General features: G+C 41.3%; 3 protein-coding genes and 3 long non-coding RNA genes across 38 annotated transcripts; 4 read left to right on the top strand and 2 right to left on the bottom strand.

Annotated features, from left to right (window-relative positions):
- Positions 1–36653: 36653 nt before the first annotated feature.
- On the bottom strand, positions 36654–47014 carry SPRYD7 (SPRY domain containing 7). Its single transcript, XM_051779347.1, has 5 exons — positions 46848–47014; positions 45532–45648; positions 42539–42705; positions 40873–40975; positions 36654–37672 (listed from the first exon to the last, which is right to left on the bottom strand). The coding sequence occupies exons 1-5, from the start codon at positions 46951–46953 to the stop codon at positions 37575–37577; spliced, it is 591 nt and encodes a 196-aa protein (XP_051635307.1). The 5' UTR covers positions 46954–47014; the 3' UTR covers positions 36654–37574.
- Positions 47015–49116: 2102 nt separating this feature from the next.
- On the top strand, positions 49117–60333 carry TRIM13 (tripartite motif containing 13). 2 transcript variants are annotated; one of them, XM_051779327.1, is made up of 2 exons: positions 49117–49245; positions 59164–60333. In XM_051779327.1, the coding sequence occupies exon 2, from the start codon at positions 59167–59169 to the stop codon at positions 60316–60318; it is 1152 nt and encodes a 383-aa protein (XP_051635287.1). In that variant the 5' UTR covers positions 49117–49245; positions 59164–59166; the 3' UTR covers positions 60319–60333. The 2 variants fall into 2 exon arrangements, with proteins under 2 accessions (XP_051635287.1, XP_051635289.1); XM_051779329.1 differs by lacking the exon at positions 49117–49245 and adding an exon at positions 54893–54969.
- A 1094-nt stretch (positions 60334–61427) lies between these two features.
- KCNRG (potassium channel regulator) lies at positions 61428–65420 on the top strand. The gene is made up of 2 exons (XM_051779344.1): positions 61428–62537; positions 64390–65420. Exons 1-2 carry the CDS (start codon positions 61960–61962, stop codon positions 64640–64642), a joined length of 831 nt encoding a protein of 276 aa, XP_051635304.1. The 5' UTR covers positions 61428–61959; the 3' UTR covers positions 64643–65420.
- Positions 65234–154994, bottom strand: LOC127467404 (uncharacterized). 10 transcript variants are annotated; one of them, XR_007903110.1, is made up of 10 exons: positions 154025–154994; positions 132341–132441; positions 127309–127358; positions 107522–109312; positions 88309–99411; positions 87488–87632; positions 85754–85940; positions 84266–84352; positions 82558–82652; positions 76940–81478 (listed from the first exon to the last, which is right to left on the bottom strand). It is a non-coding gene; the product is annotated as an uncharacterized LOC127467404 (long non-coding RNA). The 10 variants fall into 10 exon arrangements; XR_007903111.1 differs by lacking the exons at positions 107522–109312; positions 132341–132441 and having other exon boundaries at positions 88309–92126; positions 99321–99411; XR_007903114.1 differs by lacking the exons at positions 76940–81478; positions 107522–109312; positions 132341–132441 and adding an exon at positions 65234–65279.
- Positions 106528–198082, top strand: LOC127467403 (uncharacterized). 23 transcript variants are annotated; one of them, XR_007903094.1, is made up of 12 exons: positions 106544–106727; positions 108141–108261; positions 111427–111501; positions 114083–114153; positions 116885–117109; positions 117204–117282; positions 131052–131267; positions 136133–136889; positions 139473–139624; positions 148298–148385; positions 188669–188793; positions 192782–194340. It is a non-coding gene; the product is annotated as an uncharacterized LOC127467403 (long non-coding RNA). The 23 variants fall into 23 exon arrangements; XR_007903092.1 differs by lacking the exon at positions 192782–194340 and adding an exon at positions 183474–183539 and having other exon boundaries at positions 106545–106727; positions 188669–188889; XR_007903097.1 differs by lacking the exon at positions 192782–194340 and having other exon boundaries at positions 106546–106727; positions 136133–136630; positions 136749–136889; positions 188669–188883.
- A 606-nt stretch (positions 198083–198688) lies between these two features.
- Positions 198689–211216, top strand: LOC127467407 (uncharacterized). The gene is made up of 5 exons (XR_007903118.1): positions 198689–198775; positions 199921–199979; positions 200212–200419; positions 205157–205295; positions 206461–211216. It is a non-coding gene; the product is annotated as an uncharacterized LOC127467407 (long non-coding RNA).
- Positions 211217–263492: the final 52276 nt, after the last annotated feature.

Here is a 263492-nt window from a genome sequence, read left to right as displayed (position 1 = left end):
TTTCCCTCCTATAGGACAGGGGTTGGGACAACAAAATCTCTCTCCACCTAGTTGCCAAGAAACAAATGATTGCTATTATATAAGCACTAACATCTGGGTTTTTGAAAAGCTTCACTCTTCCCCCTCTCCTCGAGACAGGGGCAAAAAACTAAGAAAATTCACCTTCTTCAGCTTCGAAAGACTGACAGTCCTGCGAAGGGCTTTTGATTAACAGAGCTTCTATTAATAGATGTAAATATATTTAAGAATTTAACAACTTTAACAATTTCTTCAATTATATAGAGCTATCATAATTAGATTTAACTCAGCCTCTTAGATAGTTATGACTCTTAAGTAGCTACCCTTGCGTTTTGCTGACTCTAGGCACACCTTTTTGGGATAAACAACATCTGAATGCATTAATTAACAGGGTATGGAGATGCTCAAGAACTTTTTAAACATGTTAGTTGAACGAAATTGTCACAACAACTGCATCTATTCCGGTGTCTTTGAGGGCTTAACAACTTTAACAACTGTAACAGTCTTAGTAATTTAAGCAAAGTCCTGGGGAACTGATGAAAAATAGAAACAAAACCTTTAAGCTGCAGTGTTTCCACCAAAGTTTTCTCAAGACAACATGTTAACTTAGCTCTGTATGTTTTTGGAGGCTCAGCGCAAAGTGCGGTAGCATTGAGTTGTGCAGAGGCTCACCTGAGCTATTTGCAGCTCAGCTTCGCTCTGCCTCTGCACAAAGGGTGTGAGCTGTCCTCTCGGCCCCGGTTTTTGCCACTTGTTTTCGACCGTAGACGGCAGAATTGCCCCCCCCCAGGGGATCTCTTGTCGGCGCCGGGTGCGGGATGCTGTCTCCCCCTCTGCTCACAGCAGACCGTGCAGGGCTCTGCCGTTTGCCAGCAGCTCACATTGGCCTGACCCCGGCCCCGCTCCATGCATTTCACCGTGGAAGGGGAGGTAGTTTTTTTGCCCTGGTTTCGGCGGCCCCGCTCCCGTCCCGGCTCCGGCGGAACTGCTCCCTGCCGCGCCGCTATGGGGGGGTCTGTAGCGAGGCAAGGCGCTCGCCGCCCGTCCCACCCCGCGTCGGGGCTCCGCGCCGGCCGGGGCACCACTGCTCCCTGCAAAGCTGCAGCAGCACCGACTCCCACTTGTGGCTTGTTGCCGCTTTTTTCCTCTGTGCCGCCTTTGAGCCCGTATAAGCGGCTTGCTGGTGCCGAGCTTGCCGTGCCGGCAGCTCGCACTGCGTCCTGTCCTGGCACGGCGCGCCGCCTGTATTTCGGAGCGGCTCCAGCCCGCCCCGCTCCCGCGCAGCCGGAACCGCTTTTGCGCCGGGCTAGGACTGAGCGGGAGGTGTTCGCCCGTGGGTCCTGCGCCTCTGCGCCGCGGCACGGCAGGGACTCGACATGGCTGCGGGCACGGGCTCGGCACTCTTCGCGTCCGTTTCAGGCGCTGGGGAAACTGCTACTGCCGGCGGCCCGCCGTGCCAAGCCGGGTCGGGTCGGCGCCCCAGCTACACGGCACCCAGAGCCCCGCGCCGCCGTGCACCGCCTTGGCATCGCCGCCACTGCCAACTCGCGTCGGGAGTTTTTGCAAACCCTGTGGCCACGCCTGCCGCGCCGCCGCCAGCCCGTGAACAGCGCCTTTTCAAACCCCGCGCCGCCGCCAGCCCGTGAACAGTGCCTCTTCAAACCCCGCGCCGCCGCTCGCTTGCAGGCGTTGTGGCTGGTGTCTATTTAAGGGATCTTGGCACTGCTTCTGCGAAGCGTATCAAGTGCGAGAGGCTTTTTTAACAGCGCGGAGGCAGCGGGTGCAGCGGTAGGTCTCCGTCCCTGCACTGCATAAATGCCTGTCCTTTTTCGGAGGGGGCAAACCGGATTCCTTCCCAGTGTCCTCTGTTGTTTCACTGCTTACCGGATCACGTTTTAAGCATGCTTCCTCAAGCTGGGACACTCGGCAAGCTAGCTATGGGCAAGATGATGATTCTCAAGCCACGGCGTGGCCGCCACGTGACTGCAGCGTGGCAGTGCCTCGTGGACTCAAGGTCTGTCTTTCCCTAACAATCACGCAGTCCATGCCACGTGCTTGTTCCTGCCTGCGTAAAAACTCAGCCCAAGTCCTTCGTTTTCGGGTCCTTTAGGTTTGCACGTGGTCCTCTGTCTGCACGTGGTTCTACCCCACCCCCGCGTCCGCTCCTGTGTCTGGTGGAGTCCTTTGTTAGGGCTCTTGGAGGGAACAAAAGGTTTAAAGTTTTTCTCCGTGGACAAGTTTGAGTTTCTCTGTGAAATTTTTAAAGTGTCCACATCTTCTCTCTCTCTTTTTCTCTTGAGCAGTCTCTCCAAATTTTTTCAAAGCAGTTTCACTAAGGGTTCTACTTAACAGAAGTCCTGATATAATTATTTCTATCGTTTCCCTTGAATTTTAACTTCTTACCTCGAGTTCTCTGTAGCTTTGCCTTTTATTTCTTTCAAAGCAACTCTGCTCGGTCTCTCATGTGCACAATACTTCGATTCTCGGAGCTCCACATGGTCCTCTGCACGATGTCCCAGTCAGCTTTTCGCACTGGTTCCCGACATCCTTTCTTTAAAGACGTTTTTTGCCTGCTTTTAGCTCGGTATATGACGTCTGACTTTTTTTTTTTTGGGGAGCGTTCCAAGTTTTTAAAACAAACCCGTCTGAACGCTATCAAAATTTTCCTTGTTACAAGGCAGTCTCTAATCATCCCTGATACAGGGTTCTGCCCCACGTCGGGCGCCATTTGCGACGTATTAATATAATACGTGAATAAATTACACGGACCCAGCTACCCTGGTTGGGGGTACTGAGCCAAATCCTCTTTATTCACATCAAACAACACCTTATATACATGGATGCAAAGTAACACGTGACTCCCTTGACCGATCCCCATGGGGTATCTCACTGCCCATGTGTGTCGGAGTACATGGGAACTACATCTCCCAGGGTGCTGTTTGGTACCCTTCCTGAAACCTGACTCCTACAGGGAACAACTCTGCAGACACCAAGGTCGGTGAAAAAGGAGGGGTGAGGTGGTGCTCCCGGCATCAGAACAGATTCCCCTGAAGCCTGTGGTTCAGACCATGGTGGGGCAGGCTATGCCTCTACAGTCCATGGAGGACCCCGCGCAGAAGAAGGAAGAAGGCTGTGACCCCATGGGAAGCCCATGCTGGAGAGGACACCCCTGGCAGGACTTATGGACCTGTGCACTTGTGATCCCATGAGGTTTTAGGATTTGGTTTTATTTCTCATTACCTTACTCTGATTTTACTTGCAATAAATTAATTTGCCTGAGTTGAGTCTGTTTTGCACATGACAGTAATCTGTGACTGATCTCTCCCTATCCTTAACTCAACCCATGAGCCTTTGTCCTATTTTTCTCCCCCTATCTTGGTGAGAAGGGAGAGTGATAGAGTGACTTGGTGGGCACTTGATGTCCAGCCAGGGTCAACCCACCACACTATCACAGAGCATGATGACCCTTTTCAGATTTTGGTACATGTTAGCAATACACTTTTTCTCCTAAACACAGTTGCTGAGAGCTGAAGACTTACATCTGCACTGCAGGAAAAAGACATTTTCTTAACAGAAGTATCTCAAGCTGGAATTGCAGTGACACCAAAGCCTTCACTTGATCTAATTTCACTAACTCAGACTAAGATTTTTTTTTTTTTTTTAATAAGCAAAGACAATTTGATGCAAATAATTATGACAAACAGTGCAACAGTTTACTGACGAGGATCTGGGGGGCTTCTGGTTCCACCACCCCCACCCCCCACCTCTTGATCCCAGCAACACAATATGCATTTGCATGCTGTGTGCATGTTGTGCAAACAGTGCCTCCCTGCACCCACCCCAAGCAGGCTGTTTCTGTCCCCGGTTAATGCAGCTCTGATTACAGCATCCTTAGAAAGGCAGATTTTCTTTCGTGTTCTCATATCCAAGTATTAACCTGCTCTGACATCGCTTCATTTGCCAGAGCTGATAGCACAGCTTGAGATCGCTTCACTGCAGAGATTATGCAGAAGTAGAAGCAGATTCCAATAACTTCTGTTCTGCAAAACAAGTTCTAGTTTCTACTCTGGTATAAGTTTATATTTTATATATGTTTGTATTTATTCTCTCTCTCTGTATAATAGCTTGTCTTCCTGCAGAGATAAGAAAGTCATAGATGCAGTTCTATGTGAATCTGGAACAAGAGAGACTTCCTTTTGTGTGCCTCGATGGAAGAAAATTCAGCTGTAGTTTTGATTCTGGTGCCAACACAGACCCACTACAGCTGACTACTGCCAGCATCTCCTGCTCCTTTAAGGAGGTGTTTTGGGTATTTAAATCCTGAAAACACATTTGGTACCAGGCTGTTATGAACAACATCTAATATCCTTCTTGTTTTGGTAACTACAATTTTTAAAAAGTCACCAAAGTGGCAAGTCTCTGTGCTTACATATTGAAGCCGGTTTCACATGATTATTGGCAGAAATGGCAATTTTATTTTAAAACCTCCTGTGATCTGATCTCAGGATCTATTTGGATCCTCAGTCCCCATGGCAATAGCTTCTCAAATCCTGAAAATAACAATGTGTATAGCTATTTTGACTCAATAAACCAGATGCCACGTATGCATAAGGCTCAACATAAGGATGCATGCTTGCAGGGAGAGGGTTCGTTTCAGTCATGAAAGTAAATAGCTGTTTTCCAAGTGCATGTAGAGGTCTGCTCTACTTGGTCAGATGTGTCAAGTGAGGGAGGGACATTTTTGCTTTGTCACTTTTTAAAGCAGGCCTGCATCCCCCCTTTTGAATGGCTTTCTAATGATATCTGTTGTGGTGTACGTGCACCAGGAACCCACTAGGCATCACTCTTCCCAGCGAAAAAACACTGAAATGGTGCCACAGAAAAAGAGAGGGAGAAAAATGTATTCTAGCTTCATTTTGTATGTTCCCCAGGTGGACCAGAGCTGTTAATCAAAATAGGAGAAGCCTTGTGAGTTGTTTTGGTTAAGAATAGAAATTTGTTTTCATCTTTATTGCTGTATGATGAAGAAAGAATCAACTACACGGTCAGTTTCTTTACTCACAGCTCTCTGCCATTCTGATGGACCTTGATTCTATCCTTTGAGGGTGCTCCACCAGGATGGTGCATGGATGCACTTCTTCCTGCAGGTCACCAGGTACCACATGGACCTTCTCTCCTGATTGCCCAACTCTGCCTCGCTTCTAGAGCTTGCCTCCTGTGTCATCCCTATGCAGGAGTGCCAGGAGCTGGCAGGCACCAAGTCTGTCAGCAAGCTGGGCAGCACTTACCATTGGTGCTCACCTGCTGACTTGTATTCAGCTGCTCACAGCCTCACCCAGGTTGTTGTGTAGAGGATGTTGAGACAGCTGGACCTGCACAAAGATTTCTTCACAAGATCTGTAGCTGGTGACATGCATTGACTTCACAGGTAATAGCTACTTTTTGGGAAAGATAAAAAAATAAAAGGAGAGAAACAGATGGGAAGGGAAAGCTCATCCCCATGACCAGCTGGGAGGAGAAGGACACTCCAGAGGAGTGTCCTCCCCTAAGCATCCTCTCTGATATCATCTGTCACCTCTTTGCAGACAAATTTCCCATGGTAAGTATATGGGGGTTTTTGGTTTGTTTTTTTTTTTGGCCCACTCAAACTCACTGCTGGTTGGACTAGATGACTTTAGAGGTCTTTTCCAATTTAAATGATTCTGTGATTCTATAAATGTTTATATGATTCTATGATTTTGTCATGTTTTCTAATGCAAGCTAAGAGCAGTAGCACAGAAATAGGAAAAGAGATGGGAAAGGAAGGTGATTCTCACACTGGTGTCCATCACTTCTCATGGGAGGCTGTCACAACAGGGCTTGCAGGTGCAGGGCCACAACGGTAAGACAAAATCAACGCAGGTTGACAAGGGAAAACCACTGACCAGGAGCTTAAGAAAACCTAGCAGCATGGCAGAGAGATGTGGAGCAGTGAGGAGGCTGCAGAGCTCCAGACAGGAGCTCTTCATGTCACACCAGTTGAGGCACTTCAAGCTCTGCATGACACAGAGGAAAGCTGTGGCATGGCTGAGAAGCACACGCGGCTGGGAAACACTCCCAGTTGGAGCTGTACAACTCTAAATTGTCTCTTACCACAACCATCAGAGTGAGTGACAACGACTTGCTATGATGACATTTCTCCAGCTGCAAGTGAGCTTGCTCAAATGCAAGTGTCCTCAACCCCTTGCTTGACTCTCACAGGCCATCTGGCACAAGGGCATCTCAATGCATCCCATGGGATTTGGGTGAGGTGACTAAGGCCACACGGCTCACTGGCCAGGATGGGGCAATGCCAGGTTCTGCACCAGACTTGCCAGGCCCCTGCTGGAAGAAATTGGGATCCATTAACTCCAAGCTTGGCATGGGGCATCTGGCTGCAGCTGGGACACATCACTGCAGCTGACTGCCATTCCTGTCCCCAGCATCCACTAATGGATGCTGTCATCTTAGCCAAGGACACCCAACCCACAGTGTGAGTGAAACAGACTCACCAGCTGCTGTTTTCTAGCAGTGGCAATTGAGTTAAGCCAGTCCTGAGTTTGGTTTTGTCTCCAGAGTGAGCCCACAAAGGATTTTTCAGCTTTTCTTCACCGACAAAAGAAAAAGGAAAAAGTAAGGTGCAAGCAAGGGAAGAAAAAAGCAAGGCACAGCAAAGCAAAAGAAAGGAAAAGGCAAGGCAAAGCAAAGAGAAGGGAAAACAAAAGAAAAGATGTCAAAGTAAGGAAAGAGAAGGGAAGGCAGGGCAGGGGAAGGCAAGAAGAAGGCAAGTAGAAAGCAAGGCAAAAGAAAAACAGGCAGTGGCAAGAAGAGGCGGGAGAATAACGAGGGGAGGGGAAGGAATGGGAGGGGAGGAGAGGAAGGGGAGGGGAGGAGAGGGAGGAGAGGAGAGGGTCAGAGAGGAGAGGGTCGGAGAGGAGAGGAGAGGGTCGGAGAGGAGAGGGTCAGAGAGGAGAGGAGAGGGAGGAGAGGAGACGGTCGGAGAGGAGAGGGTCAGAGAGGAGAGGAGAGGGTCGGAGAGGGTCGGAGAGGGTCGGAGAGGGTCGGAGAGGAGAGGAGAGGAGAGGAGAGGAGAGGAGAGGAGAGGAGAGGAGAGGAGAGGAGAGGAGAGGAGAGGAGAGGAGAGGAGAGGAGAGGAGAGGAGAGGAGAGGAGAGGAGAGGAGAGGAGAGGAGAGGAGAGGAGAGGAGAGGAGAGGAGAGGAGAGGAGAGGAAAACTAATAAGGAATGCCGTAGTTTCTGTTTCAATGCTTGCCTCAAACTGCAGTGTATTTAAAGTGCAACCTCAAAAAGCAAGAGAGTTGGCAATGCTCTATCTAAGCTAAAGTATGACAATGACAACACAGTATGAATAAAAAATGTGAGTGTGTAGTAATCAGGAGGGCAGGGAGCTTTTTGTAAGCATTTGTTTGCAGATAGTTTTATGATGATTCAAACACTGTTGATGTAAAATCTGGCTGAGTTGAACTGGGTGTCAGCCAGCCTGGTGTAGCTACTAAAATTTAGCTGAAATTGATATTTTATACCAATTTATTTATTTGAGGAGAGGGATGCTGCCTTTCGGGCTGCCATCCCTCCTTACAGCCCCATCCGTGATGGCTAGTTCTGCTCCCCAAGGTCCCTCACTGTGGGGATTGGCAGCGGGGGCGATTGGCACTTTGGTCATGAACCAGGTCAGAGAACGGATCCATGTGAAAAACAGAAAAAGGGGGAGAGGTGCTTGTGGGTTTTTTTTCTTTTCCCAGGCTGTTTTTCCTGCCCTCAGCTAGCTACTAAGTGAGAAAGCACGAGGGCCTCCCAGAAACACTCCGGCAAACCTGCAGCAATGTGACTCAGTATTTTCCCAGCTGCCAAGGTAAAGACAAGCAGTGAGGAAAAACAACAGCAGTAAACTCCAGAACCCTGCAAGTCTTCTTCATCCACTTTGAAAAATCATACTGACAGGGGCCTCTGTTTGGAGGGACTCCTGTGTGGGTCCCCTTCAGAGAGCTCCTCTGTAGACCCACATTCTCCCTCCTGCCCATCAGCCAGAGCACTGCTCCCTTCATGAAATGCTGAGCTGCCATCCCCCTATGCTCCGCATATTGATGCGTCCCTTGTCAGCCCTCAGCAAGCTGATATTAAAACAAGAGGGAGGCCAAGTGGAAGAGAAACTGAAAGCCTCCCTCCTGGCTACGGGGAATTCCTTCCCAGGCAGAAAATCTGAGCCAGATCTGCCAAAGTCCCTGCCAGATTTCTCTTCTTCCAGGTAATAAGTGAGAGTTCAGGTCATTATGTCAGTGCCATAGATCTTAATTTTTTAAAACAATGTTGCATAGAACATACCTGGTGAGTCCCTGGCATTGCTCTCTCAGTGTAAAAGGAATAGGGTTTCTTTGTGTTTGAAGAAATAACTGTGCTCCAGGCTACAAAAGATAACTGTGCTTTTTAATGTAATCTTACAGCCGTGACAGCAGTGCAGGGTGCCTCTGCTCCAAATATGCTCAACCTGCATTGACTGATGGCTGTAATATCTGAAACCTGGTAGGTTGCTTTGGGGAAAGTGCCAGAATAAGCATATTTTGCTTACTACAGAGGCTCAAAAGACCGAGATGCAGTTAGATGTATATATCTGGTTTGGTAGCTCGTATGTTTGGGGTTCTGTTCAGACTCTTGCTAGTTGCTGGTGGTGGTTGCCTAACAACTATAGTTACATTTTTGAGTTGTATCAAACACTGGGAATATGTATTGGGGCCCTGAAGCTGGAGGGGAAATCCTTGCGGATAGATTATGAGGAGGAAAGAAGGCAATTCACTCTTCACCTTCCTTTTACATTTACCTTTAACAGTTAAGGCAGAAATTACAAGATTTCTGTGTAGATCATTATAAGCCCATATTGGTAGGGAGACGGTGAAACACGGTTACATTTTGTAAATCTAGTAGAAATGCAATGCAGGAAGACAAATGCAGCTATTAAAACTTCACCTCTTGGATATATTTGACCAATATACACACATTATTTGGAGCTATAGCTTTTGGAAGTTACTTACAGAGTTACGATTGCAATAAATCCCTCACAGTGAGAATTATTTAGCATCTACATTTCAGTTCATTCCCCAAAAGGATGCCAAGAAGTGAAACAACGAATCAGGGGGCAAATGCCTTTCATCAACTCTTCTTAATTGCTGCCCAGGTTGCATTTCTGGCAGATTGGCAGGAGAGGTCTACAAAGACCAGTCACAGTGATGAAAGATGCCGCAATGATGGGCATGTGAAACACCAGCAGCAACCTAGATAACTGTCACAAATGTAGGTCCAAACCTGTCAATTACAGCAGTGATTTCCCAAGATGCCAGCCCTGTCCATGGCTCAAGGAATGGCTTTTTAATACATCTGTGAGAAGCCAAAAAAAGGGGAAGAGACTCACAGCAGATGCCTGCTGCTAATGAAGCAAGGGCCACAAGTTGGACTGCTTCAGACTTAACCTGGCCATTACCTTTCCATTCCTACGTACCTTTCAAAATAATGGGTAATGCCATGCCAGTCCCTTTCTGAATGGTGCCCCCTGGGTTTTATCTACAATTTATCTCTGAAGGCACAGTGTCTGCTCTGCTCCATGATCTGCCATGAACTTAGTGACTCCAGGGACCTTTTTGTCACCTTGGCAGATCCCATGCACTCAACATTCTCATCTGCAGTATTTTGTTTGTAGGATTCAGCAAACTCATGCCCTGGTCGTACAGATCTCTTCTTGAGCAGCAGGGAGCCAACACAGGGGAGAGTAAAGAATCCGATTAGGGATCAAGCAATGAATTTTTTAAGCATCTTCTTTTGCCTTTAGATTTAGCAGGTACAAATCTTGTAAAGGGCATTGGTGGCCAGTTTTTTTGCACTTGGATGTCTTCATGGTGAGTTTGGCTGGTGTGAAGTTTTTTTTGGACCACTCTGACGGGTCCCCACAGTAATTTTCCCCAGGAAACATGGGAATGGCTTTACCACTATACTACTGTTACTTGTCATAGAATCATAGAATCAGCAGGGTTGGAAAGGACCTTCAAGATCATCAAGTCCAACCCTTGATCCACTACCGCTGTGGTTACTAGACCATGGCACTAAGTGCCACATCCAATCTCATCTTAAAAACCTCCAGGGACGGAGAATCCACCATTTCCCTGGACAGCCCATTCCAATGCCTGATTACCCTCTCTGTAAAGAATTTCTTCCTAATATCTAACCTAAACCTCCCCTGGCAGAGCTTAAGACTATGCCCTCTTGTCTTACTGATAGCAGCCTGGGAGAGGAGACCAACCCCCACCTGGCTACAACCTCCTTTCAGGTAGTTGTAGAGAGTGATGAGGTCTCCCCTGAGCCTCCTCTTCTCCAGGCTGAACAACTTCAGTTCCCTCAGCCTCTCCTCACAGGACTTGTGCTTGAGTCCCTTCACCAGCCTTGTTGCTCTTCTCTGGACCTACTCCAGCACCTCAATGTCCTTCCTGAACTGAGGGGCTCAGAACTGGTCACAGGACTCCAGGTGTGGCCTCACCAGCGCTGAGTACAGGGCAAGAATCACTTCCCTGGTCCTGCTGGCCACACCGTTCCTGATCCAGGCCAGGATGCCATTGGCCTTCTTGGCCACCTGGGCACAGTGCTGGCTCATGTTCAGCTTCCTGTCAATCCAGACTCCCAGGTCCCTTTCTGCCTGGCTGCTCTCCAGCCACTCTGTCCCCAGCCTGTAGTGCTCCATGGGGTTGTTGTGGCCAAAGTGGAGGACTCGGCACTTGGCCTTTTGAACCTCATCCCGTTGGAATCAGACCATCTCTCCAGCTTGTCCAGGTCCCTCTGCAGAGTCCTCCTGCCTTCCAGCTGATGAACACTCGCCCCCAGCTTGGGGTCATCTGCAAATTTGCTGATGGTGGACTCAATCCCCTCATCTAAATCATCAATAAAGATAATTAAACAGAACTGGGCCCAACACTGATCCCTGGGGGACACCACTACTGACCAGGCGCCAACTGGATGCAGCCCCGTTCACCACCACTCTCTGGGCCCGGCCCTCCAGACAGTTCCTAACCCAGCAGAGAGTGCCCCTGTCCAAGCCATGGGCTGCCAGCTTTTTCAGGAGAGTGCTGTGGGAGACAGTGTCAAAGGCTTTGCTGAAGTCCAGGTAGACCACATCCACAGCCTTCCCCTCACCCACCAGGTGGGTCATCTGATCATAAAAGGAGATCAGGTTGGTCAGACAGGACCTGCCCTTCCTAAACCTGTGCTGGCTGGGTCTGATCCCTTGTCCATCCTGTAGGTGCTGTTTGATTGTACTTTTCCCTTGCCTTTCTTTCCTTTCTCAAACTTCTCCTTGAAATGATAGGGTTTATATTTAAGAAATCGCACACTATGGGGTAAAAATGCCTGATCTTGACTCAGCTTATCCAGATCAGAAGCAGATTTAAGCCAAATCATAAGAGCATCCCCTCTGCTTTTGGTATATTGATTTAAACTGGGGAGAAAGTGGGAAGATTAAAGATTAAATTGTCTCTTTTAGCCACTGCAAGCCTGACTGAGCAAGGTGTGTGGGTGGTATGGGCTGTGCCCATCTCCTTCAGCCTCTTAAAACAGACGCACATGCTCTGGGTTCAAAGACTTTTTAAATATCCTTGACCTAGCAGAAAAGCACATATAAAATATGAAATTATTGGCCATTATTCACAAATTCATTGTTTTAAAGAGAAGACAATGTACTTGGAAACTGCTGATGGATGCAAGTCATCCTCTTAAAATCATTCGTGGCTCTTGGCGCAACACAGAAAGAAAAGGTTAAATGAGCAGCGACGCTTGTTGAATTATATGCCAAAGTGGTTTCGCAACAGCGTGACTGTTTCAGTGTACCAAGTGTCTCCTGGTGACAGACACAGCAAACTGCTGATGATGCCAGATTTTAGGTGTGTTTACAAGGAAACCATTGGAAGACAGGACTTGTTTCTGATGCACAGCAAACGTAAGTGTGTCTGGAAAAGAAAGTAGGGAAAAACTACTGCATTTTTGTGCCTCTTCTTTGGGTGACAAAAGATGAAGTTATACAAAAATCACATTGTTTTACCAAATTTTGATAACTATAAGCTATCTCTTATCTTCACTAAGCTGAGAACTTTTAGTTTACCCAAAAGGAAAGGACCTTCTCTGGGTTTCCATGCTGCCATGGATTAAATATCCTTCCTTAGATGGTGCCCTGTAAAGCATTACCTCCTCCTCTAAAGTTTTCTCCACATGAGCACTGGTGCTCTGCCCAGGCAGAGGCTCCAACCTCACAGGTCACCAGGCAGGACATGGACTGTGAAACACATCCCAGGTCTCCAGCAGTCACCCCACCGTCAGAAGAGGGGCCGTGGCCCGGGCTGTATTTCTGCTTGCAAATATCTGTCTGCTGCCTGGACAAACCTTTCAGCTCAGAGCTGTGTTATGTGTTTCCTTGATGGATCATTCTATAAAATCACCAAGAGATCCTGAGGCAACCTGACACCTGTAATCAGCTGGAGGAGCAGATATTGCTTTGGAAGGCAACTTGGCAGGGGAAGGAAGGGTATTTTTCTCCCACATTTTTCTTCTCTGTCTGGTCACAGCAGGTTATTTGATATTGTTTAAACTGGCTAGAGAGTAATTGTTTTTCTTTTGAGTAAACCAAAACTGAAATGAAAGAAAACTGTATGAACTTAAGGCTGTGGAGTAGAAGGGAGGAGAAGAGGGCAAGGCTGTGTAAAATTACACTGTCTGAGAAAGTCACAGGGATTTAACTGCTTACAATCCCATTAGGCTTGTGCTGAAGAAGGCAAATCTGGTTTAAGTTGAAGGAGGGTCTCCAAAGCCTCAGCAATCACAGGGAGCCTGGAGCAACTCCTGCCTAGCTGATGCTTACAGAGGTCACCTGGTACTTGCTGGGGTGGCAGGTACCACCCCATGCTGCCCTGCTTGTTCCCATGGCTGGTCCTTCCATCCTGTCCCAGTCATAGTTATTCAGATGCAATAGAGCATTGCCCCAGAGCTGGAAACCTCCACCCCAACAATTTACAGTGCTGTCTGTCCTCTCCAGTGTGCCAGGGATGAGGGCCAACCCTCAGGGGCAGATAGTTTTGGGCCAACATGGTGGCCTGGGATGTGTCATAGTGGCTGCAAGGTGCCACACAGCTGTCCCCAAAGGGCACTTTTGTGGCCTACTGCAAAGGGAGATGATGGGCAGAGCTCAAGTCTTACGGGAAAACATGGATAACCTGAAATGATATGCTGGGTCATGCCAGGTCATGAGACGCAAGGTTGGGTGAGCTCTGACAGGTTTGTGCAGGTATGAGGAGAATCACTGCAGTGTATAGGGCTGTGTATTTCACACCAAGAGCCAGCTGGCCCCAAGAAAGATGTTGGGCCGTGGAGTGGCAGGTTAATCCCTTGTGGGAGCTGAGATTGCGTAAGTAATTTGGGAAGCTGAAAGCTGAACTCAGGTGGCATCAGTTGTGGCAAAGGAACCATAGTCAGCCCCCATCTCAGCAACAACACATTGGAGTGCTCATTTCATCCCAGGAAGTAAAACCTTTTCAAGCCTGGATAAGTTAACATCAGTCAATAACTACTGGAGTGTTTGATTTCATGGCTGTTTGCTGTTTTACTTTAAATATTTTAAAATAACTAGCCAGGAAGTTATTTGTATTTTTTTAGCATCCTAATTCCAGGAGCACAATACTTTTGTACTGATGGAGTTATGACTTAGACTGTTAGTTAATTCTTTCTCAATATTAACATTCCAAGAAGCAAAACAAGAATCAAAGCAAAAATCAAAAGGGCTGAGTGAAGACTACTTACACTACTGTTTGCCATATGCTAGTCTTTGAATGGCCATCACCGTCCTTATTATTATGCATCTTATGATTAATGATTAGCTGTTCAGTGTTCATCTTCAGGAGTGCCCTGAACTTATTTTTCAGGCTTCCCTTCCACAATTGATATGTCCTGAGGAGTTAATTGCTATGAAATTCAGTTATAGGTGATGTATAGAAATTTCAGAAACTATGGAAATCAATTTTGAAATTCACAAGGGATACAGTTCAAAAATGTGGAGTGGGCAAATCAACACTCAGGGATGATAAGACACTTTTATTAGTATTTTATTGTGGCTTTCTATTCTGGAGAGAGTACAGACTTAAGACATCCTTGTTAGTATGCATGCTTCAGAAAAAAGAAATTGCAGAACAATTCTATTTTGATTCTTACATTTTCCTCTCTCACTCTCTCTTTAGGGGGCTTCATCTGCCTGTATTAACTCTAGCAGTGTTAGGACAGGAAGGCTAGGTTGGCACAGCTGTCTGCCCTCTCAAGGCTCAAACTGAAGGTAAAATTCTTCTTAGATACCTGGATTTATTTTTGGTTCTCATGGCTCAGCATTTTTTTCTGATTTAACTCAGACAAACACATAGGATCATAGAATTGTTTATGTTGGAAAAGACCTCTAAGATCATTAAGTCCAACTGTTAAACCAGCACTGCCAAGTCCCTAAACCACGTTCCTAAGTGCCACATCTACAAGTATTTTAAATACCTCCAGAGATGGGGACTCAACTATTTCCCTAGGCAGCCTGTTCCAATGCTTGACAACCTTTCAGTGAAGAAATTTTTCCTAATATCCAGTCTAAACCTTCACTGGTGCAACTTGAGGCTATTTTCTCTTGTTCTTCACAAGTTGCCTGGGAGAAGGGACTAATACCCCCTCCTCCTCCCCAGCTAAAACCTCCTTTCAGGTAGCTATAGAGAACAATAAGGTCTCCCATGAGCCTCCTTTTCTCCAGGCTAAACAACCCCAGCTCCCTCAGCTGCTCCTCACAAGATTTGTGCTCCAGACCCTTCACCAGCTTTGTTGCCCTTCTCTGGACCTCCTTGGCCACCTGGGCACACTGCTGGCTTGTGTTCAGATGGCTGCTGACCATCAACTTTTTCCTGGACTGTTTTCTTGCCACTCTGTCCCCAGCCTGTAGCACTGCATGGGGTTGTTGTGGCCAAAGTGCAGAATCCAGCACTTGGTCTTATTGAACCTCATACAATTGGCCTTGGTCCATCAATTCAGCCTGTCCAGGTCCCTCCGCAGAGCCTTCCTGCCATCCAGCAGATCGACTCTCCCACCCAACTTGATGTCGTCTGCAAACTGACTGAGGAGTGGGCTGAGGAAGCACCTTGTCCCCTCACATAAGGGGTGTAACTTAAAGCAAAACCCTGGACCTGCACTTGCTAAAGGTCTCCCCACTCTGTGTTGAAGCTTCTCTGAGATCCCCTCTCCTTCCCCATTGTCAGTACCTGAACCACAGGTATGTGCCTCTGGGCACAGGCTTGTCCTCTTGGACATATGTGAAAACCTTGGTCTGAAAAATGTCTTATTTGAGCTAAAACCAGTGGCTCAAGTACATTACGTAGCCACAATATATCTTTGTAAATATATGACCACAGTATAGAAGTATAGATTTGTGTTTGTTATTATGTAGTATTAATATATATTTCATATATAAATGCTCTACATGTGTAAATATATATTTATACTATCTATATAAATTTCATTTTTATAGACACATTATATATGAAATATTTGTTTATGGTACATTTTGTGCCTTGCAGAAGGGACGTGCGGTTGTGCAGAGTGTTTCTGGCAGAAGGAGAGAGGTGAGCGATGGTGAGTGTGCATATCCATGGGGTGGCCCAGAAGCTGGATGTGCTCCCATGCTGGGAGGCACAGACATTCAAGGAAGAGGAGGAAGGGTGAGGGAAGATGCCAAGGGAGATTGGAGCATGTGGAAGCAGATGAGCCAAGGGGAAAGTGCAAGGTCTGGGGCTGCTTGGAGAGGACTAGGCTGCTCTCTCTGATATCTGGAAAGCCAGATTCCTTCTCAGTCAGGTCAATGCTCCCAAAGCAACAGAAAGATGTTGGTTTTGTTCTGAATCAGAACAGAGGGAGAAAAAAAATTAAAATCATGGAAATGTTGGTGACAAGTCCCATTTTCTCACGAAGGAGAAGGGGAATCACCTCAAAACAATACTTTCCCAATGGGAAGCATGCAGTGGTGGTGTCTGCGCAAGGGGCAAGCTCTGCCCTTGGCAGCACATCCTTGCCCTGCTCAACCGCAGCCCCCATATGGGGTCTGCCCCCAGACAGAGCACAGTCAGATCTGATCCTGGAGAGCCCACCTGAGCTTTGGGGCTGTGAGCAGAGGGAAGCCATCTGGCTGGGACAGAGGAAGAGAGCCCATGGCTGGTGAGCCACGTGCGAGATTCCTGTCTGTCATGCAGAAGCTTGTCTGTGCAGAGCTGTTTAGGAGGGCTCTGCCGTGCTTGGAGGGAAAGAGCAATTATCTCCCCTGTCAGTGAGTTCTCAGGTTTATGTATATCCCCGTGCCTTCCCCTAAACAAGCTTTCAATACAGAAAGTGCAAGGCTGCAGAGATTCTCTGCAATTAGGGGAGAAGACATCCCTCTTTCAGCTAACACGAGAAAAAGAGCTGAATGAAACCCTGCATTGTTAAAGTGCTTTGGCTTAGTCAGTGGGGAGGGTAATAAACAAGGCAGACTTGGTTGGGATAAAAAAAGCGTCGAGTATGGCAAGATTATGAAACAATAGGTACTGATAGAGAGGCAGCATAGAGCCAGCCACAGAGCAGAAGCTTTACTGAATGCCTGGGTTTGAATGAATCCTAATGATAATCATGGGCTACATGGCAATTTGTTTAAATAACGTGCCTCCTGCTTCCTCCCAGCCCAGCAGAATGAGTCCGTACATGTTAATTGCTTCATTTTGAGGAGAAAGCTCCTCTCTGTGTGGCAATATTATATATTTAATTTTTGCTGTTTATTTACTCTACCCTTCTTCAAGCCTTTTTCTGTCTATGAAGGCATCTTCTGCTGTTGTTTTATATTTCAAACAAAGGTGTTTGCATCAAAGCTCTGAAGCAGTTACAGGGAACCTCTCAAGAAAAAATGGAAAGGACTGATTGCTACCCAAGATGGGTCACATTTCAGGAGGGAAAAAGAATTGTTGAGCCAACCTACAGGTCACAGGTAAGAACCCCAGGACCACAAGTCCTCTGAACTTTGTGAAGGGTTGGGGCAGGCTGCAGCTTGACCCACTCAAGTGTCCTGCTCCTTTCAAAGCAAAAAACTGGTGTGAAGACTTGAAGCACACCCAGGAATGTATCACTTAAGATTAACATCAACTGAGTTCACTGGGCATGCATGCTGGAGAGACTGGCATGCTTTTGGTTTATCAGAGAGCAACCACAATAATAATAATAATAATAATAATAATAATAATAATAATAATAATAATAATAATAATAATAATAATAATAATAATAATAGACTGGCATTTTAGCAAGATTCCTCACTGATTATGTGCCATTTCATTACTGAAGCAGAAGCAGACTCTGCCATGCAGCGGCACTCCCACAGTACTGGTAGGAGCAGAAGCAGAGGCAGTAGCACTGGGCATTTGTAGCCAGGCTTCTTGGTGCTGCTGCTAGACTTAAATCCTGGCTCTCCTCTTCTCTCCTTGCCCCTGTCCAGTTCCCCTCAAGAGCCTTTCTTGAAGAGTGATTAAGCCATTATAGGTGCAAATTTTTGTTCTTTCTTTATGGACCAAAAAGGAGCGGGGGAATTCAATCCTAGCTGCTTTTGAATACAGTAGTTTACAGGTGTGAATCAGCATCCTAAATTGTGTTTCCTCTCATATGGCCTTTGTTCCCATTAATTTGTCCATTGTCACCTGCAGACTGCTACATTAGGTCTTTTAATTTACAGAGGTTTTTAAGAAGGTTTTTATGAGGTTCATCTAAAAATGTGGTTGTGAAGGTCACCCTGTCCCAAAACAGCATATTCCCCAGAACACCTTCCACCAAAGCTTGCTGACTAAATTGCCACTACCACACTGTGGGATATTTATGAAGGGGTTACCATGATTAGAAAAATTCAATAGAATATACTGTAAGGATGGAGGAATGCCTCTTACAAATGCAAATAGTGCTGTTAGCAGCTATTTTTGCAGGTCTTGCAACCTATCTGAAAGCAGCAGGATTGCTATTTGTTTCCTACAATTAAAAAAAAGAAAATGAGGTTTTTTCTTCATTAACATCATCAAGGGCATTAGAAATCATATTTCAACAGTGACATATCCAAATGGCATAATGTATCTATAAGCAATAACATTTATGACTATTAAATATTATTTAGGGTAATGCCTTTATGCCAAGTAGGCATGTTGCTGAAGCCTCACAAGGAGATGCAATGGAGGGGAGTGTGCGTGGGAGGATTAGTGCCTGGGGAATGGATGAACCTGGGGGTCTTACATGGTTTGGCTGCTGCAGCCTCCTGTAGTAGTAAAGTGCTAGAGAAGAAGCAAGTCCCTGCTCTCTGCTGTCACTCATCATCCCCTTGTGAAACTGGCAGGAGGACTTGTTCTTCCAGCTAACTCCCAGGCTGGCCTCTGCACCACAGGAGAAAGGCTCGATGTCATTGTACAGGTGACTCTGTTGGGTCCAGAAACTCCTGACCAAGATCAGCTCCTTCCTAGGCAGTACTGAAGGTGCTTCACAGAGCTGGATCCTTGCTTATCTTGCACAGACCCATTGTTCAGATTGTACTGAAAAACATTATGATCAGTTTTGGTTCCAAGTTTTAACAAGCTTTTAGCTACTACTAGTCATAGAATCACAGAATATGCTGAGTTGGAAGGGATCCATCAGGATCATCGAGTCCAACACCAGGCACTGCATAGGACACTCCAAGAGTCACACCATGTGCCTGAGAGTGTTGTCCAAACACTTCTTGAACTCCGTTAGACTTGATGCTGTGACCACTGCCCTGTGGAGCCTGTTCCAGTGCCCAGCTACCCTCTCAGTGAAGAACCTTTTCCTGATATCCAACCTAAACCTCCCCTGACTCAGCTTCATGCTGTTTCCTTGAGTCCTGTCTTGGGTCACAAGAGTGAAGAGATCAGTGCCTGCCCCACCAATTTCCCTTGTGAGGAACTAGTAGACTGCAATGAGGTCTCCCCTCAGTCTCCTCCAGGCTGAACAAAACAAGTGACCTCAGCTGCTCCTCATAAGGCCTCCAGGCCCTTCATCATCCTTGTAGCCCAGCTTTGAATGCTCTCTAACAGCTTAATATTTTCTTATATTGTGGTGCCCAAAACTGCCACAATATTCAAGGTGAGGCCACCCCAGTGCAGAGCAGAGCGGAACAATCCCCTCCCTCGACCAGCTGGTGATGCTTTGCCTGATGCCCACCAGGACATGATTGGCCCTCCTGGCTGCCAGGGCACTGCTGACTCAGATTCAACTTGCCATTGACCAGGACCCCCAGGTCTTTTTCAGTGCCACTGCTTTCCAGCATCTCATTCCCCAGTCTGTACAAACATCCAGGGCTGCCCCATCCCAGATGCAGAATCCGGCACTTTCCCTTTTTGAATTTCATACGGTTGGTGATTGCCCAGTCCTCTGACTTGTTGAGGTCTCTCTGCAGGGCCTCCCTGCCTTTGAGGGAGTCAACAGCTCCTCCTAGTTTTGTATCATCTTCAAATTTGCTCAGTATCTTTATCTCTTCTTGTCCTGCCTCCAAGCCATTTATGAAGACGTTGAAGAGCACAGGGTCTAAGATGCAGCCCTGTGGAATCCCACTAGTGAGAGGTTGCCAGTCTAATGTTACCCCATTCACTGTTACTTTCTGTGCTCAATCTGTGAGCCAATTGTTCACCCACCACATGATGTGTTTATCCAGCTGTGTGCTGGACATTTTGTCCAGAAGGATCCTGTGAGAGACAGTAGCAACAGTTTTGCTGAAGTCTGAAAGTATTACATCAACTGGCTTTCCTAGATCATCTGGGTGGGTTACCTTGTCATAAAAGGAAATCAGGTTTGATAAGCAGAATTTCCCCCTCATGAAGCCATGCTGGCTGTGTCCAGTGACTGTATTGTCCTCCAGGTGTTTTCAATACCTCCCATAATAATATTTTCCATGATTTGACTGGGCACTGAAGTGAAACTGACAGGCCTGTAGTTTCTGGGGTCCTTCTTGCCCTCTTGAAAATCAGGACAACATTTGTCATCTTCCAGTCAGCTGGGACCTCTCCAGATTCCCAAGACCATTCAAAAATCAAGAGAGGCTTTGTGATGACAATAGCCAGCTCTTTGAGGATTCTGGGATGAACGTCCTCAAAAGGATGCAATTGTACCTGTGTCTAAATCTCTCTTTTTTGCATGGTTTTTGATTTGTTTCCACTTATGGCATAGAAAAAAAATAGGTACTTATCAGTGAAGGAGAGATGGTTTTATGCAGCTTACAAGACAGATGGGTGCATTATGTGTCCTACCACAATCACTCTGTGAGTCTGCAAGGCAGGCAGCTTGCTCGTGCTCTTTTATGAGATGAAAGATGTGGCCATACAGCTAGGCTTCGTGGAACTGGAATTAAAAACATTTTACTTTCTCAATGGATTGAAAAACAAAATTATTTCAATTGTAGGACCTTGCTTCCTCAAAATGCATTAGAGAAGGAATTACCAAAAATAACAAAAGCCATGTCTGCCACAGATTGAAAGCCTAGAATTAGTCTGAAACACATGGCTCTGCAAAACCTTTCCCAGACTGTACTTCTGCTCCTGACAGAAACTCAGGCCCCGTCCAAACAAAAAAGTTGTTTCACTTTTGTTCTTCCAGTACTGTGTAAACCCCATGCCTCTTTTTCTCCTTGCGAAGTGTGGAAGCAGATATTCCATCCAAAAATTATTAGTAATGTAACTTGTGTCCATGAAAATGGGGGAAATATATTATTATGCCGAAGTACCTGTACATGACACCCTCAATTACATCTCTGTGTGTGTTTCAGAGGAAATCTTGACCCACTTCCCAAACACTGTTTCCTTTCTCTCGAATTCTTGAATCTTCAATAGAAAAGCAATGTACAGACTGGACTTCAGGCTTCTGCCTAGAAAAAACCTTTTTTTTAATATCCTCATTCCCCTCAGAGCCAATGTAATTACTGATCATACTTTTTCCCCAGTGTGTTTCAGGCCAGCACAACTCCACATGAGGACAAGATCATGCAGCTGGAGAGAGCGACTGGGCAGCGACCACTGCAGCATAACATTCTAGTTGCAGAATGACTCCAGGCTCTAGGAGGAGTCCAAGCCACTGAGCAATTCACCAGTCAAGCTAACACCAGCAGCTGCAGATCCTTCTACGTCAATGCAACAGGGTTTGCACTGGTATAAATCATGTGCGTCGCTTTATTCAGAGACAGGAAAATAAGGAAGGAAGAGAAACAAAGGGCAGAAACAGAGATGTTTCTAAAAGGGAACTTATTTTCTTACAGACCAATCTTGAAAGCAACAATAAGGCACTAACAATAAGGCACAGCTAAGCAGTTCGCTGCTACACAAGGTCACAGTCTACCTTCCCCCACAACTGCCCGCAGCGGGAGGCTCATTGTGGAGCGACGGATGCAGAGCTGAATTGACAGCCAAACATGGGGGATCTGGCTGTTGCCCCGGGATGGATCTGACATCCCTGGCTCTTAGGGAGAAGACAAGGCATGAGGGAGCAGAAATATGATTGCCATTCTGAAGGGGAGAAGGAGTAGCAGCAGTGTTAGGGCTATCTGCACGACAGGGCAGCTTTATCAGCACCGGAATAGCAGTGTGCTCTCCTGCAAAGCATGTCTAGCAAGGACAGAGCTATTTCAGTAAAGCTGGAATTTTTTTTTTTAGCAGCGTAACACCCTCCTGAATGCAGTGAGCAGCGATGCAGCTACAAGCAACATTTTTGACAGTTTAACACTCACTAGCCCAGAAGCTCCTTCCCACTTGCACAGCTGTGTTAGCAGGGAATATCAGCCCTTCCCTCTCCTCACAGACAGACCTGGCCTGGTTCACCTGATTCAGCGTTTCTGTGTCACCCCTGACAAAATATTTAGGGTAGAGCTGTACAAGAGCCCTGATGGAATGGGAGAGGTGTACTTTTCCACCAGTTACAGCCACTGCCTCTTTCTTTCCCACCCCTCTGCAAATGCAGAGGATTTTGGTTTTGCCCTCACTGTTTGGTCCAGCTCTGGCTCCTCTCCCTGGGGCCCCAACTTTCAATGTGCTGATGCTGTTGAGAAGTGTCCAGCAAGCTCTGGTTTTTTCCTTATTCCAACCAGCAAGAAAAGCTAAAAAGGCCATCTGTCACTACTGCTCACTCTGTCTGAGGAAATAATTCAAGCAGCAGCAGCAGAGATCTTTTGCTGTGTGACATGCATCCCCCACAGGGGCTTTAGCTGACAGGATTATGTTGACCATCGCTTTTTAAGTAGAGACTAAGTTTCCCAGAATTTGGAATTGTCAGCCTGCAACAAAAAAATGGCTGGTGCATCACTTGTTTTAATACTAGTGGGAAAATTGGCATTTAGGGCAGATGAAAAAAAGATCATGAATTGGGTGAGAAGTGAATTGGGTGAGAAGTGAACAGGCTATAAGCAGTCCAATCCTCTTCTCAAGAAATCTCTGGGAAAATACAGACTCTTAAATAATTAGATGGCCCTCCCTTTACTGTAACTTCTGAAGGTGTGTTCACACTCCCTACTCAGGGAGCTTAATTTAGGAGTTATAACTACTACATTCAAATTAGTCATGAGTGATTCAGACTGCTCAGACTTGATTCCTCAGACAATGGAGAGATGGAGTTGTGACAGGCACTAGGGTACAAGCAGTCTGAGCATGGTCTTGGCTGCCTCACATTCCTTCCATGCGTTCTCCTGACATCGCTTCATAGTGGGAAACACTGTTTCCATCCTACACACAGGAAAAGATGACTTTGTCTGGAACAAGCTACCAAGCTACCAACTTGCATGAAAAATGCCTGTTTCACCAGCTTATCTCAATTTTGCCAGTGTTTGCTTTGGCCAGGAGTAGCACTTTTTCCATACAAAATCCTCACTGAATTACTGCAGTCATTATTCACTTATGAAAAGGTCATGAGTCCTCTTATACTGAGTACAGATATTTTAAGGCAAAAGGGAATTTAGATTTCTCAACAATGGGGATTTTAACATGTACTGCTTGCCAATATAATGAGCACATCCAAGAAAAATGACTCAAGTCTTCATGTTTCCTGAAGCTAGGAAGTGTCTTATCTGCTAAACATGCCAGAGTTTTCCATGGATGTGACTTGGCTTCTATTTTTGCTCTCCTTATATTATTTTGAATTAAATTGCAGGCACAATGCAACCTAAATACTTATACACAAAGATATAAACCTTTTTCTTGACATGTTCTGGAATTAAGGAATAGTGATCTTAGTTTTATTTATGCACTTCATACTGAATTTCTGGCATTTTAGCAATGACTCTCCACAAGAACGTTCTTTCAGTCTCATTTTAATCCCCAGCCCACCTCTCTGACTGCAGCAAAGGAAATTCCAGTGTCTAAGAAATTATTCCTCTTCCCAGGAAGTGTCAGTTGTTTGGACTACGTGGAGGGATAAAGAGCTCTTCTGCTGACTCATCTTGGCAGCCAGGTCAAGTGAGCTTTCTTAGGACCAACACAGGGCTAGAAAAAGAGCTTGGAAAAGCTAAAATGTCCAGGTGAGGAAACTAAAAAGAAGTAAATAAATAAAGGGCTCTAACACAAGCCAGGTGGGGTAGGAATTCATCCTTCCAACTCTTGATTCTCACAAATATTCAACACATAAAAATTCAACATTCAAGCCACCAAGATTTGCCTCAACAGAGAGCTTACATGAAAGACTCAAGGAAAGCAAAGGTCTGACACAGTACATCTGAGAGCTGTCCCTAATCTTTTGCATTTTGTCTAGAAATCTGTATCAGTGAGGAGCTGGGATGTGTCCAAAGAAGGGCAGGTGACAAAGCTAGTGAAAGGTCTAGAGCACAAGGCATCTAAGGCAGCTGGGGTTGTTTAGCCTGGAGAAAAATAGGCTCATGGGAGACCTTACCATTCTCTTGGAACTACCTGAAAGGAGGTTGTAGCCAGGAGGGGGTTGGCTTCTCCTAGATAACAAGTCATAGGACAAGAGGAAATGGCCCCCAATTGGGTCAGGGAAGGTACAGATTGGATATTAAGAAAAATTTCTTCACTGAAAGGACTGTCAAGCATTTGAAAAGGCTGCCCAGGGAAGTGACTGAATTCCCACGCCTAGAGGTATTTAAAAGACGTGTAGATGTGGCACTTAGGGGCATGATTTAGGGGTGGACTTGGCAATGATTAGACTTGAGGATCTCAGAGTTCTTTTCCAACCTAAGTAATTCTATAATTCTATGACATCCAAGATGTCTATAACCTGAGAAGTATTTTATTGAGGAACCATGCAAGGGAAGGAACAGTGGAAAGAAGTGAAGAGCCACTTAGATTTGTTCCAAATCTTCTGTCACAGGCTTCCTGCAAATACCTTAGTGGCATAGTTTTGGAAATGTTTATGCAAGCAGTTCCTCACTAAGCAAGAGGTAATAGTTAATCCCATTTTGATATGCAACAGTGGAACAGTGGCTCTGAATACCTTAAGTATCCTGGGGGGCTGGATCCTTGAGCCTTAAACCTGGATTCAGAGAGACAGGTAAGAAAAAATGTTTTGCTGATTCACTTGTGGATCTTTGTGACACCTTATCTCAGCCATGAGCTTGACTGGTTGTCAGTATGCAAAGCAGCATCGACACAAACTGATAACAAAGATGAGTGAGTGTGCAACAATAATCTAAGAACTCAGATAAAGTTAATAAATTCCCATCAATTACTAGAATCTGGTTCCTCCTTTTGTTTTTGCACACAGCTGAATGCATGGCAGTGCACTCACAAGAAAGCCCACAGAAAGGAAAAACAGTGTGAATACTCATGGAAGTCTGTATTCTCATGAACATTTGCACCTGAATAGCATGTCCTGCCATCTCTGAATGCTCTTTGCAGCCTGGGATTAGAACTGCTCTGAATAGCATTTAAGGGATCCAATGCACACCATGAAGTTTCTCTTTGCTGAGCATCTATGGTACTGTATTCTGATTCTTTTGTGGAAGAGCACCTTTTCAGGCAACTCTTGACAGGTGTTTCTAGCCTTTCAGTATCTAATTAGGATTTTAATCTTGCTGGAATAGTACCACCTGATTTCATCTATCCCTGATGCACCATAAACACTTCCAGTAATATAAAATAACAACTCTACTGATCTATATGCAACTGGTATTATGTGCCCTGCTACTTCTATCAATTTGTGGATGTGAAAATGAAGTCTGGTTTAGACTTCATATCTTGCTGCCACAGTATAATGTCAAAAGGACTCAGAAAACATACATATTTAGTCAATACAAAGTTTTGCAATCAAGGACACAGGGTCAAAACTGTAACATCCAAAGACTAAGAAAACATTTAGGTACAATTAGTGGAAATACCTCAACCATTTCACTGGGAAGTATGATTCATTCTCATTAAAATGAATTTGCTACTAGTAAATATATTGCCGAATTTTAACTGAAAATTACGTTCTAATGCAATTTTTCGAAATGAGTATTGCATCTCATTTCTTTGGGCAAAGTTGGGACTAGGAACACATCTGGGAAAACATCTAGATTTATTGCCAGATGCTGAAGTGAAGTGCCGAGACACAGGTTAACTCACATTCTATTTCTGTGGCCAAGGGATTTAACCGTACTCTTGCTTCTCTTATGAACTATCACCACAAAACTTACTTTCATTTCACTCCTTCCATTTTTTGTCCCGGTTCTGGCCAGGACAGAGTTCATTTTTTACAGTAGCTGTGAGAGGGCAGAGCCTGAAGCTGTGTGGGCATGGCAAATAGGTTATTCTATACCACCTCAGTTCATTGCCAGGGATGGGAGTAAGGGATTTTCTCAATTCTGCAAAGAAGGGTGTTCCTTCTGGTGGGGAGAAAATGTGGTGGGGAAGAGCCGATCCCAATTGGTATTTGTCCTAGTTAGGACAGCTGAGATCAGTTCATCATGGTGGGTGTAACCCAAAACTGTATTCTATAGCCTTCCATGTCATTTCCCAGAAACTAGACTATTGTTGTCAATAGACTATTCGCACCCTCTGCCCATAGAGCATGGTGGGTGTAACCCAAAACTGTATTCTATAGCCTTCCATGTCATTTCCCAGAAACTAGACTATTGTTGTCAATAGACTATTCGCACCTTCTGCCCATAGAGCCTGACTCCTCAGGCTATAAACTAGGTGTTAAGAGGCCTGTGAGATAGGAGGATGTTTCTGTCCTCACACCCTTTGTGAACTCCCCGCCCTGAGGAGAGTACCAAGCATTCCTGCCTGAACTGGAGGATATATAATCTTGGAGTTTTGGAACATTTTTCAACCCACTCGTGGGATCCAGAGGACGGCTGCATCTCATCGCTCTCAACCAGACTTAGACCACCACTGGACTGCGATCACCAGTTCTGGCCAGACTGCAGCAGCTCTCCCACCAGCAGGTTCTTCCCCTCTCCCTTTACTTTGGACTCAAACAGGGCCCAAGGAACACCACTTTGTTCAGGCCCCAGGGTACTGGGTTACACATTTGGGTTTTTGTGGGTTGAGACCAATTGTTTGTTTGTATTATTGTACTTACTGTATTATTTTAATAAATTGTTATTCTGACTTATAATCTCTCCTTTGAGTTGGGTTCATTCCCCCTGCTGGTTAACTTTTAAACCAGCACATTTTGGCGCCCAACGTGGGGCAGAGAGAGAGAAGTCAGAATCACAATTTCATTTGAAGCATTTGTCTATTTGAATATAGAAACTCCCTGATCACCATGTTGTTTGATGCACTCACATGGATGTTGTATTTGAGCCTGTTCATATTTCCACAGATGGCGTATTATTTGCCTGTTTTGATGCTCTCTTTAAGACCAGGGAGAGGGATCCAAATTGCTTTATTAGTATATTATGTTTATGTCATTCTAACATCAGAAGCAATGAGTTTCATTGTAAATGTGTATTCAGTCCTGTTTGCCTGTCCTGGTTTGGGTTGCTACCTCTGGGGCCTCATTAAAAATCGTACCCAGCTTTTTGGGGGAACAGGGGTGGATGGTTTCCAGCCTCCCACCTCCTTCTTCCCCTTCAGACCTGCTACAACAGTTTTTGAAAATATTGAGTTCCCTTTTGATGTTAAGGACAGCATAATGTTATTGTTAGTGTTGCTCTGTCTGCTCTGTACTGTGTACACCATGTTTAGGGTCAGAAAAGTGCCTTTTAGGGAGGTTGGTTGGACACCTGCCCTGGGAGCAGATAATGCTGAGTGGCACGGGAAGTGGGAGGACATCAGCCAGTATTTGGAAAAGTTTTCTCCTCCAATGATCTGGAAATTCACCCCTGAACAACTGCAGGATCCTGTTAGCATGATAAGACTGGTGAAGGAAAAATGCTCTGGCAGCTCCAGAGATGGCCAGCTCACAGCAACCTGCTGGGCCCTGGCCACTGCCTACCGGGCACTGCTTGACATGGTACAGCACTGTCAGGGCGAGGAGAGAAGGAGCAAATCCGCAGACACCACGTCCACCCAAACCACAGCTGAGTCAGAGGGAGAAAGAAATAAACCAACCGGCACCGTGTCCACACAAACCATCGAGGAGCCAGAAGAACAAACAAAACCAATAGCAGTCGCCCCTGTCCAGAAAAGGAAATCAAAGACTAAGTCAGTTCGCATAGCAAATGATGACGAAGAGGCGGGACCTTCACATCCACCGGAGGAGACAGAGCCAGAAATAATCACTCGGTCCCTGTCCCTGGGTGAGCTACGTGAGCTCCGGAGAGAGTTCACACGACAGGCAAATGAGTCCATTCTGACCTGGCTGCTCCGAATCTGGGATGCCGCAGCTAACGATACGATCCTAGATGGGAGTGAAGCCAGACAGCTGGGATCCCTGTCTCGAGATGTAGTCATTGATCAGGGGATTGGAAGGAGGCAGGAAACTCTCAGCCTCTGGCGGCGACTGTTGTCCAGTGTGAGGGAGAGATACCTTTGCAAGGAGGACCTCCACGTACAGCAAGGACAGTGGAACACGATGGAACAAGGTATCCGGTGCTTAAGGGAGTTAGCTGTACTGGAGATAATCTTTTCAGAGGATGAAAGATTCCCTAAGAGTCCAGATGGCGTACAGTGCACCTCCCAAATGTGGTTAAAGTTTGCACGACTCGGGCCAGAAATGTATTCCCGCTACTTAGCAACGCTGCAATGGAGGGAGGGAGAGGACAAGGTGGGAGCATTGGTTAGCAAACTCAGGATTTATGAAGACACTGTCACCGCCCCATTACGAGCCCACGTCTCATCTGTGGAAACCAAACTGGCTGAACACGTCCGAAGCCTGGAAGAGAAAATTGAAGAGGGACACCAGAAGCTAAGAGAAGAGATTAAGGAAGGGATTTTCCATATCTCGCCAGGACAAACAAGAGTCTCTGCTATCAGGAGCCAGCGTCCCCAAGCTAAGGAGAGAAGGTACACTCCACGTAGCGATCTATGGTTTTACCTCCGTGAGCATGGAGAAGATATGAGGAAGTGGGATGGGAAACCCACCTCTTCCTTAGCAGCCCGGGTACGTGAACTGAAAAGAGGAACAAATACCATAAAGAACTCTTCAAGGGTAAACGTTGCTCCAGTCTCTCGTGGGCAAGACTCCAGACGGTACAGGAATGATGATACGTCTGATCCTCTTGAAGGGACCTCCAGGTCATACCCACAAGAAGAGCACAATGAGTACCATGACCAGGACTAGGGGTGCCCTGCCTCTAGCCAGGTAGAGGAGAGGGACAATCGAGTCTATTGGACTGTGTGGATTCGGTGGCCTGGCACATCAGAGCCACAAAGATATAAGGCTTTAGTGGACACTGGCGCACAATGTACATTAATGCCATCAAGATACGTAGGGGCAGAATCCATCTCCATTTCTGGGGTGACAGGGGGATCCCAACAGCTGACTGTACTGGAAGCTGAAGTGAGCCTGACTGGGAAGGAATGGCACAGACACCCCATCGTGACTGGTCCAGAGGCCCCGTGTATCCTTGGCATAGATTACCTGAGGAGTGGGTATTTCAAAGACCCAAAAGGACTTCGTTGGGCTTTTGGCATAGCTGCTGTGGAGACGGAGGAAATCAGACAGTTGAACACCTTGCCTGGTCTCTCAGAGGACCCCTCTGCTGTGGGACTGCTGAAGGTTGAAGAACAATTGGTACCGATAGCCACAGCAACAGTGCACCGTCGGCAATACCGCACCGACCGAGACTCTGTGACCCCTATACAAAAGATGATCCGTGAACTGGAGACCCAGGGGGTGGTCAGCAAGACTCGCTCACCCTTTAATAGCCCTATATGGCCAGTGCGTAAGTCCAGCGGAGAGTGGAGGCTGACGGTGGATTACCGTGGACTCAATGAAGTCACACCACCCCTGAGTGCTGCTGTGCCGGACATGTTGGAGCTCCAGTACGAGCTGGAGTCCAAGGAAGCCAAGTGGTATGCCACCATTGACATAGCCAATGCCTTTTTCTCCATTCCTTTGGCAGCGGAGTGCAGGCCACAATTTGCTTTCACTTGGAGAGGTGTGCAGTACACCTGGAATCGACTGCCTCAGGGGTGGAAACACAGTCCCAGCATTTGCCACGGACTGATCCAGACTGCACTGGAAAAGGGTGAGGCTCCAGAGCACCTACAGTACATTGATGACATCATTGTATGGGGGAACACAGCGGGCGAAGTCTTCGAGAAAGGAGAGAAGATAATCCAGATTCTCCTAAGAGCCGGTTTTGCCATTAAACGGAGTAAGGTCAAGGGACCTGCTCAGGAAATTCAGTTCCTAGGAGTGAAGTGGCAAGATGGACGCCGTCTAATTCCAATGGAGGTGATTAACAAAATAGCAGCCATGTCCCCACCAACCAGCAAGAAGGAAACACAGGCTTTCCTAGGCGCTGTGGGCTTTTGGAGGATGCATATCCCCGAGTATAGTCAGATTGTAAGCCCTCTCTACCTTGTGACACGGAAGAAAAATGATTTCCAGTGGGGCCCCGAACAACAACAAGCCTTTGAACAAATTAAACAGGAGATTGCCCATGCAGTAGCCCTTGGGCCAGTAAGGACAGGACAGGACGTGAAGAACGTGCTCTACACCGCAGCCGGGGAGAATGGCCCTTCTTGGAGCCTCTGGCAGAAAGTGCCTGGGGAGACCTGAGGACGACCGCTGGGATTCTGGAGTCGGGGATACAAAGGATCTGAAGCCAGCTATACACCAACTGAGAAAGAGATCCTGGCTGCCTACGAAGGAGTTCGAGCTGCCTCAGAAGTAATCGGCACCGAAGCGCAGCTCCTCCTGGCACCCCGACTACCAGTGCTGGGCTGGATGTTCAAGGGAAGAGTTCCTTCCACACATCATGCCACCGATGCCACATGGAGTAAGTGGATGGCTCTGATCACGCAGCGAACCCGGATAGGGAATCCTAATCGCCCTGGGATTCTGGAAATTATCACCAATTGGCCCGAAGGTGAGAGTTTCGGACTATCCTCTGAAGAAGAGGAGGAGAAGGTGACACGTGCTGAGGAGGCCCCACCATATGACAAGCTACCAGCAGATGAAAGGCGATATGTGCTCTTCACGGATGGCTCCTGCCGCATTGTAGGGACAAACCGAAAATGGAAGGCAGCTGTATGGAGTCCCACACGGCGAGTTGCAGAAGCGACCGAAGGACAAGGTGGGTCAAGTCAGTTTGCAGAGCTTAAAGCCGTTCAGTTGGCTTTGGATATAGCTGAACGAGAGAAGTGGCCAAGACTCTATCTCTACACTGACTCATGGATGGTGGCCAATGCTCTGTGGGGATGGCTGGAGCGATGGAAAAAGGCCAACTGGCAGCGCCAAGGGAAACCCATCTGGGCGGCGGAGATGTGGCAGGACATCGCTGGCCGGGTAGAGAAGCTGAGTGTGAAGGTCCGTCACGTAGACGCTCATGTAGGCAAGAAACGGGCTAATGAGGAGCATCATAACAACGAGCAGGCGGACCGAGCTGCCAGGATTAAAGTCTCTCAGGTAGATCTGGATCGGCAGCACAAAGGAGAATTATTTCTGGCTCGATGGGCCCATGACGCCTCCGGTCACCAGGGGAGAGATGCAACATACAGATGGGCTCGTGACCGAGGGGTGGACTTAACCAAGGACATTGTCTCACAGGTCATCCATGACTGTGAGACATGTGCTGCCATCAAGCAGGCCAAGCGGGTGAAGCCTCTATGGTATGGTGGACGGTGGTCAAAGTACAGGTATGGGGAAGCCTGGCAAGTTGACTACATCACGCTCCCCAAAACCCGCCAGGGTAAGCACTACGTACTGACCATGGTAGAAGGAAGCACTGGATGGTTGGAGACATACCCCGTGCCTCATGCCACTGCCCGGAATACCATCCTGGGCCTTGAAAAACAAGTCCTGTGGCGACACGGCACCCCGGAGAGAATTGAGTCTGATAATGGGACCCATTTCAAGAATGGCCTCGTAGACACCTGGGCCAAAGAGCACGGCATTGAGTGGGTGTATCATATCCCCTACCATGCACCAGCTGCTGGAAAAGTTGAGCGGTGCAACGGACTGCTGAAAACCACTCTGAAGGCACTGTGTGGGGAGACTCTCAAACACTGGGAGCTGCATTTAGCAAAGGCCACCTGGTTGGTCAACACCAGAGGTTCCATCAATCGAGCTGGCCCTGCCCAATCAGAACTTTTGCATACTGTAGATGGAGATAAAGTCCCCGTGGTACATATGAGAGGAATGTTAGGGAAGACTGTTTGGATTAGTCCCACCTCAAGCAAAGGCAAACCCATCCGAGGGATTGTTTTTGCTCAGGGACCTGGTTCCACGTGGTGGGTAATGCAAAAAGATGGGGAGACACGTTGTGTACCACAAGGGGACCTAATTTTGAGTGAGAATGGTCTGTAATGTTTCATTGTATATATATAGATAGATAGATAGATAGATAGATGTATATAGTTTTAAAGGGATATAGTTTTTAAAGGGGGTTAATTTGGGCATGACATGGATGGCATAGAATAAGGGGTGGATAATGTCCTAGTTAGGACAGCTGAGATCAGTTCATCATGGTGGGTGTAACCCAAAACTGTATTCTATAGCCTTCCATGTCATTTCCCAGAAACTAGACTATTGTTGTCAATAGACTATTCGCACCTTCTGCCCATAGAGCCTGACTCCTCAGGCTATAAACTAGGTGTTAAGAGGCCTGTGAGATAGGAGGATGTTTCTGTCCTCACACCCTTTGTGAACTCCCCGCCCTGAGGAGAGTACCAAGCATTCCTGCCTGAACTGGAGGATATATAATCTTGGAGTTTTGGAACATTTTTCAACCCACTCGTGGGATCCAGAGGAAGGCTGCATCTCATCGCTCTCAACCAGACTTAGACCACCACTGGACTGCGATCACCAGTTCTGGCCAGACTGCAGCAGCTCTCCCACCAGCAGGTTCTTCCCCTCTCCCTTTACTTTGGACTCAAACAGGGCCCAAGGAACACCACTTTGTTCAGGCCCCAGGGTACTGGGTTACACATTTGGGTTTTTGTGGGTTGAGACCAATTGTTTGTTTGTATTATTGTACTTACTGTATTATTTTAATAAATTGTTATTCTGACTTATAATCTCTCCTTTGAGTTGGGTTCATTCCCCCTGCTGGTTAACTTTTAAACCAGCACAGTATTGTTGCAGACTTTCTGTGTAAATTAATTTTTTGTGTTATACCTTTTGTCTTACACATTTTGTTACTAATACTGTTGCTGTTATCATTCATTTTCTTATCTCATTGGTGTTTCCAGTAAATTGTTTTTATCTCAATCTGCAATCTTTGCCTTTTGTGCTTCCAATTGGAGGAGGAGAGGGAAGCGAGCAGTGCTGTGGTTTTAGTGGGACTACTAAACTCCTAAACCACGACATTTTAATAAATAGATTATAATAGTCTTTTATTTATCCCTCCCTTATTTTGTAGTTTCCCTGTGTCACTTACTATAAAACAAGAAGTTTTCTGATTTTTAAAGAAGAGATGTAGTTACATTGCACAGTATTACAAATGCATCTTACTCGGTTTAAGATGAGAAATGAGTAACTTTGAGTTATAAAAGCAGGTTCTTTCCATATTTTTGGTCAATGTAGCAGCTATTTTGAGTATTTTATATTTACCAAAATGTTTTCCATTTCAAACATCAGCTTTGATGAAGATAGCCTTCTCTGTATTTGAAATCAAGTCTACATTAAGCTCAAGGTGTCATCTTTTACTGTTAAATATTCTTAATCACAGCAGTCTTCAAAAAAAGTTGTTTGCTGGATGCAATTAGATAGAGTGATAAGAATTCTTTTAAATACTTCCTCCTTTCCCCATGAACGTGAGAAATATAATTCCATAAGAAGCACTTTCATCTCAGCAGTCTTTCATGGTAAAGAACCTCTGTTGAAGGCATTATTGAAAGATATCGAAAGGAAAAAGGACACATACCTTCCCTTTCCTTTTAGCCTTCCCTTTCATTTTATTTATATGTATATATATATATAATCAAGTTTCAAGAGCTGACAAACTTCATTACAGAAACATTATCATATGTGTCAACTAGCATAGCAATGTCACCTATGTCACCTCAGGGAAGAGTCACAGAATGGTTGAGTTGGGAAGGGACTTCCAGTTGTCATCTGCTCCAACCCTTCTGCTCAAGCAGGGCCACCTGGACCCAGTTTCCCAGGAACACAACCAGTTGGCTTTTGAGTATCTCCAAGGATGGAGACTCCACAACCGGTCTGGCCAAGCTGTGCCAGTGCTCAGTCACCCTGACTAAAAAAAATGTTCCCTGATATTCAGAGGGCACCTCCTGCATTTGTTTCTGCCCATTGCCTCTAGTCCTGGGAACCTCCTGCATTTCAGGTTTGTGCCCATTGCCTCTAGTGTTGTCACTGTGCAACACTGGAGAGAGCCTGGCTCCACATTCTTTTCACTCTCCCTTCAGGTATCTAAATGCATTGGTCAGACTCTCCTGAGCCTTCTCTTCTCCAGGCTAAAGTCCAACCTTTCCCAGCCTTTCCTCATAGCAGAGATACTTCAGTCCCTTGATCATTTGTGGCAATTCTTCAATCTCTCTCCAGTATGTCCATGTCTCTCTTGTACCGAAAAGCCCAGAACTGAACACAGCACTCCGAGTGTGGCCTCACCAAGGCTGAGGAGAGACTAAGGATCAACTCCTGCTGGCAATATTTTGTCTAATGCAGCCCAGGACACCATTTGCTTTCTTTGCTGCAAGGGCACATTGCTGTCTCATGTTCAAATCGTTGTCCACCAGAGCCCATAGGTCCTTTTCTGCCAAGCTGCTTCCCAGATGGATAGCCCTTAGTATGTACTGGTGCCTGGGGTTGTTTCTCCCCAAATGCAGGACTTTGCACTTCTTGTTGAACTTCACAAGGTTCCTGTCAGCCCATTTCTCCAGCCTGCTGTGGTCCCTCTGAATGGCAGGACAACCCTCTGGAATAACAGCCAATCCTCCCAGGTCTGTGTCCTCTGCAAACTTGCTGAGGGTACGCTCTGCCTCATCTTCCAGAACGTTAATGAGGTTGTTAAAGAGGACTGGACCCAGTACTGACCCTGGGGTACACCGCTAGTTACTGGACTCCAACTCAACTTTATGCCAGTGACCACCCTCTGGGCCTGGCCATTCAGACAGTTTTCAGTCCACCTCACTGTCTGCTTTTCCAGCAACTTGCCTATAAGGATCTTATGGCACGTTGTCCACACTAGTTCTGCAGTCACTTATTGACTTGTCCTATTTGTCCCCTCTCCTTCTTACTCCCTTCCCTCACTGGCAAGATTGAGTTCACCACCTGTGCCCCCATGCCTGTGACTACTGCCCTCACAGCTCTGTAGTCATTTCTGATACCGTACAGGTTCTTTGCTTGAGGGCTCATCCAGCTCCTTTTCAACTAAGAAGGCAGTGAACCTGTTTTGCAGCTGTAAGCCCTTAGGTGTGGCAGGAACTTTCTTCTTAGTGCCAGAAGTCACCAGCTTCTATCCATCCCCTTCTCCAGAGGTTTTGGTTACCTTGATAGTGTGAGATAGTAATTTCTGTCTTCCCTGTTGCAGATGGGGCCTGAGGCTCTTCAAGCTGTTAAGTCTCAGAGAAGATCCTATCTGTCTCCCTTTCATGTTCTCTGATGTGCAACCTGCTCACAGTCCTGAACTCCTCCAGTTGGCCGCACAAGTTCTCCAAGACAGCACATCTCTGAAAGGGCAGAGGGCAATTCTTCCCAGCCTCAGAGAGAGGTCCCAGGCAATCTCTGTAACCTAGGACTTAGAGGGCTGCATCAGACATCTGAAGCTCAGGCTGTGTGGAAGCTGTATTGGGTTTACAAGCTTTTGGTAGCAGGGAGCTACAGGGGTGGCTTCCATGGAAAGATGCCAGAAGTTTCCCCCGTGTGACACAGCCAATGCCAGCTGGCACCAAGACAAACACACCGCTGTCCAAGGCCGAGCCTAGCAGGGACAGTGGTAGTGCCTCTGGGATAACAGATTAAGAAGGTGGGAGGGAAAAAACTGCACCAGTTCTGCCAGAGAGAGGAGTGAGAATATGTGAGAGCAACAGCCCTGCAGACACCAAGGTCAGTGAAGAAGGAGGGGCAGGAGATGCTCCAAAAGCCAGAGCAGAGATTCCCCTGCAGCCCGTGGTGCAGACCATGGTGAGGCAGCTGTGCCCCTGCAGTCCATGGGGGTCCATGGTGGAGAAGAGATCCACCTGCAGCCTGTGGAGAAGCCCGCTGTGGAGCAGGTCAATGCCCAAAGGAGGCTATGACCCAGAACAAGCTCCTGGCAGGGCCTATGGACTCAGTGCTGGAGCAGTCTGCTCCTGAAGGACTGTACCCTGTGGAAGGTACTCACACTGCAGCAGTTCATGAAGAACTGCAGCCCATGGGAAGGACTCACGTTGGAGAAGTTTGTCGAGAACTGTCTCCCATGGGAGGGACCCACGCTGGTGCATGGGAAGAGTATGAGGAGTCCTCTCCGTGAAAAGGAAGGAGCAGCAGAGACGTGTCTGACCACAGCCTCCATTCCCCGTCCCTCTGTGCCGCTGGAGGTAGAGCAAATAGGGAGTAAATTTAAGCCTAGGAAGAAGGAAGGGGTAGGGGGAAGGTGTTTTAGGATTTAGGTTTTATTTCTCATTCTCTACTCTGATTTGAGTAGATTTCAAGGGGAGTGATAAAACTGCAGCCTAATCTCCCGAGCTTTTTATCATAATGCTGACAAGGGCATCATTCCTTTCAGGCTGAAAAGTTCTACTCAACACTGTCATGTGACAGCAAGGCTAAAAGAAAGGAAAACATGGGCCACAGAATTAAGAACAGATGCAGTAAATCCTAAGGTGAAAGGCTTTGAGAAAGCTGTTTGTATTTGAAAATTTCAGAATAAGGTAATTTCTAAAAATATTTAAATAAAATTATTTATGCAAATGCATTAACCCAGGAAGAGCCAAACCCAAAACACAAACATTCAGTATGAAGATTTTTTTTTACAATAAAAATTCTTTTAGGAAGTATATTAAACATGACAAGAGCGGAAGAAAAGCATCTCACAATGTATATTCAAGGGCATCACATTTTAGAACAATGTCTTAGCCATTTATAAATGATTCACAAAGAAATTAAATATGCTATTCCAGAAAAGAATAATCTAATTTACAGTTCAGATGTAAGGCTTCACCATAACATCTCATACCCTTCACCTGGCTCTTTGCATACCCAAGTTGAGTTGATCTGTACTTATACTCTCCTACCAGAGTAACCACAGCATGGTGGTCCTCAAAAACATAGGTAGTGTCTAGGTTTACTTTTTAAGGTTCAACAAAAAAGTATTACTAGAAAATATTCTGAATTTTTTTTGTCAGAATAAAAGCAAATTAAAAGCTAGGAGAAATAGGTAAATTGTATTTGCTGGTCTAAGATTGAGGGAGTGGATTAATCTATACCTTGCAAAACAAAAGTACCTAGCTGCTAGTTATGCCACTGTATTATTAGTCATTATGCACAACTGGGACACTCCAGATCACAGGCTAGAAACACAGTGTGTCCTTTAAACAGATTACATAATTTCTGTGAGAAAAAAGTTGACGGAAAAACGAATCATGAGAACTGTACATCTCCGTAGCTATCATATGCATAAGAACTATTTGTCTTACAGAGCTCCAGTTCATTCAAAATGCCGAATGTAATACTGACGACAGTAATATCCCTTAGTATCCTTATGCATCAAGTACAAATCGGAGAAAAACCCTGCCCCAAAACACTCACTTTCAATCACGAAACATTGCCAGCAAACTCACATTTGCAACACATTTACCTGGTGTTGCAGTTAACATATTTATTCTGCAGACAACAGTCACAAATATTTACTAAAAATACAGATATGTTTCCAGAAAGTAAAGTGGAGCTTTAAGATGACAAAGCTTTTGTAACAGTGCAGGGTGCAAATTTTCAGTATGAAGACATTCAGAAGATTTGCTGCTCAAAGAGGATCTTCTCAAACCCTGGTGGAGGTGTATGATAAAATTCACTGAACTGACAATCCAGAATGGCACTGTCATCAACTGCAGAAAAGAACCAAAAAGAAGGAATTAGGGAAGGAACACTTACAGTTTGATCCTCTATTACACCATCTTATTAGATTGTATCCTGAGAATTTCTTCAATACATTCATTCCATATGTACAACTGAAAGAAATCTCTTCAATGAATTTGCTAGAGCCCTACACATATCCCAGGAGAACAAACCATCTCTTTTTTCTGTTGTTTACTTTAGTCTGTAATGGTCCTTGGTGAAGTCAACAAGAATGCTATGTCTGATTTCACTGGGAGTGTTAGCAGGACTTCAGGCTACTCTTTCCAAATTTTCTACTCTATTTCTCCAGAAGTCTACAGAGTAAGGACACTACCAGATACATGCTGCAGGGATGTCATCTCATCAGGTGCATATTTTTCTCTCCACTTCCTGATTCCGCTGGAGTTTCAGCTGTCTACAGTGGGGTTTTTGGAGGTTTACAAGGTTTCAGATGTCTGCAGTGGTTGGTGTTAGACCACCTGTTTTAACATGTGATCCAAAGAGAGCTTCTTCAACTGCTTCTTAAAAGCTGGAAGTTAATGTTTTTTTTACAAAACTTCTCCTAGCTTTGGACTCCCTGCAAAATCTATCTATCTGCAACATTACTTTCAATGTAGAATATAAAAAAGAAGCAGATGAGAATTTTCAGAGCAAAGCTTTGCTGTATTTCAACAGCAAACTGAAATAGTCAGAAAAGCAAGATCCCTTTCAAAGACAACTTCTGAGATGAACCTGGCACACTAGCAACATTAGTTCAAAGCAGAAAAGCTTCATCTCTATATTTTGGAATTTAGCTATCTCAGAGCCAAAGTCAGAATTTTTCCCTCCTAGGCTCAGTTAAAATTCATATCAGTATACTTGTACAGTTCTGTAGTACTTACACAGTGTTGGCATCTTGCTTCCATGAAAGTGCCTGAGGTACAGCAGCATAACCTTTAAGTCCATTTTTCTGTTTTACATGCTCAAGCTCGACGCCGCCTTTGCCTGATCTACCATGTTTCTTTTAAAAACGTATTTATGGCTCTAGTCTGAATAGGGTAAATGCTTCTCTATGGCCAAATCCTTTCACGTGACTAGAAGTTGTTCATTCACATTAAATTAAGGACATTTATAGTTAAAGTAAGTACTGCACAAAGGCAATCTGCACAAAGGCAATCTGCAGGCTTCAGTTGTTACAGCTATACGTAGGACATATGATAATTATGATGAAATTATGTCCACTTGTGGAAGATGATAATAAGAGTCTGGCAATAAAAGGTCACTGTATTCCCCAGGCATGGAACTTCCTTAGTCTGAGGGAAAAAAGTTTACAGCAGGCTAAACCTACATACTACCAAATGTTTTCTGAAAGCAACCTTCATTCTTCATGCTGTGTAACATCCCTACCAAAATACAGGGAAGATGCAATAATCAGTTGCAACACAGCAACTCTCCTGCTGCTCATGAAGATTTTGCACAAGGAGATCCTGCAGAGCTGCCACAGCATTTTAGCAGCGCCATCACGTGGCTTAAGAAAACATCACAACATGACCACATAAAACAATTTCCACTCTAATGGCTTGGAAATATATAATTCGTCAGCTACATTTATAGACTTCAAAGGCTCTACAGTGCATCTGAAGTATTTTCTTCCTGTTCAAAAAATTCAGCATTACAAATGTATCAAGATGTAAATGGGAACATGCCAACAGTTCATTAGAAAGGCACCATGAAATTAAAAAATTATCCCCAGCACATAGCTAATGGTATCTCAATAACAAAATTATTTTGGAAGAGGTTACTACTTAGATGAAACTCACACAGGAATAAAGATAAACTGAAGATGCAGCTCCTGGAGTGGGTCCAGCAGAGGCCTATGAAGAGCATTAAGGGCCTGGAGTGTCTCTCTTACAGGGAAAGGCTGAGGGAGCTGGGCCTGTTCAGCCTCAAGAAGAGACAACTGAGAGGACCTCATCAATGTCTGTAAGTATTTGAAGGGAGGGTGCCAGGAGGATGGAGCCAGGCTTTCCTCAGTGGTGCCAAGCAATAGGAGAAGAGACAAGAAGAAACTGATGCAGAGGAAGTTCCACCTGGACATGAGGAAGAACTTTACTGTGTGGGTGACTGAGCACTGGAACAGGTTGCCCAGAGAGATTGTGGAGTCTCCCTCACTGAAGATATTCAAGAGCCGTCTGGACACAATCCTGAGTAATGTGCTCTAGGGGACCCTACTGAGCAGAGAGGCTGGATCAGACGACCTCCAGTGATCCCTTCCAACCTGACCCATTCTGTAACTCTGTCATGGCTGTAGGTGTAATAGAGGGAACATGGTGAGCAATTATCAGTTTCTGTAACTTACATGTCAACCCGGAGTGTAGCACTGATTATGCACTGAGCTAAGGGAAGTGCTGCCTTCCAGGTGAGATGTTAAATTCTGACTGCTTGGGAACTACAAAATCACCACCAGCTTCTGGAAGAGTAAAATTTTAATATGACTTCGCCAAATTCCAGCTTCCATCATTTATAATTTTTTTTAAAGTGCCTAGGCAGTGATTAATTGGGTATGGTATTTGTTTCCTGTTCTAAATTGCTGTGTTATATTCATGGTTGCTTGCAAAACAGCTACCATAAGTTGCTCACTAATTGCTGGATTTCAAAACTGGGCATCAATTTGGTGTAGCAGCAAAGAGCTGCACCACCACACAGCAAGCAGCTGTACCAGCACTACATTAAAGTTATTACTGTTGTAAGAAAATACAACCAGCAATTCTATTCCTATGTAACACTGCATGCATTTATAAAGTATGTGAAATTAAAAGGGACAAATGACAAGCTTCAGAGATAAATCAGATTAAACCACAAGTCTATATTAGTTCAAATTTGTTGTTTTTCTTTTTTTTTTAAATCCGCTTCACAGTTTTTTTACCTGGCAACTTTTAGACTGAGTGCAGCAACTCCCCAGCTTGCTGAATGTGGACACTCTAAGTGCTTTTTTCCCTATTAAGCAGTGCATTTTTTCCTATTAAGCATCAAGAATGAGGTGCAAATATACTTTTCTAATTTCCTAGGTTTGCATTTTCATGTAATTAATTGCTGTCGTTGCCAAGAATAAACAATTGATGTGTGTGTTCCACTGAAGTGAGAAGAAGACATGGCTCAGAAGACAGAATACTGTCCATACTGTGAAACAGATTGAAAATCTCTGACTTACCATAGACCACTGGATAGACAGTCCCCCTGATTCCTGAAGCTGGACAATGCATGTTCTTCCCATTTAAATACACATTTAATTCTACATGGTCATATGTAATGCCCTACAAAATAAAGAAAATGAACAAAAAAAAAAAAGCATCAACAAGTTTATATGCATAAGACTGCTACTTAATTTAGCTATCTTAGCCACAGGCAAATCTTAACACCGTTACGAAAGCCACAGCATCCTAGAAAATCTCATTTCATTCCTGCAAACAATTAGAAGTTAATAAATGACTTATAACATTTGTATTTTCAAATACTCGGGATTCCTTAACACCCATTCAATTTGGAGGCAGCACAGTACTGCACACTGCACATTGCATCTTACTAGGTTTACAAAACACATTTCTAAAGTGTTCTTCATCATGTTAGAGAAACACAAGATTTTCAATGATTTTGAATATTAGGCAGTTTGCAGTCTTCTTGTTTATATCTTCTCATGGAAATAACTTTAAGAAATAGTGATGCTATGAGTCAAGTTTATCTTTCCATGCTTCCATATAGAAACATCTCTCAGATCATTTACTCTGCCGGCAGCAACAGACCCTGTTTTCATACACAACACTATAAATATGCTGACTACAGAGCAGCATGCAAACACTAACAAGGTAATAACTTACTTATCTGTTAGCTAAAGGATTTTTCTCACTGCTTTGGTATGGCTGAGTGTGACAATTTGTGCTGTCATTCAGAACTTCAGAAATCTATTTTCGTGACAGAAAATAAATTATAAATAAAATAAATTGAAATTTATGGAAACTGGGGAGTTAGCAGTAACAGTTTCTGTGATTAGTTGAAGCTGCACAAGTTGATCAAACCCTGAAGCAGTATGCAACCCTCCAAAAAACAATTTCAGAAGGGGATTAAAAGAACAGTATAGTGTCTGAGGGTAAAGCATGGAGATGTCAACCTTAGCTGTTTGGGGTTACTAAAGATGACATTTCTAACCATTGCTACATAGAGGCAAGGCTACACAGCACAAAAAAGTAGTGGTGATAAATGGTCTAAATTTCACTGCCTTGCTCCCATGTACTTTTGAAAATAGTCACTAAGATTTTTTTTTAATAGTAAGGTACAAAAAAAAAAAAAGGATTCTCCATTTTCCCTCATTTTTAATAATTTTCCCAGTGAACATTACCATCCTCCCCACTTAATATCTCTTTTATCCCTACAAAAGTTTGACTAAAAAAACCAATCTCTGCTCTGTCCTTCTAATCATTAACCAGTTAGCTATGAGTTCAGCTGGGCATGGTGCATAGCCATGTAATGCATTCCAGCACAGTACTTGTTCAGGGAGGTCCTGTCTCAAACACTACAGGATCCTTGTGATGGGAGTCATCTGTCAGGTAGATACTGCAAATGAGCATTAAAGGCTACTTCTCAAACCCTGGTCAAGTCCATCCCTCATTCAGAATATATCAATACCAACACATCAATCAGTGAAGTCCACCAATATCCAGGCAGCTGCCCCACTCAAAGACAACGGGAGTTTATATCAGCACTTTCCAAACAGAGAGATGCAAGCTGAACAGTTTGACTGAAACAGTCAGTATGATCACAGAGCTGTAAATAAGAGGCATTTAGTAGCAGCTGAGGAAGTAACAAAGCCTTAAGAAACTCACCACCACATCGCCCTCCTGAGGAAGGTTGTTTGCTGGTAGCCTATTTTTCTCCTCATTGTTATAGTAGAGAGCTCCATCATTTCTCATCACCAGGCTGTGGACATCCCGACCAAGCGGAATTTGATTCAAGTTTGCTTTCTGGGTTGCAACTCCAATACCCCAAATCCCTAAAATGTGACATTAACACGATAAGGAAAAAACAAAATCCTTTTGAAGACTGTCTGATTGAAGCAGGACACCATAAAGAATTTAACCAGCATGATGGTACTACCAGTATCTCCTGGAAATACCAGAACTGTTGTGAGTTAGCCCTGGTAGGCAGCTAAGCACCACCCAGCCAGTCATTCCCTTCTCCCCACAGGCCCCGGTGGAACGAAGGAAGAGGAAAGGAAGAGTAAAAGTGACAAAATTTATGGCTAAAGATAAAAACTGTTTAATAAGCAGAAGAAAAAGAAATCAAAACAAAGCGATGCTATGGCAATCACTCACTACCTCCCACGGGTAGACCAATGCCTAGCCAATTTCCAAGCAAAAGATGGCTAGCCTCCCTAAATTCCCTTCTCTCCCATTTTTATCTGAGCATGACAGTACCTGGGATGGAATATCTCTTTGGCTAGTTTGGGCCATCAGCCTACTTATGTCCCCTCTCAACCTCTTGTGCAATCCTAATCCTATTCACTGGAGGGGCAGGGTGAGAAACAGAGAGAAACAGCCTTGATGCTGTGCAAACACTGCTCAGCAATAGCTGGTGTGTTATCAGCATTGTTTTGGTCACAGATCTAGAACACAGCACCACAGCAGCTGCTATGAAGAAAATTAACTCCATCCTGGCCAGACCAAGTACAGGGTGGCCACAAGGGTGGTATCTATCCTGAAAAAGAAGGATCCAGAGAACTGCAGCTAGCTAGCTAGACCAGTCTTACAGAAAAAGAAGAAAGTGTTAGAAAGTATGATAGATCTCAATTTGGTAATGTTTTTGAAACTCATACAACACTGAAATAGTCAAATGACGAAAATATGGTCTAGACAGTTACAGCAATATAAAGGCACGAGTGGTTAGAAAACTATTCCAGGATTACTCATCAGTAGCACCCTGTCAAATCAAAAATGATGACTCAAGTGGGGTTTGAGGTTTTGCATTGAATGCACAAGGTCAGATAGTGTTGTGTATTCACACCAATTACTTGGATAACATAACGATGTGCTTATTAAAGATGCTGCCAATCCCAATCTGACAGGACTTCAAGCTCTTCAGAGGACCCTCAAATTTAAAATGATCCTGACGAAGTGGTTAAGAGGCCTGAAATAAGGGAAGTGCATCAGCTTTTTATGAATTACGAAGAAGAGCAGGTAAGTAGGAACAGTAAGTGGCACAAATACAGCAGTGGCTTGGCAACCAGTTCACAGAATATGGTTTGGGGGTTATCATAGAGCATGTGCTGAGCATGAGTCTGGGCCCTACCGCCACGAAAAACTGGATGTGTGGCACATGCAAAGCAGACGTATTGTATGTATAGCAGATCAAGGACATCAACTGCTGCTGCAGCTGGAGCAGAGCATCCATTTTAAGCATCATATCTCAAGACAAATTAGGGCAATTAGAGATATTGCAGAAGAAACAACAAAACCACTCAAAAGTGTAAAAATTTCATCTAGAAGATGACAACGAAAAAACCCAACAAACTGGAACTGTTTAATCTACAGAAGACTAAAATGAAGCAAAAATGTAAGAAAATTAATTTAAAAAGACAAAAATTGCAGAACAATTTATTCTAACACTTATATGCCCAGAATGAAAAGGACAAGAGTGTGATTATCCTTCAGAAAATTTTCCAGTAGTCAGAGTGACCCCACAGACAATCCCTAGTAGATTCAGGGACATTTCTGGAAATCAAAGATTTTCATGAAGTCATCTACAGTTCTCCTGCCTTGGGGCACAGGAATAGATGAGACATGGCTCACAGCGACCAGGAGGGTTTATTGCCCGTGTTTCTCAAGTGTAAGAACATGGATACTGTATCTGTGTGAATAAAGACCATATATGAACAACAGCTGCAATGGATTCTTCCCCTGACATAAAGGATATAAAAATTGCCAAGTTAATACTGATACGGGTTTACATGTAGCTTAACACTAAACAACTCATTTGATTGCAAGTTGTTGTGGACAGACCTGCGTTCATGCTGCATGCACCCTAATCCCAACTGAATGTAAACAACGCTTACCCAAAACGTGTCGGCATCAAGCTCTAGCTGGTATCAAAAAGTCTGTCTCTGGACTAACATTTCTCTTTTTCTTCCCTCCCACTACATACTTAGGGAGAGAACAGCTTCGTTTTCATGCTGCCTGTTGTTTTTAAAAATACAGACTGATTTTTAATGCTAGAATACAGGCAAGCCTGCAATGTTCTCTATACTTGTGAGGCTGACTGCATTAGTAAAAGCAAAAAGAAACAGAGTGCTGAAAGGCTCCTCTGGATAAGGCAGTGTTGGAATAAGTGCTGCACATTTGATTTGAAGAGCAAAGGGTAGCGCAAAGAGTGTTACCCTTGCTCGGGCAAACGCAGAGCATGTTAAAAGCAAAGGAAGGTAGACAAATAGCTGCAAAATGCTGGGTAAAACGCACTATTTAAAAAAACCAACTTCACAGCTACAGTGTTTTATGGGGTCATAAGCATCTACCTAGCAAAAAACATTGCTAAAATACGCCAACTGAAAAACATGCATATAACAGCATACAAAACAATGTGGGGATTTAGTATTTGCACTTTAGTAATATACTTACCATTCTTTCTAGTATTTCAGAGTCATGGTTAAAAAAAAAATAAATTTCCTTTTATGCCACGACAATAAAAGGAAATAACACTCTCCAATGCTCACAAGTTCAAGGATAAAATTAAAAAGATGCATGTGTTGAGCATTTGAGATTTGGCCACCAGCAGGCTGTGTGACATACCTTCCAAGTTTAAGGTTGTATATTTTTTGCTGACTAACCTGTGGACTGGATTTTAAACTCGAAATAGCTCTTGTTCTGATGCAAAGGTGCATTGGCTAAGCAGCCTCCTGTGCCACATATTCTTCTGCCATTTTTAACAATGACAACATCTGTTCCTGCAAGAAAAACAAACACCACAAAACTTCAAAACATTTTTAGAAGTCTGGAAGCAGCCCTCAAAGCCCTAAACATTGAAAACAGTTTTTGTTCTTTCTGCCCCAAGTAAAAGCTTCATTAGTCTGTAAGAATTATGATGACGGGCCACACTTTGAAGTAAGAGAAGGAAGGCTGTTTACAGGCTAGTTCATCTTTCCACTAGGGTTTATTTATTTAAAATCTATACGCTGATCTAATTTTCACCTCCTGGGCTTTACAGCACCCTGCTGATTACAACTTTTGCTTAACCACATCAGAAGCATAACTTACAATTTAGTCAGAAAGGGTTCACTGTGAGACCAAAGCCCTGTACTCTGTCTCTAACATTGGAGAAAAAACATTCTGCAACAAGAAGGAAAAGCATACTGGATAGAAATGATTGATGGAATTGCAAGGTGTTTAGTCATTCTATGAAATAATCCTTTTATTCAAAACATGCCTGTCAATACAGAGAGAAAAAAATGAAGTTTTCCTTCTCCATTGGAAGACACTATCTTTGGGCACTGTGGTCAAGTACACGGCAGGCAGTTGCTAATAATGGTGCTCAAGCACTGGACTCATCTATTCCTCTTAGCTCTCTCCCCAGCTGTGGTGCTGCTGGCCCAGACCACTTCTCTCCTCAATAAAGGCTGGGCATGGTTTTGTGGCTAGCTCATCCTAAGGACTACGTTTAAACGAGCGGCATGGACAAGATTCTGCAAGGCCTGGCTCCTTCAGCATCTTCACTGCCATAACTGGAAGTGGAGTCACCGTCCCTGGAGATGTTTAAGGTAAGACTGGACGTGGCACTGTTCGGTCATAGGTTGGACTTGATCTCAGAGGTCTTTTCCAACCCGGTTGATTCTGTGATTCTGTGAACTCGTCCCCTCGGCTCTGACCCGGACCACCCTTGTCGGGCTGCCTGTCCCCCTCGGACACCCCCAGAGACCGAGGCGCACCCCGACATATTCATCGTGCTGATCACCTTCAGTTTAAGCCAAAGCGAGGCTTTCTTTTTCTTTTTTTTTTTTTTTCTCCCTAAAAACTGCCAAATCCTGCTAAACAAGCCGCCAAAAAGCGACTTTCCCAGCGGTTACCCCGTGCCGCGCCCCGAGGCTGCGGCCCTGCCCGCCGGGGAGCCGCCCGCCGCCGAGCACCGGGCCTGTCCCGCCGCGCTCACCCATGCGCTGCGTGTCCAGGTGCACCGCCGGCATCTCCTTGAGCGGGATGTGACCGGCGCCGCCATCCCGGCACCAGGAGAAGCAGCAGAACACGGAGGCAGCCATGACCGGCCGCACCCGCCACGCCGCGCAGGCGCAACGGCCACCGCCGCCCCGCCCTTCCCGCCCCGCCGCAACATGGTGGGAGGGGAGCGGGAGAGGAAGTGCGGGTTAAAAAGCAGCAAACCCAGCCTTAAAGCTCCGTCTTTCCTCTGGAAGAGAAAATTTAATGGAAAACGAGCGCAGGCGATAGCCTGCTGGTCGTCTTTCGCAGCTGTGGCGGTGGCGTGAGGAGACCGGCGCAGTCTCCTGAAGGGCAGTTTGTACGTGTATACGTGTACATGAGGGACAGTTCATGCAAACGGGGAACACTGATCATGGTGGGCAGGTGGTAGGTATCGTGTCAGTGAAGTTCACACACGGGAAGGGACTCCTTCGTGGAAATTTACGGGTTAGTTATTCCCGGCGCCAAGTCACAAGAATCCCAGTTCTCTTATTTCTGTTACACCCCCCCCCTCCCTTTTCAATTCTTTCTTAGCAAAGTCAAAAGAGACAGGGCTCCCTGAAGTGAAAGGTTCGCACAGCCGGGCCTGGCAGGTGCACCTCTGAGTTGCCCTTTTTCCTCACCTTCCAGATCTGTCCAGCTATAGTGAGTTTTAACCCTGAGTGTTCTGGGCACTATTTGCTTCTAGAGGACTTTCTCATCTGTTCAAAAGCTTTGATAGAGTGTATTTCATTTTTTACGTGGTTAAACTCTACTGTAAAGACTGCCACAGTGAAAAGCCAGCGTGCTAGCATTGCACTTAGCATCTTTTTGCAAAGCACAGTTTGGGACCAGATTTGTGTCCCTTTCACAGAGGCAGAATGCCATGTAATTTAAAAAGCTGTAGCTTGTGGCCTTTGGATTATTCAAGCATTTCTACATCCATTTCTGCATCCCTACATCACCCACAGCATTCAGAACGGGGGCTATAACAAACATAGTGAATATTGATAACATGGCTATAGAAGCCCACCTGTGCCTATTTCACATTTTTATTTCTCTACAGAAAAATATCCAATAAATGTTTTACCATGAGCTGCTGATCTAGAATGTTTTGCAGACAGCAGGTATTTTCAATACTTACATTTGAAAGCTTATTTATCTCCAGACCAGTTTGGAATGAAATTGTTTCTCATTATTTTCAGCTGGTGTGTTATTTTGTGGCATTTCACCTAGAAAGCTCCCTTAGCATTTTATTATAGTATAAAGCATGATGCAACTAATGTAAGCCATGTGGTACAATGTTATCTGCCTTGAGGAGGGCAGGCGGTTAACACAGATATTCAAAAACCCTTGTTAAAAGAAATCTTCATAGCGAGAAATAATCTTACTGGTCTGGATGGGCTGTATCAGTCTCACCTCCTTTACTTGAAACATGAGGTGAAGTGCTGTCTTTCTCAAAATTGTGCCTAAAATCAATCAGATTTTAAGAGCAGCTTTAATATATACTTCCTTTCTTTTATTGGACGTACTGTTACAGCCCATAAAAATTTGGGGTCAAGAACTCACTTCCTTAAAATATGCCAAATGGGATTAATCTTGAACTTCCAAGAAGTAAATATTAGGTGGAAACTGATGTTTATTTATTTCGTATGGAGGGCATCGGAATTCTCACTGGTAGCTTGTTGTTCACATAATTTAAATCACTGTGGGATTTTATTGCCTGTCACTCACTGTGGGTTTGTTTCAGTAAATGCAAAATGACAAATGTTAATATAGTTTTTAAACAAAAAGGAAAACCAATTTAGAAAGAGACTCAACCTCCAAATGATTCCCTGTCCCATTTTTTTCTGTGTGCCCCAGTAAGTCCTTTCTTCTCCAAAATGAGCACTGGGAGTACAAACACATCTTGCCACATGAAGTCAGTATTGCCAAATGTGTTTGACTCAAGGGCGTGAGGCTTTGGGAAGCAGTGGCTGGCTATGCCTTCCTGCCAGTTTCCTGCTCCGCTGCTTTCTTAACTTGAGAGGCTGGTTTTACAGGCCAGCAGGCTGCAGCACTTGTGGGGCAAAGTACATGCCACAGCTCAGAAAAGTTGCTGGTGCTGCTTTGGAGCACATTGACTCCAGTGCCTGTGCGCTCAGCAGGCAGGAAGTCCCAGGAGACCAACTCATCCCTGCATCTCCCTGTCTCCCTCCAGATGCAGAGCCCAGCTCCTGAGCACCCTGGCAGCAGATGGTGACGGCTTGGTGTCACAATGTGCAGGAACAGCAGCAGAGATGTACATGTGCCCTGAGTGAAGGCTCTGGTACTGGACACAAGCAGATAACAACCGTGGTGTGGTGGAACTAAGGCAAAAGTCAGCTGGTCAGCTGGTAAGAAACATGGCTTATTCATATGCCTTTCTTGAAGGATGAGGTGAGCGATACCAGCAGGACAGTACTGTATTTGTAAATGTGCTTGTCAGCTTGTTTAGAGTGTATTTGAACACCAACATTTTTACAGTGCATAAAGAACTTCCCCAAGGAAATGAAGATCTGGCCTTCAATATTTAGAAGTATAACTGTGTTTGGTAATCAAGGGTTAATTCAGCTTCTGCCTTCCTTGAATGTGCATTTTTTCACTGGGGAGGCCAAGTATTTAGGACCCTCCCATACTGGAAGCAAAATTGTGCTCAGCATGCCTAAACATGCTTGTTGCTTGCAGGATTTTGACTTTATTTCCTTGAACAGTAGCAGCAGAGACATTTTGTCTGGGAACCATGTTAGTAGAACAGGAATACAACCACTCCCATCCGTTTCACAAAGGCAGAAAGAAAATTATGGTCACTGACTTGTTTTATTCTCTAGCTCAGAGCTTCATTCACAAAATACAACTGTCTCTCATTAGCCCTGCAAAGTACATCTACTGGCTGCAGACAAGTATGTTTCAGAAAGGTTCTCTGATATGCCAAATTTGTGGGAGAGAGGGCAGCTCTCTCCTGTTGTGGCAGCACATAATACAACAATGTAATACCACATGACTAATCAGTTCTCAGAAAAATAATTCGTCTTCACCCTGTTAGTAAAACCACTGGGACTTGCTTCTCCATTGTCACAAGCTTTGTGGAGGCATTTGCACCTGTGAAAACCAATGAAAAAAAGTAGTTATTATGTGGGCTGGGGTAGATTTGGTAATGTCTCTGTGCAGCTTGCACAGAAGTAAATGATGGTGCAGGACTGGAAAATCAAGGTTTGTTTATTGAAAGCAGTCCTTCCACTCCCAGGGTCAGGCCTGTGGTTTGGAAGATGATACAGACGAAGTCTCAGATGAAAAACAGGTTGTGCTTGTACTTTTGAAATCTTCATTATAATGTGTGCTTGTGAGGATCGACATTCCGTAGGAAGTCCTCTGTTTTATACAGTTAATCTGACACTTGGCAAATCATAGAAGAAATTACATATGAAAATTAGTTTGGTTCCTTGTTGTTCTATTTACTTTGGAGGTCACTTCTCCTTTCCTCTTTATAAGCAAAACCCACCAGGGCAGAGCTTTGATCTATAGGCAGTCACAAACCTCATTAAAACTGACAGGCACTCTGGCCATGCTTTGTTCAGGAAGGAGCAATTAAGTTCTTTCAGGGCATAAGATAGCTAAAACCTAGAAACCGCTGCCCACGGTACAGGGCTACATAGGCAAGTGCTAAGATGAGCTGACTCGTATGAGCAAGCACCAATTTGGAGAAAGTCAGAGAGACTTTTCTAGGGACTGCTTGCGAACGCAGCAGCTAGAGCACAGATTGGTTGCAGCTGTGTTTGCCTGTGTGCATGTCTGAGACCGGAAACACCACGCAAGAGCCAGCAGACAGTGGGAGAAGCAGTGGTGTATGGCCCTGAGAAAAAGCCAAGGGACAGCTTCTGGGCAAGCATCCTGGCTAGAGCAGCAAACTTGGACTGCCGCTCAGTACTCCCTCCCATTTGCTTCCTCTGCGTGCAAGGAAATGGGACGTGGCTGTACATTCTTTGTAAATAAATAAGATTTTGCTAAGGAGCTAACTGAAATCGTCATCGATCCCCTCCACCCCCCTCTGCAGGAAAATTTGGTAAAGTGCTGAATATTAGTTAGCTGTGTGGTCAAAGTTCCATAAGTAAAACTAGAGAACTTCTTATTACTGCTAAAATAGTCACCAGAGACCCTGCAGATATCAAAGCAGTCTCTGAAATTCAGACCTCAAAACAGTAGTTGATAATTTCAATCGCTGATGATCCTTCATGGATTTTAATGCCTGGTATTTCTACAACACATATTAAAAGTAGCTTTTATGGAACAATAACAAGAAATTGCTTTCTCTGATCCCTCATTTGGAATGTTTAATGAAGTCCAGATGTATCTGTTGAAAAGAAAGGTAGTCAGATGTGATATAGCTATGAAATGTTTATATGTTAGTAAGGTATTTGATACACAGAGCTGTTTTGAATAGTTTCTTTATTTGTGTTATTTTACAGTGTCTTCTTATTGTGCTGCTATTGGCATCAAAGCTCTTGCAGATTTATGTTCATTTTTAGGTACCCACAGCAACTACATTGTCTACCTCAAATTGAGGGTATGCTCCCCCCAGCACAGCTGAATAAAGCAGCGTCCTTCCAGAAGTCTCTGTCCTGACACTGGAGTGTACTGTCTGTGTGCTCTGATACCTCTGTAACAGGACATGAAGCCTTAGCCTCCTTCAGTGGGAAGTAAAAGGCAGGTTCACAGCCAAGAATAAGACTGTAAAATTCCCTCAACTCACCTCCTTTCCTTGGAGTTTCACCCTAGGAGACACTTGAAATCTGACAGGTCTTCGGTAGCATGGCTTCAGAGGTGCCTTACTGATGGGGAATACAAACTTGGGAGAAAGAGAAGGCAGCTTTTAATTCCAGCTACATTTATCAATCAGTTCTTCTCCAGCACAGCAGAGCAGGTACCTGGGGCCTGGAATGAGCAGCTGGTGTGGGCAAAGGGCAAGGCTGTGTTGCTTTTGGCAGTAGCGCTGGCAATAGCTGGCTGGAAGCATTTGGGAAATTATGGCCTGTGGGGACACTTCTGGTTTATGTGTATGCAGGCTGCCACCAAAACAGGCCCTCTTTCTGGCTCATCCTGGTGTTTGTTTGGCCGTGGGATCAGCTGGCTGCCAAAATTGATCCTCCTGAAAACTTTTTTTTTTTTTGGTAAACTGGATTAGCTTTCAGCTCTGTTGGCAAGTGTATCTGGCCTAACATGTGGCTGCACAAATGTTGGAGCCAGCAGAGAGGAGGCATCAGGAAAGCATGACTAAGGGAAGGGGAAAGGATGGAATGATCACTTTTGCCAGTAGCACAGTCTCATCTTGGCTTAACCTGGCAAGAATCTGCCTGTCAGGGTAGAATTACCTGTTACAGCTTGAGTCACGTTAATGGCTTGCTTCCATGGAAAGGGAAAAATCTTGTTCCTCTTTTCCCTACTCCTCTGATGTTAGACCTGATGATTGTCTAATCTTGCACTGAACTGGTTTAACTCGTTGAATCAGCAGAAAACTCACCTTGGGAAAGAAAAGGGAATAGCGTTCTGCTTGGCTTAGTGGGTAGAATCAGCTCAGTGGAGCAGCTGTGGAGCCTGGCAAAGCTGGTCCAGGCAAGGAGAGCAGGAGCTGTCAGCTCTAAAGTTGCTGACTGAACCACAGCACAGAGCTTCAGTCTCAGAAATATCCTGTTACAACACTTACTAGAAGAGCTGTGATCTGGGTTCTCTGTAATTTAAAGATGACAATAGGCAATATCACTTTGTCTTACAACAAACATGGTGTTTGTCTTGAAAAGCTGGAAGTTGACACTATTTTATAATTCATTCCAAATTCCTGCCCCTGTATTTTCAACGCTCCCATGGCTAAGTGACATTTATCCTAACACTTCCCTTCAAGCTGGGCCTCTCCTTTGAGCTTAGCTTTCGCTTGGGTTTGTTTCTGTATTAGATAGGGAAATACTGCCACAGATATACTAATGCTCTTTTCCATCAGCCAGAACTTTTCTCTGAAGTTTCAACAAATGGCCTTTGATGCTGCTGTGGGAAGACACTGTGCTCTCAAATGCAGGAATGCAAGCTTATAAACAAGCTGCTATTGAAACTGCTGCTATTGAAGCAACAAAGAGTTCAGAGGAGGACACTTAAGTATGGTGCTGGCTAGACAGTGTTTCTGTGCACCAAGCACAGAAATCCTGTGCTGTGTTTGCCCAGAAGTTTAAGCTTTCATCTTTGACAGAAGAAATCCCAGACCATTTTATAGGTGCACCTAATGAAGAGGAGATATCCCAGGTGGGCAGGTGTCTGCTCTTACATTCATACAGCTCCTTCTTCATTTACCAGGAGACAGAGTAGGACCAGCCCAAAGAATTATGGAGAATAAAATGTACTTTAAAAAAAATCAGGAAAAAAGTTATATATGAAATATATGAACTTAATAATGAGTGAGAAATCTAAAATGCCATGTTGTTGTTAGTCTTTAACCTTATGATTAATCCTTAACCATAAAATTACAGAGAAGATTAGTAAAACTCAGGAATTCTTGATATAAAAGTGGCTGTTAGGAAGGTGTAGACAAGGGATTACTCGGCAAACATAAGTGTGCAAGCATTGGGATGCAAACTTGAATGCAATTTGGGTGGCTGAGGAATGGATTGAGCTATCACTTTTCAGAAACTATCTGGAATTACTTGTTTTTAATAAACGGCAAATAAGATGCTGGACAGTTAAGAAGGCATAAGGAGGACACTGAAATGTGCCTGAAGGTCTTGATTGCTTTTGTGTAGCAACTCTACGTCCTGGGGCCGGTCTCCAGTAGATAGTGGGTGAAATGCCCAAGTGTGTGAGCCCTCTGAAGGAGATTTTCAAAAATGCTTGTCCTTGGTCAAACTGTTCCCAGTGAGTCCAGCTGAGCAGGCAGGCCAGCTTGGGTGGAGGCAGCAAGGAGGGAAGTGAGGAGGAGATCTTCTTCTGGCTGCAGTAAACTGGGGAAGCATAGCCTCGGCATGTTATTGAATGGCTTTTAAGATATGGATTCCTAAATAATCAGAAGAAAGATGTCAGATGCACAAGGAAGCTTTATTTGATAGAAGTACAGTCTGGCCTGTGATGTCACTTGTGCGGGTAGTCATTGAGGGGAATGCTCTCCCCTGTGCTGATGAGTGATGTGACTGCAGTGGGTGCAGAGTAGGGGAGTGAAGGGATGCAGCAGGCAAAGTACATGCATTTTGGAACAGTTTTGATGTAGACTTTGTCACAAAGTCCAACTTGAAAGTAAGTTCAGTTTGGCTTTGATGTGAGACCTGTTATATTGACTGAGAACTAACGGAAGGACTGCAAAAAAGATACAAATCAAAAAGGTTCTCTGCAGTTTCAGTACTTTCAGACACAGTTTTGTAGTCCTGTAACTAGAAGGTCCTCCCCAGGTGGAGGTGGGATCCCTCCTGCTCCCTCTCCCTGGGGCTGGTCAGAAGACCTGCAGAGGTTTGACAGGCCACATTACTCTCCAACAGATTCACCGGCAGGAAATGGTACAACCAGTGCGTTAAAGCAAAAAGAAATGAGTCTCCGTCCTATTACGAAGCACATAAGGAAATCTGTCTGAAGTAATTGTTATTTTAATAAGTGCTTTCAGGAGGTGGAAGATGCTCAGCGGGATTGCCACCCAGCAGCGCCCTTCCTTAGGCTGTGCAACGTGTGCCTGTGAGAAGCATCCTGAAGTCTAATTAGAGAGTTAATAAACATCTGACACCCGTATATATCTCGGCGGAGGAACAGGCTGCAGCCTCGGCAAGCGGCATCTCCCCGCCAGCCCCCTCTCCTGGCAGCCCCGGGGGCTTTCCGCGCCGCTCGCGGGCAAGCCAAGGGGGAAGAGCCGCAGCAGCTCCTGCCCCGGGGCTGGATCGGCGGCCTTGGGCCAAGGTGGGTGGAACGGCGGGGCAGCAGCTCCCGACCGATCGCTCCCGGGGGCCGGAGAGGGCCGGGCGGGCGGAGCGGCGGGCCCGGAAGAGGGGGAGCGGCGCCGGGCGGGGCGGGGGCCCGAGGCGGCCGCTGCCCCACGCTGTCCGCGACCCCGGCCGGCCGTGGTGAGTAGTGGGGCCCGGGGAAGGCAGGACGGGCGGGCGCGGCCGGGGGCGCGCAGGCCGCGGCTTTGTGAGAGCGGCGGCAGCGCCCGGCCCGGGGCCGCGCCGCGATCGCGGCCGGTCCCGCTCGCAGCCGCCCCCCCCGAGCCCCGCTGTGTTTGTCGGACCCCCAGGGCCGCCCCCCTCGGCTGCGGCGCCGGCGGAGCACTGGGAGCCCCAGGGAGGGCAGGGCCGGCGGCCGGCTGGAGCACCATGGTTAAGGGGGATTCCCCGATGGGATCGGAGGGGGTGTAACCAGAAGCAGCGAGGGAACCTCTGCCTGGTCAGAGGCACGGGGAGGTAAGCGCGGGCAGCCCCGCGCTCGGCACGTTGTCAAGCCCTGTGGGTGAAGCGGTGTTCGTGGGACTGTAGCTGCACTCCTGTTTCTCCAGGCCTTTCTCGCTCTCTTGAAACTGCACTGAACCGAAATTGCTTATTTCTCCAGGCCTCTCTAGCTTTCTAGAGGCTGCACGCATTGGATCTGCCTGGTGCTCCTGGAAAAATTTTTGGCCGTGAAATAACACTTAACATGCCATTGCAGGAAACTTGTAATTCAGGACTTGTCTTTCTGTTTTGTTTGAAGCTTGGTGAAATTTTGGTTTTGCTTTCAGTATGCTGCTGGCTGATAAACCCGACTTCTGTGCTGAGAAGCATACTAAATTAATTTCTCTTTGGAGCGTGGGAAAAAGCTACTGTGGTTGGGTTTGCATTTATGGTTTGATGTGTTTTGCCATTCTTTTTCCTAATGATAAAACTGTGCAAATTGCTCTTTCTGATGGATGACATCTGTTGGGTTTGTACCCAGAGATGCTTTAGGTTTATGTGCTACAAGTGGGGAATTCCAGGGCCGTCCAAACCTGGATCAGAAGTTACACAGAGAAGTTCCCAATGGAGAAGTTGAAATGTTGCTGTAGTTCTTCACACAAATACCAGGTTGCTAAGGGATGTGTCAATCCACAGACAATTTATTCTCTGAAATGTATGTCCTAAAGAAGATGGAAGTTCATCTGACCCAACCAGTCGTGCAAGTCTTCACTACTTTGGGTTTGGTGTTGTTGGGGGTGGGGGGAAGCTCATAAACTTACCTTTTTTTTTTTTTTTAATCCAGCGTTTTTAATAATGTTGTATAAAGGTGTTGAAATTCGGTTATATTTATAAAGCATAATTATTTAATTGGATAAGTGGAGTTGGAGTGCAACAGGACAGTTTTATTTGGATCATGAAGCCTTTCTGTGTATGTTTTTTGTATTTTTTAGTAGTGCGAAAGTCTTCAGTGTTTGTCCTGCACTTTTGATGGGATCTGTTGTAGTAAGCATTTTCTGCAGTGGTTTGCAGTCCTTGCTGTCAGGCATTCAAAGCTGCTTTTCCAACTCCCTAACTGGGATGTAAAGTCCTCCCTGGTAAAGGAGATGAACCAGAGCAAATACTTTCTGCACTGTGAATTTCCATTTACTAAAAGATGGAGAAGTGTCATTTTGGTTTTGTAGTTATTATCCTCTTAACACATGAGCAAAACTGATCTTTGTGCTGCTAAAGCTGTGGCTAAAAGCTGTGACTACAAGTTGGAAAGAGAGGGGTATTCATGAAGAGGAAGACTCGAGTATATGGACAAAATCATCATCTTCCTGTGATCCCATTATTTTTAGCAGTCGGAAGAAGATGGAATAGAAACGTTGCTTGTTTGAGCATCAAGAGGTGCTTCAAAACCAGATTCTTCTCGCAGAAAATGAGGTTTCTGAGTGGGACCTGTGGGCTTACAGGAAACAACCTTAAGTGGTAAATGGAGTCATTAGACCTTTTATCTGGGGCTTTGTCCCTCCTCCTGGTGGTGGCTTCTTCTGCCTGATGACCTTAGTCCTGAGTAGGAAAGCTGGCAACTTTTTCAAAGTCTCCTTTTTCTAACAAGCACAGAGAATACCCCTGTGGAGGGCCAGGCACAAGCATGTAAGCTTGTTTGTCTCAAACATTCTACCTGTTGTGCTGTGACAGGAAAGTCACAGCAGTTTGAAGGGAGAGTCCCACGGAGGCAGGGCAGCGCTGCTCTGAGCCGACTTCCCTTTCGTTCCCAGACTTGCAAGTCAGCCTGGAGACTTGGGCTCAGTGTGCCTCCGGCAAAAGAAGGGTCAGTTCCCGGGCATCTCACTAAAGGGGGCTCCTGGACCACCACAGACCCCCAACCTCTCAGTTCCTCATTTCCTTACTCGTTTCCTGGAGGGCTTGAAAGGGCTCACTGCGCATGCGCAAACAGTAGCACGTGGCGCGAAAAGTAAGGGCACCTAAACTAGGGAAACTGTAAAAGGAAGTGGATCGGCCCTGAGCTTCTGCTGACCCCGGATCTGGACCATCTACGGTGGCAGGACCGACGTGGGATCTTTTCCCTTCACTTTCTCTCTTTTCCATACTCATTCTCTCCTCTCTTGTTTTGTCCTGGCAAGTGTGGCAATCGTATTCTACCTCTTACTCCCTATGGAAGTTCACTGCGAGAATTGGGAGCTTGTTAGCTAACACTCCTACGCCTAAATAGTGGGCTAGTTCTTGGAGTTAAGGTGGCTATATAACAAAGGATCAGAGTTCCCTGACTCTGGACTGGTGTCTTTGTTCAGCCCTATGAGAATTTATAATGAAGATCGTGCCCGCTTCTGGGTCATGACAACCCCTCCTCCTCACTTGAAAAGCGTGGGAGGTTTGCTTATGCCTCTCAAGAATGGCTTTTAATGTAAAGTCTCACTGGAACTATTGGGCCTTTTGTGAAAGAAAGTCAGGACTGACCTCGCCTTTCTTCTCTGTAGTGAACTGAACTTTCTTTGGATCAGTGGTATTGATTTTATTGCTCTTCTTGTCCTGTGCAGCATGGATCTTCCTTTGCAGCTCTCCTCTTGGCTCCCACATTTTCTATTTTATATTTCTTTGAGGGGACAGAAACTTTAGTATTTACATCAAAACTTATTAAGAGCTCATACACATGCCTTGTAGTCACAGCAATATTTGATGCACTTTTTTGTGATACATCTTTCAATTTATAAAAGGAATTTTATTATGTATGTATGAATACGTGCTGTATAATATGGAAGGAATTTATGCAGGGGAAGCATCTTTCTAATTATAGCTCAAAACTAAATGTTTGAGAGCTTTGGCTAATACAAACTGTCACCCATTTTGGCATTTATTAGCTTTTTGTTTTCTAAGAGCGTGCTGTAAGCTACAAGGTGTCTGCATCTGAGAACTTGTCTTTGGTTAGAGGCAAGGGAAGGGCATGCGCTGGGTCCCTTTACTGAGACTTTCCAGTTGGAAGGATTACATGATAAACCTTCCTGTATGTCTTCTCCACAGAAAGAAATTGCTGAGGCATGGATGCTGATGGTGGAGAGAATGGAATTGGAAATAGTGATTGCAGATGAGTAAAAATGGTTAACAGTTTTGTTTCATGATGGATTATCAAGGATTATTGGCAGCTGTTATTTGAAGTATTTTAACTTCATGCTGAATAGCTCAACAGTAACACAGTCCCTTGGTTATTTAAAAATACTGCAGGAGCAAGAGAAAACTTAATTTTTAAAGTGAGTGGTGACTCTCCTTTGGCCTTGCAAGTAGAGCAAAGAAACACATCAGACATTCTGTATCAGCAGAAATACTGAAACTGAGCTTTTTCAGTCACTTTTAGTATTGTCTACAGTAGCAGTGCGTGGGGTTTGAAACTGGAAACTTTGGATGAGTTAAGCAAGTATGGAGTAATCAAATCTTAGCAGGGCATGTTGGCTGGGTATCTTTTGTGCAAATCTGGTTTCTCTGTATTGTATCAGTGAGGAAAGATGCAAGTCTTGAACTGTTATTATGAGTATGTGAATTATTTTCTTTCAGAGTCCTTGGTGGGATTGGCAAGCCGTTTTTTTCCAGTTTTTCTAGTTGAAAGTGCAAAAAAAAATGTTCTGTTTGAACACTGCACCATTCTTGTGCCTGCCATCTGCTGGCCAGATACCACAGCTATGGGGGACTGGCTGCAAAAACCCAGCTGAGGCTCTGTCTTAAGGATACTGGAGAAAAAAAACAGATCCTTTTCTCACCAAGACGTTTCTCAGATGGAGATCGGTTTTTGCATAGCCTCCCTGAGGGAGACATAAGTTTTGTAAGTTCTGTTACCATCTTTCTTCTCTTTCCTAGGATATGATGGAACTCCTAGAGGAAGATCTCACCTGTCCCATTTGCTGTAGCCTGTTCGATGATCCTCGAGTCCTGCCCTGTTCCCACAATTTCTGCAGAAAGTGTCTGGAAGGAATTCTTGAGGGAAATGTGCGGAACGTGCTTTGGAGGCCGTCTCCTTTCAAGTGCCCCACATGCAGGAAGGAGACTCCTGTTGCTGGAGTCAACAGCTTGCAGGTCAACTATTCCCTGAAAGGTATCGTGGAGAAGTACAACAAAATCAAAGTAACTCCAAAAATGCCTGTGTGCAAAGTGCACAGCGGACAGCCCCTTAACATTTTTTGCCGGACAGACATGCAGCTGATCTGTGGTGTTTGTGCCACCCGTGGTGACCACACAAAGCACGTTTTCTGTTCCATTGAAGAAGCTTACTCCCAGGAGAAGCGGGCTTTTGAAACCCTGTTTCAGGGCTTTGAAACTTGGCGTTGTGGAGATGCCCTCTCACGGTTGGATACCTTGGAAACCAGTAAGAGGAAAGCTCTGCAGATGCTGACCAAAGATTCTGACAAAGTGAAAGAGTTCTTTGAGAAGCTGCAGCACACGCTGGAGCAGAAGAGAAATGAGATTCTTTCCGACTTTGAGACCATGAAGCTTGCAGTGATGCAGGCCTATGATCCAGAGATCAATAAACTGAACACAATTCTGCAAGAGCAGCGGATGGCTTTTAACATTGCAGAGGCCTTCAAAGATGTGTCTGAACCCATTATATTTCTGCAACAGATGCAGGAGTTCAGGGAAAAAATCAAGGTGCTCAAAGAAACCCCTTTACCTTGTTCCACTGTGGACATCAGCCCCACAATGAAGAGCTTCGACACCAGCCAGTGGAATGGAATAAAACTAGTTGATGTGGACAAACTTTCTTTGCCTCAGGAAAACAATGCTGGCAAATTCAAGATTTCCTCAGTCTTTTCGCGCAGATTTATACTGAACTGTCTTATTTTCTTTACAATTATCTTGTCCTATTTGGCAGATAACGTGGAGATAGCAGATCATGCAGTCTTTTACTGGGAACAGATGACAGATGGAGCTTCACTTTTAAGAGAAAAGTGTAAAAACTATACGTTGGTTGTACTGGATAATGTTGCAGAGTTTGTGTGCAAATATAAACTGTTGTGAAATCCCTGCTGAAATATAAGAACTAAGAGAGATCTGGGGAAGAAAATATAGAACTTCTTAAAATAATTGGTCCTTTAAGACTTCTCGTGAAAACATTCAAAGATTCAAAATGTTGCCAAAACATTCATACTGTTCACATAGTTTGAGCACTGATAAACCAGAAGATGAAACGGGGCTTTGAAAAACACTTAACTTCTGGATTCTTCTTTCAGTCGTGATTATGGGAATATTATTCACTGTAAATCATTTTTCTTACCAAAATACAGGGCTGAACTGTGTACTTAGTTCAATGTTAATGTAATTGTAGAATAAGATAAAAGATCTTAGTTTAAAATATATTTTTTTCTAACTTGGAGGTCATTTGGTAAGAGGAAGAGCAGTTGTGGTTGAGGTCGGTGCTGTATTGACAGGCTTGCTGAGGGCTGCCCTTCCTCTACAAAATGCAGCATGTGTCATTCACAGTCTAGAGCCACTTTGTGTCTGACAATGTATTTCACTTCTCACTGAAATAGCTGTTTGGTGGGGGTTTTTTTGTATAACCAAATGTTGTAATTATCTTGTGCATTCAAATTATGCGTTCTATACAAAAATGTGTCTTTCAGGGCAAGCGTAAGTTCTAGAGGTAACGAGAAATCACTTGAGGTTGATAAGAACAAGCTGCAAGATAGTATGTACTTCGCAGATAGTACGTACTTTGCAGTTTACTTTTCCAGCATGGAATTGTTGGGGTAACTGAGCTGTTTTCTGAGATCCATGTTTCTCTGAAGCCCCACTTTCTTAAAAAGTGGCCTTAATGTAAACAGTTTAGTGCAGTGAAAGGCACACAGGGGTCTGCCTCAGGAAGGCAGCTTGAGCTTTAGCCCTGCAGAGGTGGCAGGTAGAGCAGTTTCTCTCCTGTCTCTCTCTTTCTCCCCTGATCGTAATTCCAAAAGCCAGGAAAAATGATTGGATGATTCCTTGAACAAGTTGTGTCATGTAACAAGTGTATGGATATCGCTGATCTTTGAAGTGCTTTAGCACTGGAACTTAGATAGGTTCTTCTGCTGTTACTGTATTTTTGTGTATCTTGTTTCAGGAGTTAATTGAATTTTCTGGGTGTATTGACTTGGCCTTAGGATGACAGTGATTTAAAGTGAACCTTAAGCTTGAGTTCTCTGAAGTGCCCTTCTTTAGGAGCATACAATACTGAAATGTCTTGCTTGAAGCACATCTAACCTCTTTTTGCAGTGGTCTTATGAACAGCAGTGTATGGAATGAACTATTGAGTTGACATTTACAGAAAACAAACCCAACGTGTGCCATATTTTGGGAATAGTCATTTGCCTCTCTGAAGGTTTAATAAGTTGTGATGGTCTATTCACTGTATTCCAGTAGTCCTTTCAAGCTGTTCATTTCAAAAATAAAACATTAAATTCCAGGAATCAAAGTTTCCAAGCAACCAAACCCGGCAAACAAAACTATTGTACATGATATTTACGTCTTTGTTGCCTGGGAATCCTGTTGCTGCTCCACACCTCACTCTAAACACTTGCAAAACCCACTCACTGGTTCTTGCAGCTGCAGCTGCCTTGCAGTTTAGGAAAGATCAGGTCACAAACATGTAGATCAGAGAGTTGTGATTCCTGAGTGGCTGAGGCAGCGATGAGTAATCAAGAGGTGGTCGTTCTGAGCGTGGGAGGTGTGAGATATGTAACCCGCGCTTCTACCTTGCAGCAGTTCCCTGAGTCCAGGCTGGCACGGATGTTGAACCATGATGACGGGGAATTCAAACTGGTGAATGGGGAATTTTTTGTGGACAGAGATGGAGCTTTGTTTAGTCACATCATGGACTTCTTGAGGACTCTACAGGTCTCCTTACCAACTGATTTCTCAGACTATCAGAGGCTGCGGAGAGAAGCAGAATTCTATGGACTCCACCCCCTGGCTGACCTCTTGAGCCAGGAACACTTGCTAAAGCCGAGGCTGGAGATCTTGGAAGTGCGTTTTTCTCTCCAAGAAATGCAGGCCTTTTTCCGGATCTTTGGTTCCTGCAGTACCACCGTGGAGGCACTAGCTGAGCAGATCACTGTGTTTACAGGGCAGCAGTCAGGACAGAGCTGGAGCAGCCCTTTTCCTTCTCAGAAAACACTCGTTCCACTCCCTTTGGAAAGGCCTTCTCATCACGACGTGGTTTTTCAGTGTGGTACTGAGTACTCTGCTGGGGACCAGTTTGTGGCGAGGTACTCTCCTAGTGTGACTTCTCGTTATGGCGATGTCTTTGTGACTTCTGGTTCGGGTAGCACACCCTATGTGCTAGCAAAGCTCGTTTTAAAGAAACTGAGAGAAAAGAATTATGTTTCCTTGTTTCTGCTAGTTTGATGTTATCTTTTTCTAGTTTTGAAACACCTGGTTTAATTTCTGTTACACTGATTTGCCTGTTCTTCAGCTTTCTAAAATATTGCTGATGTTTGTTTATGAGTTCTCTTGGGTCTTTCTGTCTGCCCTTTCCTCCTCACTTGCTTTAAAATTTCACAGCATCAATTACCTTTTAGAGGACATGAAGAACAGAGTAAAATGAAGCAAAGGAGACAAAGTAAAGGAGCGCAGTACTGGGGGGAAGCCTAAAATCTCCACTAGCTCATGGTCCAAAAGGCTTTCATATGGAAAAGAGGAAAAAGAGAATGTCTAAACAGGGTTAAAAACATCAGTGAAACCAAGATAGCATTTCAGGGACTGGAGAGCTTTTGTAGAGCCTTTTACTGGGGGAAGGGAGAAGGGGTAGATTATTAACTATATGCTACATAGTGGGTTTTCTTTGAATTCAGAGCCAGGTTCTGTTTTTATTAAGATTACTGTATATCAGTAACTTTTGTGATAGCAGTATCATATTCTAATGACAACTTACATTTTTAAACAAGCTTTTGCTGGATGTCTCTACTGTATGGAGGCATGTTCTTGCTATATATGAAAATGTAACCTAATTTGTCCTCTGTGGCTGTTAGAACATCTGGAATTTTATGGAAATTTCATTGAAATAGTTCCAAAAGGGTTATTCTATCTGACTATATGAACCAACACAGCAGTTTTTTGATTATTTTTAAAAGAAAATAAACTTTTCCTTTCTTCCAGCTTTCTTTGGCTAAGCAAGTAGAATTAAAACTACTCTGCATTCATGAAGCAGCATGTATTTGTGTGCCAAACCTTAACTTTGTAATGTATTACTAATTTTAGTGGACTAACAATTGGTTGAGTAGGTTATGGCAACTTAAATAGTGAGGAAAATATTTCTGTTTGTTTCTTTTATTTCTTCAGACTTGGTAAAAATTTTCCTCTGCAGATCAATAGAAAAGCTTATCTTGAGTGATGAAACAAGTCAAGTTTGATTATGTTGATTGCTGAATTTCTGTCTTAATCTTTGTGGTGACATGGATTCTCTTGCCTTTTTTTGTGCTTTCCCCAAATATTTGGTGTACTTCCCTGTGACCTGTGAAACAGTTTCACCCCTGTCAGCTTATATATTTTGTAATAGTATCTTTACCTGGCTTCTCTTCCTCAAAATGTCTGGGTAGATTCTTACACTGTACTTTATATCAAGTAGAATTTTATGCAATGTGAAAATGATTTTCATACTTGTTGCCCCAAGACCTGCTGTACCAGGTAACTTTGCAATAAATGTCACTGTTTGTAGAGAGAGATCCCGTGTGCTGGAAAGTGATGCTCTTGGGGTGAACGGGGATTCACTGACCATCATTTACTCTTACCTGAAAAACAGTTGCGGCATTAAATAGAGCCTGCCACTCCCCTCTCCTCCATTAAGTGAAACCAGATGGAGGTTGTCACAGCTATTTTCTTAAGAAAGTAAGTTTTGGGAGAGGATAGGAAGGGTGTCTGAAAGAGAAGTGCTTCTTCCTTTACATGTAATTGGATGAACTGAGAATTACTGCTAATGAAGGAAGGAGTTCAGTTGTCCTTAAAGGAGTTAAAAAATATCCAGAACCTTGGTTGCTGTAAACACGTGCAGCTGTGCTGACCTGCACTGTCAAGAAGTGTTAATGTGTGTTGTAACTGCCTTTTTTTGTTTTCTGATTTTAGGTATGTTTCCATAAAGCCTGATAATAGGAAGCTGATTAATGGTACTAATGTGCTAGGCCTGCTGTTTCACACTTTACTCAAAGATGGATTTCGTCTCATAAGTGCCAGGACAGTGGCCAGTGAAGAAAAGGTTGAATGCTACAGTTTTGAAAGGATGAAGAGGCCATCAGGCCTTACTGTCACGGTGAACCAAACCCCAGGGAGCTCTGGGGTAGCACAGGCAAGGAGAGGCCAAATGCAGAAGGGGAAATAAAGGCTTTTCCTTTCATCTTTTGAGGTGGAAGAAGGGTGTGTCAGCGCTAGCGGCATTTTTTTGTTGGCTTGTTTGAAACTGCAACTATTGAGGGAAGTAACAAACAAGCAATTTTTTTTTTTCAAGTACTCGGAAAAAAATTGCTTTCCTGCCTTTCACTGCTCCACCCTCTTCAACTCTAAATAAAAGAACCACAGATTAAATACTGGGTTTGTGGACCAGATTCCAGCATTTTCAAGGGTTGTTTTTGTTTTTCTCTGTGGCTAAGATTTACATAGGGACTCGAAAAGCATCAGCTATTTCTTCTTGAAAATAATTTTTATATTCTGTGCTAATCTGTAAGATTTTAAAAACATTGTAATACATGAAGAAATAACACCTTGACATAACTGTCATCCCAACAGTTTGGAGAAGTGGGTGGAGGAGGAATTCAAACCTCAATGATTGATGATTGCTCCTCCTTCTCACCGAATCTCTTGCAATTAGCTGAGAGTAGAGTAAGGGGAAGATCCGAGTTGTACTGCTGTGTGGCTTTGTGAAGCCATCGCCGGGCTCTGTGAAATAACACATTACTGTCTCTTGTAGAATACTCCTCTGTCCTCCTCCGACTCCGAAGGCATTAAGCGGTTCTTCAGTGCTGAGAATTAAATGATAAAGGTCTTTGTGAGCAAAGGGTCAGCTAATTTCTAGAGCTTTAACCATAAAAAGGATGAGAATGCGATAACCAGTCCTTCAGATGGAAGAGTTAGTACAGTTTTAAATAAAATAGTACAAAGGATTTCTTAATGCTTGTTAAATGCAACACAGTTAGAAGGAAGGCTTGGCAGCAGTGGCTTTAAAATGTTGGGAATCTTAGCCCTGTACAAAGATTTGTAAAGATGCCAAAATTAGCTCAGGTACTGGGAGAGGTAAGTTAACAAGGCTTTATAAATTAAGAATCTTTTGCCTTCCCTTCAAGACAGGGAAAGAAGATAGTGGTAAATTCAGGGATCAATTATTTGCATCTCGCTTTTGTTGTTGGTAAAACACCATCTTTCCAAAGCTATACACAGCCCAGTAGAGCTTGTTTGGGCTATCTTGGCTGACCATAGAATCACAGAATATGCTGAGTTTGAAGGGACCCCTCAGGGTCATCAAGTCCAATTCCTGCCGCTGTGCAGGACACCCCAAGGATCCCACCATGTCCCTGACAGCATTGTCCAAATGCTTCTGCCTGCAGAACTCTGTCAGGCTTGGTGCTGTGACCACTGCCCTGGGGAGCCTGTTTCAGTGCCCATCCACTCTCTGGGTGAAGAACCTTTTCCTGATATTTAACCTAAACTTCCCCCGACTCAGCTTCATGCCGTTCCCTCAGGTCCTGTCACTGGTCACCACAGAGAAGAGATCAGGGCCTGCCCCTCCTCTTCCTCTCATGAAGTAGACTGCAATGAGGTGTCCCCTCAGGCTCCTCCAGGCTGAACAGACCAAGTTCCTCGCATGACTTCCCCTCAAGGCGCTTCACCATCTTCACTGCCCTCTTTTGGACACTCTCTAATATCTTAATATCTTTCTTATATTGTGGTGCCCAGAACTGCACACAATATTCAAGGTGAGACTGATTAGGTCTGGCTTTTCATTAGCTTTAAAATGTGAATGCATTTAAAATGTGAATTTGCAACACTTAATAATGAGGGTGGGTGGTAGGACTTGCCCATATATTTCTTGCCCTGAGGAGTTTCAATTAAATGGATCTTCCCAGACTGGTAGCACCACTGTCAGATGTCTCTTTTCTTGGGCTATCACTGTAGGGCATTTTAGCTTGACAAGTTCAGAAGTTCAGTGGAAACAGTGAGGTCCTCTTTGCTTGTTTTAGAGCTTTCTGTGTTGAGATTATGGGACTACATCTCCTAAGATGCTTATGGGTTATATAATGTAATAAATTTTGAGGAATGTAAGAGTGAATGCTTTCACTTCAAATGGGACTTTTTTTGTCAATAATGTCAATATGTTAATATTTGTCTTGAAGTAAGACATTTCTTACAGTGAGAACCATCATTCACTGGAACAACCTCCCCACAGATGCAGTGGAGTCTCCAAATGCTGGAAATTTTGAAGAGGATGCTAAATGATTCCATCGGGGCTCCCTTCCCCATGAAAGGCTGGACCAGATGATCTTTTGAATTCCCTTCCAGCCTGGCCTGTTCTATGATTCTGTGGAGACCTTCTCTGAAGGTCTGCGTCAGAAAGCCTGTCGTGGTGGGCTTTGAAGTCAGCCTGCTGATGGCAGCATTCAGGTGACACAGCTGTGTGGGTGACTGTCCCCACAGGTTGCTCTGCTACAGAGGTGACACTCCTTGTATGAAAACAATAATGTTGAGTATTGAGTGAGTCATTGACTGTGAATATTGTTGGTGGAGAAACTTGCCAATAATAATGAGAAACACAAGACAAAAAGTGATAACTTTTTCTGGAAAAAGTTAAAAAAATAGACTTGAGGCTGTATTTAGACACCGTGCCCTAAATGATCGATGATAGTAGCGATGTAAACTAAGTGAGACTAGTTTCTGAACCTCTCATAGTAACAGTTACACTATTTCATCTACCACAAGAATACTGACTTTATTTTCCTTGCTGTAGCAGCCACTAGGAAAATTGAGTTTTGGATTACTTTTTTTATAAATAAAGTGAAAGAAAATATGAAATATTTCCATTTTTAAAAAGCCCTGGAGTTTTAACCTATGGCATCACCCATGGTCCATGGCTTTGGCAAAATGAATATTTGGTACAACCATTTCAGTAACAACTTACGATGGGCTAATGCTGAACACTTTTTTGTTCCCCTCAGGGATTAATTTTTATTCAGCACAAACATCATTCTATGAATGCATTATTTCGGCTCTGGAAAACTATACCAGTGCAATTTCCTGTCATATAAAGGACTGTATGTGCTTTACCTCGACCTTGGGTAATGGCATACTGCGAGACTGCACGTCTTTTTGAAGTGAAACACATGACTGTCAGCTAGCTTGGATTCCCAGAGTTCTCCTAGCATTTACTCTTACTTAGCAATGAACTGTGAATTGTCACCTTCTGTCACTTGTGTGCCTGCAGAGAACATGACTAGGCTCTTATACAACACTTCCATTTTGTTGTTGTTGTTTTTTTTAACTGAGAGTCGCTTAAATAAGTTTGAGAGCATGTGTGTGAAGAACCTCATAGAAATGTGTTGTGACCTATACTAGTAGGATAACTATGACTTTAATTGAAGATGAATTGAATTAATTAATTTAACTGAAGCTGGTTCTTCAATGGAGTGCACCTTCCTGGATTTCTTTTTACAGAAAATGAAAGCAGTGATGGTAGAGCTACAGGTGTTGTGTAGCTTCAAGCTACAAATAAATAACAGTAATCATGGAGGAAGGGGTGAAATTATGTTCATTTGCAGACAAGTTAATATAGAAGTAGCATCGATTTACTAGGAGGATCAGCTGGCCTCCACCTTGCGTGATCATTTATGCTACTGCAAAGCATTGCTGAGCCAGGATGACAGTTTTTCTGTGCCCTCTTTGAAGTGGTATGCAGTGTAACCTGCTGGCACTAGGGCAGGAATTTAGTAGTGGCCAGTGTTGTTACTGCACTTTCTGTTCTGAGGTCCCAAAAAGCAGGGATGCAGCAGAGAGCAGACCATGTGGTATGCACTCAGCAGAGCGGTTCACACTGGTACATTTGCAGAGAAGGGAACAGCTGTACAAGTAGAAGTGAGTTTGGCTGATGGGAACTACAAGTCTGAGCGATTCTAAAAGCCTCTTGGTCAAAACCAGATTATATGCTGAATGTATTGTGAAATACGTTTTTGTTCTTTGAGTATTGATTTCAATATGACAGTTCATGGGGGTTTTTGTTTCTTTGGGAAGTGCAGTCAGTGCATTCTTACAGGTTCTGCAGCCAGTGTTCATGTGAATGTATAATTGATTAAGAATAGATGTTTAAATAAAGCTATTAAAATTGATACTATAGACTGAGATACTCTTTAGATTAAGACCGATCTCTTTGCTCTGGCCACAGCACTGGGAAATTTTCCCCTTAACTAAATAATTCCAAACCACTGACTTTCATGGAAATAGTAGAAGACTACTCCTTAAGATGCTGTATATGAGGAATAATAGCCACAGGGTGAAAGAATGATGCTGGAGTAATTGTATCACGCCCAGGGGTAGTTACTTCTGTTAACTTTGGAGAAACTTTTCTGCACACTGGGCTGTTCTTACTTTCTACCTGTTTTGGTTGTTTTCTAGCTTTCCAACACTCAACAGTAACTCCTTTAATCTGAGCAGAGCAAGGCTGATGTGCTTTTATCTGTCTCTGAAGTGGATAAGTCTAAGGTATATTCCAATTCAGTACCAGAAAGCCACCAAAGTGGATCAGAAGCCCTGTCTGAGTCCACAACGAAACATTCATAACTTTGAATATTTTTTTTTTTTTAAATTTGTTCTCAGATTGCTGGAAAGTGTTACTGAATATTCACTGAGAAACAAGCTGGGAGTTATCCAAGAGGAGAAGGGAGGCTCATTGCTTCTTACTCCTTCTCTCTGATTTGTGCTGAACCATTGCCAGGCTTTAACTTTACAAGGTTTATTTTTATCGATTTTCAACAATAAACAGAGGGAGTATCTTCAGTAAAAGATTTACAGTGCATCATGAGGAAATAAAACTCCCTACCAAATATTATATTGATCTATTCCCAGATGCTACTGAAACAGCAAATAAAAGCTCAAATGAAGTCCAGTGATGGAGAACTTCCTCTCTTTAGTGACAGATGCATATGACTGTTATGTCTTCAGAAAACAATAAAAAGGAAGGGAATGACTCTGCTTCTTTGACCATATCTTCAACAGCCCAGTTAAATCTGTCAACTCAATGTAATCCACATAAATAACAAATTTGGGAACCAAAGGAACTGCTAGTGTGTCTGAAGATTCCCATTCTTTGAAGCTGCCTCTCCTGCTGCAGTCAGGCCATAATTAGTCACAGAAGGCCTTGTTGTGACTAGCAAATGGATGGACCAACAATGATTTGAATAGTCTGGTTCTGGCTGGAGATATGCCTGGAGCCCTGAATATTCTCAAATGGGTGGGTGAAATGTAAATCACTAGTCATCATATAAAATACAAATAAATCTGACTTCTATTTAAAAAAAAAAAAAAAGGGAATGTCAGTTTTCTAGACCGTCATGTAGTTTCTGCTGAAATAACACCCTGAAGTGTGATCTGATGTGTAAATTTTTCCAAGAATCCTTCCTCCATTTCTACTCTGTTTTCATTCTAATGGAATGGTTCAATAATTGGTAGCTTCTTTCTGGTCAGAAGGATAATGAATGTAGCCCTAAAGGTTGGAAACAGTAATGTGTACAAGTCTGCTGAAGAAAATTAATTTAGGGCTTTGCTTTCTAAGCAAGTTACTGTTACAGCAGTCAGCTGAGTGCTTGCTGAAACTGTGAAGAATTAAACATTGCAACATTGTTCCATCCTGATTCTCCACTGGAAAAAAAAAAGGCAATAGATGGGAAACATCAAGTCTGGGGTTTTACTAGTACTTTGGAGTCAAGAACTGAGTTTTCTTTGAATTTCAAAGGCAGTTTGTAGCTTTCATTGAGGGCCTTCTGAAAAGACTGGTTTATGGTTTTTGGTTTTGTTCCCCAGTGATATCTAAACTGAGTAATAAAATAATTGCTGACATACCGGTTTATTTGCAATGTTGTATTCAACAATAAACAGAAGGCATGCTCATCCTTCTATCCTTTAATCTTCTTTTTTTTAATATGCCTTCAGCCCACTCCTCAGCCTGGTACTGGTGGAACAGAGGAAAAGGCTACGTGATGAGGGCAGGCAGAGATCCACAGAAGGTGGCCAACTCACTTCTTTCCTATTACAAAGAGGGTGTTAAGGAATAAAATTAGGCTGGAAAGAGTCACAGCTTTTTTGGGACCAAAGAGACACAACTTATTGTATTGAAGGCAGGACAGTTAACAGAACTGTCAGAAATTTCAATTCCACTGGATAAGGAAAAGCAGATCTCATAGAGGTGAATGAACGGGTGGGTGATAGCTGCTATTTGAATGTGGAAATGGCACAGAATAATCTAGACAGGAGACTTAAATGTGCATGAGACTATAGGGACTTTTTATTTTTTCCAATGTGTTAGGTTAATGCATCTGCAGAACATCTTACATCAATCGTTTGCATACCTGAAGAAGAGAATTTTTCTCTAGGAGGTAATTTCTGCATATGTGCTGTGAAGTGAAACATTGCAGGATCCAGACATCAGATGGATTAATCATGTTGATACCCCACATCTGCAAACAGAAGCTAAGCTTTCAGAGGTCAAATAGACAAACCCTGAAGATCAGAATAACAGCACTGTTTTGGCAGCACTGGGGTGATAAGCCTGCTGGATACTTACTGGATATTTCCTGTTGGTGGACTTTGTTTCAATTCCAGTTGCAGTATGGTGAGCACTAACCCTATTAGTAAGTTCCTAATTTTCCATAAATTGGAAATGTATCTCCTGGAACAGACTGGTTTACATTGTTTTCCCCATTTGCAACTTGATCCTTAAACCATATAATATTCCTTTGCTACCTATGATCATTCAAAACATTATCTTCTGAAGATGGCTCAGTAAACTGTGGATCTCTGGAACACATTAATAGCTTAAATGATTAACTATGGCCACGTCAGGAATGTAAATAAAAAATTGTATCTGCATGGCCCTTAATTTAACTGAGATACTACTCCCATCTTGATTAGGCCAATGGTGCTTTCTGCTTTATGGAGTTTTCTTTGACATTTGAAGTGTGATAGTGTAATCTAGAATTCCCTGGTGTCCATACGCAGTCCCCAAATCTCTGTGGATACATTTGGAAGAAGGATGGACAAAAGGCGATCCATTTGCAAGACTCACCTTTCAGAGATTCCCTGCAGAACTTGGCTGGAAAATGCACTCACAGGCACAGGAACATTTGTGTGACTCCTCTGTTGGTTACAGTTTGTATTCATAAGCTGTGCTGTAGCAGTGTCTTGTGGATGGTTACTGAAAGTCAGACCCACAGAATCATAGACTGGTTTGGGTCAGAAGAGATCCTGGAGATCATCTAATTCCAGCCTCCCTGCCATGGGCAAGACACCTTCCACCAGACCAGGTTGCTCAAGCCCCATCTAACCTGTCCTTGAACAGTTCCAGGGATGGGGCATCCACAGCTTCTCTGGACAACCTGTCCCAGTGCCTCACTGTCCTCTGACTCATGACCCATGCTCTCACTGAGCTCCTGAGGTAGGCTCTGAGACTGAATAGAAAAGCTGATCATGTGAAGTCACAGAAGGCTAGTGGAACATCAGGTGGCTGTGGTTTGGATCATCTCTATTCTTTGGAGATGATCTTCTTGGTCTACCCTCAACACCAAGATAAAGCCATGGAGGATCCGTGAAGGATCTAATGCCAGTTCTTAGATCACGTATGAAGTGTTCAGGACAGGCATATGTGAGTTTTTGCTCTTCTGAAACAAGTGGTGACAAGCATACAGGTCTACTGGAGGCAAAGCCTTGCGCTGCTTTCCCAGAGGGCATGAAGGTCTGCATGGTTGGAAAACCTGTTCTCTGTGATGCCTGTGCTTGGAAACTGGTGTTTACTTGTCTTGGAGATCTAACAACTGTGTGTACAACCTTGTCTATAAAAAGAGAATGCAAAGCCTGTGCTTCAGAAAACCCATAAAGAAATAGTTTATATTTATAAAGATGTCTGTCTCCAGAAATGTTGTTACTGCCATCAATGCTCTCTTCTGCACCATATCTAAATTCCTCTCTAGATGTCTGTGGCAATTCTTACAATTTTAAATTAGTATGTGCAATATGAATTAATCATATGCTATTTGAGACTCATTTTCAGAAGGTAGCTCCTTCTGCAGCAGAGATAAAACTTCAGTTTCCTTTTGCTCTAGTTATCAGTATTTGCTGTTATTGGAGGCAGCTTTCACGGAATGAATTTGGTTGGAAAGGACCTCTGAGATCATCAAGTCCAACCTATGACCAACCAAACACCACCATGTCAACTAGACCATGGCACTGAGTGCCTCATTCAGTCTTCTCTTAAACACCTCCACGGACAGCAACTCCACCACCTCCCTGGGCAGTCCATTCCCATATCTAATCACTCTTTTGAGAAGAAATTCCTCCTAATGTCCAACCTAAACCTCCCCTGGGTACAGTCTGAGGCCATTTCCTCTTGTTCTGTTGCTGGCTGCCTGGGACAACACAGAAGTTCTCTACAATTACCTGAAAGGAGGTTGTAGCAAAGTGGGGGTCAGTCTTTTCTTGTGCATAAAGATGCTGCATCACGTCGGCTTTGCAAGAAATGCATGCTAAACACTCAGGATTTTCTGCTTGCAAAGGCATAGGATTGTGAAAACCCTTCTTGTCTGGCCCCAAAGTTATCCTATGTATTGGGATAGCAGAATAAGCAAGCAGAACAAGCAAGCAGAAGTGTTGAAGGATTTACTCGCTGAGCCAAAAAAGCCTGTAAGTAGTTAACAAGTGCTTAGCCTTGCTGAACATTCATAACACTGCCATCCGAAAGTGATTCGACCTTGCCATAAATAATTTTGGTGTCATTGTTACTGATAATTTCTGCTCTAGAATCATGGCTGCCAAGGGATCCAAGAACTGTAGACGACGTACCAGGAAAATTCCAATTCTGCATCACTGGACTGCCTGGTGTTCCCAGGTTTGAGCTATGCTTAACTTCCTCAGAATTTATGTAGAAGAAAATCAGGATCCCTTTTGCAAATGTTCTGTTCCTTGTCACCCTCTAATCAAGGTCTAGCCATGTTAGGAGACTTGTTGACAGCCTACGACAAGAAGTGGGAAAGGCAAAAAGTTCTGGTCTTTCTCAAGTGTTTCTGCTCAGGCAAACTAGAACCAGAGGCCAGGTGTCTGCCTGTATCACTTGTGACATCTTGAGGCAAGATATTTTGCTTGCTCAGCCTTCTTAGAAGATTCATGTGATGCTCATCAAGTCAAGTAAAATGTATCTTATGCAGATAGTCTTTAATGACACCACTACATCACACAGTAAGTGTCTGAACACCAGGGAGGTTGTGCTCATTCATGGGGTATGCATTGACAAGGAATTCTTCATAGGCTAAAGCAGTTTCTCCAGCCAAAGAGAAAATAAAAACCCAACAAACCAGAAGTGCTAGTTTCTAAACTAAACCACATCTTAACATCTATTTAAATGTTAATATAAATTAGTGAATAAGAAAACACTAATAAAGATTAGTGAAAAAGAAAATTGCTACTATCATTGGCTAATGAAAAGCTCTCTTTGTAGCCACTGGTAGTCCAAAAAATGAGGGGTGGCAGGATTAACACTGCTCTTGCACAAGGAAACAGTTGTTGCTTTCACGAGTGCTGCTGAACAGCGCTGTCCCACTCAAAGAGTTCCAGATGCACAGGTACGAATGGCTGCAAGCAGCGCCTGTGTATCAATGCACAGCAGACACAGACAGACACGAGAATTCCAAGTACTTTTAAAGATAATAGAATTCAGAAGGGCTTTTTTTGGCTTTATCTGTGTAATACCAAGAGGCAGATGAAAGAAAATTACAAAAGTAAGGAAGCACAATATAAATTATTTAGTTTCAACATACAGGGTGACAAAGAAATTCCTATCTCAAGGATAAGCCTTATGGGGATTCAGAGTAGTTTCCTCAGGCCTAAGTGTCTCAAAAGAGCCTGTTGGCAGCCTGAGAAACTCAAACACTATATATTACCAGGACCAGGTGCTATTTTTAAAAGAACTCTGCAATAAATATGAAAAAAACCCCAACAAAACCAAAAACGGAGATACAGTTAGGATTTTGTTAATTACCATTAAAAATGTCCACTGCTCTGGAAAACTGCTCACAGCTAAACTGCAGCCTCTAAAAGCTGCAGTTTCAGATGAAACTGAGATACATTCATAGAGTAAGGCAGTGCCTTTCTCAGGCTGCTTTATGCCTGAGTAAGCATAAAATAGTGGGATCACAATGTAAGAGCTCTGCAAGTTACCTGTATGTTCTAAGCTACTAGAATTGCTCAAACAAAATAAAAATTAAAGATACTCCAAGGACCATGAGGAAGTCCTAAAGTTTAATCCCGATTTAGAAATGGAGTATGTAACCACTCCTCATAAGAGGAAGAATGTAGTAATTTTTCTGAGCATGAGAAGTTATTTGAATCTTCTTCAACCTAGAACAGGCTCTTACCTATGCTGCTAATTTGTGTGGTGTGGAGAATTGTAAACTCTCCTGTAAAACAAACAAACAAAACCCCCCTGAAACTCAAAAAGCTTCTTCAAATATAACAAAAAGAAAACATTTTGAGGTAGATTGCAGGAGAGAAGAGGTGAATCCCCTTGCTGGCTGTTGAACAGCCATGCAGTTGCTCCCTGCTTTCTGTCTTCAGCAGATTTAGAGAATGTAGGAGCATAAAGCAGTTTAAAGCCACCTTTACTGGTGCTCTCTTTAGCAATAAAAACCAGAACTTTGGCATAATAGAGATCTGTGATGCAATTCAGAAACACTTCGTTATCTCAGTGTTCATCTGCTGGAAACATAAGGTATTCCTTTAGTGTGCTTTAATGGGTACTTATATTTATTGTATGCTCATTTTACCGTTACTTCAGGAAACATCTTAGGAAAAAATATGGAACTTGCAAGGAACTGCACAGTTAGTCCAATAAAAGCAAATTCCACTACCCTTTGAAATTCTACCTGCAGCTTGCTTTCATCTGCTAAGAGTAATAGCTATCACTGCCAACAATCTTTGAACAAAACCATTTTGTGATTTCTTTTTTGTACATATCCTTGATTTAGCAAGAAAGATGGGCAACATCTGTGGCAACTTCCATGGAGTACTTTTTCAGAAGAGATGTGAACTTCGATCTCCTCGGGCTTCTGAAAACCAGGTTTTCTGTTTCATGGAAGAGTACCCTCACCTTGTTTCAGATTGTTTCAGCCAGTTTCTTAAACTCTTCTGATGGATTTTAGCAAGTCATGACAATTTTAAACCAGCTCTTTGGTCTGACCCTATCTTTCCCATTCCCCCTTTTCAATCACAGCATGTATCCTTACCCTCTGTTGTTTCTGTCAGCAGTTTAAAGACATCTGATTACAATAGATTTTTCAACATGTTTTGAGGAGCAGAAAGATTCCTTAAGGCTTTATTGGCATCATGCTATATCTTCTGTACTGTAGTAGAAGATTAACTCTCACATCAGTTTCCCTAACACTGTTGCAGCTGTGGATTTTCAGCCACAAATCTAGTTCCTCAGATGAAGATGAGCTGTTATAACCTTGGCCTTATCTGATGAAGAAAGAGATCACCTCTGTATTGTTTATGTCAGAGCAGAAGACCCTGTGCCCCTGAGACAGAGTTTTTTCTGGAAACTTTCCTGGCTACCTCATACAGTACCTACAGCATTCCATTACCACGTGGATATACAGTAACCAATGCAAGGGAGATTCTAGGTTCTCTTTACAAACACTTCGAAGAAAAAAAAAAACACCAAAATACCTAATTTGTGTCCTTTAATTTTCCAATATATTAGACATCTATTTCATTTGAAGAACAAGGTTTTTAGTTTCTCAGCACAGGGGAAAACACAAACTGGAAGTATACAGCTACTTGCATTGGTAGCAACTTAAAACACATACAAAGAACAGATTAAAGCAAAGGAAACTATTAAAAAAAACCAAACCCAAGCCTCTTGCTAAATAGCAGAAGCTCTCATAGATGTGCCTGCAAGAGAGTCTCAGTCATTAAATAAAGCTGGAGCATGTATCAGGCTAGTTCACTGCCAGCTTACAAACTTTTATGTTTTAAAATCTATTACTTGCATTCTTGACAGCAGTTTATCTAAGTACTTTGCATTAGTAAGACTATAAATGTGATATTAAAGTATGCTAGTCTTAAGTTTTATCACAAGGACAGAGGTAGTTTTCACAAGCACACACATTTTTTGCCCCTCCATTTTCTCTATTTGTGATATGGAAATGAAAAAACAGCTTGTTGAAAGCAATGAATAGCTGAATTCAAGCACGATTCCTTTCTGGAACCTCCATAACAATACAACCAACAGGGGGCTGTCTGGCTACACGATGTTATTGCATCTGCAGTGAAATCCTTTTTCTGATCGTACCACCTACTATCCACAGACGCTTCCTAAAATTGGTTGTCACACAGACCATTTAACAGATTTCATACCTGCAAAACATTAGAGCTCTTGTCCATCTTTGTCTCATATTACTGAAAATTTCTTATTTTTGAGTCAGAAGTTCCATTATACATAGATGGATAATATAGTTTTAACATATTTTTTGATGTGTCTAAAAAAACAGATACTGCTTGTTGGAAAAGATAGACACTTTCACATTGTCTTCATGACAGGAAAGGTGTGTCACAGCTGTTTAGCTATAAAGCTATATATATATATATATATGTATATATCTTCTTATAGCTAAGAAGCTATATATATCTATATAAGCATTTTTGTGTTGGTTTCACATGTAGATACCAATCTTCTGCAGAAGAGAGAGATGAAGGTGTCTTTAGACTCTTTAATACTGATTTAAAGAGCAGATAGGCAAAGCCTCTCTCTAGGAGTACGAAGAAAGGAAGAATAAGGCCCTGAGTATGCCTTATAGTGATTTAAGCAATTAACTTTAAATTAACTTTAAAGCTGGATTGCCATTCTTGAGAGTGGAGGGTGCTTTTCTTGGTGCCAGCACTGTTGCTCACACAGCAAACACATTCAGCTGGCTGAGCTTACCAAAAACTAACCTAAAGTTATTTAGTGAAACCACCATGGAAATATCAGAGGCAGGCTCATGTTGAAGGTAACAGGAAGGCTCTCAATCCCAAAACTTGTCTGGCTCGAGAATCACAGGACTGTAGAACCATAGTCATATATTATTGTTGACTATTCTAACTGGTCCAATAATGTGACCCCTGAAGCTTTTAATTTGCCTTTCTTTCAATAAAAGATTAAAATGTATACATCTGAGGTTTTGTATGCTATAATTTATGCCTTATATACTTTAAATTTTGTAATACTTAAAGTTTTTCTGTGTATTTGTTGAGAAATTCCAAAATATTTTACTTTTAAAACCACTTGAAAGTGTATAAGCTGTATAAAGTTCCTTTATAGGTAATAAAGCCACTGCTTGCCCTGCAGAAACATAGGGAAATGTGAACCTTTCTATCCATGTCTGTCTCCTATGGCTATAAACAACAGAAAAGAACAATATGGATATATTGTTCCCATCTCTCAACAGAAACTAAGTCAGCCTTTAGCTACTCAGCACTGTATACTTTAGATGGAAGATACAAACTGGATAAATGCTGCTATAATTAATTTTTTAATTTCAGAACTTTCAAACATAAGGTTCAAATTTTACATTAAGAGACAGAAGCAATATTAGATAAATTCAAATTTGATTTATTAACAAATACAGAGCTATTATAAGTGAATAAAATGTGGAAAAAAACTGCACCTGAAAGCCATTAAATAAATTCTAACAGAAATAAACTATGTAGTGAAAAATACACCAAACATTATTATCCCCCTCACAGAAAGATGAGCATTGTCACTCGTGCTACTGCATTTTTTCCATAATTCTTTCTTATTTCTCTTTATAGGTAAACATTTTATTCTGATACACGCAACTTCCACCTTAGAAAGGAGATTCACATATATCTCAGACATAGTGTTTTCCTTCAAATACATTTTAAACTTTTTGTTTACTTGTTTCTTACATGAAGAATTGCTGCTCAGCTTCAAGTTACACTGTGGTAAAATAGCAGCTCACCACTTTGGATATATTTCTATAATTTCTTGTGATTTCTGTGACAGGCTGTGATGAAGAAGATAAAGGAAGTCTAAACATTTCAAATTTCCATCATTACTGTTAGTATTGCTACCTGTCTAGGACAGACTTCCCTCAATACTTAACAAGATACCATGACTAAGGGAAAAGCTGAAACATTTTCAGATCTCTGTATCCAAACACTCAGTACAGGCCACTCTCACTCAGCAAAGTGTGCCATGTGCAGTACCAAGAAAACTGCTTTTGAAATTTGAAGAACAATGGCCTGTAGAAGTGCTAAATACACAGGTCTAAGTCACTTTACATTTTCAACAATGCACTGCTTACCACTGTACAACTAGTTCATTCTTTCTGCAAAATAGGTCTTCACAGGTAAATTTATTGTCAAACATGATGAAGCTGAAACATGAACATTACCTTCAGTGTATAGAATATTTTACAGAATATTGAAGATGTTACTTTTGAAATGACATTCAAAAATGGTACAAGTATTTAATAATAAGAGTTACATTTGCAAAATGAATCAGTGACAAGAGGACAAAAATCAGAGTATTTTGGAGTTCACAGGACTGCACAAATGGACCATGAATAAACAACATGGAAACTCTGCTTCTCAACTTGAGCTGGCAACAAGAAAAGTTGATTGCAGATCTTGTCTTTAAAAGATGCACAATACTCACCAATTCCTCCAAAATCAGAATTGAAGAATGCCATAGAAAATTCCATAAGGAAATGTACTCTAGTACAGCTCCTAAAGTGTTTTGTTTTTTTAAACAACCAAACCCCAACAGCCCTTCAGCTAAGTTTCTATTATCCCTATTTTAAATATGACATGGAGGTGTAGAAACTATCATAGTATGCCACAGTTTGAGGTATGCTTTAACAAGATAGGAGGCTGTTGGGAGACATAACATTACAGAATATTTTAATTCAAATGACAACTCCCAAGAAACTCACCTACAAATGTAAACTGCCAGTGTTTCCTTCAGACATAAGAGTCTTAAGTTAGACACCTCTAAATTAAAGAGGAATACAAATATTACAGAAGCCAAGGCCCAGTAACTTGTTTAGCACCATATAAGAATAAAGGCAGAAAAAACAAACACCTCATCCAATTCTTAGGAATTCTCACTTGACGTGACCACAAAGGCATGGTTTCCTCTACTTGTAGCAGTTATTCCAATGCCTACAGAATTTTCTACTAATCTGCAGCACCTATAGCAGCATTAAGCTTCTTGCTGGCACTGCCCAAAAACATCTTCCCTGGCCCAGCACCCACACCCGGCCAGTCCTATCATTAGGTTGAATATTCTGTGTGATCACAAAGATTGCTTCATAGTACACTGACACAAGGGGGCAAATGAAGATTGCAGAATCTTAAAGTAGGAGTTACCTAACCTCTTACCTTTTCATTTTGTGATCTTCATGTTCTTTTTACAGTTATCAGGTTGTGTTTTGTTTATTTTCCCCACAAAAACATTTCCCCCTTGGAATTTTAATTCCCCTTATTAGTTGAAGTATTTTATTTACTTCCACAAAGATGATGAGAGAACTGAACAATCTTTCACATGAAGAAAGGCCGAGAGAGCTGAGACTCCAGCCTGGAGAAGAAAAAGTTTGTGTTTGTGTGATCTTATCAAAGTTTCTAAACACCTGCTGATGGAGGAAAGGGACAGTAAAGAAGACATAGGCAGGTTCTTCTCTGTTGTGTCCAGTGATAGGACAGAAGGCAACAGGTACAAAATGAACTGCATGAAATTCTGTCTCAACAGGACAGGTTGCAGAGTCTCCATCCTTGAAGATATTCAAAAGTTGACTGGACACAGCCCTAAAGAAGCTGCTCTGCCCGACCCTGCTTGAACTAGATGATCTCCAGAGGTCCTTTCCTACCTTAACTACTCTGTTATTTTGAGATTCCTTTTCAGGACCAAAATCCACAAAGTAGTAGCTGAGGGTACTAATAATCTTGCTCTTTTCTATGTGGAATATGATGAGGGGAATGAAATTGACAGTCATTTTGCAGATGACAGCAAAAGCTACTACTTAACAGTCTACATTCCCTTCTGGATCTCAAGTGCAGAATACCCCAGTGAATGTTAGGAATGACCTGAAGTGTGCGAGCCCTTTCCCCCAAGCCTGACTTGTTCTCTTTGCTTCAAGCCAGATCCCTTCTGTCAGGCTGCTGCTTCTTCCAATTTCAAGAAACAAACCCCAAATCTTTGCCTAAACTACTTCAATCCTTCAGATTTTCCAGTTTATCAGATCTGTCTTTCCCCTATTAGTTCTCAGCTCAAATCTTTCAATATCAGATTTTCAGACATGCTCCTCTCACTAGACATCTTCACACCTATATAGCTACTAGTCTCAGTTTATTTTCAAGTAGGCCTTCATTTTCTTTCTCTTTTATGTGAATTAGGCATCTTTTTCCTGTGCAGTTCCTAAGCCTAGCAGAAAATAAGCACCTGAACCAAAAACAGTGAGCCTTCCTTTCTCACATCAGGCACAATCCTTAGGATCCCAGAGTTGCAAGGCAGAGGGGGTTTGATTTGGTCACAGCCTATGGCACCATCCATGCAGGCAAACCTCTGGAAAATATAACTGCTAATATTATTTAAGTCACCTGTGAACCATGCGAGAAATACAACATCTTTTCCAAAAGTTTAGGATCCAAATAATTTGAGTAGGCCTTCATAAGCACTTCAAGCCATTTTCTCAATCTTGACAGGAACTTTGGTTCCTCAGTTGTACCCTGGTTCTGCAAGTGCTCAAACTGTGTTTTCGTCCTGTCACTGAACTGTTCGAAGTTGCTAGGGCCAACAGACAAGGTGGTCCAACCTTCGTCCTTCTGTTTCTTCCCATTCCCTGCCATCTCCTGCTTTGTGCCAGTGATACAGGTTTGCATGGTGAACCAGAAGGAAGCAGTCTGTTCCTTTAAAGGCCTACGTGGGCACAATGAAGTAGTCAGGAACACACGGTTTGGCCACTGGACTTTGACAAAGCCATGCAAATAGACTTGTTGCATGCTTTCAAGTCTTTCTGATCAGCTCCTTAGATTCATATCTACTCATACAAGTCCCTGGGAAAAATCCTGGATATATTAAAATACCAGATCTACAAGTGCAACAGGATGGATGGCCCCCTGCAAGCAGAAGTCTGCAGTGGGCTGACAAAAATCAGTGATCTTTAAAGGACGTGGCATAGTAGAAGAATAACATCTTTTTCTTTTATAACTCACAGAATCTGGTCTAGCCAAGCAATTCTAAGATTTCAAATGGCTGAAATGTATGTGCAGGTCTTCAATGTTAAGCAGTTAAAGATAAGCAAATATAACATAGTGCTACTTCAAGAAATTCAGTGAGAAAGCTATTCACCTTTGAGTCAGATAGCATATTTTTTCTAAATAATCAACCTCAGTTTGGTCATGTATCTTAAGAGAGCTGTAATAGGTAAAGGTACACATGGAAGTGTTCTTTATGAAAAGACGTAGGCTATCTAATTATGCATAGGTTTGCTGCTGAGAACTGCTCAGGTCTGAACTAAGTTGGAAATTTTAGCCATCAGTAGTTTCAACAGTTCAAATCCGTAGCAGTAGCAAACAAGAAAAGCGTAATTTTTAGCAGCACATACACCAGGCTGAAATTCTATACAGTCAAATAATGCAAATTTATGAATTATAAAAACTTGGATTCATATTCATCTACATCATGTTTCTACCTGTGCAACTGCACCAGTAGCAGGCTTGTGAAGGCTGAAGTGAAAACAAATCCCCAGTGCAGATAAGCTTTTTTCCTCCTTTTAAAACATCTATATGATATATAAACTTGACTCTGTGAGCATTTAATTGAAGAAGGTATGTGTATTTTAAATGGTAAAATACAACAGGGCTAATAAAATTAGATTAGCAAGTGATACTGAGTCATGATAGTGAAGAAAATAAAATCTTAAAAGGAAACACACTTTCAGATCTGTATCTAAAATTAGTGACATTTACATAACCATTAGTCTACATTTGACTCACCACACAGTTCTTGCATGCAGCTTTTAAAAGGAAAGGAGCCCAAGTAATTTCCATTCTCACTGCAGCGATTTCAATCATCTCAATGAAAGATTCTCCTGCAAGAGAAAAATCTTAGTGGAAGATGAGAAAAAAAATTAGTAAATTCACAGTCAGATCCACAGTTTAAACTTCTAACCATAAAACAGTTATGGATCTATAGTCAAGTAGTTTAAGAAATGAAGTGTTTAATAGGTTTTGTTAAAAAATTTGTAAGACAATTTTGCTTTGTGAGTTCTCTTTGCTAAAAGCATGATCAAAAATTTCCCAGTTCCATTCATTTAGAAAATGCTGTAAAAATGAATAACCAGTTTTAAGAGTTTTAATAAAGAAATACTGACAATTAAAGTAACATAATTTTTATAGTTTTAAAAAATATAAACAAACACACTTACCAAAGCATTGTTAGACAGGTGTAGCTTGAGATGGCTTCTTTAAAAAGCTTAGTTTTCAGGTAAACCAACACAAAGTTATATATGTCTATCCTATATTTACCATCATACACTATGAAGTTCTAAATATTGTTTCTGAATAGATGAAAATACAAACAAAAGCCAAGAAAACGTTTATAAACAGACAATATACAAATTTGTGGCAACAAAAAGGCGAAGGAAATACACAAAATGTCCTTTTCCATGACTCCCGTGCAGAAGTGGAAAGCCTTACTTCAGCAGCACAGTTAATACTGGAGATATTTACAGTCTTAACACCAATATTTACGTGCTGCTAAAGTATGACAGACATCAGCATCACAAGATTGACTAATTCATAAGTGGTATGTCTCTTCAGGGTGATGAAATCCTTGTATTTTTGAGGCAGCACAATATGGCCTGCACCTTTTCAAAACCCACAAACCATTATGTGCTGCTACGTTATGCCAAGGTGTCTACCATGCTTCAAGGAAATAGAAACATACACTGAGAGCTTAATGCAGAATTTTCTTACTGAATGTTAGCTTTCATGTAGTAACATCAGTTGTATTAATAAACTACAAAATGTTTATAAAACATCTGTCCATTGCCAAGCTGACTGTTTATTTACAGTGCTCTAGACTTTATTGTCAACTGTGCATAAAACCTTAATGGGACATGAACCAGTAACTGGACAAATTGTGTCTGATTAGAGGAACTAAAGATTATACAGATGTTTACTTCAAAAGAAAACAAAAAAGTCTGGGTTATTTTCTAATCTAACTTTTGGTCATCTGGAGATTGATGTGAAAAAAAACCCCCAACAACTTTCATATATAACAGAATAAGAGCCAAACTCAAAATAAGCTTCTATCAACTACTACATCAGTCCTCAAGACCTTTGTTACCTCTGCAGCTTACTCTCACTGCAATTTTTGGACAGACAGATTTACAAGTGCTTCTTAATTAATTTCAAGGGAAAGATTTAAAAAAATCCACAACAGATTGTTAGCAAGAATAGTAACTTATCTCTTATTAGGAGTAGGGGTTCATTGGCCCCCAGCCTAGAATGACCATGCTACTTTTACTTGAAGAAGTAGGCAAGAGACTTGGAGTTCACATGCCTGCCAGGTATCATTTTCTTAGACTAAAGTATGCCAGAGATTTAAGGGTGTGCAGTACTTTTACTAGTTCCCTAGATAACATGAATTATGCTTTCTTTAAAGTTTTTATACCAAACTATTAAGACAAAAGCTACTTACACAGCATGGACCCAAGCACTCCACTTCATTACAATAAGCCTTCTAGTCAGTTCACGATAAACAACTTCTGCAAACTAACAGGGCTATCTGTAAGCACAAAAAAAAAGGTTTGGCAGGCCACATGGGGAAAAGATTAGTGAGTTTTTCTTTTTTTCCTATTTTTGCTCCTGCAATAATAAAGCAGGATAATATCTGTTAGAATTCTGAGTGCATGGCCACAACCATGCCAATTAAAGTGAAATTGCCAGTGTAAACCTATAGGTAGCTGTAGCAACACTGTTTTTATATAGCTATCCAGGTAGGAATGCTAACTTTAGGAACTGTATCAAAGAGCCATTTCCAGTGTATTTTATACACGTGCAGCTATATTTATAGTTACACTACCCTCCCTCCGGCTTACTACCTGTTTGATATTTAAATCAGACAGCTAAAGTAGGCAAACTAGATTGAATTAAGGCCCAACTTACCCAGTACCATGGCAAATTAAAACTTGTGTGCAAAGTCAAAATAAACCTAACTGTAAATGCTGTGACAGTCAGTGTCCCCCTGATGGAACTGTGCTAGGCACAAGCCAAGAGAAGAAAAGGTAAAGACAAAATCTCCACCACATATAGATAATTTGGAAAGTAACGATAGATGTGAGCAAAAGTGCTAGCCAGTAGTAAGAGATTTATTTCAACTGTCATGGGAAAAGAATATGAAAAATGTCCCCCAGCAAGAGAAAATGCTGCTTTGTACTTGTAGATTTACCTTAAAAGATCGAAAGAAAATTATTTAAATGAGACAGCTGCAACATTCAATACCTTTGGAAGTACATTTCTCATTTGTACATTCAAGCCAAATTCTTCATTTGTAAACTGTGTGTTTAACTAGATGCTGTTTTCTTTCAATTGCCTATTTGTTTTCAGCTTCTAGCTTAAGCATGGAGAGCGTTTTTCTGTTGCATGAGTAAATCCCTCTAAAATTAAACTGTACACACCATGAAATGAAGACTTGGCAGAACTATTATGGTATTTTCTACAGTAAGTACATTAGTAAGAAAACTTGCAGGTAATTCCACCCACCCATACAAAATGTGAATAAAAACCTTACATGAATTACAGGATTCTAGGTTGGGGTTTTTTTTTTATGATTTTGAGGGGTGGGTTTTGTTTTCTTTTTTTAAACTTTACTACAAAATGCCCCCAAACAAACCAACCAACCAAGTAAAAATCCAACACAACACGACTATATGTTTTCTACACTGCTATTAAAATATACTTTATCTGTAAGGAGAATAAGAAAATTTTCACATAAAATTGAAGGCCGTGTATGTGAGAAAAGGGGATGAGGAACACAAAAAGAATGAAAAGAAGTCTAAGATAAGAAGTATACTAACAGCTAAGCCAGAAATCTACTGCAATTCAGGAGCATCTGCACAAAGCTTTGTACCTCTATGCTTTGATCATAAAGCTAATATAGTCGTGCTATTGAGAGTGCTTCTCCTACCTCCATCCTTGTGTCTTAAGAAGATCTTGATGAAAGCTGGGAATCATGTATGCAGGCAGAACTGTTAGATTCTTCCGAACCCCTGAAAGCAAAAGCTCTGCTGAAGATGCACAACAGAAATTCCATAGGAGCAGGCTCTCCACACATACACAGAAGTCAGGAATGCTGTTCGAAAAAACAACTGAAACTGTTAAAAAAAAAAAAAGAAAAAAGAAAAAAAGAGGACCAAAAAAAGGTGTGTGCGCATGTTTGTGCTTTTTTTAACAACTGGAGTGTTCCCAAGGAAGGAGCTTTTCCTTGATTTCAGTGTTTCTTATTTGATTTATCAAAGACCAAGCCCAACATAAAATATAATTTTCAGGTTTTGTTGTTTATAGTTAAGAGCTTATGACAACACCAAGCCAAACTCAATCTCTTTCTGACACTATGAAAACCAGCTACAAGTGAATTTCTGGCTACTGTAACTACTAATAAGCTCTTCAAACAATACTATAACTACCAATAAACTTCTTAAATCTCTGTGTAACATATTGTATCCAAAAAGCTACCACTAGGCCTGCAATCTGACAGACAGGTCAGTTATTTGGAGTGAAACATATAAAGGCCTTTGTATTAAATACTTTATGTTGTCTTAAATGCCCAAGAACATGATATAAGACTAAAAATTTACCTCATGCCTTTTGCTTATACAATAAAAACACTCTCCTGATACTTCTCGGCCAAAACATTTTCCTCACTGATAGAGTTAAACACCATTTGCATACAACCATATTCCATTGCTTTTGTTACTTACTCATTAATGCAAAGCAACACAGATCCACTATGAAAGCAAAGCTATTGCTTCACTGTTTGTTGTGACCCTTTCTCAACCTTATTTCAGTTTAAAATTAGAAATCTGAACATGAAAGACTCCTGGTGTTCCACAGTCTAAAGCATTATATTATTTGTCCAGCAGTGCTACTCTCCTCCATAACACTGACAATAGAAATTACATTTCCATATCTCAGTTTTCCCAGTTTAGCAAAGTTTAAACTAGAAATGAGACAGGGTTTACACTGAGATGGCACAGCATGAAGTAGAGCATCTTTGACAAGTGTGTCCTGCTCTATGCGTTCCATGCAGAGAGTATGTTACTCATGTTAGACAGCACATTTTGCAGTGTAGCTTTTTGGACAACTGCTGGTGAATTTGCCAAGCTTTCCTCTCACAGTTCAGTGAGACTAATACACCACTCAATATGAATAAACACACAGACAGTGTGACTCTTGCTGGAAATGCTTTTGATTTTTTATTAAAGTAATCTGGGCAAAAGACAGAAATCTCACTCTTCATTATCAAGAAATCTGAACACTTCCATTCTCTAACTTTAAGTCTAAGATCTGAAAGTGTATGTAGCTGTATCTTTCTAATACACTGTTTACACCCCTCTCTCCCAGTTTAAATAATAGTTTCATTTTATTTTTGTCATATGCTTACTCAACACTGCAATATTTATACTGCAAACACAGTAGAATTTACAACTCTTGCTCATTCTTAAAAGTTAGATTTAGAACTATATCCTTTTAATCCTGCCTTCTTGTTGTTTTGTTAAGGAACCATCTTTTCTCCCTAATTCGTAGTGTTAGCAGCCTTCAACGTAATATGCATGTATTTTTTAAAAGGAGAAAAAAGATTCAACAGAAATATTTCAAAACATTACTTTAAAGATATCAGTGTACTTTTGGCTACTATTACCTTATTATTTGCTTCAGGCATATTCAGTTAATTCACTCAACTCAGTTGAGGTTACTTTGTGGTCAGATGAAGAAGAATTAAGAGAATACACCTTGACTGCTCCTCTCTTGAAGTAACAGTTGCATTCATGTTTAAGACTGCAGTTCTAAAAAAAAGAAATAAATTCTTTGCTAGGGTTGCATGTGGGGTTTTTTTGGTTGCTGTTTGTTGGTGTTTTTTTGTTTGTTTGTTTGTTTGTTTTTTAATTAGGTGACAGTACTCCAGCAATAAATTTGCCTCACTTCATCTCAAAAAGGAACAGTCATTCAGGACCAAACTTATACACTCTCTATAACTTCTACCAAGTAGTTGAATATTTCTAAGAATATTACAAAGTTTTATTTAAAAAAATCACAGTTAATGCTTTAGATAATCTTCTGAACACAAAGATACATATTTGAACAAAGATAGCTAGCACTGATCTAGAGTTTTGTTAGTATAAACTAAGGAAAAAAAAAAAAGAGATTGTCTGTTAACTATTTCCTGATTATGTCAACAATATCCCCCATACAACCATGGCAAAAGCCTAGGAGAACTACATTGTTTGCAATGTAAAGTACTAATAATGAAAGTGAAGCAGATGACTGCTGATTACTGAAATTTACTGCTACTAAATTTGGAGAATCTATATCATGTGTCCAGCCATCTCTCCAAGGATCATGAACAAACAGATTTAGACTAGCTGGAGAACTACTGCATAAGATAAACATGAAATAACAAAGCCAGCTAAAAATAAAAACCAGGAAGCAAAACCATTGAGAAATTCAGAAGTATAAAAATACCTGGAAACTTAGAAGTGCAGTTAGGGACTCTCAGCATCAAGTTCTGGTTTACATCCTTTTTACTTAATCTAAGACACCAATTACTGCTTCTACTAGGTTGATTCGCATTTGTTCATATGAAGTGCACTCCCCCCCCCCGCAGTCATGAAGACAAACCAAACCAAAGACAGTTGCTTGGTTCTGCAATATTGATGCTTCTATTGGAGTGATGAAGAGCAAGGAGAATGCAGTGAAAGGCAAGAAAATAAAGGTAGTCAGTTCTGACTTGAGCAAGCACAGAATGTCAATTTTTATAGCTGGTTAGCTAAAAAAAAAAAAAAAAAAAAAGCAGAATTATGGGAAGCTGATATAGCACACAAAAACTACTAATGTCTATTTTGGTATATTATAAGTATATTTTAGAATAAACTCTAGCTTAAAAATAAAATTGTATAAGACTAACCCCTCCCACCTCTTTTACTGGCTTCTAAAAAGTGCTTTGTCAGATGCTGATGCATTAACTAGATTGCTCCATGAAATACTTTAAAGGGAACTTGTAAAGTGTATCAATCTCCAAGTTCTAACAGAGTTTGTAAAAGCTACATTTCATAAAAGCTTTCCAGATCCCTCTTGACTGCACTGGTATAGCTAGCACACAACTTTTAAAAATCTGTCTTCCCTGCACCTTTGGCAAGCACACAGGAAGAAAACTGTGTGAACACTTTCAATCTGTACCAGCATTCTTTCTGCTTGAAAGGACACATACAAAATTAAGAAAAACGAAGAAGCTATTTTCTAAGTTCTACAAAGTAAGTTTTATATTCCATTACACTAGTAATTAAAATGTTACTTAGCCCTCAATTTTATCACAAAATATATTAAAACTACATATAGTGGATCTACCAAAAAGAAAGCCAGATCACTCTTAAAATCTTCAGCTTCTGTATTAGCATTTTAAAAAAAAATTCTAACACCTCTTCAGATGAAAAAAAAAACCAAAAAAACAATACCGAGATACATTTTCTCATGGTCTCCAATAAACATATCCTTAGATTATTATCTTCAGCAAAGGTATCCTATTACAGTTCAAATTTACAAAACCTGAAGTATATAGAATCATTGCTGGTAGAAGAGAAAATGTAACAATCCTTCTCTGAACAACAATAACTGTACAATACAAACCAGCTAAAAATATGAAGTTATTAAGAAAGGGAAGTAGTTTCTCCTCTTAAACACATTAGATAATTAAAAAAATATATTAAAATTATATCAGCTATTAGTTTTCTATTAATTTCAAGCTTTCTTAAAAAAAAAATAATTAGTTTTATTAAATTCCCAGATGACTTGCTGATTTAGCCCAGGAAGCAGTCACAGGCCTAGTGTAAAATTCTGTGCTCTCCTAAGCTGTCACTGTCTTTTATGAAAGATGGCCATGCAGGTATTGCTGTTTAAATCTTCTAACTCCGTAATATACAGCAAAGCATTTCTTGTCCTCAACAGAATATTCAAGTAGATTTTGCAGGAACCCTGCTGGTCTGTGCACAGGATCAATTTCCAAGGTATTTCTGGGAAAGTGGAAAATACAGTGTTAACTAGACTGCCTACCTAATTACTGTCTTATCTGAAACTGGTAAATAGGAATAAATCATAGGACAGTAGTAGCGCAATATATTTTTTAAAAAATTGGCCTTATACGTAAATATTAACTATTTATACTATGCCAAACCACAAATCTTAAATTTAGATTTTGTTACATCTCAGTATTGTATGGGACTATAATACTTAAAGATAAAAAGCAGGCCCATAGCTCAGAATGAAACCCCACTTGTAAAGGGCTAAATTTGCTGCATGTCCGCTTTCAATGATTTAGGGTCAGAGCGACAATGCTATAAAATAAGGGTCAAAGCACAAAAAGACCAAGGCCACAGAACAAAGAGCTTTTCGTGTCCTGAAAGAAGTTGCTTTTTTGTAAGCCTGCCTTCTGGCTCAGACAGTAAATTTGTCTTTTTCTTAACATCATCCCTACATGACTTCTATAAAATGCCAGACAACAGTATGACTTATGAAAGGTGAGGCTGACTTGTTAGAAGAAATCAATTTAACTGTTAAGGGAATTCCCTAGTTAACGGCACAGGAACCTCCCAGTAACTGCTATAACTTTTCCAGTTGTTAGCTGTATTTCTACAACTTTGTTATTTAATTAATCACTTCAGCAGAAGTTTCAAGTGTCCTTAACACCTTTGGGGTGCAGATTCGTAGTCATATTATCTACTTAGATTATTGTTTATTAAATGGTAGCTGAGGAAATATGCAGGAGCAGCAATCTTTTCCCCACCTGACCATGAAATATTAATAGAATAATACTAATATTAACAGATACCATCTAACACACATATCTGTATACCCCCTTTCAGAAACATTCATGGTTTGGTTTCCTATTTCCCATCAATGGGTATCACTACTCACAGAACTGAGTTAATACAAAATAAAATGGTGCTTTCTGAGGCTGACACAGGTCGATAAGCAGTGAATTTAATTTTTCCAGCTAGAAAATGAGCTTCACTTAGGATATGCTTTTTCAAAACAACAACAACAGTTTTTCCAAATGAAAGGAATTTATCCATTGAAAAAAAAAAAAAGACAAAGAGGATAAGGATGCCAGGTGTCTCTTACGGCTTTATATTAAGTTAGATTTTCAATATTTCACTAACAATCTTTAAGTAACACCATGCTGAATTAACTAGAAGTTAATATATTAAGAAAAAAGATTTATAATCCAATACCTAAAATACACCAATAGCTAAAAAGAAAAAAAAAAAAGTATTCTTAGCCCTATCAAACTGTCTAATAAATACTAACAACCAAAAAGACAACATTCATCTCTGAAAATTAGCATCTGACTTTTTTTTTTAATAAAAGGCTACTTGACAGTACACTCTTTGAGCAAGTATCAGTATTGCAAAAAATACCTCTCCATCATAACGCAAACCCATATGAAAGAATAATTGGATTTATCACTAAGTTCTGCATTATCTTTTTTAGCAGGTCTAAAGCAAAACATTTTGCAAACTCAGACTTCAAATAATTATTTTCCCCTTCAAAACAGATGGCTTCTGCCTTCAAAGTTACTATTTTTATTTTTTTCAGTCCTACTAACTTACTTAAAAGCTCGAATTGGAGATTCAGATATGTGGAATTAAGTTAAAAAATATAAAAAAACCCCCTTACCTATTGACTGTGGAGATCTAAAACAGCTGAGTTTCAGTGCCAACAAAAAAGAAGTTTTATGGAAAAGATTCCTTTGCTTTTAATCTGCATTGTTATAATATCTGATTCCTATATTAATTCTCAAATGGAGCATTTAAGAAAATTATCTGTGCTTTTTTCTTTCTAAAAATTTAATACAATTGAAAAATATTTTAATATAGGAAAAGCCTAGTGTAACATATCAAAGGCCTACTCCAATCATTCTACACTTTCTGAAGGAAAAGATTACTCCTCATCTCTCAAGAAGCACTGGTGCAAGTATACTGATTCTCCTTGTGGTGAATAGCAGCCCACAAGTTAAGGAACTGATGCAAACTGGCAGATTTCCCCTTCTAATTCTGAGTCATATGCGTCATCTTTTTGTCAAAAGCTGGGAAGAAAAAGAGTCTCTCTTCCAGCCTGCCACATGAAACCACCTGCTTAACACAGAACAGACCGATATTGCAATATTGCTCTGCACATTGCTGGTACTTACACATTTGTTCTTGCTTTGTTAAAATAAACAGAACTCTGAAGACAGCTTTAATGTTAAAGACAGAACTTATTTCTTTGATTTAGGGCCAAAAATCAAGCTGGTAAAAGGAAAAAAAAAAGATAAGCCATGTTGGCATGAAAATGCTAATTCTTAAATTGGTAGTGTCTTACCTGCAAAAGACTAAGGATTCAGCTCCTTAAAAGCTTACATGTATGCTTGGTTTAACCACCTAGATTCAGATGGATTTGGTAGAAATTCTCAAAACCGGGAGTTCATGTGTGTGATTAAGAGCTCTTTATCACCACGCATGATTGCCAACTAATCCTTCAAACCCATTTCCCCAACAAAACCAAGTCTCCCCGAAACCCCAGAGAACCTAACAACTTCTGTGGGTTAAATTTCACGTGCTCCATTTTTTTTTCTGTTGTGTATTTTGCAAATTAAGAACCAAGAAAGCTATTTTCTCCTTTGACAGATCGATCAAGGTCAGTCATTGTTGGACTATATATGCTGTGTGATGACACAATCTCTCTTTCAAAAGCTCCAGCACCAATTAAGGTTGGGCACATCATTGCCAGCAGATTACATATTTTCAATTTGCACTGGAGCTGCCGAGCAGACCTGCAGAAAATAGGTGTAAACATTTACTGAAACAATGCATTGTAGTATTTCTATTGATCTGTGGCACTGCCAGAGTGATTTTAAGTAAGTACTCTTTATAAAAAAACCCTTGAAAGCAGTTAAAGCAAGTTCAGGACATTTATAGTAAGTTGTGCAAAAGAATGCAAAGATAATACAACATGACAAAAGAATGTAAAGATAATACAACGTGACAAACTGATAGAGTGGAGGAACAAACATGCTATTTTAATTACAGATTTTTTATATATAAGTACACATAAAATATATAATAATATATTATATGCATCCACATAAAATAAGGTAGAGGGACAGGTATAAACTCACACTCACTTATAAAATGCTCTTTGATTTGAAATTTGTACTGTGCCACAAGCATTTACATGGCTGGGTGCATACATTTCAATATAATGAGAAAATTTGCATTGCTGAAATGAGAATACTGGAATCCTTTTCAAGAACCATAACATCATCGTTTGCATTACAGGTTATTATTTACAAGTATTCAAGATGTTCTGTAAATCTATAATGAACATTGGAACTGTGAAAACTGTAATTTATTATGTAATGCACTGTTATATAAATTGTTTAAATTGTGCACAATACAAACAGATGATCCCTCCTACTTGGTTAAATATTAAATACAGCACCTGATTACTCATCTTCAACTGAATTTTTTTTGTTACATTCAATATAATATATTTTCTTTGATAAAATTACTGACACAAAGTACCCATCTGATGCCTTATCCTGGTTGTCAGGTGGTTTGTTTTTTCTTATTTATATGAAATTAATTATTCATACTGTCTTATTAATTTGAATAACTTTATAGTATTTTGAAAGAAAATATTTTACTCACCATGTATTCCATTCCATTTTCCTTAGCACTTAACGAAAGACATTTAAATTTCTGTGCAATGTTATCTTACCCCACAAATCCTAGTATTTTTCAAAGAGTTTGCTGTAGCACACGACAGCAAATTAAAACTGAACAAAACCCACCACTGAATAAGTTATGCCTTTTTGACACTGGCAAGAGTGAGTGGGGTAAGACTCTCTTGGAAGGCGTTTCTTAACTTGTAATTCAGCAAAGCATAAGAACTGGCTTAACTTCCTCCTCATTCAGGGGAGCACTCCAAGATATGAAAAGTGAGTTAAATAAACGATTAGGGAGGGTAATCACAAAGACCATCTTTTGCCTGGGGAGACCCTGGAAAAGTCTCCATAGCTTCCCTCTTTTTCAGCTCAGGGCCACAGGCACCCAAACCTGTTCTGGAGTACACTGCTGCTTTGAATTGCCCTCTAGTGTTAGCCTTCATTAATTCCTACCTCAATGACAAATTCTGTTCAGGTTTTTAATACTGGAAAATGGGTCAGCAACATAAGTTATATTCACATAAAAAAATAAAACAAAAAAACCTGAACAGCATTTCAAACTCATTTTCAGATCAGAAGACTGTGAGGTTGACAAATTAAGTATTACACACCAAAATACAAGAAGTTTGTGTATCTAAATGGCAAAAAAAATAATCAAGGACAATAAATTTAAGAGATAACTTATGAATATTCTTGTATTTTATATTTGTTAGTTTCTTATGCAGTTACACAAAAATATCAATTTCTGAAGCAAACACTCAATATTCACAGCCAAATTCACCATAATTATGATGATATAGCTGGGATCAAAGCCTTAACGAAAACAGAAGAGTTGCTGGTGTCAGAACAGAACACAGTCTAGCAGTACTAACACCCTGGAAGGAATTATTTTCTCACTGCTAATTCAAGAGTCTCCTAGTTATACCCCAAACCTAGATGCAAATGAAGATCTAGATTTTAAATCTGGTAATTCTAGAAAGAAAGGCAAACAATTTCCTGAGAGTTTATTTCAAACCATATTTTATCTACTCTTGAATTGATTAGAGAGGCCATGAATTTGGGACCTAAAGAAGTATAGTGAACATAGTGAATAAAACTTTCATATCATATAGGCTACAGATTTCCACACACATAGAATTAAAGATGTGACCCTTTGTTTAAAAAAATAGTCTGGTCATACAAAACTAAAATCCCTAACTCATACTGACTGACTGAGAGATGAAAAATTATTTTTAGATTTTAGGTGATAACACAGATGAAGAAAAGTACAGATTTGACTGCTGGTTTTATAACTCCTGTGCTTGGCATTAAAAGCATCATTACCCTCTCTCCTGAGAGCCTGGAAAAAAACCTTTTGGTTTTAGGGACAGGCTAATCAGTACATAACATTCTTTCGATCAGGAGTTCTTTTTGCCTGTGCAAAATGCTGACATAAGTGTTACAGTATCAAAAGAGAACTCTGTCTGCAACAAACTTTCTTGTAAGAGCCATTGCAACTTTTCGTAACAGATGGAGCATCTTCCTTGTCTAATTCTTGAACTTGACTAAAATACGGACTAGCTTGCAACAAGAGAAAGTAAAGTGTTTTCAGAATTACTAATGCAATAGCATGCTCAAGACCACAGTATCTACCCATTCTACTGACAGAAAATTTTGCTCCAAAAGAATACAGAAATTATAAAGCAATTTTTTTTGTTTATTAGATCCACTGGAAGTCCTGTCTAAATCTAAAAATGACTTAGATGATGCTATATCTATGCTGAAGTAGAAAATTATCAGCTAAAGTTGGGAAGATCATAATCATGTCCATAATCACAATACTTTCAAAATGTTTATGTTAACTTTCATATGAATGCTTAAATCCATTTCTTTCAGTGGGAAGAAAGGGAACTTTAAAAAACATTTCTTTATATTGCTCTTCATATCAACTAGGAAGTGGACACATAAAAATCAAGAAAATCTTTGACCTGAAGGCTTAAAAAACCCCCAAACCTCAATAAAACCCTCAAAACAAAAAAACCCCAAAGGACATTCACAGGAAATAAAAAGCAAGCTCTTGAAATTTAGTGGGTTAAAGGAAAGGTGTAAATACTGTAGAGGTATTTGCATATTACTAAGATTTTTCAGTACTGCACAAATTAAGAAACAAATATTGCTGATTTCTTGCTTTGAGTAGATTATCTTGCTAGTATCGTTTGAGAAAAAGCACTTATTTTCTCATAATACTGCTGTAAAAATTTAGAATAATAACAAAACAACTTGTTTTCAGAAAGAAAAAAAAATCTTGCCCCCCAAAAAATCAGAAAAAAATTTACCATGAATATCCCTTTGTTTGAAATAAATTAAAAATTAACAAAGCTAGAAACAGTGGTTTATTCAAACACACTATTCAATAAGCAGTAGCATCTTCATACATGCCCTTTTTCATGTTAGTGTGCAAACAGCAGTCTAAACCAAGGTGGATTAAGAAGCCATCAATACAGTAGTTGAACATTTAAGAACTTTGATTACATTTCTCATTCCCCCACCCAAAGCTTAAATGTACAGGTCTACATAAATTTCTACTTAGACTTTTGTTGAAATTAAACAAAAAAAAAATTAAAAAAAAGGGGGGGCAATACCTTGCTTAATTAAATGTTTGCACTTGAGAAAAATAAGCACTTAAATATTCCAGTTAGCATATTTTAACTATTTTCCCTAAAGAATTTGCATAAATTTTGCTTTTCTTTTCCTATTGCCTTGCAAGCCCATTTTATCAAGAGACAAGGAAAAATGATGTGTAAGTATGCCAGTCTTAAATCCTTTCTATATACATGTTTCATTAAATACCTGATGTAATAATAAAAGTTAATGTCTATTTAAATCTAATAGTATACAAAACTCCATTTTAAAATAATGTTAGGGCTGGATTTAGTTTAAACTAACAAAATCCAGAAAATTCAGTTGCTTCAGATATCAAAACTTAAAACAGTCATGCCTAAGATATCACAGGGTTTCAAACAATGGTTGATTTTGCATCTGTTGTAATAACTAGGCATGGGTTGCATTTATAGCTACATATCTCTTCCAGAAATATTATTTAAGTTGCCTTTGAAAAGCAAGAGAAGTCATTAAGGAAAGCAGAAATGAGTTGTCAAAGTAATCTGCAGCTCCTTTTGGATGAGCAATAAGCATGCATTGTCAGCTTTCAAATTATGATTCAGTCAACAAGGTTTGTAGAGCCTCAAGTGTTATACCTACAGCAGGAATAGTAAAAGTGGCCACACAAAGTTCCACGTCTGAAGAACTTCAACAAAGAAGGCTGTACATTTCAATCTTTTCAACTTCATTCCAATTAGATATTGCAAAACAATTTACAAAGTCAAGCACACAATTTGCAATAGCCACATCAGCAATTTTTAAGGGGCAAGCACTGCAGCCCTTATTTCAGGCTGAACTTCCAACAAAATCAATGGCAGTTTTGTTAAATAAGAACTATAATAGCAGAGGGTAAGAGTAGAAAAATAAAAGAAAATACACTCCATCATCTTTCTTGAAAGTTTCACCTACTCTTTGGGTCAAGGAACAGTCATGCTGACTATCAATTACAAAACAGCTCTAGAAAAAAAAAATTAACATGGGCCAAATTTCAGCACAAAAGTGTTCTAGAGCAAATCAACACTTAAAAAGTGGATTTTAATGATAACTGACAACTGCAACAGTCTTACAAGATATTTGACCTCATAAATAAGTAAGACTCAATTACTATATTACTGAAAAACTCTTTGCACCTTATAAAATCATTTAGACTTGTCTAAAGTTCAAAATACTTTAATATATATTAAATTTATTAAAGGAAAGAAAGTGTGCATCTAATGAGAATATGATTCTGCAAATCCTTATTCATGGTAGTGAGTTATTAGGACTACTTGTGTATTTTAAAGTTTGAAGGATTAGGCCCTAAATTTGAAATCCCTTTGATTTACAGTTGTGAACCAGAAACCACCTTTTTTTGCTGAATAAGAATCTATAAGAAATACTCTGAACTTGTGTCAGACCAAGGAACACTCCATCAAACTTTCACCTTTTAAATATCTCACAAGGGAGCCTTAGATACCTTTGCCTTGCAATATAATCCTGATTTTCATTAACAAGAATGTAACTGCTTTTGTACAGAAAAAAAAAAAGAATTTTTACAGAAAAACTGTTAAGTGAAATCCTTATTTTTCTAAGAGAACCAGGAGAAAAACAGAGGGGAAAGAAAAAAAAAAAGAAAAAAACCAACAGAAATGCAGTACATTCAGAGCAGTTTCTGGACAGACTGAAATATTTATTTTATTTGGGAGTACATTAGGCATGTTACCCAAACACCAGCACTAATAAAAGTACTTTCACTGTGTTTAAACACATAAAGAAAGGATTAAAAAATAAAGAATTACCTACTCACTAATTACAAACTTCAAAGCTTATATATAATCTTGTTTCACTTCCCATACTCAACTGATAATTTTCTGTAGGTGGTCTTAATTACCCTAAAATTATGGTATTTTATGAAAAATATATTCAGAATATGTCTGCCTTCAATACTTCTATAACAGGAGGTGTATTACTGGTAAATGCCAGCAATTCTTCAGTTCTACTAGCCCTTAGTTACAACAGTGAGGAAATATGAAATTTACACCTCACTGGATTTGCTTGGTAGAAATCAGCAGTTCAGGGATAATCTGAAATTTTGCTTTTTTAAAACTTCTCCTATTTTATGGTACAATTACTTCCTACAAAAAAATGTGCTCTTGAAGACAGACAGAACTGATTAAGGATAAAAACTGAATTCCAGCTGAAAGTTTGAATTGCTAAAGTCACAACACATTCATAGAATTTGTTGTACTAGAACATATTCTGCTGAAGATACACTCTTACAGTTTTTACTACTCCATTTAGTATTTAAACAAATTTACTCAATCCAAGACCAGTTACTATTTTAATTTCAGTTGTCTATGTAAATGGTTAGTTAAGACTATTCGTATATGAGCAGATAGGTTATGATTACTCTGAATGGATTTCTCAGTTTCAGCCAAATTAGTACTTTCAGTGCAAAGCAGGACTTGTAATATGAGTGTAGCATGGTCCGAATTAATTACTCTGACATGTTCACTGTTTTACTATAGAATATCTGTTTACCGACAAATAGATTAAACAAATGAAATTTCTGACTATTCTGGTACAGGTGGAGGGCTCTGAAGACCACTTTTCTTTCTCTTTTCTGCTTCTTTGTTTGTCAGGTAGCTAGCTTATTAATGTCTTTAAAATCAAATTTTACCCACTACGTGGAAATGCACTCAACTACCTCTCTACTCTATTCTATTCTTTAACACATCCTCCCAACAAAAAAAAAAAAAAAAGTTATTGGAAAATAATTTTTTTATTTCATTCATACTTTGTTTTTGGATTAGCAACATTTCAGTTGGAGTAATTCCCAAGACATGAATAGAAGAACAATACTATATGGAGAATTTATATAAATCAAATGGATCAAGGCTGTTGCAAACTCAGCTTTTTAGACATACTTTTGGCCACTTCATTTCCTTCTGAGCACAGCTTGTGTAAATACTTTTACTTAGTCTTTTATAATTTTACAGGAGAAGTGTAAAGAAGAATTATTTTAACAAATAATAAATTCGTGAATAAACCCAGCATAACTGGCCTATTTTGAAAAATCTGAATCAGTTATACTTGTGTATACATTTTTTAAAATAAAGGACATATGAAATAAGAGAAATGTTAATACAATATATACCAAGCCCATGCTCCATCAACCTTCCAGAGAGTTTTTCAATCACAGGAGTAAGTCGTTCTCCAAAATCAGCTCTCTATTGAAAGGTCAAAACCTGCAATAAAAATGTCATGTATTATAACATATTTCCAACACCCAGAGTTTCATGGTTGATCCCCAAACATAGACGTAGGTCATCAGCTTGACCCTCGCATTGTCTATGTTACAGGAAATCCTAATTTTAAAAATACTTTTTTTTTTTAAACCAAACTGACTTGATTAGGAACACCTGTGATATGCCTCTTTATTATCAGAAGCCTCCTGAAACAAATCAGATTAGCATGTTTCTGCTTTCATTCTTCCTGCAGCATTTTAAGATGAAAGTAAGATGAAAAAGGAAAAAAAAAAGGGGGGGGAGTAAGAGGCGTTGTTCTCCTTTCCTACCCACTACTAATCTCTCCCTCCACCCTCAAACAAGCAAATAAGTTTTTAAGTAAGTAAACTACTTAATGGATGTGTTATTATTACTGTTATATTTCCTAAAATATGCTACTGACTGTTAAGTATTTAAGTTCTTGTGTTTCTCTTTAAGGAGTTCTAATTTTTTTTTTTGCTCTTCAAGCTAGTAGCATTATTGCCTTTATGACAATGTAGCCTACAAATATTAGCTACTTAAAACATAATACTGGAAGAATTACTGCCATATAATACACTCTGAGAGACTAAAAAAAAAAGTAGCCATGATCAGGTAAGAACAAAGTATAACTTGAGAGAGGTAGTAACTATAGCCAAGTAACTGGAGGAAACATTGCATTCACACAGCCAAAATCTTAAATGTATTTTGACTTTATTTGGACTTTTTTACTGTAGGTACTATGACAAGATGCATCCTAGGCCTAATAAATGAGTAGCTGATGCCTAGATCAAGTCACCTGCTTACAAATATTTTCATAAATCTGTTCTTTATTCTTTAAGAGTATTCCAGAAAATACTAAACCCCCCCCCCATAGCTATGGAACTATAATAAGCACCCTGCTTTAACAAGACAAAAGAGTTTGTCTGTATTTTCATGTATTCCACACATTATCTATTTTACCTTTAAAAAAAAGTTTCTGTTCTTAAACCAAAACCACAAAAGTTGTGGTCTCCCCTGCGCTTATACTGAGATTTAACATACTTGAAGATAATATTGAAACTGGACTCACAAAAGCTATTTAAAATGAAAATACAAGCCTAAGCCATTTGATGTGTAATTATCTTTTTTTGAAACCAAATCTTCAAGTGAATTTCAGTTCATGCTAAATAAAATAATTAGTTGTGACCAGATTAAATGTTGAGAAGTTTATTAATAATCTATTTACTGTGGATACACTCATTGCAGTGTCTGAAAACAAACTAAATAGTCACGGGGCGGAGGGGTCCTATTTCTAACAGTGGTTTCCTTTAGACATTAATAACGATCACTGAAAGTCACTCCTATCTTTCACTTTTGTGCAATATAACAATATCGCCTTTAGTTTTAGAACACATCTTGGGAAACCTTTAACAAAATAAAAGCTAAATGTACATAAATTACATTTTCTACTGTTGTGTGTATGTGTGTGTGAGGTCATCCTTATATACCAGTAACTGTTCATTACCGAGATATGGAAAAGTGTTTAGAATTACATAAAGTTAGAAAGTTTATTATTCTCTGTAAAGAGATCTTTTTTTTGTTTTTAATGATATGCTAAAAATATTATTAGATGCAAATATTAAAGTAAAAAATTGCCCAACTTTAAATGTTAGCTGCACTAGAGCTCAAGTCTGCTACCCTCCTCTAATATTCCTCCAAACCTTCTGGATTTCTCATACAGCACACAAAGCTAAGATCAAAACTCTTCCTCAAGTGTGGTACTATCAACTGTCCAGTGAATAGATGTATCCCAAAGTTTCTTTATTAGAATGAGCATTTTAAAAACTTACAAGAAAGGGTTAAAAAAAAAATCACTATGGACATTGCCTTATATCCTATGGGCAGAAATTTTTATACCTAGTTTACTCAAAGAATTTCTGAAATTGTCCAGTATCCACAATGAAGATATTTTTCAATAAAGATTTCTTTTGAAACCCAGTTTATCCAGCTTGTTATATATTCATACATCAGTAACCTAAAAATTCTACATAACTCCTGCCAATAATGCCCAAAAAAAAATAATTGCAAAGCAACATTTTCACTATCTAAAAAGAGGTTACTGGAAATCTATGGCTACACCTCTCCATTCTGTCTGATGTCCCCTTTCTATTTGTGAGGTATATCAATTTTTTTCTATCTTTAAAATACTTTAGTAGTTCTATTAAAAAATAGATGGCTGTGAGAAGAGTCACAGGGGACTATGTATGACAAAAATTTGGGCAGCCTGTCTTAAAAAAAAAAAAGCTTTACTGATAATAGAAAACATAATTTTTTTGAGATCAGGTTCCAGTGTTAAATACTAAGTGTTTAGAACTTACAATAATATGTAAGTATAAAAAAAAATAAATCTGTGGAGAATACTTGTTGATGTACATAAAGTTATTTTTAGTTTTAAAAACCTTCTGATAAAAACATTTTTCTGTTTGTACACAAAAGCCTACAATTTCATTCCCTATTTCTTTCACAGACAATCAAAACTAGTCCAAGATGCGCTCTGCCTTTGACAGTTTGTAATGAATGTAAATTACTGGAATGACTTGCAACGGGCCTTTGGGTGTGGGTGGATGACTGCATCTACAAAGCAGAATACCTGCAGCACATTCGTAGAATACAGCGATAAGCTTCTTGGTTCTCCCTTACATGTTCAGTAGTTAATTGCTTCCCAATGAAAATAATAAAACCCAGTAAGGTCCTATAAAAGAAATACTAACTGTTATGTGGCTACTTTTTCTGTAAAGAAAGGTCATGTGCTTGTACTTGTGTAAAAGTGTGACAGAAAAGCGTTGATACACCTGTTAGGATGGCTTTTGACATTCAAGCTGGGTGAGATGTGCACCTTCATACAGTGTTCAAAGGCAAGCTGTACAGAGCCAGGTAGTCTGTAGGCAGTTCCAGTTGTACTTCACTAAGAATTTGACTTATTAGTCACAAAAAGAATTAAGGAATTAAAGATTCCAATTTATTTTTCCTTCTATGACATTGCATTTTAGATGGAATAGTAAGATGTTCAGAATTCCAGAAGTTAAGGATAAAAAAAACAAACAACGAACCAAACAGAAAAAGAACCCCATGACACCTTGGTATCGTATATATAGTCTCCCTTTAAAATGTTACCACATTAAGCTTCCTATCAAATACTAACCTAACACATTAAAAAGTCACATAGATACACAGTCACACTTTCAAATTACTGTTGTTTCTGAAAATTAAAAAAATCTCAAGAGTTATTCCAAGTTTCAGTAGATTTATATCTATAAAATGAAAGGGTACTTCTTGGAAACTTTCAGTACAACTTAGAGGGAGGAAAAAAAAAAACCAACCAAACCCCAACCAACTGAAGCTTATTTGGATGTTTTTCCTAAGAATCAAGATAGATGATTAGACTGAAAAGAAACAAAAGAAAAAAAATTAATACACACACTATGCTATGTGGTGTATCTAAGCAATGTTTTAGTAAGCACAGAACTTCAACTTTCACCGATCAATATAAGTATATATGTTTAGATCTTTAAGTTCAATTGATATTTCCTCTAAATGTAACTTTTCCAGGGCCAAGTAATCCCAGTTAATGTTTGACATTTTAACTAAGGTAAAAAATGCAGGCAGTTCTACAAGGGTCTATTTAAGCTACATGATTTTTTCCCCCCAAATATTTCAAAATAAGGAGTACATCAAATATAAGAAAGGAAAACCTACTTAACATACACTATATACTGATATTAGATTGCTTACTGCTTTCGCTTTAGCCACACCCACCTTTATGTAATTGTAAAATATGGGACTGGTGCAGCTGAGAAATTAAAAGCTTAAAAGAACAGTTGTTTCATGTAGTCAAATATGTGCTAAGCAGAGATTTTAAATAAAATGAAAAATAGATAAAAATTGCATTCTATTGAACATGACTATCGAATAGTGGGAAAAAATGCATATGCACCTGTACAATACTGAATTACAGGGGTTTTTTTGTAAATTAGCTATGAGTCAGGACAGTTATTTCATTGAAAGTGAAAGTCAGTGTTTGAGAGTGCACTTCCACAGCTGAATAGTGTAAATCTCTTCAAATCCTGATATTTCAAAGTATACAGAGCTACAATGAAACAGCTCTGTGCACATTCCCATACTGACTGCTAAAAACGTTTCTGAAAACACTCTGAAAGTAATCATGCAAACCTAAAGAAATGAGTGCTAAATCTCAATAAGATCTTACTAGTATCGTAATTTCAAGGATTAAGCTGAATTTTCTATCAAGGCACAAAGGTAAGAATTGTGGAGACAAAGTAAGGAGCAATTCCCAGGAAAAAAATGACTGAAAAAGTATAATTTGTGTACTGGATTAAAAGAATCCAGGGAAACTAAGGACTCGAGGCAGAAAAATCTCCTTGAACTATTGCATTTCTGCATGACACAGAAAATACCTTGAATCACAATCTAGTTGCCATGCTGGAAACGCTAAGTTTTGCATTTCACTTTAAGACTACACGCTCTCAGCCATGTACACAGAAATCTTTTGTACAGCACTTCTGCACCCCAACTCTTCTCTACGTCCCTCCTACGTCCCTCGGTTAACTCGTTATTTTCGGTGGCCAGAGTGCAAAGCGCAAGGCGGCCGCTTCTGGCTTTGAACGCCGCGGAGGGATGCGCGGGGGGGTAACGGGGGGACGGAGGGGGGCAGTGGGAGGGGGGGAAAGAGGAGCGGAGAAAGGCTGTGACCCGGTCCAACCTCCCAGCCCCGCGTCCTCGCAGGCAACCAGGGGGGGCAGCAGCCGCTCCAGCCTCCGCTGAACGGGCGCCTTAACGGGGGGCCCGATGCTGCATTAGCTGCGCATCCTGAGCGCCCGCCAGCTCGACGGCAGCCCCGCCGCTCACACGGCATCGGGAAAAATATCCACACGCCTTCCTTCCTCAGGACAAAATAATAATTAAAAAAATTAAAAATAATAATTTAAAAAAAAAAAAAAAAAAAAGTCAGGCGGCCGAAAGTGAAGAGGGAAGTAGGAAGGGGAATAAAAAGTAACGCTTAGAAATTGTGGCTGTGAAGGAGCCCACTGGCCTGGCAGCGCCCGAGCTTCCTCCCTGCCCCACTGCACGGTGCTGTCCCCGCCGGCGCTCCCGCCACAAAAAGATGCCTTGTGAGCCTGTGTGCGCAACTCCGAAACGCGAGCACCCACGCCAAACCCGGCCCCGAGGGGGTTAAACGACGTCGTGGAGGAAAAGGCACCGTGTCACATATTATGTGTGTCTGTGTGTGTGTGTGCGGCGGGGGAATCGCGCAGCGCACAGGCTGCGAGAGATCTCGGCGCCTATCACAATAAGCACGATCGCGTTCATACAGCTACGAGAGACCGAGAGCTGCTGGCCACCGAGAAATGACATAGAAACAGCCACCAAAAAATAGCTAAGCCAATGACAAATAGCGACCCGGGTGACAGAGACAGAGAATTTTGTAGGCGGAGAAGAGAAGGTGAATGGCCAGCTCTGATCACAGTATTAGGCTGGGCTATCTATGGGGAGGGTATTTACTCGTTTTTGGGGTGTGTAGGAGGAAAGGAAAAACACCTAGAAATAGCTGGCACGATTTAAATGGTCTCGGATTATGTTTCCCCCCCTCTAGTTCAGGAAGGAAACTCGCGTTTTAACGCTAAGAGGGGGGAAAATAGCCCTGTGCAATAGGCGATGAAGAGCACTTTGGTCCTTCGTTAATACCCAAAGGGACAGAGACGATAAATATGACAGCATGTGGCAGCACGACCGTCACCCAGGTTCCTGTAAAAGGCGGCTCCGTATCGCGACACGGGAAATTAAACGCTTGAGTGGGAGGTGGAGAAAGCGCTTAAACGGAGAAGTTAATCTGCTAACATGGAGAGGAAACAAACGGAGAAAAAAAAAAAACCCGAAGGTTGTCCTCTTATTTTTTTTGGGGGGGGGGAAGAGGGGGTGGCGGAGAGAGAAGGGACGGGGAAGAGAAAGAGCGAAGGGGCAATAATCCAGCTTACGAAAACACTGGGAGAGAGGAAGAAGGAGGCGGGGGGCGGGGGGGGCGGCGAGCGAGAAAGGGAGATGTGCATGTAAGTGGGGAAGTCATCCTGGCTGCTGCAGAGCAGGGAAGCAGGAGCCTCCGTGTCCCGAACGCTGCCCTGAAATTTCCACGGCGGAGAGGCAGGGGGAGAAGGCGGGAGGGAAGAATCCACTGGGGAGGGGTGTTGGAAAACCAGGGTGGGGGGAGATGAGGGAAAGCCCGTCCTGTCATGTCCGGGGAGCGCGGGGTAGGGGGACCCTCCGAAGCTCGGGCTGTCCCGCGGCTCCCGCGTCCCCCGCCCGCCTCCCCGCCGCTGTCTCCGGGCCGGGCCGGGTGCGAGCCGGGCTCCCGGGCTCCCCGGCCGGGCGCGGTGCCGCCCCGGGGGGGTAAGCGGGGTTACCTGCCGGAGGAGACGGCCGCTCCCGCCCGCTCTTGGGGCTGAGGGAAGCAAGTGACAGATCCGCCCAGGACCTGCCGCCGCTCCAGGAGCCTCCCGCCCCCTGCCCACCGGGCTCCTGAGGTGACTTTTCCCGGCGGCGGGGCGCAGGTTGCCCCCGTTTGCCGAAGACGCGCTTCCCCCGCCCGCCCGCCCAGCTCCCTCTGCCCCAGCCGCGCCCGCTCCCTCTGGCTCTTACCGCCTGTGCTGGCGGCGGTGGTACCCGCTCCGAAGCGCGGCGACGAGGGTGTAAGCGGGGATAGCGCAGGGTAGAGGGGGGCGAGTTTGGCGGGGCGGGCGGGCGGCCCCCGCGCCCCGCGCCTCCCCCGCGGCGGCGGCAGCAGCGATGCGATCGGGCATCACTCGAAAATGGCGCCGAAAGAACGGAGGGCTCTTCATTCAAATTCGTTAGCGCCAGCCCCGCCGCCCCGGGGCATGCCGGGAACGGGGGGGGGGCGCGCGGGGGCTGAGGCGGCAGCGCCGCACGGACACGGCGCTCGCTGTCAGTGCTGCCCCTCCCCCCCGCCCCCCTGCGCCCGCCACCCGCCGCCCGCGCGCGCTCCACGCCCTCCCCGCTCAGCGCGCGCTCCCGACCCAACCGCCGCTAATGGGGAAAGGGGGGGGGGGGCAGGGAAGGAGGGAGAGAGGGAGAGAAATGTCACCCGTAGCCCGGGCCCGCGGGGGAGAGGTGGCGCGTTAGAGATGTGTGTGGGAGAGCGAGAGAGAGAGAGAGAGAGAGAGAGAGAGAAAGAGAAAGATAGAGAGGGGGAGCGAGACCTCCGCCGGCCCCGCGAACTTGTCAAGGTAAAGGCGCTGGTGGGGATACGGGGGGTGGTGGATAGCGGGGGAGGGGGGGAGACGACAGCGGGCTTTGGGAAGGTAGGGAAAGGGTTTTGGGAAGGTAGGGAAAGGAAGCCCGGCGGGGGGAGGGGGATGTGCGCCAAGAGGACCTGAGGAAAATATGAACAGCGCCTCCCCCACATTGTCCCCCCCGCCCTCCCCCTGCGCCTCTAAGGACCCCCGCGGCTCCCGCAGCGCTCAGGTTGCAGCGTGACCCCCTTTGCCCCCCCCGGTCTCCCCCCATAGCCGCGCACCCCGCCGCAGCCGGAGGAGGGTTGGGAGCGCTCGGCGCTTGCCCGCAGCACGCGGGCCCGATCCCGATCCCGATCCCGCCTGGCAGCCGCCGCTCCCCATCCCCCTCCCGCCGCCGCACCGGCTGCGCGGCGGCAGCGCCCCGAGGGCGCCCCGCCGGCCGCCCCCCGCCCGGGCTTGCGAACAGCCCCTGAACGGCGGAGCGGGGCTGTGTGGGAGCATCGCAGGGCACAGCGGGCCCCGAGTGCCCTACACTGGTCATTTGAAACTAAAAAAAAAAAAAAAAAAAAAAAACAAAAACCAAGAAAAAACCACACCAAAAAAAAAAAAAGAAAAGCTCTCTCAGAGGAACTTGACGGAGCGAGGTTCAACTCGGGCAGCGCTGGGGCAGCGCTCCCGCCTCGGCTGCGCACGGAGCGCTCAGGGAAAACGCGAACTTTCATTTTCACGCCGCATCCTCCCCCCCCGCTCCCCTCCGGCCCGAGCTGTGACTGAGCGTAAGGTACCTGATGGCCGGGTAGTGCTCCCAGCCCCGCTCAGGGATGGGGAAGCCGATATGGAGGTTAGGGAGCTGCCGAAAGCAGCGGGGGAAAGGCAGGCTGCGGTGCCGCCCGAGCCACTCGCTGTCTGCACTTGACTTGTATCTGCTGGAGAGTCCTTCCCTGGGAGCTCCGCGGACCCTGCCTCGGCAGGGAGATCCAGCGCATCCCTGCCAGCCGCTCCTCGGGCTTTCTGACTTCAGTGTTTTGTTCTGTTTTGTGGATTTGTTTTTTTTTTTAGTCTGATGCGCTTTTTTTAAAAGGGAAAAGAAAGCAGAGGCCTGAGACCTGCAAACTGTTGTTCCCATGACTTCGGGGAAGATTTTTCAAAAGTACAGAATGAGAGTCTGGGAGCTCTGGTCCCACTGACTTTCAAAATCTTCCCTTCACGTCTGTGAGCGAGTCATCTTGAACTCGGTTGACTGCTGGCAGACGAGCACTAGCAGGCTCAGGGCCTAATGCTTTTCATGATTCCACTGCTCCCTGCTAGAGCTGCACTGACAAAAATATAAGCAGAACAAGTTTTTGAAAGGGAGAGGTAATGTCTCTTTTTTTTTTTTTTTTTTTTTTTAACCAACTGCCACAGTAGAAAACACGAAGCCTTTGGTCTCAAAGAACTTAGACCATCATGGCTACGAAAACTACTGCTACTCAGAAAGTATGTAATTCTGGAGCTCCTTAGTGACGAAAGTAGTGCAAGGCAACATGTAAGTAATCATATAACTAATTTTAGGCATTTGTTATTATATTTTCCTCGGATTTGAAGTTTGGTATTGCTAAAGAAACAGATTCCTAATTTTTTAAACCACGTTCTCAGTGAAAATGAGCCAGATAAAAAAACTTCTGTTCATAAAGCCGTTCTATTAATAAGGAGGAAATATAAATGATTTGCAGTGTATTTACGTTTTTGCTCTTCTTTTAATAAAATTACCCTGAGCAAAATTTTCGAAGTGTGCCTTTCAACTGAAAAGAAATATTTTTAATTTTTTTTTCCTGAAGGTTATGTGCTTGTGAAAATAAAACTTTGCAGTAGAAATAGCAGTGAAAACAGTAAAAAAAAAAATTATGATGCTGCTGATACTACTTCTCTTTACTTTTGCCCTAAAATAATTCTAGCTATAATTTTTCACCCATTTTTCCAACCAGAGTATAGAAATAAGGTGTAGAAGATGGTATGTCAGTATTCTATGATACACTGTTTCTATGATACATGGTATTCTCTAATATGAATCACACTATTATCCTTTCAGATGTCATTTTGTTAAGATTTTTAATGAAAGTGAAATTTTTACATCCTCTAATATCTAGTACTTGCTTTCAGATTCCATACTTAATGCACATAGGCCCCAATCCTGTACAGACTGAAATGTATATTATTATGTGTAAGCACATTGAGTAGTTCTCTTCAGTATTATGCTTTTGTATTTTGGATTTAAGAAGCTAATAGTGATATTACATAATGATTGTTCTCAGAATTACTTAGGACTGCCCAAAACATAAACCTAATTTAATAGTCTTGGTTTATGCCTTCCATGCATATCTCTTAACTTAAATAATGCATAATTAAAATAATTTAAGGATCAGAATGGGTAAATATTTAACTGAAAATCAGAACGAGTGAGAAAGGCAATTGCTGTAGTGTAAAATCCGTGTAATACGAGGTAGGTATTGCATTCCCTGGCTGTAGCATCTGGGAGAGGATCATCAGTTTGTTTCCTCAGTGACTACTGAAGCCAAAAAGTCACAGCAGGAACACAGCTGAAGACAGAAGGGAGAGAAAGGGATTTGTAGCCTCACCAAAAGTGATGTCAATTCTTTAGGTCAAATTTCCATTCCAAACCACTTGGGCTTATTAGAGTGGTGGAAGTCTTCTCTGCTGTGGTAGCAAATATGAGGTTAAGCTGCAGTTTCTCTAATGAACTCCTTTCCTAATGCAGTTCTCATTACAGGCCTATCTGAACACCTCCTAGTAGTGCCTGTCCTATGTTTCAGTTCTTCTCCTCAGACAGTGCCATTGAATTGTCAGAGAATCTCCTCATACTGTAATAAGTGACATGACCAGCATTTGTCATATTAGCTATTCTCTTGTTGCCAGGGGAAGGAGCACGTGCAGTTGAATATTTTCAGTTTATTTTTTCTGTCTTTTGTTCCATATACATAACATAATGTCTTTATGTTAGTGAGGCAAGGCTGAAATAACAAGTTTTGTTTTTCAGGCAAGGTGCAGTTAGGTTTCTGATGGCCCTTAGCTTCTAGGCACTTTCATTCCTTAGATTTGCACCAGCCCTTTGAAAGTTCTGTCTCTGGAAATGATAGCTTTTTTTCCCATTCATTGCATAGGTTCTCTTACGTTGGATGAGGGAAACTGTTAACACCTGGATCCAATCGAGGGACCTAGTAGGCCCTTCTTTAGGAATCCTGGATTTAGGCCCTGGAGGATCTTGAGACCCTGAATTTGTAAATTAAAAGTCTAGAGAAAATCATTAGAGAGAGTGGTTTATAATATAATCTGTGTTGCTGAGATGACATCCCCACTGCTTCCTGTACTTGGAGTTTCCTATATGCAGCAGACTTTGTGCTTGGATATACTGAATTGTCTAGTCCAGCTGAGAGGTGGAAAACCAAAGCAAGGTACTTATCTGCTGAAAGGACAGAAGCTTATAGCTAGGAGTGGTTAGAAAGCTGCAGGCTGTCTTCTGACTCAGGCACGCATTGCTTTACAAATTACTTTGCTATGTGTTTCTAAGATTTATTTTACAACTGTGAGGATTAGAGGAATTTGTTGTAATGAAAATTGGCATTGTGTCATTACCATGTAACTTTTTAGTTAGATTATTTGGCTTGCTTGAGTTCTTGCATGTTATTCCATTTCATCTGGATCAGTTCCTAGGTAAGTTAGACCAGTTTGGGGGCGCTAGGATGCACCCACATAATTATAATAATTGCACTCCTACATATTACTTTGGTGTGTATTTCTGTGTTTGTATTGTATATGGGCATACAGCCAGTGGGAGTTTGAATTTTTTTCTATTTATTTTTCTAAGTTGAGCCCTGCCTTGCCCCTGATTTTCATCCAGCCTTCTAGATCCCTGTTATAGGAATCAGGCCTCCTCTGAAAATTTTGTATCACTTGAAGTTTAAAGTTTCAGTTTAATAACCTACTGACTGTAGTTGGACATCCTCTTTCATGTGTGAGTGTTCTACTTCCTTCTGTAGCCCTTCAGTTTCTGATTTGCCCTGACAAATATGGGATTTGGAATTGCTTTTGCAATTTCAATCTGCTAGCAATGATAGAGTTTGTAATCTAGAAAGGACTGAAGTAGACATAATTTACTATTGTACAATGAAAACAGAGTTTTGAATTTGCCAGAATAGACCTGATCTAGGGATGCTTCTATAGACTGTAAGGACTGCAAGAAGTATGTGCTGGCTTAGGACCTGTGTATACTTTATTAGACTTCCTATGAACTTGCAGATCAAAAATAAAATTTTTTTTTGTTTGTTTTTTTTACCTCCTAATTTTCCAATAGGACATTTTCCATTTAGCTTTTTTTTTTAAACCTCTAAAATGCTCGATGTAGCATAAGGACTAAGGATGTTGTTGTCAAAAGGTTGGATTTACTATATTTTGTTCACATCTTTTGATATTGACTCCAACACCTATAGGCCTGACTCATAATAACAAACATGTCCCTGAGGATTTAAGAAAGGATTTGATATTAAACTTAGGTTCTGTGGTAAAGTTTTGCTAAAATGGCCTAACTGTAAATTCTAAATGTTTTAATATTTTTGTGAATTTAATGATTGTGAAAAGTGCTGGCTCGGTATCTGTGAAAACTGAAGCCTATTCTTTATTCATGGATTAATTACAGCAGAGCAGTTGCCAAGTGATCTTCTCCACAGCATGCATGAACTTCAGCCTGGAACTGAAGAGGACTCATCAAATGGTGAGAAAATAGCGTGGTTGTCATGACTGTTAAGTTAGGGATGCTCCATTATTTTTTTCTGCTTAGCATTGATTCTGTTATTTTATAGGTATTGAAGTTAAATTTTTGTAGGGTAATTTCTGGCGTCATAACCTAATTTCTTCTCCACCCCTCATATATCAGCTCTTTATTTTTCAAGCTTTGCTTTCTTCCTTGCTGTCCTTCACTTTTCAGAAATAATTGTTAGTGATACCCTGCATTCATCAGCTAATTTCTTTATTGCTTCCTTTAATGTTAGTCCTTGTGCTTGACTCTGTTCACGAGTAGTTTTATCGGCAGCACTACTTAGAAGAGTGAAGTTCAGATATGTGAAGCTGTTTGAAAGACTGAAGCTTAAACTTTGCAGATATGTATGCCTGCATTTAAATGAAATGCTACTGAAATGAATGGAGGAGTGAGGGATCTGGAAATGCTCTTAGCTAGTACTAATTTGTTTGCTCTTTTGCTGTTGAGTTTATTTCTTGTAAGACAACTTGATGAAAGTTGTTCATTTACTTCTCTAGTTTCCCAATTTCTGGGAAATTTTGAACTCTGAGCTTCACAACGTTTATAAAATTTTGGTAGTGCTCATAATTCTTCTGAGAACAAAACATTATTTTGTTTAGCCATTTTAAGAAAAGGTAACTGAATCTACAGAGGAACTAATTCTCTCTCTAATTCACTGCCTTATCAGGTCTTTAGTCTTACTCTTAATAATAATTAAGTAATGATTTTTATATGTATGGATTTATTAAACATGTATCTTAAAACAAGCGAGTTCCTTTTTTTTTACAGCTATAGATAAAGGATGGAATATTGGTAGCAGGGGCTTGCATGTGAGAATATAGTTGTTGAGCATTGAGTTTGGCTTAGTGGTACTTTAGATAGGTGACAGTTAAAAATAAGAGTGCACACAATGCAGTTCAGGAAACAGATCACAGTAGTCAGAACTTCACAGAATGCTGAGAGATGCCCTAAATGTTTTTTGATATTTCAACAAATGGCTCAATAACTGTTTCCCTTTAGTAACTATTGTAGAGTAAGAACTAAAAGGGACAGAACCCTGTTAGTGGCATATGATTTCCACAGTTTTTCTTGTTGGAATAGAGGTTATTAACCCTGTTCCAACTGTTTACCCAATTGGGTTTGGAAATGCCACTGTGTTTAAATAGTCAAGAGAGGTGGTGAACCCTTTATACCTATACCCGAACTACACCCTGTGTTAAGAATTACTTGAGTACTGTTATCAACCACTGAACTAATTTAACCTTTGCTAGGGTTCTTTAACATTACATGTTTTAAAAACAAAGTTTAATACTTAAGCCAGAAAGAAGCAGCAGTTTTCAGGCACAGTGCATTGAGATGTAACCCAGAGGTCATTTATTTTTAATACAGATTCAACAACCCATTTCTTTGTTCTTTCTTGGCCACTTTTTCTTTAGTTTTCTTTTAGGGAGCTGATTCTTGAATTAACTTTAAGCACTTAACTATTTACATTCTGCTTCACCAAACAATCCTGTATTTAAGTTAAAATACTTGCATGAGTATGGCTTTTCAGAGAAGAGTCTGAATCCACAGTAGTCTTTTATGTCTCTTGTACTTGACTTTGCCTATCTGGTAACCAATAGGCTGGATCCAGACTAGCACCGAAGTGTGGGTCTGCCTGTTATTTGGGTAAGGAGCTGGGGCTCAGATTTGAATGTGTGCTCAATACGACTGACACAGTGAATGATTACAATATCATTACATTTATTTTCAAATCTAAGCACTTTAGTTGTTTAGCTGAGCAGAGTTTAGATACTCCAAATGCTTAAAGTTGAATGGTTCAAGTTAAGTGGCATTAAGGTTTTCCTAAAGTATTTTTTGAATTGATGTAATGATTTTACTGCAGTAGGAGAAGAGATGGGCCAATCTCAGAACAGTTTTGAAAAGCTCATTTTCATTACTCTGCTAAGAATATAATTTTATTTCTTTTGTTCTGTCTCCTTTTGGTCAAATCACTTTCACTTCCTTGACTCTTCTTATACCCATTGTGTCCTGCTAACCTTTCCTCTAATGTCCAGTTTTCTATTAACTTTTGCACACTGATTATTCTTTGTCTCTCTTCTTTTTACTAGAGTTTTAGAGAGGTCATTATACTTTTTCAATTTCTTTCCTTCTTTCATCAGTTCCTGGAATCCAGCAACAAATAAAACCCTCTGATTGCGACTATGCCTTGGTGAGAAACACACAAGTCAAAATTTAGTGCTATATCAATAGAAAGGGTAAGCAGAGCATTGTGGATGCCATGTATAGAGAAGGGAACTGGGATTTGCATATTATTGAAAAGTATTCCTTAATTTGGAATACCAGTATCTGCATCCAGGTACTGAGATCAGAATTTTAAAGTGATGCATTAAAAATCACTATGTTTATTAAAAAGAAAAAACACTAAGCCAAACCAAAACAAACCTGTAAAAACCCCACCAAACAGAAACTACAAAATCGAGGTATACTGAATAGACTTTGATTAGACTTGATGGCACTGCTTTATTGAACTATGTATCACTGAACTTTTCTTAAGCCTTAGGAAAGACAGCATGGAGTTGGAAGAGAAGCAGAGATCTCCACGAAGGGCAGTCAGTTATACTCTTGGTAAGTTAAAAAGAAATATAAAATTGTATTTCTGTTAAATTTTCACCTTCATGAAGCAACCTGTATTTAGGGCCCTGTTCACTGTGGCAAAACAAAGCCCGTTTTATTGAAACAGTCTCTACATTCTCTGGATTCGTTTATGCTATCACCGCATGAAAATCTGTGTTCTGTTATAGCTGACTTTGTTGTGTAACTCCTCAATGAAAACAATAAATGACATAAGAATCATTAGTTATTTTCCCAGTGATTATGCTACAGTGTTTTCATGCCTAGTTTCTGAACAAAACAAGATATATAGGATAGTGTTATCTCCTAATAATTTTTGAATCCACTGCTTAATTTCAGGTCTATTTGATATAGAGTTAGAGGTCATAAAGTCAAGTTTCTGCAAATTGAATGAAACTTAGCAACTGTGAGTAGAGAAGGGACTCAAATTAGTGCCCCCAGGGTAGAAAAAGCTGCAACACGGACTCAGAATTTTTCTGTTCTGTTCAACTTGTTGACTTGCAGGTCGGCATGCTTGGTTGGGCTGCCAGTCAACACATGTGTAGTTCAGACCTAACCACTATGTGAGCTGCCTCTTGTTCTGCTAAATGTCAGAAGCTGGAATTTGGGGAAATCTGTTAAGAAGGGAATGGGAAAACAGCCAGGCTAGGTTTGGGCCGGGGTTCTGCAGAAGTGTGTTGGTGGCATCTACAAGCTTGCTGATAGGTAACTAGACTTCATTACTTCTGCTAGTCATGAAGAAAACTTGGTTTTGCTGGGACCTTCTAGTCTCCCAAACCGCTTGAGAATCATTCCATTTTATAGTAGTTTCTATACCTGGATTAGAAACATGTTTTTCCTGTCCATGTCAGAGAAGGGAACTGTTGAGACAGCTTCATTGTTTAATTTCTTTGACTGTTTGGATGTTACCTCTGAGCTACTCTTAGGCCGCCAAAATTGTTACACTGTGTTTTCAGCTCTCTCCAGAAACTGACTGTAATTTAGACTGCTGCTATGTGTCCCTGACCCATCCTACAATCTACACTCTTGGAACAGTGCAGAAAATATGCATTGTATTCCAATTAACTTAAATTGCGAAGAAAGATGTGGAGCTAGATACAGGGATAGAAAACAATATTAGGATCAAGTTGCATCAGGTTACCACACTGCATTGCGACTTGGGAAATGCTAAATCTGTAGCTGCGTGATTTTGTCACAATTGTCCTGAAGGGTCTGGTCTGTCCATTCATCTCAGTCAATGAGAAATGGGATTACACTTGCCAGAGGTACTGCTTCACTTACTGTGTAGGCACACTAATTTGGCACATGTCTGATAATTTTAAACTTTCTGTGGAATGTTAGACAGGGGTCAAGATATTACAGTTTTTAAACAGAACTGTAGCGCTGTAGCATATTCTTTAGAAAGTTGAATTTCTCAGAGTAACAGAAGCCTAAGAGTCATGCATATGAAATGTGAAATTTAAAAGCAGTAACATGAGAAGAAACACTGCCAGTCCATTATTGTAAGATAACCATCCTGAAATTTCAACTTTTTGATTGCCCTCCTTCCCAGTTTTCAACCTGGCAGCAAGGAACAAAAACCTGTGATATTCTTTTCCTTTTTCTGCTAATTTTCCTATAGTGTTTTTCATGAAATCAAAGCCATGGTCTCCTCTCCAAGAGGAGACCAACTCATCATTACCAAAAAAAAAGAAAAATATCCAAACCAAACTTGTGCTGTGTTTTATGAAAATTTTGGTTTTTCTGTTAGATTCCCAAATATTTTCATTTGGTCCCAGATTTCTTTTTTTTTTTTTTAATGTCATTGTTTCCCCAATGCTGTCTGTATTACAGGAATGAAGAAATGTTTTCTGCATGTTTATAGTATCTATTGGTGGCTCTTAGGTTCTTATAACCCTTATTACCATGAATCTTGCATAATGTCACCTGTTAAATATTATTTAATGACACCTAGGACTAACCTGCTTTTAAATGGTTTATAATATATAAAAACATTGTAACTTATAGCATTTTCCTTTTAAACATCAAGATAAATGTGTTTTTAATAAGAAGAGTAAGGTCAAATTATGAATGTTAAGCTTTCTGTGAGCAGCAAAGTGGTGGTATATTCTTGTTTAACATGTTGGGTGCTCCCTGTGTTTTAAACACCTTCACTAAGTGCTTAAACCTAGCAAATAATTAATTATCACTGATTTTCATGAGGATTTTTGTTCCAAAAAGCTGCTCCTTTTTAGTCTAAAAATGACTAACACTAAACTGCTTTTTATTATGTATTTTCAAAGACTTTGGTCTTGGATGCTACTCTGTGTGGTCAGACACTTTCACAATTACGCACACCTCAATAAATTCACAAGCTTATGCTGTGTCCCTAAAATGGGTGTTGTGGGACAGATTTTAAGAAGGCTTAAGCACTAAAAAGTGACTTGCATAATAGACCAAAGAAACTAGGATAATTAATTTTGAGAAAATAATAATTAAAAGTTTAAATTTCAAGTATGTATCAGTAAAAGCTCCCATAATTTGCTGCCACTACATGTAAAATCCACGAGCAATTTTAAGCCAAAATTCTTTTAAAGAACGAGCTGAAAATTCCTGTAAATAATATGCAACTTAGAGATGTATGGAACTCCTTTATTATGTGTTAAATGCTGTAATAAAACAGGCTATCAATAGGTTTTGCTGCATGTTACTAATTTTATTTTTTTTAATCTTGGTATTTTTGCAGGTGTGTGGAGGAACAGGTCCTGTTCTCGCTGTTGTTACTCCCACATAGGCAGACTGTAATTGATTATGTGTGGGTAGGGCCCTATTGAAATTCAGGAGATTCTGCAGTAGTGCGGGGTTCTTTTTGTGAAAGTTCAGTTGCAAGATCAGGACCCCACTGTGACTCCTAACTGTGAATTCTGTCAGTGTATCATTGATTGTGCTGGAACCTGCCTTTTGGGATAATGTATGTATTTTAGACATGAACTAATCATAAAACATTTCTAATTAGAAAATGATTATAATTTACATGCATTCTTTTAATTATGTTTTTTTGGCAGTACCAAATACTATATTCCTCAAAACTTCTTAATGGCACTGAGGCTTTGTGGATAGTTGGTCACATGAGAAAATTAAGCTGTAAGTACATTGAAATGATTGACTTTTTCAATAGTTAGTCTTTACTGATGTTGACAATCTAATGATGATAAAAAATTAATCAAGAGGTTTGACTTATGTCAAATTACTTCAATTCTTTGTAGAAAATATATAAAGTATACTTGTTAAAGGATTTCATTATTCTTGGGTAATTCAACATGGAAACCTCAAGTCCTTCTGTACTGCAATTAGGTAGAGACTTTTAATTTGTTTATTTTCTTTATTTTCAGAATAGCATGTCTGTGACTTGCTCTGTATTTTCACCCATAAACTTTCTGAAATGTATAGCTCTATAAAACCATTTATATCACTAATAGTTGTGTAGATATTGCAAACTGATTTACTGAGATAATTGTCTTGCTGGGTTGAACATTGACATTTTAATAAATATACACTTACACTCGTGTCAGTGTAACTTGGTTAAATTTGACTCAGCTGGCATTATGAGTGAATTTGATTATACATGCTGATTAGCTAAGTTTTAGGCAGGAACTCCATATTACCCATATCATATATCAGTGGATTCACCCCAAAATAACTATGAATATCTATCCTTGCATTAAGGAGGAAGTTCTTTTCCTGTAGCTATGGGTACAGCCATTGCTTTGACTCTTATTTTTATATACAAATGAGCAAAAACTATATGTAGGGATTTCCCTGTATAACAAAAGGAGTATTGTAAATTATGCCCTTTTTTATGATGATGTATTTCCTTTCTGGTATTCAAATTGAAGAATGTTTTCAATTGTCTTAGTGTCAAAAAAATGGAAAAACTGGAAATGTTACTGAATTTGTGAATATCAAGGGGCTGTAAAGGTCTAGAGGAGTTGTGTGTAAGGACAGATAGAGATTCTGTCTCGTGGAGCAAGGACACAGACAGTAATTGATGAGCGAAGGTTAAGGAGGATGGGATTATTTTTATTGCTTGACACAAGAGCAGAATGAAAGGAAAATAATTTGAAGGAAGAGCATGACCAAAGAAGAAATCAGACTTGGATCAGAAGCAGACTAAAGACTCCAATTAAAAAAAGAAAACAAAAACAAAACCCCAAAGAAAACACACAACCAGAAATTGGATGGCAAAAATACACCTGAAAGGAGAACTAAATGCATAGCTACTGGTATTTTTCATTGCACTGAATATATGATAGATTTAAGTTTAAAACGTTTGGTAACTGCTTTTCTCTACTTTTTTTTTTTTTGGTTGGTTTTGTTTTTTGTTTCGTTTTCTGTTGGAGGGGAGTATAAGAACTTTGAAGTTTTGAAGAAGATGCGTTGACTAGTTGTGAATTACCTGTATAAACCGAGGATTCAAGGTGACAGTTACAAATAAGAACAGAGGACACTGGGTTGCTAAATAAAATTAGTGCTAAGCAGAAGCTGTAATTTCTTGTTCTAACACAAAACTTAGTGATTTTGAAATGCATCATCTTCAACAGCGCTTAAACCACAATTTTATTATGTTCGTTACAGGATGGGAATTTTCAGAGTTCTAGTTTAAAAACTTTGATAGTGATTCTGTTGAGATTTTGCAATATAAAATGAAATACAGATTTCTCAATATGCAATGAAATCATGATTTGAGAACACTGAATATTTCATTTTGCATAAAAAAAATTGATTGGCATATTTTTTAAAAATGTTTAGAACTATTGGTTTACTGATTTTACCTTTTGATCCTATTGGCCATATATATTCTTACTTGCATTAAGTTGAGTAAAAGAAAGAAAAGTAGAGGGAGATTAGGTGATTGGAGAAAACCCCAAAACCAACCTAAAACACAGCTCTTTAGCTGTGCTCTAGACCAAAAGAAAGAAGTGCTTCAGAACAGATCTAGTTTCAGAGGAGAAAAGGAAGGAAAGTGATGTGCCAGTGAGTGGGGTATGAGGAATCCCCTGGATGTTTCATCTGTGTCCGATATTTTTCACTCCTCAGCACTGAGAGACAGATCACCTGGGTGTGACTGCTTCTCCTTCCCATGACGGCAGCTTCCCAGTACTTTGAGGGAGATAGTGTTGGGGCACAGCTCTGTTCTGCCTGCAGTAGTGCTGCTACAAATGCTTGGAAGAAAAGGAACTCTGAATTGTCTCCTGCTACAGGAGGAGCTGTACCAGCTCTCCGCTACTCAGTGCTGCTAACCTCTGTTGTTGAGCACCTGATCTGATTGTTTCTTTGGTTTAACCTATGCTGTGATGCTGTAAAAGACTGAAACCAGGAGAAAAGTTAGAAATAAGATAACAAGAGGAGATGATGTTTTGGAATGTAGGGAGTGGGCATTTGCTGCACAGCTACACATTGTGTGGACTTGAGAATACCTCAAGAGCTGAAATGCTGAACTACAGCAACAGAGTAAGTTTCCTTCTGTGCACTGAGAAGAAAAGCAAAGGAATGTGCCTGAACATTAAGCATGTTAGTTGTAAGTTTGTGAGATCTTTTTTTCTGTTGTTGTTTGCACTTGGCTTGTATCATGACTGTCCTGTCTTCAAACTGGATGTAGCATGTCTTTGTGTCGAATGAGGCACTCCTCATAATCTAACGTCATGAACATTGTTTTTCTTCAACCCTTAAAAGTCAAAACATGGCAGCATAGATAGCTGTAATAAGTTAATAATAAATGAAAGAATTTTCTCATTTCACAGTATTTATGGGAAAAACAATGTTTTGTATTTCATATACCTCTTGTTTTCCAATCCTAAGCAGATGTAATGCATGAAAATTTTCCTCAACAGTGCTCCCAGTTCTTTATTTCTAATTAGAACTATTGGTCTTCTGTTAGTAGTTTTTTTCATATTTAGGTTGATGCCCTCAGAAAATCTCTACATTCTCTATGAAAGACACTGTCATGCTGTCATTTGTTTTGTCATCAAGTCTAGGGTAAATCTGCATTTGGGAATCTTTTTCCAATCTTTTAGGGATGGTCACTCTTCTCTGTCAGATGATTTTATTTTTTCAGCCAGGTTTTTCATGGATCATGTCTTTCTTGGAAAATCTCTTACTTTTACCTTGACAAATTGCAGCCTTGCCATGCTTGTTAACTAGTCAAAGTGTTACGCTACTGTAAATACCGTTTTCCGAACTTACTCCTTTGCTATTTTCAATTTCCTCCTTCAGTTTAAAGCAATAAAGATAAGCTATCTGTCTTTATTTTCAAGGCCCATCAAGACTACTTCTACCTGATACCTCTCCTTCAGTATCAAGAGTTTGACTCTGGTTTTGATCAATATAGGATGCCAACTTCCATCATTCAATCATTACATTTTCAGACCACAGTGGATATTTTCTTCTCGACTACCTCTCATGTATTGGTTGACTTCTTCATAAACAGAAATGTTCACTATCTTCCTTTAAATTTCTTCTTAAAAGTTTTATGTACTGTGAAGCTTAAAACAATCTCACTAGACAACAGATGTATTGCAGGTATATTAATGCCAACACATATCACAGTAGAACTGTGTCATTGCATTTGTACTCTGCCATAATTTCTCTGTTGTCTCTTTATGTAGAATTTAAGCACATCTATATTTTGTTTTGTGTTTATTCATGGTCCAGCGTAATGTGAAGTGGTCCAGGGTAAGACCTTCCAAGATTTATGGTAATACAAATAAATAATAATGAATACCTGCTGGATGCTGTAGTGTAGCTGTTAGATTCTGTTGTGCCTAATGTCACATCATATTTAGTGCAGAAAGAAGGTTCTCCAACCAGAGGACTCACAAAAGGGAAAGAAGTGAGTTGCAGCCAACAGAAAAAATGCTAGCCTCAGAGGCCTTCTCAGCTGTCAAACTCAAGTCAGTAGCTACTGGCATTGTATCCTGAAAGCATCCCTCTCTTCTCTTCTCTATAGCTGTAAGAACAGATTCTCCCTCCTCATATAAGGAAGTAAATGCAAATATCACAAAGTTCTGCAGTGTGTGCAGAAGGTTAAAGGACTTTTTATACTTCCATAGCATCCTTAGTTCATTCACTTCCTGACACAGCCTCTCTTGGTACAGAAATCTTGAATAACCACAACTGTGCCATTTGTCAGTCTTTTTTTCAAATGCCATTTGATTTTTGTTGAGAAGAAACTTAGACTAGTTTCTTAGTTTTTATTTGGTATCTTGGCACATTGCTATCTCATAGTGCTCTGTTTCCATTGTGCCCTGAGGGTAATGATTCTTCAGAAGAGTGTTAAGGATGAATTCCATTAGAAATTCCCCAGGTATGTCACCCTCTTTCTGTAAGTGGGTCTGCATGTAACCCTTTCCTTTCTTTCAAAGGGACGATGAAATGTCAGAGTATAGGTCATACAGAGATGATGGAATGTTTAGTGCCTGGCTGATACAGAGATGGTAGATTAGACTATGCAGACAAATGATGCTGTATGTACCAAAGAAATTATAGTCAAATAATTTTATCAGAATAAACAAAAAAGCTTAATTACAAGTGGTTCTGTAGCTGAATAGGAGAAGTTTAATAAGAGCTCTGGGCTAGTTGATGGGATGGAGACAGTTGCTGTAAAATACTGGGGGAGACTGGAGAGGCTGTACAACCCAAAAGCTTGATTGTAGCAACAGTCCTTGTTTATATATGTACAGACTGGATAAACTTAACATTCTGCTACATTACACCATCTTGCACAGACTGTGTATTTAGATATCATCAAGAACTACTTTTTGGGCAAACAAGCTAGAGAATCCAGAAGAGGGGGACAGCCCTTGATTTAGTCAAGATCAGCACACAACAAATAGAAGAACCATTCAGTAGTGAGATATCATATTCAAGTTTCTCATACTTGTAGGAGAGAAAAAGATTAAAATAAAATGAAAAAAAGACCCAGTGTTGTGTAAAAAAGAATTGCATACTAATGAAGATACAGTTTAAATAAATATTAAAAAATTCACAGGGGCTTTGTTTTCTGAGTCTAACCCAGTTGAATAAGAATTATCTTACACAATTCAACAGTAAAGGAAATTACTAGAAATTAATAGAGCTTTTTAAAAAAGTTAAAATCCAAGCAAGCAAAGCAGAAAAGAGCACAATTCTGGCAAGTTAAATGTAGACCTATTATAAGGCAGAACAAAAAGATTTTGAAATGCAATGGGCTAAAATTCTAAAAACCAAACCCCATTTTTTTCAAGTGTAAGTTTTGCTAGTAAGGAGGTAAGTTTAAGAGATAATTGTGGTTAGGGAGAATATTGAAGACAAAGCCATCGCAGAAAGAAACAACTGAATTCATTGCATTGGCAAGGTTTATGATAGAGATTAGGGACATCCCTACATAGAAATCATTTTTTACAGGGAATAGTTCAGATTTGAAATATCAATAAAAGATGTTTTAACAAATTGATAGAGTAAACTTTAATAAATTGCCAAATAACATGTTCATTCAGTAGTCCTAGAAAAAGTCAGAAATTAAATTGATGAGCCTTGATAACAGAGGAATGGAAAGTAACGAATTTGACCCTAGTTTTAAAAAGGGCTCTAGTGCTGGTCATGAACTAACGGAACTAAAAAATCTGGCTACCATGACAGACAAAATGCCAGTAAATGTGATAAAGAATACAGTTAATAAGAACATTGATAGGTGTAACAGGCGACCATTGTCTTGGCTTTTCTACAAGTAGTTTTGTCTTAGAGCTTTGCAAGTTATTTGAAGGAGTCAGCAGATTCACAGGAAAGAATGAAAAAGTTTTTAAAAAGTTCTGTAACCAAAAACTGTTAACAAAATGAAGTATAGAGTCACTTAAAATTCTTTGTGGATCAGTGAAGTGTTAGAAGATAAGGAACAGTATAGCGACTAATGGGCACTTTCACACTGCCACCTCACAAAAGTTTGTACTGGCACTTTTGCTGGTCCGCCTGTTCCTAAACAGTCTGAAAAAGTGATAAAGATTGCAGCTGATAAAAGGAAAATATTCGCAGTTGGAGTGAGACCTATTGTTGACCCTGAAGGATCTCACAGCAGGATCTGTGGTGATCCAGGAGCCTTGGCTGTCAGAGTGGCCAGATATTGCTGACCCCACTGTTCAGCCATATCTATCATCAGAGGCAGTGGCTGTTGGATTACAGCAGCCATCACACCGTAAACTGTGAGCTCAGCAGGCTGTGACCAGTTCTGCCACTCAGGAAGGCAGGCACTTGTAGCTGTTCTTTCTAACAGCAGGGGCTGCAAATTGAAGATAAGATTCTTTCTCCCTGTTTCTTTGGGTTTCACAGCCTCAATGAGCCTAAAGTACAGGTTTTGAACCTGAAGTTCCTGCCTGCCACAGGGTTGGAATATCACTCTTAGTGATCAGGAATATCTTGCTGCTGTGAGGTGCCAGGGCTTTCAAGCCACCTTACTGGTGTTTGCACAGATTTTAGCAGCTCCGGATACTTTTATTTTTGCTATTGAAAATTTCCAGCATCATAAAATATTTGTATTTTAGTTGCCCTTGACATACCTTACTTCCTGTTGACCTGAGTGTCATACAAGCACATCCATAAGTAATTTGTAGAGATGTTATCTTTTCTAACATACTGTGCATATTTATGTTAGGAATTATGGTGGTGTCAAATTTTAGGCACACCAAATTATAAACCATATTCAAATGGTATAAATATGCTTATCTTGAAGAAATAATTTATCTAAAACTATTATGGTGTATTTTATGAAATTTAAAAACAATACTGGAAAACAATGTTATTGACAGTAGTGTTTTAAAAGGGACTAAAGAAAGGTGCAGGTGAACATGCTCTGTTTAACTTTTGTGTTCCATATTTCTTACTCTTGTGTTGATACATATATGTAAAATGAGGTGATTTGTACATGTTTTGTATTATCTTCCCAAATACCTGTTGCTAACTTATATTCTGAAGTTGTCTTTGCTCAGACTTGAGCTACTAGGTGAATATGAGATGGAGGGGAATCTTTGTCTTGTGTCAGAAAGGAACATGTAAGGGAGGAGACAGTGACTTCTGCTATAGTGTAGAAAAAGGTGATTTCCTGGTGTCATCCGTGAGTGACGAAAGAGGGATTCATGAGACTAGACAAGGCATATGGGTACAGAAGCAGTGATGATGTGCATTGATAGGTCTGGGGATTAGTGTATGTGAATGAAGAATTTGGAATAGGTATCAGAAAAGGAGTTTCTGTAAGAGGTGGAAAGATCACAGTTGGATAAATATACTGGGATCAGTTGGAAGTCACTTTACTACAAAGCATGGTTACAGCTCTCTAACTGACTCTTACTCACTCCACACCTGCCTTAGTTATACCCTTCCCTGTGTCTTCTGGAACCTCACCTTCTTTTCCAGTTCCTGCACATGACCCTTTTAAGTGGAAAACTTCCTTTTCTGCTTACTCCAGGAATAGTTACACACAAAGGTTCAAATGGTCCTATAAATCTCTCCTAACTAAAACTTCTGTCCCACTATACTTCTGCCTCCTGCATATGGGGTTCCACACTGCAGATGCAAACAGACAAATGAATCATAGAACAGAATCATAGAATCATTTAGGTTGGAAAAGACTCTTAGGATCATCAAGTTAACTATAAATCTAACAGTATGAAGTCCACCACTAAACTGTCTCTCTAAGCGCCATGTCTACATATCTTTTAAATTCCCTGGGCAGCCTGTTCCAGTGCTTGACAACTCTTTCATTGCCCTTCTCTGGTGCTCCAGCACCTCAATGTCTGTCTCGTAACAAGAAGCCCCAAACAAATTATTGGTGGTGTAGCCTCACCACTGAATACAAAGGGATCCAAATGAGATGCTGTGGAAGTGCTGGGTGAAAAAATAATGCTTCTCCTTTCCAACATACAGTTTGCACCTTCTTCAAGTGGGACATGTCCCATCATTTGAAATCTGCTGATCATAAATTAAGTAATTTGTTGCTTTTCCCCTCTTCATGTAACACTCATAAGAATGTGATGATTTTTTTTTTCCACATGGTGAGTTATGACTTTTAAATAATGTTTGTCTTACTAGACAGCAGAAAAAAAATCTCAGGTTTCTAAACCCTGGTCCCTTTGATTTACATTTTTCTGTGATCTATGACCTTCCTAAAAATAAATGAATAATTTCAGTGAATTATTGCACCTACTGGCCATAAGTTGAAGCTTATGAACAGTATGGTTGCTTTCTTAATTATTACTTTGCTGATCCCTAGAAAGTTGTTCATGAAGACTAAAGAGTCAGCAGAAATATTGAAAGCAATGTGATAGGGCATCCCCTTAAATGCATGCGTTTTTTTTAAATGCAGTGGGGGTTTTTTGTCACAGATATTTTAATAAGTTTTAAGCTTTTAATTGATAGTTTTGCTTCTTAATATTGATTATGATTGCATATTTATGTCTATGACTAAACTTAACTAACAAGATGCATGATTTCTGCTAGAGCTTAAAATTCAGAAATTAATAATCCTTTCGGCATGTGACCATACAAATAGATTATGTACCAAGATGACTGTAACAATAGTAAAATAAAGCATACTTTTTTTTCTTTTTGTTAGAGGGCACATTATTTTAATAGGAAACTATTCTGGTGTTTCTTTCTTGGACAGATTTCTATAGTGCATATAGATATCATTCTTTTAGTTAGTCAGTGTTGGTTCCTAAAAATTTGCATTACTCTCATTGCTTGTCATATGTCATATTATCTTTAAGATTGCAGGAGTTCATGATTCCTGAGAGGTAACACCTTGAAGTTCTGGCACTGTCTTCTACAAAGTAACTTACACTGAGCTAACTTCCTGTTACCATGTCAGTGAAACATCACATGTTGATACTATGTGTGAAACAGCATTTGATATTATGGCTATTAAGCTACTTGAAAAAATATTGTAAAGATGGATTTTGTGTTTAGAAGAGCTGGCATCTAAAAATATATGTAGTGGTTGCAGGTAATAAATGTTGTTTATGAATTGTTACAGGAGAGAAAATATTTACATTTCTGTACAATATGCTAGTCTTAACGCTAGCTATTTTTATCTTCTACATATAATAAGGTGGTTATAAAGTGTTTAAAGACATAAATAATTTCGTTCGTTAAAGCATTCAGTGCATCATTTAGAATGGCTACTAAAGGAGAGAAGTGAACGTGCACTTCTCTTAACAGATAAGCATAAAAATAAGGTACCAGAGATAATGATATAGTTCAAATCAGTAAAAATCATTGTTGTGTTTTGCTGTGTGAGCAGAGCTCTTCACAGAATGGTGATTTCATTCTAAGACTACAGTTATCTAAATAGATTTTCATTGATGAAGTTTATTCTGGTGATTTTACGAATTTGTTGGAAATGAGAGAACACAAACACTCACTGATCTTCAGCTATGCTAAGACCTTTCAGAACTTGGTATTTCACCCCAGGATTGGATTCATAGCCCTTTTAAAATTTGGAATTTCAGAAATTGTGCAGGTGAGTAGGAAAAAGCAAAGAAAGAAACTGAAATGGAGAGGAGGAAATTATTTTCCTTTACAGAATGAGCATAGGAGAAATAATAGGGTGAAAGGGAGGAGTCAGGTAAGTGTTTACAGTAATATTTTGTATTTAGTGCTCAGATATGTTATGCTTTGTGCTTACATGGAAAACAGAGCGAGACTTCAGTTTTCTGACTAACTGCTGTGCTGAGTTGTACTTTACTCACTGTGCATTTTTATTTTAACATGATCTCTTCTAAGAAAGGCTTTAAATTGACTTTCAGGGCCAACCTGAATCACAAAATGCATTATCCTACTAGAAAATGATGACTGCCCCAATGTTCTGTTCTCCCAGGTTAGCTCTTAAAACCCCCACTATTAGACATGACCAAATCAAAGCCATTTTTTAATATATATTTCTGTTAATTCTACTCACTAGCATTTGGGAAAGAGTGCAGGCAAGCAGGCAATAACAGTTAGGAGTGGCAAAATTTGTGTGTAAAACCTAATTGTAATAATGCTGAAATTGAAAATAGAAACTGCTAAATAATTATTATTCAGCAGGACTAGGCAAAGTCAATCCATTCATAATCAAATGTGGCTGTAGAACAATGGATTACTTACATTGGCATTTGTTACAGGTTAGACATCAGTATGTGGATTTCATCCATAAGCTGTAATAAAATAAAATAAATTAGGAAATCGCCAAAAAGTTTAATTCTGTAATTTGTTAATTTATGTGCTTAGTTACTGTATTATTCCTATGAGTATATATGGTATTATAGCAGAGTAAATGTTTAGGGAAATCTCTTGTTTTAAACTGAGCAATTAACTATTATTCACACAGTGAGTATAACTGGTCTTCATGAATTACCATGCAAAAACCTGTTTATTTTTATCTACAGAGATAAGGACCTCCCATTTTCTTACATTCACTTAGTGGTATGCATAAAACACCATAACTGTCCACCTGAGCAACACTTCAGTGTAACTGAACTCTGAGCAGATGTACAACAGTAAATGTACATCCCCTCTAAAACTGTTCCTTTGCTGACTGGAGACAGAGAGTGGAAAATGGGTGGAGCAGGGAGAGGCCTTATGGTGCCAGTTCACAATTAATTTTGAAATGGTAACATCTACTTTTTGGAATGTAGTGTATTAATTTCTGCTGATAGAGATAGGTCTACATAAGAACTATTCTATAAATTGCTGTGTGATAGGTTTCCTGTTCCTGTGCCATGTCTTTGTCACTGAGCAGCAGTTTTAAAGGGCACCCAGTGAAGATCTGAATACTGAAAAACTGACATAACTGTACTATTCATATTCATTCATAAAACTCTAAATAAGAGACTTCATGCTGTATTTTATAATCAGCCCTTACTGTTATGTCGTGAACACAGAATCCCAGTGATGTCAAGCTTTAATTTTTATTTGCAGCAGATAAACATAAAGCCCCAGTAGTACTTAATTAGTTCTAACAGAAAAACAAACTTCTTTTATTTTGTTAGGGTCGATCTTCATTTTTGTGCTCAGTGTAATGCACACAAGTAGTGTTCAGTAGTAAAATATTATACCGCTCAAGCCTATTACATGGTCTGTGTGGATGAAAGTCATTTGTAAATATTCCTTGTTTAGATTAAAGGAAGTTGAAAATATGCTGTATCTCATTTTAATCCAGATGTTGTTATCTGTAAGTTTTCAGCTTTAAGATATGATGCTAGGTTTGTAAATACCTAGTGAACTTCACAAAATTAATTACATTTCAACTATGTGATTCAAACTCTAAGATTCAGACCTTAGGATGGGATGAATCGCCCTCTGGAGGTGCCCATTTCAGTCTACTGACTTCACAGGAATCCTCCTCTGAACTGACTTGCTCAAGCTAAAGTTAAGTGAGTGGGCTGTCACCTTAATTGAGGAATAACTGAGCATTTCATACTGTACTAGGTCTCTTCTCTAGACCTCTTTAAGACTGGCTGCCTTATTCCTCACCTTTTCTGTCAGTGTTCTTGTACTGTTTCTAATATGAATAAACACAATTGTTATGGTTGCCATTTTCTGTGTATTTTGTTTTTCCTGTCCTTTTTGATTTTATTATCTTATCTTTCCCTGTTTTTTTTCTCTTTTCCTGACTCTTTTTAGCTACCATGCCTTCTGAAGCTTTTCACTTGCTACCTCTCTGACAATCCATGTTGAAAGTATTGTCCTAACTTCTGATGTGAAAGATTGCTGACCCTTCCTTTGATGCTGATACCATTATTTTCTGGGACTGATAGTACTGTAGTGAAGACATAGAAAAAGAAGAATATGGCACTCATTAATTTTTTTATGATTTTGAATAGTCAAAAAATATTGTTCTTCTGCCTTCATATAAAATGTGCTGGTTCCTAATGTAATTGTGATTTAAAGATGTTTGTAGAAATGTAAAATCAGTGTGAAGAGTATAAAATCCATATTAAAGACATATAGATTTAATAAAATACAGCATTAGTCTTTATTTTAACAATTGATTTCTATATGGCTCAGTTGCAGAAAGTTGGGGAGACTTACAAAGTTGGTTACTGGTAAAGTCTAACTTATTAAAAGGTGAAATTATTTTCCTTCTCCCTATGGTAATATTTTCTTGATTTATCTCCTTCTCTTGAGTTCTCTGTCTTCTTCCCTTCTTTTTTGATTCCTTCTGTTAACCTAAGTTTCTGGTTCCTTTCTGCACTGGACTCTCCTAATTCTTTTGATTCAATACTGGTACCTTTTTTCCTCATATGTGTGCATCCATTTGCCTAAAATATTGCCTTGAGCATGATCGTATATACTCAAGAATATATATACTTCTAAACACTTGATGGATCTGCTATTGTAGGACTTCCAGTAAGGAAAAGAAGAAACTTAACAATTTGGAGTCAGCATTTAAAGTTTTTTATGATAAATGTGCCTTCAGAAGATCAAAGTACCTTGCTTCCTGCGTCCATGGAATAATAATTATGGACAGAGATAAACATTCCTGTAAAAATAAAGACTTATGGTACTTGTTCAATATAGGAATGCTAACTTAAAAGGAGCATCTGAATAAAAGCAAACATGCTGTGTTCATAAATGGTATGGCATAAGTTTTCAGATTTTATTTGCAGATAAAGAAAAATGCTAGTGGAAAGAGTGCTTTGTATTGATATTGATAGTAATGTAAGGAGTTAAAAAAAAGACAACTAAAAGATATAGATCCATAAAATCAGGAGAATTTTTGAAAATCAGACTCTCTTATAGCAGAAATATTAAATAAAAGTTATTTTTTTCTATGGGGTAGCTACCTACATATTTTATTATCTATACGAAATGTCCTTTAGATAATGTGAATTCTTTGGATTGCAATAAAAGGAATACCATGATAAAACATAAATAGTGTTTGTCATCATACAGTTTAGAACTTTGGCTTTAGGTGTGTAAAATAACTCTGAAACCTCTTCTGATACTTAAAGTAATTTGCAGTAATAATAATACAAGTAATAATAGCAATATGCTAGAAAATGATTGGAGATGTGACTGAGAATGTAATTTATGGTGCCTAAAAGTTTTTAATTAGTGTAGTTACAGGCAGTACTTTGCATAATTTTGAGGCCATTAAAAAAGCACCTTCTTTGCCAGATTTTTTTACTGAGCATGAGGATGACATTATAGACAAGGATTAGAAAGCAGAGGAAATTTGGAATCTCTAAAACAGTTACACCAATGATAGAGTTTGTGTTGAACAATAGTAGTAGGAAGATTTTTGCCAGAAAGAACTTGCATCAACTGCAATGATTTTTGTAAAATAGAACTATATGAAATCATCCATAGAAGAAGAAAGAATATTAAAAACTATGTAAAACCTGGTAGGACTTTCTGGGGTATATCCTCAAATGGTATAAATTGGCATGCATACATTTAAGTCACTATTGCTTACTGAAGATTTGTCCTTTTTATTAACTATATAATGCAATACAAATCCTGAAATAATTCCTCACTTAATAGTCATATTCATTTTACAGCAGAGTAGTTATGGTATAAGGCCTTACTCATCATGAGAAATAATACAATTCTAACAATGGTGTATTATTGTTAGAAGAAAGTACACGAAACTGACTTAAATTAGTGTAGTTTTAGAAAATTAGTTTTGAGAGTACTGTATTGATATAACTTGTTAAGGTACAAAACTATTGTTTTATAGTATTCTTTAATTAGTACTACTTGCTTGATAGTACTACTAATCTAGAATTTAGACTTGTAGTTTGAAGATGATAATATACTTTGTATATTTTTGATTTGCAATTTTTGAGTGATAATGTCTCAGTTAAAACAATCAGTTAAAAAGTCTTTATTTTTAGATATATTAGGAACATTGAGGAAAGCATAGCTGGAAATACTAACAAAACAGGGAAGATTTTTCAGCAAATGAGTAAGTGTAACCACAGGGAAACATCTACAGGCGGAGAATAAAGCTGAGTGAATTGCTACGTCAAGATGTGAAAACATACTTCATCTATAAAGTCCTGCAGGAAATAATCATGAAAGAATAAGTCTTTCTGTTCATAAACACAGCTTAGGTACAGGTGTGTATCTAAATCTTGAGAGGTGCAGTACCACTACAAATTCCGAGAAGTGTTCTTTGATCACATTACAAACAAGTCTGGCTAAGACATAAATAGAATATAACTATCTGTTGCAATATAAGGAATATAAGGTGAGAGAAGCATAATTTATAAAACAACCACTCTGCTTGCAGATCCTGAAATTCACATGGCTGTCAGACACAGAAATAATTTCACAAAAGAAAATGGAAGATGCGAAATCCCTGAAGATTGTGTTGAAGGATTGATTCATTTGTCTTTCTCTAGGTTTATGAGGATCTCTATGATCATCATATATATATACAGACATATTATATGTATGATATATATAGATATATTGCTATGTGTATGAAAATGTATGAAAAACTGTAAAAGAAGAATTTGAGTTACATGCAAGAGGTGTTTCAAAGTAGGTTACAGGAGGATATTTTTGTATAGTAGTTAAAACAACTGGAAGAAGTAATGAGAGTTAATTCAGTCTTGGATCTGATAGCGATCAGGAAAAAAGAGATACTAGATCCAGAATTAAGACCTTATGACTGTACCAATCTTCTGGTTTCATAGAAAGACCAGAAAAAATATATCGTGAAAATCACTGATGGGAAGGTAATGAGTTTGAAGAGTAATAGCAGACAACTGGTTCAGCAGTAACATTACGATAGACTATGAGAAAGATTCTGCTGTAAATAAATGTTTAGTGAAGTATAAAGTAGGTGAAAAGAAAACAGAATTGGTAATGGGAACTTTAAACTTGCCATCATGCAAAGATAAACTGAAGGAGAGCTTGGACCATATGATGCTGTCTAAGGGAGCCTAATTATTGACTTAGTATCATTTGGGTAATATATTCTGAAAACGTGTCAGACTTTTAAAGAAACACTAGAAAGCAGATTTTTCTCAAGTTTCTCGAGTGTTTAATATTTTCTTTGTTTCCAGTAGAATACTACTGAATAAAAGGAAATCTAAGACCACTGTCTACAAATCAGAACATTTATTTGAAAAGATAGTTGAAGAGGCAGCTAACAGAAATGGTAATGGAAAGTATAGAAAAGTACCTGAAGATATGAAGGGGTCCAGATTCTGTACCCCAGTTCTGTCCACGGGAGTTAGCACAAGGTAGCCAAGATCCACTCGTACTCACAGGCTGAGAGTTTGCCTGCCATGGGGAAGTCACAGTCAACCCTTGTCTACCCTTCTCCCATGCCAACAGCTCAAATCCTTTGCATAGGTCTGGTAACAGGTTCATAAGAAGGCACTCTACCAGTTTTTGATGGCATTTAACTTCTTGGATCACATCTGTACTAGAAAACAAAATGCTCCACAACCCAGTCAAGAGTCATTAGCAAATTACAGCTCTCATTTGCCTGGCTAACCCATTTGCTCTCTTGAGCCAGGGTGACCTTGTTCATACTGCCTATAAGAAGACTCCCTAACCCACGCTATTCCCCACATCCTGCAGTGTCTTACCTGAGTGCTTGCTGGCCTAGGTGAGAAGCATACCAAAGAGCAGGCTAACAGCTAAATGGCGTGGATTATCATATGATGGAGCTCAAGCATGTGCCTGAGCCCTGTTTAGCTCAGTAACACAGATGTAATCTTACGCGCTACATCCAGTTGGCAATATCTTATGCACTACATCCAGTTGACAATAATTACAACTGTACTAGCCTGCTCTAAATCAAAAATGCAATGGCATGAAAACCAGTAATCTATAGGTATCTTTCAGACCATAAATGTCAATGAACGTATTAAGTTTGGGTATAATGTGTGACAATTAAAAGGGAAGAAAGCATAAAAAATCTAATAAAATAAAACCTGGTAAATTAAGAAAGTCAGAGGAGGACAATAAAAGGAAAAACAGTACTTGACTGATGTAAAAGCATTTAAAATTGAAACTGTAAAGCCAGTTAGATGAGTGAATATTCTTATCAAGATAAGCAAGGTTACAATAAAGAAGTCAGTATAGGACCACTTGGGTAAATGGATTTACTTCATTATTAAAATGAAGTTTGGGTCCCACCTGTGTGGACCTCCTTGTAGGATAAAAGCCTGAAATATAATGCATTAATGCTTATAGCATTTTATTCTGAGACTTTCAAGAAGGATCTAATGCTGAAGTGGACATGCTTCAATATAAAATAGTCACCTCATCATGCACATGATGGGATAAGGATTCTACTGAATATTTATACAGTTTTCAAAGAAGGATATGCAATAATGTCTTGGGATTAGCGTAATCTCTGTACTACCTGGACAGTTTTTCAGCATGTGATATAATTACTATTAGGTTCCAGGTCATATTTTGACCAGTTAGTTTCATGATAACTTCTAGTTTTATAGGTTGTAGAAAACTTTGTGCAGAAAAAACTGCACAAAAAGAAAAAATAAATTTACATTCATAGACTACTTTGTGACCTGAGATTAACATCTTAAATCCGAAGACAGAAAATAAAAAAGAAAAGGAAAATGTGGCAAGTCAGACAATGTTGGAATATGATCTGTTAGGGTTCAGTTGAGTATTATCTTTTAAGTCACTCAGAGGTAAAGAGAGGAAATAAACTGCTCAGATAAAAACAACATGCAGATTCTGAAAAGGTATCAGCTACTCCGGTGGGTGCTGACGACATAAAGGACATAAATGAAATAAAATGGGCAAACTTTTAGGATGCTATAAATCAAACAAAAATAGCCAGAGTTTGAGAAGTAAAATTGGAAGTAGGTGTTTGGAAACAGTTCTTAATAGGAAATTATTCTTAATGGAACACTGATAAGAAAATAGACCATCCTAACAACTATTCAGCATAAATTTTCCTGTTAATTTAGTATTTGGAGAAGCAGTCCTGCAGAAATGCAGGCAGCTTTTCTGGAGGAACTAAGTGGCTATTCTGGCTTTACTGTATTGCCATCAACCAGATATGCAGCACAGTAGGGAACTATGTTAGGAAAAATCACTTCTGTAGTCTGAATGTACAATTCTGTACCTTTGGCTTGCTTTGACATCAGTAGGAACATATTTTTGCCGATAATAGAAACTACATTTGAAAAAGCAAGAGAATATCAATGAAGAATATAAGAAAGTAGAATTATATAGATGAAGAATAACATAGAGCAAATCTGTCACATATATTACATACCTAGCTGAAACAAAGAAGTATTCTTTCTTATAATGATCTTGTAATTTGGAAATGCAAGTGAATTATATAAAATTATAATACTGGGATGCCCCTGAGTATAGTTTTAGAAAATTACATGAAACATCCAAACAAAATACTTGAAGTTATCCACTTCTCTCTGAGTACATTACATATTCTAAACCTAATGTCTGAACTACCAGAACTGGTAGTTCCTGTTTTGAGGAAAAGAGTAGTTTGAAGACTTCTGCAAAAAGACATTCTGAAAAATCTTATGGCAGATACTGCAGGTACAACTGTCTGCTAGAGAAGTTTTCATAGACTGCTTCTCCCTTCATGGTGAATACACTCTGTGCCCATCACTCCTGCTTAAATAATCACTTGCTGGGGGATTGCCTCTCTGTGTTTCCTGAGGAAGTGGGGGGACATAGTTTGTAAGAGCTGCTGGAAGCTAAGCTGGAATATGGGAAGGAGAAAATAACTGCATTCAGAAGTTTGGCTGAAGGGGTAGAGGCTTTTCTGGAGGTGGAGATTGGGTGTCTCTGAGCAGGAGTGCAGTGCTGCTGGGACCCCTTCAGCCTATGTACTCAGTCTATTGAGAGTACACCTAGGCATCATACACATTTTGCAGATGGATAGATTAACTAGATTACAAAGAACAACTACTAAATTTCAGGAATTCATTGTGAAAGTAACCTATGACTAAACTATATGAATATTAAAAAGCAAAACCAAACTGTAGAAACCACTTCTGAGAAGAACTTTCATATGTGACTATGGTATAGTTCCGTGGTCTGCACAAGTGAAGTAGAGCAAAGAAGCAGAAAATCTGGGCTAAATGTCATAAACTGTTGTGCAGTTTATCACTTCCTTTTATTTTCCCCCCTTTTTTCCAAGCACATAATTTGAAGATTCCTGGGATAAATTATTTGTGATTTAAAAAAGTAAAGAAACTAGATTCTCTAAAGGCAGACATTTGGTAAAAAATGTGAAGACAGATCACCACTGCAGAATTGATCTGTTATTATTATACATCCTTTGTTTTACTTTTCTTGGTCCGAAATATTTCCTCTTTATTTAGGCAAAACTCATTGAAAACAATGTAAAGCATGACATACCTTTACCACAAACAAGTAACTGTGTAATCATCAAAGAGAGACTCCATAGCATACTTCAACTAGCAACAACCTTCTAACTCTATTTCAGCAGACATTACCTTTTTTGAGACAATAGAGAGAGATACAGGCTTTGAGTCAAATCTCCCTTCTGTTATGCTTGATTCTCAGTGAAAAACTAGATTTATGCCTGTCTGTCCATCCATCTATCTCTCTGCTTATTTATTAAGAATAGCATAATTCTTGTTTTAGGTATTAACTGTAAAACTAAGAAGATATATACAAAATCCCTGTTTTATCCAGTTCTTTGAAGAAAAGGAAAAAGTAAGAAAAAGTGACTTACTCTAGATTAAAAGAAAATTGTCATTACTCATTTCCAGAAAAGTCACTGAGATATAAAGATGTATTTTTTTCAAGAGTCTGTGGGGCCTACTGCTCTACAGTAATTGTAAAATTTCAAGTAATGTTGATACTGCCATTTACAGATGAAGCAAAATCAAAGAACACTCATGCAAAATGGCCAGAGTAAAAGTCAGTGAATAAAATTGTTTTATTTGTATTAAAATAAAGTCTGAAAAAGGAAAATTATTTCAATTTTCAGGTAAAGGAGAATCCATAGAAGAACGAGAGTGAAAACATTCTTGGAAAGCAAGATTTATAAGGCATGTTTCAAAAGAGTTGTATTTGTTTAGTCAAGAGCAGACTGGGGAAAATAATATGACATCTGAAGATCATTGTGAAGAAGATGGCCACCAACTGTCTTTTGTATCCAGTTGTGGAAGAACAAGAAAAAAAATTATCTTAGTTTGCAGTCAAAAATAACAGGCTACATATTTGGAAAATCCTTCTAAGTACAAGGACAGTTAAAAACTGGAACCAACCTATCTGTCATTGATGCAGCATCTTCCTCACTGGCAATTTAGAATGGATTAGACAAAAAGTTTCTGTCATCAAAATGCTCTTACACCTATCTTCTTTTATAACTGTTGACTCCACACAATAAATAATCTGGAATATTAAGAAGTAATTTGAAAAATAAGTCGGAATGTGGAGATGAAATCGGATAGTCCGAACGCATGATAAATCATCATAAATGCAGGTATCATTTTTTTTTTTTTTGCTGAAAGATGTATTCTTGAATTTTGTATGCCTTTGTATATTTTACTTTTCACTTATTTAAATTTTAAAATTCATATACATATAATTTCTATTTACAGTTCATCAATAAGGATAAAGCATGTTACCTGTTCATACAAGCAGTGCTATTGTTCTGCTTACACTGCTTGGTTCTCTGGTCAGGAAGCTGGTCAATACCCTCTTTTCTTGGTTTCTAATTCTATCTAGCACACACTCCTCAGGTATGTATACCTTTGTAGGTACTACAGGGAAATATTCTGAATTCAAAACACATATAGTTTCTTTTAAGTCAGATATAGATGACTAGGGTTTATTATTTGACAGAATATCTGAAAAAGTCTGATTCCTAAACAAAACCAGAACTTTGATGGTGAATTTTACTTTCTGTGGTTAATGGACTATTTTTACAGTGATAAATAAAGTCTGTTAGTAATAAAAATGAAACCTAGTATCTATACTGTGATAATGGAACCCTAAAGTGAAATTAGTTAGTGATATTAGAAAATATCACTTGCATTTCTGCTCCAAACCTCAAGTTATTTTATTTTTCTGTACTAAAAAACAACATTAAAGAAAATGTATGGTTCATGTTACCAACATTCATGGCCTTGATTAAAACAGGAATAATCCATGTATATGCTTTTGTTAGAGCATAAAATATATAACATAAGAGCAAGAATATTGAAGGAATGAGGATCATTTGACTATTCAGAATACTGACAGAATTCAGTCTATTCAGAATACTGGCTAGCATGTCTGTGCTTTCTAAGAATTCTGTTAGGTGCTTAAGGACTTATGTGTTCATATCAAACAGTAATTAAAGTCTTCAAATTAAAGTGTTTATCTTCCAGTGGTTTTTCTTGTATTGGGTCTGTGACAGGAAAGGCTGTGAACGTTTGCAAATGGACTTTTTATTGTACCCTCACCCCTCAAATTGTGTTAGAAACATTTCAATTATTAGAAGCAGCTGTATTAAAAATGTGAATTGTGTACAGAGAATCAAGTAGCTTTCACTCAGTTAACATCCCAGAGAGGAAGATTAAATAAGAAAAGTAGCGCCCCTTCACTTTTTTAGCTTGTTGTGTCTTGTTAACTTGATAAGGAACCAAGAGGTTCCAGTATAACTTTTCTATTTAATACTACACTTGAATCATTTAGATTTACCTGGCTTTGGTTTATGGTTTGGTTTTGGTTGTTTTTTTGGTTGTTTGTTTGCTTGCTTGTTTTTGTTTGGTTAGTTTTTTTTTTTTTGTTTGTTTGTTTGTTTGTTTTTGTTTGGTTGTTTTTTTAAAGTAGGAAGCATCTGCTTATGATATTTGAGAATTAACTTACAAAGAGACCACCAAAGTCTTACAACCTTTATAATACAAGCTGATCTGGAGAAAGATTGTTGTAAACTTGAATAGAATTATTCAAGAATATGAGTTACATACCACTGCATCTTTATAGTAATGCAGTTTATATAGAAGAAAAACAGTATAGGTGAGAGAAGTTTTTGGAGGAACATGTCCAGCAAATAACTTTAGAATGTTTAACTGACACTTTTTTACAAGCATAGGAAAACATAATTCCTGGATAGAAGTGAATACTGCTTTAAAAAGGCCTCTGAAAGTTATGTGACTTGACTTCTCATGACAGTCGAAGAAGTAACTTACGATCGAAGATGCTTCATGAAGAAAGAATAATGGTTCTAAATTGCAAAATGCCTTGATCAATTGAACAAATGGAGAAAAATGAAAAAAATACTAAGACTCCTTTTACTTACAATTGAAACCTCAGGTTGTCTGGTTTTACTTGTGACAACTTGCTTCTCAACATGTATATTAACTTAATAGTTACTGTGAACGAACATTCATTTTTACAGTTGAAAATGCAAACTATATTTTAAGCTTTCCCATTTAATATTTTATTGAACAGTTTAAAAAAAATTGGCTGACTACAGAGAGTATTTACTTAACCAGAGGGGATTTATTATGATGAGAAATTTAGTTTTTCTGCATATCTTCAGAGGCCTGGCACAACTACTACAGAAATCAATCCCCAGCAAGGTGCCTGGGTCTCTTTTGGGTAGTATGAATACTCAGAAACATACAGAGTTAATAATATAGAAGGATCTAACCCCCATTTTCAAAGGTGTTAATGAAATTATAATTTAATAATTTAAAAAATATTATTTACAGATTAAATAAGGACATTCAGAAACAGTAAGAATAATTAAAGTGTGGTTAGGAATAAAAAATATATGCACTTTGATTAAGTGTGGTAAACAGCACATATAAGGAAACTGGAATGATATAATATTTATTTAACTTGGCAGGAGAATCTATGATTGGAGGTAGAATTGGGAAAACATGGTGTGCAGTTATTCTGAGTTATTCTGTTTTAGCAGATTTAATAATGTAATGTAATCCCCATATTTAATGTAACCACAATTGGACTGAACAAAGTAGTACAAACTCTACATCAGAAAGAGATAGGTTGGAAAGTGTAAACGTTAGTGTTTAGGAGTGTGGATAATTTTTGTCCAGTTTTGAGAAATAGATAAGAAAACATCATAATTATGAAAATATTTTATTTAGAAAACTAGAAATTGCATTTATTGTAGTTTTGGGCTCTCCAGACTAACAGTGTGAGGTACAGCAACAGTATAAAGAAGTAGTTACTTTATTAATGCAGTTTTTGTGTTACTTTGTATAGCCTGGTTTTCCACTCAAGTTGGCCAAAGCACAGAGTTATTTTAATTGCCCAGTTTTTACAAAGAACATTAATAACTCATCTGGGATGCTTTTGGATGCTTCTTTAAGTGGTTGTGTAGATGGATTTCATTGCTGGTGTGCATGTGTCCCTAGAGTGCAAGGACAAATTATTTGGATAAGCAGAGTCCATTAAATGGTATCAGCAGACTACTACTTGAAGCACCTTCATGTCCACTGTCCGCAGGGCATTAAATAGCCATGTGAGTACAACCATTGATGATTTCATTATTTTCATCATACCACAGAGATGGAAATAATGCAGTACATGCACTGTGTGATTTACTTAACTTTATTTGTGATAGTATAATTAATTTCATGGAGTAAATTAAGTCCCCTTATGACCATTAGCAAAATATAGTTTGAGTTAACATACTAGATATATCTCTTTATATATGGATAAAGGAGTCATAGGTTACTGGGGTTTAAGATTTCCCTTAATGTGATTCTTTGGAGAGCAAGATATCCCATAGTAACATTTCCTCTTTCCAAGAGGAAACATACAGCAGGGGAGGGAGAGACCTCCTTCTTAAACAGTCCCTTAAACAGAAATCAATTGGTTGCTAAATTCCACGAGTAAAGCTATAGTTATGATTTAAGACAGTCTCTCTTATTCAGTGTCCTAAAACCTGTGATTCTGATCTTCTGGGACATATCCAGTATCAGGGTCCACTTGTATTGGCAGGGAAGACTGATGGAGGCAAGAAGAATGTGATTCTCAACACAAGTTGCTGCCCAGGCATGTAGCAAGGGATGAAAGATTCATCAGCAATATGGCATGTCTTTGATTCTTGTATTTTAAAGTCCAGGTCCTAAAAAGATCAATTTTATTACTTGCATACCCTGGCATTCCCTGCAGGGGCCTTGATAGTGACTGGCTTTGTGTTAAGTGCTTTATGTATTTATAGCCCTGATAATAGCAATTGTCTTTGTGTTTCAGTACCATGTCATACCTAGTGCTGAGTGACTTGCTGGCCCCGTGGCTTTTCTCTCTTTTATTCTATAACAAGCTATCTAGCTTATTAGAAACAATAAACACCAGAAATAGGTTCCCTTCTATGACTGATTGCAGAAGCAAATGTGCCATTACAAATCAGTGACAGGGCCTTCTGTCTCTACAACTTTACCGAAAGGGTGAGGGGGCTGGCAGTTCTGTGTCAACTATCGGTGCCTCAGCAATTTCATTTGGTATTTCAAATTCAGACTGGAGTAGTATCCATAATCTTCTAACCAATCACTAATCCTCAGGGATTTTGAACTGCCAGCCTGCAAGATGTCTATTTTTACATAGGGATCCATGCAGCAGAGAAAAGACCTTGGATTCCTCATAGGAACTCTAGATTATATTACAGAGTGCTACTCTTCAGTCTTTGTTGTGAAACAAGCAGGAATTTTCTGTTGACTTTGTGTTTGCGATGCCTCCTCCCAGAAAAAGTAGCCATCATCACAGCCTGCCTCAGAAGATAAAGGATTGAGGTGTAGTACCACAACAGATCACTGATTCAGTTCACACAAGTCTAAAACTATATGATCAACAGTTCTCAGACTTACAAAAACAACATTGATTTAAAACACTTGGTTATGGTTTTGCTGTTATACATCATATTATATAGAGCTTTTTACTTCCCAGAGGAGAGATCCTAGACAGCAACAGATCCACTAAATCAGCTTGTAGGTCATCTTTTAAGATCAGTGAAAACATCTCAGCACTTATAGTCTCTCCCAAAACATTTTGTACTTTATCTACATTGTGCACAAAATTGATTAAAAACACAGCCTTGCAATGACCTGGTACATGCTGCATCAGATGTCTGGGGTACATAAAGAAGTCCTTTCCTCATTAAACTTTGAACAAATGACACTTATTACAGTGTCACCTTCATACCTCAAATTACCAAGGGTCTGGGTGACAGAGAGAGGGATTTGCTCCCATTCAAAATCTCTGGGATGTTCAGGAGATGCTTTCTCTCCGTATAATTATTTCAGTCAGTGCCCTCTGTCTTGAACAGAAAGTAAATTTGGGTTTGTTTTTCAGGGACTTCCCAAACGAGTGCCGATAGTTAGTGTGATAATTAATTATCTATTTGTCAACAAGCCATTGAGGGGCAAGAACTTTCATGTGACATATGGCTCTGAGTTAAACCAGTCAGAACCAGGCAACATTTGGGATTAGGGCCGATAATGTTAGAGGCTCTCGAGCATTTCTAACCTTCAGCATATCTAACCATCGTAGCAGGGAGTCAACAGGACTGACCTGTCTTCCAGAGTTATGTTTTTCAAAGGGGGACTTTTAAATGTGTGCTTGTTCATAACAGATACAAATAGGTGTCTGTTCTAACTAGAGGGATGCTGAGAGCTCCTGACAAAATGTTTTGTTTACCTGTTTAATAATATGGGCTTTGCGTGCCTTTTTTTGTTTGTTTTTTGCCTTTCTTTGTGTCTTGTGAAACTTTCAGTACATTCTCTTTACCTGCTTAGCCAGACATACTCTTCTGAAATAATAATCAGATCCTGCAGCCAAACCCAGTAGGATTATAGCTGATAGACTGGGCGTTGCTTAGGTGAAATCTGCTGACAGAAACTATTTTGCAACAGTACAGATCATTTTGTGTCTAATAGAGTCACTTTAACTAGAGTTACTCACAAACCTAAATGAAAAGACTTTCTGTTTGAGTATCTTGGCATCATCGGTATCCCTTAACCTCTTCTACTTCAGTAGCATGGGGCTGTGCAATAGTTTTGACACTAAGTGGAGTTAACATATTTTCCCTCAAAGTCCATTTTTTCTGCAATAGCTGCTTATCTTCTGTAGAGCAGTACAATATACCTTACCTTGCAGTAAGATTTCTAAAAGGGTGTTGTTTATATTTTTACCTAAGAATGGAGACCTCTCTTACCTATCTGTATAATTCTTTACTAATAGAAACTGGGCTTTCCTGCCTGCTTGAGAAATATTTCTGTGCCTTGTAAAACACATAGTAGAGAAAATGGGAGTATACTGCATGGGTATATATGACTCTCCTACTGAAATAATAGGAAACTCTCAAAAGCTTCTGCTGGTTTTATTATGATGTTAATTGTGTCCACTTAGAGTCTCCTGGCAAACTCAAAAAACAATGCCTTTCTCCTTTAGAGGAGGCTTGAACTACTTTGTCTTCAGTTTTCTGCTTCATATTTTAGATAGAGTTTACATTGCTTCCTTGAGCTTTAGTTATTAGCAAGTAATTTGCTTTGAATGGGGCTGATTTATGTGGATTGGCAAATTTTCTTATCTTTATTTCCACTCCCTACTATTTTTTTAGATTCTGCTTGCAGAAAGACCAGCAGGGTTTTAAGAGCACAATATGCACAACTGCATCTTTTCCTCTAATGCATCTTCCCTAACAGTGGAAAAGAATGGCTCTGTCAGAATGTGCTCATCTAAGCTTCCAGTTCTCAAGATCTTGGAAGGACTTCTTTGCAATAGCAGCTTCAGCATCTGCCACAGATAGCAGGCAAACTGGTGGTTTATTGGCAGACCTAAGAAGAAATAGATTTCCAGACCAGGGGCAATGGAGTCTTCTTCAGACTGTAATTACAGCACCCCTCTAACAAATACCAAAATTTGCTTCTTCAAAATAGCAATAGATGTTTTAAAATCACAGACAAAAAGTATGGACAGGAACCAACTTTTCACCTTCTCTATCAATAAATAAATGAGGGTGCTTCAGAGGACACTAGCAGTAGGCATGTTCAAAGCAAATAATACAATAAATTATATTAGCTTACATGTTCATGGGTAATATACTCACAACATTATGTAACTAAAGACAGTATGGATTAAAGAAGTTCTCATTGATCTAAGGAGAGACTGCACAAGACCCTGGCAGAGAGATCTAGTAAAGGTCACTAACTAGACAAACCACATCAGGTTCAGGAAACCCTCCAAGGTAAAACAAAGTTGGATGCTGGAACCTATGGGCATTATCAAATGTGCTTGTCCTGGGCCTGCTGTTCACTGAGAGAATATTTGGATAAGAATTGGCTTATGACAGCTGTTGTAGATAGGTAAATGGGCCAAGTGTATGCCTGGCCTGAACCAGTCTGACCTCTCTAGTATTCTTAAAGTAATGTTTATTTATGCATCTTGACCTACTCACAGTCTTTGCAAAAATGAAACAAAATACTTTTAGGACCTTGCCCTCTTTAAAATTCAATCAACTATAGTCAATCTCAGTCATTCTCATTCCTTTTACTGCACACTCAGCTTTGCTAACTTCATAGTCCGTAGTATTTCAAAGATTTTATAACATGTTAATGAAATGCCTCTACTTCTCCTCTTTTTCCTCACTTAATTTTGCCTTCACCTAAACCAAAATTTCTTCATTTTCATCTCTCTAGAAACTTGTTGTTACCATTGTAATTCTGAGTAGTGACTTGTTCCTTATGCTGGCCTTCAGATTTTCTTTATTTCAAAGGAAATCTTTGAGCCTGCCAAAGAGAACAGCAAGAAAATTAATAAAAAATCTGTGGGATAGTGTTGTTTCCATCACAGTAATTTGGGAAGAGGAATTTCATTCTGATCCTTGTAAAGTGAATAAATCAAATCCACAGATCTATTCCAAAATACAGCAAGCCAGGATCAAAGCCTTTGGACATTCTCAGAAATAACTTTCCTTCTCTTCCTTTAAACTTAGGAAGTTGTCCTGACAGCTTATCCTCCTAAGTCACTAAGTAAGAACAAGGAAATTTAATGGGAAGTCTCTATTTTTAGCAGTGATTAAGGTGGTCAATGCTTATGTTCAGTTCCCTGGTTAACCAGAAGTCCTTCCAATTTTCAGTAGATAGGCATAGGTGCAGCTAGAGCTTGGGGAGGGGAAGAATGGATGGAGGAACAGGGCAGGATCTAGAACTCACCATAGTATCCTTTTAACCTGTGCCTCCTGCTTCTGGTAAATCTGCACCTGAACAGCCAGTGCACTAAAAAAAAAAAACCCTATCCTGTTTGTTTTCTTATTTCCTCAGGTGTTGAGGAAATGAAGGCAAACCTCTTATTTCCTCAGGTGTTGAGGAAATGAAGGCAAACCTCTGTGCCAGGGCTCTGTCTCTTTAACTTTGTATGTACACCGACAGGCACAGTAGGAACCCATTCTGGTTTGAACACACTGTAGTGTAAATGGCTGACAAAAAAAGAAAGGAAGGAATTCACATTTTCGGTTCCTTTTGTGGCCTCCTGGAATGATTCATATGTCTTTAATGAATTCTATACGTATGCTTTATTTAAATTAAATGTTGGTTTTTTAACAAGACTGCTTAATTATGAAAGTAGGGAGCCAGTATTAAAGTTAAATTTACTATAGTATTTTAAAATAACACAATAAAAATACTGAGTTGCACGGTTTTTTATGCCAAAGTTTTAGATAAAGTCAAACCGCTGAAGGGGTGGAAGTCACTGGCAGAGCAGTTGGAACTATAACCTGCAGAATGTGGAACCTGCTTCTGATAGCTTTTCCTTTTCTCTTTTAATGTACTCATCCAGTTTATGTTAATGACTAGTATGTTCAAAGTTGAAAAATCCATTGGGAGATGAAAAAGCAGGTAATGTCATTTGTTCTCTTCAGGTCCATGAATGAAATCTGTAAGAGGATGAGATGTACTAGTTCCAAAGTCTTGAAGGTTGTGCCAGCCAGAAACAATCATTTAAGTTCACGAACTAGCAGTGATCAGTTCTTGCTGAATGAATCTGTTTTCAATGCAGCATGTTCTGATAACTTTTTTTTTCTTAAATGTTATGTACATTTATGGTTATTTAATTTAACTGATAAAAAATGAAGGGCTCTTTATTACATTTGGATTGAATTCCATTTTCCATCTACACACACACTTTTATAAATTATAATTGGAAGACCAAGTCATAGTAAAGAGAAGCCATTAATTTTATATTATAAAATGTAAAGATTAAGAATCACAAGTTCATTATATAGATGGTTAAATAAAAATTGTACAGGCATGAAATCACAATCTGGATAGCAAAAAGAATCATATTTTGTATAGGGGATATATTTAGTTGAATAAGGGCCTTTAAAATAAAAAAAAAAAAAGGAAATGTAAAACCAGACCAAAATAGGCTTACTAAGACAAAGCTCTTATCCTTTCTGTTTTAGCTAGAATTGATAATTGAACTCAGGGACACAAACCAATTCATCCAGTCTGCTTATAACATGCACTTGTAGTTCTGGGTCCTAAACAAACACAATATGGGCCTTGCAAGTGCTTTAGAAAGCCCTGGTTAATAATCAGTTGTCCAGGAGTCCCCTCTGACCCGCACAGGCCCTCCTTCGTTTTAGAACAAAACCCCAGCAGCTGTTGCTTATATGAGCCATCGTGGTGCAGAAAGTGCAACCCTTTGCTGCTGCTGCCACCGCCTCCCTCGGTTTCCTCACTGTGTGTAGGGAGAGAAACCTGCATCTGCAAATTACATTCAGAGCAAATCAAAGAAAGCTGGGCAGCTGAGTTACTGAGACCTGCCTCAGAATAAGGTAGAAGGAGATGACCTAGGGTTAGATGACCCTGACTATCAACTGTGTTACCTTGACAAATAGTAATTGCTTGACAATTGCTCTAGGGTTGGAAAACATATATTATCATGTTCATGCTGTATCCACTGATAGGGATTGTTTTCATTACACATACTGGATATTTCTAACTCCACTGAACCTACTGATATATGAAAACAGATAAGTTCAAATTAGAGGTCTTGAACTTGAAAGTCTGAAACTTGAAAGTCTCTCCTTTGTTCGAGTTATTCCTTTTGGCTGGCGGATGTCTGTCTTTGACTCAAGAATCGGTCTATGTCCAGCATCTACAGTGGTCTTTGGAATGCTTTTTTCTTTTTTTTTTTTTTTTTTTGAATGCTGTCTTTGTTGGAGCTGGAGAAGTTTCAGTGAAAGAATATCTCGGTTTTGTGCTTTGTGAATGCTATTGTAATAATTATTTCCTTGTATAGGTTTCAGCATTAAGGCTGTTGAACACATTAAAGAGCAGTCCACACTCACAGCTCAGTATTTAAGGCATATGCAGAAGTTCAGCAATAATTACATATTTTATACAGTGTAAGAACTTAAATTTTTTGGTCTGTACTGTAACAGAACTTCCTTTTGAACTACTGCCTACAGTTACTGTTTTCTCCCCTTTCAGCAAAAGTTTTAGTGATAATATGAACATGAGCCTCTTTCAGTTGAAAACAATTTTATTTTATTTGAAATAAAGTATTCCTTTTTCTGAAAAGTTGCTGGGACTCTCCCTGTAATAATATCTTCTTATGCTTTTCCTTATTCCTTAACCCATCTACTTAAGTATCAAGAAACTTCTCAGTTCAGGAAAGGCTGTAGAGAAATACACAGGATTATAGGAAATTTTGGGGAGTATAAATCGCTAAAAGAAAGGAAGGGTAGGCAGTATGCGATGTATAGCACTCATGTGGTTAGAGAGGTGTATGCTCGCTGCATTAAAGGAAAGGCAGCAGGAGTCTGTCAGAGGTCAATACATAGTCACTCATGACCTCAGGGGCATAGACAGGTAGAATCCTTGTGACATGATTTGCAAGAGAATGTGTGGGCTTTGATTCATTCATTTACACACCATCAGAAAGTAGATAGGAGACTGCTTTCTTATTTGATGAAGACTTCAGTCATCCAACTCAATATCTTCCATTAAACTTCTTATCTCTCCCTCCATTTTCATGTGCCTCTTGCGTGTTTCCAGCAGGCTCTCCCTTTAGAAGGATGACTCTTATGCATGAGAAAAGGAGAATTTTGCTACTACCTGTAAATTTTTTGTCATATGACACAACCTGTCATGATTTTAATTCTTACTTTCAAATGAAGTATCTGCCAGTCTATATGTTGAAACTGTGTATTATTAACAACTAAAATTGTAATACCTAGGTGTAACATACAGCTTTTTATCTATAGACCTCAAGCTTCTTTTAAGCCTGGAATGAGATTTTACTCCTTGTAAAACTCTCAGAGCTCAAGTAGAAGTGGCTGAGGCAAGATTAAACAGGATTTATACCTTCTCGCTGCTGGGCCTCTTGACAGCCCTTCTAGCCTCCAAGTGCCACTGACTCAGCCCAGCATTCATGCAGTGCTTTGTACTGACTCTTCCACTGCATCCAAAACTTCCCCTATTCCAACAGGAGGAGGCTCATGACTTCCTTCCATAGTTCCTCCAGGAGGATCCCTGGTGAGATATGAGGCTTTTAGTGCCCCTTCCCAGTTCAGGTCTTCATATCTAATGTGAAGAGTGTGGAAGACTGGTGAGGATTTCAGTCACTGTAATTTTGGGTTTCTTTTTTATGTGGGGATATGATACAACATGAGAACTCCTTTAAGAGAGATCTTCATAGCTGGATTAGCCTTTTGACATTCAGTAGTCACAGCTAACTAGGTGCCTTGCCTCAGGAACTGTTTCAGATTTTTCACTTATTTCAGATCTTACCTATTTTAGGCTTTTTATAACCCTAGGATGTGTGGTATTGGTGCATCCTATAAGCATTGTCTCTTAGATTCAGTGAGAGATGGAACAGTTTTAATTGTCCCTATCTTAGAATCAAAAAGCCAGTGGTGAAATTCTGAGTTGAGGACAGGATTATGGCCCTTGTTTAAACTCCCATTCCAAACCTTGGCCAAAACACCATCCATCTTCCACTCTGATGTAGATTTAACATCAGCAGTATGATTTAACTTGAAGTGTCTGTAAGACCAATAAGTAGCAATCTGCACTCAGATGGTAGGATAAAAGTGATTATATTCTTAGTGCGTTAATCAGTTCAGTTTATTTAGCGTGTTCAGGAAATTATCCTAAGTTGCTTAATTTCTTTTTTAATTTATTTACAGGTCTACTTTACCTGTAGTGCTGACCTATTGTGATAGTTGTTTTTATGACTTGCATCAAGTGTGAAGCATTCAAAGCCATGTGTCAAAGGTAAGTTATTTCAATAATATCGTTATTCATATATGTCCCTAAAAATATTGTGTGTTTTTTTGGGAGAAGTTTTTGTTGCTCAGTTGAAGGCTCAGCTTTGTTGATAAGTCACGGTCCTAGCTAAAGGATGTTATGAAGCAGTATGAACTCCTGCGGGGAGCTCTGAAAGAGATTTTCTCCCAGTGCTTGCCAATATACTGAGGAAGTGTGTGTACTGCACCAGCTTTTAAAATAGTGCAACCTGATCCTTTCTTTACAGCTCAAGGGGTGGGGGTGGAGAGCAGAGGTGAAAGAATAATAGTCCAGATCCTTCTTCCCATTTTGGGTCTGGTTTTCTCTATTGAGTGAAGAGAGCATTAATTGTGCATGACCATAATGAGAAGGTACCCTCTGCTCTCACCCTTCACATTTCTTATGACATAGGCCAGGTTTAATCTAGTCTGTGTTAGGAGAAACTAAATACACTTTACATTGTCATAATGAGCTTCCCCCTCATTTTCATTTTCCCTCACTGGTATGTAAATCGTTGCTTGTAAGGGATTGAAATTTGTAGGAGTTATGAAACCAAAGTGATTGCACTAATGTAGTTAGTTAGTCTGCAGTGTTTGTCACTCTGCTTAGTGTTGTAAAGCTAAGATGAAATGCACTTCAAATCAAAAGAGACTATCTAATATTTCTCCATCCAACTAATAAAAGTAAAATTGACAGATTAAAGAAATTACTAAACAAATCTTTTAAAACGAGGATGGACAATGTGCAAGTCAGGAAATTGTTTTGTTGAGAGTTTCACTTGTGGATAGGTTTTTAAAAGTTATCCAGATATAGGAGCTTATAGATTTAACTTGGAAAGACTACCAAAATTAATATTTAGTCAGTAGTTGTGACAGCCAATCAGTACACTGTCATACAGTGGAATCTTTGTGAAATTTACTGTTTTATAAGAAAAGATTTTCATGCAAATACCCAAATTCAGCCCAAAATGAGGATACTAAGAGTCCTGAAAAAGTACAGTGGTCTCGATATTCTGTTTTGATAGCTAGTGTTGCCTAGTTCTCAGCACATTTATTTTTTACTTCTTCATGCAGTCTAAAGGCATATTTCTCATCTGATGAACTACTACTGATTTCCTAATTTCCATTCCTCTTTTATAAAATATTTGTTTGTACCTGTAATCCATGCTGAGAGCACTTTTTTAATCTGTGCCAGGTGTATGTTATGTACACATTATGTACACATTTTGAAGTAATGCCCTGATTAGCTAATATCATCTATACTTACTCAGAATGTTAGCTGTACGTGTATAAAATATGAATGAAAACTAGTGCTTAAAAATATTCATAAATATATATTGCTTTTTATGAAGCATTAATGCCAAATTTGAAACTGTTCTATCACAGATCTATCAATATAGCTAGAGGATAAGACCCGGAATCCAGAAGTAGGTTTAAGAGAAGGAACTGAGGAAAGTAATACTGCTCATTTCCAAATATTAGAAATGAAACCTGCATAAAGGTTTGTCCAAGAATGCTATCAGTCCTCAGTTAGAAGGATCATGCCATCACTGGCTAACTGCTGAAGGAAGAGAGAGTTTTCTTTTCTTAACCACTTTCCACAAAACACCAGTTACTATAAAAGGATAGCTGGAGCTGTGCTGCTTTCTTCCTGTGCCCCAGGCTCCATTTTTTTAAACTTTTTTTTCTCCCCCCGGTATCTTATTCATTGTAAATAACTACTGCACTTTCCTGCTGTTAATAGTATTGTCATATGGCTGCAACAACATAAAATGGACACTTTGGATAACATAAGAGCTGGGTAGAAGCTTCTAAAAAGCAGTAACTGGACTTGCAGTCTTGTTAGTTATGCATGGCTGCTGCTTGTTAAAGTGCTACTGTGCAGAAGCTGAAACACTGGAACTGCCTGCTTGCAGAACCAGGAAAACTATGCTGTCTGAATCAGTCAAACTTCCAAATGCAAGTTAGTAACACCCTTTACAAATAAAAAGATATAAATATGTTTAGAGTTTTAAAGGAAAGGTTTAGAAATCCATAGCATTTTCTCTGGTCACCAGAGAAAACTGCTTGTTATCATCGGGAATTATGGGACTGCATTTTTTTAAAAGAACTGGTGAGTGAAGTACAGACTTAGATGGCAAAAAAAGTTAAAAAGTATCAGGCACCAAATGGTACAGTCAGAGTGGTCACAGATACAACACTACAGCAGGAGCTGACTGATAATCTTTTTCAAGTGTGAAAAAGGAAAGGAATGGTCATTCAGATAATCATGTGCTAAACTACTCATTTATGTACTTCAAGTATCAAAAGAAAAGCATACTTAGATAAATTAATCGTAAGCAAATCTTATTTTTATAAACAAAAAAATTATCTTGATCTTGCAGACCTATAAAGCCTTCATACTCTAACATAAAAATAAATAAAACTATGTACTGTATATATTAAAATACAAGTTTCAACTTCCCAGTGAGTTAATACAAATTCACTTTTCTTTGAACTCTAGTAATCCAACTCTAATCTCCAATGCTTTTTGATAGTTAAACCAGTAAAAGCTATCAATATGAGAAGGTGTGTATGTGTGTGTGCATAGATTTATACACACACACATATATGTTCCCTTAATGGGTTAATTTAGGATATACATATGTAATACAGAGAAAGTATGCTGATATTTTAATTGCTGAACACCAATACTTTTACATGTGGAATATTGAATTGACATTTGTTTATCATCTTTGGGAATGTGACAGATCTATGGAACAACTAATACCAATTCAAGGCCAGAATTTGAGGGCACACAGAAACTTAGCTCATGGTGATGGGAGTTGGCTCCAGTTTCTATGCCTCAGTCAATTAAGCCACATCCCTGCCCAAGCTGCTTTGTCAATCCACCTAATACATCTACCCACCTTTTGTTTTCAGAAAACAGACAGTGTTGGGGCTTGCTTTCTACTGTTGCCACTTTGATTTCTCTCTGTGACAAGCTCCAGAGCCACGAAGGCAGCCTGGCAGCCAACACTCAAGCTCCAAGTGCGGCAGAAGTAGGGAGCCTGCAGGAGCCAGTCACAACTCTCAGGCACTGGCCAACCCATTGCCTGTAGAAGTTAGCATGCTTAAGTTGACATTGATCCCTCAAGGGACTAGCTACCAGCTAAACAAAACTGGAGCACAGGGCTAGCCAAGCATAGATTCTCTGTGACCTTGTGTCAGGCCCTGTCATCCTGTTGTAAAAGCCAGCTATGTTACCTCCTTGCCCTTTGAGACTCCCAGGGAATCCCCAAGTAAAATGGGGGGGAGGGGAATTATCTACATCTACATGTCTCTGGCCCAATCTTTAAAAAAAAAAAAAAAAAAAAACAAAAAATCAAGATGATAGAATGCTTTAAAAAGGCATATTGATTTCTTTTATGAAGGCTTACTACAATAAAGCAAGAATAATTTGGTCCGTTAATTATAGATAATGGAAAATGTGGTTAAAGAAGTGAGCATACTGTCATTGATGGTATTATGACTGTCGTATACAGCTAGGAAAGGCAGACATTCAAATATTACTGGTAGATAAGAATATTTAGAAGCCAGGAGTTCTATAAAGGCTATTAAATATGCTGAGGGTAGAAATCCTCATTTGCTTGTGCAGAGGAAATAGAGCAAAGATACACCACAGCAGAGAAAGCTAGCAGGACAAAGGAGATACTATTGACTCATTCCAGACTGCCGACTTAGCAGCTCAACTTTGTTTCCTTTTAACTTTTGTAACAGTAGGAGCTCAAAGCTTCTCAGTCTATTTTCTGCACAAATAGAAACACCCAGACTTCAAAAAGTAATACACTTTGAAGAAACCCAAACCATTAACACATTAAAAACTGTGTGTACTATTAAACAGGGCTTCATGGTTACTTGAATTTTGCAACAAGTAAATGCTGATGTTTTAGCAATAATTTTTACACTGCTGCATTCTGGCAGACAATTCTTGAGAAATATCAATGTGTGAAGCACTTTTTGTTGTTTTTAGTGTGATACAGTTTTATTGACTTTGCAGTGGGTAAGTACTGCTTCAATATTTTCACAGACTGAGTAAACACTACAGACACTTTTTCCCAACACAGTAGCATATTGCAACAAGTTTCTAACCCTATAACATTACACTTGTAACGCTGGGGAAAGCATACCATGTATGGAATTTAGGTTTTGTCCTCGGTACTTAAATCTATATCCCTTTAAAAAAAAAAACTTATTGTCCAGTCTGGACAATGGAGTGTCCAGGGCCATCAATATGACAGCTTCTACGCCGACGTTTTCCCTGTGCCAAAGTCACTTAAGGAGCATGTTTCCCGGCGAGAGACCGGCCCCCGCGTCCCGGCTCGCTCTCGGAGGGGTGTCCCGGACTCGAATCAGCGGTGTAACTTCACAGACACCCCACGCTTACAAATACGCTTCGTCTCTCCCACGAGAAATCGCTTCTCGGGCGTACAGTAAGCGCTTAAAACGTCAGAAAACGTCATAAACGCAAACTAATCGGCATCGTGTCAACCACACCGGTGCTGGGGCGTGTGAGTTGGATTTAACTTTCGAAGTGTTTAGTCTTGGGCTCGGCGGGGCTCCGCACGCCCCCCCTCTCCGTGGGGCCGCGCACGGCCGCGGTGCCCGCGGGGCGCGGAGCGGGGGCAGGAGCGGGCGGGGCGCCCGTGTTCTGCCGCGGCGTCGGGGGGCCGCGCCCCCCCCCGTTGGCGCGACGGGCTGTCACTCAGGCGACGTCACAATACGGCTGTGTGAGCGCTGTAAACACTCGGGCGGGCGTGTGTGTGTGTGTGAATGACGCGGGGGAGCGCCTCCCCACCCCCCGATCTCCCCCACCCCAGTGTGGCACCGAGCCGGCCCGGGGGGGGGGGTTGTGTGTGTGAGGCGCGCCCCCGGTTGTTTCCCTGCGCGCATGGTAGCGGCACGAAAGGTAGCATCACTGGAGCAGGGGATGATGTAATTCTCCCTCCGGCCAGTGACTGCCTGCGCTTGCACCGATCCGACTTGCAAACCGGAGGGGGGGGGTGTTTTACGCGTGATCGTATCAACATCTCCTGACCGCGCACCCCCACCCCCCCTTTAAATCCCGCTCCGCTCATCCCTCCCCTCCCCGGGGCACGGAGGAGGGATGGGGTTGTGGGGGAGGAGGGGAGCCCCGCGCCGTGTGTGAAGGGTAAACACGCCAGTGAGAGCCGCGCCGAGCGGTAAACAAGTCTAAGGTGCCCTCCCGCCGCACGGCAACTTGCAGCGGGCGGGGTGTCCCCCCCCGCACACACACACGCACGCACACACACTTCCTCTTAACAAAAGCCCGTTTAATATCAGCGTCAGCTTTTGTTCGGCGGGTAGCGGCAGCCGTCCCCTCTCCCGATCACCTTATTTCACCAGTCGCCCTCCCCAGTCAAATCCGCGGGGCCCCCACGCCCCGTGCCCCCTGAGCGCATCCCCACTCGCTCCGTGGCGCTGTCCCCTCACCGCACTAAGCGCCCCCGAACCTCCCCCCCTTCCCGGAGCTCCCGGTCCCTGCTGCCCGCTCTCTGGAGCAGCAGGCAGGTAGGCAAGCAGGCAGCCCCCCAACCCCCGAAAAGGCAGTAGCTAAATGGCACTTACTGTCGGAAGAGAGGGTGAGGGGGGAAGCTCTTCTCTCAGTGCAAAAGCAAAACAGCCGCTCGCAGGACGTTGTCAGTATAGGAGACAGCGAGGGGAAAAAAAATCTTCCAGTAGCGGGAGGGGTTGGGGGGGGGAGGGGGAGGAAGGAGGAGGAGGATTCGCCTTTTAACCGGAGAAAAATAAAATCAAAAAATAACCGTGTGTGTCCCCCCCCCGGTTGCCTTTTTTGTGCAGTTTCAGCAAAGCTGCGAGGAAGTTGGTCCTTTTGTTCCACTATTTATAGATTGCGTCAACATTGCGAAAAGGAGAAGGCGGAGCGGTGGCACTTACTCCTCGCCGAGGGGTGGTGGGGGGAAGATATCGGGGTGGAGGGGCGGAGCGGGGCAGCGAGGGGACATACAAGCCCAGCGAGTACAAGCTACTTCAGGGCTCTCCCCCACCCGCCGCCGCTGCCGCCGCCGCGACCACGGGGGGAACCGGGCGGTGCAGCGGCGGCGGCGGCGGGAGAACCGCGCCGCTTCCCCGCCCGGCTGCCGCCGCACAGCACCGCCCCGCGGGCGGCGAGGCGAGGCGCGCCGAGCAGCGCGGCGCGGCCACGGCGAGGGCCCCCTCGCTTGATTCGGTGCTCGCCGGCTCGCCGGTACCCTCCGTCTCCATCTCCGGTAGAACCTGTTGCGAACCCTCTCGGCTGGGAGCTCCGAGGGCAGGTGCACGCACGGTCCGGCTCCGTTTTCTTTACGAGCTGACCCCGAAGGGTTAATCTGGGGAGCCGAGAGGAAAACATTTTAAAACCTGGGGGTCGTGAAACGTAGAAGTCTCTTCTCCGCCACCGGAGAAGGAGTGGGAGCGGGAGGAAGGGAACCATCGCTTTGCTGGCCGAAGGCCAATGTTTCTAAACTGAATGTAAACAAAGAAAACTGCAAACACCAGAGGAGGGCCTTCCACTGCCGCCAAGGCTGGGGGAACGTGTTCCCAAAGGGGTGCCGAGCTTTACCGACCCCTCGTTTCCCTCCTGATCCTTAGCGCTCACGGTCACCTCGGCTACCGCCCTCGGGTGCTGCGGTACGGGGGGAACTTTCCGACGGCGCAGGGTAGCAAATTTCGGGGGAAAAAAATGTATTCTTTTTTATTTTCTTTCAACTCAGTTTTTTGGTAGGTTTGGGTATTTTTTAATTTTTTTTTTTTTTTTTTTTTTTTTTTTAAGAGCGAGGGCTCGTCCCTTCCGCCCCAGGAGGCAGGGCCGCCGTGTCCCGGGCGGGCGGAGGCCGGGACCGGGCTTGCCCGAACCTGTTAAGCGCTCCCGGCTCCGGCCTCGGGGCTCCATGGGTCTGCTGGTACTGCTACTTGTAACATGCTCGGGGAAACATCTACGGGATTCCTGCTCGGTTGGCAAGTCCTTCCACGTTTAGACGAGGAAATCCTCCCTTGCTAGCACCCAGGCCAGTGGGGTGTCACCGCGGGGTTAGAGAGGAGCTGGAAGGAAGGAGGAAGGCTGGAGGCATGCCTGACCGTGACACTGGTTGTGTGATCGCCCTTAAAAACACCCGTGATGCACTCGTAGGCGATGTGTGCGCCCAGGAGAAATACAGCCGTCGGACCGGGCGAGGTTTGGATTTTTTTTCCCTGCTCCTTGTTTTCGTGAGTTCTATGGGCGGATAAGTTCCCCTCTTAGCTATGCTTCGGGACAACGGATGCTTTCGCGATGATGATTTTCTGGGGGAGAGTGCGAGTCCCTCGGAAATCTCCCCTTCCCGCCCCACCCCAGCCCACGCACGGCCCCTGTTTGCTGGGGAGCTCCCTGAGGAGCGGGGAGAGCAGGTAATGCCCGAGGAAAGCTCCGAGTGAATAAAATACATTCCTTTAGTGTGGTTCCTCTCTTGAAGTGTCCCTTGATGCCGGGTTTTCCTCTCCTCTACAACTTCGTCGCCAGATCTCCGTCCCACTTCGCTGCTCTTGCGACTGAACACGACGCTTGCTCATCTTCTGTGGGCTCTCCGTGGGGACTGAGGCAATTCTTTCACCGCTCTGGTGGCTGGGAAAAAAACAAACAGAGAGAGAGAGAAAAAGAAATAATAAAAAAAAATAACGAAAATTACCTGTTTCGAAGACTTACACTGTTGGGTGTCACTCAAAAGACGGATCCGTCTTTTGCATACAAAACTCATGGCAAAATTGAACTCTTTTAATAGCCTTTTAACTGGTGGTGTAAAAATTGATTGGTGGTGGAAAGTAGTAAACAGTGGTAATAAAAGAATAGATTCAAACTGTGAACCGTGAATAAGCCTTCCTGGAAAGAACTGAACTAAGTAGAGAGTAGGTAGACAATTAGCTTGCTTCTGTTCTGAAAATTTAGAAGAAAATGGAAGTGCGAAGCGTTGGCACTTTTTTTTTTTTTTACACTCCGAGACAAAAGAGTAAAAAGAATTAAAAATAGGGTTATGGTGGAAATAGGCGAGATATGATAAAAGCGAGATGTGAAAGGCGTGAGTGCCGAAAAGGTTATGCCCGCCCCGGGCGCTGCCGCCGCAGCCCGGTGGCTCGGAGCCGGCGGCTGAGCTTCAGCAAAAGTCACGGCGTTCAGAAATGTTACAACAGCACTTTGAAAGTCTCTGAAGAAAAGCTGAATTGTTGGAACTTAGGTAACTTAAGGAAACTCGTTATGACCTACATTGCTGTTCTGAGTCAGCAGCTGCAGCCCCAGCCCCGGCGGGTCCCACTGCCGCCGCCGCGCACCCCGCGGGCGGAGCCGCCCCCCCCGCCGCCGCCCGGGCTCGCTGCTTCCCGGGTTTACAAACAAAGTCGCCTGGATCGAGATGGTTTCACTTCTGCCGTCAGGAATGCCTCCGCTGCCTTTTTTATTTTTTTTCCCCTACCAGGTTTGCGGACAGAGCAGACTGCTTGCCTCAGTACTGGTTTAAGTGGAAGACAAGGTCTTTTCCCCAAGTTTTTAAGAGCTATACTTTATTTTCTGAAGGGATACCGATTGTTTCCTGCACTGGACAATAGATGCCTTATAGGGGAAAGTTATTACATGTTGCACACTGCATTGCTCTTACGATAGAGAAGGAAACTCTGAAGTTCCAATTAAAATCTTACTAAACAACTTTCCATATTTCTTCTGTAATGTATTATAAAAGTAGCAGCGATTAAGCTCCAGATGTTCACATTGTCAAGCTCATACTTTAAGCCAGTTTGCAGAGAGCTTGGACAGTAACACTGACCGTTTATTAAACGCACAATCAGCGTCAGGGGAAGAATTCAGAATATTTTAACATCTTGATTAAAGTAATCTGTGCGCCAAGGTACCGCATTACCCTGGCCAGGCGAGGGACTGGGAAAATCATCCAGTCAGCTTTCTTTGATATTCAGAAAGACGAAAGAGTCGAGATGAAATGACCTCAGAAAACTCCGCCTTTGGAAAGCAGTGCTGGCCGCCTCTCCTTTACCCCCTGCCTCTCCCCCTCAATTCTCACTTCTTGTTTATCGACACTCCGTTGCCATCAGCAGGAGAACTGAAACGACAAAACTTAGGTCCAAACGCCTGGATTTTCCGGTCAGGCGTTTACCGTGTTTGCACACCTCTCCGAGCGCTGCTCCTGGTATCATTATCATTATGACTGGTGTATTTATAGAAACTTTTTGGGGATTTTATGTGCCAACTACGGCAACTCACTGCATTTAATAATGAGACAGAAAAATCCAATTTCCTTTTTTTAAAGAAAATTTCACAGTAGTGGTGGGGTGTTGATTCGACGATCTTAACCGACAACTTTTAGTAGCTGTGAGTTTCCTGCAACAGTGATACTTCGGTCTCCCTTCTTAAGAAACCAGCAAGATTTGGAGACAGCGATTGAAAACATCTCCCCGTGACCCTAAGCAGGGAGGGGGGGCAGGAAAACGCTGCCTCAGATTTTGAGTGTCGGGGAAGAGTTGTTTCTCGATGGGTGGTGGCATTTCCCCAAGTCCCGTTTCCCACCAGATGGGTTTGCTGATGGACACTGGGGTGCGTCCCTGCTCCTCACCGTGGGGATGAGCCACGGACGCGCAGCCACCTCCGGCTCTGCGCTCGGCGGGTGCTACCAACCACCACCAAATAAAGTCAACGCCTTTGCGTGCCTGATTTTTTATTTTTCAAAGAACCCGTAAAATTCCCCCTGATGTCACGGAAAGAGAGAGGTGGTAACCTCCACTTCAGAGCTCTCCTTGCTCACAAGCCCCAAATGTCAAGGGCAGGGGAGAGAAGACATTTATGCTTAAAGGAAAAAGTAAGAGGAAAAAGTAAAAAAAAAACCCGAAAACAACCAGAACCCAACAGAAAACAAACTTAACAATAAAACCCCCCAGATATAGCTGGGGAGGAGAAGGGTGTGGGGAAACAGGGGGTGAGAAGCGTTTTAGCTTTGCCAGGGTTGACACGGTGCGTCTGCACTTCCAGCGAAGCGAGAGCGACTCCGGCATCCCGCTCTCCTCCTCGGCTGTTTTCTTGGGAGTTCTGCGGGAGCCCCGCTATTTCTCCAGGGCTGCACTGCCCGGGCTCTGCGAGGCAGCCTCAGGACCCGCTGACCTCCCCTTGCCCCTCTCTCAAACGCCTCCAGAGGGCTTGGGCAGCCCCGAAGCGGTGTGAGGACGGGCGGCGGAGCCCTCTCCGCTCCCCCAAATCGCTCTCCGTGCGGTGAAGCCCACAGAATGGCTCTAAAAGCGAGATTTTGGGAAACCTGTGGAGAGAATGGACGTGATCTGCGTGTCAAAGCGAAGCTGAAGGATCAGCAGCCGCGGTTGACACCGATCACTTCTACTGAGATTTTTGGGACGCCTTTTTTTTTTTTTCCGGTCTGGAAATTTTTTTTGGGTGTGTCTAGAGCCGCGTAATTTCGTAATTATTTTTTCAGACACCGTTGTCTATATCCAGCGTGTGCGACCAGGTTGTTAAACACTGGGTGATTTTTGCTCATAGCAACTGGATCTCTGCAAGGTTTAATTTAACCCCGTCTGCCTCATCACGTTTCTTTTACCGAACAAAGTAGCTTTCTGGCGAGCCTGCGATCAGCTCGGTACTGCTCCCTATTGCAGGACCGAAAAGGTACGATACAATGTATGCAAAGAGATTGTAGCCTTTCAGGATGTTACAGAGGTAAAATCAAAGTCCCGGGACTGTAATAGGAAAATCCTGGTAGCCGTCCAAGAACAAAATCGTTATTTTCAATTGAGTCGAGTTTGGTTTTTTTTTTTCTTTCTTTCTTTTTGTTTTTTTTTTTTTTTCCTCTCCCATCTTCTCTTTCTTTCCTAGCGTAGCTGCTAAGTGCCTTTGTTCTTTGTAAATTAGTGCGGGCTTTAAAACGTTCTCGTCACGATTGACTGGCGGCAGGATATATACAGCAAGTAATGACGACCCTTAGCGAAAGAAATACAGTAAGCTGGGTTTGGATAAGCAATGTCACAGCGAGGACTTATCTTTTCCTTTTCTTTTTTCTTTTGAATTTTTTTAAACTTCCTTTATTTCAGAGCTGTGACTAAGACCAGGGGGTGTAATTTCATAAATGCCCCCTCGTGGCTGCCGAGCGCCCCTGGCCGGAGAGGGGCTGCCGGGCACTGGGACCATGGGCGTGGGGAGCTCGCTTCTCTCCAGCCGCAAATATTAAGTGTCTCTCTCCTTTTCGTTCCCCAGTCCAAAGATTTCGCTGATAATAACAAAATCTCTGTGTGACGGCTCGCTTTCGTGCCAGGCTCAACATCCAGCTCATCCCCTCGATGTCAGCTTTCTCAGCGTTCCGTTTTCGGACACCCTTGTCCTCAGAGATGTCCCCAAGCCCATATTTTTATGTGTCCCCTTGTCCCTTTCCCGCCCCAGTGACATTGGGGCGTGGTTTCGTCTCCTGTCAAATTTTGCTTAAATTTGGGTGTAAGTTTAGGTACTTTGAGTTCTACAGACGACTATGTTATCTTTCTATTTGACGTAAAATCATGCCATTTTAAATCTCGTCGTTAAAAATACCAAATGCAAATACTCAGCACCTTGACGATGGTATTTCATTTCTCCCGGTACATAAGAATTTATTTAACATGTAGAAAGAAGCGAAGAATCACCTCCTTTTAGCAGAAGGTCAAACGGTACAATTAAGCAAAGAAGTACAGAGAGCTGGGAAAAGCTGGAATACCGCTATACAAAAAAAAAAAAAAAAGGCAGCAACAACTGTTTTGGGTTTTGTGGTTATGGTGTTTTGTTTTTTTTTTTTTTTTTGTTTTTTTTTTATCTAACTGTAACCTTTTGGACTTGAGTTAGCTGCTGCTTCTGGGTTATTTACTAGTCCGGGGAAGATGCTGAGCTGCTGAGGGGCCCGATTCTGATGCCGACCGGACGCAGTTCCCAGTGAGGCGGGGGTAGGGCCAGGGCCCGGGGGGTCCTGGCACTGCAGCCGTCCCTACCCTCAACTCTTCGTCAGACGAAGCGAGGAGAAGAGCAGCTGCCAGCCCTCTGCAGATCTGCTTCCCAGGCTGGTTTTGGCTTCCGGGGAAAAAAGTGGTTACTGTAAAATGTTCAAATTGCTCGAATGGAAACTTTCCAGTGTGTTGGAAATAGGTAAAGACAGAAACAACGACACCACTTCGAAACGTAACTTCTCACTCCCCGAAAAGCCAGATAAACCTTCATGACCTGGTAATAAATGACAGTCATTTCCATATCACTCCGCCGAAACTCAGACGTTTGTGTCTGGGAGAATTTCAGTCTTTCCTTTTCCATCACTCTTGGAGAGCAGGGGAGTCCTCCTTCAGCACCGCCGGTCCTGCCGTCCATGCTACCGCCGGAACGCCGCTTCCATTTTCCGCAGGTTTCCCGGCGGGGTAGCGGGGTCTCCCGGCGGCCGGGATTCGTTTTCCCCGCTCTCTCTCTGCCCCTTTGGCCGCCCTGTGCAGGGCAGAGGGACAGGGGACTGCTGGTTGCTTCACCGCTACTGCCACACGCTGCCACCCGCCCTGCGCGCCCCGGCTGGGGCCGGTGGTTCTGCAGCTATTGCCAAGTCATTAATGCTTTTTTAAATTTTTTTTTTCAATTATTGTTTCTCTGCACCAGCCTCTTATCTTTTCTCGCAGATACTCGAGCCAGTGAAAGCAGTGGGTGTGGAGGCAGTTGCGGCAGCCCGGAGATCTCGCCTTTCTCCCTCTCTTCTCTAAACACTGCCGCTGACATGCTGGCAGTGTTGGTGATTCAGCTCCAGTTGCTGCTGCTGGTCAGTATTTACCATCAGACAGACGGGTTCAGCTTATTGTTTTTCTTTCCGGGAAGAAAATGTAAAAAAACCCAAACCCAACCAACCACCAACCCCCCCCCCCAAAAAAAAAAACCAAACCAAACCAAAAAAAGTGTCTTCGGCCATTTTCTGCAAACTTGACACCCCGAGCTGCGGGTTTGTCCGTGCTCGGACTTTCCTGGAGGAGATGAAGCATTGCTGGTCTTTCCAGCACAGTTACTGCGAACACCACAGCCGGGTGGTGGGTCCCATCGGCAGAGATCCTATCTGCTTTTCCCGTGCTTTTCTCTGTGATAGTGGTCATGAGCTGTCCCAGGGCACGATTAACCCTTCCTGTGGCCCTGGGGCTGTCACCGAGGGCTGCATCACAGAGTCCCTCCGTTTCGTGCCTCCTGCTTGGTGCACGGGGCACGAACCTCTCCCTAAGGCACTCCGGGGACGCGTGGGATGGGTTACCCACAGGAGGAGCTGTGGCAGTGCCGGGACAATGCTGGCACTATGCTGGGACAGTCCACGACTCTACTGGGAAAGCCTGTGACAGCGCTGAGACAGTCTGTGACTGTGTTCGGGCAGTGCTGGCACAGTTGGGGTGATGCTATGACAGTCGAGTAGTGTCTTGGAACAGTTAGGATAGTTCTGGGACATCCTGGGACGGTGCTGGGACAAAACTGGGGCAGGTTGAACTGCCCTGTCACTGTCTTGGGACAGTGGTGGAAGATCTGAGACAGTGCTGGAAATGTCTTAGGACAGTTAGGATGGTGCTGGGACTGTCCTGTCACAGATTAGGATAGGGCTGGAATAGTGCTGAAACAGTTAGGACAGTGCTGGTACCTCCTGGCCCAGTGCCGGAGCGGTGCCAGGACAGCTGGAGCAGTGCGGGACAGGCTGGGAGGAGGCAGTGCCGGGAGGCACCGGGTCGGAATGAGGCCGAGCCGGGCAGGGTTGGCGGGGAGGGGGGAGCTGCCTGTGACATCGCCGCCACACCTGGGCCGGGACGCGGAGGGGCTGAACCTCGGCTTCCGTTTCTTCCGCTCCCAGCGGAGAGCTCACTGGGACACTCTCAGGCCCAGCCCCGGCCCGGCCCGGCCTCTGCGGCCGCTGCGAAGGGTCCGTGCGAGGAAAGGCTGGTCTGCAGAGCCGGTCCCGGGCTCTCCGCGCAGCTCGCCCAGGGCTCCTTACAGCTGGCCGCAGCCTCTCCACTGGCTCTCAGGTGACACGGGCCTGCCGGGGTGCGGCGTTCAAGGAGTGCTCGCATCCCGCATCTCTTCTGTGTAAAAATTGATAGGCAGCCAAGAGCTCGAAAAGGCGGCTGATAACATCAACCCCTTCTACCTTCTGTACAGCTGCACCCAATACACCTTGTGGTTTCCTCCCTCGTTCGGTTTTTCTCCCACCCACCTTCCCCTTTGGAGACCCCTGGCCGCCGCCCGCACCGCCTCGCCCACCGCCGCGGGGCCGCCCACGCGGGTCACCCGGAGAGGCACCGCCGGCGATCCCCGCTCCAGCTCGGTGGGGCTACTCCACCGATACTCATCTATTGAAATTGCAAATGATTTGCACTCTTAAGTGCCAGTGGCTCTGGAAAAAAATATCTTCTTCATTACTTTTGCTTAGAGATATAGAATGCAGTTCTTTCTTGGCCATGTGCATTTAGCCACTTCAATTCATTAAAGATGTGTGCTTTGTACAATCCCACAGGACAACTTTAATCGATGGTGAGATTTTATTTGATTTGGCAGTGTAACAGTGGAGATTTGACTCATCAAGATGTAAATTAAGAGTAAACAGAGAAAAAGTGTTTCTCTGCATACATCTGAACGTTCCTGCTTTTAATAGATTAATTAATACTACTTCTCAGTCATAAATTAGTAAGTGCTCTTGAGGGAATTGAAGGAAGAGTAACCATCGTGATTAGTGTATTAAATGGCTAATGTATGGAAAAATTTTCAGTATCTATAAGGTACATCTGCATAGACAGAACTGAAAGTAGTTTGGGTAATGAAATGTGTGTGCTTGCGGCTGGGCAGATTTGCAATGTGCAACTGTAATAGTACTGGTCCTGCTGAAGTGCTCACTCATACTAGCAATGCTCAGTGCTTCAGGAGATGCTAGCTTCTGGCCTAAAATTCAAACCAGTTTTGAATTGTTACTTTAAGATACGCAAGCTCCAGAGAGAAATGAGATTTCAGAAGCTTTGCATGCCTGGCCTGTTGTATTACCTAACTCTACATGGTTTAATGTTAGCACGTATATAGTACATATAGTTTGCAACTGTGTGTTTGTCACTCTTCTGAGAGTCCAGATTTCGTCCTGTATTTCACAGCAAATTGAAGCCCTTGATTTGGAACTTTGTATACTACCTTAAAGTCTAGATTCCTGAAGTCTGGACATGACTATATCTAGCTAAAGGTGAAAATTATAAAATGTTATATGAAAAGGAAGTCTTGTCAGTGTAAAATGATATTCAGAAAGTATTTGCTAATCAAAAGCTAGTTACATTATTTTAGTAAATACAGCTTGGTTTTTTTTTTTGTACATTTCAGAAAGAGCCACAGAGTGGCTCAGCTATGTGTGACACTACAAAAAACATAGGTTTAAACTATCAACACAGCTTTTTATAGGCCCATGCTTTTCACATGTAACACATGTATTTTTAGTACACATTGGCTATATATGATACAGATTTCAGAAAACAGACCCACAACACCTAATTCACTACCCAGAAGTATGTTTAGGTCAGAAACTCTGCAAAGTTTTTCACATGAAGCTTTCCTCCACTTGAGTCCATCTTGAATTATTTGGGGCTTGGGTAGCTCAGATGGGACCGTAGGCCCGGATCCCCAAATATCACAGAATATGCTGCATTGGAAGGGACCCACAAGAATCATCAAGTCCAACTCCTGGCTCTGCACTGGACCATTCCCAAGAGTCACACCACGGGCCTGACAGTATCATCCAAATTCTTCTTGAATTCTGGCAGGCTTCGTGCTGGAACCACTTCCCTGGGGAGCCTGTTCCATGTGCCCAACCACCCTCTGGGTGATGAACCTTTGCTAATATCTAACTTTAATCTCCCCTGACACAACTTCAAGCCATTCCCTTGGATTCTGTCACTGGTCACTGTTAGTGTCTACCCCTCCTCTTCCCCTCACAAGGAAGTTGTGGACTGTGATGAGGTCTCCTCTCAGTCTCCTCTTCTCCAGGCTGAACAGACCAAGTGACCTCAGCTGCTCCTCATATGACTTCCCCTCAAAGTCCTTCACCATCCTCGTGGCTCTCCTTTGGACACTCTTTAATAGCTTAATATCTTTCTTATATTGTGATGCCCAAAACTGCCACAATATTCAAGGTGAGGCCTCACCAGTGCAGAGCAGAGCAGGACAATTCCCTCCCTTGACTGGCTGGTGATGCTTTGCCTGATACCCCCCAAGACACGATTGGCCCTCCTGGCTACCAGGGCACTGCTGACTCAGATTCAACTTGCCATCGACCAGGACTCCAAGGTCTCTTTTTCCGTGGCACTGCTTTCCAGCACCTCATTCCCCAGTCTGTACATACATCCAGGATTGCCCTATCTCAGGTACATGTTGCAATTCATATGATTGGTGACTCCCCAGCCCTCTAATTTGTCAAGGTCTCTCTGCAGGGCCTCCCTTCCTTCAAGGGAGTTAATGACTCCTCCCAGTTTTGTGTCATCTGCAAACTTGCTTAGTATCCCTTTCAGTCCTGTGTCCAAGCCATTTATGAAGATGTTGAAGAGCACAGGGCCGAAGATGGAGCCCTGTGGAACCCCACTAGTGACTGGTCGCCAGTCTGATGTTACCCCATTCACTGTTACCTTCTGTGCTCCACCTGTGAGCCAATTGCTCACCCACCACACAATGGTGTGGTGTGTCCAGCTGCATGCTGGACATTTTGTCCAGAAGGATCCTGTGAGAGACAGTGTTGAAAGCTTTACTGAAATCCAAAAAGACTATATCCCCTGGCTTCCTCTGATCACCTAGGTGGGTTACATTGTTGTAAAAGGAAATCAGGTTTGATAAGCAGAACTTTCCTGTCATGAAGCCATGCTGGTTGTGACCAATGACTGTGTTGTCTTTCAGGTGTTTTTCAATACCTCTCAGAATAATCTTCTCCATAACTTTACCAGGCACTGAAGTGAGATTGACAGGCCTGTAGTTTCTGGGGTCCTCCTTTTTGCCCTTCTTGAAAACTGGGACAATGTTCACTGACTTCCAGTCTGCTAGGGCCTTTCCAGATTCCCAAGACCACTCAAAAAATCATCAAGAGAGGTTTTGTGATGTCATCAGCCAGCTCTTTGAGGATTCCAGAATCAATCCCATCAGGCCCTGTAGATTTGTAGGGATCCAGTTGGAGCAGCAGATTCTGCACAATTTGAAGATTGTCTGGGAGTTGGTCATTCTCACACAGTCCTCCATCTCAGGGCACTGAGACACCCTTGGTTCATCATCTGTGTTTAAGACAGAGGCAAAGAAAGCATTGAACACCTCTCCCTTGTCTCTGTCCTTGTTTGTGAGGTGACCATTCCCATCCTGTAACAGGCCAATGATATTTCTATACGGCCTATTGCCATTAATGTATTTGAAACTCTTTTTATTGCCCCCCACATTTCTGGCCAGATTCAACTCCAGCTGAGCTTTGGCTGCATAAATTTTCTCCCTACCTGGCAAGCAGCATCTCTGTATTCTTCCCATGTCACTTGGCCTTGCTTCCACTGGCATATGCCTTCCTTTTTTGCCTTATTTCCAAGAGAAAATCCCTGCTCAGCCAAGTTGGCTTTCTGTCTCACCTGTTTGACTTTCAACATTTGGGAATTGCCTGCTTCTGTGCCCTTAGGAGGTGATGTTTGAAGAGTGACTGGCACTGATAGACCCCAGCACCTGCAAAAACATTTTCTCAGGGGACCTTACTTACTAAATCTGAGCAGCCTGAACCCTGCTCTCCTCATGTCCAGAGTTTAGGTTTTGCTGTCACTTTTCTTCCTGTCAACAGAGATTTTAAACTTAATCACTTTGTGTTCACTGTGACCAAGATGGCCCCCAATCTCCACTTCTCTCATGAGATCCACTCTGTTGACAAGCAGCAGATAAAGGAGAGCATCATTCTGAGTTGGCTCCCTGAGGACCTGTTCACCCAGATTTTTTAAGAATCTTCTAGCCTGAGTTGTACCAGCTGCGTGATGCTCCCAGTTGATTTCTGGCAAGTGTAAGTCCCCCACAGGGACAAGGGCAGTTGACTTGGAAGTGTCCCTTAGTTCCTCAAAGAATAATTTGTTGGCATCATCGTCCTGGCAGGGAAGTCTATAGCAGACTCCCAAAATGACATCCACATTATTAGTTTGCTCCTTGATTCTTACTCGGAGGCTCTCAACTGTGCCATTGCCAGCTGTGAGCTCCATACATTCTAACCCTTCTATTACATACAGTGCCACTCTTTCACCTCTTCTGCCCTGCCTATCTGTCCTGAAGTGCCAACAGGGCACTCCAGTCACAGGACTCATCCCACCAGGTTTTGCTTATGCCAGAGGTATCAAATCTCTGGGACTGGACCAAAGCTTCAAGCTCCTCTTGTTTGTTCATCATGCTGCATACATTGGTGTGGAAACATTTCAGGTGTGGTACATTGTAGCCAACACCTCGTGAAGCAGATTGAGGGATGCCATTAGTGCTTGCTTCCTCAAGTTTCGGCACACCATCCCATCGCTCACCACTGGTGAGCCTGGTTTTGTCCCCTTCCCCCTTTCAAGCCAGTTTAAAGCTCTGTCAACAAGAACCACCAGCTCCTGCACCGGAACTCTTTTTCCCCCCTGACATAGGTGTATCCTGTCACATGTCAATAGACCAGCTGTTAAGTAGATCATCCCATGGTCAACCCCCCTCAGATTTTCTGATTACACCAACCTTGAAGTTACTCGTTGACCTGATGGATCTGCTTATTCTTATCAATATTTGCCATTACTGGAAGAATTGAGGAAATTCTTCACTACCTGTGCTCCTGATCCCTCTATCAATCGACTCAGGCCCTGAAGTCTCTTTTGATTGCCCTTGGACTTCTCTTTGTTATTTCATCTCTGCCAGTTGGAACAATCAATAGCGGATAGTAATCAGAGTATGTTATTAGACTGGAGAGTTTTCCAGTAATGTCCCTTACCCAATCCCCTGCGAGACAGCAGACCTCCCTGTGAGTTGGGTCCATTCCCTTTAGAAGGGAGTCTCCTATTTCAACTACTCTTCTTTTCCTGTTGTAGTGGGTTGACCCTGGCTGGATACCAGGTACCCAATAAAGCCGCTCTCTCCCTCTGCAACTGGACAGAGGAGAGAGGAAAAAAAAACAGCTAAGGATTCATGAGTTGAGATAACAGCTGGTAGAGGTCACTTAATGATTACCTTCACAGGCAAAACAGACTGAAAGTGAATAGTAGTTAAATAGTACTATTTAAGTACTAATAGTACTTAATAGTACTTAAATTTATTACTAACAGGATAAGAGCCAAAGAATGAGAAGTAAAAAAGTCTTAAAAACACCTTCCCCCCACCCCTCCTTCCATGTTCTCCCTCCTCCTCCCCAGCGGTGCAGGGAGATGGGGACTGGAGGTTATGGGCAGTTGTTGTTTCTGCCACTGCTCAGGGAGAGGAGTCCTTCCCCTGCTCCCATGGGGTCCCTCCCACGGGAGACAGTCCTTGATGGACCTCTCCAGCGTGAGTCCATCCCTCAGGCAGCAGTTTTTCCCAAACTGCTGTCCTGTGGCTCACTTCTTCACGGGGTGCAGTCCTTCACGAATGAGCTGTACCGATGTGGGTCCCACACAGGGGCCACAGGTCCTACTTGGGAAAAACCTGCTCCAACATGGGCTTCCCTCTCCACAGGCTGCAGGTCTCCAGCAGGACCCTGCTCCATCTTGGGCCTCCTACGGGGTCACAGCCTCCTTCATGCATCCACCTACTCCAGCATGGGCTTCTCCATGGGCTGCAGGTGGGTCTCTGCACCCTGATGGTCCTCCATGAGCTGCAGGGGCCTCAGCTCTGCTGCCTGAAGCACCTCCTCTCCCTCCTGCACTGACCTTGTTGTCTACCTTCGTGTTCCCATGTTCTCACTCCGCTCTTCCCTGGCTGGAATTCTTCTGCGCAATAACCTTCTGTTCTTAAATATGTTGTCAGAGGCATTACTATCACTCCTAATTAGCTCGTCCTTGGCTAGCAGCAGGAAGACCGTCCTGGAGCCGGCTGGCATTGGCTCCACCAGACAGGAGAAACTTCTAGCAGCTTCTAACAGAAGCCACCCCTGTAGCCCCCAAAACTCAGCCACAGAAACACACTACACCTGTTAACAGAAGAGGTCTTGATGCAGGGTGCAGGTGATGTTGTTCTGGGAGGCCCCACTACCTCAGAAGGACCGTCACCAACCTTCTCAGTTGTCTGGTCTTCTAGTTCCAGAGCCTCATACCTGTTATAGAAGGTGGCAGTCCTACCTGTCAAATTCTGAGAAGGAACCTTCCTCCTGGTACGTGCACTGACCAGCTTCCAGCCCTCATCTTTAATAGGCCCTTGACTAATAGTCCTTTGACTAATTACCCTGCAGGGTTCTGAGACCACCTGCTTCTTCACTGCAATGGAGCTTCAAGACTCCCAAGAGTCTTGAGACTGTAGCATCTCTGAAAATAATTGATCTCTGGGATCCTTGAGCATTTGACTCCTGTTTAAGTATTTCTTGTTGGGCAGTAGGAGATAGGTGTCTGTGTAGCTTTAGATTCTGAGCCTCATTTTTTTCTTAGGCATTATGTCAAAGATCTTTCATTGCACCTGTAAATGTATATCTGCTGGTAACCCTGGACAAGAATATCCTGCTTCTAATGAACAGATTTCAGCTATTCTGATCTAGTGTCCTGCACTGCACTGTTGGAGAACCGAGCTCCATTTTGTAATTGGCAGGAGGTGAGAGTATTGCAACAGTGAATGTTTTTGATCTCGAGAACAGGAGAGAAACATAAGTCTATTGAAAAGTAACCTCTAAGATTAATTCCATACAGCTTCATTTGGAAGGAAAAAGAAGAAATCTCAGAAACAGTGGAAGAAAATATGTAGGGGAAGTGAAAATAAGAGTGGTGGGAGAGCACAGCAACGATGAGAAGAGTGAAGCGTATCTGAGATATCCAGGGTCATATATAAATCAATATATAACTAGGCAAAACTTACATAATGCTCTTAAACTCATAAATATGACAATAGAAAGAATCGTAGTTGAGGAATATTATCCTGAGTGTGGATAGGTGGAAGTTTTTTGCTGGTCTTTAATAGAAACTAGTTTCAGCTGCAGTAGAACTATTCGCTAATACAGTGCCAATCAGAAGGACGTATCTGAGAGCTGTTAGTATGTCTTTGTAATAATAATTTCAAGGAAGAAATGGCTTTTCGTTGTTGTAAGTAAAATAGTTATTTTCATTACATTTATTATTTTATTTCTGAATTTGGATGGCTACTGCAGGAGCAGGTATGGTATGTAACATATGGCTGACTGATTGGCCTATCCCAGCTGCTTGCCCATCTCATACCAAGTTTGAGCGAAGAAATGGGCCTTGTGTGGTCTCCCAAAGCTCAGCAGATTGTGGATCAGTAAAGGGCTTCCTATCAGGCGGGAAGCAATCTGCACAGGATAACAATGAATGCCCTCCCAGAAACTCTCACCGAGGAACTGTAATTCATAGAACTCTGCCTGAATGTGTTTTATCATGCAGAAGGCAATTACATGGAGATAGTTTAAAACATGTGAGTATGCAAGGTAATTGTATTGGCTGATTGAAGAAATAAGAAAAGGCTAATTAGCAGAATTTGGTTTTTTTAACACTAGCCCTGAATGTTCTCCTGCCGAGGTCATTGCCCTCAAAGAGCTTTCTAGAACACATACGTGCACTTCCCACCTTACTACAAAAGTTGTCTACTTGGAAAGTTTGTGATTGTGTCTGCTCCTTCCTTTTGGAGCCCTAGATGTCTGGGGAAGGAAAATAAGCATGTCGTATGAAAACCCCCTGAAGTCTGTGCTTGATATTTTAACTTCCCTTTGCAAGGCAGCTGCTGCATCTGCACGTGTGGGAATCTGGTGAGCCATACAATCTTAGGCTGAGGATTTCTATTCACTAGGGATTAGCTGAACTGTTTTCCTAAATCAGTCACCAGATCTGGATTCCAAATTAACAAAGTGGTGCTGAGCAATAATGTAGACTCTAGGTAGCAGCTGTGCAAATTTATTCAATGAAAGCATTATAAAAGCAGGCTGTCTAACTGCCTTAGCTTTAGCGCAGTGAACTCTGAGACGAAGTGAACTTACTGAATTTATAACAAGTAAAAAGCTCAGGTTCATTCAGCTCCAAGGATGCTGAATGAAAAATGCTGGTCTTTGCACAATTACTCTAAACACAACTACTCACAACAAAAAGTTTAGAAGATGCAGAATGATTGTATACTAGGAAACATTGGTAGAAGAAACCTCAGAGATCATTTAACCTGTCCCTGTTCAGCAGGCCCTGATGACCTGCTATCCCTCTGTCTTTTCCTTGTCTAGCCTGGTCCTGAAGACATCCAGGGATTGGGATTTCACACATCCGTCATGCAATTTGTTGACAGTATTTTCTTGGTGTGTCTTCTAGTCATCTGTAAACTAAACCATGGCAGTCCTTTTGCTTTTTCTTCATAGGTGTAATTTTTTTTTGACCTCTGACAATTTTTCTCTCTCTTTTCTGAACTCTGTCCAATTTCTCTTTTTCTATATCTCAAATTAGACTCAGTATTCCAGCTATGACCTTGCCACAACTTAAGTCTCCTAAAGGCTGTCTTACTCTTCATGTACCCACTGTGGCATTTCCTTTTTTTGATTATAATTTTTTTTATTGCAGCAGCACAGTTGATTATATTCTGGCTGTGCTCCCCTAGCTCCTTCCTATGAGGATGCTGTCCTACCCATTCTTGCCTAGCCTGTATTTGTGCTGTGTTAAAGGGCAGGACTTTGCATATGTTCTTACAGACTATTTCTCCAACTTGTCAAGATAATCTCAATTTCAGTTCTATTTTCCAGTCAGCTAGCAATCTCTGTGAGATTATCTGCAGTAATGAATAAACTTATTTTATCTTCCCTCATTCAGGTTGTTAATGGAAATATTGAGAAGCCCCAAATTTCTCATGGATTCCTGAGGAATCCCACTCTATACATCCTTCCATTTCAATAACCAACCATTGACAAATGCTTCTAGTGAATGACTTCTCAGCCAGTTTGCACTTTTCCTATGCTAGTTTCCTGTAGACTGTTTCTCTGTCTTAGGTTGAAGAATAGTACATGTCAATGTAATACACAGGCAAGATATGACACCTCCTGCTTCTCCCATCTGTTATCCTGTTGCAGAAGGAAACTAGATTAGTACATCACCACCTAGTCTTATTCGGAAAACGCCATATATGCTTAGTCCAAGCCTTTATGAGGCCTGGAGCACCAAGTCCCAAACCGTGGCCTCAAGTGAAGGCTGGGCCTATGAGGAACTGCACCAACCTGAAATAAAACTGGAGGAGTGTGACTCACAGGCTGAAGTACATCTGCCAGGGTTAATGTGGTGTTACAGTCTCAGCAGCAGGACTGCTAGAGCAATGTGATGTGAGGCACTGTCCCAGAGCATTTTCCATCTGTCTTTTCTACAGATGAGTATGGTGTCTTGAGACAAGGGTGTTTGAGCCAAATGGCATTCAGATACTATTAGGAGCAAAAGAAAAACAGTTGGATCACTGGAGAACACCAAAGGAAAAATAACCAATAAAATATGACTTTTGTTCAGGTGTATAATGGAAATGCTCAGATGACCTGCAGAGGGATGGGTCACAGATTGAAGCCAGCGGTCTGAAACTTAGAGTCATTAACCTGATCATCCTTAGTAGGGCATGACAAGATGAAACAAATATTAGGGAAAACTTTATACACATTAGTGTAATTTATTTTTAGAAGTGTTCGGCTTGTACCATGTGACGTCACTCTTCTTTATGGTCAGTAGAGAGAAGTAGGTACTTTGAGTATATAATTCATCTAGTCTGTTTTAGAGAGGAGATGAACCCATAAATACCCACTTGTGTAGAGCGTGATCTGACAGGTCAGATGTAGACATCTGTATTTTATGTGTCTAATGTTAAATTATGCATTTTTTTGCTTTTATTCGTGTCATGTACATTGCAAATCACTTCTCTCAATTCTTGTGGAAAAAGGGCAATATCTCCACACTTGGAACACACCATTAATATAAATTTTAGGAAAGCTTGATACCAACAGGGCACTATTTAAATATACAATATCTAAATGCCTCAATTATAACATCAAATATAAGCATAAGCTTCTAGTCTGCTCAATAGATCACTTCTCTTATAGATGCCATAATTTCTCTAATTGCCTGGTTAAGAACTGCAGGTTTAGATGGAGCTGCTCCTGGCTGAAAAAGTCTTAAGGAAGAGAATGGCTTTATGGCTCACATTAAGGAGTTTCTGTTAAGAAACTACCACTGTCACTGAGCATAAAACACTCATCTGTGAGACATGCAAGTTAATCTCAATGGTTTTCTAATGCAGATTTACTAAATAGTGTTAAACACCTGTGCAGATACTTAGTCAGGGTGTAAATCCAATATTACAGTTCACTTCATTTGGTTGATCCAGATTAGTTTCTCAATGCGCCTTGTCTAGAATAATCCTGAGCATGTCTTTGACCTGATAACAGAGCTAAACTGTCTGTGCTACAGTATCTGTGGACCTGGGTGACAAGTGTCACTGATGGAGTTCCAAAAGACAGTGCCTGTCCCTGAGCCACTGGCTTCTACATTGCTACTTGAGGGATTATAGAAGCAAAAAAATGGCATTGGAATTTTATTGTAATCTGATAGATCTGATGACCTTGTTAATATATACCCTCACAATATTAAAATCTGGTAGCATGTTTATTACTCTTTTAAGCTTGGTATATAAAAGCCCAGCATGCTGAACAACAATTTTTACGGGAGTTTTGCCAAGGCACAGAGAAGCACCATTGTCTGTATCTACACTACAGCAGTATGCAGAACATGAGACACCATTTATGCTTGGCTTTCCCCCCAGAGTTCTGGGGGATGCAAATAAGAATATTTGTCTTGAAACTGAATTGGGCAATTCAATTAAATTCTAAAGCTTGGTAAAAACTCCTAAGATACAGATAACAGTAACATGATAATTCATTTCAGGAAGGAAGAAGCATAGGCAGGTCAAGCCACAAATATAAAAGAACACTTGGCTTTTAAGTGCTAATTGCCATGTTCATACTTCTCCTCCTCCCAAATGTCACTTTGCTGGACGGCTCTGTAGTAGTACTGTAGGATCTCACAGAAGTGGTGGGTACATGCTAGGTCCATCTAGAACAAATTACAAAGTATTTTTTCAACCCTGGGCACAAGGTCATTGAAATATAATACCACAAAATTGCCTTAACTCAGTGCAAATGATCTGCATGGTTTCTGAGAAGGTACAGAGTTTTAACGGTTGTGTTAGAAGATTATGAAGTTGCAATTTTCATGGTAATTCCCCAACCTATCTGTTTTGGAAAGGTCAAAGAATGAGGTCCTATTTCTGCGTTTGTGATAACATTATTCTACAGGGAAGTCACTGAAGAAAAAGAAAGTGATATTTATGTATGACAGAGTCCTCAGGGTTTTCTTTGGTGTCTTTGTTTCTGGGATTTTACAGGCAACTTAAAAAGACGCAAAAGTACTACATGAATTTGCATGCACAGTTTTGTATCCACCACATGATATATTTACTGTGCTATGCAACTGATGTGGCTGTAAATGGAAGTGTGATTTTTAGACATAAAATGATGAAATTGCTCACTTTGTATTTAAAGATTCAACAATAATGTAGTTATGCACTTTTTACAAATTTGCAAGGAGTACAACACCACTCATTGCCCCAGTAAATAGGAAACTAGTGACAGATGACATGGAGAAGTATGAGTTACTAATTTTATTTATTTTGGCTCAGTTTTCAATGTTATATCCCTTCTCACATCTCTCAAACCCCTGAACTGGAAGACAGTGAGTGGAGGAGAAAAGTCTCTCCCATGGCCGCCTCCGAAGAGTTACAGTCCACGCTCAATGTCCATGGGGAAACCAGCGATGAGTGGTGTCTCTGAAGGGTCCATACTGGGACCAATACTATTTAATATCTTCATCAAGGACAGATAGTGGGATTGAGTGCACCCTCAGCAAGTTTGCAGATGACACCAAGCTAATTGGTGCAGTTTATTTGCTGTAGGGAAAGGATGCCATCCATAAGGGACCTTAACAGGGTTGGGGACTGGCAACATGGGAACCTTGTGAAGTTCAACAAGACCAAGTGCAAGGTCCTGCACTGGAGTCGGGGCAATTACTGGTATCAATACAGGCTGGGAATGAATGAATTGAGAGCAGCCCTGTGGAGAAGGACTTTGGGGTACTTGTCGATGAAAAATTGGAATGAGCTGGCAATGTGCGCTTGCAGCCCAGAAATCCAGTTGTATCCTGAGGTAGATCAAAAGAAGCATAGCCAAGTTTGAGGGAGGTGATTCTGACCCTCTAGGCATTCCACCTGGAGTACTGCATTAAGTTCTGGACACCCCAGTACAAGACAAGACCTTTTAGAGGAGGTCCAGAGGAGGGGCACAAAAATGGTCAGAGGGATGGAACACCTCTCCTATGAGGGAAGACTGAGAGAGTTGGGTTGTTGAGTCTGGAGGAGAGAAGGCTCTGGAAGGACCTTATTGTGGCCTTTCAATATAGAAAGGGGACTTGTAAGGAAGACAGAATGACTGTAGTGGCAAGGAGAAGGAGGGATGGTTTTAAATTGACAGAGGGCAGGTTTAAATCGGACGTAAGGAAGAAATTTTTTATGAGGGTGGTGAGACACTGGCACAGGTTTCCCTGAGAAGCTGTGGATGCACTGTCACTGGAAGTCATGTTCGAGGTCATGTTATATGGGGCTTTGAGCAACCTGATCCAGTAAAAGAAGTCCCTGTCCATGACAGGGCAATTGTCTTTAAAGTTCCCTTCTGATCCAAACTGTTCTCTAATTCTATTATCTATTTTTAAAATGTGACTATTTAAAAGAGATTTTATTTTTGTCTTAAGAATAGGTCAATATTACTGGCTTGTGTTTTTTAGAAGAATGAGAAAAGTCTGGGTGTCCTAATTCTGGATATACTACACTGTTGTAGTAAAGGGCAAGTCTCTAAAGTGACTTGTTATCACAGAATTAGAGAAAACAGTACTAGAGCAGATGAGGTCATCTACTCCTTCTCTCTGATATGGCAGATTAAATAACCTCATGTTCTCCATAACAGATACTCGATAACCTGCTTTCTAAGACCTCCAAGGATGGAGATTGCAGAACCTCTCAAAGTGATTAACTCCAGTGTTTAATAATTTTAGAAAACTGTCCTTTTCGACATGTGCAATTTATGTGTACGAGTCTGATCTGCAATCCGAATCTCTTTTGCTGCAAGATAATCCCATTGCTACTTTTTCTGGATCTTGATTTGAAATGGCTTGAGAATAACTTAATTTTCTTGTCATCCAACCATTTTTGTAGCTTTACTTTTATTTTCCATCTTTCCTGATGCACGGTACCCAAAACTACATGCAATGTAACCTCTGCCAAACAGAATGAAGGATTCCTTCGTATGCCTTGTCAAGTCTACATTCCATTATATTATGGAATGATTTTTGGCTTTTTGGGGTTTTATTACCGATTAACACTGTTGGTTAATCTCCAGTTCAATTTTTTTTTTTCTCAGAACTGTTCCTGAGCTTATCATCCTTCATGTGCTACTCAAGTGTAGAGTTTTAATCTTGTCTCGGTACAATTGTCTCCTATTTTCAGACCGTTTCTGATTTTTTTTTTAAGATCATTTAATTCATCACTAAACTAGTCTGGAATATTCACCTCTCAGTCAGAGTTGTGGGACCTGGGAGAGATTTTAGATGCCTATCTTTCAGGTAATTGTAGATGTCCACATGTGAGTTGGGTGTCTAAATGCCCCACAATCATAGATCATAGAATCATTAAGGTTAGGAAAGACTTGTAAGATCATCAAGTCCAACCTTTGACCTAATACTACCATGCCCATTAAACCCTATCGTGAAGTGCCATGTCCACTGGAACAGTTCCAAGGATGATGACTCACCACTTCCCTGGGCAGCTTGTTCCAGTGCTTAACCACTCTTTCAGTGAAGAAATTTTTCCTGATATCCAACCTGAATCTCCCCTGAGTTAGTCAAACTAATCAATACAATCAATGAAGCTTAGAGGCAATTCACCTCACTTTTATTTACATGTCTACATTTAGTCAGCTCAACAGATCATTTATTATACCCTTCATCATTAATTAATATTAATTCAGTGCAAACATATCAAAGGAGGCCTTTAGGTCTAGTCTAGCTTGGAAGACAGTATGAAAATATGCCATTAATAAAGCTCTCTGAGAAAGACATTACAGCAATTTTGTAGCTTGTGCAGTAGGAACTGGAAGTAGGACCCCCAATTATTCTTTCTCATCTCCTTGTTCACATGGAACAGCTCTGCCTCTCACCTGCCTACTCTTATTTTTTAATTATGAAAATATTATGGAGAAATCTTGTTACAAAGCAAGATAAAGAGCTTATTTTAATTTGAATCTGTTAAATCACAAAATGTATACTTTCTCAACACAGGACTCTATCCAAGGGTGAAAAGCAGTCTCAAACTTTACAGTTACCTACCTTTTGTTTCCTTGGCAAAGTAGTAGATCTGTCCTAGTGTTTGCTTGGATATATTAATTGGGGATAGTTTGTTATTACTGTACTTCATAATTGCTATATTTTTTGTCAGCATAGGTGTTTTTCTGTTGGCAAATAAGTAAAATAATAATTAATAGATGTGCAATTTCTTTTAATGGTCAGCTTTATGAAATTCTCAGGCTTTGAGCCACCCATATGTGAAAGATGTATGACATGATGGACATAATCTGTGTTCTCCTCTTGAGAAATAGGCGAGACTCCTTCCAAATGTGCAGTTTGACATTCTTTGTGAATGTCCAGAGAAGACTTGGGAGTCAAAATTTTAGTGCTTGTGATGTGTAAGACTGATATAAATATCACCTCTTAGGTGCATCTGTGCCGTAAGGCACCAATGTTTTCCTCTTATGTTTATGGTGGGATTTTTCTAATCTAATTGTAGATGTCTGCAATATGGAAGTTTGTGTCTAAGCATGTCACCTTAGGTGACATTTCTGATTAATGGAGAGGAGTGGATAATCCTGGGGAATTATTCATCTTACCTGTTTTAGACACTTCCTTTGTGGTGAGAAGAATGACACGTTCAAAGTGCCTGTTTCTCTCCTCTAGTGTCCTGTTAATGAGAGGGCTGAGGCCACCCACTGTCATCAGCTACACCCAAGACCAGTGTTTCCAGAAGATCAGTACTGTAGCAGCAGTCAGCTGTCACCGAGGCCCACAGAGAAAGGGAGGACAGCTCTTGGCTGACCTTTCAGTCACCCTCATTGATACTAAACATGAAGAGGACACAAAACACTGAGCCTGACTGAACCAGTGCATTGCAACTGGCAGTGGAGTTTGAACTCCCAAAAGCAAAAGAATAACTAATTTTAGTTTTTGGTTTTTCAGTACCTTTTCAGTCACCGATAAAACTCTCAACTTCAAAGAACATAGTGTCCCAATATTTGGGACATTGTTACATCTCCATCTCCTCTTTGGCCTTGATGGTATTGATGTTCTCAGATGATATCTCTGGACTAGATTCACTCTAGAGGTGCAAACAAGCCCACATTTCTAGCGAGAAAGTGTTCTCCTTGTCTTGCAATTTGGCCACAGGAAGTATTTTTCATCATAGATTGTAGTGTAGAACTGCAATCCAGCCAATCCCTCTGGTGCCTTTGTTATCAGGAAAAAATGGTCTATCAAAGCCCATTTAGTGGAAACTTCAGCCAGACACTTATGAGTGCTGATTCTCTGTTATTTTCTCATTGTGTGGTTCCTAAGTTTCTAAAGGTCTTGACATACATTCTCTACCAATAAGAAAAAATCCCTCCTCATGAGATTTAAGTATGTTGCTTTTATCTTTAATGGAGCCATGTTTGAGTATCTGTTATCACGTTCACTAAATCATCTGTCAATGAAATCCACAGTTTTAGTAGCCATTACCTCAGCTCAGGGGTAAATGAAGTTCTAGCTTTTATGTCTAATCCTCCATATTATTTTCAGGTGGATAGGGTAACACGGAGGCCACATCTCAAGTTTATTCTAAAGGTGGTTTCAGATTACTCATTAATCAGTGTATCCACTTACCAATATTTTTTTCCCATGACCCAGTTCACCAGTGGAAGGATCAAAATGTTGATCCTTTGTGAGCGTACTGCCATATCTAGACAAAGCTCTTCTGCAAACCTGTGATGTTCTTTGGCCTCAAACAGCCTTTGTTGTTCAGGATCAAATCTGAGATGTAGCATCAACTTCAAACTCATTCAAAATGAGTTAACAGACTTTATCAGAGCCACATTTGATGCTGCCAGATTAGATCCACCAACCCATCCCAAGGCATATACTACTAGACCATAAGGTACTGCCACAGCATGTGCTGGTGGAGTTCCAGTAGCTGAGGGGTGTAGAGGCACCGTGAAGTCATTGATACTCACATTTAGGAAGCTCTACATCTGCTGGTAGCCCAAAGGTTTGAAGGATACCAGTTCTTCAGTCTTTGTTCCAATGAACAGCTTGCATTTGCTGGTGCAACTGCACTCCTATGAAACACCCAAAAAGAGTTTCACAGGTGCCAGAACTCGATGAAAGAAGAGAGGTTGCCTCCATCAAAGTTCTTTTATATGTTCTTTGTCTGTAGCTCCCACAACTGGTCATTCTGTTCTGGGGAAGGAAGGCTTGTTACGTGGACTGAGAGCCATTGAAGAACTGGGTGATGATCTGTTTACAGATGCTTGTGGGATGACAAGCAGAGGTGAGCAGGTGATGCACACACCTTGCTGGAACACATAACAACTTTAGAAACATTTAAATTTTTATGCAGAAAGCATCCTGAAATATCATAGCTTTACAAGGTTAGTGACCCTCTGTATTATTCCTTGTGTTCCTCCACTTTGTGTGAAACACCATGGTATATCTTTGCCAGGTATTCTCATTGTTATTATTATAAACAGCAAAGAACACATGGTTGCTAACACTATTACTATGATTTTTTTTTTCATAGGAATTAGACCTCATTAGAAATCAGAAGCAGGATTTGTTCTGTGTGCTGCTAAATTTTCTTTATTAAAACCAGTAACATATAGCAAGCTTACATGCCAACCCACAGAAATCCTTCAGAGTTGTTATTTTAAACCCGTATCAATGAACAGTTTATTCTGAAGCTTTTAAAATGTGTATGTATATGCATTATATACATATATACTATACATGCACATATACATACATTATATATACGTACTTCATATATATATATATATCTATCTGTAGTGACAAAACAAGTAGTTTAATATGTTTTATGGGTCCAGCCTGGTGTTCTGCATACATGAACTTGTGTGTGGTCAAGGAGGCTTGCATACTTTTGAACTCTAAGCTGGCCTAATAAAAGATATCATACTACAGTGCTTGCTTTGTCAATACTGTTTTGCTGGTTCAAAAGATTAATTTACAATTTTTAACATAAACCCCAAGAAAAATAAGTGTTTACTTACTGCAAGACGTTGATTCCGTGTTAATAACCCTGAAGGAGACTTGTACACAAGGTGCAGATTGTTTGATGTATATTCATGTTAGAGAATACGAAAATATGAAGTTATACCATCTTGAGGATTTTGTTTTTATAAGTAGGACTGGTTAAAAAAACCTTTAAGTAATCATACTGTGTATTTGATGGTGGAAATTAGTATGAATGTTTCTGGCACTGGAATGATGTGATGTGGTTATGCATTTCTGTTTTTACTGACTGCTCAAAATTGGCCTTTTACAGATACAGATTACCATGCTGATGGAAGGAATTTACAGCTTTGGCCCTGTTGTCTCAGTCTGTGTTACAGCATCTTTTTTTTGTACTTTATGTTACATATCCTCCCAACCGTATTTTTCTGACAGAAAAAGGAAATATCTGTGGACTGAGATCCTGAAAACATGTGAGCTTTATTATTTAATTGAATGAAATGAGTATTATTTCCTGTTTACCTTGATTTCCTTTGGGATGAAATCTTGCTCCTTTGAAATCAGCAGCAAACTTTCTGCTGAGTATGATAGGATGGAGAGTCCATGAGTGATCCCTTATGAGCTAGTGACATTGCATACTGGAAGCTCAGAAAAAATCACCTCCTTAATAATAATGATAGAAAGAATACTGTTAAAGAAAATGAGGATTTAGGACTGTCAAATAAAATCCAAGCTGAATACAAAAACTGTATGTATGTTGTGTTTAATATTGTTAGTTTTGGGGCCTCACAGCCCAGATAGGGCTGCAAGATCCGTTTGTGTTATGCAGGCTGTTACACTACATCCCTTACTTACCTCATCTTGTGGGCAAGGAGCTGCTTGCTCTGACTTCAAGGAAGTGCAGCTGTATTTGTGGAGTGCTCTTGTCCTTTGGCACTCCCTCCCCTGTATATTAATACAGTTTGAATGCACCAACATTTTCTCTGGAAACAAACTTCAAAATTTGTCTTTAATTCTGATGCAAAGCATATTTAGAATTTTTTATTTTCCTGGAGTTTAGTTCCAGAGGAAAACATACTTGACTGGTGCTCCCACCACCCAGCTGTGGTTTATAACAACAATAATTAACAGTAAGATACTGCAGCAGAAATGGGGAGCAGAGAAATGCAGTCCATCAGCTTCAGTGATGTGGTTCTGTTCACTTCTAAGGATTCCAAAGTGCTCAGCAAACAATATTACAGGCAGTATGGGCAGCTCTGGCCATGATGAAGGTCTCCTAGTACTTCCTGTTATAATATTTTGCTTTAGTTTTTTTTTCCAGGGCTTTGCCAATGTTAATGTATTTTGGCTAAAATTATTTTTATCTGATGTCGGTCTCTAGGTTTTTGAATCTTTGAATTGAAAAGTGATTGAACTATTTATAAGAAGAAGGCTAGATATTCTGCTTACATAAAAAAATAGTCTGACCTCTGTTTTTTTTGAGCAAAGACAAACATTTCTCTGCCTTTGGATCAGGTATGTGCCTTTTGCCATCCTCACAAAGCCTTTCGAGTTTGGTCAACTGTTTCAAGACATGGAAAAAACCACAGTTACCAAATATTCCATAGGGATTTACTAAAGCCTAACAGCAAATATTTCCAGAGATTTCATCTTCTCCGCCTTGCACAGCTCCTTCCCGTGATCAGACTTTCCATACACTGTCCTCACAGAATGACTGAGCAGTCACCAACTGGGTGCACCAGAGGCCAAAACAGAGGCAACCCCTGTAGTATTGCCCCTGGGTATTACTTTGAGCTACAGTGATGCTATGTGGTGGAACCAGGAGTAGGGAGCCTCTCCCTAAGATGCTGGAATGCATCTTAGGGCTCCCAAATTTTAGTTTGTGTGTTGTTGGCAAGCCTCCAGCATTGTTCCTCTTCGCCACTAGCCTGAATGCACATAGAGAGTTGGACAACCTCAACAAGGCCCTGTGCAACCACATCTAATGGTGAAATTAGTCCTGCATGATCTCCTGAGGTCCTTCCCAACCTGAGTAAGTCCATGGTTCTGTTCTTTACTGTCCATTTCCCTGTTAGTGTGTGTAGGCCTGAAGGCACCATCCCAGTTGATGGGTTTCTGTAGGTATGATGCACAAAATGAAAGTAGTCTGTATTAGTTTATTTTTAAAAACAAGTGTATTCACAACACCTCGTTAAGATATATTCAAGATGCATAGACAAGTATACTAAAATTAAGATTAGCAGAATGATCCCTGCAGCCTCAGTATTCTTCCAACACATATTTGCATTGGAACACTGACTTTAGTTTTGAAACTGCACTCTCTTTCTGTTTTCTCTCATCCATATATCTAACATGGATCTGTTCTGGAGATAAAGCAGCACTGAGGAGGATTGGTGGATGCTAACTGCAGTTGTTGAGAAGATGCAAGGTATTTTCTGAATGAAGCAGGGCATGGTAGAAAAAAAACAAGAGCTCCAGGTTTGGATAGTTGAAGTCTGCTCTGGAGAGCTGGACAGTATCCTTGCCTCTTCATTGAAATGTTCAGGCAGTATATGAGATTGTTTTTCAAACCTCAGCAGGCTTAATTAGATTCTGCAGTTCATTCATTTGCAGTGAAGTCAATTTGAGTTTTACATGTGGAAAATCTGTGAGATCAAAAATTATACCCAATGGACACATAGCACTATAGAAGAAAACGTCAGTTCTGGATGGTAGTATTTCTGACTTCTGTTAGACTCTCTCTCCCCACACACTTTTTCACTTTCTCAATTAGTTTTTCTTCCATTTTTATGTCAGTGGTTTTGAAAGGGTTCTTGGAAAAAAAAACTTTCTGCATATACTGTACATGTTTTCATTTACAGATCAGTGAAATGGATAGGCAGATAAATAAATAGATAGGGTTTTCTGAGCTTGTGAAATATGTCACATCATATAAAACACTCTTCTAAGTCTGTTTTGTCAAATGTATCAAATGATATTTTTGAAATTATATTTCTGGAATATGTTTTCAGCATTTCTTATTGCTGTTCTTGATATATACACCCATGTTTGACAGTCCCTTAATCTGCCTGACATAAACTGAATGAATAGCAGCATTTAAAAATATGGCTTCAGGGACTCCTTAGGAGGTTTCTTTGTAAGTGTACATTTACTAGTTCATCTGTAAATTTATTTTATGAGGTGTTTAAACCTCAAGAAAACTGAAAAGCATAATATTAAAGCCTGGTTTACATCTACTGAAGTCAACGGGAACTTTGCAATTGACTTTAATGGTAGCCTATGTCCTCTAATTATGAAAGTGGCAAGGATGATATACACAAAACCACAAGGAGAATTTTCTGTTTCATCATATCCTATTCTCTTTGCAGATGCATAAGAAAAGTACAATGTGGTTTGTTGTTGAATTAAACAATTCGGTGTCTGGACCTAATCCTGAACTCCATTGATACTTTAGGTTGTGTTTTCCTTCTCAAAAGATCACAGCCTGCTCATTCTTTCCATGGCTCATGAAGGTGACAAGGTAGGAAATCCAGCCAAATTTTCAAAAGGCTTTCAAAATTTATGCTTTTGGTTTTGGTCTTACATCTGCCCCATGGTATGAGTAATGGAAGAAGTTGATGAAGCAGTTTTCTTCCTAATTGTCTTGTTTTTTTGATGTCATCAATTTTGACAGCGTTCCTGGAAATGCGTGTAATATCTATAGCACATATGTACATGTTTTCCCTTAGGTTTGCTGAAGTGTAGTAGAAAGTTTCCATCATGCTATTGTAATCCCAGGCATCATTTTTGTATTGTGTTAGTGAAAGTGAGTGACAGTACACCACCACAACAAAAAAAGACTCCCAGAATTCAGCTTTTTTTTTCCTGTTAGTGTAACAAGCATGGCATTTTGAACAGGCTAGATCTGGAAACTAATTTGAAGTAGTAAATAATGCTAGACAAAAATTCCCACAAGTTTCTCGTTGAGTCTGCTTCAGATATTACTCATTTGGTGGCTGAAATACCGGTCTTGCTTCACACTTCTGATGCTTGTGAAAGATTTAAATATTTTGTTGGTAACTGGAGTTGATAGAGCTGCAGACAAGAGTTTGCCACAAGTTTTTGGTTGAGGCCATGCTCAGTTAGAAAATGCCACTTGTGTGGGGGTGGAAATGCTGTCCCTGAGGTGCATCAGCTTCACTGAAGCCTCAGAGGGAGCAGAGGCACTGCTGCCCTGCCCTCACTGCTCCCACCAGTCAGCCCTTGGGATTCTGCTGGGCTGATAAGATTGCTGGTGTGCTAATAAATAATGAAATAGATAAAGTCACCTCTTAAGATGGACAAAAGCTAGACCACCGAAGTTAGAAGTGAGTAAACTCTATTCCCTCCCGCCCCCAAGTCTCACCTACCCCAGCATAGCCAGCTCCCACCTTGTCCCTGCAGTGGGATAGCAGCTCTCTGGCTTCCTGGTGGAGGGTCAGACCTTTCTGATCTGCCACCCCAGGCCTACTGAGTCATCAGGCTGCTACCCCTTCAGGTTATCCTTCCCCCAGGCTTCATGGGAGACTGCTTTTTTTGAAGTGTCCCAGTGTTAGGGCAGCCAGGAATCCAGCAGCCCTGGGGTTTGTGCTGTCCAGTGATGCAATTGCTTTGGGAGTGGCCTGGAAATATTGTATACTGCCTTTCTCAAAAAAACCCCGTGTGTCATAAATTCTTCCTCAGAAAAAAAGAAGTGATTATTAGTAGTTATTGCTGGCCTAAGACAAAATTTGTTTGTGTCAAAAATACTTTGGAGGAGTTAGTAAAAGAGAACCTGTAGAAATCATTCCAGATGACTGCTGTAAGCCCTTAGTTCATCTTTATAGTCTAGACATGGACAGAGATCTCTGTAGCATAATGAGAGAAATAAATACCTACTGGAAATTATGTGTCTATGTGAGACTTAGACTTGCTAGATGTAGGTTGGGGAAGGTGTGCAGAAGTAGGGACCTATTTCTCAAGGTACCTATAAACATGGTAGATGAAATACTTCTTCACCAAATGACTTCTCAGTCAATCCTGGTTTAGAGTTAGTTTTGAGGACCACCATGACTTCTGTGGAAGAATAAAAATAAAAGAAACTTCAAAACAAGTACTCACAAGTTGAAATGTGGAGGAGGTGTGGGGTTTTACTTTCACGTGTGAAAACTACCTAGAACTTATATCCTAAACAAAAGAAAAAAGACATTTGGGAAAAGCACCACATCTAATTTGATGGGTAATCATCACAGAAAAGATGTTGGTAGATAACTCGAGGACAGAGGAAAAAGACGGATCAGAAAAAAAATTGTGTCTTGGAAGGCAGGATATACAGGAACAAAGTAAAAACAAATGAAAGGAGCTTGAGAAAAATAGCAAAAGTTTCTTAATCTAGGAAAAATTTGGGAAAGAGAAAGACTCTTGTGCTGTGAAGAGGAACTGTAATTTATGTTGGATAAACTAATTATGATCTAGCAACAGAGTAAAGTCTGGAGGCTTATAGTGGGTATGGAAATGGCAGATAAACAGCCAAAGGTGGACAAAGCTTAGGAAAACTCACGGGCTCAATTCAGAGGAGTAGGATAACTGTAGTTCCAAAGTTCAGACAAAACAGGTATATGAAACCATATGTGTGACTATCTCGTAAATAATAAAGGGATCATTTGACAAGAACACGGTTTCTCTGTGTAAGAAGGGAGGAAAGACCCGCGTGAACAAGAGCAGCAGGCCTATTAGTCTGACTTCAGGGGTGCAAAGCTTTAAAAGAGATCTTGAAGGAAAGCAATTTCTACATAGTAAATGGGAATGGGGCAGGGGGAAAATTAATTAAAAAAAATCTCCCTCCTGGTACATGGTATGCAAATCTGGTACTTTGATTAGCTGGAAAAGTGACAACTTGTAGAAGCTAACTTTTCTGGATCTCAGTGAAGAATTTGCTGCCATACAGCAACATATTTGATATATCCCCAGAAAATATATTTCTCTGAGAAGAAGGAAACAAATTTGGAAGTAAGGGAAATGTAAGGAGAAAAGAAGTGAAGCAGCAGTTCTTTAATCAAGTTTACTTGCTAGTTTGAGTCAGGTAATTATGCTTTTTTTCCCCATGGAAATTATGTCCAGTGCAGTCTATGGTGTTTAGCAGTCCTGTGCAGATGCAGAAGGCACTTAGAGTGTGGATTCTCTCTTGCTTTGCTCTTACCACAGTTTAAAATATATGACATTTTGACTGAAAGTATATGTCTTCAGATGGAGAACCGTAAGTGTCCTTCTGGTGTTCAGGGTAGGACTGGGGAAAGGGACAAAGGGAAACAGTGTGGAAAGCTAAAAAAAGACAATGCAAAAAAAGACAGTGCAAAAAATATGCAACACTCAGGAACCTTCTTACTTACCACCACTGTTGTGGTTCTGTATCTGTATCAGTTTTGGCAGCCAAACTCCCATATAGCCCTAACAATTCCCAAGAGGAAGGAAATAGCAGTGTACACCTCCTCTGCTGCCCTGTGGTCTGGACAGAGAGACTCTCTGCTCGGGAAAGAACACAGTGAGCTTTCAACAAGGGTGTTGAGGGTAGCGTGTACTCATGTCTGCGATCAGATCTGTCCCACAAACAGAAGTGCAGGCTGATGGGTTGGTTCAGGTTTCCAGGAACTCTGATTCCCTACACAGCATTTCACTTCCGAGCGTTGCTCCCTTGCACACTGAAGACTCCCAGCACTCACCAGCCTTTAGTACTCTGAAAAAATGGACACACTTCCCAGTTGTAAATCGAAGTCTTCCAGACCTCTTCAGGCCAATGTAGAGTAAGTGACATTCCCCAAACTTATGTAAGTTACCTGGTATTCATCCTTGTGGGACAAATCCTTGGTCACTGAGAAGTGGTGACATGGTGTCTGTGCAGCCCAAAAAAGTTACTGCACCCTAGGGATAAGCAGTTCCCTCTGACTTGACTGCAAAGGACTATGGTTGGAAGGAAATGAATTTCTCTGTTTGCCTCTGAGAGCGACAAACAAAAAGGTACATGCTGATAAAGTCCCTTACAAATGCAGAAGTCATGTCTCTATTTGTCATGTAAGACAAATAGAGAAGACATGAGATAAAGAGAGGAAGGTAAGGACCTATTTTTTGATGTGAAGAAAGTACTCTTAGAAGTACAGAATCAACCAAAGTAGGAGGAAACTGGTTACAGGAGGAAAAAAAGCTACACGTACAAAACTATTGAGAAGATTAAGCCATGGTATCATTTATGGTTATTTCTTCTTCTGTGTGCATCAGTTTAAACTAACGTTTAACTTTGATGTTAGGAGTCACTTCTACTGGCTGTCCCTGAGGAGATAGCTGAAGCCAGAATGCCCTTGAGGAAGAGCTTCTTGGTCATAGTGTGGTTTAGCAGCTAAGGGAGTCTGGATGAGCTGTGACTCGTCAAGCGCATCATATGCTGCTTGGTGGGGGAAGGGATGGGAGGACTTCTATGGGAAATTATGCTGGAAACACATTACCAGAAGTGATGAGAGCACTTAGAAACATTGCAGCTGCAGTGCTGTGGTCCAAAGCAGTTTCCTAATAGCTGCTGGATAAGAACTGGAATGGGTCTATGGCAATCACACACATCTCATGATTAAGAGAGCAAGGCTTAAAACATTGAAGTTAAGAACATCTCAGGTGAAAGAAAAAGAATGGGGCATGAAAAGCATTCCCAGCTCCAGGTTTATTCCATGCAATGTGAGTTCAACAAGTAGAGTGAGAGAACACAAAAATGTGGCAAAATTCAGAGTTCTCATCCTTGTGCAGAGGTTTATTTGAATCCCAGGCTGTTTCTATCCCATGCATGCATTTTCTTCACCATGTATAGCATTAAAAACTGGAATGACTGCTTAAGGGTGAGCAAAAACCTGAGATCAAAACTCAAGCTGACCTCTAATGTTACAAGAAAAGCAGTGCTAATGCTTTGGGATTAGAAGTGTCTTTTTGCTGGATTCTAGCACAGAACTGAGACAGTCATAGTCAATTGTTGGTAATGATGTGCTCAAGAAGACAGTCCTTGAGCTAAGTGGAAGCAGCTAGAAAATGTTTCTGTAAAGTTCCTCAGGGTTCACCACAAAAAAGTAGGAATATATTTCCATAAGCATTTTTTCTGCAATATACTCTTTGCTTTTCTGCTAGCTCAAACCTTGGGATGTCGAGGCTAGCAGAGATTTGGGGGTTAGATCAGTCTTTCTGCTTCCATGCTGCTGCTGTTCACAGCAATGTGCTTGCCCTGGACTACTAGGAAGGCATTGGGATACAGCTGCGCTCTTCATGAAGTCATTGCTTTGTTAAGAAGGTTAAGGAGGATAAACCACAGTTATGATGTTTCCAGGTTTTGATAGTCACGGTTATATGTGTGACAAACATGGACACTATAAACAGAAGTACCTACAACCACAGGTAGGACTGAAACTCTCATCAGCTTTGCAATAAATATGTTTAAGAAAACTCTCTAGATCTATACCGTCTTTTAAAAGTCTCATGTGTCTTATATTGAGTTAAGTGAGTTTACAGAGTTTACAGAAAGAAACCCCCTTTTCATGTGTTTGCATTTACCAAAATAAAAACAATTTTTGGAAATCAATCTTTTAACCATCAAAATAATGCAATGTTATCTTCTTTTCACAGATGGGACAACTGAAGGAACACATTTGTGAAGTTACCTGCTCAAAGCCATAACAGACGCCAATGATAAATCCAGGAACAGAAGCTAAGTCTCCCAAGTTGCGGCCTAACACCATCAACAAGCCAATGTAATCAACAAGAAAGTTTGTCTTTTGATGTTATTGCAATACCTATATATTATATATAGGTTATACCATAGCAATACCTATATATTAATAATTTACCCAAGACGAACACATTTGAGTATGTATATTTGCCTATGTTCTTGTAAATAATTCAAAAGGTTTCTTTGAATTCTAATTCTGAATTTAATATCTAATATATATATATATATATATATACATATATATATATATATATATATGTATAAGATAACTGGGCAGTTTTTCCACAACAATTTATTCATAAGTCATGTTTAAAACATACAGTTTAGAGTCCAACTTTAGGGTCTTCAGGGTTTGGAGCATCTTACACTTCAGCTTGCCTTTATAGAAGACAGTAGATGGTTTGCAGCTCAGGAAAAGGAAATAAAGTTGTATATTGTTCTTAGCATTGGAAATCACTTTTAGAAATATTTCTGTGTGTTGGAAGCACCAAAAGCTCGTGTCTGACTGTGGTTTAGCTGTAGGGGAGGCTATGGCAATGGACTCAGGCAGCAGAGGAGCTATGATTATGGAAGCCCATTAGAGAGCCTAATGCTGCCTGGTGTATTGAGCAGTGTCGGACAGTTTTGGCAAAGGTACAACTTGCTTTCTGTCTCTTGTGGCTGTGTCCTCCTATACTGAGTCAGAAACATGTGCACAATACTTCTTTGTGAGATGCTGATCTTTCGGGATGTTAAGCACCAATAGTTGCATTAGCAGCTGGTTTTACTTGCAGTCGAGGCTTTGAAGCAGCACAGCAGCTTTTTGCATAGGATAGGGAGTGTTTCCTTCTAGCTTTCACTTCAATCTGACATTTTAGTGCTGTGGCTTCCCAAAATAGGGCTAGTGTCCAACACTGAAACACCATGGAAGCATTGTCTTAGTAGTAAGTAGCTTTGTGGTTTATTAAGAGCAAATATTAAATCAGATTGGAAAAATATATTACTTCTACAACATACTCCTTATAGGACCTTTACAGTTTTCACATCTTTATTTTCAATAGTTGGCCTGGACACAGGTGATGAGCATGCTCAGACAATGTGTCAGGTTAGCTGCAATCAAACCCATAAAGTGTCTGCAATTCATCCATGCTTCTCCCACCAGCAGGTGTCATTCTGGAAAAAGGAAAATATTGTAAATTCCTGAACTGGAGAATTTGGCTGTGACAAAGAAGAAAAAAAGTTTACTTAAAATATGGCTTTTGAAGGATACTTTATTCCAAATTAAAACCCAAAGAAAGCTGGCTTGTCTGCATTTTTTAATAATCTATGTGCAGTGAGTTATCCTGACCTATAAGTAACAAAGGGCAGACAACTGGTAAGGCAAACCAATGTCTGCTTAAAGCTATCTTCTGCTTTTTATTGTTCTCTGTGACATGTTAAACACTGCTTACTTACCCCCCAAGACTATAAAATCAGTGATATTCATCAATCTTCCCAAAGGAAAAAAAGAATTAGATGTTGAATTCAGATCTCATTTACTTCAATGTAAACTTGAAGTAATCTCATTGAAGCAACTGAAATCAGTAGAAATGTTTGGAATTTAGTCTGAAGTAACCAAAAGAAAGTAGTATTTAACTTTCTACTCCATAAATGAGCCTCAAGCAGAAAATAATCTCATAGTAATTTTTATGTCTCTTATAACATTTATACTTTCCTTTAAGTGTTCATCTGGGTATTAGCTGTAACCTCCTTTAATATGTAGAGAGTCTTTGATTTCCCTTATCACAGTGAGAGAGCTATGGCTGAGTTGTAAAGAACCAAGACCCTGCTGGTTCGTTGTGAGGGTTCCTGATATACGAAGTCTAGTCTTCTGGCTGTTAAAAACAAACTTACTGTGAAATTCATGCAGGAGGTGCCTTGCCCACCCTATAGGCTACTAGAAGTTTGTTCCAACCCATCATAGCTCTGATGATTATAAATATTTTTCTGTCTTTCTGTCTTTTAAATTTATCCAGACCCCTTGTATCTATATTGTCCTTTTGCATTAGTTTTTTCTCCTACCATTTACATCAGCATGTAGCTGAGAGGTTTGGGCCCAAACACCCTAGACTGAACAAATACAGTTTGCATAGTTTTCTTCCAGGAGCTCATTTTCCATCCCCTGGCATTACTTTAAGTTAAATTTATCTACTTTAAACAGGCAAGCAGAAATGTGCATCCTTTGTTGTTGCCTTGTATACAACATTAATGCAACAGCTTCCACACCCTACTAGAAATACTTCACCTGGTAGGTCTTAGCCCTGTATCTGATTTCTTTCTGGTAGATTCATCACCATCATCTTCCATTTGACTAGTTCAGCCAGGCTTATCTTCTCCTTAGCCATTTCTAGAACTATAGAGGATAGTTTGCTACTATGATGTGATGCTCCACCAAAACTCTTCTTGGAATTAAAGGGAAATTTGCTTGAGGAAAAATATAAGAACAGGCTCCAAGGCTTGGCTGCAAGGAGCACATTGAAGTGGGAATCAATTTTACATTTATAAAATTTGTATTTGCAACAAAGTAATGTAAAATAATTGTACTGCAGGCAGCCATGTCTTTTCCAAGATATTATTTAACTATGAATGTCACAATGCTTCTCCTGTGAACAGTATCAAGCACTCAGTGACTGAATGGGAAAAAATAGTACATAAACTTAGAATTAAAAACTTCACTCTAAAATAGCTAAAAGCTGTATTCTTAGATTTACATGAAGCCTGTATTACTGTTTTCTGACTTTTTGAGTTTTTAACTTTGAAATGTAGTGGTATTCTAAAATTTCAAGTCAGAAAGTATAAAAGTATTGTGAATGTGACTAGTTTATTACGAACTTTATAGGATCAAGATAACAAGCAGTGATGATCTCCAGCAGGTTTTTTACAGTAAAGGATGAGATTTATACAACAATTTCTATATAGTTTTTACTAATTTTTTCCATGTTTTTAGCTAAGTGAAATAATATAAAATTCTGTTTAGTCTCTTTTGGTTTTTAATTTTAGTGTTAATGTGCCTCTACAAATGCTTAGCAAAATTAAAGATACTACATCTGTGAAGGTAATTCCATCTAAGGTGTTTGATTTCAGTTTAACAGGACATAGAGGCAGGAAAGTAATTTCATATCTAGCAAGTGCAGAGTTACTATGCTCAACAGGATGCTGTCAAGAGTCTGTTTTGAATTACGGTGGCTGAGCTGAATCTGTGTGTGAATTGGGAGTTGCTATTGTTGAGACTATGCACCACGAAAGGTCCTGGGGCTTCTCATCAGGACCATAGGGGTTTGATATTCAAAACTGCTGGGAGTCTGGCAAAAGGAAGCTTGATTCTTCAGTTTGGGGCATGATGCAGGAAACTAATCGTGCTGAAGAAAGCAGTGATTTCAGGTACCAGGGCACTTGGATAGAAGGAATAAAAGAAATACTTGGCATTAAAAAGAAATAATTGCATTGATTACACACACAATTAGAAACTTATGTTAATCAGGTCCAATTTATAATGGTCAGAGGGAAGTTAAAAACCTTGAATATATTAGTTAGTGTAGTTATATATGAATTGTACAACATGGAGTTGAGCATTTCTGAATTGTTATTTTATAACAAGAGCAATTCATTGTATATAATATATACAAATTACATATTATATATGTATGAAACATATAACTCATCTTAAAATAAAATTAAAGCTATTGGAAGGTAGAAAATTCTGCATAAAATTCACCACAGGCATTAATTAGGATTGTATAGACAGAGAACACTTTCCCATGGGCTTTTTAAAATCACTTACTAGCATCATGATTGAAAGGAATTTGGATTATTTTTACAGAAGTTAAAAAAATGAAATGGTTACAGAAAAGGTCATGATGGATGGTGACTTAGAAAGCAATCGTAAAATCTAATTTAGTAATGTACAGTATTAATTGTATGATTTGCGAGTGAAGTAGAACTGTTTTCATGTTTTTTTTTTTTTTTTTTAAGTGTTTATCAATCTTTTTCAGGATGAACCCCCAAAGCATGGCTGTAATGGTTGTTTGAAACAAAAATAGACACTCTCTTGCTGTCATTCATTTCAGTGATCTCTGGGAGTCTGAGCTTGAATGAAGGTGGGAGAAAATTCCTACAGGGAATTGAGAGTGGTTTGTCCCTTAAGAAGGATGTAATGGCATTTTTAATGCTTTCACCAAATACCAGGACATGTGATAAAAGTTTATGGATTGAGAATTAATTGAAAGATTGTGAAATGGGAAAGAATGCACATTATGGGAAGCCTTGGAGAGCTACAACCTAAGCTCCTAGAATATCACTGGAGTTGATGGAAACATCTCTGATGACTGGGGTTTTTTTTTAATATAATTTGCCAGCCCCTGTAGCCCTACCCAGACAGACTGGGGAAATACATTCCTTTTATTAATATTAGTCCAGGGGACTCAAGTACATTTCAGGCAGTGAATGATATAGTTGATGGAATTTGCTACAGAATTCAAATAAAAAAAAAAGACAGTGGAAATTTGTACCTGTGGGTTGGTATATGTTTTAAAAAATGTTTTTCTACAGATAATGGGCTTATATCTAAACTTTGTTATCTGCAATATAAAGGTTTACAGTTTTATATGTATTAAATAATACATCTCTATGATAAAACATGAAATATTTAATTAAAACAATGACTAAAAGTATGTAACTATGTAAATATTACCTAAATCCTGTGTGTAAATGTTACATAAACTGTTTAATTTCTAGGGGTCACTGAAAACACTTTAAAATTTTATACAGTTTTCTACACTTCCCCCTCCCCTAGTTTTTAATATAATTGCAGGTTTAAAGTTAATCTGTCTATTAGTTTTTTGATATTTGCCGTTGTGTTAAATTTTACTGAGGAACAATTTAGTTTGGGGAAACCATTGAATCTGTGGTTCATGTTGTTTGAACAAGAAGTCCCTGAGTATTTGTCCCAAATACCAGCATTTTTACTACACTGGCAGCTGTATATTTGTGGTCACCCGATGGCAACATATGCAAAGACTGTATACAGTGGCAGTGCCTCTTCCAGAGAATACCAGGAGGGAAACTGGATGTGGCCGATGCACACATAATTTGCTCTTCTAGGTGGAGGTATCATGTAGACAGCACTTAAATGACACTTTTTATTTCTGGATAAGATGAAGGTAAAAGATAGAAACCATTTGAAAGCCATTGCTTATGTCCCCTGAAACAGACTGAAAAGAATAGCTCCTCTGAGGCACAGCTTAAAACTGAACATACACAGAGATGTGTCATTAGTAATTCTGAAAATGTGTTTACAGTGATTAGATAAAATATTTAGCCACCATTTAAATATTTTAGTACATACGCAAATTTTAGGTGTCTACTACACTTAACATTTCCAATAACTGGTTTCATTAGGATTTTTAGTGATACAAATTAATAACAAAAGGCAGTAATACAGAGTGCTGTTATGAGGCCAAAATACATGTGGTTTAAATTTGAAGAATTAAATGTTAGCATTTCCCTATAGAGAAAGGTTATTTGGGCAGTGGTGTACTGACATTATCACCACCCACAGAGAAGGGGACCTGCTAATCCTATTGGTTAAGCAGAAATGCAAAAAAGGAAAAATGTGGGTCTAGAGGGTTTGCTTGGTGTAAGTGAATCACACAGGAGAAATGCTGATACCCAAAATTGTCGTAGTGACTTTCTTAGATGGTTAGAAAAAGAAATAAGCATGGGATATTTTTGTCAAGTTAGAGGGTTTAGATTGCTTGCTAGGTAAAATCAGTCCTGGTTATTAATGTAGTGGAAAGTTAAATGATGATCATGGAAATATGATAATAAGTGCTGTCTGATAGTCAGACAGAAACAATTTTCTGAGTCCATTAAGAATAATCCAGTGTGTTAACCATTCGGCTGAAGGGCTGCTAAGAAAACAAATGTGAAAGTGAATAAAATAAAGGAAAGCTTCCTTCAGGAAGGTGTTTCTGGACACTACCATGCTGCTTCTGGCAAATCATATTTGATAAGATACAAGTAAGCAACAGCATTCATTTAGCAGAAAATAGTGTTATCTGTATCTCTGGATTTTTGTTTAAACAATCATTAATAATAATCTTATGGGATCTAGCTAGAAACAAACCTATTAAAAATAACTAATAGCAAATACTAATTTGCTACTATTTAACGTTAGTTTAGTCTGACAGCTCTGGGATAGCTTCGTCTATTATTCCTGGAAGAAAACTACATAAAATTGGGTGGGTTTAAGTAGTTTCATACAGACATGGTACTGCACAGAAAAGCTAGATATTAATATCACTACATGTAGGGAGATCTTGTCTCTGGCCCTCAGTCTGATGGTTTGAACATGGGCTGAGCTACCCCAGGCTACCAGTACTCTGCTCTTTGGCTTTTGAAACTTTCTGTGTGAGAGATAGTTTCAACATGAAACTTCAAAATACAGTGGTTGACATTCAGTTTTGGTTCGTTTGAAGCTAAAACTCAAAGCAAAACTCCTGGAGTATAGAACTGTATGCAGGAAAATATAAGAAAGTTAACACAAAACTTCTGCTAACTGAGCAAACTAGTTTCACTCAGCTCTTGAAATAACCCCTTTCTGCAGATTCACTTTTCAGTTGCACATGTGTGAGATGTCAAAAAATGAGTTGGTTTCACAACCCCGTGGCACAGATGAATGCCACAGCTCTAAGGCTCACCCTCTGTTCTTGTCTTCATTCTCTGTCTTGGTTGATACTTATGACATCTGCAAGAGATGAAATTTTCTCAGCCCCAGGTTAGTGACATTCATTTGTAAAACAAGGGATTTGAGGTAAGACCCAAATTCCAGTCTATATGTTTTTATAGTTGTATCCAGCACTGAGAACTCATTTCCCAAATCTGTAACAATGCTCTACATGGCTCTGAGTCCCAAAATGACAGAAGCCACTTCATCACTTGGAGGTCATTCAAGGATTCAGGTGTTTTAAGTTCAAAACCTGATATTTCAGAGATGCTGAACACCTGCTGCTCTTCCTACCTGGGACGGGAGCTGCAGGAGCTCATGCCCCTGTGAAGATCAGACCCCTCATCCCAATGTGCTCTTATTCACAGTGGGGTAATGAACAGTCTTCTGCTCTGCTTTCAGTTTTTGTAAAATTTTAGTGTAACAGGCTTGAAACAAAGTGATGAACTGCAGTGAGATTGTCCTGATGGCATCTGCGATACAATTAATTTTTTTTTTTAGTAGCTGATACAGTGCTGTGTTTTGGATTTAGTATGAGAATAATGTTGATAGCTCACTGATGTTTTAGTTGTTGCTAAGAAATGCTTACTCTGAATCAAAGACTTTTCACTGCCTCCTGCTCTGCCAGTGAGTAGGTGCACAAGAAGATGGGAGGGAGCATAGCCAGGACAGGTGACCCAAACTGGCCAAAGTGATATTTCATACCATAATATCAAATAACCAGTGGTCTTGTGCATATGTATTTTGGTTATTCACATGTTAACTTTTCATGATGAACTGGTAACTAGAAAAGTGCAAGGGGAATGGCTGAGGTTGTAGTTCTAAGGGTATCTTGAACTACAGCCCACAGGCTGATTCACACAAGTTACACGAGAATTATTGTGAGTGGAATTTACAATATAATGTCTCACCTTTGCACGAGAATGAATTTTATATCGTGTGAGTATATGTTACGAAGAAAAAAAAACCACTGGGCTGTTGGTGGGACACAAATATTATGTGACTCTGAATCTCACTTGGTATTTTAAACTATGAGAGTTTAGATTTGAGTCATCTTAACTTGTAAGTAGGATATATATATACATATATAGCATGCAAGCTGTAAGCAAGGCTTCTGTTTTGGTGCTATTTTCCCCTCAAATCGCAGATTTGGTTCTCTGTTGCTGTAAATCATTATAGCCTTAATGAAAAATCAGAAGTCAGATTAATTGCTTCCAAAATTTGAAAAGAAACCTGAACTAGAAAGCTGAACAGTCTTCTATTTTCTTCTTCTCTGTTTGGCCACTTTGATTTTCAGAGCCCTTGGGCCACCAGACCATGTTACACCCATCTTTCACCCCTACTTCTCCACGGTGCTTCCTGCATGGAGCTGGTTTTAGAATTTGCCCAATCTCTAATTTGTCCTGTCAGAGCACTCAGCAGCATCTAATCTTTCATTAGAGGCAGAAACTTTGTTAGCACTGCTCAAAGTGCATCTTTAACCCAAGACCTTCATTGGAAAACTCCACTACTCAGAGCAAGAGCTGGAGAAGACGGCCCACAGGTGCCTGCTGGCAGCCCCAGAGTCACATGCAGGGAAAAGTTATTTTTCTTCCTTTTTTCCTTTTAATTCAACACTTGACTTAAAACATGCATCTAGCCAAGCTATGCAGAGTGACTTGCTGAACAGAAGAGTGTAAGGTAGGATTAGAGGCTCCACTTAAGAGAAAATCTGCTTCAGCCTAGAGAACAATCCCACCACAAATAAAATTAACTTTAAAAGTAATGAGATTTTCCACTGTTAACTTAATAGCAGCAAACCACATGCTCTAAACAATGTTCTAATTTTTTTTTTTTTAAATAAGGACTCATTTTTAGTAACAAACCCCAGACTAATAGGCCTGCCATTTTTCCACTGCTGGAGGAAAACCTGGACTCTTGCTGAGCTGTATGGTGAATATCTCGGAGATATTTGAATCTACTACTAATAAAAAGGCCTCTAAAATGCTAGCATGGAGGAACGCATTTAAGGTAGAAGAAATGGAAAAAGTGGGAAAAAGAAGAAACATCTCTTTGATCTTTGGCTCTGTTATTTTTTAGATTATATTTCTTCTGAACTTCCAAAATCTTCATTAACAAACGAGCTTTCTTTTAAAAAGTATTAAGTTATCAAAACATTTGCCAGGTTCTAGTATTAAATCCTAGCAGTCAGCAGTGTTTTAGTTCAGCCATATCGTTTTGCTGAGTAAGTTATGCTAAAACTTAAAGTTTTCCCCTTGAAATGATCTTTCCAAATGAGATTGATATTGTGAGAAAAAAAAAAAGAAAAAAGAGAAGGACGCCTTCATCATGAGGAATTATGGAATTAATTTTCTTTATATACTCTGTTTGCACAAGACATTTTTGTTAACTCTTAATAAAAATACCATTCAGCTGCTACTTTCATTGTTTTTATCCTGGGACCAATACAACATTGTCATTATTGGATATAAAGTGCTGTAAAAACAAATCTAATTTGTTAAGTTTATTTTGATAAGAAATAAATATAAAGGTAGTGCATAGTTTGTACAGTGCTGCTATCATAGGACTCCTGGGTATAATTTATATAAAGAAAATAAAAAAGCATACATAACTTTCTAGTTGATTTCCTTTAACAGGGCTAATTGAAAACAGTTTCTGTTATTTAAAAGTAATTTATTTTAAATATACTTTTTAAAACAAAGTTCTTATTGATATCCATTTTAAGTATAATATTATCTCAGTGTGGGATACAAGTAAAAGGTCAAATCTTGTAGGAGTTTTCTGTATGACTCAGTTCTGATCATAGATAAACTTATCGGGGAAACCAAATTAGTTAACCTTTTCAGTACCGAAAGCTTGTTTTAACAGGCTACGATTGTTTCTTTCACAAATATAGCAATTCAAAGTGTATACTTTTGTTCTGAAACATGAAAAAGAGAGTGCTAATTTCCCTTTTTTCTCTCTGATAAAGGGCAAAGGCTCATGATTTTAACATGAAATTAGACTTGTTGAGGTTCAGTATGATGCACAATAAGCAATACACTATGAATTTTTACTCAAGAACTGCTGTGCTTAGTGGTAGAGAAACAGATGCGTTTTAAAACTTTGATTATGTCTGTAATTTATGGACATTGTTAAAGGATATATTTTTTCTTGCCCGGTAGCATAATCCGTATGTATGGATCTGATTACTGGAGCACTGAAAGACAAGATGGCTGTAGGCGGCATATCTCTAGAAATGAGCCTCTTTCCATATGGCTTGGTAGGTTGTTCAATTCCTATCTGGTTAACTGGTTTGTGATGTTTCTCAGAAGTCTCGTCAGCTCTGCTTCCTCCCTTGTTTCCATTGCAGCAGCACCGACTATTCAATGACTTGGGTTGTTTCAATACACACAATCAAATTCAACACCAGCAACTGCCCTTCTTTCTTAAAGCCAAGTCCAGAGTGATTGAAAGGCTTTAATGGACTTCAGCTCTGGGACCACACTCATGTCTGAGAAAAACTCTCGCAGATGTTGATGAACTAAAACCGTCTTCAAGGCCTTCATGCAATCTCACCTCTATTGGTGCAATTTAATGTGGAAGCTGGGGCACAGTTTGACTCATAGAGGGTTTTGTCTGCAAACTCACTCCTACCACCTTTACTAATTTTGCATAGTATTTACACTCACTGACTTGTGCGAGGAAGTTGTGCTGAAAGGGATTAAAAATGGTGAAGTCTCTCTCCTGGAGAGCTACATTTCAGACAGTATCGGGTGAAGAGCTTTTGAGACACAGATATTAATGGTATTTCTAATATTCAGTGAAATAAACACATTAAAAAGATCCAAGAGTGAAGATATCTAGACATCTGGTTTTGAAGGTCAAAGAATGTTGAGCATTAGCTGAGCTGTAGGAGTGTACTGATTCTGCACATTGAAAAGTAAAAAAAAAAAGGTCTGTAAGGCATGTCCCAAGTTGAACTCTCATGGGCTTTGAGTGGAAATTTTGTCAGACCTGGTCATATGCAGTAAAACATTCATCTCATGCTGGTAGTGGCAATGAACATTTTTTTTCTTCCATAATTTACAAAATATGCTCAAGTAGGTAGTTAAAGCATTTAAATTCTTCCATGAATGGAATAATTTGACATGGTATTTTCTAAGCAGAGAAATAACTGGCACTTGGGGAATTGCTTTGTCACTCTCACAAACTGTAATTTCTTCCAAATGGGCAAAATAATGCAATTATCTGGACAGATAATGCAGCACACTTGGCGTACATGGTCAGTGAAGATAGTCTTTTATTTCATGATTGTTTTGGAAAACTTTTGGATCACTTTTAATTATTAAAAGAGCAAATTCATTGTTTCTTTGTGGACTAGTCATGCTGTATAGTATTTTCTTTTTTTGTTCTATTTAAATTTAGATTGTTATTCATACTTCCTGGCAGTGGTTAGAAGAGGAGGATGACTGAGAATTTAGTAGGTGAGTTAATCTCATTTTTACTGTGTTTCTAGAGCCACCCACTTTCCCTTCATATGGCTTGACACCAAGAAGTTCTTAAAAGTTTTGCAGAGTGAGACCAAAGTTTTGTCCTTCTTCATCCCTCCAGCTTCTCTTCTGCCTTGTTTTTGCCACTGCCCTTCACTCTTCTTCACTTTTAGCCCTTCTCACCAGTCCAACACTTGGGTCACCTCCACACGTCTTCTGCCTGCAGATGCCTGGTGGGGTTGACAGTGGTTTTTTGAGGTCAGGGAGTCAGTAGAGAGTGATTAGGTGGCTGCTGACTCAATGGGGTGAAGCCGAGAGGTCCTCAGCAAAACCACATCTGTAGCCCCATAACCTGAAAATGAGCATGCCCTTAATGTCCGCAAGGAATCCTTCGAACATCAGGACTACTGAAACTTAGTGGATTTGTCTAACAGGTGAGCACAAAGTGGTGTTGAAGCCATTCTCCCTATTGAAGTGTTACAGCTTCCTCCCCCTATAGTGGGTGTCAGGGGGCATAATAACATGAAGGTTCATACCACAGCTCCACTTTCAGCCTCAGTGCTTGTGGATGGGTATCCTCTCTTCTATTTGGCCAATTATTTTCATGTGGCTTTTAGAAATGCTGGTAACTTTGAGATATTTGGCTTCTTCGGCAAAGGAGTTCAGCAACTTTTCAAAGGGGAAATACAGAGATGTGCCCATGCAGATACTAAAACTGCCTTAAAAAACAGCAATAAGTTATAGACAACAGAGAAATCTTTTTGGTGTTCTTGCACTAGTGGTTACACTAGCCCTTAGTAAGGATTTTCAGAAGGAAATTAGCTGTGGTGTCTCTGCGTGTTTCTGACTTACACTGAAAGATGGTCGAAACAGACCTGGGATACGCTACCAGTCTCATTATCTGAGATAATGAGAATAAAGGAGATTGCAGATGGCTCAATGCATTGTTTAACAGGTATATTAAAAAAGTGTCCTGATGTCAGAGAAGTATACAGGTCCTCTGCGATAAATCTTCTTGGTGCACCTCACAGCTTCTGAATTCTGCTGTACACTCTCCACTGCTTCTATTACTAAAAAAAGCTCATTGTCCTGAGACTTTTAAATAAAACACTACCAAAATGTGGCATCTCTAAAGTCCTCATTTAGCAAGGGGCTGGAGAGGTCATTCCTCTTTCCGCGGCCATGCTGGATCATGGGTGCTCAACAAGCATGACTGCCTTGCTTGGGGTTTTAGCAGTGAAACGTACAGGATTTTTAAGTCCAGAAGTGACAGTTTTGAGCTAGAGAAAGGTTATCTCGTTTTTCCCCTAAATATGTCTGTTGGTCTTGGGAAAGATGTTGCCTCTTTCCACAAACCTCACCACACTTACAGCCCTGGACTATCTTGGCTGCAACAACAGTAAAAATTACCTTCAGCTTTTTATTTTCTTTTCCATTTCAAGCCCTCTAAATTATATGTTGACATTCTCACTGCCAACTGAAGAGCAATATATTTCACAATATTGCTGTCTTCATGTGGGACACGTGGCGTGATGTTGAGGAATATGCCCAGAGCAGTGTGACGTGGACTTCACCTGCAGCCAGGTACAAGGAGCAAAAGTTGCAGCAGCTGCCAAAGGAAGGGTTCATAAAGGAGTTGAACACTTTGAATCAAAAAGGGAGAGCTGTGAGTGTTTTCAAGGATCAGGGCTTCAGCTTTGTGCAAATTTGGATTGTCTCTCACTGATAAAGAAATCAGCCTTTTTGATTGCAGTGATAAAAAATTGCATGAAGGTTTCTGCTTCCCTGCTTCCCAATGCCTCACAGACCTGATTATGGGTGCCTATCATTAGTGATTATGGACCTGAAACCTTTCCACAATTACTGTGGTTGCAGTTCTGCAAACAGGAAGCAAGAGTGAGATATGATCACTGAGAGTGGTCCTGTTTTGTCTGTGGGTTGTGTGGTCTTCTCTAAAGGTTGACTGAACACAATGTCCCACCATGGCTGATTTTACTTTGCAGTATATTGTCTCTAAGAAAGCTGAAGCTATACAATTCACCCATTGCCCTACTGCTACATTTTTGTGTTCTGAGAACAACAACAAAAAAAATCAGTCTCTAATGTGCTCTTTGACTCATTACCCAGCCGCAGAAAGTGCTTCAGTATGCAAGTACAGGAGATGTGTTTGTGTCTGGTCATCTCTGGAATGCTTAGCCGCTGAGTGAGTGGCTGGGAAACTCTTGTGGATGGCTGTGCCAATGATGACCTGCCAGCACCAACAGCCTGATCTCTGATGATGGGGAGGGAACATGGGAGCCTCTGCAGTGCTGAGAGTCTGTGGAATGCTGGGCCTATGAAACTGGAAGGATGCTCCATACCAGGATCTCTTGGTATTTGCTCAAGTCCCTTAGTGCCTTACAACTGGCATTCAGCAGTTTGTAGGATTAGGCTTTTGCTGGCTGGAGAGAAAAAACCTCATTTGTGCAGGATTTCTGTGTATGCAAAAGGCCTGCTAGAAAAATGGTGAAATTAAAATGATCACACATGTCCTTCGCTTTAGGAAAAGGGAGCTCTAAGTGAGAGCATGTGTGCTCCAACTCTGGGGCTGAGAAAATGTCAGTCTGATGTGCTTGGGAAGTTCATATTGATACAAACAGGGAGGCTCCCTGCTGCCCACAGATTTCCCACATAAAAGTCCTACTGGTAGCCGTGGGAACTTAGCAGCAGCCACGCTGTGGCTAAAGTCACCACTCTAAAAATGTAGTGAAATTAGTGTTCATAAAAGTGAAATACATGCCACAAGAATGAAGATGATCTGATTCACAGCCAAAATTACATGAGTTCTGGCATAAAAAAAAAAGCAATTAAATTTTGCAGTTACTCTGCCTTTAGGAAGAGATCACTGGTAAATTTTTACAAAGTTCCTTTGAGAAAAAAAACTTGGCTTTTCTCAAATCAATTTGTTGCACCAAAACATACCCGCCTCTCCGGAGCGGTGCCCACGATGTGACACTGGTCATTCGGCCCTGTGGAAAGGGCCCATCCTGTGCTGCACAGTGGCCCCTAGTGAAACTGAGTAGTTTGTTCCAGAGTCTGCGAAAAAATTTCCAGCAGCTGAGTTGTTACCAATTTCAGTTCTGCCTTCTGATCTGACTCTCATCTCACTCAAATTATGCCATTTGCTTTGTGTATTTTTAAGACAAATAAAAAAACCTCATGGGAGGATATGATGGACAAACAGACTTGTCCCAGTGTAAACTGAGCATGAACCTGGGACCCAGAGGCAAAGATGATACTAGGAATAATGCAGCTTAGCAGTATCATTTAGCACCATTTTCAGTTTGAAGTTCCCTTTTTTGACTTTTTCTGCTATGTCTGCCATAAGGAGAGGGGACAGCTATACTGGCTACCACTCTTGTTACTAGAATTTGGATTTGTATGCTGCATCTCTGTTTCAATTACAAAGACTCATTCTCAAACAGGTACTCTTGTCCTTTGCAGCATTTTTTTTCTTGCACCACAAGGACCTGAAGCATCAGATCTGTAGATAAAGCATTGAATGAGGCTCTCTCTCTCTGTCCTTTTTCCTTGATTTTCCAGGAGAGATGCTACAAAGCGACAAGCATCACTCCCTTAGCTCCTTACAGTGTTCCTGCCGCCACCATGCTGTCTTGCAGATCAGCAGCAGTAAAAACCACCTTTGGAAGGAGGTGACAGCTGGCTATTGTGCTCACTGGGCAGAAACTACCTTCCCATCCCCACCCCCATGCCAGCAACAGCTTATGACAACAGCACTCTTAAAAATAAAACAGGAAATGATTTCAGTAGGGGATGTGGTGGCTGACAGAGAAAAGTGGGGTAGGTCTGAAGTGCAGTTGTTCTTTCAAGTAAGCACCGGGGCCCCGCAGAAAGGTTGCAGGGGAATGAATGTTGGTGCAGTCTTTCATGTGGCAGAGGGATCTGTGCTTGTTTTTGTTGTTGCTGCTGCCAAAACCCGTTGTGGTGGCTGTCCTCGTGACTGGGGTCCGAATGCTGCTGGTTGCGGTACAGCAACATGTTGCTGCAGCTGCGTGGTCCCAAGGTGCTGTCAGCACACACTCATTAACTGTGTGGGCATTGTCCAGTGGTCTGGCCTGCATTTGGACTACCATAATAAGCCCTTGACTTCAACATCTTAGCTACTTCCTTGCATTAACTACAGCTGGGATAGTATTTGTACTCTGGCCACTGAATAACTCACTTGCCCACCACATTCCAGTATGAGATACTGTTTTAGTCTAATGCCTGAAGGAAATGCCTACATAACCTGCTATTTCTTCTAAGAAGAACCTTTAGTGTTTGATTGAATTATTGAGTTGGGAGGCTTCAGGTGTCCCAGCTCTACATGTTGCTGAGAGCTCCTCATCCTCCCTATTTCTTCTGGGGGGATCAGCTGGAAGGAAGAGGTCTGGGTGAGTGCTGATCCAGAAAGGCTGAGCAGTCAGAGCCTCTCAGGCTAAAAGATGCTTCTTGGTCTCAGAAAGCTGAGTGTTTTCTTGGAGGTAATGTTTCCATTTGTGCATTTGAAATGCACTTTTGGTCTGCTTCCACCAGCTTTACATTTATTTCTCTCCCCATCTAAGTGTTTTTTATCCTGCAGCATTCAAATGCTTGAAATAGAGGTTCAAATCCCTCTCTGCCTTCAAACACAAACATACCATATCTGGGTCAGTAAGTCCCTGACCTCCAAATTGCTGGAGGTTGACAGAGTATATCATGGTAGTTTTATTATAGGCTTGCCCTCATCCTGTACTCTTCCCATCTGCTATTGTCAGCTTTAGAGATGGGATATTGGGCTAGAGGGGCCTTTGCTCTGACCTCTTATGGACGTTTTTATGGTCTTTTGTCTTTATCTGGGGCCTCTGGAGGCTAATAAAGATTTTGTACATATAAAGAAATCATTGTGATCCAAGAAGAAGTTGTGAGCATAGGAGGGCTCTCCCAGCCTGGTGCTCCCTGGGAGCAAAGGTCTGATAAGAGAAGTGGGTGTCTGGCAAGCACTGATAAAACAACTTCCAAAGTCTTTCAGTTGCTAGATAGATGGTCCTCAGTGGGTAATGAAAATAACTCTTTCTGGACACTTCCTATCATACGGTTTAGGATTTGATAATTTCATACAATATGTAATTTATCATTTGGTTTTCTTCTAGCATTGACCCACAGGCCTCATTGGAAAAAGCAGATCTACCTCTCTCTTTTGGCTTCTTAGTTGGCTTCTTCAAGGGATACAGAGGTCACCAAAATAGACCTGTGTCTCTTTTGCCAAGCCCTGAAGGCCTGCTGAGAAGCGTGAGTACTGGTGCTTGTTGTTTAGTGTTATCTAAATGGAGCAACTCCAATATCACAAAGCTGTGCATGGGTGTCAGGCTCCCTGAGACACAAGGTGTCTGTGCTGCCACTGGGTATGAGCTCTGAGATATCTTCACTGCACCAGGAAATACCAAGAGGGTTTTGAGACAGCAGAAAAGCATCTGCTGAGACTCCTCTGTGAGCTCTGTTTTCTCTTTTGCCTGCCTCTCCTCTCTGTTGGGTCAGAGGGAGCAAGTGGGATAGAAATCCTTTGTGTAACTCCATTTTCCTTTCCCCTTTTCAGTTTGCTTCTAAAAGACATTTCTAGGTAAGGCAGAGCAGCCTCATGGCTGAGAAAAGACCTCAGCCAGACAACGAGGAAGTCTTGCACAGCTGGCCCAAAGACCTAACCTGTGCCTGCCTCTCTTTGGGGGTAGCAGAACTGCTTTGCCACATGAAGACAGAGGAAAGAAGGATAAATATTTTGGTGTGAAAAAAGCCAATAATCATCAGACAAGGATTTTAAAAAATCCTGTCCATTTTCCCATCTTCCCTTGCTCTTCCAAGCCTAGAAGAATCCCCTTCAGTATGTCATTAAGCCTGTAAGAAGTCCTATTCTCTTTTTAGTTAGATGTTGCAGAAGGGTTTAGAGCTATAGTTTCCCAGTCCTGCACTGAGGCTTCTTAACCTTCGCTTGCATTGTTGTGATCCCCATGTCCTGAGCTGCAGCTTCAGTATTGACAGTTGTAAAGAAGATCCTACTTTTAAAATCATACCCCCATTCATGTTTTGTGCACTCCCAAAATAGACCTGAAAACTCAGATCTCTGTGTGCCCAACCCTGCTACCCCGTTCCCCAAAGGGCCACAGCCCTGCCTCTGCAGCCAGAGTACATCAACAGCATGGAAAATTCAGTAGAGCTCACCAGTTACCTGGGGAAGGAAAAAGGTTTCACTTGCACGGTGGGTGCTTTCCTGCATATTGTGTTCCTTTAAAAAACCCCAGCACTTTAATCAGAATGAGCAAAGTGTATGGTCCTGCTTAAAGGCTTTTTAAGTGACACAACTTAAGAAGAGTCAACAGTTTGTTTTATGTTATTCAAGTGTCAATGCAATATACAGGTTGAAAAAAACAATTCACAGTGAAAAATGCTCCCTTGCTCATAGGATCAGTTGAAAATGCTGGTGGGGATTCTGCTATGAAACCAGAAAACACCCCAGAAGCCAACTTGTGAGAGTGTCAGACTCTTGTAGAAAGTTAAGGTATCTAAATATAAGTACGCGCTTTCAAAACTGCTATGGCTGACTGTTCATGCATCTAACTTGCTTAATCTGTGGGGATCCTTTTTTACTCATTCAGGGAGGGAGGCAAAGATCACTGAAGCCAATAGAAAGATGCAGAGTGATTTCAGGAGGTTTTAGGTGAGGTCATGAAGTTTGCTCCCTCTGACTGCCAGTGTCCTTGGGTCTTGCTGTTATCCAAGCCTTTGGTGGCCTCTACAGCTGCTATAGCAGTTTCTGAATTGCAGTGAGATGATGCAGTTCTCATGGTTCATGTTTTTGTGATGCCTGCCCTAGCCCCAGCCCCCTCACACCACAAACCAGGGACTTCTAGAAATGCGGCTGAGAGAATCTCTCCACTGATGGCAGTCCAAGTAGACCTGGAAATGAAGACTTTTGAACTTTTTTTGGTAACAAAAACTAAAGGCTACTATTCTCACACAACGACATAAGGTGAGAAGGTTTATGTAGGGATCAAGAGCATCCTTTACAGAGGCTGAAGTCACGAACATGCGCGTGACTTTAGTGCAACCAGGGTCCACACACAGGATTTGCTGAAAGGCAGATGTTTGCAGGCTCACCAAAATGGAAGGATTTGGCTGTATTTCATGGCTGGGGAATAAAAAGCACAAAACTCCAAAGCTGCAGTTTACTGCCTGGTATTTTTTAACACAAATGTGTTCACAAAATAGTTGGTGTCAGCAGTCGTTTTTTGCAAAGACGGCTATGGCAGCCAGTTGAGTTACCCAGAGGCGAACCCTGCACCCAGGCATGACTGCGGCTGGTGGACGCAGCCACGTCCCACAAAACCTCGCCAAGGACGATGGGTGTGAGCAACAGCACTGCTTTCACAGGGTGCTCTGAAATTCAGCTCTAGCTGAGCAAACCTGGACGCTCTCTGGGAAGGCCGGGTGCTGGCTTGGCGTGGTGGCAGGGACAGCTGTTGAGCATGCAGACAGCCACCCACCCACAATGTCTGCAATGCACACAGCTGCTGCCTGGCTGCGTTACAAAGGTGCCTTGCAGCAGCACATGTGCCGGCTGCGATACTGGTGGCTGTGAGCCGTGCTCGGGCTATATTTTACAAGTTCATTTTCTATGGCACTGCAAGCACAGGCACGCTTTTATGGCATCTAGAGCATTTTGCTGAATGATTTGGTAGTATGCTACTGACCAGACAGCACATTTCCAGATTTAGATTATAAGAGGAAAACAGCAAGTGGTAGGTTCAAGTGCAGGTCAGTGGATATGTTATACCAGAGCTCCTCCGCTGAGCGCAGGAATACTCGTGCTCCCCTATGACCAATACTGTGAGCTGCTCAGTAGAGATGGCCTAAGGTGTTTGCTTTTATGATTTCAGTACCATTCAAACTGGGGAAACACTGTTATCATGTTGTAAACATAGTTTTTATTATTGCAGAATATTTTTGGTTGATATTTGGGCTTCAAACATAATCATATGATGTTAATTTCCTCCTGCTTTCTAGATATATTAAGCAGCATTTTAGCAGGAGATTTTCAGGAGGAAAAAGAGGATACAGTTTGGAGGAGAAAGCAAAGACAAGGTGTAACCCAGACCATGAAAACCACAATTGGTGCTGATGGCCACACTATGGATACACATGGAAAAACAAGTACTGAAGTACAATGTCATTGGCAATCAGCATGAATAAGCAGCATTTAAATATCTCACCTGTGATAAAACCTGAGTTTACAGACAATGTAAACCAACTTACTGACCCGAATTATGTTCACCACCAGAAATGTTTTTGGGAGAGTATATCCTGATGCCTTTGTTTAGATAAACTTTATGTCACATTTTAAGTTCAATATTTCCTTTAAAGACAGGCCAGATCTGCACGAACACCCTCTCCCTGATCTCCCAGTGTAAATGGCAATTGCTGAAAACATGGCAGGTGTGATATCACCTGAGAAAGCTGTGTACTGTTTCATTACCACAGAGAGAAAAGCACTCTTTCTCACTCTCAGTAAGCTGAACTGCTTGTGAAAGCACAGCCTGGGCCCCTTCCCTGTGTTTGCTGAGTAAGATCTGGCCCATGTAGGAGTTAGCAATGAATAACCTGCCCTGAGTTATAGTTCAGGTTGCTCATGGCTCTCCCACATCTTTTAACATAACAGTATTTTTAATATCAGTGTGCATCATGTTCCTGGTTGTTGCAAATCATAGTTTTTGGGAACATTGTCTCTGTCCCTGGGCAGAAAGGAGACATGAGAGTTGGGGGGCAAGGGATGGGGAGCATGCCTATACCAGAAGGGGAATCACCTGCCCCCAGCACAATGTGCTAATTTGCTTATTAATTTAAGTGTTTATTACTGTGACAGGGAGACTTGGATTGGTTGGAAAGCTGGGGTATTGGCAGCTTTACGGTTTGAGGTTCCAACACGTCCTCTGTGAAGGCTGGCTTCAGTGGGGCAGCTAAAAACACAGTAAAACACACATAGGTAGTAGCACTTTCAGGCTGATAAGGCTTATTTTTCAGGATGGTGTCTTTTTCCCAAACAGCAGGCTGCTTAAATCCCAATTTTCTGCCTCAGCTCTTAGTCAGACAAATCTCCCGTGGACCTACTCCTCTCTGTACCAGAATGGATAAAACCCCTCAGGTCTTGACCCTCAGAGTGTACAAAACAATGCTGACATTAAGGTTCACAGAGCTACACCCCTTTCATTTAACCTAGTTTCGGTATGACACAGACTCATCTGATTGTGTGACAATGCGGTGCAAGTAGGGCAGATGCTGTTCATTGAGAAGACATCTGTGTCGTACCTGTGCTTGCAGCATGTCCCACTGAACAGGACCTCTCCTCTAACCTTTACTCTGGGGATGGGACTGTACTGAGGTGGGGGAGAAGGAGAAAAGGAAATGTTTAGAACTGCCTTTCTGAAATAAATGGAGGGCTTTTTTTGCTTCTGCCTCTGAATCTGGCCTTTTTGCACAGGCAAAGTTTGTCAGATGCTGCAATGGGCTCCAGTCTGAAGAGAACAGTGGGCACTCCATGTGCCTGCCTGCTCTCTGCTGGCTGCCCTGTCTGGAAATCTCTGCATTTTTGCCCAGCCCTGGGACAGGGTCTGGCCTCACAGAGGGGCCACAGCTCCACTCTGTGTGGGAGAGCAGTGCTTTACATTGGGATCTTGGATGCTGTTTGCAGATGTGGAGACAACCTCAGTATGTGTAACCAGACAACTCACTATTGACAGCATATCCTGGATTCCTGAGCAGTGCTAATTATTCAAAGCAAAGCTGGCAAAAATTCACACTCCCAAACCTTTCCTGGGAAATGCCCTTTCCCTTTTCCCTTCCACATAGTAATCCTCTGGCAGATCTGGTCAGGCTTCATGCCTGAACTTGCCCTTGGTGAGGCGCTCCCAGCTGCAGCGTGCCATGGACGTGGCAATCTGTTGGCACATGTGGGCTGCAGCCACGGGGCACGTACGTGGTTATGTGTCTATGTCTGTTAATGAAGAACTAAATAAATCCTAAAAAGGTGAGAACAGAGGGTAAGAACCAAGGCAATGGTAGGTTGCTCTGCCATTTTTCTTGCTGTAATTGCTTGGGTTTTAGACAAAACAGAAAGCTGTTTATCTTGTGTTACCTTAGTGTGCCCTACAGTTAGTAAAGGGTGATAATGTAGTATTTATGCACTGGGGTACATAAATGGGCTGTACAGCTTTGCAGAGGGCCACTCAAAGGACAGAAGGCAAAGGGCTGGCACTGCTTTGAGCAGGTGTCACGGTTACTGCAGATGCAGCTGCGACTGAAAGCAGCCTTGTTTTGAATATGAAAACTTCAAGCTGGGAGGCACAAGGGCTGGCTAAAAGGAGGAAGGAAGAGGAGGAAGGCCTGTGCTAGGCGTGCTCAAAGCAGTGGAGCCAAGTTAACATCTCGTTGTCTGAGCATGGCTTGGTTATGCCAACCAGCCAAACAGCCTCCCTGTCACCTTCCTGCTCCAGTGCTTCAGATGATGCCTAAAAACCACTGTTATTCCTGCAAAAGATTAGAAGAATCACACTTACAGGTGAGACCAAGGAAAAGTAACATGAAAAAGCTTCCCACTATAAATGAAGGCATTTTAGCAAATGCCTCCTCTCCAAAACTAAGAGGCATAGGGAGAGCTAGTTGTCCATATTTTGGCATACTCTGGTCTTTCTGTGCCCCCTGTTTGCTGCTCATGAATAAGTGACTCATGAATTTTATTCTGTTGTTTGTTGAGAACATGCTGTTTCATAAGGTCCCATAGCTTGTCATGAGGAAACTCTTTCTCTGTAAAAACACTTGATAAATTGAGTATTGGATAATTTTAAATTAAGTGTTGAATTATTAAATAGGGATTGAATCCAAGACCGACGGAATTCCCAAGTCTTTGCAGATCTGATGATAATGGGCTTCTTTCAATTAAGACTTTGTTTTCTTATGTTTTTGTAAATTATTCTACATCTCGGTATTATTACAGAACTTGCAGACTTCCTCACATTATGCAGGACTTACAGAAGTAGATTTGTTGTCTTTAAGAGGGTGATATGCCTGAAAGTGGCAAAATCTGTCCAAAAATATATTTCAATGATATTTATTATTGTTGTTATATATGTGCAAGTAACTTAAATAATGTATTTTAGTCTCATTAATTAAACACCAGAAATATTTCAATTCTACTTAAATACTCTATTACATTAATATGTAATAAACATATGCAATAAATAGTACATCTGTTGTTTACTGTTGCTCCTTATTACTATGAGTTTTATGTCTGGTTTTGTAATTAGTACAAGGTCTATTTTCGGTGAAAATTCTTCAAATGTCAAAACACGCCTAAAATGCAGTAAACTGCAAGTAAAACAACCATATTTGAAAGAATGCGAAAAGCGCTTTGGGAAATTGTTATCTTTGCAGTGGTATCTTTGCTCTATATATTTACACAAATACACAGAAAGATATTATATATTAATTACACAGGAAAATCTTACTCATCGCTGTAGAAAAACAGGGTAGAGATTTCACATGTGGCTCAGCTCTAGGACGATGTGATATTAGTGTCTGAGGTGTTTTCAAGATGCATTTTATCTAACACTGGGAAAGGGTATGGTTTGGCTGACTAAACTCTGGAGTGATGCTGAATGATAAAAGTGCTAAGGGGAATTTTTGGGGTGTCTAAAAGACAACATATAAGACTTCGTAGGTGTAAAAAAACACCAAAGAGACTTTTTCTGGTGGTTGTATAAAAAACTTACTGACATTTTGTGACACAGACTAATCTCCTGCCATACCTTTAACATCCTATTGCAAAACGTAGCTGCCTTAAAACTGAACGGAATCTCGCTCCCATAGAGGTGTTATTTTGGCACTTTGGCTCATCTCACCCCTCTTTGAGAGTTTTGTTGTGCATTCAGTGTTCCAGACTGGAGCAAGCTGTATTGTACATAGGCATGACCAGTGAGAAGGGCAAGCAGAAAAACCCAACAGCTCGTCTGGGATACATGCCACTACTCATCTGCAAAACGCTCAGCATCACATACCTTCGTGAACTAAGGCAAACCCTACACTAGTTTCAGATGCTTGGGAGGGAAACCACTGCTCACCCCACCCTGCTATGGGGTCTGCCTCAGGCTAGAGATGGCTCCTTGGCTGCAGGAAAATGCTGAGCGAGGCAGCTTCTGGGAAAAGACCTGCCATGAGCTAAGAAAGCCTTAATCCTTGGAGGCATGGTATGGAAATAAAGGACTGATGGTGATGCTTGTAAAAGCTGTGTGTCCCAGGACAGATTTACATTAGGAGAAGCATATTTGCATAATGGTGATGAATGGGTCTAGATGGTGAAGGATTTGCTTCTCAGATAGGCTGACTTCTTTCCACAATGAAGCTGAGCTATGGTGACACTGTTGTTAGTGCAGAGGTCTGAGCTACCTCTCAGTCATAGGATTCCCTGAAGCACCCCCCACCCTGTCTCATCTGCATCTTGGAGTCTCCATAAAGCCCAGGGGGATGCTATATGTCCCCCTGGGCTGCTCAACCTGGCCCTTGCAGGGTCCTGCACCGTGAGGAAGCTCTGGGCAGGATTCATCCCAGCCAACTCATGGGCCAGTTAGTAGGGAGGACATGTCCACGGAGGTAGATTTGGATCTTCAAGGGGCTATTGGAGTTATTCTTCACAAAGACCTTTTGGTTTTGTCTGGAGAGAAAGTCTGATGTGAGCAGGACTTGCTGCTCTTATCTCCCCAAAGTCCCTCAGGTGGAAAAGCCCACTATGACCTAAGCTGACCCTTGCTATAGGTGTGCAGACAGATGGTGGCCATAGGTCTTGGTGGAGGTAAGCATAACCCTGCTTACCTCCTTTCTCCTTTCTCTTGCAGTGTAGTCCCAGATCTTTGGACACCAAACTTTTCCCATCCCTACCTACCACTTTTTCAGGGCCTTGCTTCATGGGGAATGGGGAAATCCAGGTTCTACTGGGTTATGGAGAAAAAAGGGATCTTGATTTCTGTTGTACAGGGTCTGGACTTCCTGTTCTCTGATACTGGGCCTTCATTTCAGATCACCAGAGCAAAGACGTGATTGATGCTGATTTTTGTGGAGTTCCCAGTGTGTGCTAACAGCTTTTCCAAATAAAACTTTGCTTCTTTCTCTTGTAGTCCTAGACCGTGACTACACAGTAATCCCAGCCGTGAATATTTTTGGAAAAATAACTTGGCTTCAGCAGGGTAAATAAAACCTTGAAAAGTCAGTGATCCTCTTTTCATCCCCACCAGGTTCATAGAAAACACTTTGGGACTTCAGGAGTCCAACAAATACCAACCTGGAGGCAGCGGACTTAGTGGCTTTTCTCCTTAGCATTAAAATCTCATTGAACTGGGAAAGTTGCCTGCCAGGTGTGAGTGGCAAAGCTGACAGATATTGATTTTCAGTCTGTTGGTATTAAAAGCAAAACCACTTCTTTCATGTCACCGGGTACTGTATGAGCCACAGTGGCTTGCAGAGTATTTCTGTTCATCATGGCAGTGAAGACAATAGAACATCCTGTGAAGTAACAGACTTAGCAAAACACCAAAGAGAAAATTGTGAAAAATACACTTCTCTGTTGCTTTTTTTTCTAACACAGACTTTTGGTTAGAAACACAAATATACTGGATCTGAAATGGTTTTCTCTTGTGATTTGACTTCTTTTTAATCCTCTAACCATATAAAACTCCACTCCCCTCCCTCAAACCCTGTTAAAGCTTGATGTGGGAGAACACAGGCTTTTTTTCCTACTGTTTTCAGTCACTGTCTGACATATTCAGAATGTGCCTTGATGTGTCCGCTGCTTTTAATATTGCTGGCTAACACAAAGCACTAGATTTGTTCCATGCTACTGACACTCATATTTTGTATTTCTGTAGCAAAATATTGCTGTATTTTGCAGGGGTATTACATGGGAGAACAATGTAAAAGCCTCCATAAAGTCCTGATGGACCATTTTCCTATGGCATGGCATACTTATAGACTGGGGCATCTTGCATGCTAAGTATTATATTAGTAGACCTTGATGCTTGCAAGCAAAATGCTTGGTCTTGTGGCTGTGGCTTTGAAGCTGGTGGAAACTTTATTTATTCTCTTAAATTTATTAGTGTCTGCCTTCAGTGTTCTTTGGGACACTGCACTGTTGGAAGCATAACCTCAGAAATGGGACTTGGTATTGATGTGCTCCAGCCTGCACAAACAAAATGGGATTTTTTGGTCATTTTTTGTGAAAGGCATCATGAAATGAAATGACTGTTACCAATATACCTCTCTCCTGGGTTTTCAGGTACATGCAACTTCCTTTGCTACTCCCTGGCCTAGGTTCATGTCCAGTCTCGCTATATTTAAAGTTTATTGCAACTCCCTCAAAGCTGGCTGAACTCTGTTATTGGGTGAAATGATTCCTTGAATGTCTACTAAATTTATGTCTGCAACACCAACATTTTAATATCTTTTAGAATGGGTGATGGTTTATGAAGAGAATGATCTGCCAGCAGTTCAGAGTTGGTATTGATCAGCTACATTGCCCACTCGTGCAGACTTTTAATGGAGTATTAGTAACAAAACAGGAAATGATGTGGGAAATGTTAATAAAACTTGACAACAGCTCAAAAGGTGTTTGATCCACTGTTGAAGTGTACTTAACTATTACAGAATGAGGAAACAGGAAATACACTGAGGGGGAGGAGACAAGAACAGAGAACTGTAAAAAGAATAAAAACACTGAACTTGAAAAATTCCGAGTCACCCTTTCTAAGTCAGCTGGCACGCATGAGACATTTGTCACAGCACACAGCTCCTCGTTTAGGCATTATACACATAAAACCCAAGGAGCCAGAACTGCTCCTTCAGTTCTGAGATCCTTCAGCAATAATTTTTATCATAGCACTGATTGTGAGACCAAGTTAATGCCAAAAAGAAAAAATCCAAATGAGAAAAAAAAACCTAAACAACCCCAAACTTATTTGCAAGCAAGGGTTTTAAAATTTTCAAAACCAAATCAGCTTTCTGTGGTTCCTGCCTCTTCTGACTCTGCATTTGCCTACAGCCTCAAATAAATTAAATACCATAGTGCTACTCCTGTTCAAAAGGAGTATTGTCATTTCATGATCACTTTTTTCTCTCCTCAGATCTCCAGCACACCACCCCACATTTTCCCAAAAGTAACTGAGTCAGAAAAAAAAGGAAGAAAGCACAGACCCTCCTTTTTCTGCTGTGTTTTATGGCAGTAGGTTCTCTGCTTTCTTCTTGTCGAGGCTCGTATGATGAGTTCCCTAGTAACTCACTACAAAGTGTTACTCAATGAAATGTGTTAATTTGAAAGAAATGTTCAGGGAAAAAAAAATCAATTTCAATATAAGAACAACAAATATTTCCCTTATGTCACCTTTCATTAACAGCATTAGAAGCATTTTAAACACTTAAAGTCACAAGTTACAGTTTATAGACAAAGAAATTGAGCTCCAGAGTTGATCTTTGATAATTAGTAAACTAATTGTGGAGTTCAGGTCTGCTGATTTTTAACCTCTGGCCCAGGTCTATTGGATGATACCATTTCCTGTTTCAAATACACTGAAAGGAACCATTTTCTAATGTTCTGGAAACCCACTATCTTCCTTAAAATGTCCTTTGGACCTTCGAAAACAGGGAGCAGTAATTACAGGTTGCATGCTTCCTTCTAGTCCTACACAAACTGATGGGACTTTCTGTCTTCAAGACAGAAAACAGAAAGGAGATGCCTCCTGTGTCATGAAGCCAAGTAAAGAAGGACTGGTCTGTGGACCAAGAACAAGAGCTTCCAAAGTGTGGAAGCAAAGGAAATTGCTAAGTGTCTTCTGGTTTTTGGGGCCTTGTGTAGGATTCATTCTGTCTAAATTTTGATGTTCCTTTCACTGCCAAAGTCATATCTAAGACAAATCAGACACTATAGCAATATATCAGTATCTGGGCACTCACTGCAAAAGACAGCAACCTAGGGTTTCAGTGTTTACCTAATGAATTTTGAAGAGCAGACTCTTACCCATTGTGACTCCCCTTGAGGAGAAGCCTGCTTAGAGAGAAAGAGTATGGAGATGTAAGGGGGCTTCACTGAAGGAAGAGCTGCCCTGTGACATGGCTATTCCTCACTGTTCTTGGTTTAAAATTATGCATTGCCTTCTGCTAATTTGGCAGGCACAGGGAGCTTTGGCAGGAGCTGGCTGCCTTTGAGCTTGAACACGTGCTGCACTTTCTTCAGGAAGAGAAATAGAAGTGAATGTGAAGTCACTACTTGGCAACTTGGACAAGACATGCAGCCACCACAGCTTGGACACTTCTGTGTACTTGTTTCATTCTCTGTGACTTCCGTCTTTTGGCTTTATGGGCAGTGGGTGAGTACTGCCCTTGTATAAGCATCTGACCCACAGATCATGTGAGCCCTGCTGTGTTGTTTCATAGAGACAACCACTTTTGGTGGCAGCACATTGCTTGTTGATACAGCTATGACAGCCAGAAATGTAAAGATTTAATGATACCAGTTATTAAACTGCTCCTGCAAAACTTCCTAAGTATCTTGATATACTTGTTTGGTTTTTTTTGAAATTATTTTAGTGGAGGTTGGGTGAAATGCAGTGCTATGACTCTTGATAGATATGTTAAGCTAAGCATATGCTTGTCCTGTTGAGTCTGTGTGTGTATCTGTTTACATGCATATGCACATATACATACAATTGTATCTGTCCTTCATATGATGCTGAAGGTTTGCCCTATTTTAAAAACAGAAGTCTATTGTTTCTAGCCTTAAAAATGCCCCTCCCTTGAGGCCATTGCCTGGCATCCCATGAACTTCCTCCAACGTTCTTTCATGTCCTATGTTAGACAGAAATATGAATTTGCTGATAAGCAGAGTGAAATATCACCTGTATGTTGGCCTGTCATACTGGAGACAGTGTGGCTGGTGATGAGTTCCTTTTTCATCAGCTCCCAAAGACGGGAAAGATAATACAGTCACCTATTATGAAATGGGCTTTTTATAGAAGGTGATTCTCTGTGACGCAGTCTTCTTGTGTGTGTTTAACTCTTCTTTGGGTAGTGATAATGAAAACAAAGTAAACTTGTGGCTGTCGCAATGTGATGATGCCCTTCTTTAAGACTGACTGTGTGAGAGCACTTCTGCTAGTCTCTTTATTGAAAGGCAAAGAAAGCTATATCCAGTTTGGCTAGTGAATTATCTTTTGCCTTCCTGGTCCAGTTTGTGGGTTTCCAGCTTACTCCAGCATTTCTAAACTCTTCTGACCATTTTTTCACTGTGAATCTGGGCAGATAGTGTTTGCAGGTGCCTTGGGAAGGCACTGGGAGTGGCTTCTGTTAGAAGCTGCTAGAAACTTCCTCTATCTGATGAAGAGAATACCAGCCAGCTCTAGGATGGACTTCCTGCCACTGGCCAAGGCCAAGCCAATAAGGAGTGATAGTAATGCCTCTGTGATAACATATTTAAGAACAGAAGGTTGTTGCAGAGATGAAAGTTCCAGCCAGGGAAGAGCGGAGTGGGAACATGTGAACGACAATGTAGACAGAGAGGTCAGTGCAGAAGGAGGGGCAGGAGACACTCCAGGTGGTGGAGCTGAGGCCCCTGCAGCCCGTGGTGCAGACCATGGTGGAGCAGCTGTGCCCCTGCAGCCCATGGAGGATCATTGGGGTGCAGAGACCCACCTGCAGCCCATGGAGAAGCCCATGCTGGAGCAGGTGGATATCTGAAGGAGGCTGTGACCCTGTGGGAGGCCCAAGATGAAGCAGGGTCCTGCTGGGGACCTGCAGCCCATGGAGAAAGGAGCCCATGCTGGAGTAGGTTTTTCCCAGGTAGGACTTGTGTCCTCTGTGGGGGACCCACACTGGTACAGCTCATTTGTAAAGGACTGTACCTTGTGGAGAAGTGACCCATGGGACAGCAGTTTCATGAAGAACTGTTGCCTGTGGGATGGACTTATGTCAGAGAGGTCCGTCAAGGACTGTCTGCTGTGAGAGGGACCCCAGAGGAGCAGGGTAAGGACTCCTCTCCCTGAGCAGTGGCAGAAAGAACAACTGACTGTAACCCCCATTCCCTGACTCCCTGCACCACTGAGGGGGAGGAGGTAGAACTTGGAAGGAATGAGGGGTGGGGGGAAGGTGTTTTTAAGATTATTTTACTTCTTACTCTTTTGTTCTGACCTTGTTAGTAATAAGTTTAATTAATATCCCCACTTTTTTGCCTATGATGGTGATCAGTAAGTGACCTCTCCCAGCTCTTATCTCAAGTCATAAATCCTTCATTGTTTTCTTTTCTCTTCTCTGTTCAGTTGCAGAGGGAAGGGAGAGAGTGGCTTTAGTGGGTACCTGGCATCCAGCCAGGGTCAACCTCCTACAGGCTCTTAGGTGGAAGCCTTGTTTGTTGATGTAGGTCAAGTGCAGGTGGGTCCCATGCCAGTAAGAGGAAAAGGTTGATGTGGAGATGGTAACTAGAAGTGAAGTGTGGAGGGGGATGACACATGCAGGATGAAGGGTGAGGTAGTTCTTTCCAGTTGTCCTTGGTCCTCCTTTTTTGTCTTAGTGTTTTCCCAGTAGCAGTCTCCTTTGAAACTCTTTTCCTCCCTTTTTCAGACAGAAAACAGCAGCGGAGGGCAGCAGTTTCAGGAGGACTGTGTGCTGCTTTCCGCGTAGACGGAGGGCCTTACTACCTTGGATTAATTATTTAAGAAACAAACAAACCCAAACCCCACCAAAGCAAGCTGTGAAAAACTCCCAGTGTAAATTAGACTTTTCTCAATGGGAGCAATAAAGAATGCTTCAGCTGGAGGGACATTTTATGAACACTTTCCTCTTTCTGTTCATCTACTCATTAGAAAACGAGAGTGGATGTAAATGAGCCCAGTGAGCACTGGTTGAGGTAAAGGCAGGACATAGATGAGCAACTGGCAGAGACAAGATAACAGTGCTATGGGAGCTGAACAACCTGCAAGGCTTTGAGGCACACAGATTAAGTTTGTGGAGGTGCACAAGGTAACTTGTGCCCAGCCTATTGCCAGAGTCATCTAAAGTGATGGCAATGGAATATACTTTCCAACAGTGTGCAAGGCCTTAGAGGCATAAAAACCTAAGCCCACAGCACAACAAGAAGTACACTGATGGAGAGCTTGACTTTAACCATCTCCTTTCATGTCAAAGACCACAGAGCAATGAACCCTTGGCTGTGCTGGCCTGGTGCAAACCACCAGAGAGAGCACATGGCTCTAGTGAGGTGACATAGACAGAAGACATCACAGTATAAAGGCTGTCCATCCCTGCCCTGCTTACTACTGCTTAGGCACAGAATACAGAAAGGAACAAGGTGCAGGATAAGCCTAGGAAAAATACATTGTAAGTGTGACGTTCCTCATGTCAGAGAATAGCGACTGATGCAGCCTTATCAGAGGCTTTAATCTTGGCAGTTAGGCAGGAGCAAACTGGTGGAACCTGGCAGTGTCTCCTCGGGTACCAATGCTCTCCACACACTGCAAGTATAATTTTTCTCCTCCCTTTCAGAGCCAGCACTACCTGGACTGTGCTGTCCAGCGTGGCAGTATGTCACTTCGCTGGGGTAGTTCGTGGCCTGGTGTGAGACGGCAGCTCTTTTTTCCTGTGCAGAAACAGGTCACTGTGGTTAACCATGCTGACTCCTTTAGGTGCAAAGAGTTCTTCCTGAGCTTATACATATTGATCTTCTCTGTGACATCAACAAGATGGTATGTAGGAGGAGAGATATGCTGACTTCAGTCATTTAAACTTCTGACAAAATCCCCCATAAGGAAGATCTGTGGGTACAGGAGTGAGAAGTTGCTAGAGGCAGGCACTGACCTGTAGAAATAAATGGCCACTTTACAGCCAGCAAATGATGGGGCTCAAGAAGTGCTCTGTTCTGTGTAGGACATGGCTTGGGGTGGGGGCAAAATAAATCGGGGAAAAAAGGAAATATTTTTGAGATGCTCTTTCACTACTGTCATGGTTTGAGCTGCCCCCCCCCCCCCTGCCCCTGGGGGACCTGGAAGTGGTTGGTCCCAGGTGAGTTTCCAATCGGGGCCAATCAGAGCTGTTTTGCCCCTGTGAAATTAGAATATTACAACAGCTGGAAGGAAGTTGTTGGCAGAGAGAGACAGAGATTCAGAACCATGAGAGGAGGGAGAGAGGCCTGTGGGCCCCTTGTGGGGGGCCAGGTCCTCCTTTCCCCCCCGGGGGGGAACAGTATTATAACTGGACTGGGTACCTGTGGCCAAAGGCTAGGGGGCTTTTCCCCATATTGCCCAGGAGAGGCAGTGGTGTGAACTTGAGAGGCCAGCCAGGGGGTTGAAGCTACCCCCTGCCCCTGGCAGGCAGGCATGGCATTGGAGCTGAGCCAGAGACAGGCAGAGGGGTGGCCCAGGAGCTGCAGAAGCAGCGGAGATAGTGCAGAGCTGGAAGAATGCCAGGCAGAGGATGAGAGAAAGTCTTGCTGCCACTGTCCCCCCTCCACAATGGCGGGGGAGGAGGTGACCCTGAGTTGAGACTGCACAACAGAGAGATGGGCTGAAGGGCTCGGAGGAGGCCCTACACAAGGTTTGGGCGGGGGCAGCCGAAAACCAAAGGAGGAATGCGAGGGGAGAAATGCTTTCCCTGTAACACGTGGAAGCCAAGCTGATGCAGCAGCTGGCACAGAGAAAAGCCAAACCAAGCAGGCTTTTTCTAGGTAAGGACTTTTGGTGAAAACTATTTGGGGTATAAAGACTGAGCAAAACCCAGAAGCCCTGCACCCTGGAGAGCAAGAGTGCACATCTTACTCTCTGGAAGGAACCTTCATGAAACGGGGGGAAAGGACTCAAAAGCTGACCTCCTGTAAATTGTGATGAAGGCCTGGTAAAACAAGTGTTCCTTTGTAGTCCAGGAGGAGACCTCAGCAGAGACCAAGCAACTGGTGGGGGTAAAGAAGACCCCTTCCTTGATACCCCAATGAGAGAGAGACTTTAGCTATCATCCTGGAGGGTTCTTCTTCTGGATTGATGTGGAAGGACCCCAGGGGTAGTAGAGATTGTATTAATACTGTGTATTTATTTGCTTTTTAGTTTCTATAGTATTTATTGTGTTAGTAATAAATTTTGATATAATTTCCCCATGTAAGTAGATGTATGAAAACCCTCTCACACTGAAGTGAATTGTGGGGAACCTTGGAAGTTGGATTTTTGGGGCTTTCAAACCTTTTCAAGAGCTCCAGGAGATTCCTGTGCTGCCTCATTACATATTGAACTGTGTGTTTTAACCAGAAGAACCATAAGCAAAACATGCAGTGGCCTTAGGCTCTGTAGACCAAACCCAAGTCCTGCAAGGCACTTCTGAGGTAACTGAGCTCCAGCAACCTGTGTGCCCCATGACCACAGAAAATACCTAGCACTCAGAAGGAGAAGAGGAGGCCCTGGTGCAACTGTCCTGATGAAGCTCCAGACAGCTAAAAGGCAAGTAGAGAGGTGGCAGTGAAGCAGGGTATGGTCACCTTGGTCTAGAAGTTTCAAGAGGTTCTGCAGTTAATGCTACCAGTGGCCATGTGGAGATAGGAAAGGAAAGCGTGATGACGGCACTCTGAAGGCTTTATGTTATACATCAATGCAGAAATACTGCCAAGATGAGTATTGGACCCTGTCACACTCAGCAAAAATGTAATAACTGATATAATAGAATTGTTTTATGTAGGTCTTTCTCTGCAGTTGTATTAATCTTGCAAGAAAAATCCATAGAGGTAAGTACCCCAAGTATCTACTACTAGAATAAAGGCACTTAAAATTTTCATACTTATGAATTGTGAGTTTTATGCCAATGATTAAATTGTGAAAAACTCTAAAGATTTAGGAAATTCTAACAGAAACAAGAACTGCATATTTTGTCCTTTTTTAAACCAAAATATTTTTTCCTGTTTTTCCTAGAATAAAGCACTGTTTTACACTGATACAGCCATTTGTTCATTTCTGTATGATGAGTTAGTTGCATCTCTGAATCAGGAGCTCAGGTGTCTGGCTAAAGCTGCTGAGAAGTTATCAATGTCTGTGTAAAAACCCATGGACTGGAAAAACTGGGAATTGATTGACAAAATTTGTTGAATTAGTGTTGTGACTGTGACCCTGACAGTATGTGGCATATATTTTACCAAAGACTAAGGTATCCTGCAAGAGAGCTGCATTTTTTTAATGCTTTCTGGAGACTACTGGTTCAGCTTGCCTGATTGGGTCTGTGCCATGCCCTTTGCAGAAGTTGCATCTCTCTCAAGTTAGGGACAAGACCTGGTCATTGAAATTTAGTAATTTTCTTCTGATCTGGGATATAAGAACCCATCTGATGCATTCTTGTCTGTTCCTGACCACTTTTTTTCTAAACCTGTTGTTTTCTCATACTATTTAACAAATACAGTGCTTTGCATCCCTGTGCCAGTGTGTCTTTCAAACAAGCACATGTAGTCAATGGCTTAGAGATGTATATTAGAATCAGAGGGATAATCTCTCTGGAGTTTCAGTAGAGCTGAAGGAGGGAAACTGAATAGGTGAGTCAGGTACCTCTTCTTGCAAGTTAGGTTTGAAAGGTGGGAACAAACCTTTTGCTTTGTTGTGGTGGATAGAGGACAGGAGAGCTGAGTGCATATGGGCCCACTGCAGCCTAGATCAGCCAGCAGTCAGTTGTAGGGCTTGCAGGTGTCTGTCACAGGATACCTATGCAATATTAACTTCACGGTTTATTAACTCGGGAATATGTTGTCCATCCTGATATATTCTGTATTATCTGTAGTTTTACTGTTTATGTTGCTGTATAACACCCTCCATAGCAATTCTGGAAGAAAAGCAGTGGTGAAACAGTAAATGAAAATGTGGGAAACTCACTTTTCTGATGTGTACAGGAAATGGGTGAAGTCAGCATTGCACAAATTGTGAGTGGATGAACTATACTTACCCCCATCTATGCTGTGCCACTGAGCAGGGTGTTATCCTGTGGGCAGAACTGATGGAGGGGCTGGATCTTGGCAGGGAATGAAGCAAAAACTGCAGAAAACTGCGGGACAGACCCCTGCTTTCCTCTGCTCTAGCACCAAACCATCTTTTTGTAGTTCATGCAGCAGTGTGAATAGCATCTGTTGCAGAGTTTAATCTCACTCCCTCTGCCCAGGGGAGAAGTGTGTGCACTGGAGTATGCTGTTTTGCTGGGGTAGCTGTTGATGGTAGATGTGCTAAGTACAATCATATTAGAGAGGGAAAGAGCCAAGATATGGGTCATGTTGGTGCAGATGGAGGTGATATGAACGGGTGATGGTGCCGAGACCCTGGGAAAGCCCTGACACAGCTGTGGGGAATTTCAGGATCTGTCATAGACAAACTCTCCCCTATTGAAGTCTCTGAAGATGCTGAGACCACTGCCTGTCTGTGAGACAGTTCTCGTCACAGTTTGGTGCTATTCACACCACTGAACTCTCCTTGTGGAGAAGCGCAACTCTCTTGGGCCAAGGCACATCTACCTGGTGTTGAGTGTTCCAAGCTGTGGGCTGTGGACATCTGCATGAAAAGTTGCAAATCCCACCAGAACCTCCGTGCCTTATCTGTGTGCAACCTTTCTCCTCCCAAACCCTCGATGTTTTACCTTTTCTCCTCACAGAAGGGTAAAATAAAGTAATTTTGAGGACTCAGATGACTTAAGTGTATTTATTTTTGAAATTTTCTGCTTGTAATCAAAAGAGAATTTTGCTGTGTAACCATCTTCTATGAAATTGTGGCTGGGCATTTGGTTGTCATATGACTGGGATGTATAATTATAGAACATGTTATGGCTTGATGGATGAAGTCATTAAGAGCATAGTAATTAGTACCAGCCTCCTGCTTTGAACTTCTGTGTGGTGTCACATGTTCCTTACAGTGAATTACATCTCTGCACACACACAGAATGCAGCTTTCTAACCATCTGATGCCTCAGGCTTACATATTGTTGCTCTGTATCCATCCAGAACATTTTTCATTCAGTTTAGAAATACACAGCGAACCAGACAGCAGTCTATAACTTCCTACCTCCTAGAAATTACACCTTTTTTTTTTTTTTGAAAGGAAAAGTCCTAAAGGAGAATTTAGAGGTTTGATGTGTTGTCTGACATGGGCATGGCACAGAAAATGAAATCTTGCAGTGGAAAGGTGAAACTTTCTGCTGCCATGTGTAGGACTTTGAGCCAGAAGTAGTCCTGGTGTTCTGCCTTTTGACTTGGCAGTGCCTGCAGTCTCTGAAGAACAGTGAGTGGCATGCAGACTTTTACCCTTGAGCTGAGCTGCACATTCGGATTTCAGTGATGGTCTATATGGCAATCCCAAGCAGATGACAGAAGTTTTCACTGGGAGACCAGGATGTGTGCAGGAGTACAGAGAGGATGGGAAACACAGCCTTGCAACAGGGAGAAGTCTGATGGTTCATCAGGGGTGTTCGTTGCTGGTGGCCACATCTTCATCATGTGAAGTACTCCACTACAGCCTCCTCCAGCTGGCATCCACTTCCTGCCCATTTCCCACTCTAAGGCCCTGCAGTTGACCTGGGATGGTCTCCACTTTGAGCAGTTATGTTTCTCTCCCCTCCTCTGCCCCACCGCCAATGACTTTAAATAAGTCTGCACTACTGAGCACTCTGGTGGGACCAACTCAAACATTTCACTGTATTACGCAGGACAGACATGTCCTTGCATGGTCCTCTAGAGGACCTCACTAGATGTGAAAAATCAAAATGTGACTACTTTCAACTGCAAATGATAGTCGTGGTTTGTGGCATAGCATGTTGGTGTCATTAAAGATATGCTGCTGAAGTTATGATGTCTCACTTTTCCATCAGGGGTCAGGCAACCCTGCCATGCCACAGCTCTTAGGGTGCCTTGGTATCTCCCTACATAGAAGGTCACCTTACACTGGGGAAAAGGTAGATTAAAATAGGTTAGTCCATCTCAGAGAGGATAATATTCAAAGTAGACTGAATTTGAGCTGCATTTGGACCAAACCCAGTAAAATGCTTTGGGGTTTTAAGGATTTTTTTTTAAAATGAAAAGTTGAAATTTAGTCTGAGAAACAATTGCTTTTAGAAGAAAAATAGACGTGAATAACCACAACTAAAAATTCTATTTCCTGCTGAAAAAGTATCTGACAAGAATTGCACTTAATCCTGATGACAAAAAAAGAAGACATATGAAAGCAAAAAAAACCCCCCCAAAACCGGCTTGCACAAAGACACTGGGGAATATTGGTTTGTTTATCATATACAGTGGTTGCATCAATCTCAGATTTCCATTCTCTGACCCATCTTTGCAAGAGGCAGAGCTGCCTGCTTTAGAAATTGCTACTATTGCTTGCATTAGTTTTAGAGGAGAAGAAATGGCCTTTGCAAAGTGACATTCATTTTGCCTGCCACCCCTTTTTTCAGTTCGATGAGCTATTTCTTCAGCTTTTTCATTCCTTCTGAATGTGGTATTGCTCTGCAGATGGCACTGAACTGTGCTGTACACATAACAGTACCCCTGAGTCTGATCTACCCCATACTCCTTCTGTTATCTTGTGCCAAACTATCTGGTTGCTAGTTGCCACAGGAAGCTTGAGGATGATAAATGACTTGCATATATACACTGTTCCCATAGACACAAACAGTCATAGCCAAAATATTTCCCATTTCATCCTTTTCACACTCTCTTGCCAAACGTGCTGGGATGTAAGATGAAGTCTGCCCACCTTGTTCTCATCTCCAGCACTGCTGCTGAGTTGGGTAAGACCCTCTGTAGAGGTACCTGTCCAAGATGAGTGGTAGGTAGACGTGGATTTTTGGAACAACCTTTTCAATTCTGATTCAGTTTTATGGGTTGAGGGATAAGGCAACACTAGAAGTCTATTTTGAAACATGGCTTGAGATGATAAACATGTATCTTCACATGAGAGATAGGCTTGTGCCGGTGTGACTTCATGCACAGTATGGGTGTGCTGGGGCAATGCTCTGCTGTGAAGATGTGGGATTCACCTTGATCAAAGGTAAGGTTCAAATCTGAGGTCCCTTTGAAGTCAGTGGAGGGAAATCGGCTCTTCTTGGTCAATGTCTCTCATCCTACAGTAGCTCTCTAAGGTGTTATTTTAGTAGTATCTTGTCTTGAGTAATAAAAGTGCTTTTTTCTTCAAAGCAGCTAACTCCCCCACCGACAATTGACTGCTGTCATCCTGGAGTTCCTCTCACCACCATGCTGGAGGACTGGCATGCTGGAACTAATTAATTCGGGTGCCTGATTTAAAAGAGAGCTAATCCACATGGTTTCATCTAGGTGGAGGTTAAAAAGTGACAAATGACTTCCCTTTTCCAAAACAGCTGACTACATTGCCCATTTCAAATGTTCCCTTTAGGGTCTGCTTTAATTTCTGCTCTGGTTTATGTAAGCATTTCCAACCCTCTGAAAGGCACCGGGTGCTGAACCCCAGGTAGATGATGGGACTGAGTAGGCAGTGAGCTGGAACACTTCTCACACCCATGTCCCATGGTGTGCACCAGAACAATGAGCTGCTTTGAAGCCCTTGCACTAAATATTAATCGAAATAGTAAGTATCTTAATTTGCTTTTTGAAATACAGTTGTTATCCGTTAAATTCTGTTCCAGCCTGTGCATTACGCAATACTGAATGAGAGAGATGTTATACATCAGGTTTTCTCTTCATCTGCTTGGACAGTCAGTTTGGAGACCACTGAAGTGTCCTTAAGAAGACTGTGAATGAGACAGAAGAGTGTGCATGGTTTTCTTGATGCAGAATCAACACCTTGGTTTACTGAATACCATCTTCAAAGTGGATCAGTGTATAGGTTTGAGTGATGTTTGTTTTCCTCTTCCATACTGTGGCCAGTGAATGGACGTCATGGCAGGTGTCAGCTGCAGGGTGTTATCCGTGGATGGGTAAAGCAGGTTTATGGCTGATTGAGAAAAGGCAGAGTTGCCTCTGGGCTTGCTCTAGCTTGTTTTGTGCTTGTTGGAGGTCTCTGAGCCTGCATCTGTTTCCCACACCTGACCCCCCACTGGGACCCTCTTTGCAGAGCTTCTGGCCATACGCACCTACTCTGCTGAATCTGTTATCAGACATAACTTTAGAGTTGAGACTTATATAGCTTGTGGCTTAAACCATATGGTCATTCTTTTATGTAGTATTTTTGCTTGCTTATTTTTCGTTTTCCCACACCCACTCCATTTATTGTTGGCTGCTTTCCCAGCACCTTTCCTCCAGAGAGGGAGTTACATAAATAGATCTCTGTAGGCTTTAGAAGGCAGATGCTGATGGATAGATCTTCCCAGATAGACTGCAGAGTAGTGTGAAATGAACATCACCTAAGTACCTACAGACATGAGAGTTGCAAACCATGGTCCCCTGTGACTGCGGAGCTTGATCAAGGTGACAGTGCCACCATGTCGACAGTGCCAACACAGGACCAGTGGCAAACTCTGGGTTTCAACTGCTGCATCTTATTAAATGGTGTCCTGCTTTGAGTGATTAGTCTGTCTGCAATCACTGGAAATGAATGTAGGGCTCAAGGGGAATTAGGAATAATTGAGGAAATTAAAATCTGCATAATGTTTGCATTTTCCTCTTCATATGCCTTTTATAATGATTTAATATTTATGTACCCAGTATCTGGAAACATGTGGTTGATTTGTTTCTTCGCTTAATTTGCTACTGAAACATTTAATTACATTTAAGACTAAACACACAAATATATTTGCTTTGTATGGTTCATTAAAACTTAGTAGTTGCACTGCAGCAGTCCTGTTTTGATTCCTCACACACCCAGGACTATCCTTGGTTTCAGTACAGCCTGTGGTTGGAATGGTTACTGTGCCATCTCTGTAGGGTTAGCAGCTGGGTTTTAGTGAGGCTTCTTTATAGTTAAATGTGTTTTAATCACAGCTAATAAAACTAAAATCAAGGTACGGGTCCCTCTAGAGGAAAGCTGTGAAAAGATCATATCTCTACAGCTGAATTCTTGGGGAAACAGTCATGTTATCTGGAAAGGGGGAGGGTGATGATAATAATTTGAGGTTTTGTGGTAATTTATGTGGTTTGCTGGAGCAGGTAGAAGGAGGAAGTACCCTGAAGATACATCATTGCCCTAGAAGTTGGAGGGCTTAGCCATGAGTGCCAGGTCTCTGCTCAGGGAGGGCCAGATGACCCAAGGGTGGAATGGGGGACTTGCTACCACAAGAAGGGAAGACAGCTGATCTTGTGCTGGGTGGTGTGAGAGGAGGGTGCAGCAGGACGGGTAGTTATTGGGCTTCATGGCTAGGCTTTGCAAACAAAGATTTGGGAGGAGCTCTACCCACATTTGCTACAGGTGCACTGGTGGCTAAAGAGGCCAATGCGAGACAGACAAGATCGGTTGCAAAAGGCACAGCAGAAAGACTCTTTGGATGGTATCGGCAAGACACGGTTCTTTCTGCATTGTCTTTTCTCTTCGATGGTGATCCTGCGTGCGTTCTCAAAGGAAACAGCAGCGTTATGGATTGTGTGTCTCCAGACCTCCCGATTGGAGACCAGGGAAGACAAACAATGAAGATCAATGTGGCCAAGGCTCAGATGTTGCTTCAGGGAGTCCTTGTATCTCCTCTTCAAGACTCCTCTCTTGTGGCAGCCAGTGGCAAGTTCACCGTAAAGCAAGATCTTAGGGAGGCGGTGGTCCTTCATCCTTGAGACGTGCCCTGCCCAACGCAGCTGTGTTCTCAGCAACATGGCCTCAATACTCGTAACTGCTGCCTGTTCTAGAACAGATGTGTTAGTTACATAATCTGACCAGTGAATGTTTAGGATTGTACGGAGGCAGCGTTGATGGAAGCGTTCTAGGAGTCGCAGGTGGTGGCGGTAGATGACCCATGACTCAGATCCTTATAAGAGAGTAGACAGCACAATGGCTCTGTAAATACTGATCTTGGTACTTTTCTTCAAGTGTTTATTACGCCATACTCTTTTATGGAGTCTTCCGAAAACTCTATATGCCTTTGCTAACCTGTTGCTCTCCGTCAATCTTACCATCCGAAGAGATGAGACTACCTAGGTAATTAAACTGCTGGACTGATTTGAGCTCTGATATGGGGATGATGGAAGACTTCCTGAGGTGCAGGCTGGCAGAAAACTTTTGTCTTCTTCAAGCTGACTTCCAACCCAAAAAGCTCAGCAGCCTCAGCAAAGCAGGATGTTAAATGCTGCAGAGCTGCTTCTGTGTGATTGACGAGGGCGTTGTCGTCAGTGTAAAGCATCTCACAGACAAGATGGTTTAAGGTCTTAGTGTGGGCCTTCAGTTGCCTTAGGTTGAATAGACTTCCATCAGTACGATATCGAGTGTAGATACCATCTACCTCATCGAGGTCTGCTGTGGCCCTTTGGAGCATAATGCTGAAGAAGATGGTGAATAGGGTTGGTGCGAGGATGCAGCCTTGTTTCACGCCACTGGATATTAGAAAGGGCACAGAAAGTGCATTGCCATATCTGACTTGGCTGTGCTGATCCTCATGAAGTAAGATGATCATTTTAAGGAACTTGGGGGGACAACCTAAACGTTCCAAAATCTGCCACAGACCTTTTCTGCTCACAGTATCGAAGCCTTTGTAAGATCAACAAAGGTTACATAGAGACCTTTGTTCTGTTCCCTACACTTCTCTTGCAGTTGTCTGAGAACAAATACCATGTCTGTGGTACTCTGTTGGCTCTGAAACCACATTGGCTTTCAGGAAGAAGTTCTTCTGCTATAGCGGGTATTAGTCTGTTCAAAAGTATTCTTGCCAGAATCTTGCCAGTAATGGAGAGCAGGGCTTAGGCATGTGTAAATAGGCAAGACAAACTAATAGAGCTGGTTTGGATCCCACACCCTGAAGGTCCCTCATGCAGTATTTGATGGCTCCAGCTATTCCATCCAGATCTCGGTAGGACAGCCCTATACCAGCAGCCTCTGGATCCAAAAACCACCACCGAGCTGCTCTACTGCCATGGGCAGCTGATTGCAAGAAATGCCCCTAAACAAATTCCAGATGTGGAAGTTTCCAAATTGGAAGATGTCTGCATCTGGCCTGAACCTTCCAGAACATGTTTTGCTTGCTACAAAACAGGTCACCAATTTCCCCAGAGCCATTGTAAGGACTGTACTTCCACGGTGCAGCGGAAAGAGCCCTGAGCAACTGGAATCCAAGCTACACTCCAGAGTGCCCAAAGGGCACAAGGAACTTGCACAAGAGGGCTAAAGTCTCTGAAGAATGGAGCAAGCTACCCTGAGCTAGGACAAAGCAGTACCTCCTCTCTGGTTCCCTTCCCTGGAGACCTAGGAACAAATTGTTGATGTTCTTGTACTGCAGTCAATGGGTCCTTAACACCGCCCACAACGGGAACAGTGCTGAGGGTCTGGTAATAGCAGTATGATGCCGATGAGAGAGAAATACAGACTTTGGCCTTCAGCCATGAAATGCCTCAGTGCACCTTGAAGTCATGGGGAAAGAAAAGTCAAACTGTCTGCATACAGTCCTTGCTGAGAGACTGGGATATTTCACCCATTTGGGAAGGAAGCTGCACCAGCAGTAAAGCCTCTCTTCATGCTTTGGAGTAGATGCCTAAGTGCACAAGAAACCCGCCAGGGTGTGCATCCTTCCTGCCTGTCTTCATGGTGCAGTCTGGAGTTGTGCCATATTCATTTGGCTAAAGGAATGGCTCCATGTGTGAAGAGGAAAGTTCCCCAGGGAACCCACTGCATAAACCACTGTCTGGGAGATAAGACTGGACCTCAAAGAAGAAATTGATCTTCTCAGACTGTATTATGTCTACATGTCTGAGAGCAGACAAACGTCGAGACCAGGAAAAGCTGTGTGCAGGAGGTTTTCATCAGGCAGAGAATTCCGTGGGCAGATAGAGCAAGTTGGCTAACGAGATAAAGGCGCAAGAGAATGAGGAGCTGGAGAAACACAGTAAGGGAGGATGGGAGGCATGAAGCTGAATCAGGGTGCTGAGACAGAGGGGATTTCTGATACAGAAATGGTGGTGCTAGGCATCCCAAGAGAAAACTCCCAGACAACACTCGCTTTGTGGAAAAAAAGGTGGGTTGGGTGCCAGCATGCCACACACAAAAATATATTACTCTTCAGAAAAATGTGCCCTCCAAGGGACTGTCTAGAATTTTAATCTCATGCACATATTTTTTTTAAAAAAATACTAAAATTACTCTGACTGGTCATGGACATCTACTTCAAAGTCTGTTCCTTTTGTATATGGAAGTGGTACACTTCTGGTGTAACAAAGGGAAAGCTTATGTACCATTAGCCTTTAAGTAGTTATAGTTCAAGACAATTTTGTTGTAACATACTTAATTCTCTCTCTTTATGGTTCACCCTTCCAACACTTTCTGTGAGTAAAAATTGGTCTGCTTAATCCATTGTGGGATCACATCTTCTATTTCTCAAGACCCCTCTCTATTGCGCTTGGCTATAAAAACACTCATCCCTCTCCACACCTCACTTCCCACAAACACACACTTTTCAAACCTAGTGGTCCATGAAACATCCTGAAATTGTAAAATAAGACTGCAAGGCTTTTTAAATTTAATTTTTTTACTTTCTTTTACGCCATCTACTGTTTCAAGATGAATTGGCTTTTTGCTGGCAGAACTGTGCCACTTCCAGGTGGTGACTTTAGTGACACTCATCTAATGCATGATTCTGTATATGCTGATGCAGTGTTTCATCAGCATGTTTGAATCTGCTTCAGCCTCTTATTTTCTTTGGCTGTATAGGACCAGGGTTTTAAAAATCAAGTTACCTTCCAGTACTAACATATAGAGGCTCCAAGGACAGTCATGGAGGACGATCATATTCAGAGATATATTATACTTTCTTACTGTCTGTCTTTTTCTTTTGAGCTCTCACCACTCTAAGTCATTAAGAATCTGTTTTCTGGACTTGATTTTTGCCATTGTTATGTAGGCAGTGAGATGAGGGCAAAAGGGAATGTCTTTCTTTTCCCTACTATAACTCACCTGATGTTCAGGGAAGAGCGAATTAAGGAACAAGCTCAGTTTTCACTGAGCTGGACGTAACTGCATGTCAGTGGAAAGAACTGCACTATCTAATAGCAGGAGAAGAGCCCCTGGGAACCCTCACAGTAACAGGGGTCTGGTAGGAAAGCTTGAGTCACTCGGTCCCTTCTCTTTCTGCTGTCGTCACTACATCATATGGACCTTTCACACACCTATCACATTCCATCGTAAAAGTAGATAGTGGCTTTGCCCCTGTTACTTGTATTATGTAACTGTTTAAAAGCCTCGGTTCTGACAGTCGGGAGAATACAAGTTCCGTTGTGCTAACACTGGAGAGGGTTTTTTAAAGGAAAATTCTCACATGCCATAACTGGATGGCTACAGCCATAAGATTTATGACCTATTCAACAACACCATGCACATAAGCAGGGTGTGTGCACGCCACAACATCCAAATCGATCTGAAAAACAGGGTTAAATTACATTTTAAGGATGGCATGGATAAAATTGTGCCCCTCAAAACTACTTTCAGGTTTGAAGACATGGAATCTGAGTTAAGTTACTGAGGCATGACTAAGTTTTGGTCATGCTAGAAATGTTCCACTGTTTGGTAACCACATCAGAGAGAAGTGGAGCTCTTAATGCCCTGGTGGGTTGGATTCCAAATGTGAAGGCAACAACTGAACAGAGCCTGAGTTCAGTCAGTTAGGCTGTTTTTTAATGCTATTTTACTCATTAGCATGAACAAGATCTTAATTGCAACACTCTGATTCTTGACATATTTAGTTGTTCCTGAAGGCTCTATTTTTAAAGATTTGAAAGCAAATTGCTCTGTTTTGGTCTACAAGGTGTTTGCAGTGTGACAGGTATGACCTATGTGTTGTATATGTTGTTTGTCTCTGTGTTCTGGGGCTAAAATAGTGTAAATAAATCCAGGCTGGTGTTGCACCCACTTACCAAGGGGTATGCCTCAGAACTGAAACTTGGACGCAAATATTCTGTTTAAAATTCTCGGTGTGCTCACCATTTTTTTATCTTCTCCCTGTACATGTAGCTTTTATCACCCTTCTTGCTGTGGTTGCTCTCCCAAAGAGGCAAGGCTGACAGCATGCTGTTCCCAGGAATAGGTATCCTGAGTGTAAACTGAGTTAATGTTTATTTTCCACTGCATGGTGATATTTGGATATTCAGTGCTCTAGACAAGGGCTGTCAGTGACTTGAGTGCTTTGGAAGCAAAAGAAAGGTCTTGGCTGTTCATCTCCTTAGAGGTGGAGTACTGCTTTAGGATAATGAGAACCCCTCCTACCCCTTGCCCTTGCAAGCATAGTATTTTGTTGAAGTCCTGATGGCCTTTTTCTCTTTTCCACTGACAGGCTCAGAGACACACAAGTGCATGGGTGCTACCCATTGTAAGCCCATTTTCAACCCCCTCAAATTCCTCCTTTTTTTTTCTGTGGGAGATGGTGCTGTTGGTGCTATGTGCCTGCCCGCAGCAATAAGATGTGATCCCTGGCACCAGCAGCATCTGTACCTCTCTCTAGGAGTGCAGTGGCTACATGTGCCTTCTGTGGCTCTGAGGGCTCATAGCACCGCTGGGCACTGGTGCCAGTGGAGAAGGCTTGTTATCCCAACAGGACTGGAGGGACCTTGGGAGAAGAGGGACTGAAAAAGTGGGAAACAGGCCTTCCCAGAGGCATCAAAAGCAACATGGCAGTCTGGTAGCCAGGCCATACAGGAAGATGGGCACTTCAGCTTGCACACTAGCAGGTGAGCAGTCTCTTGGGAAGAGGTTTGGTTTGCCCGGTGCAATGATCTGCTTACAAGGAGTTATTTTCTGGCTCTTGCTGTAGCTGGGCACCCAGAACAGAAATTCCTTTGCTTTTCAGGAGAGGGTAGAGGCACATGTGTACTCACACCCATCCACTCACCTCATGAAACAGTAAAATATGCTTTTTTCTCTCTTTCTTTTTTCCCAAACAATACCCTGGCTCTCGCTCCTTCTTGTATCTTCCCTGCTTTGCTCTACACCTCTTTCAAACTACCTCCATCTTTAATTGTCTCTAATGGTTGTAAAAGGCCCATATGATTTACGGGCTTGTCATCTCGCCAGAGCTTCAGCAGGTCCTTGAGAGTGGATGGGGTGGACATGGTGTCTGCCATCTTTGGCTGCAGAGATGTGCCAGTCATATTTTTTCTTTTGCCAAGAAAGGCAGGATATGGTGTAGATACAGGATGATGGACTTTATTTTCCCAGAACATGAACAATGTTATACATGGCAGAGAGCAGGCTATTTTACAGGATATTAGTTTATGTCTCTCTTCAAACTTCATAGCATTAAGAAAAAAAAATCTTGAAAAGAAAATTATTTACTGTGGGAGGTAGGAGGAGTGAATGGCCTCTTTCTGATGTTGAAAAATATATGGATAAAAGATTCTCAAATGTGATGGGTTGATGATTTAAGGACTTACCTATACCCAAGATCTCATCATGACACACCCTTTGAATAAACGAAATTTTTCATCCATTCTGAAAGCCAGGCCTTTTAAGAGGCTTCACATTTGGACATGCAAAATGAGTAATTCAGAAACAGTATTTGAAACAGACTGTGTTAGCTAGCATCCTCTTGCCCTCCAGTTCTGCAGGATTTCTATTTTGGAAAATTGCTGATAAATATATAGGTATATATATATATATACACATGCACATATATGTGTGTGTGTGTGTAGTTTGCTAATTTTCAAGCAATTACCACAGTTGTCCTATTACAAAATTTACTTTTATATTTTCTGACACCCCCTTGTGTTACTGAACTGATCCCTAGTCTTAGGTGCAGACCCCTGTAAAGCCTCCATTTGTACAGGTTAATGAAAAGAGAATGTGACAAAGACAAGTCTTTGCTTTCCCTAAAACTTCAGTGTGGTTATGATCTTGACCCCTGCAACTTCCTCCCTTAAACCTTTCCATTGTACCTATTAGTTTCTGTAGGATCACCCAAAATGAGTTCATTGATATCACTGTATCAACTTGCTTCAGGAACTCCCCTTCATGGCCCTTATTTTCCAGCAGATCTCATTCACCCTTCTTGTGCAAGCTTTGAAAATGACATTAAGTACCACCTTTCCTGTACAGGCACCAAGTTTATGTTTTGTTAACTTCTCTGCATCCCAATGCACTGAAGACCAGCCTCAGAGCTGCATTAACACATTTCTGCTGCTAAAATCTCCTGTATCTCTGAACCAAGAAGCAAATGACAGATGAAACAGTGAATCTAGTGTCTTGCTTAATAGAGCAGGTGCACATCTGCTTCTTGGCTCTGTTCATCCAGGTCAAAAATCTCCTTGCCAACAGTGTTTGACCTCCAATATCTCTGCATTTGAAAATGAGATTTCATTTTCCTTTCTTGAATTTTAATTATTTAAAGCTTTCAATCTCCTCCAAGAGTTCAGATTTTTTTTTGGTTGTTTCATTAACCTGCTATAACTGTTGCTAAAAGTCATGCACTGCCATACTTCATGTACTTAAGTAAACTTGGCTATATGTGAAAAGTCCAGTCACTTTGGAGGGGGCTTGGGGGAGATTATCCCTTTTATTGTGGTTTCCTGTAATGTAATATGATTGTGCATTAGAATGGTGTGGAACAATAAGTATGATTTTTCAAGCAGTCACTGCAGAGCAGAGCAACAGGGAGATGTTGTGGCCAGATGTTCACTGCACAGAGAGCAATGAATGACTTAATTTTTTTGTGTGTAAAGGACCTGTTGATTACATTTAACAAAAATATAGAGTGTCAGGAGACACTTTGTGTCACTTTCTTTGCAATAGCTTGATGTCTCCAGGTGCTGGGCTGGAAGCAGAGCTACATCAAGGGAGTTGAGTCAGTGTAGGAGTTAGTGCTGACTCTGTTTTCAAAAGGTGGAGGAGTTGCTGTTTTTAGCAACTATGGAGGCCTCGATTGTTTTTATTTTTTTCTGCTTAGTCAGACAGAATGGCTCCATGCTCACTCGTCTCAGCAAGAACAGATGTTTCTGCAGAAGGCCATTCGAAGGGATGTACTTCCAAGCCTAGGTCAGGTCTCTTGCCTGCTTCTCCTTCTGTGCTTTTGTATTTTTGGAGACAAAAGGGATTTGTTGACAGAAATGATCTAATGCTAGGGAGATTTTTGCTGCCAACATTTTAGCATCATGAGAAGATAGGCTTCTCATGATCGTGCCCTGAGATATGCTTCAGTCAAACACCCTGGATGCCATCCTTGGAAAACCAAGGGAGAAGGGAATTCATGCAGACATGAATGCAGCTGCTTCTAGATACACAAGTTCATTATGTGGTGTGTGGAGTCACCAACAATGAATTTGGCAATTTTTTGATACTTCTTAATGTGTCTGTGTCCACCACGGAGACCCACACCACCTACCATAACTGTCCAGAAATGTTCAATGGAGGTGCAAGAGTTAAAAAGGAAGAGTATTGGATGTCAGGTCTGAGACATGATTGCAGAAGTGCAAAAGCTTGCAAAACAATTACCTGAAATTTGACTGGCTTTCTCCCGTGCTTCAAAGTCTCTAAGTTCCAGGAGTACTAAAACTGATCAAACTAAAAAACAAAGCAAAAATAAGAGAGTTTGTAATGGAAAGACTGGCAAATCCAGCCCTAAACTCTTTTCACCAGGAGATCATTTGATCTTTTCAATTTTCTCTGCCAAAGTTTGTTAAACTATTTTGCTTATTAACTCATTTGCAATCCCTTCCTTAACTGTGCCTGAAATTTTAATGTTAAACCACTAAATCCATTTTACAATCAGAGATTAGAATGTCAAAGAGGACGGATTTGTGAGTTTAAGCACTGACCCTTGAAAGATGAAACATGAAACATATTTGTTTCCTTTGAGACTATACCTTCTTCCTACAAGAGGCAGTGGGGGCAGGACTGGGCCTATGTTGGGAAGTGTAAAGTCCCTCTGAGCAGAGGTACCACAAACAAGCTGCTGTAGCTATTTTCCATGTTTGATCTGAAAGACCATGTTCTGGTGGTGACTGCAGCAGTGGCTGTGAGTGTTACATCACTGTGTTCCTAAATTTACACATTTAGTAATGAAGAACATATTTTTATGAAGGACTAAATGCAAGTGAAAGGTTAGGGCACTGCCTATGATTTCCATGTATTTAAGGTGGTCATGTAAGGGTCTACAGCACTATTGAGAGCACAATCTGAAAGAAAATTAATGTGCTTGCAAGCATGATTACAAGATAAAAGAGGGGGTTACTAAGTTGTATTCAGAAAAGACAGTTTCTTGGGGAAAACCATCAAGCATTGGATGCAGACGGAGAATGAACATGCTAGAACAAGCATGTAAGTAACCATTATTAGTCGTTTAGAGGTATAGGAGAGAAGTGGAGGCATTTTGTGGGAAGCAGGCTACAGCTGCTACATAGGTTATGTGGTTTAATTAACTTAAAATCTACTAAAAACTAGTAATTTCTGTTAAAGATGAGTAATTCCAGTAATTGACAAGCATTAAGTCATAACATTTGCCTGGTTTTTGAATAGCAATCAAGGTAATTTTAATCTTAACTGTTTACTTCTACTTCACACATAACTAAATGTAGCAGCCTCTTCCTCGCTTCCTGGAAAAGTGAGAAATGGAGGAAGATTTAAGCATTGCTAGCAGTGATTCATTCTCAGGCTGCACAACCCGCCAAATGATCTCCAGAGTGGCACTGCTGCTTGGCCTGGGAACAGTTTTCCTCCCTCCCTGCCCTCTCAACTAGAAGGAAGGAAACCGATACTCATGGCAGACAACCAGGATGGCTAGAATGAATATTGGAGAAATTCAGGAAACTAAATATGGGATCCAGACCCTGGAAAACATGCCAGAACAAAAAAAAAAAAAAACAAACCAAAAAAAAGCACACGGATAGAAATAAAAAATAACCAAAAGAGATTCTGTTACCAAAAATCAATCCCTGGGATGAAGTATTCATTAAAGGCCTAATCTTGCTTTCCTTATGCGGGACTGGTTCTGTAATGGACTGCTAGTGGCTGAGCTGCCATTCTTCTGAAAGAAAGCAAAAGAAGGGTTTTGCACTGTTTTTCTGCATGAAAGTTTTCAGGTCACAGGAAACTGCAGGAATGTGATTAAATCCCGGGTTAGGACAACCTGGCCATGGAAATAAATGGTTAAAATTTCCCCTTGTTTCCAGAAGTCAGGGAAACATGTCATCCTAACCCCACTTCAGACTCAGCAAGAACTTATTTCAGACTGTTCTTGGATCATATTTGCAATTACACCCTGCTAATTTATGCAGTTCTTTCAAGTCCCAGGGCTAAATGGTGCAGCTGACAATTCTCAGTGAGATGTCAAGTACTGGCTGTTTCACCAAGGTGCTGCTGAGAAGCTACACCCTTTGGATATTCTCCTGGAAGCTTGAGTAGATAGCAGGGCTATCATTTTTTAGTGTCTTCCTAAATGCCAAGATGAGATCTTGCTTTCTCTGATACAGAAACTGTACTGGTGAAGCCTGGGGAATTGTACTTTTGTTATATTTTTTTAATTGATCATTTGACTCACTAGAAAGATGTAAGCTTTGCATCTTCTTTTTCTTCTTTTCTGACCTTCCTTGTAGTTTTTCAGTGATGATGAGGTAATGTTGCTTTGAGGGACCCACTCTCCACAGACTAGGGAGCTGAAGCCCTCACTGCTGTGGGACTTAAGGAGCTGCTCTTTTTGGGTGTCTAAATTATATTTTTCATATCTATGTTAATATCCTTCTAAAATCTGAGCTTTTATGCACTGCTCCCTGCTTCTTGTTATGGTAGAAAAGTTTTGGCATTGTTATTGCATACCCAAGTAAATCAGACTTGCCTCAGCATGTCATGGAGATATTGTTTGCTTTTAATCCATTGGTAGCTTTGTTGATTAAGATAAAGGCCTTGATTAGGCACTGGTAAAGATCTGAGAGCTGTGGAGACCCTGGAGCTTCAGTGTAAACCACTCTCAAAGCCTGAATCACTTGGGAATCTGACTACTTTTTCCCATGCTACCTAAGTTATTACAGCTGGGAGACAACTGTTGCCATATTGATTAAATGCTGGGCCTTTATGAATAATAGTCCCTCCCGCACAAGTAGGATGCAAATTCTGCTTGTCACAGCTCTGAGCTGATTTTTGTATGGCTGGGTTCTTTGGGGGGACAATGGAGGTAATGCAGTGAAAGGAGCTCAGTTTCAATCTTTGACAAGGACATTTTCAGTTTCACATAGCTAATATTTGCCAGGATCATATAGGAGAGTGAATTTTCCTTACAGATCAAGGCACAACTTTTCCATCTGTCACCTTCTACAGTCTCTGCAGCAGTCTTCTTGCTGAAGAGAGAGAAACATTCAACTGATGGACTCAAATGCACAGAGGCCACGGTGTACTTAAAGTTGGATTAAAAGGCCTTTGCAGCTTTTCCAAAATCGATCACTGCCTTTAATGTTGGTCATTGTGTGTGCTGGCCCTCCTCGGTTCAGACGATGTACTCTTCTCTTCGGTCACCTTCCTCAAGGAAGAATTGCTTTTGTGCAAACTCTTTCGCTCTCGCTTTTCGAGGTGTCACTCCGTGTCTTCTGCAACGCATGCTATGGTCTACCTTTGCTGTGGCCAGCATTACACAGCACAGATATATTCAGGCATCTTTAGACTGGCTTCATTTACATTTGTGAGTGCTTAATGTTTTGGACTTCTGATTATCAAGCTATGCATGCAGGAAAAAAAAGTGCAAGTCGTTAGTGAATTTGAGTGACAAGTTTGGTTCCATTAATTTGACATTGCGCAGAAAACCTGCTGCAGCAGCCAGGATAGATCCAGTTCTTTAAAGTAGAGTTTAACAGCCTGAGCTGTGAGACTATCCATTTTCTTCTTGGACCAGAAGCTGCAAAGGGTTTAACCCAAATTTCATAGGAAGACCGGGCTAGCCATCAAAGCTGTGCACTGGCCTGTTTCTCATTTTGTTGGCCACAGCACAACATTATTAATAAAACACAGAAATAAGTGTAGAAAGACAGAGCTGCATCTTCAGGTGCTCACTGACAGTCCACCCCTGCAGAGGTGGGATATGCAGCTATGTGTGTGATGTGCACAACTGACAGAATGAACTCTGTTTTAGTGCAAACAGAATTTGCCCCAGTAAGAACTCAGTAAAAATGAAGCAAGTACTTAGAGATTCAGACAGAGTTCTGGAAATATTCCATGCCTTTAGCATTCTAAAAGTAAGAGATTGACTGACATAACCCTCACAGTAAAGAATTTCTTCCTAATATCTAATCTAAACCTACTCTCTTTCAATTTGAAGTCATTCCTCCTTGTCCTATCATATATTACAAGAGATATTCACATAGTTGCATTTCGCAGTGGAATGCTATCTTAATTTTTGTATTTGAATACAGCAAGTAGGACAAACACAAATGTGAATATGCACTCTCCATTGCACACATCTTTCATGTATCTAAGAGGTCTATACTAGATACCAGGAAAGCACATAATGGAATCTTAATTTAATTGTTATCAATAAGAATCCAAGTGTGTCAATGAACAGAGATGTAAACCAAGATAATTGTAAGAAAAGACAAGATTCAATATAGCAAAATATCTCAGGGAGCATATTTTTTTAAAAAAGAGGGTGCAGAAATGAGGGAAACAGAAACGTTACCTATATGACTTCAGGAGATAAATCATCGGTAAATATTATTTTAAGCAGCACCACAGTTAACATGGAACAATTTCACATTTGTAGATAATTTACAACTGGACAACATCCTGTCAACATTTCCTCATTTCATGGTTTGATTCAACTTAGTGAAAGACATCTCTCATCAGATCTGATATGTCTCTGACTTTTTGATGATTTTCCACATGAAAGGAGCACACTTTGTAGCAAATATGTTCAGTTTTTCTCCAGTATTTCCCCCAAATTAAGCAACTTATGAATATAGTGTCAATAAATATAATATTTTAAGGTAAGAATACAGATCTGGAAGGAAAAAAAAGTCCAGTGGTGCCTTGCTTCTTCGACAAAAAGATTTTTAGTCACCCTTAGAGCACACAGCATATATGAGAACAAAATGTTAGAGTCTTGTTTTTGTTGGCTGTGAATAAATTCATCCTGGGATACATGGTTTAAATATGACCTGATGTAATTCCCATTCTCCTACTACTAACTGCTATCTGCTGAGCCAATTTCAACTTCAGCTCAGTTTCTTTTGAGTAAAGATTGCTGACAGACTCTCGTCTTCATTTGTTCTGTCCAATTCAGGATACAAAGCACTCCTGGACACAGAGTATAGGGTGTTTTTCATTTTTGTAGTGTCTGACTCAGTTTCAGCATATGAAACTACTCTTTGTTAATGCATTGTGTTGGAACTGACTCATCCATGTTGGAGGTGCAAAGTCCTTGAGTGCTTTACCAATTGCTTTAAATTTTAGAAAAACTGTATTGTATGTTCTTGGGTTTTGTCTAAGTATTTGAAATTTTTTGTCTTATTAATAAATCATATACACAGATAGCTGAACCTTCCAGCTTAGATGTAAATAAGTAATTGGAAAAAAGTACAGCAGTTTTCAAAATTCAGCAGCCAAGGAAATCCTTAGTCTTTGTTTGTTAAACTTGTAGATAATTATAAACCTGTCAATAATTTCACAGTGTTAAGGGGCAGATTTTTCTAAAGGACTCAGAGCCTACAACCAGAAGGTTTCCAGAATTGCCCAACTTCTGCCATAGCATCAAAATGAGTAGGCAAATCCACATGCTGACTTGTGAGCTCATCTTAGCATTTGGATACTCCTTTTCTTTACACCTACCTGGGCAGTAAGCCCTTGAAAACCTACCCATCCTCTAGATAGAAGACAAAATCCAGGATAAGCTTCATATTAGTGACTTGTCTATGCATGATCCCACAAAGGAGCTCCCATTTCCAAGTCTAAGAGGTATCCAGGCAGAGATACAAATCCCTGGGATTTCCAATAGACTTTCTCCTTTTAACATGATAACCTGTGTGAAGTGGCACACATAAATTAACAAAAAAAGTGAGGCTGGAGTTTGGCCCCCTCACTACTGCTTAACATTATGGAGACCAGCCCTCTTCCCTTGGCACCTGTGAAGGAAACACCTCAGTTGTTCCCAGCCCTCTCGAAGTTTTGTAGTGAATTTGTGTTTCAGGAACAAGCCGATAACCTTTGCACTGGTGTGGAAGGCAGAACTTTTATTACAGGATTGTTAAGATAACAACAGCTTTGAATGTGTACTGCCACTGTAGTAGGAACCAAACGGGAACAAAGCTCTGCCTGTCTGCTCAGCTACCTGGATTTTGTTGGTGGCCAAGGGTAGGAAGCTCCTACACAGCCAGTTGGTTATTTCCTGCCACTTTTATTTTGAGTGCATAGAAGTTCACTTGGCTTTGCTGCTGCTTTGTTATCTAAGGAATTCATATACTACTTAATTCTCATAAAAAATCCAAACCATGACTGTACTGTGTGACCTCTGCAAGGAGCATCAGCATTCCAGACCTGGTGCCATAAGGCTTGCGAGCAGATTCTGGGGTGCACAGAAAACTGTGGTTTTTTTAGGCAAGCAGTACCATTAAGGAAGGGAAAGAAACAATTCTCTCTGAAACAATTTGAAATTTTTCTTGGGTAATTTGGACTTTCTGAACTTAAGATATTAAGTGAGAGACCTTTATTTGGTGCAATGACAGCCCTAAAAGGAAGAATGCCTTGCCATGTATGCCTAATAATCAGACTTTTGCCTGAGTCTCGAGGAGCAGTTGCCCTCTTGGGATACAAAGTCACCTTGAGATAAAAACCTGAACAGAAGAGTGAACAGCAAAAAAAAAAAAAAATATATATATATTTGTTTGTGAGTTTGATATTATACAAATACCCCCTGAAACTGATATGCAGAAACCTTTATTTTTATTTTTTTTTCCTAAATGACAAGAGCAAGACAAAATATGATAACAATACACACCGGAATGTTTATTTTAAAATAGATAACAGCTCTGAAAACCCCTTGCTTAGTTCAGTATACTGGGACATCCCTGCAGCTTAACCTTCTGTCAGTTTGAGCTGGAACAGGGTGAGGAATGCTTCTTGCTTTTCCCAGGCAAACTCCTCTGAGGAAATTCAGAGTACACAGTGTGTTCAAACACCTTATTTCCTCTTTAGACTTATTAATTATTTCAGGTTGATGCCCAAGCTCAAGGCTGGGTTGCATTCTTTCCTGGACATCTGTCTTAAATGAGTGCTGTGCATCTCATAGATCCCAACAGGTCATGTATCACAGGACATGTCCTGTATACCTGCAAATCACTTCCAACAACTAGTATTTCCACACTGTAGAAAATACAGAGATTTGGAATGGTTGGTCTCAAAGGAGGACTGAGTAGGGAAAGGCTGAAGCACAAATACCTGGCTTTGCCCTGCCTCCCTTAGGTTTTAATCAGCCAAAGCCCCTACTTAGTCATAAAGATTTTTCACTTCCAAAAGAGCTACGTGAAAACTGAGGGAGGGCTTCAGACATATCCAATACAATAGCTAAAAAATAACACAATAAAGTAAAAAGAAAGAAGATAAGCAAGCACACAGCTTAAGAAAAGTGTTTTTGCCAGACAAAACATCCAATATCCAGCTGCTCCTCTGAAGGAGGTAATGGTTAATGTCAGTATGATGGGATGTGAGGCATCTAACAAAACTATCCTAGAGTTTCCTTTTTATATTTTGGGGTTTGAGGGAGAGTTTGAATTACAGATAAGGAATGGCAAGTGTTAATGCCACTCTCCCACTTCTTACTTCTGAATTTAAAGTCCAGGCTATCTCCTTTCTTTTCTCTCCAGGACAGTAGTCACCTGTTTTTACAAAGCCCTTTCATTAGTATCCCATGTTTTGTTTGTGCACAATACTGTCAGCAATATCAGGATATGTTTAGATAAAAGATCTAATAAATAGACTGGTTTGGGGAGCTTATCTCAACAGATAATACTCCAGCAGATTTTTTTCTAGTAGCTCTCATTAGATGTCTCCGTCTTATCTAATCAGACTCTGAAGCCAATCAATACAGAAACTTGCCAATAAGGGCTGAAGCATTTCATGTGGTTATATTCCTGAAGCTCACAGGAAAAAAAGAGAAAGAAACTTAGAAGTACTTTTTGTTTTGTTCTGGTTAAAAGCTGTTCTGAACAAACGGTTACTGGATGAGATGGTGGGAGCTGATCCTTGCTAGCTCTTCTGGCACTGTTTGATGCATTAGGCTGTAAATGTCCTTATTTCTCTTGAAGAGGGATTCTTTTCTACTTTTCAGATGAGCTTTCAGTACTTTGCAGCAATGTATTTACTCAGCCTACCTAACTGGATTTACTGCTCATGTATCTTGTTGCTAAGGGTCCTGGACTGGTGATGTTTATAGACAGTTAAATTGCTTAACGCCAAGTCTCTGGTTTTCCAACAGTGTAGTTTGCAAACTGTTGAAATGAAAGGGTTTTAAAACAGCAGACTATCAACATATTTAGCAGACTGAAAGTAGCATCTCTCCTTGCTACAGGAGAAACAGGCACAAACTCTTTGGATTCTGTTGTAGGTACCTGCCTCAGTTGGCTTTACCTACACTGCCACAGTGTTCTTTGGCCCTGGTTCTCATCACTGCTTCTAGGAGCTCCCCAAATGTAATATAAAGACTATGGAGAGCAAAAAATGTGACCATTGCCTCTTAACACAACCAAAATGAGTATAAGGAGGTAGTGCATCCTGAGCCATTCTCCTCGCTTTTGCATACATGCCCCATAATATACCATGGCAGTCTATGCATATAGGAAATAGCTTAGGTCATCAGACAGTTATAAGTCAGTGCTACAGGAGTGGCTGTTCAGTCACAGGTGCTTTTTTGTCATTATTTTGTTTCCATAAGAATATCAATCTTGGAGATTAACATTAGCCGTGATGGTGGCTTTAAGAGAATTTGACTGATACAGGCCTTGGTGAATCATCTGGAGAGGGTATGTTTAAGCATGGAAGAAGTGTCCTGGATATGATATTTTTCTTATATTCTTCCAGCTCATGGTATATGAGGTTCGGTCTTCCAAGGATGTCAACTCACTAACTGACTGATCCTGCATGGTGCTGAATTTGGTCATCTGACCAAATCAGTTTTCACGTATATCCTTGGTAGGATGTGAGTTCCATGAAGACACTGGTGTGAAGTGTTGAGATGGGCCCTGAATTCCCCTGTTACAGTTCAATGTTTTGTATTTATGTTTGCTTAGCATGCTTTTAGATTTTGGAAATTCCACATATTGAAATAAGGAAAACAAATGAAACCCATTGCTTTTACTTCTTGAAGCACACCTGTCTATTTATGAATGCAAGCAAAGGCCCTTTGCATCTTCTAATGTTGCAGGTGTCCATGGTCATTTTACAGTTTTGATCTGATTTTTTGCTGTGAAAGCTAAATGAGGATTGTAAAATATTCTTGATTTAGCTTCTATGATCAAAACCAAGAAATATTTCAAGCACTGTCAAGCATGAGGAACGAGGAAAAAAAGCAAAACGTGGGGTATGTGAGATTGCTCAACTGCTTTAGTCCCTCAGTCTGAAGGGTGGGAGTCGGGCAGCAGACTCTTAAGGGGAGGTGCAAATTGACACCAAAATGATGTACCTGGTTGGGTTCGGGAGCATAACTGAGGCATACAACAAACCCCACATCACTTCTACAAACATAGGAGTTGTGGTAGGTATGAATGACCATACCACTGAATTGAAACATGTCTACAGGAAAAATACACAAGCACCAGGCATCTCTATGGCCAAGTTTGTCCTGTCCCTGGCTGCAGTATGTAGCCTGGTATCCCTTTGGTATGGGAGCAATTTGTTGCATGGTGGAGCACAACCCAGAGGCACATCAGTGTTGGGTTGTGGGACAACTGGGGCATTAGGGTTTGAGCAAAACACCGACAGTATGGCAGCAGTCTGCACATACCCACGGAGCAGCGCTCAGAGTAGAAGGCCCTGCAGGAGAACACTACTGCAGAAAGTTTAGCTGCAAAATGTAGTGTGGCAAGAAAATTCAGATAGGAGGTGCAGCCAGGGGACACTTTCAGATCTCCAAGACTCACTCCAAAGAAAGAAGAAAAATGCAAAAAAATACAGATGAGTCCTTGGCAAAAAAATGAGATCAGCAATACGTGGTGTCAGCATATTGTTTCTGTTTCTGTTTTCTCTTTTTCGTACACAAATGGCAATGGTTGCCATTGAGACCAATTCTGGAATAAATTCTGGAATAAAATCTATGCATTCAAGGTTAGAATCTGTCTTGTTTTCTGTCTAAACTTTTAAGTCACAGTTTTACTGGATGTACGCTAGAACTAAAGTCCTAAATATAAATGCTTACTGTATTTGCTTTCCTGTTTTATTACAGCTGCAAATGTGAGCCATAATGATTTTTATAGTATATGATAGTATTTGTCAGCTATGGGACAGAATGAACTCACACGATAACGACTGCCTCAGCCTCAAAGTGATAAACATGTCAAGATAACGGCAATCATTTTTTCCCTAAACACGAGAATACAATGCAATTTAAAACAGCTTTTTTCTTGTTCTGTATTTTAATATTCCTGTAATCAATCACCAACCATAACAGTTTTATTATGACTATGGACAAAATAGATCAAATTTTTATGGCCTAGTCTTAGTTTTCCATATGTAATCTACCAGCACCAGTAATTGCACAGTTTAGGTCATTTGAGTACCTGATTACCCCCACAAATCAGGTAACTAGACATCTATGTTGCATGCTGACATAACTGGCAGAATAAACTAGTTCACAAAACTTGGCACATGTAAAGTTGAAAGTCATACTTCAGGCCAAAGTGAAAATTTTGCTTTGCTTTTTTATTGTTATGATATCCCCAGAGACTCTATGAAGACAGAAAACCTAAAAACATTTGTTTTAAATGTGCAGTTTCTTTCAAGACTCTGGCTACAGGCTAACCTAAAAGTTAGGGTTTCTTGTCCACAGGTAGGTAGCAGGTACATGTTGTCTGATTAAAATAGTGGATTGAAATTTTCAAAAACTTCAGTTCAAAACTCTAAAAAAATCAGCTATAATGGAATCAGATTGGAGATCCAGGTTAAAATTTGATTAAAAGGTGGGGAAGAGGACAAGGAAGAAGTTATTAATTTACACAATGGAGAAAGGCTACCTGAAGGTAACTATAGGCACTTGTATATGTCATCATCTTCAAAAATGATCTAATAAAAGGGATGATACCAAGGCACCATCACCCCTCAGGATAGCAGGATAGTAAAATTAGAGGTAGCTGAGAAGATTTGCATGAAGATTTTAGAATGTGGGTGACTGAGTCATGAAAAGAGGCAATGCTTGCAGAAGAGCAGACATGCACGGACCAGGAATTCACTGTGAGGTGAGGAACAAGAGGAAAAATAGGATCAGCTATGTACATACATGCAACAAAATGTCTCTACTTAATTTCTGCCTCTCAGAGAAGAGTTAACATTTGCTCCCTGCTTATCAGCAATCAGAAAGTGTGCATTTGGTGTTATCACAAAAGTAATATATAGTAAAAGACAATCTGTTATTGTTTACCTCAGAGTAAATCCTCAAAGTTCCCACATGTTGAAATGTGGGTGCAGACCTAGTCCCCCGTGTGAAAGAGATGGGACCAGAAAAGCTGCAGACTCTGATATCCCAAGGCACGGGATGTCTCACCCTGTCCTTGCTGGCTTCACAGTGGGGTCCTGCTCCAGTTGGCCTCAGCTTTTCCAGCTCTTCTCATGCTACAGAGGTAAGCAGAACTTGTTACAAATCCAATGACCTTTTATTAGTCATGAAGCATCCCTCCCAGTTGAGTCAAGGCCTTTTTGGATGCGACTTGGCGTGGGGATGGGCATCATAGGAAGTTTAGCATGCTGGCAGGTACCCTTGGTCAGAGCTGCCCTCACCTCATAGTGTCCTCTCATTCCCCACATCTCACTGACATGCACTCCTGGAGCTTTCACTATTTTGAGCTGGAGGTGGTCTCCCTCCCTGTTGTGGCCCCATCCTCTCCCAGACTGGAGACACTGGAGGGGAGGCATGCACTACCTCCAGCACTGAGGATATCCATCCTTTTCTGTGAGGATGTGAGCTGGGAAGAGGGGGGAGAAAGTGGAAGGAATGGAGATTCCTGTCCTTCTTCTGGGTGCAGGTATGGCTTTTGGCATCCTGCACCATCATGCTTTGTCTGTCTCCTCCATCCTGGTGAAGCGCACACTGGCACGGCCGCCTCTCATGAAGGGGAAACACATGTGAGGCAGAGAGAGGCTCTTACATGTAGACAGTGAATGCTGCAGGGACACGCATAAAAATTGAAAGAGCCGCCCAATTGCTTATTTTCTGCTTGATATGTTATCTTAAAGCATTTCTTCAAAATTATATGCCAACCAAGGTACAGAACTAACTGCCTGTCCTTTACTATGGTAATGAGAACACTGGTGATATTTAAAAAAATAATACCTCCGGGAATGAAGATTTTGTCAGGCTGTTTTAAAACTTTCCTTCATGTCCAACAATATGTACGTGACTCAGCTACTAAACAGGCATCTAAATAAAGAGGCTTCTCTTATGCTTTATGTTCACAAAACTCTCATTCCAGTGTGCAAAGAAATACTCTCCTTTTTATATATATGGCTTTTCTACATGTTCTTTCTTTGATCTGCACAGTGCTAATGATAAAACATCTTAGAGTGAATCATAAATGGTGAATTATTTCTGAGTCTGATTTTTTTTTAGGAATTCTGGTCATAGTTTAATATGACACAAATATATAATTAAACTATAAGAGTATGTAGTTCTCTACATAATTTTATTTCATTTAGGCTTTAAAAAATGCTTAGCAGAAGTACAACAGTCTTGAGGCATTTTCATTTTAACAGAGCTCAAAGGACCTAACATTATTGCGTAATACGGGAGAGAGTTTTAAATTTACTGTGCCTAATACGAATGCATGCTGTTGTGTAGAGATCCCGCAAAGGTATTTGAGTGCATTATCTGAGTGGTAGATGCTTTGAAAAAATACTTACAAAGTAATTTCCAAATACAGCATATTCAGACACAGTGCAACTTGCAGATTACTTTTAACACTGCTGCGTATGTTCTTCTTCTGTGCCTGTATAATCCTCACATAATGGGGTCCTACACCATTCCTGGGGCTTTTTGAAATCACCAAAATACAAATAATCCATAAGAATAATAGAAAACAAAATATAAGGAGGTGCAAGCTCACTGTATAAAGTTGTTACAGCAGACAAGGCCCACTCCGAGTGGTCTCAAATTTTATATGAAAGTTGTTTTGAAATTGGAAAGATTTTTGCAGTATTCAATGCATTTCATCCTTAGTAGAACAGCTAAATGATTTTTCATGAGTAAATTATGTTAACATAGTCCCTCTGTCTGCTTGAAAATACGTTGGAAATTCACTGTAATTTTCAGTACAGCAAACATTTACCAAGTGTTTTGGATATTGCTTTTGGTGCATATATTGTTCATTTTATTCTGTGTGACATTTTGATCTTCTGTATTTGTACAGTGCAGATGACTATCGGTTATTATTTCTGTCCTCCAATTTGGCAAGTTGAAATTTTAGGCAAAGAAACTGGTCTGAGCTGAAAAGTAAAATTTACTGGCCGGGTACCTGTAGGAGCACTGGCATAAATAATGACACTGAAGTGAACAAATACATCTGTGTGAATGGTGCTGATGAGCAAATATGTATGTTAATGTGTGCAATAAGGGTGTCTGCTCTAGAAATGAATGTACTGGACTTTCTGTGTCTTCTTCCACCAGTTCCAGGGCTCAGTTTAGGAAAGCATTTAAGCATATCGTCAACATATGATCTTACACATTAACAACTGCCTTTTTCAAGAGGAATTTGTTCTTAGACCAGAGCCCTAGCTGGTTGGAATAGAAGGCATGATGGCAATAATATAGGGAATGATTTTGAAAAGGTATTAGATAGATAGATTTGAACAGAGAGAGTTGCCAGCTCCCAGTGGTGTCACATCATGTAAAATATCTTCCTGTAAAAGGAGATGGAGCTGTTTCTTTTATTTTCTTTGTAATTTTCATTATATAATAGAAATAGAACAAGACACACTGTATTTCAAAGAGATCAATATTATCCTTGAGTAACTCTGTTTACCCATGCTTTTTGAAATATCCATACACCTGAGGAGACAGACCTTTTAACACTTGCAGTGCTGTAAATCAGGAGCTCTATTATAGCAACCTAGCATCATATCTACATTCAACCAGTGAAAAGGTAAGCAGGCCCAACCCCAAAAGTCATGTTGTATGTAACAACACATCTCTTGTATATTAAATGTGAGTATTTCATTAGATGCTAATTTTGTGGAAGTATCACACTTACTGGTTTCCCCAAAGGTAAAGAGGGAATTTTTCCCATGCTTAGTTTTCCACTAGCTGCAAGGAGAACAACATTTACCTTTAAATTTTTAGCGTACAAATCACCTGTTCCCTAATCACTGTAGTTTCAGAGGTCCTAGGAGAAGTCACAGATTTGTCTATCCTCCAGCAAGGAGCATCCTTCTGATGTTGTGTTCAGCCTTGATCTCTGGCTTCAGGAGATCAGTTTTGCAGTGGTCTTATGCCAGTCACAGATTGTGGATGAAGGACTAAATCTCATTCACTCTGAGAACAGTTTAGACATAAAAGTTTAGACCATGAAAACTGTGCCATTTGTGATCTGGCCTGTTTTACTAAGATATTTATACTAGAAAAAGACCAAATGTAAATTCAGGTTACACTAGAAATAAGCTGTGCTTCTGGGAATGCTTGTATTGCAGGTTAACCGTATACACACAAAGATAAGATTTGTATATCAACAGCCATACATCTCTTCTATTGCTTTAAGTAAGTTCTTTTTACACACATTCTAAAGATTTTAGGCTTGGAATTTAGCCTAGGCTTCCTGTAGCGTTTGCTGACTGTATCTGTATTAACAGGTGGTGCAGACTAACAGGAGGTTTGTAAAGCAAGAGAGTTGTGTCTGAGGTCCTGATATCCACACCAGGCATGCTTCAGGGGGGTTTACTTTGCACTGGCTCTAGTCTGGGCCATTAACTGCACATCCATTAGCTCCTGGGGCAGGTTGGCTCCATAGGCACAACTTCTGCAACATCTTTGTTTGAAAGGAACCCAGTTCGTGTGGTCTGAGCCCATTCTGTGATGTGAACCAAGTGGGGACAACCTGGGCATTCACTTCAAAGCATGCTCCTGATCCAAACTGAAAGCTTAAAGTGGATGTACTCATTCAGTCAGAAGAATTAAAAACTTGCACCTGTCTGGACCTATGGAAATGGAAAAATTATCCTCATGGTCCATTAATGCATGGAGAGAGAATTTTGAAATGGAATGAATGATGGGAAGCAGCCACTGAAAAGGGATTGCAAATGCGGGTTTGCAAGAGGAAGGGAAGTGCTGAAAGATGTGTCAGAGAATGGCACAGTAGACAGGAGTCTACAATGCAACATGGCAATAGGAAAAAAGATTAGCATTATTTGGAAGGGCCTATAAAAAAGCACTGTATCCTGCATAGCCATTCTCCTTTGCCCCTAGACTCTGGTGAAAGTGCACCTGGACATTGGGGTTGTCTCCTGATGCTTAATACTTCTTTCCCCAGACAAGCTCCAAGATGCAAAGCAACTCCAAAGAGTTCAAAGTTAAAACACATCCAGAAAAGGACTGATTTGTGAGGAACAACTTCATCTTGATTTACATGATTGCTGTCTTTGCTAATTTTGAGAAAAGTCAGCCAGATTAAATTGGTGTTCATAAAGCCATGTACAACTTCTTGTGCCATCTGCTAGTTCTTAATTTCCTCTTTAAGTAATTTATCACTCAGATAGATGGTTCTCTTTAATGGAGCAGTGGTGATTTTTCTGATTTGAAACCAAATCATTCTCAGACTGAAATAGCTGAAGGAGCCAGAGCACCTCTTTAATTTTGCTACCTTGAACTGGCTGCACAATGTGACAGGGAACTGAAAATGCACAGAGCCCTCCAAAATTACACGACCAGGTTTTGGGATGGGAAAATGACTAAAAATCCCTGAACAGAAAAGCTGTGCTTGCTATCGCATTTCAGATAATCACGGTTCCTTCCCCTGCTAAAATACAATTCTTGGATAAGCTGCAATAATAACAGTTGTACATATTTGATATTAACAGCCCTTGTATGTCATACATACAAATCAGGAGAGCAGTTGGCACAGGTAATGCAGATAGAAAGTTGATTCTTCGTTCAAGGTCTCGGATTATGTTTTTTGCAGTAAAAACCTCCTAAGTGATTCCTATCAAGACACATACTCCTTCTGTATCCTTAGCTCAAGAGGAAGGAATAGAGGCTCTGCAACTCTCCAACAAACACAGTAGTTCCAGAAAATGGTTTTTTGGCTTAAGGTTCATTTTTCATGTCATGAGCATACTGAGGAAATGTGGATGTAAAAATAGGAAATGGATCAGCGTCAAGCATGGTCATGTTCACAGTGATGAGGGAATGACTTGAAAAGCTGGTCTGGATCAGAGGATGAATTGGTGTAAAGCAGTAAAAGTACTGCTGAGTCTTCTAGCTACTGAAGTCAGTCATACAATGAAAGTGCTAGAAGTCATCAGTCCTTTGCTCTCCTGTTTTTCCTTCTTGTTTCCCCTACTCCTAGTCTGCCTCTCCTGATGTGTTTCATCCTCCCAGCTGGATACCAGAAAACCTGTCTCAGCTGCAAGTTGTTGGCTGGCAGCCACATGAGAATTTATGATGGTCATCATGCCTCTGGAAGCAGTCCAGGTGGCATCATCTTCACAGTCATGAATTTATTTTATGCCTTTACAGGTTGAGGGTTTTCTGATACCTAAAGGCTCTTTCCTGGATGATTTCTGGGGGTACCTCATCCAGGCTTGGTAGCGTGACTGTGACATATTTCTCTCCATTGTAAATTTAAAATAAAATATTTTTGAGGATCCTTTTGCAGTGAAGAGGGTTAGCAATGAACATTAGAAAAAAAAGAAATGTACTGGTGTTGGCACTACGGCTGAGCTTATTCCATCTACATTTAGACACCTGGTGTAAGACAATTGGTAGGAGTTTTCAAGAGCCTGCAGAGAAGGATTTGCTCCAGAATGTGATCTACTTTGAAATAATTTAGACCTTAAGGCAGGGCGTTGCTCCTGGGATGAGCCTGTCTCAACCCAGTGACCTGAAGGGGCCCATAAGTAAAATTCAGTGGGATGAACTAACCTTATAGTGTGCCTGTACAACCACATAAGCAGGGGGGGCTGACTTTGTTCTCAAGTCCAAACTGACCTGCCAGCCCTGCTGTTAGTGGGGACTCCTGAGCACAGCCCTCAGACATGGCTTCTGCCCTTTGGAGCTAGATGGAAGGAAGACAGGCTGGCTTGGGGTCAGGCACAAGCATCTATATCCGTGTTTGCGCACCACCTGTGCATGGCATGATCCCATCCACTAGCAGGTGATGTGGCCATGGTCCTTTCCTACATACAGTGGGGTGTCTCAAATAAAGATTGCATAAAGTTACCATCCAGCAACCTAGTAACACCCAGGTGGTTTGACTTCACATGCCTTTACATATCCCTTGAAATATCTACTGACCTGTTGACAGTATAATCTGAACCCGAAACTTTGGTTTTGCATGTCCTACCAACCATTTCTATATGAGTCATACTGCCCATGTAATATTTGCTGGAAAGAGGGATTTGTTTTTTTTTCCTTCCCCTCTCCTGAAGTGGAAGCAGTTAAAGAAAGCAGACTGTGTGAGCAGGAGCCCAGAGCTCGGTGTAAGGCGCTGCCTGAAAGGAAGCAGATGTCTTTCCATCCATCCTCAGGTGGTAAGATGTTTCGCACAATTACTGGTGCAACATGTGGGAACAGGGCATTTCAGTTCTGGCTTTGACTGTTTGGGTTAGTTCTCATCTGGGAGGTGCCTTTTGCAAACTATCTTTTCTACCTGTCTTTAACAGAAGGTGAGCATTGGATTCCAATATAAATATGCAAATAAGAGTCAAATCACTCTGCTGTATGGTTTTAGGAGATATAAAAAGTTTGTAGTGTTAATAGCACTTTCTAGTGTGATTTCCTTAAAACAGCAAGGCAACACCTTGACTGGAGGTATTGGGAAGTCATACATTGTCATGGAGTACTCTGTTATTTCTAAAAATTGGGCAGATTTTGTTTTTTAAATAAATCTTCTTTTGAGGGTGGTGGCAGGAAACAACAAATTTCAATTTCCTCTACCACTTGTGTCAAAACATCTGCATCAAACATTCGGTGCATAGTGACATAGCAAAACAAACGTGGAGCAGACATTACAGATGAATGGCTTGTTGACAGATTAGCAGATGAGTTTCCCTTATGTTTTTGAAAAACATAGCTCCCTAGACATAATGTACAAAGGGGAAAGCTGGGATTAAGGATCAGATAACAAATAGCAAGGTCTTCTTTTCAGTGTTTACTATTCAAATTTCCTAATACCATGAAAGATATAAAGAGCAAGTGAAGAAAAATATGCCACATCCAACACAGGGAAGTAAAACATGGATGTCTTTCAGGACAAAAGGTGTAACCAGAGCTGGGTGAAATGTTTTGGTCTTTTAATTTGTATGAAAAAGAAAAAAGAGCAGATTTGGGTTACTGAAACTGCTGGCAAAATTTGTGTTGAGTTCATCAAGTTATTTTGGCTGAAAAAGAGCTTATTCCTCTTAAAAATTGTAAAGGTTGTTTTCTAAATAGAATAATCTTTTGTTTCCAAAATGGCATTTTGTTTATAAAGGTACCTAACTTTAAATACTTATACAGGAATTAAATTGCACTTTAAAATTAATAATTTTTTACTCATTATAAAATTATTTTCTTACTTTTTGTTGTTTGTTTGCCCAGGAACTGAAGAACAGTTATCTAGATATGAGGTTATCCACAATATGAGCCGTGGATCATTTTTAAGTAGCTCTGTTAATTCAGGCATGTTCTAATAAAATAATTGACAATTTTCTCCTAAGTCAGAGGGTAGATAATTGTGGCTGGGCTAACTCTCCTACCCATTACAGTTCTCTAAAATCTTACGAGCAAAGTAGCTCTTTTGACTTGCTTAACCATTTTGGTGCTGCCTTCTCAAGCAGACGTTATCAGTTTTACTTGCTCTGTGAAAGTTGTTTCCTGTATGATGGGGGGACTGAGAAGCAGATGATTACAGTAGTCAAAAGAGATGTCCCTTGGGCTGCATGATGTGCAGTGGTGTGCACTGCATCCTGTTGGATCCATCAGAGACTAGAACTGCTGAAATATGTATGTGGGGGTTTTGTTTGGTGAAGACTGGATAGTGTCACCCACTGGTAGGTTAAATAGCTGGACATGGTGAATAGCAATTGCTGAGAGGGACACTGCTAAGGCATTTAGAACAGACATTTATGGTTCTGCTCTGTTATATGCAGTTTGAGGTAGTGAGGAAGGAGGAGGAAGAGAAAGATATCCCCACAGTAATTTCCTGGTGTTTCTCTGGCTAATCTCAACCAGTCAGCATGGGGAAAGCCCTCTGATGGATGCCTTGGGAGAAAGCACTGTGTAAGCTTCTCCTGCCAGTTACCCCAGCTCTGTGTATTAAAGGTGGCCAAAATCTAGAGCAGATCCTTTACAGTGTGTGAGCACCACTGGTAGCAGGAAATCCCCAGTTCTCCCTGGTAGCATAAAAATGAAATTAATGGCCAGCCCTTGCATAGCTCTGCGAGGGGTTGAAGACCTCTTACTTTTCATTCAGTTATCCATACATGGGCAGCTCAAAACTAGCTGGTGGGTTTTACAATACCTAATATGAATGGAATTATTTTCATGTATTGCTTTATTTTTTTTAAAACTTACTTTTTATTACATGCTGACAGAAAAATCCAATATATAATCCACTGACAGCCAGTGAGAGCCAGAGCCTGAAAAGTCATCTTACAAAGAAGGATATGCAATTTTGTATTTCCATCAAGCGTGCTAGAATAATAAGTCAGCTGCCGCAAGCCTTGGAGAACTGGCTAGAATTGGACCTCCTACAGCTAATTGTAATTAAGATTGTAGAAATTTCCCTTTTCAGGACTTGGTTTGTGGAATATAAGGTCTCGGTATTTTTTATAACCTTCCAGTACAGGCCACTACATAAGGCACACTAGGATAATGACAGAGGCAGAATTACCTTCTCTCTTCCCTTCAGCCAAGGAGGTCCCAATAGAGTTCTCAGTTAGAAGGAAAAGTTCAGAGTGCCTCCTGAGGAACTGGGCACCACAACCTGTGTCCAAGTCTGTGAGACCAAAGTGCATGCTGGCTGCTTTCCCGGGGCATGAAATGCTGGTCACCTCCAGCAAACTTTAAGTGCTTACCTGCACCACCTCCATCAGGTGCTCAGTCCCTACCAACTCCCTCTGCAGTCAGTGGAAGGAAACAGATGCCTTCAGAGGTTGAGGCAGCCCTTTGGTGTGCTGAGCTGTAGAGCAGCTCCCTCACCTTCACTAGCTGTAAAGGGAGTTAAGGTCACTTCTGTCCAACTATGGCAGTGCAGAATTTGGAGGCTCTTTTTCCATTTAACTGTATAACATTTGATTAGGATCCTAAGTAGAGATCTGTAGATGAAGCATCCAACTTTGTTAGCTCAGTAAGCCCTACAGGAGCACTGGTCTTTGGATACGGAGTCAGGATGGGTTTGGGATGAAGGCATGGGAGTTCCTACTCCTTAGAAACCGCAGCAATACTCTTAGCTCTGCCCCGATCTGTTGTTTTATTGCAAGCATGTTATGCAGCTCAGAAGTTGCCTCTTGGCTAGATGTTTCAGAAGATACTGAACATTTTTTGTACCCTTTAGTGCTATCAGGAACAACAGGTTCTTTGTCTGGCTAAGAAGCCAGAAAATGAGGCCTAAATAGAAATTGGAAACACTGAGCTACACCTCAATTCACGGATTCTTAATTTCTTCAAAACAAGTATGAGTTATCTGTATGGAAGGTGTCTTCTACTCCAGCACACACAGCTGTGGCCAGTTCATACTTAGTCAATGGGTGGAGAGATTGCTTTGAAACTGATCTACCTGGATGGAGTGAAGTGGAAAAGGAAGAGAGTTGCCTGCAGTACACTGCTGAACCTTTCAATATTTCTCTGTCTGGTATGGTGTGGGTCCTGTGAAACAAGGACGACCTGGCCCTAAAATACTGTAGAGTCCTTTTGTCTTCATCTGTAGGTTTTTTCTTCAACAAATAGTTCTTGCTTAGGAGAGCATGCTGTTAAACATGAGGCTGTTTGAAACTAAAACATAGATCTTTTAAGTGCCGGGGATTTCATTTTGGTGGCCAAAAAGGCTGCAAATAATTTTTGGGATCCCATTCCCCTTGTGACATGGGAAGCTGCAATGACATGACCAGAGGGACAAGCAGCTCAGACTTCTCTGCCTGTCTTTCAGGAGCAGGCAGCAGTCCTGCATATCTGTGGTCGTGGCAGATCTGAGAGCTGGGCAGGCATAGGGGACATTTGGCTCTGCCTGTTGTCCAAATAGCTGTCTCTTAACTCCTTTGTAGAAAAGACGATGAGTTAACCTGCTTAACAACATCTGGCCTACAGGCTACCAGTTGAGCCATGTTGAAAAGATCATTATTTAAGGTCTTTCAGGATTGATATGTCCTGTTGGCTGGACTTGTGCATCTTCATATTTATAATTCAGCCAGTGCATACTGTTAGAGGAGCTTTCAACATTTAACCTTCAGCATTTCAACCCAAAACAAAGACTTGTTTTGTGAGAGAATGCAAAAATGACTACCCTTCCTTTTATCTTTCAAGCTTTGCGAAGTAAGTGAGTTGCAAGAGTGCTGCTGAGTAAGGGGGGGTTAAAGAAAATACTTGGCTTTAAAACATGAAAAACATTTAAGACAGACAGAGGGCCAAGCTCTAATCTTATTTCCAGCAGAGCAGAGCAGAACAGAACAGAGCAGAGCAGAGCAGAGCTGGCTTCATTAGAGTTGGAGCCCACCTGAACTCTGGAGCTGTGAAACTGTATGAAGCTGTGTGAAGCTGTAGCATGTTAACATGGGGCTTGGGGGTTCTCTTAAATGCTATTAGTGCCAGATGAGGTGCCTGAGGTACCATACTGATCGTGTGCATCGGGAATATTCACATCAAGAGTGAAAGCAGCGTGCATTCTCCAACTAGGCAAAGGTCACTTGACCACAGCAGCAAATCCTTCTGCATGCTCTAGTTGGGGCACTGAATCCAAGTGCAAGAAGCCATTGAACCTTGAGGCAGCCAGGGCTAGGCCCTCCTCTTAGTTTTAGTGTTCTTTCAGATGGTTTTTCCTTGTCCGAACTCCTCACCGTTGCCAGGGAGTGGCACTGCCAGCACGATTTGCCACGAATGAGCAGTGAAGCGGGCTTGTCACACCGCGGCATTCACAGGCTGGAAATAGAACAAGCTCACACCACTCCCACACAAGCACTCTTTACACAGTCAGACAAAAATATCTCTACTTTCTGCAATGACTCCAATCTTTTTTAATGCCACTGACTCTAAATCATGTGCTTTGCTGTTACCTCAGGAAAACACCCAACACGTGTTGAGTTGGCACAACTACTTGGTATGACCTGGTGTCAGCTGCATTACATGCAGCTATGGACAGCTTGGTTTGCCTTTTGTCTGGGAAAAGCTTGTCATGGTCACTTGCAGGCCACGCCTCTGTTCTACATCTTTGTCTCCAATGAATATAAAGTTGAGCCCAAGTCCCCTTGCTGAATCCCACTGCGTTGGTGACCTAAAATGAGCAGGGACTACTCCCATGAATTAGTACTGCAGGACTTCAACCATACATCACAAAATTATCCCCACAGCTTACTGTGAATTTTCTCTGTCTTGAAGTTCAAATTGAATTCAGACATATGGCTTTAAAATCTCCAAAAAACATTGTCAGCAGCACTGCAGGAAGGAGATTTCGTTCCCTGTCCCCATTAGTCAACCATGAGCTTTCCTGTGCTAAAATCCACTCAGGAAATGCTGCAAACAAAGGAGGTAAATAGTTCTCAGCATTCCTTGTTGCTTGGAAGGAGTTAAGCTCTTCACAACAGACTGATCGAGTTTTTCTGGCATTATCCCATTAGCTTAAGTCATTGCTGATGACTTCACCCTCCTGGTGACATCAGCCTCTAATCTTGTGAAGGTGAATTCATGTGAGATTGTTTCAAAACAATTACTCCCTGAATTGTAGGCCATTTCAATTGATATATGGATGCAACATTCCCTTTTGCAGATTGTAGCCTCTCTTATGCAGTGTGTACACACATTTTCCATATTGTATTTCAGCATGTGTGTTATGTTACAAACTGGCACCCCCTGAGATCAGCAGGAGAATGGGCTTGTTTTAAATGCAAAAGTAAAAGGAACAAAACAAAAATCAACCTACTGATATCACTATTTTTGTATGTCTGGTTGAGACTTCTCTTCAGTCATATAAGTGGTTTGTTTGATTCCCTCTGGATGCTGTCTCCCTCTCTGTCTCTTCTGGAATATTCTGCTTTGTCTAGGCTGTGTCTTTGCTTAGGAGTGCTCTGGTCATTTCAGATTCTCTTGTTTTTACCCATACGTGGGAAAAATGCAGACAGATAAACACCCAGAATTGTTACTTATTAATTAACAATTTTTAATAACGTTAGGTATCTTCGCATCATCCCAAACCAGGTTAAATATAGATATAAGTGCATGAAGATGATAGATTGAGTCTTAAAATATTTTTCTCTTTCCTCTAAAGAAGTGACTCAGAGGAACATGTAGATGCAGACGACACTTGTAAGAAGTGGTTTTAATAAGAGGAGACAAGTCATCATCACAGCTGCGCAATCCTTGCTGTAGTCAAAGGGTCTGAAAAGAAAGGCCCCATTTGTCCTGAAGATCAGTACTTACATGTATACCAAAGGAGGATAGTGATGTATTTAGACTAGAAGCTCCCCAGACCTAGATGAGACATTTGTTTGCTTAACTTCATTGTTCTTCCCTTCTCTCATCACTTGTCCTCAGCTGGCTGCAGCAATCCCTGTGGAGTATTGCAGTAGCATCCACCTTAAAACCAGAGAAAAGAAAGTTCCTGGTCCCCAAAACCTCTCATGCTTCCACCTGGTAGAAAACTTCTCAGAGCTGACCTGTGTACAACTCTGGCTGCAGCCAGAGAGGGTGACAAGGCACAAGGTGGCACTGAAGGCAGGAGGATTCAGACACTCTCCTCTCTATCTGCTGTATTGTGAATAGATTTCTTAATGTGACTAATAGCTCTTGGCATTGAACTCTAGCTCCTGAAGTGCAGAGCTGGCATGTCCATGTGTTAATGTTTAAAGTAATATGTCAGAAAATTTTATAGTGGTAGCAAAGTATTGTTGGGGAAGAAGAAGCCTGTTTAAATAAAGCCAATAAAATTCTACTATCATCACTTTTCTCTCTTTATTGTTAAGAGAGTGGAAATGACTAAAGTTTTTATTTGGTGTTACCAGTGTGATGCTAGATTTTTTTCCACATTTGGAAGTGGACAAGGTAGTGATAAAAAAAAATCATTAAGAAGTGAACAAGTTGTCCTCAGCTCCTGGATGCTCCAGAGGGGCTCAGCCAAAGAGACAGCAAACTTACTGTAGGCAACCAGAAAGGGATTTTTTTTCTCCTTACAAAATAAACCCCATTGTGCTACTCTTTTTGGAAGGAAATTGAGTTTCTGGATGACTCGTAAATGTTTTGCTCATTGTAGTGGCCTGTATGTTTCCTGAATATCCAGATCTGACTTAGATTAGGGCCTTTTGGGCGGGTGTTCAGGGTGAACGATTGGCTAAATAAGAGGAAATTTGTAGTTTTAGTCCAAGGTCCAAGCACTGTTACCAATTACATGTGTATAAGCTCTAAGAAAGGGACTGCATTTGCCTTAGCTATAGTTAAAGTCATCCAGTGCTTCATCCTTTTCCTCTGCCCTTTCCTCCCCTTTCAGAGGGAAGGGAAGCAAAAAAAAAAAACCAAACAAACAGAGGAGTGTCTCTCCAAACTGCTCTCTGTGACTGAAACCTGTATCAGAGTTAGGTAAAGTCTCTAGAGTTAAACTCAATAAGCAGGAAAAATTAGATCAGCATGTGTTCCTTAAAGTGCAGTTATTGTGGCCTTCATGTGGGTATGCAGTGAAGCAAAAAAAAGCAGAAAAGCTAAAAGTGAAAGCAGAAAAAACCTTTATTGTGTTAAACTCCATGGGAAGTGGCAACTTTCCCATTCTGCCAGCCTCTTGGTAACTGCTCCCAGGATGCCTGGTATCTGTAAATCCACTACAATAATGCATCCCTCAGTAGGAGGCCAAAATACTGAAGGTGTGGTTTGCACCAAACTGTCATGATGCAATTTTTTTGGTGCTGGGAGCTGAAGGGAGTTTTGGGAATGGGGCTACAGTGATTCAGCAAGGGTGATGGCATGGCTCTGTATGCCAGGCATTTCTGGGCCATGGCATCCTCCCAAGTGGTACGTAGTGGGTGCTTCACCACTTTCAACCGTCATATCCTGATAATCCTTCTCTTCTCCTGACTGGAAGAGAATATCACATCCAGTTTACCTTCTCTGCCTGCCACTTCAGAGGTTAATAAAATGCAAGGGAGCAAAGCACACAGTCCTAGTAGTGTGTCCACCAGTTCTGAAGAGACTACCATCTGTGATTTCATTTTGTGTTTACCATGTGGCTACCAGATCATATTCCCTGTTTTTGTCTTACAGAAAGAAATTTCATTGTATTCACTAAAAACCCCCAAAACTGGCATGCAAAAGATCAGCTCCATACAGCAGGCTGTGGCTTGTTCTTACGACTTTTGCTAGTAGGGCAAAAATCCCTTGCCTTTCAAGATCCACCTTCTTTTCCCACTGTGTAACCAGGTTCATGTAAACCTTTTGCTACTGGGCATGCCTAGATTTTGCATAGACACGGGAACCTCAAGGATTCAAAGGTACACTCAAAAGAAACAGAAACACTCTCTCAAAAAGAACCAAAGAGGTAATTAATCCTTATGTATCTCTGCAGGAGGAATAGCTGTTCCGTCACAGTGTTCTCATTAAACAAAGAATCAGACCAATCCTCAGAAAATACTGCTTGGACCTGGAGACTTCATAGAATGAAAGTAGTCTAGAAACAGTAGCACCACACTTAAGGAAGGTTTGATAGACGAATTCCAATGTCTGGGACTGCCTCTGTCACAAAAGGATTTAATTAGAACCTTATATTTTAAATTAGGGCCTACTTCTCGGACTGTTTTCTTACATTTCTATGAAAACTTTCTACCTATCCCACTGCCACCAAGGGGAGCCTGCATCTCAAGTTGATGCCCTTGGACAGTGTCAGGTTCCAGAAATGCTGGTGAGCGCTGCAAAATTTGGTTTCCTTGGAAACGATGTCTTATATCTGACTGGGGCACCAGGTTTCAATATTTTACCTGGTATTTTTTCATGCTTACAGAAAAAGCCACTGCTCATCAAGGTGCAGGGAGCTGTGGCAGCCTAGTTACTCACAAGCAGCTATCTATGTGTTTCCACAAGATACAATATCTATGATTTGAAAATGGATTTCAAGGGAAATTTGTTGCTTTCATCATGTGTTGATGGGACTGAAGGCTTGGGACAATTCAGTGCTGTTCACATTGTGGTATGGAAGAGTGCTATATCAAGATCATGATATCCAGACCACATTATGAGACCAGGGGATGGGTTTGTAGCCCCTGTCCCATTCTGTTCTCTGCATTTCCCTTCTTGTGACACTTCTATGGCAATATGGAGCACCTCATCACTGTCCACCATTTTCCATAGCTGCTGGATCTAGATCTGATTTGCCATGGTATCAGATGCAGGTGCTCAAGAATAAGTAGGGTGATCTCTGGATTTTGGAAGACCAGCTGACTTCACTGTGAGCTGCAGAGAACTCTTCTCTACTTTTTATGTTGGCTTTTAACCTTGCTAAAGGTTTAAAACCTCTGGTGGGCACTGTATACTTTAGGTGAGATGTGGCAGCTGCTCTTTGCAGGCAGACATACATGGGTTTGTAAAACAGAGCTAGAGAATAAGGCATGAAATTTTTTCCCATTTCTAAGTGAGGCTCTTGTTTTCAGATAATAATGGAAATTCATGCAGTTGAGTAGCTGAATGTTAGGTAAGATATCTATGGTCTAATTCAAAGCCAGTCAAATTCTATGAGTCTTTAAGAGTTTTAGAGCGGCCTGCTGAAGTACAGAGTAGATAAAATGTGGTTAAAGT

The sequence above is a fragment of the Manacus candei genome, unplaced genomic scaffold (assembly GCF_025592945.1).
Source record: "Manacus candei isolate 608988 ecotype Guabito, Panama unplaced genomic scaffold, ASM2559294v1 h1tg000014l, whole genome shotgun sequence".
Taxonomy (NCBI): Eukaryota; Metazoa; Chordata; class Aves; order Passeriformes; family Pipridae; genus Manacus; species Manacus candei.
Note: the sequence above shows the minus strand (reverse complement) of the source record. Positions and strands in the feature narration are given on the sequence as shown.

What these genes read in the sequence shown, in the direction of transcription:
- SPRYD7 (XM_051779347.1), bottom strand. Translation starts at nt 46,953, where the DNA reads ATGGCTGCCTCCGTGTTCTGCTGCTTCTCCTGGTGCCGGGATGGCGGC. An exon ending in GTTTAAAATCCAGTCCACAG is followed by an intron (nt 42,706 to 45,531) that starts GTTAGTCAGCAA and finishes GTCACATTTTAG; the next exon opens with GGATTTGGGGTATTGGAGTT. An exon ending in CTCAGGAGGGCGATGTGGTG is followed by an intron (nt 40,976 to 42,538) that starts GTGAGTTTCTTA and finishes TTTATTTTGTAG; the next exon opens with GGCATTACATATGACCATGT.
- TRIM13 (XM_051779327.1), top strand. Translation starts at nt 59,167, where the DNA reads ATGATGGAACTCCTAGAGGAAGATCTCACCTGTCCCATTTGCTGTAGC.
- KCNRG (XM_051779344.1), top strand. Translation starts at nt 61,960, where the DNA reads ATGAGTAATCAAGAGGTGGTCGTTCTGAGCGTGGGAGGTGTGAGATAT. An exon ending in GGGGACCAGTTTGTGGCGAG is followed by an intron (nt 62,538 to 64,389) that starts GTACTCTCCTAG and finishes TTCTGATTTTAG; the next exon opens with GTATGTTTCCATAAAGCCTG.